Below are 257,207 nucleotides of genomic sequence, written 5' to 3' on the forward strand. Positions count from 1 at the left end.
AAACAAGAACTCCGATTTATGAAAGTCTAGAAATTAAATTCCTTTTTTGTGCCATTCTGTGGTACTGAGGAAATTTTAAATGTATCAGATTCCATGAAAGTTGTTACATTATCTGAAAAACAATCTAATCACATTTTTGTCAGGGGCAAAGTTTGAGTTGGTTTAGTTCAATAGTTATTAAAGATGGTCAGACAGCACACCGTCTGGAGGAAACCTTATCTGTTCAAACAACAATCTGGAGTATAAAGACAGTGTGTGGTCAGGTTTGAATAAAGCTTGCCAGTAAAGACTACATTTGATCCACCAATTTGAACATCAATCCCCCTATAAAAAAGACCTTATCAGATTTTAAATATAAATCAGGAGATCGGAAAACTGATTGAAGGTCTGGCAGACCACACAAAGCTACAAATCAGTTTTCTTGGTTTGCAACTTGGAAGAAAAGGAAAACTAAGAGTTAGAGGTTTTAAAAAAACATTAAGTGTCCTGGAATTAATTAACAAATCTGACTAAAATATGGATGCTGCTTCTCTTCCTCTACCAGTATTCAGATTCAAAAATGTAAATAATTAAAATAAATGTATTCAGACATACTTCTCTTGCTGGGGCCAGGTTGCAGCAAGAGAACCTGCTGCAGATACAACATAAAATCCATCCGATTATTACAAATCAGATCCTTTTACTAAATATCTGACAAGAGAGATCTTATGTTCAGTAAATATAAGAATGTGTTGAATGTTGATGGTGGACCACAATGCAGCAGGCAGATTTTAAAATCCACAAGGTTCTGACTCTGGGAGCCTGCAGCAGACGGGAGGCAGCTCTTCCTCCTCCCATCTATCAGGAGGCCACTGCAGCTGCCTCTCTTCCACCTTCTGTTGGGGAGAAAAGCTAAATGCTTCAGTATAAATTGATTAGTTCCCGTTGATAAAATGACAAATCAAATTCAATGGGATTTCCATCCAGTTAAATGATATGAATGAAAGAAATAAATGTAACATTATTATAGCTGATTGCATACAGATATTTGTGATCAATCATGTTTGCAGAAGAAGCTAAGAAATAAAAAGCGTCAGTCATTGAAAAGGGATGATGGAAAGATATTTGCCAAGAAATAATTGCATCCATAGCTCTGCATCTTCTGGTTCTTCTCATTCTGAACTTATGAGTGCATAAGCTGGAATGTTCATCATATGATATTTGTCATGAAAACAGATGAAGGGAATTTTGTGGTAAAATTTATTCTAAGCGTAACGTTTAATTGGAGACTGCTGCAACTCAGGGCACAAACTTATCCTGAACTCAATCTTCTTCCTTTTGAAACCTGATATTTAAATACCCACCTGTCATTAAAGCAGACTGTACTTGTTCCTGTTGTAACTCAGTTACAATTACCCAGGTCATTTTTACTCGCAAAATATGAGGATAATGACAGAGGAGATTTTTATAACTTTCTTAAATTCAGTAGTTTACATCTTTTCTTTCTGTATTCATATAATATTTTCAAACTGTAGAGATTAGATGAAACATTCTGGGTTTCCTTCCACAAGCGTCCGACAGTAGAATTTTGTCCCATTTCTTCTGACAGAACCAGTAGAACTGGGCCAGGTTTGTAGGCCTCCCTGCACACACACACCTGTTTATCTCTGGCCACAGATATTTCTGTGACTGAGCTCAGGGCTTTGTGAACGGCTCTCCTAAATAGTAGCTTTATTGTATTTGATCAAAGGGGAATTGTGAAAGATGGCATGAAATTATTTCTAAATTGTAATCAGTGTAGTGGACTGAGCTGAATTTACCTCTATGTTGATAGTTTTAATATTTCGTGTTGTGGTGAATTGATTAGACATTTTATACAAAAGTAAACTTTTAAAATAATATTCAGACTGTTGCAGTTTGTTTGGCTTCTGTTTCACATTGAAGTTCTGTCAGGTTTAAAGTATTTTAGTGTGCGTCTGAACCGTCCGCTACCTGCCCACAAGCAGTTTGATGATGTCTCTATGTTGCTTCTAAGATTAGATTAAACAATCAACAATGAGAAACCATGCAGATGTATCTTAACCTCCATCGTATCTCCACCCACAGTTTGTATTTAATGTGTTTCCTCTCTGCTGGAGGACTAGGCCAAACCAAATGTCAATGACAAACACACAAAAGTGTGTGGATGCTTACAATGCACCACGGCAACCACACAAACAACCACACACACACACACACACACACACACGCGCACACACAGAGTGGTGGGTGGGAAAGGAAATCCCCTTTGCATATTTTTTAGCTCCAGTTATGAGTATTTGTCTGACATTAACCTAACGGCTTCTGCAACATCTGGTCCGAGTCTGGAATTTTTCTGTACCTTTATAAATATTACCAGCCGCAGGCCTACGCCTGCTGCAGTAGGATGTAACTAATTTTAGCTAGTGAGCAACACCGGAATCATATTTTAATGTTGACAAGTCTGATTGGCTTTCAACATTAAACCTTGTGCCACAGTTGCTGTTTATTGATTCTCTGGTGTATCTATCAAGTCCAAAAGCTTGATAGATTCTACATTATGAGTTTCACTCAAGGAATGCAGTTTTTAGGATTTTTATGGACAAACAAATATCCATGTCATCCATCAAAACTGACAAGAATAACATTAGTATAAGAATAAAATTAACAATAAAATAAAGAAGCATGGCACTAGTTTATCTATTTCTTTATCTGATACTTCTAGTAACTATTATGGGAACGAAAACATTGAAAGTGAATTTCTCTGTAACTTGAAATGTTAAAGGTTCACTGTTTATCTTCCTTAAACAAGCTAGGATAGGTCAATTTGTTGAGTCAGTCCAAAGCAACTGAGCATGTGCAGAATCAGAAGAGGTTGGAAAAAATAATTTACATTGAAAAGGGAAGGAAGAAAAATGGCCATGGGAAAAAATAACCATAAACCACAAATACATCTCACACTTTGTCATCGATAATTTTATTTTTGCTGTGCAAAATCCCCAACTATATAAAATTATTTTGTTCACTTTATTATTGTCAAAATGATTCAAATACATAAATGTATCGGTTAAAAGATTTTCAAAAAGATTAGTTTTACTTAAAATAATTTGTAGATTATAATGAGCTCTGAGCTCATGGCAAAGCGTGTATATGTATTTTGTCAAGTTCATTCCTTGCACATTGATTGGTTCAGACGCTGTCTTTATGGTCTTAAGCTGGAGGTTTCCTTCAGATGTGTCCAGGTGCCGGGCCCAGAAAAGATGGAGTAACTTCATGGTTCTGAAAATCCCAACCTGAAGCAGCAGGTTGGCTGGAGCCACACCTGTTCTCCAGCATCAAAAACAGAGATCATCTCAGCTCTATCTACCACTTCAGAAAACACTCAAATAAAAATACAAAAGATAAGTAAGATGCATCTAATAACTACTATTTTGCTTCCACAAAGATTTAGATTAAGACTTTGCTGACGTCTCTGACAGAAATGACATTTTATCTGGTTCCAAAAGCCTGCAGTACTGACGGGATTTTCTCAGCTGCAGAAGCTGAACCAAGGCACTGCAAAGGAGCTACCTGAAAGGTCTTTCATGACTACTGCACAGATCCAAGAACTTTATCAATCTCATACATTTTACCACTCCACTCTGACTGCTACATGCCAAAAACCTGACTCGATAGATTAATGCACATAAACAGTGATGTGAGTGAGTTAATGGAGGCTGACAGAGACTGCAGGGACAAAAAAACAAAGTACAAAATTGCACCATGAGGAGGCAGCCTGCAACCCATCCTCTCTGATACACATTTGCATGCATATGTAACACACACACACACACACACCCGCACGCATGCTCACACACACAGAAGAGTATAATGCCTAGATATTTTTCTGATGATCCATGTTTCCACCACAAAGAGGTTTTCCTCTTCTTGCCATCCACTCCTTTCTTTCCTCTCCACACCTTTTATTCACTTTTCTCATGATGTTTTTCCCACCACTTTTTCTCTTCATTTACTCGTTCTTTTTCTAGTTTTTGTTCTTCCAATCTTTCTCCTCATCTTTTGACACATTTTTCTGTTTCATTTCTTTTTTAAGCAGTTTCTTTCTCCCATCTCTGACAGTGTTTGTGTCACTTTTCATTCATCACTCTCCTTACTGGTTCCATGTTTTCCTTCCTCTCGTTTTTTGCCCCTCAGTTCTTTCCACCTCTCTTTCACATCCATCTCTTTACCTGCTCTCATACTGCTATTCTGCCTTAGATCTTTTTTTACCATCTGTGTTTTCCTCTGGTGACAGTGAATCAGGAGGTAGAAGTTCATCCTGTTACTGATGGGCTGCTGGTTCGAACCCCCACTCTGCCCGTCAGTCATTGCTTCCTTTGGCAGGATACTTCAGCCATGTTGCAGATTGTACACAAGCTTAGTGTTCTTATTCATCATCTTTTGGGATTTTACTTTTACATGATTTTCATATTGTCTCAACCTGTTTATTGTTCTGTCTTCAAATCTTGATCTTAGTTATTCTTCCACATCATTCAGTCTCAATATCTGACACTTCACAGTGATACCTTCTGGCCTCTGACACAGACTAAACATTAATTAATGTGTATGCAGTAAAACAAAGACTTTATACCAACTTATATATAAATTATATATATAGAAAATCAAACAAAAAAGTCCAAAAAGTTCACTTTTCATAATCTCAGCTGGAGAGAGTGTAATGTTGGCCTACCAGCACCTTACCTAGCACAGACACACACACAAATACACACACTCTGTCATGAGTGATTAGATTATGTCTGCTTGCTAATGATGCTTGTGAGTCTCGTGTTTCTTCCTAGATGAAAATAATTGGAAACTGTAGCTGCCCCAAAACTTTAATGCTGTTAAAGCAGCGTAGGAGAAGCTCATCCACTCCTTACTTTCATTTAGCTGGGGATGAGTTGTGGGGGGCTAGAAGTGGAGGAGTTTGGGTAGACATCATAATCAAGCATTATTATCAGAAGGCCGATGTAACAGAGGAGGAATGGGTGGGATGGGGGGTCTTAATGTTGTGACAACAGAGTAGGAGTGAATTAGACGAAGGCCTAACCTCCAGACGGATAATATCCTACTAAATTGAATGCCATTCAGTTGTACAGACACTCGTTAAACAAGCGGTACAGGAAGGCTAGAGAAGACAAGAGGGCATGAGAAGACAGACGTTCACAGTATAGCGGAATGCTGTGAAGTTGAAAATTCTTCTACAATAATAAATCTATTGACATGAATAATGTAAGTGAGAGCAAGCCTCACTGTAGTCCATAAAGGTGTTCATACAACATCGCTATCAATATTTTCAACTGAGTCAGGTTTGTCAGCCGCCTTACTCAGCTCTGTGTCTCACTGTTTATGGGACAGAGATCAGGACTTTGTGACTGCCACATCAAAACATTGGTTTCCTCTCATCCTCACTGGGCGACCTTTCAGCCTGTTGGTTTTCCACTGTGGATAGTGATTCTCTGTCTCCAGCTTCAGCATCATCTGCACAAGGTCTCTGGCTTTTGTTCCAGAACTGAGTCACACGTTCAGTTCAGAACCCATTCACGCCTCGGACACCAAGACTGTTCCCTTCCTGAATGGTCTGATGACTGGAAATGCTGCTTATACTAGCATTCATTGCTTGATCAGAAGAATAAAACACCACAATTATCCTGATATTTTGTCAGATTTGGGGGGGATTTTTGACACTGTGGCACATCTAAAAACTGCAGGACACTGACTGGAGGACTGGAGTTTGACACTCCTGCAGTAGACCTACATCATCTGTAAAAAGCAGACATGATCCCAAGGCCACCAAAATGGATCCCGTCAATGCCTGGGCTTTGCATACACTCTAAGAAATGAACTGTTGAATTTACTCAACCAAGTTAAGTCAATTGGTTCCACTAAATGTAGTTAATTAAATCTAAAGAGTATTACACATTTACTTTCAGCAGAATCATTTAAGCAAAGACAAATAAATTCAGTTCCGTCCAGTTTTTCTCAGTTCCAGTCCTCAGGCCCCCCTGTTCTGCATGTTTTAGATGTGTCTCTATTCCTGAACAACTGATCCAAATGATTGCATGACCTCTTCTTCATCCATCAAGTACCGCAGAAGTCAGTTAATCACCCACAGATTCAATCCAGGTGTGTGGCAGAAGGGGAAACACCTAAAACCTGCAGAGCAGGAGTGAATCCAACACTTTGGACTTATATTTAACTTAATGCTGTGATTTTAAATTTACAAGATGCTAATAGAATTTATTATGTCATTTTAGTTCAGTTTATTCCACATTATTGATTTGTAATAAGATTCTTGTATTTCATTAACTGAATTTAATATTCTGAAGCTCAAGTTAAAAAACCTAGTTTAGTGGAACCAGTTGAGATAATTGAGTTAAGCGATTGAAACATTAATACTAGTTATTGGACTAATTAAACAAATCTAACCAATTCAATCCTCAAATGTATATTTTAAAAAGGCAAGTTTAAAAACAATGATGTCACACCTAGAAATATCTTATAAAATATTGCTCCCTTTTTTTCACTAAAACAAACTATCATCCAACTTGCCCTCAAGGCAGAGAGTTTATGCAAATGAGCATACAACTCACTGATGCTGCAGTTTCATCTATTATAAATGCTAAAAACTAGATGAGAGTTCTACTACACTGAAAGTGGATCATTCTTGATGAAGCTTTGGAGTCACCTTAAACATCTTAAAAATATAAAATATATATATATATTTTTTTACAAATAAAAAAGTGTTGCTCCTGCTGGTGGCCCAATGCATTGGATAGCCAATCCCTACTGTCACATGCAAACCAGTTTGTCTGGGTGTGTTCTGAACATTAAATGTTAACCCTTTACAGTCCAAAATCCTCACTCCTTCCAAATACTGAACTTCTTGCATTGACATTTAAATAGAGGGAAGTTATCAAAATAACATTTATTCAAACCTTCACACCATGCTCTGCTAAATATTAGTAAAAGACAACACGGGAAAACACATAAAGCAGGTTTTAAATGAAAGTGTTCATTATTAAGGAGAAAAAATCCAAACCTACAGATCCTGAGTGAAAAAGTGATTTCCTATAAACCTAATAAGTAGGTTTATAGTAGGTAGGTTTACCTACCCACAGTGATGCTCTCCACTGCCTCTTTCTCAGGGCAAAAATCATGGAATATGAACTGAGAATATGAAGCTGCAATGGCCACCATGAATAAACCAGAGGATCTAGCAGTAAATCATTTCAAAAAGATTTCTTTACTACTGGTTTCTGAATGGGAGGTCATTTTAAAGTGAGGATGTTCAATACTAGCTGATCAACAGCTGCTGCTTCTTAAAGTTAGCTCTCATCAAAATCAGATTCATCTGAGACAATTAAGCAACTTTTTTTTTCTTATGTTGTGCAAATCGAAGTCTGAACACCAAAACAAAAATAATTGTAAAAATCACCCTGCACCTGCAACTTGTCATTTAGGAAGGACAATTATCCCATTTATTGGATCTTCGTGCCACTGGAGGACAGATTGAAAACCACAACACTGGCATTAAGTAGAATCTGATCCAGCTGTCTTTACAATCTTCAGCAGGTTTTAATTGTTGGGGAACAGGAGAGAGGAGTGTGGTAAAAATATCATTATAGTCCTAAACTACCACAACAGGGTATTGCTGAGATTTAATTACACCGAGCCATTGTTTAATTTGCTTCTCAATGCTTCAATTAAGGAAAAGGGGGAATGTGAGGGCTCAGGTTTCAGACTCATTTGGGCAGGAGAGGAGAGAGTTTCCCCAGTGAAGTTCATATAACATCACACAGAGGAGATCAAATGGATTTGTCATCATTTGACTAATGACAGGAGAGAGGAATAAACTCTATTAGAAAATCATCAAGAATCTCTCTGTCTCTGCTGATTGTCTTTGTGTGTGTTGTGCGTCTTCTGCAGAGGGGCCTTGGAGCTGATCCTGATGTATTTACTCTTATATTGAATAGTGCAGATGATCTGATCTTAGGCTGATGAGAGCCAAACATAGCAAAACCGCTGCCTCTCTTCAGAATAAAGGAATGTACAGAAGCTCCTGGAACCATTTCCCTTATTAGTTTTGTTGTTATTCAATCTCTTCCTCTTTTCTAGCAAACTGCAAACTTTATGCTGCATACAAACACAGTGGTGTGTAAATAGGGATGGCGTATGACAGCAGTTATGTTTTTGCAACATCTTTGAATACATTAAACTTTCATATTAATTTTATCAATACTAACAAATCCTACTAGGAAAAAAAAGATTATAAAATTTCCGTGAAATGTAAAATTTTGAAATTTTTGTTTAGGACAGAGACAAAAAACTAGTATCTAGTCCAAAAATGAATTATTTAGATAGCAGAACAGAGAACATGTTTGGAATAAACTAAAACCAGCAAGTTAGAAAAAGAACAGTGCTCTAACTGTGCAGCATGGATGTGAGGATGATCTGCTGCTGCAGGACCTGGAGTCTCATTTCTAAAACATTGAGTAGGATTTATACTAGAAGAACATAAATATGTCCAATAGTCGAAAGTGGTTTGTGCAAAGAAAAATCCACAAATATAAAACGTCACCCAGAAAGCAGCTTTCCCACAGATGAATCTAAAGGTTTGTGTTCAAGGTTCCACCTCCTGATCTGCCTCTACACACTCAGATTCCACCAGAAATGATCAATGCAAATCACCTCAAGAATGTTAGTGTGTATTTACATGAGTCGCCAACAGCAACCAAAAACAGAGTAAAGAAACACATTTCACCATAAATGAATGTGAGAGAGGTGGAGGGTTGGAAAAAAAACATCTTTTTTGACAGGTGCAGTAACCTGGTTATTGCCTTTCCTACGCAATTCCACTTGATTCTCCCTTCAGTCTGGGATTCATCCGCTCAGTTTCTCAGGATGAGTTTCATCCTGACCAGTCTGTGACAGAAGGAGTCATGAACGGTGCAGCAGATTTTCTGCCCTGTTTTAGAGCTGTGGTCTGTCTGTAGTGATAGCGGTGGCTGCAGAGGAAGTGAATTAAGCTGTTGATGCTTCCAAATATTGATCAATTAACACCAGAGCAAGTACCATCCAGAGAATCTCAAGACAAAACATTGCATTGTCTTATTTCCTTTTTATAGATGTCTTGTTTCTATGAGAAACTGAGATCCAGATGTTTAAGAAGATGACATGTTTATGAATAAAAACATCTTTAGACTGGACGTGTATCTATGTGACCTGGGATGTCCCATCTGCATTTTAACTGTTAAACATGGACAGGCTCTTATTTCAGGATGGGTCACATTAAGAGAGATTCTTGTTCTGTGCTTCAGACTTTCTTTCAGAGAATACAAGAACATCAGCTGTTAACAATGGTAACAGAGATAAGATCCTCCATGTTTCTTTGTTCTAATTTATTCATAGTCAGGGCTGAGACATACCTGCTTGTCTGATTACTGTGGGTAAATGTCCCGCTGGGTCAATACACTGCAGGTCACAATTTATCAGCAGTCAATACGTTGTGACTTCATCCCAGAGCTTAAACCGCCCTTGAATAATTTTAATATCCTTCTTGTCTGAATCAGACAGACATTCTTCATATGTGCTTGTTGTTTTCCTGCACTATTACGTTTATATGTCTGCCTTCAAACAGATGCACTGTGACAGATTTGCAAGACCTGCTCCTGGTCGAAGTATGGCTCCACATATTCTCCATGTTCTCCACCTACCCAACTGCCTCACCACTTCCCGAACTTCTGTAAAAAGAAAAGAAAACTTTAAACTCTACCCACTGAGTTTTGTTCAGAGGTTTTCCAGGATCATTTGATTGATAAGAAATGACTTTCTCATTTAACTCATTTCTCAGAGGGTCAGAGGTTGAACAATGTTACAGCAATGTACCAGAACAAGCTCATGTCAGGACCCCCTGCAGTTTGCTTATCGCCGTGGAGTTGGAGTTGAAGATGCCATCATACACCTGCTTCAACAAACCCTCTGTCATCTGGACAAAGCAGGCAGCACTGTGAGGATCATGTTCTTTGATTCCTCCAGTGCATTTAACACAATTCTGTCTGATCTGCTCTGTGAGAAACTCCAGAAGGCCTCAGTAATCACTTGGATCTATGACTACCTCACAAACAGACTGGCATTTTTAAGAAGCTTAGATTTTTCCAGGCGTCGCTATCTGCAATAACTCTATGAATAATTTGAATTAATATGAGTTACAATATTTAATTTCTCTTTGGGATCATGTAGTATTTTTAATTAGAATTTTGTGTCTCAGAAACTCCAAGTTGTTCCTCATCAGAGCAAAGTCACAATTTGTCACAACTTCCCAATGTTTGGGGAAAGGGATCTGCTTTGAAAATTGCCGATTGTGATTTTCAGAAGTTTCTTTTAAAGATTTTTAGAACGGATTTTCCTAGATTATCTCAGGATGATGTCTTCTGTCATTAACTTTAAAGATCTAACATTTCAAGTTCTGTCTTCTTTTTGGACCAGATATATAAGAACAAAAAAGGAAACATTTTCACATGTTTCTTCATGAGAAACATGTATACATGTATGTATGTATGCATGTATTCATTGCACTAAAATGAACGAACACGTGTGGGAAATGTAAACATTTTCAAAATAATGAGCTAAAGTTGTTGAATCAGAAGAAATTTTATTGCATTGCAATTCTACATCAGGGGTGAAAGAAACTTGTCTCGTTAACAAAGCCTGATCTGTTTTCTTAGCTCTTCCAACATCATGCTGGAGAACAGCCTGCATGCTGTAAATGACCTGAGCATGCAAAAACACGGAGGCTCTCCACTGGTTGAACAGAGGAGGCCGACAGCTCGCCATCACCGCTCTCCTTTCTCCGACTCTGTCGTCTGCTGACTGAGTTCCTGCAGCAGGAGAAATTTACAGACCAAGCCGTTAGGGCTGACATGCCATCATCCCTGTCTTGTCCCGTCCAGACAAACAAAGACTGAGGATCCTGTTGAACAGCTCAGTGTTGATGGGACTCCAACAGCCTCCTGTCTGTCTCAGCAGGGATTCAGGATGCAGCAGAGAGCTGCAGCTACACTGAGTCCTATTCACAGTGGCAGCTTGTTGATGGAAAGCCTGTTAATGTTCAACCACACACAGGAGCTGATGCAGAGCTCCCCTTCAGGCAGCGATGGAGGCTCGTTTCACAGACTTGTTCATTTATTGTGTTTCACTTCAGTCTGAAAAGCTCCAAAATATAGCAGCCATCAGTGTGAATTATTTCTTATGAAAATGTAGTTATAGTTTGAATCACAGAAATACATGAGATCCCGCATACACACTGCTTCTCGTTTTCGATTAAAGACTGGAGAACATTTGTCACTCAAGGGTAAAATCAACAAGCTTTGAATAACCCTCTGGGTACTGGGAGTGAATACAGCAGATAAAAGTCTGGAAACCAGAGTAATAAACAGACATCTGAAGAAAATGTTACACTTTTTTAAGGAGCAATTTTAATTAAAGTAAGTTCTTACCTTCATTTTGTTCTCACTGGATCATAACATGACAAAAATGAGTTTTACATGTTCTGTCTGTGTCATATACAGAAATATGTATGTTAATAATCAGCAACTATCAAACTTAGATAGCTCACCTCTCACTGTTTACCGTTTAGGTGATATCCAGGTCTGGATGGATGGATGGATGGATGGATGGATGGATGGATGGATGGATGGATGGATGGATGGATGGATGGATGGATGGATGGATGGATGGAAGGATGGATGGATGGATGGATGGATGGATGGATGGATGGATGGATGGATGGATGGATGGATGGATGGCACCAAATCCATTGAGGGGCCATTAAATGGACCCCAGGTTTAGGACATTTACAGGATTCCAACTGCAGTCAGGTGACCTTTTCTAGAGCTTAGTGGTTATTAAACAGTAATAAATCGATAATATTTTTCAAAAACCCATAAATTGCATTTTGCTCCACATTATTATAATTATTAATCCACATCTGCTCTGGACAGAGGAACTGAACACATATTAAACATGCATGTCTATTTTTCCTATGTCAGTAAAATGATCAAACCCTCAAACATTTCTAAACTTCCATAGAACTGTTGCTTCTGTAAAACAGCAAACTATATATATATATATATATATATATATATATATATATATATATATATATATATATATATATATATATATATATATATATATATTTTCGAAGCTATTTTACATACTTATGTTATTACAGCTAAAGTTGTATGATAAAATGTATTTCATCATCGAGTTTATTAGTAGCCTATTTCAGCCACAAGGTAATTGTGGCTGTACTTAAAAATACTTTGCAGTGACAACATGAAGAGAATTAATTAGAAATTGTTATCCAGACAATTTGTCTGGTTTAAATCAGCCTTGATTTAAACAAACTCTGTATTCCAGTAGTTGTGCAGTTTTCTGGAAGTTTGTTCCAGATTTGTGGAGCACACGACCTGAACTCAGTGATTTATAAACTAACAATATAAAACAAACAAAACAATTTAAAAGTCTGTTCTCTAAGTGGAAGGACTGTAGAACTGGTTGATGTAGAACTGGGTGGTGTAGAACTGGGTGGTGTGCTCCATCTTCCTGGTTTTACTCAGAACATCAGCAGCAGCGTTCTGGATCAGTTGCAGCTGACTGAATTTTTACACGGACCTGTGAAGACATTGTTTCAGTAATCAACATACTTGATGAGATGTACAATTTCCAGACAGGAACCATAAATACTGACTTTCTGCAGGAGCATCTATGAACATGCCATGTTCCTACATTGAACTGATATAGTTCATCTACAGTGTATATCCAGTATTCCCAGAAATGTTGCAGCTCTGACAGAAATCCATCCATCTCCAAAGTGACAGTCAGTGTTACTCCAGCCAGCCTCTTCCCAGCTTGCAGCTTCACACACTCTGGTACCTCCTGCTGCTCCTTCCACCCTGTCAGGAGAGCAAGCTGTCCACCTACTCCTGATTGTTGACACTTACTGGTAAATCATAAATTTTGGATGTCCATCTTTTCAAAAAATTTGAAGTGGTTGTGAAAAGTCTGAACTGTGAAGTTTTTGTGATAGAGACCATAAGCAAGAAAAGGTTTAAGCCTGGCAGTTTCTGATATGGGTGACATGGGCAACCGCCCAGGGCAGCATCTTGTGGTGGACCGCATGAGACATGAGATATTGCTTCTGACCCCTCATCCACCTCACTCCCCACCCTGGTCCTCAATCGTCCGTGCGGAACCCCCGCCCACTGACAGGAAGTGGTCCATCACCATGGGGACAGTCAGGGTTACTATTGTGATCCTTAGCAGACTTCTGTAAAAGTTTCCAAAATAAGGTCCACATTTGTTGGAGTTCAGGAATGACTTCTTTTCCGCATTGATTGTGTTGCCCAAAAAAACTATTCCTAATTACAAATGTAGGAAGGTTTCTTCTGTCTGCTGACTCACAGGATCAGCATTATCCATCTTCTGCTGTCTTTGTTTCTCTGACAGGACAAGACAGGAGCGACGACACAGCAGTGCTACCTCTGGCTGTTGGTTTTGTTGAGGTTTATACCAACGACAGGAAAGAACTGAATTCTAATTACACCTCTAAAAAAATTATGTGTAGAGATTCTAGACAATCAGTCCCACACATACACTCTGTGTTCTGTTTTCATTTTGATGTCTAATATCCTTTCATTTCATAAATGTGAAAATGTTGGTCATTCTTAAAATAACTACAAGTTCCTACATGATTTAGTGTTGGACAGTGATGTAGAAATTATTTTTCTTCAGAGCATGTCAATCTCTAATTCAGTTGTATTTGCAACCACTTTTGTTTTATGAGATAATATCACCAGTTATAATTAATAAAATATTTATGTCTGCATGAGAAATGCATTTTTTACGTCAGGACTACAAATATTAATGTAGTGGAGACTGGCATTATTGGGGGGAAAATGGAAACAACAATCAATCAATGGGAGTACATTGCACTGTTTACCTGTTGTAATTATTGGTTTTGAATAATTATTGGTTGTTGTAATTATTGGTTTTGAACAAAATTAGAGGAATTAGGCCAACAAGGTTCAAATTGAAACTCATGGACCTAATACCTAGTACCAAAAATATCCTGGGCTCTATAGTGAGGAATATTCAGGGAGCAGAGCCCTGCCAGCCAACAGTTCACAAAACATTTCATCATTGATAATCAGGGTGAGTTCTGTTCCCCCTCTACATACATACGCCCCTCACTGTTCTCTGGTTTGTGTTTCAGAGCTGAGAGGTCTCTACAGCCCTCTACAAATCATCAGTATATTCTTAGTAAGATATTCTCCTGTACCGCCACCTTCATTTGTGTTTACATAAGTCTTTCTCCCCTTTTCACCAATCTTTGTCTCCATATTTATCCGATATTAAATTTGACTCTTTAAACTATGAGTTATGGTTCTCTCGTGTTCTTTACAGGGGAACCAGCAACGCTCTGGGGAGAGGGTAGATGTTGGAGCCACAGCCACCATCGTGCTGCATTTGCCCCTGCTTATGAGCTCAAAAGGATTTATGAAGATCCATGTAAAAATGTGAGTTTTCATTCCTTCTTTTCATTTATTGATAAAATATTAGGGTAAACTGAAAATGTTGTTACATAACCTTTTGTATGAAGGGCCTCAGAACAACTCCAGACCTAGCGAGCAGAGAGCAGTGAGCTCCAGATTCCCGCAGAAGCATCACTTCCCACACAGATCCTCCTCTGGCAGGTATCTCTGTCTTTCTTGCTCACTTTGCAGCTGTCAAGGATGTCTGGGTCTCCGCTGTCATTCTTGTTGACTTCTCTATAATACAGAGGAATGTGAGTGTAGGAGTGCTCCTATTCTCCGCGCCAGGATGGTCACACCGACACACTTTCTGCATCCTTGTCGTCTTCACACTTTCCCTATCACGCACGTTCCTTCTTTTTTTCATTGCCCTCACTCTCCTGCAGTCTTTGTTCTCCTGCCGCCAGTTTGATGTCCTTTTCATCTATGGTTTCTGCCTTGCTGGCTGTTTTGCTGAGAGACTCCAGCTGGAAGTCCTGGTAGGAAAAAAGGCGGGATCCCGAGTGTGTGGGCAGGTCTTTAGACTTCTGCTGTAAGGGGAAAGCCTACAATAACTCCCACAGACTTTCCTCACACATACACACCCCCGCACACGCACACACACACACACAAGGAATTTTATTCCCGGCAAAAAGCTTTTCCTTATGAAAGTATTTGTTGTTAAATGCAACTTAGCAGACGGGTCAGTAATAGGGCTTTAAAATTTAGTTTTAACTGCAAACTAATTCCACTTCAACCAAATTTTAGGCCGACCCCAAAACAAGCTAAGAAACCTGATTAAAGGTCTTAGTGAAAAACAAATCACCATCTGAATCAACAAAAGGCTGTTTCTGCTCCTTGTGTTGTATCAGTGTCTTTATGTAAGATGCCTTTTAGTTTTTAACTGTTTTAAATGTCTTCTGAAAATGTTTTCAGTTCATTTTCTCCTCAACTGTTTACTTGATATGAATTTAAAACATATTTATAACTTAGACTTGAGTTATTTAAAAACGTGTTTCAACTTTGAAAATGAACAAATAAAACTAAATGCTTCTATTGCCTTCTACACAGTATTGCAGCCACACGCCTTTTAATTGCAACAAAAAGTTTCTGGGTTTCATTACTTTGGTTTCCATCCTCAGACCAAGAACATTCATGTTGTGTTAACTGACCTCTCTAAAAATCTCTTCGGAGTAATGTGAGCATGCATGGTTATTTGCGTGTGTGTGTGTGTGTGTGGGTGTGCATGCGTGTGTGTTGCCCTGTAATGAACTACCTACTGAGTATGTACCGTCTCTCATCCATTCACCACTGAGATAGGCCCCAATCCTGCAGTGATAAGAACGGTAGAGCAAATAGCTGAGTGCTACATTCATTTAAAAAAAAAAAAATTAAGTTTTCTTAAGGATACAAGTTACTAAGCTTGGTACTACATAATTCCCTTCAATTTCTTCCACATAAATGCACACTAATTAAAAGTAGAATTTTTCCTCAAATATTCAGTGTGTGTACTGCAATAAAATCGGAAAAATCTGAAATTGGTGGTGAACTCCCCTGTAAGTAACATAAATAAAATATATCTATAGTGTGGAAAATAAAGTTGTTATGAAAACAATAATTTTCAAAGGTTCCTTAGACGGAAATTAATTATGATAATATAAGTTTAGCCTTGGACTACAGGCCCTTCCTGTTCCACACCCTGTCAAGCTGAACTTATTTCTTTATTTAACGAGTGTCCTGGCATTAAAAACAGACATTCTGTAATTTCATTAACAAATGTTCTACTAATCAGCTATAAATTATGTTAGAACTGAACAATAGTATTATTGTGTAAACTGCAAGATCAAAGAATTATGAAGTGATTTACACTCCATCTGAAGATGGTGCATTCAGGTTTTTTAAACAGGCTTGTAAAACAGACAAAATAGTGTAAAAACGCATATTTAAAATATTTTAGAAAATAAAGGAAAACTTGCTTTGCTTTTAATTAATTAATCCTAACCCTTTGACTGAAGGTGGGCAGAATATTATTTAATTGTGTTTTACAGTGTAAGTCTGTTTCTGAATAATAGGAGAGGGTGTGAATAATTGTGTTTTTGGGTGGTGAACGGGTGAAGCTGACATGTAATATATATTCACTCAGATTTTAAAGGAATCAATCTTGAAAATTCCATTTAAATGTGATCTCAGTTCAGCTAAATATGAGTTTGGCTTTAATATAAAATATGTTTTCAACTATGTTTATTTTTTTTAATCACATATTAACAATAAAGTCACCTTTTGAATATTTTAAATAAAAAAGGTAGTATACTGTTCACATGAGGGGAGAAATGACTAATTTATGAGCTTAGCGCCATCTTGTGGAAGTAATGCAACACAAGTCGATTGTATGGAGAATTGCACAGGACTGTAACGTTCACTAATCCTACTATATCAATAAAATGTTCATGTATTTTATTAATTACATTCAACAGATAGATTCTTTACATACACAGTGGCGCCCTGACATGTTTGGTTTGTTTATTTCTGTTAACTTTGATTGTTTTGACTTGGAGCCAATTAAAACCCCGAAATTCGGTTTCTCTGAAAATAAGAATAGTATAAATCCATCGATCTTTATTTATATAGCACTTTGCAGCAATCCGAAAGATGAACAAAGTCAGAAAAATTAAAACAGAAATAATCAAACACCCAAAGAAGAAAACAACAAAAAATTCATTTAAAAAAAATGTAAAACATGTAACAAAATAAAGAGTGCCTACAAAATATGTACGAGTGTATGGGGCATGACAGCTCTACTATTAAAAGCCGTTTGAAGGGAAATGTTTTAAATTCATATTTAAAATGTCCAGGATCTACAAGAAAAAAAAAGACTGGTCACTCCACTGCTCACCTTGAATTTGGTACCACAGTGCCCTCTTGTGTAAATTAGATTGTGTTTAAGGTTAGAAAGTTACTGGTAAATGGTTAGTAAATGGTAAATGAAAAAAGTTAATACAAAGTCCTCGGATTAATAGAAGTTCAATTAATTCAAATCAATTAATGTGTGTGTGTGGGGGGGGGGTGTTGGTATATATGGTTTAGTCTGCCTTTTGACCTGAATACGCACTTACGTTACGCAGACCTATAGGACACTGCCAATGTCCTCATAAACCAAGGAGTGTAGTTTAAGTTTTGAGTATCTAAACAACACTTTTTCTCATAAATCTAAAGTTTTATAGGAACTATGCCAGTGTTTGCATGATTTGGACCATGTATTTGTACTTTTCAGTGAATAAACAGCGTGTTATCTCACTTTCTTTGAGACAGCAGGCTTTTAATTGAATAAAGATGCATTAGTGTCTCTACTTCCATGGAAATAAATTTGAAGATAATACAAATTGAGCTATATTTACATTTTCTATCTAAAGACATAGAAACCAGTGGTGGACAGAAATTGTTGCAAGATCACATGGTTTCTGCAGTTTTGATTCTTTGAATCTCCATTGTCAATGAACTGAAGCAACAATATAAAGTAGTTTGACTGAATTCTTTAGCAGCAATGAAAAAGGGAGGTTTCCAAACAAATCATGTAGATTTGAGTTCTCATACACTGCTTTCACATTCTGCCGTAATTTTGTTTATTACATAGTAATATATGTAATGATTTTGACATTGACATTAATTTATCCATGTCCTTAAAATGAAAACCCTCAACACTGAAGGAAATTGCAGGCTTTATGACAATGACAATAAGAAAAAAATCATCTTAACAAAACATCTAAATAAGACAGGTTTCAACCATTACAGTAATAGATCCCTTGTCTGTAGTAAAAAGATTCATTTTCTTGAAAATGTGGATACATTTAGCCTGATGTACATTGTTTTAACAGACAAGCAGTTTAAAATGAAAATTAAAGATGTTAATAAAATTGTATACTTTACCATGTTAGCGAACATTAACAGACTGAGATGTTTAAATAGCTAATGCCAGCTACAGATGTGTCGCTAGTGGTTAGCTTCCACCATCCTCACTTCTCTTCATTTTCAAGAAGTTAAGAGTGATATGACACTTTTCATCCAGTCAAGGAAACTACAATTCACAATAATTTCATATAAACTAATTTCTAAATACTAAAACCTAAAGAACAGAATAATTATACTTTTACAATGTATCAATTATTAATATCCCTGATTTTAAACACAAACAAAAGAATTTAAAAAAATTGATAAGCACAAAACATAATTAAAAAAAAGCATCATGTCTTTACACCCTAATGCTAACAGAACTGTACTTCAAATTAACCAGGGCCTGAATACCAAACCCATATTGTTCTTTTAGACAGTTGGTTTGGCCTTGAACCACAGAGAAATATCAACAACTCTTTTCACTTTCACCACTTACAAAGTTACTTACAGTATGATTACTTTTACATGTAAATTACAAGCATTCCATCAGAAAAAACACTGATAGAAAAAAAGTGCAAAACAATTCCCATTATAAAGTTGAAACATGGGTCATGTCACTGAGAACAAATGTGTCAGGTTAAGTCTTGTAAGGTACAAACTGAGTCAACATGAATACAAACAACTTCAAGTGTTAACAACAGGATGAAAAAAAAAAAAAAACCTCCTCGTCTTCATATGGATTTTGATGTATTCAAGCAGTGCAAACAGGCAGGGACATAACCGCACTAAACACCAGAAACAATGAAGGCCATTCAAACAATTGGTAAACTTTCAGTTCACAACTAGATTTCTTAGAGAAAGATTTACCAGACGATATATAGGACATCTAATATTAAGCATGAGAGGATTTTATTTATTTGACTTTTTTTTTTACTTTCTAAAACATAATTAGAAACCTTACTGACATCCTGGCACATTTTAAAACTGGAATCTCAGTTACATCTGAGCTCTTCCAATTCAATATTTCAGTTTTAACCAAGCATGCATTCAAAGCAAACTTCCACCCAGACTGAAGGGAGTGAACTTCTGAGCCTGCTGAGCTCCGATCTCTGCCACATACAAAGCTCCAGTCTTTAGATCCAGATCAACCAGGTGGGGCTTCACGTCTTCCGCCAGCTGGATGACGCTTGCCACTTTGCACTGACCAATTAACCCAACAGGTGGTGCATCCAGCAGTGTAATCTGATTGGTGTTTAGCTGTACAACAACAAAATATTTTTTGTCTGGAGTCAGGCGAACGGAGTAGGGTGCATCCTCTGTGAAGCAGCTGCCCCATGTGCCCAGCCAGTCCCCTGTAATGGAGTTAAACACCTGGATCCTTTTGTTGCCCCTGTCAGCCACCCACACTCTCTGGGCACTATCCACTGTCACGCTGTGAGGAATGTAGAACTGAGCTAGGCCTTGTCCTTTCTCTGCATGCATCCACAACACTTTCTGGTCTTTAGAGAGCTTGATGAGGCGGTTGTTCATGCCTCCATCACCGTCCACAATATACATTTCCCCAGATTCATGGACAAAAATCTCTGCTGGCTGGTCGAACTGCAGAGGGTCCAACCCAGAACCTGCTTTACCTGGAGTCCCAAGCACCTGACACATGCAGGAAAAGATTATAAAGCAATGTTGAGTGACAGAGAATGTTTTTGTGTTAAAATCCTGTTTCTGGCATTAAAGAAAAATCTAAAAGGAGCATTTACCTGCAAAAGCTTTCCTGATGGGGAGTACTGTTTGATGGAATGGCCATACGGACCGTCCCCCACATCAGTGATCCAAATGGTGGGATCTTTCGAGGATGCGTCTGCTAAAAACATCCCATGAGGCATCTCCAGAGTGGTTGTGTTCCACGACATGAGAAACTCTCCTTCTGTGGTGAAGACCAGCACCCTGGGGACATTAGCTCCTGGAGAAAAGCAAAAGTCAACATTGACTCAGATAACTAGAAACACATCTAAAAATTAAAAAAAGAAGTCTACAAATTGTGCAGCTAGAAACCAATAAAGATCATTTCAAAAAAGAGGCTATTGCTGTTTTTGGTGCATCACACAGAATCATCAAAGTTACTTCAGTCAAAGAGGACAACAAATTCTAATTTCTTTCAACATCTCAGTCTGTGAATGTTCCTTGTTGTTCCCGGTTTGAAAGAACCTGGATGTTTTGCTGATCTGACTTCTCAGGGTTGTGAGGCATCTGTTTTCTGGCTCTTGTTGAAGCACATTTCTGAAAACTAACAATCTGCGCTGCAGGCTGTCTGCTGAGTTTGAAAGCCTGTGGAAGGATTTAGGTAGAATTGGTGAGACCATCTCAATATGATAAATAAACAGTGAGGTTTTCAACCCCTGCAAATATGTTTTCTTTTCACTCTTACTGCCATCACTGGTAAATAAACAAGTAGCTGGAACAGAGCAAAGTTCTGCAAAAGACAGCTGCATTTTCCCCGTTTAGCTAACTTTTGCTTACTCAGCTGATTAATCTGATCTCCATCCATGTTTACATTGATTTGTTACATTGTTTACATTGTTTAGATCACCTTTGTGACATTTGCTGCTGATAATTGTTTTGTTTGCGCACCCAAACACACAGTGTCACATTAACCAAGGTGTGTACCTCTCTGTGCTACGTACACCACCGCCGCATACTGGTTGACAGCCACACAGAACACCTCTCCGGTGAAGATCTCCGGGTTATTGGGCCAGCCCAGGTCCAGTTTGTACAACGGTCTCCCCATTAACTGGTAGTCATGTCTCAGGCTGGAGCTGCTACGGCGCAGCCCGCCGCCGCTGCTACCGCTGTATAGCAGCGTCATGAACAGGATTAATGACACCATACCTGAAGCTATCAGGCACCAGTGGGTTCTCTTCTTTATTAACATTTGCTGGCTCGTTGTGTCCGGAACTATAAACTATTTCAAATCGACGAGGACACAGAGCGGAAGCACAAATTAAAACTCCACTAACGATTAATAAAATGCGCGATAAAGTCCCGTATGGATCTCAATCAGCAGGTGATAAACAGTAGTCACTTCCTGGACTCATTTGGTGCGTTCTCGTCATGCTCGTAAATTGGATTGCCAAGTTACCAGATGGAAAAGGAATTAGAATGCGCCATGTAGTTGAAGCCGACCTTTAAAGTCGACACAAGAATTTACGAATTCAGTATGGCCGCTCCCATATAATGTCGAGAAAGTTGTTGGTTGGTTTATAGGACGTTAATGGCATTGTATTGCTTTCAGGAGTTAGCGAGTTCGCAGCGCTCACCTAAGACTTCCGAGAAAAATTGAATGCATCACCAGGCGAACACACGTGTAGTTCCGGTTTGAACATGACAACACGAAATCACATGACAAAACTAAAACGCTGTCCAAAATGCGATTAATATTTTAGGATAAAGTTTTAATATGTATTAATAGCAGTAGTCAACATTTAATGTTAATATTATTTTATATTATTTAATATTATAAAATATATTTGAAAAATTTCTTCTGCTTTTTTGTAGATGTTGACAGCTGTGTGCACCCTTTCCAAAAAATAAGTACGTCATTAAGTATACTCATCTAGAGCAAGGTATATTTCCCCAAGTGTACTAGCAGTATGTTAGTAAGTGTACTTTCTAGGGAATATTTGACCCACTTTAATTTTATGAAAGCATACTTTGAACTGTACTGTAAGTTTACTTGCACTAAAACTGCAACTTTTTCAAAGTACTTTATGCAAGTATACTGAAAGTATTCTAAGTATATGTTTCGTTTTCTAGAAATAGATTTCTACTGCCCTTTTTAACATTGTTAGGGTAAGTGTAATGGGCATGGATGTTGGTTATACGACCTTTAATACAATGTGGGACATGCCAGGAAAGGAGCTGTCAACCTGCAAAGAACTTCCATTGCACTTGTGTCAGCACATTCATTTTTCTATCAAGGTCTGTTCTTGACTGTTTTAGTTTGCAAATGCAAAGCATTGGTATTTATGTGTTGCATCACACTGATTCATCAACCACAGCAGTTTTTAATGGTGGTTTCTGTGATTGACATTTTGAACTCATCTAAGAACTTTCTTATTTTGTCTGGTGTTGGAGTGTGTGGGAAATCAAAGGTGTTTGGCATGTAGTCAGGGTCATTTACATATATGTACATATTGAAAGAAATTTCGTTGCAAGGCACCAATAATAATAAAATGAATAAGTAATAATAAAAGAATCAATATGAACATAAACAATAAAAGATTAAATTAATGGCGGTTTACTAGTCCTATGGCATGAGGGATGAAGCTGTTGTGGAATCTGGTTGTTCTGCATTTGAAGCTGCTGAATCTTTTCTCAGAGGGCAGCAGGGAGAACAAATCATGCTGAGGGTGCAAGGAGTCTTTTTGTATTTGTCCGAGCCTTGGACAGGCAGCGTCTGCCAGCGGTGTCAATGGAGGAAGCTCAGTCCCAATGATTCTCACTACTCTCTATACTTTGCCAGTCAGAGGTGTTACACGCTCCAAACAATAGAGATTTTGCTGGCCTCTCTATTGTCCCTCTGTAGAAAGGAGTGGGGCTTAGAAAAACAGAGAAGCATAATAAAGTAACTCCAGTAAAATGACGTGCATGTGAATATATCACTAAACATTGGCAGGTGCTGCATGTAACTGAGATATCAGCAAGTGTGCACTACAAATCCGTTCATAAGGATCTTCAGGATAAACTCTTTTTCTTGTCCAAGAATAATGTCGTTTGTGGTCAAGAGTTAAAATTCTGTAGAACCACAGAACAGCCAACAGGTGTTCTAACTATCGTTCCTCTTCTAGAACGTACTGATACCAGCGAGTTGTTTTGCCATACCAAAAATGGCGGCTTGCGTTTGCGCACCCCGAGATTTTGCCTATTGCGCGTGCGCCTCTTGCCACGTCTAAATTGACTGCTTGTCACGTCACGACGGTTTGCTCTACCTCTGAGTGCTACGAGGGCAACTGAGCTTCCTCCAATGTAATTATCTTCTTTGTGTTTATTATACATTTGATATATTTGTATTGCTGTGCGAATGACACTCCCAGAAACTCAGAGGCACAGTACATGTAGAGTAAACCATCGACGAAGCGACACCATGGAGGTCGTGGACAGTCCGCTAAACCTGGTAAGTTCCCATCTTGATGTTGCAATAACAAGCTAATGTAACATTCACCGTGTTAGCATGGTGACATGTTAACATGTTAACTGACCGACACGGTGTCTGTCGTATAGGTTTTAAATACCTTACAAGGACTTACTGTATAGTACTTACTGTACTATCATGTTTGTTTCGGTTGTGGGTCAAGTGTACTGCTTGTATAGGCATATTTGCTATTATAGTAGCAATATTCGTCGCACACGTTTAATGTTTTTGTGTCATTAAACGACTTCAATCTTTTTCCTATCAGGCAACCAAAACCAATTATGTGAGCTGCTAAATACAGTCACAGCGGTTTGGATTTCTGATATGCTAATGCTTATGAGGAGTAAAGGGAACTTACAAATTTTTCTTTTTTTTCTATGGATAACAACGAGGGACAAAAATACTCAATGAGAAAGTCTTCGAGTACGGCTTTTTCATTTAGCTTTATTTTCACAAATGTTAGTTGTGACTTGTCGATGAAACATTATGTAATAATTTAACCTTGTTGACCTCTTGTATATGTTAGGTCAGAGGGTTCCCAGTCCTCCAGAGCTACCACCCAAATCCAACACACCGAATCAAGTGAATGACTTGTACATCTGCAGAGCCATATGATTCAGCTGTGTTAAAGGAGAGTAGCTAGGACCGTAGCTCTGTAAAAAAAAAAAAAAAAAAAAAAAAAAAAAAATCTATATGTCAGAAGGACTTACCCAGTCTGTGCTGTGTGAGGAAGGATTTCCTCAGAATTCAACTCTCAAGTTGCCAGCTGCATTGTGCCGTTAATTATCATCATAGTAACATTTTAGTGACATTTAAAAAGCAATATTACAGCTGCTTTATCTGATGTACTGTACATTTTCACTTCCAGCCTGGTATGATAAGTCATGCTGATGACTTATCATACCAGTAAAACCAGTCATAATTTCACTATTTACATGCATGCTCCCAATTTTTAATTATGGATGTGCCAAGTGTTGGCGAGAACTCTGAGCTTCTGTGTGTGTTAGATTTAACTCTGTCTAATTATGTGTCAAGTGTTAATACAGTGTAGAGAGCTTGAAGACTGTGTGTATTTTAAGCTGTTTAATCCACACATCACTGTTTGAACTCCTCACTGATTTATGTGAGCACATTGCTGTGGGATGTATTCTGCTTCGTATATCTGTTTTCACTGGGAGGGGTCTCATGAAAAGGGACTCATGGCTGGGGATGATTATGAAATGTTTTTTTTTTATTGTTTCAAGGTAGGGCTGAACCAATAAATCATCCCCAATTTCCTTAATTTTGGGAGAACGGTGATCGCTTACATGTAAAGCCAATCTCATCAAATGATCTTATCTTCCTTAGATAAGAGGTAACGTCAGGTTCATGGTGCCTAAAATCTGAGCTGGAAAGTTGGACATCTCTTATTAATTAATGCATATATTGCAGTTGAACAAAATGCGACTCTAAACAAATTATTTTATTCTGCATCCTCTTCCCTGTTTCTGCCATCATCTAACTGTGCTCAGGCACATCAGCAGTGCAGAAAGGCAGAACGTTTGGTCTCTGCTGGAAAGTATGAAGAGGCCATTTCCTGCCATGGAAAAGCTGCAGGTACGGTTTTCTGGATGTGTTACTCTTAGGAACTGTAGGAATAGAAATATTTATGTGGACTGCACTGACAAATATTTGTGTGGCTATGTGGTCTTCCTAGTAATTTATTCTGTAATTACACTCATGTCAGGCAGTAGTTCCATATGTCACAGAGGCAGGCTCACATTGAATAACGATGAAAACAGGTCACATCCTTATTCTCTCATTCTATTTCTGTGACGCTTCAGTAATTTACTAATAAGCAAAATCTCTTTTTCAAATGATTGACTTTATTGATGTTAATTTAAATTATTGGGTTGTATGTAATTTCTGCTCTCTTATGAATGAGCTCCACTCAGCATGCTATTGAACTTCTCTTAATGATCTTCACACAGCTCATCATTCTGATTCTTTCTGTATAGCTTCTTCATCGCTCACTTTGTTGCATCCCCATAGATCTGCTACTGCCTCTAGTGGTATGGGGTGGCTAACATAAAGACTTGACTGAGGATACTACATGTCATTTCCATGTCTCTCTGTCTCTTAGATCTTCTCACAGAAGCAATGAAGTTAACAGAGTGTGAGCAGGTGAGAATCTGTTATTCCTCTCAGTAGTTGTACTAAGTTCTCATCCAGCACTGATTCTTGTTCCTGTAATAGCTACTTTTTTCTCCTCCATTAGCTCATTGTGCAGCGATTACATGAGTTTGAGTGACAGCACTAAGTCCCGCCTCCTGGCTCTGGTGCATTTCTTCAGACAGCAATAGTAGCTCAGTTAGGAGGTGGAGGAGATCCATGTTTTTACTAATAATTTGTCTTATATTATACCGTCACAACAGGGTTTGAATAAATATGAAAAGAATATATTTTTATAAAAGTTACATACTGCATTGAACTTGTGATTAGAAATAAAGATGTACCATAGCTGTGTATTTTCTTTTTCAGCTGAGTGTTAGAAGTCATTGCTAGCATAGGGTAGCTAGCTTCATGGCTGATATTGGTGTTCTGCTTCTGTAGGCCCATCTGTCCATGGAGCTGCAGAGAGATAGCCATATCAAACAGCAGCGGCTGATTCAAGAACGCTGGAAGAGAGAAACTCGACGTGAGGCAACCAGGGCGCGACCCGGAGCCGGGCCAGGCCCCCTAACCCAAACCCAGCCGTCAGGCCAGCCCCCGGCTGCTAGCGCTGCCAGGCTCTCTGCTGAAGCAGGCGGAGGAGTCGGTGAGCGAGAGTACGACACCCTGCTTTACCAGTTCCAGACTCGGCAGGCTGAAGCCTGCCAGCGTTTCACTTCACCGTGCCCTGGCTCCAAAACCACCAAGGATGATAAAACCCGCCTGGAGGAGCAGCAGACCACCATCGACGACCTGCGGCGCCTGGTCGACCATCTGATGAACGATAACCAGCGGCTGTCGGCCGAGAACAAGCGGCTACGTTTGGAAAACGCCCGGCTGCAGTCTGAGGCCGCAGACTTTGGGGAGCGTTCTGAGCTCTGGGTGCTCCCTCATGCAGCGGGTGCCATGGGAACAGGAAGCGGGCAGGAAGGGAAGAACAGTGGGAAAAGCAAGGAGATCGCTATCCCTCAGCTGCCACCATTGGAGATGCCGGCTCAGGAAGATCTGTGTCTGGATGACCTACCGCCCCTGGAGCTGCCTGAAGACATTAAGAACGAACTGCAGGAGATTCTGGACATCGACAAACTGGGATGAAACAATACTGAGCCACACATACACACCACCATCTTCATCATCAAACTACTAGCCCTCATGTCAGATTTGGGTCACTGACAGCTGGGTTCATCTGGGTTAAACCTAAAGTACAGACATGTCTGCTGTCTGCACTGTCAGGACAGGAGTGTCTCCTGGAGACTCACCACAATGATACCTTACCCAGGCTCTGTTATTCACTCCTGTTCAGAGATAACACCATGCCTTGGCCTTTGTGACACTAAGAACAAAGTGTTTCATAGCAGGACATCAGGTGAGGAACAGAAAGCTGCATGTAGAAATGATCTGCAGCAAGAGTTCAGGTCATCTGGCTGTTACCATGGAGAATGCAGTCAACAACATTATATTACCTTTATGTTCCCCTCCATCCTTCTGCATGGTTGTGAATGAATGAGCCCTGCCCCTCCCACAACATATTTGATTACTATCCATATTTCTGCACACAAATAAAGATGCAGTGAGAATCAGCTGCAGGTGAGCACATTACTGCTGCTGTCTGAGAATCATGGCTGCAGATTTCTACCACTGTAGCAGACAGAAATTAAAAGGTTTTAATTTTATGTGTGTGGTGTGATTTTTATCTCTTAAGCATTACAACATAATCTCTGATCTGCTTATGCCATGACAGAGTGTGTTATCAGATGCCGGCCTTTAAAATTATTGCAGTGTTCATGTAACATGGTGCCATCACTCAGATGTTTCCACATTCACTCTCGGGGTCTAATAGTTGAAACAATGTCTTTGCATTTTGGTTCTAAACTTAGTTCTTATCTCCTGTTAAATTTCCTAACATGATGTGGCTTTGCATTGTTCAGCCACCAAAACCTAAAGCTATAAACAGCATGTGGCACATTGTTCATACCTACAGATGGGTAAATACAGATGGAAGGGAAAAATGGAGGACTTTGCTCCACTGACTTAAGTGAAAGTTTCATGTACACTGAGGAACATCAGAGACATCTCCCCTGTCCAGACACGTCAGCTGAAGTCTGTGGCCATGGTGACCATTACATGGAACAGAAAGGGGGAAGTTTGCACCCCAGAACTCACCAGCCCAGATGGGTAGTGCAGAGGCAGCATCATGTTGTTTTATTGCAGGAGGGACCGGTTCACTTTAGAAATCTATTTTATGTGGAAATATTGATGCAACATCTCAAGAATTAGCCAGGAAGTTGAACCTTGAACCCAAATGGGCCTTCCAGTGTCTCTGAACCACTAAATTAGTTCCAAAGTAGCTTATGGACAAAAAAATTTATTCAAAAATATTTTCTAATTCTAGAGGTAAAATTAAATTGAACTAATATCACAGTTTTCTTCACTTATTGATGCTGATGGCTGTCAGCAGGAAGGATGTCCTCTAGCAGTTTGTATTACAGCAACTCTGGAGACACTGACAGGCTCATGATGAGGATGCTTGAGGTTGTCTATAATTATCTCTTTTTTTATTTTTCTAAAGAATCCTTCATGAACCATCATTTCCAGAGGTTCCAGTCATTCCCAGATCAAAACCATATCAGTCTTCTTTATCAGGTTGTGACTCCAGTTAACTCAGAAGGGTTTTTACAAACCTATCAGTTTGTAGAAAAGGTTTGACCCATGTCATAGAGTTTAAAAGATAGTTATTCCTGATATATAAACCTCTGAACCTCTGTAACTCTCTACTTACAAGAGAGTTACATAAAAAAAATAACAACTTAAAAAAATTAAAGCTTTTTGTCATTAAGTAAATACAAATTCTAACCGGCCTGAAACGAGAAGTTTGGTTTGATTCAATGAAAAAACGTCTGACCTCTGGTTCATTATGAACCACAGGTCACATCTGTAAACTCAATGCCACCTGAATGAGTGACGGTAGTTTAGATCAAATGTTTGTGTAGCTTGCTTCAGTAGATGCACTAACCAAAAAATACCAGCAGGGGGAGCTCAGGTGTTTTTTGGACATTATTTCAGCAAAACGGAAAGTTCTGGAGATGTTCAGACACGCAATCGACTCTACTCTGTTTATGTGTAATGACAATGCAGTTGAAAGTAGATATTTATATAACCAACGTTATGTTTTCAACATCTGACAAATAATCAAACCAAACTTTTCCTGTTTTACATCCACTTGCACTACGAACATTTCTAATTGCTAATTACCAGAATCAGAAGTTTTAAGAAATTTTGAAACTCAAGTTTCCTTCTGAACATTTCCTCAGTGTTTGGTAGAACTACCTAATACACTGTCTTGCATGGCTCAACATCTGGGGTTTTACTTCCACAAACATTGGTTTGGTCCGTTTCAGTAGTTTGGATGTTTGGTCTACTTACATTTTCTCATGACGCCATACAAGGAAGCTGTGGTTTAGAAGTCCTGAATGGATGTTTTTATTGCAGTAATTTTGGGTGACGGGTAAAACAAAGAAACAACAATGTCTTTAGAGCATAAAAGACAATAAAAGCTGCATTATTTATTTATTTTTTTTGCCTTTATATTGACAGGCAGATTTTATTTTAGTGTATTTACTTTTCAGCAAACTTATCAAAACATTTTAAAAACTGTGTCCACACAGTGCTGGTGAGCACATCGGCCTTTGGTTTAGTCAAGTATGAGCATTAAATGGACAGCAACATGTGATGATGTCCACATCATCACTTGTTGCTGCACATTTGCAGGTTGTTCATTAGGATGTTTAAAAAAAACACTGGACCAGAGAAATGCTGAGCTCCACAGGAAGCAGCAGTGCTGCAGCTAACATGGTTTGGTCCGTCTCCACACAGAAAACTAGATCAGACAAAATGAGATGAAAAACATCAGCACATATAAAATAATGGGAGGATATGCATGTGCAAATTATGCTGTTACAATAAAAAGCATATAAGTCACAAAAAAAGTCATAAAAAAGCAAACCATTAACACTCAGAATAATTAAAGCTTGAAATTTACAACCATGATCTTCTCCGGGTAGATCAGTGAAAGTCAGAAAAACTAGAGAATTCCCCTTTTTGACAGAATGAAAGTGTTGGGAACCCTCCAACACAGCTGGCTTCCTGTCCGTCAGGGGCCAGCAGGTTCCCACTTCCTGTTCTGAGCCCATGACTCAGCTGCTGCCACGACTGACGGAGGAAAAGCAGCTGAAAGCAGCAGCAGAGTCAGACATGCTCCTCATGTCTACACCGAAACTAAAAGCATCGCTCTGCTTCAGCAAATGGTTCGAAAACAGCATTTTAAATGATCCAACAGAGAAACAGAAAATGGTCCACATGAGATCAAACCTAACAAGTCACGCACAAGGAGGTCCATCAACCAGAAGAAGGTTTCAGTTGATGAAAATAATATTTTATTCTGATTATGGAGTCAGATATTTTGGAAAGCAGAAGCATAAAATTAATACTAAAGCTATTAGCAACATTTGAAATCCCCAAGCCACAGTGGTACCACGATATTCATATGAAATGAAAGAGCAGATGATGAGGAATGTGTCTAAAAAATAGAAGACAAAATATTTCCCACTCCTATAAAAACCCATCAGTCCCAGTGAGAGACGACAGACAGACCATAATACCCCTGGACAACATTCTCAGGGGGAACACTCTGAGCTGCAGGTAATAAATATGTCAGCAGATTGGTCATCACGGAGAGTCCAGCAGAGTGAAACGTCAGAGTGGGAAAACAAGATGACAGCATCATCCACCAATTAGCAGGCAGCTCTGCAGGGTCTCATGACGCGCCGTAGTTAACGGAGCTCAGCGCCGGCCTCTTCTTGCCTTTGATCTTCAGTGATCCATAACGAAGCTGCTGGAGACAGAAGACACAATGAGTGCAGCAGGATCAGCTCCCTGGAGGGTGTTACTGCTGAGAAACGTTCAGCTCAGCATCTTTAGCACAGGTGGAGTTGTGACAGCATTTGGAAACTCACAATTAGTTAGGAAAAATGCAGGGACTGTCTGGTTTTAGCAATAGATTAGTTTCAGTGGGAAGCATGCAGTCATCACTCTGTATTAGCCTCTCATACAGGAAACTACAACTAAGAATGTTCCAGTTGAAGCTTAAAGTTAGAAGTTCAGCTGCAGCAACAAAGATCTGAGAATGTTCAGGAACTCAGTTAAAGGGTCTATCAGTGGTTGTTAAATCGTCTGGACTTGCCTGGAAGCCTCTGATTTTTTTTTGGATTTTTTTTTTTGACATATTTAAATAGTGTGTAAATGTCCACATGCAGAAGCCAAACAAATGCCCTGTCTGTCCCTCCAGGAGTGTATTTTTGATATTTTCCCGGTCAGCTGGGTCAGGTGGTCACTTACATCTTTGCGGACTCTGGATCTTGTGATCTTGGCGCTCTGGGAACGCCTCAGTCCTTTCTGACTGACGGCCTCATCTTCAGAGAACGTTGGCTCGGCCTCTTCATCAGACCCATCCTCCTGCTCATAGTAGTACTCTGAAGAAACAAAAGACACACACACACACACACACACACAAGGTAATCAATGAAACCATGTGATTGTGTGTGAAGCTTCCATATGTTAGGTTCCCTTCCAACCCGAATGTGTGTTCATGTTTGTGTGTGTTTGTGTTGCCAGTGTGTGTTAAAGGAGTGAGAGTGCAGCTGAGCTCAGCAGAACCCTCATATTTCTGCTAGAGCACACACACTTAATCAGATTAATCATGATGAATCAGTTATCATAGAAATCACCAACTAATTTAGTAACAGACTGATTGTTAACTGGAGTGTACGAACACCAAAATGGCCGTTGGCTGAAAAACAACTTACTTAGAGCAATAATTAAGCCAAAACTGTATAAAATAGAAATGCTTTGTGCATTTAAGACAATAAGAACCTTCTTTGTCTCTGTATGCTCTAGCCAAACTTCTCAAATAGCATCGCTTTGGCTTCACCTGGTTCAAGGGGTAAAAAAACACCTCATGAGCAAGACGAGTCCATCCATACGGCCAAAACACATTACTTCTGTTTGTGGTAAAGGGTGACACAAACTGTGATTAAAGTCAGAAGAATGGAGACAAATTTCACATTAGCTGCAATTATGCAATTATTTTTGAGTCAGAAGCTCAGACTTCCTGCTCTAAGCTTCACCAATAAACCAAAGGACTGAAATGAAAGAAAAAGGTCATCTTTACTGCCATCTTGTGGTAGACTGGCTGTTTAATAAAACACATAAACAAGTCCAGTTTGAGAACTTTAAAGAATATTAAAATAGTAAAAACTAATATTCATAGTGAAGCAGATCCAACTCAGAGCTTTATCTGTTCTGAATTCTGTATCAACACGAAGCTTAGCTGAACACAGAGTGACCCCACCCTGCCTGGCCCCGCCCCTCTGCCCGTCCCCATCCAACAGGACCAACAGGACCTTCTGACTCAGCGGCTCCGCGCTCCAACCCACTCCACCTGGAAACAATGGCTTCCTTGCTGCTGCTTCCTGACCTCTGATCCCAACAGCTGTTTTACCAGGGATTTCCTGGTTTTGTTGCAAGTTGTGTGCTTTCTGTTTGTTTTGGGTCTTCGGTCCTGCTGTTGCCACATAAGATCTAGGGTCGTCTCTCCACTTGATCCAAGGAAACAGACAGGAACCAATTAGAAGAGATGTAATGGGACCAAACTTCAAGAAACACCAAACAACTGACTGAATAAAGAAAATACAGCACTTCCCCTCAACTGTTCTCCATGTTCTCTACTGATGGGAAAAAAAACCCTACTTTTTTTTATCAACTTCAGAGCTGATGCTCCTCCCTCCACAGACCAATGAAACGAGGTCTCACTGCGGCTAGCTGCAGATACTCTGCTGTTCATCCCAGACCTTCCAGTCGACTCAGAGCTCATCTGTTCAGAGTCCTGTCACTTTTAAAAAAAGCTTCTGTTTCAAACTCTATCAAATTTGTAAGCCGGAATCTAGAAGATGATGACATGCTGAGGAAATAATTCAACCAATCAATGATGGGCTGGACCAGAGACAATTAACCCAGCAGAACTCTGAAGTTTGACTCCCAACCTCTGGAGTCACTTCTGTGGTAATTCTCTCCAACACCCTGAATGTGAAGGACAGAGAGAAATATCATTCCATCGACCTTCAGACAAAAACACCTGGAAGGTCAGAGATCCACAGAAAAGCAGCCCAACAATGCAAGCTTCCTCAGACACGTACCCGGCGGTGTTTCCCAGGCTACGGTTGCCTAGACGCCAGCTGTGTGCTGTCAGAACTCAAAGCTGTTGATGGAAAGATAAATCAATTCCAATCTTTTATATCTACTGCAACGCCACTAATTACCAACATGTGTGTTCACAGGAGAGGATGTTAGAATGATTCACACAGATGCACCCCACTGTAGGTTTCCATGGCAACTCACTGGCAGGTCTGTAACTTCAGCAACAGAGCTGTGAGCCAGGAGTAAATAAGTGCAACAAGAATATTTGTTGATGTAATTCATTCCACCTGTACTCCATGTATCTGGCCGCTAGAGGGAGCTGTAGAGCAGATGAGGTAACCCAAGGCTCTGGCTGCTTGTGCTGAATACATGATGCCTCCATGTTCACCCCATCACTCCTCCTGCATCCATCCTTGAAATCTCTTTTCTCCTCATACGTATTCCTCAGCAGCTCTGTCTTTTTGAGCTCCACTCAGAGAGAGTGTGTGTGTGTTCGTATGTGTGCGCGTGTGTGTATTAAAAAGACAAGCATAGGAGGAACAGTGAGTATGTGTTTGACATTCTGCTGGCATCCCCACTCCACCTCATCTCATCTCATCCCCTCTGTCTGCTGGGAAGTCATCTCACACACACTCTTTCACACACAGCTGCTGAGTGCTTTCATTGAAATGCCAGCCAACCTGCAGGGAAGGAGGACGGCGAGGAAAAACAGCACACAGAGAAAATCAGTCCAAACAGCAGTGGACAAAGTGCAGTGATGACAGGCTGCCTGGATCTGTTTCTGATGCAGCCAGGAGGCGACCTGACGATTAGCAATGCAAAGAATGGGAACAGGAAGTAGCCGTTACCCCCGGAAACCAAGCCATACCTTAGCCATGATCAGATCAATTCTTCAGTTTAGTTTCTGGAGCCCACTGTGAATATTTATATGATCTGTGTTCATTGTGAGAACATCACAGCTGTGATCAGTCCTAAAACATTAAAGACCAAGGTCAGACCACAACTACTCCACTAAGTATATACAACGTTAGTAAACATTTTGGGTAATTTCTCCATTGCATAATATAGAACAGCTGTTGTTGTTTACTTCAAAGGGAGAAGGTAGATTACAAAATATCACTGAGTTAGCCACAGATGCTAGTTTTCATCTATCGTCCCTCAGGGTCCCATTGATATAAATACAATATATTATAGCACAGTTACAGGTAAGCTAACAAGCCTCTTCCATAAAAAAGACAAGACGACTAATAATAATAATACTAATAATAAATATTAAGATTGTTCGCTTTTTCTCTTTTTGTATTGGTAGCAGCCAGAGGAAGGACTAGAGGAAGCTTCATGAAAAGAAGAAAATAATTAGTTTTTATTTTTGTGGTTATGCCTTCAGAAACTTTGATTTTTCTGTGTCTCACATGTGGTCCGTGTTCAGATCCTGTGGTCAGGAGTTTGGATTTCAACATCACAGGCTCTGATCAAAGAGAGTATTTATGACCGACTCGTTCTGGGACAGAGGGAAACATTTCTCTGGACGTTCTCCTGGACGTTCAGAGTAGTGCTGATGTGGACACATTCTGTGCAGCTGAAACTCACCAGAACTCCTGATCAGAGGGAACCGTTGTGGGTTTGATTCCAGCTTCCTCCTGCCATAGGTTATTGTGCCACTGAGCAAGGCTCTTAACCTCTAGTTGCCTACCAATGTGTCGGTGCATGAATGTGTGTGTGTGTGTGTGTGTGTGTGTGTTTTGTGTGTATATAAGTCTGAATGAATATTTTGGTGAGGATTGGCTGGAGGCTCCAGAAATGCATGATAGTCACGACAATATCCTAATCAGAGAGAAATCCAAACAGATCTCTGAGTGTGTGTGTATGCGTGTGTGTGTGCGTGTGTGTGTAAGTACCATCTCTGGAGGCTGGGTCGGTGTTCTTGGACCTCCTGGAGGCCGGGTTCGCTGAGTGGGGGTTGTACGGGTACAGCTGGTTTCCTCTGTCGTCCTGCTGGCCGATCTGCGTCAGGTCATGCATGCTCAGGCTGCGCAGCTTCTCTGTTATGGCTCCCTGACCCTGAGAAGCCGACAGGCAACGTTACTGCACACAGCTCAACACTTCTCTCCATTACTGTCTACATGACAGACACGTAGACAGTAAGATTAAAAACAAAAAAGACCTTGTTTGTTTGGTGTTAAACAAAAAAAATAAAAATCCTGATTTGCTCTTCTTATTCAGAGGGAAACAAGGAAAGATGAAACATTCAGGAAGTATAAGTAAAACTCTTCATGGTTCATTCTATAAAGCATAAACAACATCTTCTATAAAACACTGGCAGAAACATCAGTTCAGTGCCTCCCTGACACTTCATTCAAGCAGCAGTCATCTGTCTTCACAGTTCTCAATGTTTGCATCATTTCTACTGCATCATTCATTCGGACTCAGGTCCAGGACTCCTGGGAAGCTCCACACAGACGCTCAACTGGAAAGCTGCCAACAGGTCAAAGTAAACTGAGGATTATTTTAGTAATCAAGGATTCCATTGATCATTCTGGTGATTGATCAGATAAAAAAAAATTAAAATTGGCAGATTCTGCAGATTTTCATTTAATTTAAAATCTGATATTTTAAATGAAAATATCAGATTGGAAATACATTAAAAGATGCAAATAAACAAATAATCCAAGTCATTTCTTCAATGAGAAAATGAACATTTGATTGCCTGAAATGCAATAGCAGCATTCCTATAGTGAACACAAAGGATGAATCTTCAGCTAATTGCAAACATCTAACATCAATATGTGAAATCCTCAGTCTCTTACTTTTTTGTTTTCATTAATCGATTAATAACTGGATAGCTAATGGTGTATTTTTTTACATAGAATTTGAAAGAGGTGAGGCTAAAACTTGTGGGTAGAACACATTTATAGATAAATTAGATTGTTTTTTTTTCTTATCTTAAATTCTAAATGCATAGAGTTTTGTACAGTTTTCACTGTGACTGTGTTGTTCTTTCAGTAAACTGCCCTTTTTAATCTGAATACTCTAGTTAACAATTATTGACTTCTAAATTAGTTGATGGCTATTTATCAGTGATTAGAATCTTTTTGCTCTCTCTGATTCTCACTGAGCTAAAGATGCTAACAACATGAGGAACCACTCTGTGTTAGTTAGATAAAGAGTCAACACATTAATAAATCAGTCCTGTTACATTAATAAACGAAGGGCACAAAGGTTAACGAGGACAAACTGAAATACAGACATATGAAATATGATCTATAACTTCATTTATTTAATAACAGTTAAATAATTTCGTCATGCTGACATAGTTAGACAGAGTTAGACAAAATGAGTGGAAACTACAACAAAAGTAAGAAAATGAATAAAGCCTCGTATATGAAATAGTCAAAGGTAATTTGGGAATCAAAGTTGCAAAAATAGAAAATATGTTTGGCAAGACGCTGAATCACTAAATCCATACCAAGGGTTTTTGGGTTGCAGGTCTGAAAGCATCTCCCTGTTTAGTTCTAGGGTTTATTTATTAGCACATCACAAGAAAATGATCCAGTCTTTATCAGAGGAATCACTGTGATAAACTAAGTACACCCTGGCTGTAGTCTGTGTTTGGGATGCTGAGAATGCTAAAGTAAAACTACTAACCACAGAGCTGACGGCAGTGAATCACAAGACTGAACAAGTAGGAACTCTAAGGTTTTCTTCTCGTCTCTGACAGGACTGGCAGCAGAGACAGACAATCCAGACCTCAACATGTTGGACTGAAGAAACAAATATCTGCAAGCATCAATAAACTGAAGCAACACTGCAGGGCAGTGGGTCCTCAGCTACCTTCACACAGCAGGTCTTCATGACCAACCCTGAATCAGAGTTTTGTGTGTGTGGTAGTTCATTCTAATGAATGATGTGACCAAAGTCAGACACTTGTGAACGGTTTGTGTCCCCAAAGCGACCAGAATGAGCAGAAGAAGAATGCTGACGTCACACAGCAGCACTCTTTACAGAGGTAGTAAAGGACGCCGCCGTCTATGGAGGGAATTTAAAGTTCTTGAAAGCCGACGGCATCGTCACAGGATCAGAACCAGATGAAGGAAGCTAATAAAACAAAACACAACTCGTAGCGGCAGGATTGACTGCAGCTTCTGTTTTTAATAATAAGTCTGTTTGGATGTGGAGTCGGACCAGGAGTGGAGCACTTCAGACATGTTTAATCATTTTCAGAATTAGAACTTTACGCCATTATTTACTTCAGAATTCACTTAGTCTACTCTGTCACCCTCACCCAACCAATTATTCTGGGAAAATGGATGGATGGATAATTCACACAAAACCATTGTTATATTAAGCCATATTCATATTTGCAAACATCACAAAGGTATAAAGTTCTGCTCTCAAATTGGAAATGTAAGCTCTTGATAATAAAAATTGTAATTCCTCTATGAGCAAAAATGATTAATTGGCAAAGAGAAACTGCACATAAAAGTATCTATCTCATAAAGCTAGCTTCTATCCAAAACAATATTCACCTCGGTGTATTGGTGAATATACTGATATAGAATACTGAACCGCAGTCAGATACGAGTCTGATTTAGTTCTACGTATGGGAGGAGCACAGACTGAAAACGTCGTACAGAGTTCATTCAGATTTCGGTTCCTCTCACTCTCATTCAGATCAGTTCAGTTGTAGGGTGTACTTCATTTTCTTACCAAACATTTTTCCACTTTGGTCATTTTTTTTTTCTTTTGGTTTAGCAACTGATGTGTGTTTATCACAGACCCTGGTGGACCAGATCATTGCTATGATGTCCTAATATAATAAAGCCTATAGTCAATATCCATGGCTGTATGCTGAGAGGCTGGTGATGGGCAGCACTGTATGAAGGAAGCATGCTATTTGCTGTTTACCTCTCAGAGGAGCACGCTGAGGTGCACACACTTTGAAGGATGTCAGTGCAGAGGAAGAAAAACACAAGTCATGTTAGGGTCAAAGGAGACAGTGAAGACTAGTTCAAGTTTAGAAACATTGATCAAATGTTCCCTTTGCTTCATTCTTTTCTAAAGAAAATGTCTCTGATGGAACTGATCCTGGTGCAGTCAGAACCCGGAGGCATCCACTACGTTAGAACATCAGAAACTACTCTGTCCAAGTGGATTTTCACAACTACAATACATCTAGAAGAGTTCACATCCCTGTTAAAATGCAGGTTTTGAATCATTAAAAAGTAGAATATAATAAACAGAGCTGAAGGATCCATTCTGTTCATGAGATGGAAGCAAATATAATGAAATGTTCAGGAGAACATAAAAACATAACATAAAAATATTGTTCATACGAACAATATTTTTGGAGAAAGCAATAATCCACATTTTAGTTTTAAAGAGTGACTTCATAAACAACAGCAGTGTTTCAAAGCATCTGCCATCGTTGAATAATAATTCAGTCCAACTTTAACTAGGCCATATACTATCATTATGTTGGTCCTGAACTCAGGTGGTCTAATGGCAGAAAAGACTAAGCAGCAGGGGCTGATGGGAGATATTTTCATCAGTGTCCTGTGGGCGGGGCAACGCGTTAACAAGTGGTTTACTGCACTTCAAGTTTCAGCTCAGGGCTGGAGACACCTGGGCACTAACAGATGGACGCAAATACAACACACTACAAGTTTAAAAACGGACGGAATAATTAGACAGATTTATGACTGGACTGGTTCCCATATCCAGACCCATTTACATGAACACATGATTTCATTTCATTAAAAGAAATACATTCAAAATGGAAAAAGTTCTTTCACTCACCTTGACAGCAGCAGAGACGGCAGCGGTAGCCGCTATACTTAATCCCTGCTTGCCAAAGTTCACCATGGTCTCATAGCTTCTCTCTTTGGCCTGCACAATATATTCATCTATTTCCTAGATGGATACAATCAATAACACTCTTACTGGGGACAGTTTAATCAGGTAAAAAAACAACAGAAGCAGAATATTCTCAACAGAAGTTAAGCGTCTCCTCAGAGGCAGACGGAGAAAGATGGATGGTCGTACTCTCTCTCTGGAGGACAGCAGGGGGTGCAGACACTTCCTGTAAATGAGACTTGCTCCTCTGGTGTAAGGCGACAGCAGCCAGATCACAAAGGCTATCTTCAGCTCGTAGTACAGAGGGAACCTGGACAGACAGAGAAACTGTTCGCTCACACGGGGCTCAGGTCTGAGCTACTTTTCCACCTCTGACATGCAGTCAGCATGGCCACTTCCATCTACTTAAACAGTATGTTAAACTGTGTGTGACATAGAGTAACTATGTCAAGAGTGGTAAGAAGGGCGCCTACAAACTAAATGTATTATTATTATTTTTATCTGAGTGGAGTTAGCCCAGTATCTCTCCTCAAATTAAATGAAATTGGTGTCAAACTGTTGTGCTACATTTGTGCATCAAAAAGTTAAAGATTAAATGATGAAATGAGAGGTCAGTCCACATTTACAAACTCAAGAAATTTGGCGTCAATCAGCTGTGCTACAAATAGTTTTGCTGCACAAACCAGCACAAATGTAGCACAATTGATTGATACCACATTTAATTTTATTTTGGGTAAATGTTGACTGGCTGGTTGACCTCAGATGAGCTCTAGAAACATTTATTAATATTTTTAAAATGATCGTGCCACAAACATTTGACACCAATTTTGTTCAATGTGAAGAAGGTGTGTGTGTAGGGGGGCAACTTCATCATTGGATGAAAAAAAAACGGAGATTCAGTTTGACAGCATTTATAAACCAAGGAATGAACAATAGATGCATAAATTGACCACAAATTCCTTCATTTTGGGAAATCGCCGATCGGCCGATACTTATGTGAAATCAATCTTATCCAAAAATCTGCCTTACCTCTGCTAGAAAAAAAGCAATTTTAATAATTTTGTGCTTTTTGTTTTTATCAACAGGGCGTTGCTTCAAATGTCAAGAGAGTTAGTCAACTGAGGACTGAGACTAGTGTGCTGAGAGTAAATAAAAAAAATCTAAGTGCTCAGCAACAACTCAGTATCAGTAATTTTCCATGGGTTGGCGCTGAGCAGTGGTGGGCTGGTTAAATACTGAAAACCTGCAGCATATGTCTTAGGTCATTCATAATAACTGGGCTCTTTGTGTTATAGTCTGTTGACAAAAATCCTCAAATGGTCAAAACTCTGAATAGAATGTCAGAGCAGAAAGCTAGAAGCCAGTACTGGCTGGAACAAACTGAGGTTAGTGCTGTTAGCAATGTGCTTCATTCAGGTTACTCACCAAGCTACAGTCAGGTCAGCGATTGTCTCCACGACTGTATACAAGGCAAATACAATCCAGTACATCATCCAGCGCACCTGAACACACACACAGAATCACTACGGTTAATCTACACACACCTGAGCTGGATTGGTGTTAAACACTGCAGAACATCACCATTACTACAGTCTGGTAGACATGTTATGGAGAGTCTAATAACATGCATCTTAATAACAACTGCCAACTTAATGTGTGCTTGACAAACCATCATTATTTCACTTGATATTATCACTACCATGATACAGTACAGCGTTTGGACACACCTTCTAATTGAACTGAATTAGAAGCCGTGTCCAAACTTTTGGTTTGTACTCTACGTTAATTTGACTAACATTTGTGAGTAAAATAAACAATTAAAATGAAAACAGGGACTGGAACCCAAATATTAAAACAAGCTTTTAATTCTTTCCTTTTCTCTTTGTTTGATCCATCCTGGAACCCGTAGCTGCAGCAGCAGCAGTAAAGGGCAAACCAGATGAGCTCGCCGTCTTTCTGCTTTTTGCTGTCTTTCCTAATCTGTCACTTCCCCATTCCTCCTAACGGGCTTCCCAGGCTCTCCTGGCTGCATTTCCATATGAAAGGCAGCAGCAGGCTGTGGCAGCCAGACAGTCACATGGCCAGCTGGAGTAGAAGCCAGACTCTGCTGCTGCATGACTGAACACACACTGACAGGACCTGAGAAAATGTCAGTGCATGTGCTCTCATCTCTCTCTGCTGGAGAGATGAGAGTGAGTACAGAGAGTGTGTGCTTGGGCAAAGAAAGCATGTAAACCAGAGAACACTCCAGCATCCAGGGGGTTTTCCACTAAAGGAGCTCCAGAGATGGAGCAGCGTTGGTGCTGCGGTCTGTTCTCAACCAGCGACATATAATTAAAAACAATGCAGCTCCATGGGGGCCTGGAAACCCATAGCTCCATCATGTTTGAGGTATCCTTCAATTCCTGCCAGATTAGCCACATGTTGTCCTGGATTTCTGTATCAGAAGTGCCTTTTGTTTCATACCTTCTTTTAAACAATCCTGAATTCACTAAAACTAAAACCTCAGCTAACCAAATAGAGCGCCCCTGATACTTGTCCAGCATGAAGTTTACGAGAATGTTTTCACAGTGCCTAAATATTCATCCCAGAATAATTAGGATGAATATTCTACAATCTGTCTGCTTTGTAGGGATCAAGTTTAAACCCCTGCTGGCATATCTTTACTTACCAAAATATCCTTAACCTTTTCCCTTCCCACGTAACCTATAGTTTCCAAAAAGCTCAAGCATAGGATCTCCACCCCAAACCCTCAGGACAGGGTTGTACTGAGCTGGAAAAACCTTCCAAATATTTTGACCATGGCATAATGAATCCATTCATCAGTTTTCCTCAAGACCTTCCCAGGACAGCCGAGAAACATAGTCCCTCTAGAGCAGGGATTCTTAACCTTTTTGACCTCTGGGTCCAATTTTTCTGGTTTAAATACAGTCACTACCATGATACAGAACCGGGGCCCATTTATATATTAGCCATCTATTGGCTTACCAAACTGACCTGGCTTTTGTTCTATATAAAAATCTAATTCATGTATGGTTTACCATCAAAAACATTAAATAAAGTGACATCATAATGTGATAATCACAAGAAGACTTACCATTTGAAATCTGCACATAAAACAACATTGTGAACAGGCCAGAAATTCATGGAATGGATCAAAATGCAGCAAGAGTAAAATTCTAAGATGGGAAATTCTGTATGGGAAATGTTGTTTGGCTAATCTCAAAATTTCAGTTTTTTCCAAAAATAAAATTTAGATTAATCTAAATTGCATAGTGGCGCAGTTGGTAGAGCTGTTGCCTTGCAGCAAGAAGGTCCTGGGTTTGATTCCCGGCCCGGGGTCTTTCTGCATGGAGTTTGCATGTTCTCCCTGTGCATGGTGGGTTCTCTCCGGGTTCTCCAGCTTCCTCCCACAGTCCAAAAACATGACTGGTCTCTCTAAATTCTCCCTACGTGTGAGTGTGTGTGTGAATAGTTGTTTTTCCTGTCTGTTTTCTGTGTTGCCCTGCGACAGACTGGCGACCTGTCCAGGGTGACCCCGCCTCTCGCCCGGAACGTAGCTGGAGATAGACATCAGCAGCCCTCCTGACCCCATTAAGGACCAGGGTGAATTGAAAATGGATGGATGGATGGATAATTATTTTTCTTTTTTGGAAGAAATATACTAATTTTTTATATCTACAGTGGCCCTAATATGCATAGATCGACTGGTAAACTGAGAGCTTCACCTTGTGACTCAGCTGTCTTCACCGCAACAGACTGGTACAGCCCAACCTACTACCAGATGAGTCAGCTCCCAAACTCAACTGCATTTGAGTGAGTTTAAAAAGATGTTATCCTCATGTAGACTCTGATCACTTAGTTTGCCACAAGGTGGCATATGTGAACCACAATGCCTGTTGATGCATATTCTACACATAGCAGTGATCATATTGGAATAGCTCAGGATTAAAATAAATTAGCCGCATAGCTATTTAGTGAGCAATTTTTGGCTCAAATTTCATACCAAATGGCAAGAGATTCTGCATGACTTACAAACAATCTGAATCTTTTTGATTTCAATGTTGAACACATCTGGATTAATTCGGTTGGCCTTTGATGTTTTATAATGTGTAAACAACAAAACATAGAATTCACAGAATATATTATGCCATCTGGACTAGATCACTTCTATTTCAAAACTTGCAACCCAACGTTGTCCAATGTGAACTGGATTATTTCAACAGGTAACTTTAGCTTTCTCTCAGTTTTTTTTCCCCCGATAGAAGCTACCAGGTGTAGCTTCTATCGGGGGAAGCCACCAGGTGTAGCTTGAAAAAATGGCAGCGTTGTCTCACAACCAAACAGAACCTGGTCTGCGGTTCTGTTTGGGTGTGAGATAATGCTGCCATCAACTACACCTTTTCCCTCTCCGGCCATTAACGTTTTACTTTGATTCTTTACTTTTAAAATAATTCTGCATCAGTTCATCTGTTCTTGGACATTCTTGTCCATCTTCAAATCAAAGGGTATTTGAGAAGTCTGCATCAACTGGACTTCTTAAATCCCCAGTTGATGTGGGAGATGGTTGCTTGTACCAGTGAAGTTTCTTCCTGTTAAAGGGGAGTTTTTCCTCTCCACTCTCCCTAAATTCATGCTCAGTATTGCTGCAAAGTCAACAATATGATTATTTATGTGCTGTGTGCTGGTTCAGGAGGAGTGAATGCTGCAAGTCAATGACTCAATGCAATCTGCTGGGTTTCCCAAGACACAAAACGTTTTACACTAATTTTGATAATAAACTGAGCTCAATGCTCAATTTGATAACTAGCGTTAATTGTATGTGTGGTTGAATTGCAGTGACTCGTTTGTAAAGTGCTTTAAGACAACATTTGTTGAAGAAAACTTTAAAATACATCAATATTTATCACAGTAGTCCCATTTTCCACATCACAACTCTCAGTAACCCTCATATATCTCAAATCTACCAAGTCTATCTCTTCTGCATTAAATTAGCTGTTAGTACTCAAGTTAGAAATTAATCATGATGTCACCTCTGCTAGTTATTAGACTCTTGAAGAGTTTCATATCAGCATATCTTTGTTGGCTGACTAACAATCTCAGTGGAATGAAAACAACACAGAAATCTATACGCTGATAGACTAATACCATTACACTGAATTCAACATGCAGACAATGCAGCTGGAGGCAGCATGACAGCTGCGCTGGTCAACCTGTGACCTCATGATGAACTGGATGTCTGCTGCGTGGACACACACACACACAGCTGTGTTTTTGTGATTTTTGGGGACTTTACATGGACTTCCATTCATTTTCTGCAGCCTAACCCTTACAATCACATACCTAACCCAAAACAGTGGTCACAGTAACCCCATATTGTAGACAAAAAAAAAGGTCCCCGCAGGGATATAAAAACCTGCTTCTCGATCACACTCACACACAGAAATCTAGAATGTAGAGCAGAGCGAATGAGATGGAGAAATCAATTTTTTATGAAGCAACCATCTACCTTTTAACACTTTCTCTCAACAAAAGGCTTTGATATTAATCAATGTTGAATAATTACAGTTACAGTTATATTGGACTTATGAGCAAAGTCTTACACTTTACATATATTTTGTTATTGACTAAACTAGGAATACAAACAATAAAATGACTTACGATTAATGATTTATTAGACTAAAATTTGTTTCAACTGAATAAAAACATCTGTTAGTTTTTCTTTTAGTGTTTTTGTTTGGCCACCATCCAGAAGCAGGTGCCACTGGTCATCCTTAAGTGGAGCCAGTTGATACAGAAACAAAGATGGCGGGGGCATTCCAGAAGAGGAAAGAGAAATGGTCCAATCAGAGTCTGCTGTGGGATGCAAAGTTAACTTCATAAGGTTCTGTTTTGAAATACGAACACTCAACAAGCTCCTTACGTTTCACCTTCATAATAGAACTCCTTCAGCTGAGCTGCATGGAGGAGAAGTGTCAGCTTCTCAATCAAAAAATAACTGATGTGATACGAAGAATACAGAAGACTTCCTGGGAAGTTCTCATACGACAAGAGGATACGTAAGGAAATAATCCACCTTCATATTTCTGATCAAACATAGTAGTGGTTTTATAACATGAGACCAGGTGACGTATCAAGAACAACCTACAAGAAATAGAACCATTTCATTTTCCTAGCAGCCCTGGTACAGAGAGCAAACGTCTTTGTTCTTGTGGAGTGTGCAGAGACCTTAAAGAATCAGTAAATGCAAGACTCTAAAATATGAAGAAGAAAGGAGAGATACTCGTGGTACCTAGGGTTTTAGATCTGCTGTGGGTGAGCTGGGAATGTGTTTCTAATTCAGTCGACGGGGATTTCACTCTCACTGACACAAGTTGCATCACCAATCTCTCCACAGAATCCAACTTCAGCTTTTAAACCAATATCTACATGTATGTTCCTATCAAAGTCTGGGTTCAAACAGAGCCTGTCCTGCGGCATTTTTCAGAGCGTCCCGTTTCTTCTAAAGCAACATCAGTAGAAAGTAGAACGACCTGTTTCAGAAAGAGTGCTGCAGTTTTCACATAGAATTCCTTTTAAGGCATCCAGCATTCACGTCTGACTAGTTTTAAAACTGAGAGAACACAATGCAGACCAAATGTCTTCAAAACCTCAGAAATAGTGCCTTTGCTTTCGTGCTGTTAGAAGATGGAAACCAGATAACAACTTCAGCTTAATCAGTCAGATCAGTACAAATGAGTATGACCATCAATTTCACTTTTCTAAACTGGTCTGTCTCCAGGAAATGGGCCCAACATGGTTACTAACTTTATCATATTACAAAGTCACAATTGGATCTGCCTCATGCACACCATTGATATTAATATTATTGGTAGAGTTCACATTGTTGTTGAAGATACACAAGTTATGCAGGAGCTTGAACTGCTACACTCTTAATCTTTCTCCTTTTCGTTGCTTTTGTACACACAAATTTTTTGGGTTGTGTTTGTTGCTGCTTATTATAGTATATGGCAGACTGGCCAGCAAATGAAACCATTACCTTGCACTGGTCTGCGTAATGCCTAATCCAGAAAGACAACCAGACTGTTGGAGCCCAATATCTAAAATGGGTAAAATGCTTCAAAACCATCTGTAGAAGTTGGATTAGTGAATGTGTGGCAATCCAAATTCCCAAAATGAGAGCAATCTGACATTTTATTCAAACCGACATGCATCTTACTAACAAAAAGATTACTTTTTACTGCTAAAGCCGAGCTCCACAGAATTGAAGATATCACAATATTGCCAAACACAATCTCTGATCATGCACCGGTTACTCTCCAGTAGAATATATTTTCATTGCTGCCCATTCTTCAGAGAGATCAACTGCTAGCAGTGCTGCCAGTGCTTAATCCATGTGTTCCTGGCGCTGCTCAAGACTAAACTCATAATTTATGGTCCTCCACGCTGAACAGCTCTATGTTGGCAGATGGCATGTCCGCTGGTCCACTGCATTACTGTATGGGAAATGTTGTTTGGAGTTTGCAGTGATGTAAATCATGAGCCAATCAATGAATGCAGTCAGCTGTCTATCAAACTGCTTCTTTATTTCTTAAATCAAATTGCTTCTGCACAGTCCACGGCTCGCCGTGCCTTGTACTGCAGAGAAGAGCTGCAAACGGTCTGCTAATTTATTAAATAGTTCCACTTTGGGGTCAATAAATTCAAAGGGGTTCCCCCTTGAATTTGAATTAATGGAGATGAATTTGGCCATGGCAGACTAGGACAGAACCAGTTAGTGGAGAAGTGGTTTTATTGCATGTCCTCCCATTTTGCCCAACTACCACGCCAAGAGGCATATTGAGAACAAATCATGTAAAGTGGAACTACCAACTTATTTGTATTTTATTCATGAGATAACAAATTGACAAAGAGTTTAAATAAAATTGCTCCTGCTCGAATTGTCCCCAACCTTAAGTATGCTAAATAAATACACCGTGTTCCAAATTATTATGCAAATAGGATTTAAGTGTCATAAAGATTAATTTTATTGTTGTGCTATTAAATGTATATATAGTATTCTGTGTCAGGGCTCTTTGAATAACTATCATCAATTTCAGAGAGCTGGTTGATTAGTTTGTCTGGTAAGCTCAATTAAAGGAAATCTACTTAAGAAGGATGTTCCACATTATTAAGTAAGCCACAGGTTTCAAGCAATATGGGAAAGAGAAAGGAACTCTCTGCTGACGAAAATCATCAGATAGTGTAGTGCCGTATGACAAGATATGAAAACATTAGATATTTAACAAAAACTGAAGCATTATGGTACTGTGAAGAGATTTGTGGCTGATTCAGAACAAAGATGGATTTGTACAGATAAAGGGATAATGAGGAAAGTTTCTGTTAGACAAATTCATCGGATTAAGAGAGCACCAGTTAAAATACCCTTACAAAGCAGCAAACAATTATTTGAAGCTGCTGGTGCCTCTGGAACTTCAAGGTGGAGGATCCTCCAGAGGCTTGTGGTGCATAAACCTACTATTCGGCCATCCCTTACCAGAGCTCACAAGCAGAAACAGTCTCAGTGGACCCAGCCGTACATGAAGATTAATTTTCAAACAGACTTGTTCACTGATGACTGCTGTGCAACCCTGGATGGTCCAGATGGACAGAGTAGTGGATTGGTGGTGGATGACCACCACGTCTCAACACAGCTGTGACATCAGCAAGGAGGTGGTGGAGTCATGCTTTGGGCCAAATCATGGGGAGAGAGAGAGCTGGTCGGCCCCTTCAGAGTCCCTGAAGGTGTGGAAATGACCTCAGCAAAGTAGATGGACTTTCTGACTGATCACTTTCTTTCATGGTTCAAAAACAGGTAACCTTCCTTAGCAAAAATCATCTTCATACATGACAATGAATGCTGTAAGGAATACCACTGTGTCATTGGCTGCTATGGGCATAAAAGGGGAGAAACTCATGATGTGGTCACCATCCTCCTCTGACCTCTGACCTCAACCCTATTGAGAACCTTTGGAGTTTCCTCAAGCAGAAGATCTGAGGGTGGAATGCAGTTCATATCAAAACAGCTCTGGGAAGGTATTCTGACATCCTACAAAGAAATTCAAGCAGAAACTTTCCACAAACTCACAAGTTCAATGGATCAAGAATTGTTCAGGTGATATCAAAGAAGGGGTTCTATGTTAAGATGTATGTTGAGATGTTTTTGATTGAAATAGCTTTTGATTTTAGTACATGTGACCACTTAATGCTGCACATTCAAAGAATGACCGTTTGCAGTTCTTTATAATCCATAAAATGTTTAGAAAATCTGCTGTGCATAATAATTTGGAACAGTGAATTTTGAGTTTTTTTATTTTGAAAAAAATATTATTCTCATGGGGAGTTTTTCATCCATCCATCCATTTTCTTTACACCCTTCTTCCCTAAATGGGGTCAGGAGGGTTGCTGGTGTCTATCTCCAGCTGCGTCCCGGGCGAGAGGCGGGGTCACCCTGGACAGGTCGCCAGTCTGTCGCAGGGCAACACAAAGACTTACAAGACAAACAACCATGCACACACACACTCACACCTAGGGAGAATTTAGAGAAACCAATTAACCTGACAGTCATGTTTTTGGACTGTGGGAGGAAGCCGGAGAACCTGGAGAGAACCCACGCATGCACAGGGAGAACATGCAAACTCCATGCAGAAAGATCCCCGGCCGGGAATCGAACCCAGGACCTTCTTGCTGCAAGGCAACAGCTCTACCAACTGCGCCACTGTGCAGCCCATGGGGAGTTTTGTTCAGTAAAATTTGATTTATAATGTAATAGTTCATGACTTGAAAATTATACTGACCATCATTTGCATTGACCATTTAAGAAAATCTGAGAAAATATCACGTGCATACTCATTTGGAACACGGTGTATACTGTATGTCATCAACTAAGTCAGAAATGTTGCTGAGAACTTACATATTCCTTAACATTTTTGGTCTTGACAGCCTTATAGGAGTAATATGCAGGATACAATGTCCCAAACAGGAGCCTGGAAAAAAAGGAGACAAAAGAAAAAACTTCATGAGGTCAGTCAATAATGGCAAACAAACATGAAATATTAATCAAATATTCTTTCAATCTGAAAATGAAAAAAACCCAGCAGAACAGCACTTCCTTTAAAGTCTTGAGATGTTAAGCAAAGACTGATTATTGGCCAAATATCATATCTGAATGTGTTTATGAGTGTGAAGTGTGGTGCAGTGCTAGAGCGGGCGCTCAACAAGCAGACGCCATTAATAGAAACGCCAGACTTAGCCATTGTGCATGTATGTAAAAGGAGACGGGTCCTCTAGTAATATAGAAACAGAGTTACTGCAGAGTCAGAATCTGACATAGATGTGATCTATATCAACTCCACATGAACACTGCTGAGAGAAAACTATCATCATCCACACATACACACACACACACACGCCTTCTCTCAGGTTCTCTCTGTTCATTCCTTTACCATTTCCACAGCAGAGCTTTCTCTGCAGATCAAACTAGAGAGTGCAAATCACCTGGTTCTGTTCAGCAGGAAAAACCTCTGACTGCTGCTGGAAAATAATGCACCTTAAGACTACATGCGGCATCATGAATCTGTTTTTAATCATTTATAAGATTTAATAATGGATTGTCAAATTTTAATTTTCTATTCATGTAAGTACTTAAACTGAGCACAAACCAGAACCAAGCCAGAATGGTCTCCTTATATTACATTTTTCTTCTTGACAAGAATGAAAGACAACAGATGACACAGATTACAGCAGCCAAGATGATGTGTAAAAAGAGCAGCAGATATCTGTAGAAGAAGCACAGGAACTGCTCATAAGGCACTTCACTAGAATTGAGTTATAAATTAGTTTGCAATGTCCCCAAATTTACTAAAGTCTCAAACAATTAGTGGTCCAAAGATAGCCATTTTTTTAAGCACAGATCTTTAAAAAGTCTGACCTGCCAAATCTGATTTTGGCCGACAGCAATCTGCCAAAATGAAGGAACTCAGGGTCGATTTATTGATGCACCCCTAAATATAATGACTCAACTCATCTCATGAGTGGCTGATAACAACTGACAACACAGAGCTTCTCACCCACCCGTCACCTCAGGAAGCTGAGGTCAAACTTTAACTCACCCTGGGAACAGGCAACAGGGCAGCTGTGGTGGAATCCATCAAAGAATTACGAACCCAGCTCTGTCTCAGCATAAAGCAGCAACAGACTAGAGTAGTCTGTTGAATAACTCACTGTACTTGCGATGAATATTCGCAAGTACAGCAAATATTCATCACTGTACTTGCCCCCTTGGCTTATGGACACATTATTTTCCAAGTCAACCATTGAGTGGTTCATGGGCAACTTGAACCCAAGTTGCTAACAATCTGATCAGAATTTTGGTTCAACCACATCAACAGCATGCCAATGTTTTGCTAGGCAAGCTAACGGTTCTGTTCTGAGCAGCCACCAACATCTTCCCTCCAACTTCAGGCTTTGGAACAGATTTCCTCAGATCACCTACAGGAGCCATTTGGGAGACTTGTAGCAGCGTTTAAATCAAAGTCCAGCTCCTAATCCTCATTGTGATGCTGTGGGATGACTTAAAACAAGCAGAACGTAGAATTAACTAATCAAACATCTCATATCTGAAAGTGAGGAGAGGAACGAGTTGACGTCAGGCAGATGTCAGAGACTGGTAGGCGTCAAGAAAAAGCTCAACCAAACAGGGTAAGACTAGCAATTATGAGGTTCGAACTTTTACTCAGCTAGAAAGCTCAGTTTTGTTTAAAGGGTAATTATGCCAATTTTTACTCAGAGATCAATAAAAAAAATTAAGAACAGATCTTGATATTGGAGCATTTTTAATAAAGAGCAATGTTTAATGAGTTGTCCTCATTTTTTCCACAAGTCTGTAAATAACATAAAAACGTCTTTCATTGTGCAGGTGAAATAGTGCGACAGCTTTTTCTGGCCAAAATTCCCTCATTCAGATTCAGCCTTCCAACCAATGAACAGGTAAACCTTAGCAGAACATTTACATACACATACTTCCATTTAGAAACAACACCTAATCTCACAATATGGGCAAAGATCTGGAGTTGGAAGGCTTCCAGAAGAACAGCAGCTTCCCAAATACACCGACACACTATATTTAGTCATGTATACTCCCTCAAACCCAAGTCTCCACAGCAGCATGCGAGCACAACCACAACAGTTTATTTTCCCGTTGTTGCTATAGAAACTGAAAGGCTGCCAAAGCTCCCTGGCTCTTGTCTTCGCTGTGTGCTACACTCTTATTTCAAGGCACTGTGAGTTTTTGTCCAAAGGTAGTGAGGCATTCTGACTCAGTCCAGAGATGTAAAGAAAAATCTCAGAAATATGCTAAACAATTCTAGAAGTACTCTCAAAGCTTTTTCCTTTTGCAAGCAAATTGATGTTTAAATTAGGACTGAAATAATTTGTAGGATTACTCATGATGACTCAATCATGAAGATAATTGTCAACTCATTTAAAATTGGATTAATTGTTAATTGGACTATACAGATTCAAAAACTGGTGTGCTAATGAATATTAATGAGCTAATGTGACTTGATTTGCGATGAGTGTCACTCAGATGGAGTGTAGGATGTAGGGTAGTGATCGCTGTGGTAAACAGCCTGTACTTGTACTCATGATGTTGAGCCCACACAAACCACTGTGGTGTGGTCATCCGGAGGGAGAAGCAGCCCTGGTTACACAGGCCTCCAGCCTGGCGGTGGCGCTGTGGTAGCGTGTTGCTCCAACCTGACTTCATCCAAAAACGTCTAGATAGAGTTTAGTCATGGAATTGTCATGGGAATGTGCTGTGAATTTACAGTGTGGTGAAGGCACAGGAGAGAATCTCAGAGACCCACAACAGGAAAAAAACAAAAAACAAAAAGGGAAAAACAATAGTTTAAAGACTACCTGCACTGAGCATTTCACCGGCAGAGCAGAATCATTCCTGAAAGACTGGTTATTAGTAGGTGTGCACCTATTGCTGTTTTCTGGACTGTGGTTGATTTTTAACTTAAGCTCATGGGATAATATCAGCTTCACATATGAGTATTGGCCAATCACTGATCTCCCAAAATGAATGAAATCAGCTTGCCAATAAATTTTTGCACCTCTAGTTTATAGTTGATGCATTTGAACAGGACAGAAAGCCGGCAGTGCTTTGTGTCCAATCACAGCATCGGCGCCATCTTTCACTCAAACCAGAAGAGAAGCTGTACCTTATCGGCATTTATACTAACTCAATGTGACAATCATGTTTCTTCAGAGCATGCTGCACCAAGGTAGGCTTCAAGTTTAAAAGCCACAGCGCTTCCTCTGCTTGCACAAGCTCAATATAAACCGCAAATATAACCTATTTGTTCACCTGCTTTCACAGGTGAGCATTGAGAGTGCCATGGAGTGAGAATGATATATCTTTGTGAACAAAGAACTATTTACATCTCACATGCTGCCCAGTGTGTGGCTCGGTATTTGCAGTGAAATTTGATTAAAGTTCATGTATGTGTTCCCCACTCAGCCGGTGTGTTAGTGGGACGGTGGTTCAGCCTGTCGCACTCACCTCGTAGTCATCCAGCTTACTGGTTTTTGTTTTTTTGTTGGTATTTTTTGCAGCACGACCATGTGCCACATCAAATGTCTTCTCTACCTCTGTTCTACTCCACTCAGGCAGAGTAGTTACACGCAGCCGAGCAATCCGGGCAACTAACACAAATCGTCTCTGTGGTGCTTACTGAAAATTCAGTCACAAAATGGGAAAAACTTGATTTCTACTAGTGCCTCATAAATGCAATGTCCCGTTTGACTCTCTCATCCAGCAGAGAGATGCCAATGCAGTAGATTTAGCTCCTCATGCAGGTCCAATGTTCTATGAGCAGAATATGGGCTCCTCTCCCTGCTGAGAACATCAGCAGGGAGAGGAGCCCATACAGACTGAATGGAATCTGGGAGAGGGGGTCTAGTTTAATTAGCCGAGCTTAAAAGCGGTCAGTGATAGTTGTAATTTGTAGAGATGTATTTGTGAACAAATAAAACTCAAACTCAAAGATTAAAGTCACACAATCAGATTGTAGTTATGGTAACAAAACAATGTGACTATTAAGATTGTTCTTTGCACTTTTGCAAAGTAAACTTGTCAGCTTCTTTATCTTAAATTTAAATGTTTAATAATTTAAAACCTTTTAAATAATCTAAAATCTAATTTAATATCAATGTAATTTTCAATAAAGACATGTAGTTTTTTGGTTTGTTGTTCCAGTTGGCTTACTGGAAGACATTGTCGGCAAAGTTTTCCAGTCACAATTAATTACCCTGTAATATTTTACATTTCATGCCAACTTAACATTTTTAATACAAAAACATGGTGGACTGCTCCGGCGCCCTGACCACCAGGCTTAGAAGGTTTTCTGGAGGAAGCCCAACAATAAACTCTGAAAAGCCTGACTTGGTGAGCAAAACAGCAGCATGTCTGTATGGGTCGAACAGTTACTGACATAAAACTCAGCCTCTGGTGATTTTTAACCCTCAGAGAGGAATCTAGGAAATGGAAACTATCCCTAAAGCAAACTCTCCACATACAAAATTCCTGAAAACCAAAACATGACGTTATAATATATTATAAAATCATTATAATACACTACTTTATGTCTTTAAAATGTAATCCTCTTCAAAATCTGTCTACATCTGCTCCTGCAGATTGGTAACTGTATGAAGGGAATCGGACATTCCTGCAGGATAATTACAAAGCTACGCCCATGTTTGGTGAAGCACTCTGAACACGACAGCAGCCAACTGTCACTATTACAGCAGCACAAAAAGACTGCAGCACATTTCTTTAAACCCTCAGAAAAAAACAACAAATAAAAAAAAAAATGCTTGAAAACTTTCTTAAACTCTACAAACCAGAATGTCAGATGTATGAGAAAATTTTTTTCTCCTTAACTGTAAACTTGGGGCCCCTACCTCATACTAACTCAATCTTTCTGTACCTCGCCCACATCTCCACCCTTCATGCAGCTGAAAAAATAGGCCCAGTGTGTTCTGATGGGCCTCGACTTGGGGCTCCGGGTCAACTCCACTAGTTTCCTGACATCGAACACCACCAACAGTCAGTTTTAGGGAGGGAAGCATGGAGCAGAAGGAAACAGAAAAAAAAAAAAAACACACAAGAAAACAGAATGAAACACTCAGAGGGAGAAGAGATGGGGGAGGGTTCCAGTCTCTGCCATGTTGAGCTCACAGCATCTGGTTTGAACTTGACAAATAAGAATTTCATTATTCGACTCTCCCCTAAAAGCTCTGAGTGGATTGTTTTTGAAGTGCTGCTGAAGCAAATGGGAGTAGTTAGAGAAAATTCCTTTATGGGAGAGTAGCCAACATAAAGTCATATGTGGTGAATTAGATGTGTTCTGGTGAGGCTCGTTTGTCAGTCTGAGAGCACCTTTTGAAAACAAAAAACCATGAGCAAGTTTTAAACAACCTTTTAAATCTATATTGTATTTTGCATTAGTTTCAGTCTCTGAAATTAGAGACAAAGATTAAAGCCATGCTATATGTCAGGGGTGGGCACTCCTGGTCCTGGAGGGCCGGTGTCCTGCAACTCTTAGAGTCTCCCTGGTCCAACACCAGCAGAATCGCCTCCTAAGTGCAGTCAGGTTCTCAAGAGCAGCATGTCTGTATATAATGACCTCATTATTTGACTCAGATGTGTTGAAGTAAAGATACATCTAAAAGTTGCAGGAGGCCGGGCCTCGAGGCCTGCAGTTACCCACCCCTGCTATACATGCACAAGTGCACATTTGGAGGTGCGTGTTGAGAGTGCAGTGAGAATGAGATATCTTTGTGAACAAATCATTACGTGCGGCATGTGTGTTCACGTCTCAAAATGTTGACTCCGTGTCTGCGGTGATAAAGTTTGAGTTCCCGGTTAGCCGGTGCATTAGTGGACTGATGGTTCAGCCTGTGGAGGAGCTTTGGCGCTCACCTCCTGACCACCAGAGCACGCCGGTTTGTTTTATTTTAGTTTAGTTTTTGCGGCGGCGAAATGCATATCAAATGCTTTGTCTACTTAAAGTCAGGTAAAATTGCTGCGCAGCAACGCAAAGATCAGAGCAACTTGTCCCATAAACTGTTTGGGCAACCAAAACAGTTTCTGTGGTGCTTATTAAAAATTCAATAGTCACGAAATGGAAGAGCTACTAAAGCCACATAAATTAAATCTCCCGTTGGTCCAGTTACATCCAGCAACAGAGAGGCCAGTGCAGTCTAGCTCATCATGCAGCGCCGGTCCAATGTTGAATGAAGCCTTGAGCAGAATTTGATTTAGGGGCCCCTCCTGCTGCAAACATCAGCACCACCAACAGCATTTTACCATGGATTAAGTGAAATCTGGGTGAGGGGGCCTAGTTTAATTGACCAAGCAGTCAAATATAATTGTAGTTTACCAAGATGTAATAATGAACAACTAAACCTAAACAAGATAATACTGACAGCATCAGATTGGTGTTATGGAAACAAAACAATCTAACTAAGAAGATTGTTCTTTATACGGAGCCCTCCAGGGAACATGAGGAAAATTTTATATTTTGAGTTCCCTCACAATATGCTTACTGCAATATTTGCTGGTCTATTTTGTATACCGTCACAAATGTCAATTTAAAATGTCAAATATATACACATTTAAATAGCCTCAATATTTATTCTTTAACTCTTTGGTGCACAAAATTTACTGAAAGTCGATTTTTTATTCACTGCATGTTTGTATAAGGCAGAGATGGAACTGCACCAAAACTGCCCTTTAAACCATTCAGACTATCAACACAAAAGAGACACAATTTAAACTGTCAGATGACTTTTACTCTGTGATAATAGCTCAGATATAGTTTGGATGTATTTTTTTTTCTTTCCTACTTACGGAAAGTTTGTGTTTATTTCATAGGTTTGTGTTGCATTTCTGTCCTAAAGAAAAAGATAAAGAACTTCAGATATTTCACAAAAAGATATTGAGATGCATGGAAAAACCTCATAAAAACCTTATGTTATAGCAGAAAGTATGATGAAGAAAGGCTTACGATATTCAATTATTCCATATGAACTGTACAGTTAGTACATTATTGCGAGGGAACGCAAAAGAAAAAAAATTCCCTCTCCGCTAGAGGGCTCCTTATCTTTGAACTTCTACAAAGTAAACTTGCCAGCTCATTAAAATCTTAAATTTAAATGTTAAACAATTTAAAATCTTTTCATTTATCTATGCTGAAACCATTGAATAAAATTTAACAGCATTGATATTCTCTTAGTTCATTTATGCCTTGGGCTGGTTCTAAATGTGATCAGCATTACATTATGTTTTTAGATCCACTAACTGATGGCTTCATTTGGATTTAACATGAGTGCAAATAATTTAGATTTATTTTAACTGTATTTTTAAAACTATAACTGTGGGTGTAAATATTGTCAGCAATGTCTTCTGGTAACATATTTTACGTTTCCTGTCAATGTAACATCTTTTAATACCGAACTCTGGTGGTCCACCAAGGAGCCCCGACCGGCTTTCTGGGGGGAAACCCTGGAATATGATCATTTCATTTAATCAAATTCTTAATAAGTTAGGTTATGGAATATGGAGTAACATTTATTCCCTTTCTCAATGTATCTTTATAGCAATATTTTTATAATTTCTCCACTGTATGTCACCACATTTTGGAAAATATTTTCTTTAGTTTCACCAATGCAGATTAGATCAGAGCTCAGTTTGGAGCTAATGCTAACACCCACTCTGAGCAATCAGATCTGTAAACACCCATAAAACTGGTTCAGGTTGGACCAACAGGTTTGTTTTGATTTGCTGTAAACTAGGATGACTGCATCCCGTCCTGTACACTCATACTGTAGAAGAGTTTGGCCCACTCCCAGTCGTCAGAGTGTATTTTCCATCTTGAATAAACAAAAGTGTGAGATCATAAGAAGGTATGTTTTGGTCCACTTGGAAGTAGGAATTTTTGAGTTCTGAATGGAAAAAGCAACTCCAAACACCAGCAATGTCAGAGGTGCCTCTACCAACCCTAAGTAAAACTGTAATCTGACTGCTGCCTTAGTTAAAGGTGATGATAGTGATAATTATTACCTGCTTATTTGAACTTTGACCGTCTGAGTCTTAGTAAATCAGTCAACAGAGTACCGGTAATGACCATTCTGTTCATAAATCTATTGTTACAATGTTTAAATTTAAAGACTTTGTTTTCATACTCAGTTAATATTTGATCAGATTACTCGTCACAGCAACGAGAAAATTATGCAGGTTTTCTGACTTGGAACTTCTGGTGATTGTGATGCAAAGAAGGACTCTTCATAAAAATCAAGAAAATTATGGATAACCCTGACCATCCTCTTCATGAAACAGTCTTAGAAAAACAGAGGCTTCTTCAAATTTATTGTAATACAGATCACTACAAGAGATCTTTCCTGCAGACAGCAATCACTATCTACAATAACTATTTGAAGAATTTAAATTAAAATGAGCAACAACCACATTTCATTTCCCTTTGGGATCAATAAACTACTTTTGAATTTGAATCTCGACTCTATCCTGTATATGTAATTGTGACATTATTTGACAGGGTTTTTATCAGGGGTGCACTGATTGCAGTTTTCTGGCCAATCAACAATTACCAATCCTTTGAAAAGCTTAACCAGCCGATTTTTGTCATACCAATTTTTTTTTGTCTGAAATGTTGTTTAATATAACAAGAAAGTTGTTGAGTTGGCAAAAGTGGAGTCACTATTGTTAATTGCAAACTTACAGACATAACTTGGGGGGCCGGTCTGATTCTTACACATTTGCAGATTTCATATGTAAAAATCGGCGGATTACCGATCCCCCAAAATTAAGAAAATCGGCACTGATAAATCGGTGCACCCCTAGTTTTTATTTCTCTTTCACATAAAACCTGAATGAAATAAAATGTTGTTTTAAGTCCTTGCTAAGATTCGTGTAGTCAGTGCCCACATAGTTTGAAAGTCCTGAAAAATACTTTTTTGATGCGTTAGGTTTGGTGTGACGTAATTCCAGTAAACGAAAAGAACCTACGCAATGACATTCAGCATCCACATCCGAAACGACGGCCTAATTGATTGTTTTCTCTTAGAATGACTTTGAACAAGGTGCAGAAAATCAAACTGGCAGGTCTGTGAGCAAACTGGGCTGTGAGCAAACAAAATCCGACGAAAACCATCACGGTACCTGAACACATCACGTTTGTCATATGAAGCTAGGCAGGGTTTACAAACTGTTCTGATTTAACACGTAAAGCCTTCAAGAATGAACAAAAGGTGCTCTGAGTGTGACTCACCGTCAGCCCTGCTGGCTGAGGGTCACACGCAGCATTAGCATGAAGTTCCTGGTCCTCAGACCAGCCAGCATAGGGCCCTACAAGATCCATATCACCTAATATACCCACTAATAATCTTACAGCATAAACAAAATCGCGTGCTGTTGACAAAAATTTCACAACGTTACCAGAATAAGAAAGTTTGTTGAGTTCGGAACCTGACGTAACTAGGACAACAGGTTAGCTGACCTAGCTATTACCAGTATTGGGTTAAACTAACTTAAAGCTAAACTCAGTCAGGAGTTGTGAGCCATGTTAGTACTTACACGACGCTTCTGGAAATGATCCAAGACACCATGGCCTCTGCCTTTGTGGGGTGAAGATGTGTCAGAGCAGGAAGACAGCACCGATGCAAGGTCTATTGTCAGAACTTCTTCGGCCAAAACTTCGACGATCAGATCCAGCAGAATTTAGCCATATCAAAGAACAGCAGGCATCCAAGCCGTTGAAAACACCACGAATCTCACTGATCACTCCCTGTAGTCATAGCGTGGTGATTAAATACATATCCAAGAGGAGCGCAATGGCTGTTTCTGACTGCTCTTCCTTCGCCTCCACTTCTCTGCCCAGTTCCTGACACCACAGCAGTACAGATGGAGCTCGGAGATTCTGACGTAAACAGGAAGAGAACAAGTTTCCGTGTATTTCATTGGCCAGCGGGACCTGTTTACAAAGAATACTCATCGCCATTGGCTGGTCACTCTTTCTCTGCTGAATGATTGAAGCGGAAGATTTTGAAGTTGAGCTTTATGTGCTCTGATTGGTCGGATTTCTCTTAGCCGGGTTTATCGTGTTTTCAGCTTTACCTAGAGACGTTTAAAAAGCACAGTCAATACTAAATGTTTTTAGTCTGACTTGTCTGACCCAAACATACTATCTCAGGATCCTGAAACAGCACAGTTAGAACGTATGTGGCTGCTTTCGTTGGTGAGAAAAAGAAATCCTGCCAACACTGTGTTTTTCAAATGGTATCTCAGATATCCCCAACAACAGAATAGAGGATGGATAAGCATTCAAATAATTTGAGGCTCCATCCATCCATCCATTTTCTTTACACCCTTCTTCCCTAAATGGGGTCGGGAAATTTGAGGCTCCCTCAGTCTAAAAATTTGACTTACTCGTTTTAGAAGGAACATTTCATCTGTGCTCATGAGTGTACCAAACTAAATTAGCTCATCATTTAGAAGCAGGGCAAAAATACAAGAAAATTGAGAATTTTTATTTGAAACATTTTAAGCTAGTAAAGCTATTTGCTGTAAATCTGTATGCATCTGATTGTTGCTTTACAATAATCAGAAAAGTATAAATTCTTGGTAAAGTTGCAAACTTTGCAAAGCATGTCATTGCCAAAAATGTTTGGTCATGATTGTACAAAGCATGACAGTATTTTTCAAAGCTCATTTTTATCATGTGTTTGATCTCAGTGAATACACTGAATGATGAAGATTTTTCCAATACATATTGATATAAAACTTTCAAGGAATTTAGAATTTTTTCATAACATCTACGATTGATAGTTCAGCTATTCGTAGCAGATGTACAGTGATGTTCTGTTTTTTTTTTTGTGTCCACTGAAATATACTGTCTCATAAAAGTGTCACTGGGTTCTGCTGAGTTATGGAGATCACACAGTTTTGGACTGCAGGAACCCAACTGAAAACAAATCAAAATTGCCTGAAATGTAATGAATGACTTCAAACCGTTTTCTCAGATATGTTGATGGACGTACAAACATCTGTGGATTCTGAACCAAATAAAGATTAGTCTTATTGCAGCAATATTTAATCTGTTCCTGTTATTTATTGCACACGAGGATCAGAACTGAGGCAAAGAGATGATTTTGATAAATGCATGCCTTTATCTAACTGTGTTTGACAAGGCTCACCCAGCAACACCAGAAACACTAATCGGTAGACTACCTTTGTTTAACTCATCAAACCACATCAGGCCTCACAGTTTTACAAACATAGCTCTTGGCAGACCCAAGCCCCATCTGTGAGGCTCTGCATGCCCAGCTCTATGTGCATTGTGTATGCATTAGTGTGAGCGGGTTGTACATAATGAAGTCTGAAGTATGTACATGTGGGATCCATGAAGGCAGGTTTCAGTATTTATATGTCTATATAGAAATATATGGATGAACATACACATATTGAGGAGGCTGAGAGGTATAGGTTGGGAGGGAGGAAGGGGAGCAGGGTTCATAACTGCTTGTTATTCATAAAGGCAGCTGCTGTAGTGTGCAGCAGTGTGAGGGAGAATTCCAGTGGAGCCTCTCTGGTCACACAGCCTGTGTGGACCGCCATCAGACGATTACTGTTGAACATAACACACCTCCAAATACTGGTCAATGTCTCGCAGATCATTAAATTTAGAAGACACAAACATTGGGAACTTAGCAGCGTAAGAGTACAGGTCAACCCATGGCTTAAAGGAGCAAATAAACGATAATATCTGAATCATAGGCATTATTAGGGCTTTGTCCATCGGTATTGCCATAGCAAAGGGCTTTTCAAAGTGTGGGACTTCCACAGTGGGTAATCTTCAGAAGCAGCAGAGTAGTTTGTACTTTTAGCTCTGCAAATGACAAGGCAGCTGTAGTATCATAACATATGGTGCTATGCAGAGCTAAAGCAGGTAAATCTCACATTTGTGAAACAAATAAATGGAACATTAAGTATAGCATCAGCATAAAGTACAAAGAAATAATAGTAATAAAGTTTTGTTGAGGGGTGGAGTATGGTTGTTGATTTGCTCTCTGAAGGGGGGTAGCTTTGAAAACTGTTGCTCTAGAATAATGAACAGCTTCATTGTGTTACATTACTGATTGAAATAAGTATTTTTCCATTAATATCTATAGTGCATTTAGAAACAACTTTACTTTTCCAAAGTTCTGTAAAAATATATTATAAATATAATATACAGAAAACAAAATATTTTTTAAATATACAAATTCTAGGGTCTTTCTACATGAAGTTAGTATGGTCTCTCTGACAATGTGTGTTCCTCCTATTCTCCAGCTTCTTCCCACAGAACACATGGGGAAACAGCAGTGGTGGATTAATGTAACAAAACAATCTGGCAAGGAGGTAATGAAACTGACCACTTTTTTAAGTTCTGGGAAGGTGGAAAGGAAATATGATGACTATGTGTACAGATGGAGGAAACCCTGAGCAGGGAAAGTGACTTATAGACAAAGGGATCTTACTCAACAAAAAAACTGAACCAAGAAGAAACTAAGAAACTCAACAGAGGAATCTGCAGTTACTACTTGTAGAGAAAACAAATAGTAACTGCAGTTAATAATCAAAATTGATCTAAGTACAAAAACAACTGACAAACAAAAATCAAAGAATATTGGATTATGACAGTCATAGTTCACTTTTCTAACCATTTTCCAGAAGCATTTTCCTTTTAATTATTTCTATTATGCACATAAATATACAGCAAGATAAATATGAATCCTTCTGGAAATAATCAAAAATGTTTAACTGCAACTTTTCCCTTCTTCCTGACCTTCTGATATCTATAAATTTAATAACCAACAACATATCACTTTGATGCACCGTCGCATAACATACAGACAGCACTAATTGATTATTCAAATGATGTGTGGTAAAAGTTATAGGTTGCACATTTTCATTAAGGTTATTTATGCAACTTACCCTAACTCAAACATGCTTATAAAATACAATACTCTTTTAGGTCAATTAGGAATAGCAAAAATGTGGCTGTTTTCCACATTTATACCAATCAATTGCCCAGAGATTGGACAAGTTTTTCTTTGGTTCTGAATGGGACCTGTCTGCTGGAGCTTCATATATGACCATCTAATTCTGGGTATGTATAGAAAATGGATATCTTGCTTTTAATAAGCAGGTGACGTACTAGAAAGCCTGTTTTTTCCTTTAATTTTATCCTTCACAATTAATTTGGTGGTATGCTGAGGCAACACCCATTGGGGCCATGTTTTAACTTCCTGATTAACTGATTAACTGAAGTATTGAATTTTTCTACGCTTCCTCATGTGGTCCTATATTTTGTGAATTGCACTATTTCGTTCTGCAGTGAAACATCCCCACAGCATGATACTGACACTCCTTACTTCACTTGGTGTTTGCAAACTTTTCTATTGTTAACGTTCAACAATACATTGGTCATTGTTGATTTGGTTTTAGTTTTCATCAGACCATAGGATATATCTCCAGAGATTGACATGTTTGTAGTTTCAAACATTCAGTTTTTTGGTTTGTTTTTTTTTATGTTTTGGATCAAGGCGTTCTCACTCTCCAGGTGCTTCTGAGCCCATGTTGGCACAGGACTTGTTTTACTGTGAATAAAGAGACTGAAGCTCTGAAAAACCTGAAAAACTCAGAATGGAGTTTAAAGTATTTTATTCTGGATATGTAAAGACTCACTAGAGCGGCCCGGAAATTCAGTCCCGACATGTGCCTGAAAAATGAAGTGTCTTATTAAAAAAAAAAAAAAAGACAGCAGCAACAGCACACTGGATCATCAGCTGCAGCACTGCAGAGGGAAGGGGAGAGATTGATGATCTGAGAAACACTCCAAATGAATCCATCAGTGTGTGGGATAAACACACTAAACTGATCTGCCTATCAGCTGTTGTACTGATCGGCCGAGAGGCGATGAACAGTGCAGACGCTGATGGGGTCAGGGGTGAGAACCCGGGAAAGAAGACCACTGATCCATAGAGACACTCCTGTGATCCCCTTCAGTCCATGATGACATGCTAAACCCCCCATATCGTTCAGCACATGCAGAGTTCTTCATCCAAATCCTGGGTCAGACGGGCAGTGCGGTGGTCATTCACAAAGAGAGACAGAGAAGAGTAATTATTTGTAGGAGCAGGCATGAGTGGGAAATCTGTAAGAAATGTGTGGGTTGAGGCCCAGATGGACAAACAGCAACAAGGGCAAGGCAAAGGGGACAACCCAGGGAACAAGAGCAAGATCACAACGATGAGGAGGAGAGTGCTGGAAAACTATATGTACATAATCTGGCATCATGAGTGTCTGAGTGAGGCTTAAGAAGGGGAATAATCAGGGAAGCAGCACAGATGTACGGAATAAATGGTAATGAGGATGGAACATGGCATGGATCAGTACAGAAACAAAAGACACAAGGCAGATTGTGAATATCACAGGAGAGATGTCTCTACTTGGTCAACAGACTGGAGGTCAAGGGACTGAGAGGAGGGAGAGCTGGTTAATCAACTGTTTCAGAGAGCAGAGAGGAGATGTGAGATTGCCTGGAAAGTCTTTACATCTTATTTGGTTCCAGAGTTTGTAGGTCCAGTGGATGAGTGCTATACACAAAGGGGGCTAAAGTTGGCAAAAGACTCAAGTGTCTTAAGGTGTTCTGAAAGGTGGCAAGGAGATCTTGAGAAAACAGCAGAAGGTTGAAGCCAGCAAGGAAAGACAGCAGTTGATCACTTGACATCTTCAGATTTCCCACTTGATATCATCCCTTTGCATCTCTTAAAGGAAACATTTCACATTATTGAGCCCAATATTCTTCACTTGGTAAATTGTTCCTAATCATGTTTGCTCTGTACCAGCTGCTTCCAAGCACACTGTAGTGTGAACTGTTATTAAAAACAAAAATCTTGATGAAAATAATTTCTACATGTAGGCCTTCATCTGATGTTTCTTGTATGATTAAAATATTGAAAAAGGGTTATCTTCAACCATCTCCAGATGTTTTGGTGGTGTTATGATATTTGTGAAGAGTTTTGTTCTGTTTCTTTTATTAAGGTTTTTGGCATTAGTGCCCATTATAATTATCTTTGCAGGAAGAAGGGCAGAGAGAAGAGGAAAACATGCAGAGAATGACCCGGGGCTGGGAATCAAACCCATGACAATGGTGTTGAGGACAGTAGCCTTTGTATAAAATAATGATCAACATGTGAAGGGCACATTCACATACTGATGATGGCATGCTACTGTAGTTACAGTTGCCCTGGGGCAGTCTGACAGAAGGAAGGGTTTTCTTTTAGATCCATCTAAAAAGAAGCTGTAGTGTCTAATTTGCTAGTGGGGAAAGATTCTACTGTTTTTGTCTAGATTAACTTTTTTTTTATTATCTTACCATAAGTTTTTAGAAAGCTTTTCCATCTGGAGAAGTGTTTTGCCCAAGGACACAAATAATGAAGGCAGACAGACTGGGAATCAAGCCGGCAATCCACTGATTGCAGAGCAAACTCCCACCACTGTTGTCACCATTGCACCCCATCTAAGATCTCTTGTAGCACTGAGACGGTACTTTCAAGAGTTTTTTTTTTTTTATGTTTCCTGGGTTTGTTTTATAGATATAGCTGCTGCTGACCAGTTGATCACAATATTCCTTTGTACAGATTTCAACATAAAAGTCTAAAAGGCACCGTCATGGCATGGATTTTATCTTATTTGCCAGAAAATGTTTTTTCCATTTCTATACGAAAGTAAATATCTTCTTTCCCCCCATATTAAGTTTAATAATGACTTTAAAATTCTTTTACTTGCCTTTAATGTCTTGCATGGTTTGGCATTCATTTTATCTAGCTGCTGGAGCCATATATTCTCAAAGGAACATTGGGATCATTTGGCCAGATGCTTTTAGTGCAGCCTATGTCTAAATCTTAGAATAAAGGGAATTTTGTAAAGGCAACCCCTAAATTCTGTACAGCCTGTAATTTGATATTTGTACTGAAGAGTCCATATGTCTTTTAAATCTTCTTGAAAACATATCTTTTCATGTTTGTTTTTAACTCCAGTTCAGTTTGAGTTCCTTCTGGTGTTTTATACTGCATTGTCTACTTATTATGGTGCTTTTATTTCTAGTTTATTTTCTCTATTTTTCATTGATCATTGTTTTGTGTTTTTTAATCTCTGATGCATTTAATTTTGTGAAGTACATAGGCTAACTTTGTTTTTTTTAAATGTGCTATAAAATAGACGGTGTATGTAAATATCTGATTTCAACTATTGATGAAAGAGAGCAAAAACAACACAGCCACACTTAGTGTTTACCCAACTTAGTATATTTTAACTGGAGCTGTAAGATACAAGTCCGTGTTACTATTTATGGCAAAATGTAAGTAAAAAATGTTAGACACAAGAGCTGCGACAGTTTAAAAATTAACTATTATTTTTTTTCCACACAAATATGACCCAATTTTTAAGTTATTTTTCAAAACCAGTTAGCCCCGAAGAAGACGCTGTTCTTGTTTATGCTAATAATAAGGGATTAATGACAGACAGAGGTAGCCTTGGCTGTAGAACAGATTCTCCCTTCATTGTAGACTGATAGGATTCTTGGCTCTGGTACAAGAAAGAACATTTGTCGTGGTGCCTTTGCAAAAATAGCTCCGGAGTGACTGGAGACTGGCTGTGCGGAGGGATACAATAGTTCTGCGGTTTGTGAATGCTTCGGGAAGCAGCGGAGAAATACTAGCTAGCATGGATTTGGTGCGGTTCAGTGTTCCACTGTTTTTTTTTTCACCCTCAAAGAGAAGAGACTAACGCTTGAGCGGGTGGAGATTGCTATTCTATTAAATCCCCACTGTCGGGTTTTCAGGTTTTACTAGCGAACAACTTTCTTTATCTTTTTTACCGTTGGATTCTTAGTAGCCACTTTAATGTCATAAATGACACGTCTGTGAGGTCGTCCTTGTTGGGAAGTTTTCCGAGGGGGGTTCGACCAGCAAAAGGCCATGGCAGTCGAGGCTCGGCCGGAGCTGGTCGGAAAACGGTTCCTCTGTGTCAGCGGGGACGAGCCACCTGAAATCGGCGATATTATTCGGTTGCCATGGAGGTCCGGGGTAATACGAGCCGTCAGCAACCGTGACAGCACCAATTCCGACCTGACGGTAAGGAATGTGGGGATTTTTATCCTGCCCTGTGGTATATTACATGAAACACAAATGGGAAAATCTGTGGTTCCTGGCGAGGCAGTGAGGTTCTATAGTAGGATTGCCAGGCTGAAAGATTTTTCTTGCTTTGTTCCCATAGATACGAGACCCAAGACTCAACATCTTGTATCCCGTATTGTTTTGTGTATTTTCGGTGCTATGTGTGTAGATTTGCCCGTTACTGACTACACAAGAAGCCAGTGAGGCTGCCAGCAGGGGGTTATGGAAAGCAAACAGCTAGCTGCGGACAGACAGTTCTCTGCATATTTACATGGAAGTTCTCAGAGTTTGGCAGCCCATGTAACATTTTCTGTGGCCACATCAAGCCTGTGTGTTCCCATACTTGCTTCGTGAAAAGAATCTTTAAACCGCAGCGGGCTTTCAGGTGGTAGGTGTATAATCAATTAGTGCAGCCAAACAGCTGGCAGTTCTTGTTGGTGCTGCATTTGTTTAAACATGTGGAGGAATTTTACTCCCCAGCAGCTAAATGTTTTAATCTGCTGTACGCTGCAAATCAGCTGACTGTGGTGAGCTTAGCTTTTCAGTGTTTCTCTCGCCTTACAGACTTAAGGTTGAACTAATCCCCATTAGCTCTTGGTTACACAGTGTTGGTAATTTATTCATTTGTTTATTTGTTAATAATTTCCCCCCTACTGCCTGTCCTAAAAATAAGCTCAAAGTGTTAGAAAAGACTATATATATATATATTATATATATATATATATATATATATATATATATATATATATACACACATATACAGAGAGAGAGAGAGAAACGTGTGCTGTAGCTCAAACAATAGCCAGTTACTCATGGTGTGGAGAATTGTTCAGATTTTAAAGGGAACATGCTGCCAAATGATGTGCCACTGAGCAGAAGCAGGAATCTGTTTTTGTTTTTGACCCTCAGATTGTAAAAAGGCATATTTTTCACAACTGGTGCCAATGACGACTATACAACTATACAAGAAAAATATATGTCTTGACAAGCCCTTGGCTAGGTACACAGGATTTTTCCCCACAGTACACACTGTACAGTATGCCTATGCTCAGTTTTCTTTTGTTCCCAGACACCTTCTGTCTGCCTGTGCAGATAGCTGGGCAGAGCCTAGCACAGATCTGATTTGATCATTTCACATATTCCCTTTGTGTGCATGTTTTGCTGATTGATAATAGCCTGTCAGGATATATTACCTCTTCTAACAGAAATCAGCTGCTACTGATAGAGCTTTATGCTAGAGTTATTCTTTGTGTCTGGAGTTATGGGTAAGACATTAGCTGTAGTTTGTTCTCTAGCATACATTCAAGCTTAAAAGTAGGACAATGTTTGCATCACAAGTTCTTGTGTTTTGTTGTTGAGTGCTTCTGCAGCTTTCCAAATGAAATGTTGACAAACAGATTTTTAAATGTACTGGATCAGAGTTTGGTTATTTTGAGTTTAGATAATATAGTTCATATTTTGCTTTTACATGCATCATAGGAGGTAGCATAGGTTCATGAATTAATTAGTGTTGCACTGCTAAAGACTCCTCACAGTGATAATTCCATGAACTGCAGTGAAATATGCATTTGATCCAGTGAGTTTCCTGGGAGCTGGAGCTTCAGCAGGAGTAGAACTCTGGTTTCATCCATATTATGGTGTTCAGTCAGTTTATGAAGATGAAAAATTTAAATGTGAATTCAAGCTGTCAGGATTTTGTCAACTGTTTGTCAGATTGTCATTGATACAACTGCATTGCCCATGCTTTCTGACCCTATTAATTGTCAGTTCAGTAACACTCCTAAGTAGAGAAAAAGTAAAACCAATTATTATTTATTTCACCTGTTTTTCTATGATTTATATATTTTTGACCTTAGAGTAAGATGTTGACACTAGCTGACACTAGTTTTGAAGAATGAATGAACATATCTGTCAGAGGGAATCAGTCACTGGGATCGCAGTATAACTGGATATCTGGAGTATTAGCAATAAAACCTGACCATTTGAGCAGCTGAGTGAGCAGCCATCTCAGAGGTTCATATTTATTGTGTTATTAATTATAATGTAGGCTTTGATACAAGATGGGAAGGAACTTTTGCAGGTGTTATTTGTGTCTTTATGTTTAAAAGCTGTTTATTGTAATTGATCATTTGTATCAATGTAATAAACTAGTAATACAGTTGAGTCTCTCAGATCAGTGCTGGTATTCAAAGCATTTTCCTAAGCTCTCGCCATTATGACTACAAATCTAATAGTGTGAGAATGATAATTGTCCTTTTCATTAAATGAAGCATTTGCAACCTAATTTATGTGATGACTTTGCTGTTGGCTAACTAGTTAAGAGCTCCATGTCTTTTGCCCCCATGTTCCTCCCTAGTTGATGTTTGTTTTGATGACAAAATGACTTGGCTATGACTGCAACTGTTCACAGCATGTTTGTCTTTGAACATAGACTTGTGGGGCATTTCTGAACTAAATATGGAATAGGTTTTGACAGCAGATGAATTCTGCTTTGGCATTTTAAGACCTGACAAATATTGATCAGTTTGTTGACATTCACACTATTCTTTAATGTCCTGACCAAATCTCCACAGTATGGTCTTTTTGCTCATTTTTAATAAAAATGGAAGCAGGCTGAGATAAAATGTTTTATGCAGACGCTAAGGTAAAAATATCCAGACCCACACACATTTCTCAATGTGCTAGCAGCAAAGTTTTATCTTCATGTGACAGTTTCCATATATGATGAAGGTGTTTTCCTCATCACTCATCAATACCTTAGATTTGTGTTCATATTATTTCTTCCTGTCCATTTATATTTATTTTGTGCTGGAAGACCTTTAAATAACTCATAAAATAAAAAGTGGTAAATGGGGAAAACAAATAAAATAAACAAGCAACAAATTTGTTTATGTTGTGTATTACTTTACAACTCTGACATCCATCTGTGTTTAGGAGATGGCTTGGTAGTCACACTTTACAGTTGCATTGCCTGTTATGTAATCACATTATTCATTGATCAGTTCAAAGTCTAAAGAGAAATGGAAGGTCAGACAGTAGAGCTTTCGCTATCGATCAAAGTACTTCAAATATTAATCTGATACTTATATTTTTTTGTGTTGTAATTGCACACTGCATATGTAAAGTACAGTAAAAATGTAATTTCATGTATATGAGAATTTTAGATTAGATTTCTGCTAGAGGTGTGCCAATCATAATCAGCCAATTTTCTTCAAAAGGTATGCACTTTTTGCAACCTGATTGGTGATCGCCAATCAGATAATCTCTGAGAAATAATCAATCTCCTCTGCCTCCTCTGAGTTCTTCAGAATTACTCAGCTTGGTCAGAAACAACCAATCAGAAGCAGCATTAATCAGCTAGCCAAGCTCTCAGGAAGTTTGGATTCAGTCACTCAGGATTGTTTATTTTGATTCAACCTGCATTTGACTTTGAATAAAAGTTTCCTTCTTTACTTGACATTATTTGATATAGGCAGTGCTGTGATATTGTGAATAATTTATGGTACAGAGAGCCTTACTGTTAAATATTATTTTACTGATTGCAGGTTTTTCAGTTGTCCTTTTGACTGAGTAGCTGCTGTATTGTGCCTGAAAGTTCTTTGTATGTTTTATGTCTAAATGAAGTGAATTTATTGCCAGATCATTTTTCCATTTTGCCAGATAACATAGTAGCATTTATAACTAAAGCAAAAAATTAAAAGCCAATCCTGGTGATCAGTGGTGATCTGCAGTCATCGTCCCTCATGGGTCATCGGAATCTGCAGGAATAAACCTGAAAGGAGCGTTCCTAACTTCTTCCCATGTCCCTCTTGTAAATGAGATCTGGAGCTCAGTGGGGTTTTACCCAGTTAAATAAAGGAAGGAAAGAGAACACAGTATTTCTACAGAAGTCTGAAGCACTCCAAATGACGACCCTTTAAGATCTTTTTATAATAAACACACAAACAGGAACCATTCATGACAGAATTCATTACAGGTTGACTTGTGTGATATAAAACAATCTGCTGAGAAGAAGAATCCTCGCTATGTGGGCTTTCTGATCATAAAGCATATAGACCAAGTTTACAGCTTACTTTGTCAATTTATCCAATCAGCATAATATCAGTAGAGCATTTCCACTTCAAAGGAGAGCTCTGTTGTGATAAACATGCAGGTTGTTCAAGTGCATTCATTGCTTTAAACACAAGTTAGTTGTGCACCAGAATGTTATCTTCATCAGATTCTGCTGATTACCATATTGCTCACATCAGACAGATAATAGAAGGTGATGCAGTGGCCCAGCTCAGGTGCTGCTGCTGCTGCTGCTGCTGCTGCTTCACCTGTCTTTGCTTGGTGTCGTATTCCTTCATCACACTTGTTCTGGATTACCCCTTACTGTTCATAGAAGTTGCAGGTAGGGTTGCACAATATATCCTAAATTCATATGCAATATGCATATCCCCAGGAAAATGTTTGAGCTTCAACAGGTGTTGTTTAGTCAAAGGAATAAATCTGACATTCAGCACAGCCGTTATTTTTGGTATACTTTGACTGGCGAGTAAATTAAATCTGCCACCCGTTTACATAACCACCAACTGTGCCACCTTTGGTCGCTGCCTGGTCATTGACTCTGCTTATTGCTAAAATAATAGTTTTGATATTTGTTGCCAGTTGAATGGATCTTTTTGAGCTTCTGCTGACCAGCTCACTTCTTAGTTTTCCATTTTGATGTGCATGTGAACCTGATCACCTCGTTAGAAGAATCCTCGTCCCTATCAATTATTACAGAACCATAGATGGCTTGTACGATTCCTGAAGCATGTCTCGTCAGTGGTTGGTGTTTGGTGTCTGTCTTTCTGTGAGCTCGTCTCATTTTGAGTTTCCATGAGGTTTGATTTGTTCAGTTATGTTCATAAATCCTTTTGTACTTCATACCTCACTGGTTCAGTTATGTGTGTGATCTTCAGCTGTAAAACAAAAACCAGTGTGTCAGTGTGAATGCTGTTTTCAAAATCTGTTGCTGTTTTCAAAATCTGTTGCTGCTGTGACTTATCACAAGTCCACATCATTCACTTTCTTTTCTTATATTCCATGCTTTTCTAAAAACCTGCACCCCTTTGTTACTGCCCCTGTGGTGGATCTGTGGGGGGGATATTTGGGAACTGACTTGTTTTTTTTGAGCTCCTTGTTCCATGTTCACATCTTTCAATTGGGTTAAAGAACGTGAATAGTTCATGGAATGATAGGATATTCTGAAAGTTGACTAAATAGCGTGCACAAAGCATTCCTTTATCATTCTGGCTTATTTTGGTTACTTTTACGAGACCACTGCCCAGGAACTGCAGGTATTGTCAGAGGTTGATTGGTGAAATGGTTCACATTTAGACAGTACTGCCAAGACACCTTGAGTCAGCTGTAGTTGTCATGCCAGGCCACTAGATGGCACAGTGATTTGAAGAGGTCATCAAATATGTATTTGACCCTTGGCTTCCACCTCATAGATGAAAGTGCCCATTTAACATGTATATTATTATATACAGGTGAAGTAACACAATACAGTACTAAGCTATCTACTATTGTTTTTGTTGTTATCTGCTTGTGCTTGCGTAGAGTAACAGCACTGTTACTGCAGAGTACTTCTGTTACAAAAACGTTTCACTCTGAAACCTGGTTTCAAAACATGCTGGTGTGAGATACTCCGGTCCCTGGTGTTGTATGAACGAGTGTCTGGATCAAAATATAATAAATATAAAATATCATATTTCTTGGATTATCAGGTGAAATAGCTCAAACATGCTCCTTGTCGATTTTAATTTAGTTTAGGCTCTCTTCCAGGAATCTCACTGGTTCTGGGCATATGTTGAATAAAAGTTCTGTGTGGCAAACTCAGTTTGGCTGCAGTTTGCCACGTTGGCAAATAATTGTTTGTGATAGAAGTTCATTTTAAAGTTCTGCAGGCTTTCATATGCAATGAACTGCTGTCAGCCCAACAGCATGAATAGAAACTGTTGGAGGTGTGGGTCAGTGTTCTTACTAACTGAGCTACCATGTTTTGTTAGTGTCAATAAGCTACTTCTACTGGTCTGGTACGTGGTTCCCTTAGTACACCTGTTATGCAAGTCCATCATCCATTAAAAGAGCTGCAGAAAATCATGGTCAGACTTAAGTGGTAAAGGTTAACAACATGGTAATCAACTGGAGAGCAGTTGTACATATCTTATCTACTAGCTGTCCATCTGCTCTGCTGTGGGACCCTCAGGTCTAGCGTGCAGCGACCCTCAGGTCATGTTCATACAAAAAGATTTAGTAAAAAAAATAAAGAAAAGAAAGTATGCAATATACACTGTAATTCTGTAATACTAGTAAGATATTCCTAAACTAGTTGCATGTTTCAAATTGGAGTCCCACTCACAGAATTTTTTATTGTTCTCCATCAGTGTCAACTACAGGAATTATTTGAAACAAACTCAAATCAGTTCAGTCACCAACTGAAATCTTGAAGACCTGAAGAGAAGTCCAGGTATTTTTTGAGGTGCTGGTGAAAGAGCTTCTTACAAATACCTCTTCCGAAAACTGGATTATACAGATGACACAGAATAACCAGGTCACAAAGTTATCTGCCTAACTAATGTTAATAACACAGTATAATGGCACACGTAAGAGCCGAGAGCTCAAACACAAGACCAATGTTCAGGGACAGAGATTAGAAGCAGAGTTTCTTAAGCATGTTACATTTTAATGAGATAGAAAATACAAACCACAGGCTACAGTTTAGGCTTACAATAAACGCGATGCAATCTAGCCTGACATGTTGGTAACTGATCCAAATATATGGTAGGTATCGTATGTCATGATGGTTGCTGCGAATGGCTCTCAGGTAGAAGACAGCAGTGCATAAAAGAGATTATAATGACCTTGAACTTTCAAACAAAAAATTTAATACAACAGCTAGAACATTAAAAAGAAGAACATGGTTAAAAGGAGAGTGATTAGAATAGCAGTCCAGGGTTTCCCCACTGTATTATAACCCTGTCCCCCTGCCAGGCTAAAATAGTTTTGTTTTTGTTTTTTTCATGTACATTAGTAACCCCAGATGATTAGCAGAGCTGTATCCTTCCTCAAAGAAGGGTTTATACCTGATACACTAAACAGGGTGTGAAGTCGCAGGGGTACACCTCTCTGCGTGGTGGCCACCCCACCTTGCATGCTGCTGCAGCGCCAACGTTTAACTCCAATGTTTGCGTGTGCCATCTTCCACTCAAACAGGATGATTTGGAAGGTCTTCTTTCGAGAAGCTTCACCTGTATCAGCATTTATACTGATATTTCTTCAGAGAATAGTGCACCAAGGTAGGCAAGTTTAAAAGCCACAGTGCTTGTTCTGCTTGCTCAAACTTAATGTGAACCGCAAACACAACCAATAGTGACTCTTTTAGAGGTGCGGGTAGAGCATGCAGTGAAGTGAGAATATATATATTTGAGAACAAAGAATTATATGTGCTGTGTACATTTACATCTCAAACATGATCTGCCAGAGCTTGGGTTTGTGTCTGCGCTGCAAATTGATCAAGTTTATGACTGTTTTCCCTGATGAATGATGCATTAGTGGGCCAGTTGTTTAGCCTGTGGATGTTACACATGCAGCGCCACAATGCCTCAAATTGTGCCATATCAAATTGTTTCTCTACCTTTGCTTCGCTCCAAAGGTAGAGAAGACAGATTATTCCACGGCCGCAGACTTGATCTGTAACATGTGAACCAGTGCTACAGGGCCAGCTGGCTGAAGAGTAGAGATCAAAATAACTCATCCCATAAAGACTGGGCAACCAAAACAAACAACTCTATGGCAATTATTATAAACTAACAGTCACAAAACAGAAAAGCTTGGTCTCTACTATCATTGGCTGAGAGGTATTTTTGAACAAGCAGAGTTCAAACTCAAAAATTAAACTCATAGCATCAGATTGTAACTATGGTAACAAAAACTATGAAGATTGTTCTTTGCACATTTATAAAGTAAACTTGTCAGCTCTTTTAAATCTTAAAATGATAGAATTCTTATAAATTATAATCTTATTTATCTCTTTTGAAACCATTAAATCAAATTTGTTAGCATTGTCATTCTTAATAAATCGATGTTAAAATTTAAAATCTGTGGTCTGTGTTAAAATGTTAGCATATATGCCTAAACAGCTGTTTAGTCAATTTATGCCTTGGGTTGGCTCTACATGTGACCAGCATTTGTGTTTGAAGATCCACTGGCTGTTTACTTAATCGGAATTTAACAGACGTGCAAAATATTTATTTTAATTCCATTTTTTGTTTGTTACTTTTAAGACTCTATAGTTCTATATTTAAGTATTGTCAACAATGTCAACATATAATTGCCAACTCATATTTAACATTTTTAATTCAAAAACATGATGTACCACTAGTGGTACAAAATCCACTAGTGATCTGGTCAGCCATCAGATCACTGATCAATCATGATTGGCCATCATGATCTGGCCAATCACGGGGTAGAGCTGAATAAAGCAAAGGGAGAGAAAATGAGAGTAGGAATAGGAGGAGAGAGTCCAGAACTGAAAGGATGAAGGGGGCAATGTCAGTTCCTTAGAAACCTACGTCCTCATCATTAGAGCCTATTTATGTCACGTTAACGATGACCAGCTGAAAAGTTACAGGGTTTATCAACTGCAGTACCAGTTTCGCTCCAACTCCTCCTCTTGTCATTTCTGTGGATATTCTTTGCACAAATAAACCTTTATGCTGTTTTCACATATCATCTCTGATGTCCGCTGGACTTTGGGTTGCGAAGTGGGATTCCCCTCCGCGTTTCCCTCAGAAAGCACGGAGGGGAATCCATGCTTTCTGATTGGCTACCTGTCACATTCAACAGGCTGCATTCTTGCTCACAGTCAGGAAAACCACACACATACACACAGCAGTGATAAACTGGCCAAGACAATATAATGCCTGATTTAGATCGGAGCGGCCACGATGTTCTACCGACTGGACCCGATCAGTCGGAACACTCCACACACTACAGAATGGGTTACAATTATCGAAAGCGACAATCTTAGAACGTTGGACGTTCTTAGATTGTCGTAAGGGGGAAATCGGGGCAAAAAAGTTGTGTAGTGTGAACTTGGCTTAAGGGAGGAGTGAACTATTGCATCAGGTAGTCGGATATGCCCGCCTACTCTATCTACTTCTAATGATTATTGAAAGGCAACATAGTATACAGACTTCAAAATCTGCACTCTTTTGGCTGAATGTAGCTTTTATTTCCACTTTGATTTTATGTTGTTTAGTTTTTATTCAAGTACATTATTTGTTAATGGAGACTGAGAATAAATTTTATTTTTGATTTTGGTTGTTTTGTTTATTTAGTTTACCAGCTCCAGTGTTTAGTATTCTTTTGAAAATAAAGTGCATCTATTTTTGCAGGATATTGCATGCATTATTATGTCATTAGCATTACATCAGTTTAAAATGGTCTTCAAACAATATTCTTGTTGGTCACAATAATTTTGGAGATAATTAATCGTTCAGCAAAATTTGTTTTTGTGACAGGCATATTAACAGTCAGTCTGGATGTTTTATTATGTAGAATGGCCTGCCAGAGAACCTAAGGGCCGCGGAAAGTATTGTTGTCTTTAAGAACAGGCACAATACCCATCTTTTTAAACTGTATTTCCTGAATTGGATCATTTCCACCTACTTTATGCATTTTCTATATATTTGTGTGTTTTTCCAAGTGGTGAGTGGGGTTGTTTGTTTTGTGGGTTTGTTTTATTGATCTGCACAGCATTTGAACTGCTTTTAAAATGAAGGGTGCTTTATAAATGACATTGATTGATTGATTGATTACAAAAAGATGAGCTGGGAACCTTGTCAAATAAAAATCTGTATTAATAAAAGTCAAAGAGCATCAGAACAGACTTTAGAATAACAAATGGTTTCCACTGCTTATGTGTCAAATTGCTCATCTTTTATTGCTGTAAACAGTTTAGAGTATGGCAAACTTAAATATTACTGTCTTCATCAGCATAGTTTAATAAAAATCCACTTTTGAGGGTAATCTGAAACCTTGTCACATTTAATTCCTGATAAAACACTAAGGGCTGTTTGTTCTCTGCAAATATGTTGTCTGTTTATTATTTTAACATCTCGCACAAAAACCCTGGCCTGCAACTATTACGGTATATTGTTACGGGAACTGTTCCACTGTTCACTGTAGACATGGGACATGGAACAGAGCAGGGTACTTTAAATATGCCGGATGTGATGCCAAGCTCTAAGAGTTCTCCACACAAAGGGGAAAAGTTCAGCATCTCCTTCAGGTGTGTTACCGCTGTTGGCTTTACTACAGGAACCTGGAGTTCAGAGGTTAGCCACTGATATTCCTCACATTGTATTAGCACGAGTGGTGTGTGTTTATGATATGGAGAGTAAATGGGGTTCATACTCTTGGCCCTCAGTCAACTCCTACAGAGGACTCTCCCTTCTCCTTCATAGCTGGATAAAATAGCTGAATCCCCCATTGTTTTGATTCAGAGAGACTGGAGAAGAAATGCATCTAAAAGTTGCAGGATGGTGTGGTAATTCTTGAGGATTAGACTTGGGCACCCCTCCCCCAAACTACTTACAAAAAGTCATTTTCAACATCTGTTAACTATTTTATTTTGAACATGGTACGATAGTCGGCTTCACTTGAACATAGCTCAGAGACCCTAGAGTTAGGCATGAGTTGATAGAAATAATTCAGCGTTGTTGTCTTCTGGTTTGGCTCCCTAGTTTGTTCCACCAGTGTTGGCTCTGCTCTCTTTTCAAGAATTAGTCTGTAGTTTTGTTTTAGCACTCAAACTATTTAAACATAATAAATGTACTTGCATGCAGGCAGCTGGCTTTAACACTCACTCAGATTCTTTTGTTGCTTACATAATTCTTAGGTTTGGCTGTAAAGTCTGCTCATTAGTAAGAATTAGCCATGTTGCAGCTAAAGCTAAAAGCAGGACATTCTCTAATTTTTTCACAAAAGGTCCAGATGGATACGTTGTAATTTGCATATTCCTATGTTCTGATACTGATGTCAGAATGACTGTGTGCTGATCTGAATTCCACCCAGTGGATAGGTTCTGACTATAATTATGTTTGCTTTGCATGTTGTCCATGCAACAGCACAGAAAATCTACATCATTATTCACAACTTCTCCTTCTGTTTGCTGATTGGCTCGCTTGAAATTCTATGGGGGGAATCCAGTTCAGTGGGAGAAATCCCAGACAGAGCAAAGAAGGGAGGCAATGACCAGGCTACTTTCTTGTGGAAAAGGAAGAAAAAATAATTGCGCATTTACTGCAGATGGAAAAAATAAACACAGAATCAACTTGTTAATGTTGTTTTGTTCATCTGATGCAATAAAATCCAATGAGTACATTGTCTCACTAACTGCTTACTGCCCATTTGACTAACTGGACCAGAGTTAGTCATTCCTTCTGTTAAATATTTCTAACAAGCATTTCTCTTTTAGTCCCAAAGGAAAAAAATGCAAACCTTCTGAAAAGGGAACCAAACTACTGTATTCCTGATTTGACCATCTCCTCTTCAATAAAGACTCTTAACATTGCTGTGAGGAAGCTATGTGACTGATAAATCAAAGCACTCTTTGTATTTAGCATGGTAATTTATTTTTGGCAAGTTCATTTTTTTTTTTTTTTTTTTTTTTTTTTGCTGAAAGCTCATCCTGAGCAGAGCCTGGCATTCAGACGTGGGGCATTTAACGGCCTCACTCATCCACATGAACAAAGAATGGAAAGAGCAAGGCAACCTGCTAATTTTGCCTATGGAAGCTTTTGTTTTACACTAGTCCACTGTGTGTGTGTGTGTACAGTAGCTTTGCTGTACTCTTTGTGGCCAATCAGCAGAAAATGACTGAGTGGGGAAGAACCTTCCACATACGTCCATGCAGGGTTATTGCTGTGCTGCAGTTAAGCATGTATGCAGTGTGTTGGGTCATGAATATTGGTGTTAATCATAGTAGAATTGTGTCCAAAGAATAAGCATAAGAAATGCTAAAAGTAAAGTAGTTATGTGTCATAGTGTTGATCTAAGTGGGTATAGAAATGGTGTCAGTCATAGCAACCGTTGAGTAATCAATGAACTCTAACGGGGCAGTATTATGTATTTTCCAGGTACTTAGTGCCATTTTATAACACAATCACGTAACTGTTCAGTTGTTATACAAAATGCTACGTATATCAAATATATCACTTAAAAGAAATTTTACTTTGCAATTTAACATCTTGAAATTGGGTCTCCATCTCTTTTAAAAGTTTGAAACTTCACATCTGGATTGTCTTAGGAAAACTTCCGCAACTAATAGTCCGACTTGCAGTACAGTGTCTGGGATAGTTGGCTACAAGATCAGGAATAGTAGAAATCAATGTCCTCATGAATATAGAGTCAGCTATCAGAGCTACAGAAAACGGCAACAAAGAAAAGGTTTCCTAGGAACATACAGCGTGATAGGGCTGTTGGATGTAGTCTGGCTTTATACTCCACTGTGATGCCACTTACTGTCGCACTGTAACAAACATGTTCAACTTCTGTATGGAAATTGCAAAGAATGCGCTGGGCTTTACAGGGTTGACTAATCTCACATGACAGCTCACAGGTGTGCCAGTGATGGATAGATGGGTGTCTAATTCCCAACTCTAAAACTTTCATAGAGTCTATAGCTGGTTGAAAATAGTGCAGAACTCACTGGTGCCCATGTGTCAGATTGTCTTGGTATGTTTTATTGTAGTTCAGTATCTAACACCCTTCAAATGTAAGAATTTAACTTATTTGCATGTAGTTGGTAAGATAGTGTCAGTTACTATGTTATTTATACATTTGATTTTATTTTCATAGACTTCAGGTTTTGTATGTGACAGCGAGGTTGTGTGGTATTTGGGTAACTAGATACCCAGAGTGTTAGTGGTTTGTTTTTTGGTGCCTAAGGAGACAGAATGAAATGTGAAGCCAAGATGGGCTAGCTGGATTTACCCCTCCCCCCACCTCTGAGGCACAGACCCACACACAGACGGTGCAGTAAAAGCTCCATGACACATTGCCTCTACAACAGCCATAAAGTCTTCTATAGGCTTCCAGGCTTCCCAAATAACCCTGGGGATGCAATAAACTCTAGGACTCAACAACCATCATAGTTACCAAGTGAGTCTAGAACAGAGGACGTAACAAGAATTAAATTAAATAATAATAAAAAAAAATGTAATGAAGCATTAATGAAGGACATATTGTTCTGTCTGAATAAGCATTGTGATTCCTCAATTTGTGATGTAACATATGGTATGTCTTTTGGTCATTTCAACATCTCAAGTAAAGAAACTGTATTCACACACTTCTACTGCATGGTTTTTCATGTGAGGCTGCACAATAAAGCCAGTCACAATCATCATTGCAATTTAACATGTGCCATGTTCCATCCTGAAATGGTTACATTGCTCTGTAGTTTACAACTGTGGATGTCAACCCACAAGTTTTGATAATCTGCCACAATTTATTTTTTTCATTAAATTATTATTTAACAGACTCTGTTGCTGATTGTATGTGCAGTACATGGAATAAAAAAAGCATATATTGAGTTTTTTTATTTAAACTTTCAGTTTTAGCAGAGAATCCTCACTTAAAACCATAACCAAAATTACACTACAGAAAAAATGGATTTGAATAAAATTGTTCATGTTCAAACTGAAGAAAATTGAACAAAAGTGCAGTTTAAAGCATTCATGTTTACAAAGTTAGGTTTTCTTCTGCTTACCTTTCATAGTTAAATACAGAAAAAATATAAAATTTTGTAGAAACTTGAGCAGCATTAAGTGTAACATTAGAAGTAACACTAACATTATGGACATGAGTGTGGAAGAACAGAGCATGTTTCTGCTCCCGATAAAAGATTCGACATCTGGAGTTCTATCAGAAAAGCTAAGCCTGAGGTCTGCCTCAGTGTCTGCTCTGATTCTGTGTTTTCAGCTGAGCCAGACTTGAGAAGGAACAAGAAGTGCCAAACCAGGGGAAGGACTCTCACTCAGCACAGAGCAGCACCAGAACTGACAGAAGCTTCCCTCCACCAATTTCAGGGAATCGTCACATGATAGCTCCACCTGCTAACTCTCTGCATTGTTTGGCAGTGTGATGATTTCTGTCTTTAATGTCAAGCTGTGGCACATCCTACACATGGGTGCATCACATATCACAAAAGTATTTAATATAAAACAGAAAGTTTATTTATTTTAATAACTTAGTTCAGTTTCACACAGACTGATGTTTTCAAGTCTTTATTTCTGTTAGTTATGACTGGTGCCTTTTTCAAGCAGTCATGGACCAGAGGGAGGGTCACCCTGGACAGGTCAGCATAGAGACAAGTTATATGCACATTGATTTGTCTGTAGTTTTGATCATAACTCTAGTTCTTACTTTGCATATCTAACCAGACTGTGCATCTCCTCTTCAATGTTATCAAACCAAGAGTGTTAACTTGAATTGCAGGACATCTTTGCCACCTACTGCAATGAGTCCAAATATGCCAGACGCAATAGATTTTATTTATTTCTTTTTTTCAATTTGAAATTAATTTTTGTCCCCTTTACATTTATAGCCTGTATAAAGGTCTGCTACCCAGGTTTTGTCATCCCCTCCCGACACATCTGTAATATTTCAGGTGTCATGCATTCATTGATGTGGCTGGTTGCTTGGATGAACTGTGACAGTCTTTCATGGCCTGACCAGATTTTGATCTGTGTGACTCAGATGCTGAAGCTGAGGGAGAGTGGTGGGATCACTGCAAAGATGAAAATAAACTGAGGAGTAGGGAAAACCATGAGATGATCACACTTGATTCGTTGTGATTTTCAACAATAATAGTGTAATATAATGTTTGGCTAGTATCACTCATTACTAGTTAGTTTTTTTGTGTGTCAAAGGAATAAAATGTTCTAAAATAATTATGACTCTGCTGATATCTATCTGATGTATTTATTCCAACAGTTTTTATCTACCAGTTAACATGACACAGTATATTTCCGGCCTCCTTATTAGCTAAAAACAAACTCCACAGACACTGACATGAGACTTTGCTGAAGCCTCTACAAACAATAGAGCTGGGGTCTGGAGATAAAGTAAATATTCCACCGTTCTGCAGCCTAATGGGAAGAATTATTCCTGAAATACAGTGAACCCCGCAGAGAAGCAGTTATTCATAGCATTCAATAAGTTCCAGTTTAAAAGTGTCAATTTAAGCTTCTGTAATTATGGTCATTAATATTTAACACATGTGATTACATTTAATTTCACTTAGACAAGATGCAAGAGTTGTGCATGTCATATGATTGGTAAACATCACGTGTACACTGTGGCTCTAAAGCTCGTCTTAGTCAAGCTTAGGAAAACATTACAGTAAAGGTGATATTCTGTCTGAATCGGGACTGAAACTGAATCATTAGTTGGGTTTATGATCATGATGACACCATTTGACTTTACCGTAGCTTTTTATTGTTCCCCTCCCTGCATGGTAAAGTAATAACTGGCATTCGTTGTCCAGGCAGAACTGTGGTTGTCTGTGTGGTTAGAAGGCTGGACAGAGATGCTGAACAATCTGAGGAACATTGTTCCTCAGTTAACATGCAGAAGTCCTGAGTAGGCCTGTTTCATTGCATACGTTTTGACTTGAGTAGGTCGAGCCCTGCTGTGTGAGGGCTCCATTCTGCTCGGAGGCAGCTCTGCTTTTGTGAATCCTACAGAGGGATTTTGACTGTGTGCTGTAGAGTAATGCCCCTCTTGGTGATGCTCTTAAACTTTTTCCTATTGTTTTCTGATTACATCTTTTTCAACCAATCTTTTACATGTAGAAACATTTTGATAAAAGTAATTCTTCTCAGTTCCTGTCATGGAAGTCATTCTTGTGTGGTCAGTAGTTCAGCCTAAAGAACCTCAGCACTCCCATATAGTCAGGTATACTTCACTTGTCAGAGGTTCACCATCCAGCCACACGGCCCACAGAATACCCAAAGAATATTTTTTCCATGCTTCCAAAAAGTCTGAAGCCGTGTTGTATTAGAAGCTTTTTCTAAAGGCAGTTTTCACACCTGGTCCTCATGGTCCAAAACGGTTGTTGAGTTTAATTTGTAACATCTTTGTGTATTGAATACACAAAGATTCAGCTCCCTCTTTCAATTCAAGTACAATTCATGTACCTGAATTGAGATTTCTGTGATGGATGGAAGAAATGAGAATGAACAATGGTCGTGATCATCATTTCACGTTTTGTTTTGCACGTAATGTTTAAGTTAATTAAAAATAGTGAAATAGATTGAAATATATTCTAAAACCATTCAGTGTTCTGTTGAACCGCATCGCTTTGTTATGTTTATGAAACTTGAATAACAGTAATTGTGAATCTCTTCGGCTATTGATTTGTTAAATAGTTTTTGCTCACTTCATGATTATACACTTTTTGGGTTCGTGGAAAAGGGAAATACAGGAAAATAGAAAATTGACATTTTGAGAAAAAGAAAACAGAATTGGGAATAGAGTAATGGGGATTTCATAGACCCTCACAACTGCAACAGGTCCAACGTATCCATCCACACAGACTGATGATACAACCCTCAGGGTCTGGTGTCACTTGGTGCAGAGAAGTGTTTTTATGTTTTCTTTTACAAAGGGATTTGTCGGAGTATTCCATGTCTATCTTTTAAATCAGACAGAATCTTATTTTGCTGGAGACTTAACTGTCATTTTACATTTGATACTCATAGATCAAGACAACATCCTCTTCTTCTTTTTTTTCCAGTGGAAAAACAAAATGGCAGAGATTGGATGCTGTGTTGTCTTTTTTTCCTTTTAATTCTCTGGTACTGGCATATTCTGCCTGGCCTTGTGCTGCTGCCACATGACTCACTGACTGGCGTTCTGATATTACAGAAACACACAGAGGATGGAGAACAGGGGGATGAAAGAGTGATGTTTTGGAGAGGTGAAGTGGAAGAAAAGAATGTACACAGTTTGAAAAAGAAGAGAAGGAAAGCGAGAGAATTTGAGAGCTGTGTACTCTCATTAGTTGTTCGGTTTTCCAGCCAGGCTGGGAGGGCCGGAGGAGGAGGAGAGCCTGACAGAGAGCGGGGGAGAGAGAGAGAGAGAGAGAGAGAGAAAATGGGAATGTGAATGAGACAGAGGGAGAGAGAGAGGGGTTTCTTTCTCGTCTGTCTGGGCTTTCTCCCATAGCAACAGTGGCTTAGCCACGTGAACGCCAGTTCCTTTGAGTTCACCCACTGCACTAAATTAACTCTTTGAGTACCAGATAACAGCCATGTACACACAGAGAAAACAAACCTCATTTATCAGAGTTCACTATTCAAGCTGAGTAGCAATCAGCTGGTCGCTGTTTTGGGGAATTTGATTAGTCAGAAAAGTGTGAAGGCATCTAAATGTCCTGGCAACTCTTGACTATAATGGGAGAAACACCAGGTGAGCAAACTGATGTTCTGCCTCTGCATCCTACCTCACAACATGTTTATCTCAGACTGGATTTATTTGTCTGGAGGAGTTTCAAACAAGGTTCTAACTGTGAATTTATTTGATCTTAAGAATGAGGAGGAACTCTGCAATCATTGACTTTGCAAATTGCCATCATTTCTCACTGAATCTTTCTGTCAGAAATGTAGCAGAAAGGAACAAAGTTTCTGTTTCACCTGTTTAGCATGATTTACTACTTTGATTGTACGAAAGAAACTGAATGTTGTTTATATCCACATAAAGTTATTGATGCTCAGTATGAGGGATTGCTGTACAGTCAATGGCACAACTCCATGATTGCTGCTCCATCCTGGTCCAGGAGGAGTGAATGCTGCAGGTCAGTGGTTCAATGCAGTCTGCTGGGTTTCCTTACAATATTTTGAAACTACTTTAAATAATAAATTGAGCAGACTGTACTCTTTAACTAGGACCAATTGGAACGTGTGTCATTGAATTGAAATGAGTTTTTGCCTTGAGACAGTATTTGTTGTGAAAAGGTTCTGAAGAAATAAAACTGAATTAAATCGAAACCTTGATGCTCATTAAATCAGAGCATCAGTCGTTTTCCATCTCCACCTTTGTGACAATTTTCAAAGATTTTATACTCCTCTTATTACCGTAAAAACATTGACATTTTTTTTCAATGTCAGACTTTTCCATGATGGTCTGAATGGCCCAACCAAAAAAATCAAATCAAAAAATGTGATTTGTGCCCCTTCCATATGTGGAATTAACTCTGATACACATTGGATAGTTCTGAACGCTCATGTCACATTTTATACGACTTTTATATCAGTGATGGAAGACATGCATCATAACTCTGCACCAGAAGAAGCCAGACGGGCTAAACAAAGGCTGAAAATCCTAATTCTGGAAATGATGAAAGAGGTCTGAGTGATGCGCATTGTTGTGACTCCACATCCAAACAGACTTCTCTACTGGGGCACAGTCAGCTCTCTGGTAAAGGCTGGAGCCTTTAGTTAGTTGTGCTTTCCTTTATCAGCTTCCTTCATCTTGTTTTGATCTGGTGACAATACTGTCGGCTCCCATTGCTAAATAAATTTAAAATCATCCGTGAACAGTTCCATCTATTATGATGTCCATAAACAGAGCTCTGCTGGGTGACATCAGTGTTCTTCTTCTGCTCAATCGGGTCTGTTCACATTGTGGTCAGATTTAATTAGTAGTTTGAACGACCACACAAAAAACAAAGCAAAAGAACAAAACAGATTTAATTTTAAAAAAATCTGAATTAAGCTTTAAGACCAGCTGAGTACAGCCTCTGACTCATCAGACCACAGGAACAGAACCTGGTTCCAGTCATTCATGTTTCCAGGCTTTCTTGTGCATAATCTTTACAAGAGCCTTCCTTCTAGGACCGAAGTGATGCTCCGTACGGTCTGATCGCCCCCCTCGTCTCCACGCCAACTTCAGCAACAATGCTGGCAGCACTTGAACATCTATCATCAAAAAACAAGCTCTGGATATAGTGCTAAGCACTTTCACTCAGCTTCTTCAGTTGGCTGTTAATGGAAGGTTGCTGCTGCTTGTCCTTTAGACAGTACACAATGTTTATCTGCAGTTAGTAAATTGCATGTAAAAATGAGCTTATCTTTTCATGTTTACTTATGTTCAGTTTGAGGTTGAGGTTGTTGAATTGTGATTTTTAAAACTTCTCAATTGTCTCCAGTGTTTCCAGTAAGAGGAACATGATCCATGTTTTAGCTCACACTGAAGCAGAGAAGTCTCTGTTCTGCTGTTCCAGCAGTGAGCTAACTCTTTCCAGATGGTGGATGGTAAACTTTCCTCTCCTCCCTCCTCTGCTCTGTGTTCTTACAGGACCAGGCCTGGGCTGGTTGGAAACTGCCTCTTAAACTGGGAGCATCTTAAACTCTATTACTCTTTGGAGAGATTTACACCAAGCAGAAAAGATCATTTTCTACTCTTAAACTATCACAAGATTCTACACTTTATAATAAGATAATAATCTTATTATAAAGTGTAGAATCTTGTAGAATCTTGGATGCAACCGAATACGGTTGCATCCGCTTGTTGCATCTGCTTTATGTAGCAACATTTCGGTTGATGAGAAAACAGAGGCTATTGTATGGACAGCTTAACATCCAAGTTCCATTTTTTAAAACCGTGACAGGACTTAGTGATTTCATTTGTTTGTTTCAAGAGAAGGTATTTACAAACATCGAGAATTAATCTAAACTGCAGTCACAGTGAGTCATTCTTGTACCAGTGATCCTAAAAGTCAATCTGAAAGATTTTTTTTTTTTGCCCATAAATCATTGAGGTGCCTAATTAGTTTTTCTTTTTAGCGACATAAAACAGTAGAAATCAGTTTTCAACTGAGTAATGCTGTGCTACTCTGAGCCAGAGAAAAGGCTGTAAACTGTAAGTGTACTATGAGGTTAAAATTCAATCCAATTGAAACTTTAAACTGGGTGCACCTTGAAACCAGTAGCTTGACCTAGCCTGGGCCTTCTTTAGACATATTTACACTGAGAGACAATATTTCCCTTATAGATATTTCTGTTTCTCAATTATAACATGACAAATAAATGAAACCTTTTTCTTCTTCTCCAAATTGAATAATTTTTTAATTTAAATTATGAGTTGTTGCTGTATTTTTATTAACTTATTTGCTGAGTGTTCTGTATTGTTAAAAATGGATGACTCACTTGGTTTATTTGGGTTTAATTGCAGGTTTGTTTGAGTTTTATTTTGGTGCTCAGTCTTTCACACCAGAGCTGTTGTAGATGATGTTCAGCACTTCCTTAGGAGGAATGAACCATTTTTAGAAACATAGGTCTGAAAGTATTTAGATGTGAAATATTCAGTTCAATCCAAAGTGTTTCCTGTTACTGGAAGGAAAACTGAACTTCTTATGAGCCCTGCTCTGATTCCGTAAACACACTCTTCCAAGATGTGAACAAACACCTTACAAAGATGCTGGTGTTTGCCTCATATCTGTACTGAATGGGATCAAGTTCTGTGGCGCCTCCTGTGATACCACAGGAGTGACTCAATCAGCAGTGACTGGCCTAAGGACTGTAAAGCTTGTCAGACGAGCAGACGCTGTGTTCTCCCAGTTGCACAAATATTCAGCCAGACGACCCCCGACCCCTCCTGCTTCCCATAGTCTGTATGTCTCTGTGCAGAAGCTTTCCACACAGACTGTTGGAACTGAAAGAAAAGCCAGATGTGAATTTAAAATGTTGGAAGACGTGTGTAGGCTTTTGTTTCCCATAGTGCTGCTAACAGACTGGGGTTAAACACCAGAGATGGGAAGAAAGCTCCATGGTGACACACCTTAAAACAAGTCTGTTGGGATTGTCTCTGACACCTGAAAAACTGCCTGTATTGCCAAACGTTTCAGCATAGTAAGGTGTGGCTGAAGTAGTGGAGTCCCGCAGTCCCTAACTTGGAGACTTTATTAACAACTGTGCTCTTCAATGGAAACTTCAGCAGCTATAGCTCATAATGTGCTTAAAGTGATAAAGGAAAATGAAGTTTAATGGTCCCATTAAGCTTTTACCAGATCCATCAGCTGCAGTACCTGCTCTGTCTCCTAAAATGTAGCATGAAGGCATTTTTGTGTGAATGCTGTTCCAGTTAGTTGATGTATAAAAACTGCTGTGTTAAAATATAAAAACTGTTGTGCCTTCTGATATTCCAGTTGTTTTCCGCATGGTTGTGTTTGTGTGTAGGGGTGTGTGTGAGTGTGTGGACACTGGAAACAGTGGTGTGTGAAGTCCAAAGTTTCTGTTGACATTACAACACAGCATTGTTACATGTTCACCAGTGCCACTGTTGCTTCTGCAGTCACCATAATGCACATGGTTGATGGTGATGCTTTAATGTCATCAGAAGTTGTTTGAAGTTTTGATTTTATTGTTAGCCATCTTGATGTACAATCCTGAATCAAAACACAAACTGTATAAAAATATGTAAACGTAAACAGCAGAAATACTTTAAGTAGAAGTATTTAAAAGCTTAATGTTAGTCTGCTGTCACTTGAGTGATAAAGAAACTCTGTGGTTTCTTGTAGGGTGTGTGTGAGTGTGTGGACACTGGAAACAGTGGTGTGTGAAGTCCAAAGTTTCTGTTGACATTACAACACAGCATTGTTACATGTTCACCAGTAGCACTGTTGCTTCTGCAGTCACCATAATGCACATGGTTGATGGTGATGCTTTAATGTCAGCTCTCAGCCCACATGTGTTTGCTCTTAGGTTGTTGGCTTGTGTGACAAGATTTGTCAATACAATGACCTGAAAGCGTACTGTTGTGTGAAAGGTGGGTGTGTTTTGGACTGGTGTGTGTATGCGTGATAAGTTTGTTTGTGTGTACAATCATTCTTGGCTTTTTTTGCTGTGGTGCAGCACATGAAGGGAGGGAGGGGTGTTCTGCTGCTGGCTCCATTGATTGGTTCTACACAGACTGCAACTTGACCTCCACACCAGATGTCTGTAATTCTCCCAGAGACATGCGCACTCGCTCCAGAAACACAGGACACGACTTAAAAACGTTCACGGTTTCCACAGCAGCCAGCAGTACATCCAACAAGGCCTTGTTCACTTGTGAAGTTGGGTGTGTTTTGGACTGGTGTGTGTATGCGTGATAAGTTTGTTTGTGTGTACAATCATTCTTGGCTTTTTTTGCTGTGGTGCAGCACATGAAGGGAGGGAGGGGTGTTCTGCTGCTGGCTCCATTGATTGGTTCTACACAGACTGCAACTTGACCTCCACACCAGATGTCTGTAATTCTCCCAGAGACATGCGCACTCGCTCCAGAAACACAGGACACGACTTAAAAACGTTCACGGCCTACACAGCAGCCAGCAGTACATCCAACAAGGCCTTGTTCACTAATGTAATGCCAGCTCAGAGCAACAGGTCGGTTTGTTTGGTTTTCTTTTGACTGAAACCAAAGCAATAGCTTTCTTAATGTATTTATAATCTGTGGGTGTTGTGAAAATATTTAAAGTCCAACTTCTTTATATTTTTCTTTTTTCTTTTTTTTTTGTTTTTAGCTTTTCTGAGTTGGTCAACAAAGCTGGTTAAATGATTGTTTCTTTTGGGTTTAAATCATTTTTGCAGCATAGGTGTTGGAATAAATTCTGTCAATTTATTAGCTTAAAGAAAGACCTATATCATATGCCTTTTTAATATGCTATAGAAAGTATGTCAAATTAGGTCATGCCATATTTCCCATAGATTTGTAGGGACGGGAGTAGGCATAGGTTAAAATGTTAAGTTTGTGGGGGCCCTGAAAGTCTGGGGGGTCTTAAACAGTTGCAGCTGCTGAGTACATTTATACCTTGGGCCGGTTATAAATGTGTTTGAAGATCCAGTGGTCGATTACTTAATTGGGATTTAATAGAAATGCAAAAATTTTTTATTTATTTTTAATTAGACATTTTTGGTTTGCTTTTTACAACTCTATACTTGTGTTTATGGATTATCGGTTATGTCTTCCAGTAACATAATAATCCAGTAATATTTTTACATTTCATGTCTGCTTAAGATTTTTTTAATACAAAAACATGGTAGGCTGCTGGTGGACCACCCAGCTGTCCCAACCTCTGGGCATAGCAACATTTCCTCTGTTTGCCATGTGTACTGGATGAGGATGTCCAATAAGGGACATCATCATCCAATATGGTGATGACCATGTTAACTGTTAAATTTGTTCATTTATTTTGAGGACACCCCTCAAAACAAATACATTTTTGAGTGGCTCTTTACAAAATATAATAATACATAAAAATTCAAAATGTATCATTGGTATTCCACGATGTTGGTCATTTTTAAGACGTCTGTATTGGTCCATTATGTAAAATTGTAGAGTATATGCAGAATATAGGGTTAGGTTGGAAGGGGTGGGTGGGACTCCTCTATGATACTTTCTGTTATTATGTTGCTGGAGCTTCAGCTACTGGGATCCAATGGGAACATGAACTAATTCCTAGACATTTACTGTTGAAGATGCTTATTGAAATACACACCACACCAAACCCTCTCTGTGCACCACCAACATGCTTTAGTTCAAAGTTATAGTTACAAGATTTTATAGCAATACCCAATCAACTGTTACATATTACACCTGTCCTACCTGCTGTTAGCAAACCTGTGACTTGGTTTGGGATCACTGTATCCTGACCACTTGATGACGTGTAAGTCCAACAGCATGACAATCAAAAATATGTTCTTATATCACTCTGATTATTACCACTTTTGCTGATGTCATTAGTGTCCTATATGAACATCAGCTGCCATGATACAGTCGTATTGGATTAAGATTACATTAGCATGTAAATTAAAGTTAGTTTCCTGAAAAATATATGACAACAATTGTTGCACTCCAACGACTCCTTGGCATTAGGAAAATTACACACTATTGCCCTGGTGATATGTTGTGCAGCCCTAGCCTGCGTGTGTTGTGACTCTGGTCTGCCATGTTTTCCTTGAGTGCAGAGATTGCAGGATCTATTCTTGCTCAGTTCTCTATTCACCATAAACTGCTTGGGTACTACACTTCTGACATTTGTGCTCCTCATACTGAGGTAATGAATTAACATTAGGATAATGAAGTTTGGCTTTGAAATGATTCAGAACCATGTCCATGTCTGCTTCCTGATGAATGGAGATGTAGAGTTTATCCCTCAGCCCTGATATGATGTAGACAACATTAACCGTACCCTCACACTGCTTTCATGTTAATTATATCAGCATGACACTCGTTTTTATACCACGCTAAGCACTCAGACGGCTTGTACCATTGGCCCACTGTCACACACATGCCGTCATACACTCTTTCACAGATCAGTAAGCAAAGCAATGTAGGTTTAGCTTTTTGCTGAAGGACGCTGACATGTGGCCGGGGAAGCCTCTGCTGAACTCCCAACCTTTCAGCTGCCAGATAACTCTCTGCTGCAGCAGACTTGGTTCAGAGTATGGCTGAAGTGAGTAATTGCAATTTATCGACTATTTAAATAATTTACTAATTTGATAATTCATTAATCGTTAACTAGAGTATACAGACACAAAAAAGCCCATTTTCTGAAAGAAAAAAACCCCCCACATACAGAGCAGTAATTAAAACACTTGCATGCAAATGTGAAACCATTAGAACAGCAGAACAATGTGTGTGGCCTGTTTTGCATTCTTTCACACAAAAATAGGTTGAAATAAATAAGTCATTAAAAATATTCTTATTTAGGACCCCGATTGACTCATCCTTGGTGATAACTGAAAACTTTGACATGAGCGTCTCTTAAAGTACTGCTGCCGTAAATGGAGAAGTGAAAACTGATGTTGTGCTGGGATGAAGCCCACCCACTTGTGCAAAATGTTGTCAGTGTTGGCCTGACTTTAGAATAACAGGATTTATTCTCTTCCAATCACGTTATTGGGTTGTGTGATTTCAATCTATTGTCTCCTCTGACTGGAACAATAAACATCTGAAGTTGATTATCTTAATCTCATTTTATGACCTAAATTTGAAGACCGCAGAAGGTGAAACTCAGAAGTGCCAAAGAGCCGCACCCAGATGGCGTGTACAAAGAGACACTTTTATGACTTCTTGCCAAGACGTCATCTGCGGTTTACTCTCCCAGATTTGTGAACTGACGTCTGCAGAGTTTCTCTTTAGAACAGCTCAGCATGTTGTTGCTGAATACTCTGTTGATCATTCTTTGTTTGTTTGGGGCTAACCTTTAAAATGGAAGCTTTTCTAGGGACAAGCTTGTTTTTCTGGCACAGTCTAGATAGGTTAAAGCATTTTGGTCAGTTCTCAGATCATCATAACAGCACATAATGTTTTTGGGGTGATACAGATGCATGAAGGCTAAGTCTGAACTTAAAGCAGTGGTTCCTAAAGTGTGGTGCACGCCCCCTAGGGGAGGCGCCATGCCGTTGCAAGGGGGCACGGGAAGCGGTATGGATGAATAAAAAAACAATTACACAAAAATGTTTCACTGTAAAGATGGTTTATAGTGTGTTTTGTTGCAACCTAAAGTGTGAAATACACTTCAGTAGAGTTTAAAACGAAATATGTGCATAGGTTTATGTCTGGTTGAATAATGTGTGTGCCCAGTTGAATTTGTTTTTCTCTTTTGGGGGGGATTTTATTGTAATCCATAAGGGGCCTCATAAAATCTTTGGGAACCACTGACTTAAAGGACCCCCTGGGAGGTTGGTTGGTTTTGGTCTGGAGCGATGCATTTCTTCAGATGGCAAGAATTCTTGAGGAAGGAGGTGTATGAGATTGATATTTTGACAGATTATCTGTCTCATATTATGCTGTTATGACATGGTGACATTTTTAACAGATATCTAAAGAACATATTCTTTATATGCATGACGTATTTTACAGTCCCCATTGCAGCTGTGGCCTCTGATCACTGGAGTCAGGTGGTGGACTCCTGGGTTATTGGCAGATTGTAACTTTACTGTTAATGCATTTCATGACAAATGGAGCTTTATGTTGTAACCCAAGCCACAAGCCACAGTGGGAGTTTTTCATTAGAACAGGAGAGCAGAGTGCATTTTCTGCAACTGACCTGTGGGAGGCAGTATTCTGCCAGGGTGACCAGTAGATAGCTGCAGATATCTGTATCAGTTTAAAAAGGAAATGAATAGCATGTGATAATTGATATGACTTGCTCAGAGTGACAACAATGTGGGGAAAAAACCACACTGCCATGATGTCACCAGTTGTAAAGCATAACACTTTCACTTTGAATAACTCGCATGATTAGACCTGTCACAATAACAAATTTTGCTGAGTGATTGATTGTCTCAAAAATTATTGTTTGAAGACCTTTTTACACTTATTTAATGGAAATGACATAATAATACATGCAATTTCCTCCCAAAGACAGATACACTTTATTTAAAAAAGAACACTTCACACTGGAACTGATGAACGAAATAAACAAAACAACCAAAACAAAAATAAAATATATTCTCAGTCTCCATTAACAAAAAAATTTACTTTAATTAAAAACTAAACAACATACAGTCAAAGTGGAAATAAACCAAAAGAGTGCAGATTATGAAGTCTGTAAACCATATTGCCCTTCAGTAATCATTAGATTTAAATAGAGAAGATGGGCACATCGACTACCTGATGCAATAGTTCAGACTACACGTTAGTTCACATGTACATTTTCCCCTTACAACAATCTTAGAACGTTAGCCGTTCTAAGATTGTCTCTTGTGATTTTGTGATTTGGTGTGTTACGGTAGATCGTTGTGGCCACTCTGATCTAAATCAGGGGTTTTCCCCGACTGAGAGGTTAATGCAGCCTGTTGAATGTGACAGGTAGCCAATCAGAAAGCCAATCACTTCGAACAATCAGCATGATTATTCAAAGTGATCATGTGAGTTCATGTGAGTTCACGTTGAACAGAATTAAAAATGTTACAAATTAAATTATCATCAAAGCTTATTAAAACAGTCAAGGAGAGCCTTTCTGCAGATTCTTTCCTCAACAAATATCCTGAGCAGAAGCAAAATGTGTGAGCCAAAATTTAGTTTCTGTAAACCTTTGTTAAATGTGTCACATTAGAAAACTTTCAGCTTTGAGCTGGATAAGTTAACTGTATCTTAAAGTCCTTTGTAATTTTCCCTAAGGGAAATTGTACATTTCTAAAATTTTAATTGTAAAATTGTGACCCATAGACAGGCCATCATGGGTTCAAGTCCTGGCCTGCTGACCTTTTCCGCATGTCTTTCTCCTCTCTCACAACCCACTTTCCTGTCAGTCTACTGTAAAATAAAGGCCACCAGAGTCAAAACAGTCTTTAGAGGAAAAAAAATCTTCTGACACAAACTATTCAGACTTTCATCACCTACAGAGCATTATTTTTGAACAAGCTGCCACAGAGACGTCGTCTTCCTCCAGGCTGTCTCTGATGAACACAGTCATCGCCCTACAGCCTGAGTAGCAATCATGTTGTACTATAACAACCTGCCTTTAACAAAAGATTTAAAAAATGTTTAGGTGTACGCACATAATGTTCTTTTTGGCTTCAATTGATGTCCTCTAAAATTTGTATATAAATACTTAATGTGTGTGTAATGTGACCATTTGAAACTGAACTCGGATTTCTAATACATGCACACAATCCTGGTCCATAAAGCAGATTCTGATGGTTGTTAGGTTTGTATATACTTGTGTGTGTGTGTGTGTGTGTGTGTGTGTGTGTGTGTGTGTGTGTGTGTGTGTACTTATTCATATGTCTTTGGGACCTTTTCTGGTGTAATCACCTACCTTTTTTGGTCCTAACATGGTGGGTCATGTTGGGGTTAGGAATGTACTGATCAGTCAGGGACTGGTTGGTTACATGGTTAGTTATGAATCGAGTTACTACAATTGTCAGTATTAAGAATATTAATGCAAACTTGTTTTTGTGAAATTATGTTGTTTTAGAAAAGCAGTTTTAGTGTTAAGTGTCCATAAAATCACTAAGTAATATAAAAGCCCTCAATTTTTCATTTGGGAGTTTGTTTGAGTATTTTGTCTGTTCTGGTCTTCTGCCATTAGCTCACTATTGTTATGTAATGCTTATCCTGGGATTTGTATTTTCTCATTTTAATCTAAGTGATAAATATACAGGCTTGTTTGTGTGCATGTGCACTAGCAGCAGGCATATTGTGGTTGTGTGTGTAGGTGTGTGTGTGCGTGTGCGTGTGCGTGCGTGTGTGTGTGTGTGTGTGTGTGTACATGTGCTTCTTTCAAGCCAGGAAACTTGCAATTTGAAACAGTAGTGGAATTTCTAGTCCACATGCAGTAGCAGGAGACGGAAACACGTGAGCCAGTTGACCTCAAACCATCTCTGAGTGGGGGAGGTGGAATGGCACAGCGGCAAAATACTCAGTCTGGAGAAAGCTGAGGATGAAATGGGAAAGGCAGAAGAAGAGAAAGCTTTGGACAAATGCTGAAAGGTTGACAAATACATAAAACTGTTGAGGCTGTGGGGAAAATGTCATGACGCAACAGCAGAAAGGGACAATAACAACCAAAAACAGCAGGATTTGTTGGTGACATAACATGCCCTGCATGTCATCATGTGAGACGAGGCAGCACAGCGTAGCAATAGGAAGTCCTGTCTCCTCAAAGCAAGATGGATTTCATTCACAACCAACTGACTTTCTCTTGTCATTGATCATTTCTCTCCTGATATGGCTTTATTCTGAGCTCTACAGTCTGCGGTTGTCTCCTTGTTGTCCTGCCTTCGCTCTGCTAGGGCTCCTGTGAACAGGACCAGGGTTTATGTGATGAAGCAGGCCTAGCAGGAGGAGATATGGCAGGACTTGTGGCTCCTCCTCCATTCAACACAGACACAAACTGCTCTCAGTTCAGCCACTTTAAAAAGAGTTAGAGGTAGTCTGGTTTTAATTAAAGCGCTCAACAATCCTCCCTTTGTCTTTTAGCATTCTCACAGTCACGTGTGAGTGTGTGTGACCATCATTAAACCCCAAGTTTTGGTGACTGTTGTTTAGATGAAAGGGTGAGTCAAGGCTGCTAGTCCAGTCCCTGTATTCTCCACAGGAGGAAGTATTCCAGGACAGTGGAGCCCTTTACCTCACTTCCTCTGCCAGTCTCTGTACTTTGTTCTAACTGGGCATGTCAATTTAATCAATCTCTAGATATAACGGATGCTGATAACATAACAATGTGTCAAACAATTTAACTGGCCCATTTTCCTCATCCAAGTTGTTACCCTTCTTCAAACAGCAGCGCTGCCAAAACACAGAGACTCAGCCCTCCTTTACTACAGAGGCTCACCTGAAAATTCATGGCTGAGAATGAAATTGTGAGCTACTGCTGGAAGTTTAAAACTCCAGCATAGAAGGTATGTCCACAGAGGAGCCTCTGTCTCACCGAGTCAAACACAAAGTGTTGTTGGGAGACACTTTGATCAATGACGCAGGAAAAGTTGAGATGCAAGATGCTAGTTGTGCTAATGCTAACTAGTGAAACTGAGATCAACTGGTGAAGAAGGTTGTTTAAGTGTTAGCTCCTCGCTGCCAGTTCATTGATGTGAGTTGATCTGTTCTCCTGTCCAGTGTTTGTTGCACAGCGCCATGCTCCGTTCTAAAGTGGGAACAAATAACTGTGGAAAAATATCCCTCAGCTGACCACTTCATTGGCTGCTAAATAGTAAAGCAACGGCATGACCAACATAATCTCTTCATTACTCTACTTAATGCAGCTGTACCTGCTAGTAAATGTTAACAAGCTGTGGGCCCAGACAGTTGAATCAGAAGCCAGTCAGAACCGGTACCAACCTGCCCAGCTAAGAAATATAACCAGAAACACAAACTGAATACTTTTCCATGAACCTGATCATTGTCAGTGTACATATTTTGTGTGGATTAGATTTATGTTAAATGTCTTTAAGGATAGAAGGACCATTTATTTATTCACTAGTGGGGATATGCCTGTGTATCAGCAGCAGAGTGATGGGCAAATGAAAGTACACAGATATTCACTAAACATAAGCAATAATACTAAACATTCAACAATCACATGGCTGTTTCCATGGTACAAGCTTCCATAAAGGACATAAGCATTTCTTCTAAGTATCATTTTTTTATCTGCTGTTTTGTGATTCAGGAAAGCAACATGTTTCAATTCTGGTTTCTCTAAACAGATGCTGAATTTCTCCTCTTGCTTTGCCCTAGAAAATCTTGCATTACTATAAAAAATAATGAGCCTGTATAAAGTTTAAATTGAGACGATAGTGACAGCTGTTGTTGTGCCCTGCTTGTAATTTGAGCAACATGAGCAAGAGGCAGCAAAAACAGTCTGTCTAGGTGAGCAGTCCTGCTTCAAACTTCTCCTTAAAAATGTGAATCAACTAGCATTTCTGCAAACCTCCCTTCAATCCATCTCCAAACAGTATCAGTGGATGCTAGATCAGGGGAATATGAATGATGGTGTGAAGGCAGTAATCTGCTGGAAGAAAGGATATGTTGTAAATAAATCTCAGGCCTCTGAAAAGTATGTTTACTTCCATCCACTCAGTATGTGGTTGGACTTTCTGTTGCATGGATTACTGCATTAGAAAAGTTCTCTGTGGTGTCTTTGTTTGTTTGATTGAAGCATGCTGATGTACACAAACATGGAGTGGAGCAGCAGGAGTATTTCTATCATTCTTCTAAATGCTGTCCTCTGACTACAGATCTACCAGGAATGAGTTGAGTAAATAACTGTTCTTCATTGCTTATTATTGTAGTTCAGAATGAGGTGATTGGAAAATAATTTGCGGGATAAAAGCTGTAAGCAAGCAGTTTGGAGCACAGACCTGCTTTTCACTCCACCCTTTGTCTTCCTTTCTGTTGTTTGTTGTGAGGATTATGATTTTTGTTTTGTTACAACAGAACTGAGCAGCAGAATGTTTTGGTATATTCACTGGCCCATGTGTCAGTGCTCTCAGTCCTGTTAGGAGGACCCATGTCATCCTACAATATCTTTTAACATATGGAGTATTTGCATCATCCAGCTCAAAATACAATAAAGTGTTTTTCACATTTTAGAATTTGTTTTGTGCTGTTCTTTAAAAAGATAAACTGGGAGAAGATCTCTATTTCTAAAATTCATTCTTCCACAGTCCAAATGAGAATCTGCTTGTCTGGAGCTGTAAGAGTCCCGCACTATGATGCTACAACCATCAAACTTCACTTTTGACTTGCAGTTTTTGGGGCAATGTGCAGAAACATTTTTCTCCAAACATGATGTGTCCAATGACATCCAGAGAGTCCAGCTTCAGTTTTTTCTAACTGGACGGGATTCTAGCAGTGTGTCCAAAAAAAATTAAAAAAAAACCTTCAACATGCTTTTTCTTCAGCGGTGGAGTCTTGTGGAGTAAGTGTGCAAAGAGGTGATTGAGGTTAAAGTGTTCCTGTTTTCATAGAACACAAACTGCCTGCTGTTTCTGAATCTCTGTGGTTGCTCCTTGGCTCTTGGCAGCAGGTTTCATTACTTTGACTTCCATGTTGGAGACCTTGTCAGGACCATAGACATAATAAACAATAGACGCCTCATTGACCCCTCTTACCTATTGTCGCTGATGTGGGGCTGCCATGTTGGAGAGGTCGACTGCCCCACTCCGTGTTATACGTTTGACAGGCACAATAAAATATCAGCACATTTAATCAATCATAACTCTAAATACTAAACAGATTTTCCTGCTTTTTTGCTGGAAACCTTATTCAAACAGCTATCATAGCTACATGTATTGGGACATTTATATTTGAATTGGATTGATACATTCAACATATAGAAAATAGAATACGAATAGAAAATTCTGATTTGATTTATGATGAGCATTTTACAAAGCACACAGCCACTCTATTTTTTATAACAAAGTTAATTTGGTAACATTAATATATGTTTATATAATTATACAAATTCAAAATCATTTAAATGTACTATTGAGAAACATAGATGATTAAAAATGATTGATAATATATATTAGGCTATGCATATTTATATGCAGATGTGTATATACATAAAATATATCTAGTTGGGTTTTTTAAGAGTGATTCAGCAGCTGAGATTCACCATTTTGTGCCATGAATCTCACCTTTTTTTCATGATGTGTTTATTATTTCCGGATTTTTGATCTCATTCCACTGAACTTCATCCATGTACTTATTTATTTAGCTCTCTGGTTGTGGATTATTTGGGCTCTTGCACTCATCTGATGTGAATTCCATGTTAATAAAATCGTTAACATACAACAGAATATAATGTTTCTATTTAGTGTGTGACATGTACTGAGGCAGGGGGTGGAGTGGGGGGGTGGGCCTGGGGTTCTCAGTTGGACTGAGTATGAAAGTTGTCATACTTGTCACGGCTCAGTTTGGATGAAGGACAGGAGATCCTCAAGGCGAAGGCCTTGTTCAGCAAGGATGCCGTTGTAAAAGAGAGAACTAGTAGTAGAGACCAACTGTAAAATGACTCGTATTAGTTAAGTGTGCATTATGTACGAATTTGGCTTATATTTTAAATCTTTTAGGTTTTGATATTATGTACCCACTAAATGAGACTTAAAACAAGATGACATAAAAACGTAAAGTCTGCACATGAACACAAGCAGATCCAGCTCTTGGGAGCTCTTGGAAAAAACAGAAAAATGTTTAACCATAAAATTAATCTTTTGACTAAATTTCTCAATATTGTCAAGTCATTATAGATGTCATCAGTTACATTGACAGTTATGATGACACTTGTCGTTCTACTACTATAATGGAAAAACTGCCTTGTAAACTCTAAAAAGTTTGTCCTTCTAGATTTTTCTTGTTTATTCACAAATATAACCTTCCATGGTTCTGGCCTTTCTGGGCCAAACGTAAACAGGCCATTTATTTTTGGAGGTCAGAGTTGCACTGTGAGGTTTGGCTCTTAAAAGCTATATAATTAAGTTGGAACTAAAGTTAAACCCGACTGTGATTAGCGTTAACAAGCCGGCAGACAGCGCTGCACTCCGTGCCTGTCTCTCTGATGCTGTAGCCTGCAGCATATATACGCCACATGAAACTGCCCTGTTTGTTTTAGTGCAGGTTTTGGTGCAAACCCTGTTTAGAATTTGGAGTCAGACATACACACGCATACATTGTGGCTTTGGTAAGGAAGGATTGATGGATGGTTGTAACAATATTAAGAAATAAAAAAGAAAAGGAACTACGAGGTAAAATTAAAATGTGGGCAATTTTAAATAGACATTTGTTATTTTGACTGTTTACGAAATAGACTCGGGTGTATTTGCTGATTTATTTCAAGGGAATGCAATATTCATTGTGAGAAAATGTAATACTTTTGCAATGCAAAAGAAAAGATTTCCCCATGTGTCCTATGGGACTACGTAGGAACGGCAGGTTGGAACAAACAGGAAGATTTTTGGGAACAATATTAGTTCTCCATGTTTACCACTGCATTTACCACACCAAATCTATCCTGAGGCACAATAAGAACCATGGTTTAACAGATTTTTACAGAAACAAGGAAGCACTCCCACAGGCTTTTGTCATTTAAAGGTGGGATGTAATATAAAATCCACTTTTTTGAGCTGTATGTCATGTTATGTTATTTCTTTATCAAAAACACAGCTGGCGTGTTGCTTTGATTCTTTCATTCTAAGACCTGGAGGAACTGTGTCCGCTGAGCTCATCATATGAACGTCTTCTCATTATAAAGCTCCCAAGAACAGTTGTAAATGGCATCATGGAGGAGCGTTGCCATGCTGAGGAAGGTGTGTGATGAGATGGAGCTTCTGAAAAAGACAAAGGAAATTGTGAAGTCAAATTTCTTTTAAATCCATACAGCATTTTTTATAACAACTGAAGGTAACATGTGCTTGATTATGCTACAAAATGGCACTATGGACATCCAGAGAAAGAAATCCTAAAGCAGTAACAAAAATCAGCAGTTTAAACTAGAGTAGAGTTCACAAATATAATAGAAGGGATTTATATCTTTAAGCTCTTTTTGTTTGTGGTTTCAAAAAGGTGGAGTCCACTAAGGACATGTCTAAATGTTATACTTGCATAATTTAAGACATGTTAGCTAAAAATTCACTCACTCAGCTGAATAATGTGTGGTGACAGTAATAACACATGAGGCCCCTCTACTACTGCTCTGTGCATAGTGAAGTAATGGAAAGAAAGCTGAATGGACTCCGTTGGGGTCTGGAACATAGGAGGTACAGAGGAGACGAGTAAGAAACTAATTTCCCCAAGTGCTTCCAGTCTTGTCTCCTGCTATGAAATGTGAGAAGCTTATTGTGTGTTCTTCGGTGTGTGTTGGTGTAGGTTTGTGCTCACACACAACCAGCCTGGACTGTAAAACAACACTTGGTGTTAGCTTAGTGGTGTTAATTAACATAAACTGAGAGGCTAAAATGCACCTGCAGGGAGAGTCGGATAACATACAGGTAGAAACTCGTAACACCCTGATAATGTAAAATATGGGCCAGTTATTCCAGGCTGGGGGTCTGCATCCTCTAGCCCAGAGAGCCCTTTTTACCCTCAATGCAGCTAAAGTACCCCACACAGGTTCCATAATAATCTTTTAAAAAGGACACCTTCTCATTTTTGATGAATATTTACTATAGAAAATGTGTCATTTTTAAAGAGCCATCATTTTATTTGTCATGTTTTAAAAGAATATACAAACCAACATAAGATGGGTTTAAAAAAAAAAAAAGATGTATACATTATCTTCTATAAGATATTTGTGGAAAATTATATAAAAGATGAGGACATACTTTCCAAACCTAATGACAAGAAATGTATCACATTTCCACAAATGCAAAACCTGTTATTGTATCCATATTTAGAAAGACTACCGTAGTTTTATTTATTTTTTTAATTGTCTTAGCTAGCGTTCTAAAGAATAACTGTAGAAGATCCAAAGAGCCACTTGTGGCTCCAGAGCCCCAGGTTGCAGATGGTAAGATTTATCCTGGCAGTCATCTGTAAAGACTGTATTTAAACCACAAGACTTGACCCATTTGTAGTTGTTTAAAACAGCCGGGATGTTTGGATCTCCTGAGTTTGTATATGTTATGTTATTGGTTGGAAGGCTGGCCAATTTATGAGCCAGTCCATAAATTCTTAAGATATTGTCCATTTCCCGTGTTTTCGCATACCTGTCTGATTTCCAGGGAGGTGAATCTGTGAGCAGCTCAGCGCTGCAGTCAATGTGTTGAAGTTGTGACTCTCAGCCAGCAGCTGAGGCAGGCGGGGAAGAACTCAAAGTCACCGGTATCAGGAAACGACTCACTTTAGGGTTGTGTGTGAGCAGGAAGTAGAACAGATCTGCAAACAAAAACCCAACATCACTTAACCTTTACCTCCAGCCAGATGTTAATTTATAATAATTTAATAGTTGACTAATAATGCCGTCCCTAAAAACCCAAATCTGCTCAGTTTTAATTGAGTTAAAAAAAAATGAATCTGAGACGATTTTAGCCCTCAGGACTCAGCTGTAGTGATTCCTAATGCCTGAGCATCTGCAGACAGTGTTTACATATCCTTATTTACATCTGACTAACTAAAATTCAGGGCATGAGTTTGCACCGATAGAAATATGTGAATTAAGGCAAAACATTTTTATCACTGTTTATTTTAGTTCTTCTGAATTCCTGCCTTTTAAGTTTTGGAGACATGGCAGTTGTTTTGTTTGGTTTTGCTTTTTTTTTTTTTTTTTTTTTTTTTTTTTTTTTTTTTAGCAGTTTGGTCATTAACTGATTGTGATGTCTGTTGGTTTCTAAAGATGGCTGGCCTTTCTTTATCCCTGCCCAGGACAGAGGGATTAATAAAATCCATGTATGCCTGCGTTGTGCAAGCAGCCATACAGCGTGGGCCAGACGAGAGGGATTTTCCCATAGTGCTTCTGCTGCGGCTGCCCTAGATTCCAAACAATTGTCTCAATACAACTTGGCTATTATTAGAGCTGTATTATCAGGAGAGATGGACTGAGAGGAAAAAGGAAGGAAAGCCAGGCAAGGATGTAAAAGTGTTAGGAGAGAAACATGCACTTGTTTCTCTAGCTTTGACCTCTTCTTAAAACTTGTGCTTTTCTCTTTGATGTGGGCAGATCTCATTAAGCTGCTTCATCAGGCCCAGTGTCAGAAATGAGTCAGATTTCCATTTGACACCATAGAAACAGGAATGAGAAGTGATGACATCTCTGCTACTGTTTGTTGGATTTGAAATCTTTGTGTCACTGCAGTGAAGCCGTGCAGAGTGGGACGGTCAGACAGCAGCAGGTTGGTCAGTCAGTCAGTCAGCCTGTCTGTCTGTCTGTCTGCTGTTGGCTCGTCTCCAGCAGACCAGAGTTTATTTTGCTGATCAAAATCAATGACTCAACTTGTTGCTGTCATCTCATCATACGTCTACACTGCCATGCTATTTTTGGACCTGTTCTTACACCCTCCCCACCCTGTCTGGATCACACACCCCTTGAGGAAATAAATTAGTAGTGTTTGAGCGGCAGAGACATTGGACACATCACTCCTATTGGTTTCCTTAAGCTCCATCTCTGCCTTTCTAGTTATCTCTCTACCATTTCTGTTTGTTCTGTTCCTCTCTCATGGGGGGTTTCTCCCAGACCTCCACACCCTGCTACACATCCTCACCGTGTGGATCAGTCTTGTCATGTCTGTTCCCATGTGGTTTTCCCAGAGAGAACCAACCCTGTGGAAGAAGGAATGCCTCTTTATTCCGTCATTGGGTATTACTTCAGCTCACACCTAGTGAGCCTGCACAACAGAGCCTCTCACCTCCTGTAAATGGTCCCAGTTCTCTACAAAGGTTGCCTATAAAGGGACAGTTTGGTTTTTTTAAAATTGACTTTTTTGAGCGTTGCATCATGTTATAATGTTATCCCCTCATCAAAAATATACCGGAAGGGTTTACTTGATTCTTTCATGCATGTTTAAGAAATATTTTAATCTCCCGTGGCAACCATTCCTCTGTGCAAAACACCGATTTATCGCTGCCTTTCGGGATGCAGGTCTTCCTCAGAGCTGCAGCGTCCAAGGTTCTGAGCCTCTGCCTCACGGAGCAGCCCACACCCCCCTAAATTGTCCCTCCACTCCTCTCTGCTCCTCCAGACTAGCCAAATTTGCAAACATCTGTTATAACTTTCCATCAGATGTAGCTCATTCTAGGAGCTACTTCTTTGTGTAACTCCAGTAAAAACATTGTCAAAGGGTTAACAGAGGAGCCATGTTGTAATGACTTCCTGACAGCAGAGTTCCAGAAAGAGCAGGTATTTTTAAAGAGACAGAGGCCCGATTTAAAATGTGTTAAATTTTGTCTTTGATATATACAGCGCTTTTATAACAACTGAAATTAACATAGTAACTTCATTGTGCTCTAAAATTCAAATGTGACAAAAACACATAATTCTGTCCCTTTAAGAACAGGGTTCATTGACTGGATCCAGGGGGAGTATTTGCTTTGGCTGCAGCTCTATGCAGTGCATTGACCTACTTAAACTGTGTGATGGGTGATATCAGAAGCTGTTGCAATTAAAATGTCTTATGGCATAAAAACCACCACCTTTCTACATTATGTTCTTCTCTTCTGTAACAATGTTATGGGAAAAACTTAAATATGTAAATAGTATAAAGTTTGTGAAAACGTTTGAATTATTCCTGCCAAACGGGCAGATGTAACTCCCACAGGACCTTTTTGAAACGATTTACTGGTGTGCCTCAGATTTGTATTGATTTGCATATTTCACTCTGTACTATAAAGACGGAGGATATAAGTTCTATATTCGTGTGTGTGTGGTTGTATGTGTATGTATATGAGTATAATAGCCAAGCATTAACAGCTTAAATAATTTGATTGTAACCTATTAAATTAAAACTCACTTGAGGCTTAAGCATTGTGTGTCTGACACACATTAATAAATGTGAATTTAATCTCTGAGTAACTGATCTTTCTTGCTTTTGATCTGTTTGTTCTGCGGCTGAAAAATCTCATAGCTGAAGTCCATGAAGCTGCTCTCTGTTGGTCACTGCAGTGTGTACAGCATTGAGTGTGTTGATGGTGATCTGGACTGGGTTACCTTTCCCCTTACCAGCATTCCAGAACCTGCTGCACAGAGCTCTGAAATGGGTTTGGTTGTATTTCATTATGTGAGCAACAGCAGTGGCTTCTTCTGCTTTGGTTCCACCTTTGCATCATAATCATCTCAGCTTAGATGTGGTGCACAGTGCACCAATGTGAAATCATGCAGCTGATAATAATACACAGACCTGTTTAGGAAAGCTGTTGCCATGGATACAGATTTAAATCCGAAATGATTCAGCTCCCATCTGTCACCTATCGTCTCTCTTTCCAGACCAGCACAACTACTGCAGACTTTAGTCATAACTCACTGATCCACGTTTTTCACTTCTGATACCAATACAGATATGAGGTTCCTGTGTCCGATACGATCTGATACAGAACAGTGCTGAATTGACTTACATCTGTTTTTGTTTTTGTTTTTTAACACAGTCAAATGCACTGAATATCAAATTTATAGAAAACTCTGCACATACTTAAACACCCATAAAAATGTAAAATAAATAAATGAAAATCACAACTTGCATTTGCTCAGTTGTGGGGGGGCGCACCAATAGCAGTTTTCGGACCAATATCTGACTATTGATTTTTAAAAAGACCTGACCTGTCGATTCTGATTTTGAACAACACCAACTTTTTTGTTTTATCTGAAATGTTGCTACATATAGCAAGAGACTTGCTGAGTTGCTAACAGTAAAGTGGCTGTTGTTAATTGCAAACATGCAGACATGACCTGGCGGGCTGGTCATTCAGTCAGACGCTCACAGCAGAGCAAAAGAGGATAAAGGTTGATTTTTAGACCTTTACTGAGGGAGATCAGATTAGTGGATAAGATTAGCATGTAATTATTGGCCAATCACTGATCTCCCACAGTTAAATAAATCCACACCGACAAATCAGATGGCTGATAAATTGGTGCACCCCTATCAGTTAGTGCTATCCAATGTAAAATAAATAATAATAAAGAACCTGAAACTAACAAAAACAATAGATTCACAACTTTTGGCAAACATGAAAAAATAAACGGCAACAAACCTTTGAAATGGTTCAGGAATTCTGAACCATTTCTGGAACTGTTTTGAGCATCTGATTTCCATTCAAAGTCTACATGGCGGCTCATTTCGAGTCTAACGGGGCGCAAGTTGAACCGTTTGGAGCGTTTTGAACGTTTGACGTGTCGAGCGCACAACGCTCCACGTAGACTTTGAATGTAACCCAGATGCCCAAAATGCATTTGGTATGAACACACAAAAAGTGCACGTGTCAAACTTGAAGCATCAGACCTGTTTGGTGTGAACGCATCACAACGCCCCATGTGAGATGTGTTTTACCCTGCACCGATGCAGGGTAGATTAAAATAATCTGATATTTTCTTCTTGACAAATTTTGTATCAGTGATCTGATCAAGCTGATTTCTCAAGATCAGGCAGGTTTTTGCTTAAGAATGCTAGCATTTCTGCTCTCTTGGCCGTCTGTCTGGTTTGCTTCTCCTCCAGGATGGTGGAGGTTGTGCTGAACTTCCGTTCACTTTTGACACTCTGCACAGAGATACATGAAGGTACTGGCAGTAGCAAGGCCAGGAAGCCTCAGGCGGTCGACTCCCCAGTATTTGTGTGTGTGGCAGGAATGGTATCCTTTGTAAAATATCCATCCAGCTGTACAGCAGTGCTAGATCATCAGCTGTAGAGGCTGTAGCTGTGAGCTGTGCTCGCCTTCCTTGTAAACTCCTCAAACGGTTCAATGGACGTCATTATTTTCACAGTCATGGCCCACTGGTTGGTGGTGGCTGCAGAGGGCAGCTCATGGTCAGCAGAGTAAAGTAGACTGTTGGTTTGTGTTTAGTCAGACTTGACCATCTGGTTTCTGTTTTGATCTCCGATTGCAGGCGGTTAGGTTGAATGTTCATCTCCAAATGGATATTCTGCTACCGTGAATATGCTAGAGGAGAATGTTTAAAGTGTCCGACTATTGGTCATGAGGCTGAAGTTGGTTTCTGTTGCAGCTTCCGAGTCAGAAAATGGCTAGAGGGCGAGTCCACCTATTTCTTCACTACCTTTAGCATTTTCCCTCTGCTCTAATTAAAAAACTACAACACCTAGACTCTTCGACATTGGACTATTCTCAACTAATAGTAGAATAATTAAAACCAATCTTGAGATTTGTGAAATCTTTATTTGATTTGTGGAACTTCAGTAAGGGGCGATGTCAGCACTTTTTAAGCATCTGGACCGCACTAGAACTGCTCCAGCTAGAAAACTACAACACCTATTCTCTTCCAACCTGGACTAGATTATTCTCTTTTTCGCTGAATAATTTGAGCATGATGAAAAGACAAGTCAAAATAAGCAAATGTGGGCGTGCTGTGGTGGCGTAGGGGATAGCGCAACCCACATTTGGAGGCCTTGAGTCCTCGATGCGGCCGTCACGGGTTCGATTCCCAGACCCGACTGATATTTGCCACATGTCTTCCCCCCTCTACTTCTCCCTTTCCTGTCAGCCTACTTTCATATAAGAGACACTAGAGCCCACAAAAGACCCCTGGAGGGGGAAAAAAAAATTTAAAAATAGGCAAATGTGTGTCCTAGTTAAAACCATAAAAATGCCAAACTTCAAACTTGCAAACATTTTTATTTCACAGCTTTTCTTTGATTTTGGAGATTTGAACGTCTCTCTGCTCATAGTTGAATGAGAAGCTCTTCTCTCTCACTACAAAAAAAGACATTCAGACATTCCGTTCTGAATCACTTTAATTATTTTTCTGTTCTTTATACATGAAGTGATTTTCTCAAGTTGCTACAGTAATTCTATTTTATTTTTTTAAAACTCTTCCAGGGGGTCTTTTTGTGGGCTCTAGTGTCTCTTATATGACAGTAGGCTGACAGGAAAGGGGGAAGAAAAGGGGGGAAGACATGCGGCAAATATCGTCTGGTCCGGGAATCAAACCCACGACAGTCGCATCGAGGACTCAAGGCCTCCAAACATGGGTCGCTCTATCCCCTACGCCAACATGGCACACCCAAAGTCATTTTAATTCTCTTGCTTCTTCTCCATTTGGCTATGCTTAGTTTGATCCACTGACCCGGCCCTGATTAGTGCTTTTGTGTTTTTCACTGCATTTATGGATGCCTGCATTACATTTCCTAAAAATACAAACATGTATTTTACATTTCAAAAAAGATTATTTAGAAACCTTTCCTTTTCTCTTTACTTTAACTTGTTTCAATATTTCAGACCCTGCTTCTCCTCACATATCCTACCTATCTTTGTTCTGATCTCTTGACTTTTAAACTTTCTTTTGAAAAATGTTTTTGTTGAAGAACAGGGGAAATGGCAGGAAAAGGGAGCAGAACCCCAGATCGCCACAAAATTCGGCATTTATATGCTGTAACTAGGACTTCTCATACTAACACACACTTGCCTATTTGCCAGCACATGACGTCACTCAGAGCACAAAGCATAGAATTGGACTGAATAGATCTGCCCTTATGGATCGGTCAGATTGTCACTGATGCGGACATTAATATTGGATGGTGCACCTCTAGTGACAACATTGTTGGACTTGTGCCAATTTTAATCAGATTATTTGTTAGAATGAGAATTAAAAGCCTGTTGCCATAGCAACACAACACATGTTCAGCTTTTTTTTTTTTTTTTTTTTTCCACCTCACCTTGTAAGGATGTCTCATTCCATCGGAGACATTCTCTGGTTTCAGATTGTAAAGGTTGGGCATCTGCAGTAACAATCATCTCTGAAGTTTACTCAGAGGAGTGTCCATCATGCTTCCACTGCTGCTGCTGTCAGATGTTCCGACCTGCTCACTAACCCGCAGGCTGCCTCACTCCTACGCAGCTCACACTTCACTATGCACTGCATTCAATTCTGCTGACACTCCAGCATATTTAATCATTTACACACAAGTTCACATTTCACACTTAACACATAAATTATAACACATTGCAAAGTTCTATAGTTAACTGAAACCAGGGCATTAATGTCTCTGTCCTGGTAAATGCTTCCAATAAAATAAACTGATGCTGATTTGCATCTTTGCAGATGAGAAATCAGACTGCAGGTAAATAAATTTGGCAAAACCAAACAGTTTATAAATAAAAATAATTATCGTTGAGTTCTAAATATGGACCAAGCTTTAATTACCAGAATCCTGGATAAATGTTTCCACCAGTCATGTAACACTTCTATGAAGAGAGTCTATAACCAGTTCCTTGCTATCTTTCAACACCAGTCCTACTGGTTTACATAAGCTGCATCTTACAAAGGATTACTACTGTATATCCAGTGGTATACAGTGGTGGTTGCAGTCTGGACCGGTCCAGACTGCAACATCCAATCAGGTCACAGAGAGGTCCAGGACCTTGAAAGGCCTACGGTCAAGAAAAGAGCAGCTAACATCTCTGCAGACCCCACACATCCCGGACCCAAACTGTTTAGACTTTTACCTCAGGTCAGTGTTACAGAGCACTGTTTGTACAAATGATTCACCACAGAGACTGTTTCCCAACAGGCTGCTCTTCTGATGAACACTGAGCAGGCAGAGCACCCTGATGTTTTGGCGTCCTCTGTGCAGCGGTTGGAACGGATCAAAAGAGGAGGGAGTTTGGAGATGATGGGATCCTTCACCAGCCTCTCCAAACACTTCATCAATATGCCGTTTGTTATGATTCATATCATTTTCAGGGAACGCAGGCCAACTAATTATTTGAAAAAGTTGCAACTGTTTTTGTATGTATTGCATATTCGGACAATAATGTTCTGCCATAACTGGTTAAAAACATGATTAATGTTAATAATTAAAGTGAAATCATAAAGTTGCTACATTTTAATATAATTTTGTCAATTAAATTAAAATTGAATTAAAGTTTTAGTTGACTAAATTTTATTGCAACTGGTTGACTAAAACTAAAACAATTCTGATGTCTAAATTGTGACTACAAAGACTAAAAATAAATACCGTAACATTTTTCTGTCAAAATTAACGGTGATCAGACTTTAGACTCAGCTGTTTACTTATCCTCAGAATCCTGATTTAAATCTGTAGATATTAAATCTACATTTAAATAAGTATTCCCATATTTGGTTCTTAGAATCTTGTTTGTGCCATTCTATTAAACCATTTTATTGTGCTTCAGTTAACGTCTAAATAACACATCTGTCTTTATGCCCAATTATTTTTGACGTTTCTAATTTTAAAAAATATATATTATTTGAACTGCTTGCACTTCATTCCTGCCCAGAGAAATCAATTTGTGTCTTTTCTATGACTGTCTGCATTACTTAAAGCAAAGCTGAGTCTCAGTCTGTGGGAAAAGAGCCAGGAAGCTGCTTGAAACCTCATTACCAGAGGGAGCTTGGAGGGTTTGAGGCACAGTTTCATCACAGCAGAATCAAAGTAAGATTAGTTTTATTCAAACACCAACATACTGTAAGGTAAGTTAATAAAATGGTTATTCTGCTAAGGAATCTTATATGCAGGTTTGAGTGATTATTGGATCTGCATTTAAAATATAAATATGGCATTCAATAATCCTGACATCAAGATGTGGTTAACATCTGTTTGTCTTCAGAAAGACGCTGCATGGTTGTAGCAGCAGCAGCAGCAGTAGTAAGACAGTGTTTTTCCTACTCTGTATTCTGTAAAGCTCCAGTTTTCCCTGCTGCAGTATTTAAGAGGCAGATTTGGCTGCTCTCTCCACTCTGGTTGGCTGCTCTTATGCTTCATGCTCATTGGCTCCCAGGAACCTCTGGTGCAGCCAGCCAGAAATCAGCTCCTCATCTGATGGTGATGGGCAGATTATACTCCGCTGCACCACTAAAACCACATTTAAATGACAATACACACACACAGCTTATTAATGTTACAGTTGATAACTGTGGCAATATATTGCTTAAATTCACAAATCTAAAATTCCTCATAGGATATTGCTTATAATTATTGTCACCCTGACTTTTATTCCCAATTTGTATGTAATATTTAGACAGCTTTAGGTATGTTGCTTCATGCCTGACTGTAAAATGTACAGAGAATGATCATTTGAGGACATCTGATGTGCAGATGGCCTGTTTTATTTATATGCAACCAATTAACAACAAATGTCTTCTCAAGGCACTTTACAAGAAACTTAATTTTGGTTTAATACTCCATAAATTCCAAGTTAGTGCATCAAGTTTAATTCATTATTTAAATGATATTTAAAGGGAAAGTATGCGTTTTCCAGGCGCACAGTGCTATTTGTAGGACAATAAGGTAACTGTAAAAATGTATATTCACATATCAAATCTGAATTAAAAGAGATTTTACTTAATCTAATGGTTTAAATTCGATCCTCTGTCTCTTTAAAAACTCCTGCTCTTTATTAAACTCCGCCTTCAGGAAGTCATCACAACATGGCTCCTCTATTAACCCTTTAATAATGTCTTTATCAGCATTTCACTGAGAAGTAACTCCTATAAAGAGCTCAGCAGTTCCACCAGGTGTTTGCTAATTCCTGCTGGCTAGTCTGAAGGAGCAGAACGGGGAAGTTGCTCTGTGAAGTGGAGGCTCTAAAACTTGGAAAGTGCAGCTCTGAGGATGAGCCATGTCTCGAAGGCGGGGCTAGGTCCAACCAGACATTTTGAACTTCTGAATGGTTGCCATGGAGATTAAACTTTCATGAACCATACCTGGATTGTTGTCAATCCAGGTATGGGTTTGATGAGGGAATAACATTATAACATGATGTAAAACTAAAAACAATAAATAAATACATTTTACATGATACTGCCCCTTTATAAAGTTCCTTTCTGGCCACAGATTGCATTTAGTTGTTGACCTGCAGCAGCAGTGACAGCAGCAGTGACAGCAGACAGTTGCTGGCGTTGTCGTTGACTTTACAGCAATCCCTTTTGATCCCATAATCCCGTTAAACATTCAGTGGTCTGAACTTGTTCCAGATTCCCTTCAATTTATTCCAAAGAGCATTATAGGTAAAGCAGATAATATTAACTTCATTATGTGGTCTTGGTGATATAAAAATTAGCATAATAATATATGATCTTGCAGAACTCTATTTTATTTTTAAGTCCATAAAAATGACTGTTCACTTCCAGATGGTCAGCTGTTTTCTACATAACTTCACTGTCCACAGATGCTTTATGTAAGCAAGTACACTATGACATCCTCAGGACTTTTATGTTGCTAAATGGTTTCCAGAACCGGACTGGGCTCCAGGCGCTGCTACAGGATTCTATGAAAACAAAAAACAAATGGCATGGAGCTATTTTATTCAATGGCATTAAGTATGTGAGTGTATGCAGTCACATAATCTGAAGGAGTATTTGATGGAAGGAAGTTAAAAGGTCTCCAGCCCTCTGATGCTGGGTGAAAGGAGTTTTGTTTCCATCAGACTTTGTTTAGACAGGAGTGGAAGGAAGCTGATTTGAAGTCTGGTGCACATAAAAACGTGGGTCACAGTTTGCTAGCAAGTGAACACTTGTGTGGTTTGCTTACAGTGGGAAATGCAAACAGACTATTCAGTGATGCCAAAGAAAGGAAATGAACCGTCGGTACAGAGTAATATGTGGGAGACATCAGTGCCCCCCTTCTGCTCATATCATGCAGCTTCTTGTGAGAACTCAGTCAGTTTAAATTAGAAACAGGAAGCCCAGGTCTGCATGGATCTGGTTAGTTTTCATTGTGAACAAGCGGTGCTGGGTGGTTTTCTGTTTCTTTGTGTTTTTTTCCCTGCATGAGCTGTAGCTGTTGTGACTGCATCACTTTGTCCACTTTGAATAGTGTATTGTGAAAGTGAACCGATCTAAATGAAGTTGAGACATTTTTCTGTGTTACTTTCAACTGTTCTGTTTTTGACGACAGTTCCAGTAGTGTTGGACGTCCAGACCTCTTTAGACTCGGTGTGTCTGGCTCTAGCCATGCTGATGCCAGAATGGGACAAGTTCCCTGTTACAGCTACATTCAAAAGCAGAAATGTCAGGCTCCTGAAAAGTGTTTCTTCATATGCACTGACTCGTTCCCTTTCAGTTATATTCAGAACACATTCATATGAATCCTGCATACCAAAGCAGATGCATGAGCTTTGTTTTAGACTGAATTTCTTCCATCCTTGTGGATTTTACCTTTCATAATTTGGTCTCTTCCTTTTAACAGTTAGCAACCTTAAAGACGTGTGTGTGGGTGTGTGTGTGTGTGTGTGTGTATTCCATTTTTGTAGACAGGCCAACTAAACAAAAACTGAGGCTTCGGCCTCAGCTCATTAGTATCAACTGGTTAAAAAGTCCTTAGAACGGCACACGGAGCCACAGCTTGCTCTCACTGCAGCTCCCAGTTACTATAGTAACAGACTCAGCCAGAGATCTTCCCCAGTCCTCATGTGTATTATTCTTATCTGAGAAGACAGTGTAGTTCTTTTGATTTCTTTTCTTTAAGGGCTGTTTGATCATTTTTCACAAGAGATATTTAGTCTCTGATGACTCACAGCAAAAAGACAACAGATTCACCGGGAAGACCCCTCTCCTCCTAAAGCTTCACCATCATTGATGGAGGATGATGATGATATCAAATGATTGTTAGCTGAACCAATCATTAACAACTAGCACAGTTGTTAATGACTGGTTTATTGTCTCAAATGACTGATTAGTTTCAACTCCCATCATCCTCGGTTTGATGTCATAAGTGTCTCTGCATCAACTGGTTGTTAGTATTCAGATATAACGATGCTCCAAATAATATTTCCAGTGATGTTTTTGTGATCTGGTTTAGTGAGAAACCAGATAAAGTATAAGAGTGACTGACGTTTTCTGTGGTTGCATGAAGCATAGATGAGCACAGAGCTGCCCCCACCTGTTGCTAGGCAATGCTGCACTTTTCCCTTTTGCTAGTAAAGCTAGTAAAATTGGAAATATGTTGAAAAACTTAAAAATATATAGTGTATTCATGTATGTATCCATGCTTTATTTAATCAGGAAATATAACTGAGATAAAAACAAAAATCTCTTTTCCAAGAGACAGCAGCAGTAAAACATACAGCAAATCCAAAGTACGAGACCAAATCCATAAAACAGATAACCAAGAGAAATCACAGTGTTACTTGTTAGGGCATTGCAGAAGCCAGGTGATCTTATTTCTCTGTCCTTTAGAATTGAATGGTAGCAAGAGGTGAAAATTTCAAATCCTTCTGCATATATTCCATTATTCTTTTTTGTTACTGTAATATTCAATATTTGACACTATTTTAAAAGCAATAGGGATAATTATTTTTCTGTTTCAAAGGAGGCTTATTTTGCAAAATTCAGTTAATGCATTTTTTGTGCTTCCTTTTGGGGCTCTACTGCTTCTACTGTAGAAAACAAAAAACATAAATAACTGAATGCTATCACCCAGCTGTTATGACGATATGTTGATGTGCTTTGGTGTCTGGAAACGGAGCTGTTTCAAAAGCCTCCCAATTATTAAATCATAGTTAGCACGCACTGCCCTGTTAGCTTGCAACCCAAGCTGAGCTGGTCAGCTGGTTTTCCCGCTCGGTGCAATGGCTGCTGGGAAAGACTGTGTTTAGTTGTTGATTCATCATCCAGAAACCTCTGCTGTCCAGGACTCTGCACTTTTGCTTCTGGGTTTCACTCAGAGTTGAAGATGGCCGGTTGGACTATTTTCATCTGTTAACAGCCATTTTCACATGTATGGTGTAAACATAAATTTGGAGGGCGTGGCCAACAGTGTCTTATTTGTATTTAAAATGACAAGACACCCTTAGACAGCTCATTTTGAAATCTTACAGCAGGCAGAACTGAGCGGCCTGAGAAATGATCTGAGGATGATTTCCAGTTAAAACATAATGAACATAGTTTATATAGCCCACAGACATATCATAATTAGATTTAAACAAAGGTCCCATATAATTACAAATAATTAGGTCATGTTCAATGTTTTGCTTAGATGCAGTGAAAGCAATATTTTGTATCCTACAGTGAGAATTTCCTGGCAGCCCAGGTCTTTATATGTGTAAAACTTTGCGCTCAGTATGCTGAACATACTCATCGCCCCGGAAATTACATGAAACTATAGAGTAAGCTCAGCCAAACTAGTTCAATCACTACATGAGTGAATGAGCCATTGTTTACAGCAAATGGGGAAAAGTCGCGCCAACTAATCGCCTCATCAGAAATAGATGGTGATTGAGGGCAACTTTTGTGGCGTGGAATGCAGGAGGAATAAACGGCTGGATCTGTCTCCGTCTATCATCCACCATTCTCTGAGGTGGAGGAGTTCCACCCGGCGTCCTGGAGTGACTTTTAATGATTCGGTTGAAACAAAGTAGGAAATGTGTCCAGGAGGGAGAAGAGGCAAGCATGACATCAGGCAGTAGGAAACGAAAGGCTTTAGACATGTGAGAGACTGCAGCAACCGTAAACAAAGAGCCAGCCTGCTTCCCCTCGTTGCCTTATGGCTGGGAGTGATCACTCAGTTGACTGCAGCAGGGCATTGTGGGAGGGGAGGAGGGCGGGAGGCTGATTAAGGAGAGATGCACTCGTTGATCCCTTTTCCGCTCTGTCTTCCACGCTGCCTGCAAAGAGAGGAGAGGGGGAGGGGATGAAGGAGAAAGGATGGAATCAGGAGACGAGGGAAGGATGGCTGATTCATGCGCACATCTGTGCACTCCAGCAGTAATGGATTATCTTAAAGAGGGCATGGAAAGGTCTCTGGCTGCTGGCACTGGATGTTGACTTCATCAAATTGCATTTTCTATTATACATTAGGAATTGATGTTAAAAAAAAGCAAAAAAAATAAAAATAAATAAAAGCAAAAAGCCAAAGGTTTGACTTTAATTCTTCTGATTTCAGCTCTGTTTAATTACCAGCCACTGGTTTAGTTATGATGGCATTTAGAATCACTTTGAAAGATGCTTAGAAATTCCAAGTCTGGAATTCTGGAACCCGGCTTATTTGTATTTCATCTGGGAACTAGAATATCAAGAGTAACTGATGCATATTTTAAAACAATGAATAAAATATAATAGCCAGGTAACCAGTCCTTTCATCTTTTTATAATAGACCCCCTCTCATCCCCCCACACACATTTATAAATGGTGGAACAGCCTGTTCTCCTTCCACATAGGACCAGGTTTGTTTGGTCAACTGTTTGGTCTTAAAACAAAAGCCTTACTATAAACCAGCTTTCTGAGTTTATTTTAGATCATTTATATGTGACAAAACTGAAAAACCAGAACAAATTAGGGCTGAAATGATTAATCGAAATCATCTTGATGAAGCGATGCCAGAAATGGTCAAATTCATGTAACCATGTTAGTATGTTCTACCCAGAACTACTCAAGTTATTGTTTTAGATTCACCTGGTTCCAATTCTTAAAAAACGTAAAATAAATAAATAAAAATCTGATTTGGCACCTTTCACATTAATATTATTAAATAATCCCTAGATCAGGCCTACACAGGGTCAAGCTTTTCACATGTTGACATGAAAAGGATTTGTTTTTTGCTTCATATTCATTCTTTGTGTAAAGGAATGCTGTTATTGAATTTTAGACAATAAAATGTGTTCTTACTCAAACAAGTTGTTGAATTATTGTATTTTTAATATTGTATAAAAAACACTTAAGTGGTTAAATGAAAAATCCAGAATGTGGCAATGTTTTTATCAGATTAATTGATTGCTAAAATAATCACTGGCTGCAGTCCTAATAAATCTTTAGTTGCTGAATATGGTGGCAGTTTTATCCTCCCTGAACACTGTCACATTACCTTCCTCTCCTAGGATGCTGTTCTTAACAGGAGTTGCTCTGTCTTCAGGTGTACGTGGAATTTGATGACCAGGAGTGGGAGAAGAGGGAGTGGGTGAAGGTCTATGAGGATTTCCAGCTGTTTCTCCTGGAGCACCAGCTGGTCTGGGCAAAGAGGAAGGAGGGAGCAGCTGGAGCAGCTGGAGCTGGAGGCCTTCTGCAGGGAACCAAGGCCAAGCATGTCCAGTGGCCTGCACTGGTAAGACCTCACCTTCCATTTTAGGGGCTGGAGTCACATGACCGGCTCAGTCATGTGAATGACCTGGCAGGATACAGAAGCCATGCTGCTATACATGTTGTCTGCTTTCTGATGCATTGTCTTTTTATTTTAGACAAATTTTCAGTCTGATTGTTATCAGTCTTTAACATCTTCTGGTAAACTTCCTAAGGCCTCTTTATGTCTCCATAATGAGGTTGTTTGCCGGTTTGCCTTTGTTTTTAAGTCTTTTCATAAATCTGGTCAAGTTGGCTCAGAGCTTCACACCCTTTCACACACCACCTTAAATCCTTTCTGTTGGAATGATGTTGACAATCCCTGTTCCAGCTGTGAAGCTTGGTTGATGTTTGACACATGTACATTCAGCGCCAAAACAGTTTTGTTTTTTTTTTTAATTTGGAATCAGACAGTTACAACTTGCAGCATTTATACTCTGTTTCTCATCCAGACTACTCTGATTGTTCAGAGTAGAGCAAACAGATAACACTGCACAACATGTTTAGCAGTAAAGAACACAGTTGTTAGTTGGCCTGTGTGTGTGGTGATGGTATTATTGTTTAAATGGGCAGAATTATTTGCATGTCTGTTTTTGCAAACCTGCTCTATGTTTTTATTCTCAGAACTGTCCACTTAGTCAACAGGTTTCAGTTCTAAGAGATACATAATGTTCACATGTTCCATAGCATGTGTGAAACACACAAACCAAGCTGGTGCATAAATTGAGCTTAAACTGGCAGTGAATGTCACTTAGATGTCGTGTGATTTGGACCTGGGTCTTCTCTCACTGACCGCCGCTGTCATTTGGTGATTTCACCATTCTGTTATCTCGCATGGAGCAAGTTGGAAGGTGTGCTTTAACCCCCAGACTGGAGTGAAGGCAGCCTGGTGTTTCTTGCTATAGTATGGGATGGTGTCATGAAAAGAGTTGCTCAGGTTTACCCCACTTAGAGGAGAATTGCTTCCATGTTAATGGTTGTCAAAAGGAAAACAGTTGGTGAGAGGTCAAAGGGTAAGGTAAGGCGAGGTGAGCTCCACCAAGTGAGCAGTTTGCTGCTACACAAGCACAAAGAATCACTGGGGGAGCATGGAGTACATTAACCAGCTTTACATCACGTTATTCACTCATCAGAAACAAAGCTGATGTGTTGCCTTTTTTCATGCTTGTTTGAGAAATCCTTGAATCTCCCGTGACAACCACTCAGCTATTCAAATCACTTGTGTGGACCTAGCCTCGCCTTTGAGCTGCTGTTTCTAAGCTTCCATCTCACAGAGCAGCTCTCCTCCAGGACTCACTCAGCTCCGTCAGACTAGCCAGCACAATCATGTTGAGGCTGAGGGGCTGCATGATGCACACTCTGTGGGTTGGTGGACTATAGATGGTGTTTTTAGGATGAGATTTGGATGCATATTACTGTGTTGTCATCATTATAACACAGTAATAAGTAGACTGTGTTAATTAGACTTATCTTGATAAGCATAAAAGTATTCAAAGCCGTAGCAGACTTAGATTTAGAATAATTTTATTTTGACAGGAAATAAGATGGACATCTCTCACCACAGTGTCACGGCTAGATTTGTTTTAAAGAATATATTTGTTCCATTTATTTTTCAAGTTAAAAATATTTTAATTGGTTCTCAATAATCAATATAAAAAAAATCAGCACAACATTTTGCTGCTGTTTGGTTGTTTCCTCTGGTATTATTGATGATTTAATTTTGGTAATGAGCTTCAAGTCTCGGAACATCTGCTGGATTTGATTCTAGTAGAAAATCAATTGTCTGGTGAAAATAAACAGAAATAAAGGTAGATCACCGAAAGGCTGATGTTTGTTTGTCTCAGCAGTAAATACCATGTGGATAGGAGATCGTAGACATGCTGTTTCCACATTGTTTGCTCCAAATGCTTGTTTCAATACAGTTTTACTTTAAAATCCGATTAGTTAATTTTTATTAAAGTGAAAGATTGAAGGAGTTTCCCCTCAATAAGCCACCAGGTAGAGCTGACAGGCTGCAGGGGAGAGCTCTGCAGCCTGTACGCTCTCTGCTCTGTCTCTGGCATCTCAGTAGAAAGAGTTGAAGTGCAGAGATGTCAAGGAACTTTCTACTCATTTATACTGCAGCATACCCACCCCAGCATGCTTTGCCTCTTGCTTAATTGGAAAAAAATAACAAACAAACAAGTAATGCACTTTTAACTCTCCTCTTCCAGTGCCATCATCACTGTGTAGTGGTAGTATTTTCTGATTATATAGATAATAGTTATATGTTTGTACCTGACTGCTATTTTAACATATCAAATTCTTTCTGTGCTGTGTTATAATGTATCACCTTGTGAGTTTTGTGTTGATTGTGACTGTGTTGTGCTTTAGGTGTAAAACCCATGTCCACATCAGACTTTACTGTTTATCGTCCAACACTCTGAGCCTGTATTCCAGTGTGTAAAGATGCAGACTCTTGTAGGTTATCACTTCCATCACAAGTCTTGACTTGTATCCTCACCTAACCTCAGCTTTCTGCAATCATTTAAAAAGAGAAAGCTAGTTTATCAGTCAGATAACTAGTTGTTAGAATGTTGTGATCAGAGATTGTCAGATCATCAACCTGGTTGATAGGAAGCTACCAAAGAAGCTAGCAAAGAACGCACAGTTCAGTTTGATCAGTCGTGGAAAGATTATGCAGAGTAGTGAGAATTTCTGTGTCCTCAGTTCTGAGGAAGTCGGGCACCTTTTCATTTAACTGTTTTTAAAGAAGAAAAAGTATGCAAAAACAAATAAAACATTACATAACATTTATCTATTCCCTAAACTAGAAGTTAGGCCTAGGTCTCCAAACAACAATGTTAGTGTTTATCGCAATAATTTCTGGGTCAATAAATCGGCCAGCAACAATTGCAGTTTTCTGGCTGATCACCGATCTTTAAAAAGCCTGACCTGAAGAATCTAATTTTGGCTGATACAGATTTGTGTTTTGTGCTAAACGTAGTGACAAAATGGCTAAGTTGGCAACAGTGAGGACATGCAGACATGACCTTGTGGGCCAGTCTATCAGTCCCACCTCTCTACCAGCAGAGCAAAAGAGGACTGTGGCTGATGTTCAGACCTTTTGCAGAGGAAGATAAGATCAGTTTCTCATGTAAGGATCGCCCAGTCACTCAAAATGAAGGAAATTAGGACTGATTGACTGACGGACAGGACAAATTATGCAAACACACGCTCGGGTTTGAACCTGAGAACAACCCTATCAGTCATGTTTTTGGACTGATATGGTTATGAGAAAGCCATAGCACCCAGAGAGAACACACACATGCACAAGGAAAACTAACTGCATGTAAAAAGACCCTCAGACAGGGATTCAAACCCAGGACCTTCATTGCTGCAAGGCAACAGTGATGCCAACTGTGCTACTGGAGCTAAGAGCTCAACCGACGGGTGTATTGAGGATGCAGCTGGTGTGTGAAAAGTGTTTGTTCTTGTGTGTCTGAAAACTACTGAGGAATCAACAGCTGACAGCTACAACATCACAAACCGAAAATAATTGATTGAGAAACAGAAACAATGTCTTAGCTCATTAGCACGCACACACACACACACACATACACATCTAACCCAGAAACAGCTTTTTCCCCTCATGGAGACCAAGGATTTGTCTCCTCAAGCAGCAGTGGTCCTCACACGTATATAAAGACCTAGTACACACACATACTCTTACACACACATTTTCTCTTTTCTTTGTCTCGATTTTATGTCCATACTTCTGCCAGACTTGTTTGTCTGTGGCAGTGAGGTTCTGTGGTTAGTCTGAGAGCAGTGCTGTTAAATAAGGGGGTTCGGTTGAGAAAAGTGAACGGAATCAACAAAATCTGTGCTGGCGCCGTGGAGATGCTCTGTGTGTGTCAGCTTTAAAGACATATATGTATATATATATATATATATATATATATATATATATATATATATATATATATATATATATATATATATATATATATATATATATATATATATATATATATATATAATGATCTTAGAAGCTGCTTTGGGATGAAATTTAGTTTGTTCCTGGTTGTTGCTCTTCTGTTTGTCTACCTGTCTATTTTTTTGTACTCTAGCTTCTATTCCTGCTCTGTGCTGCTGTTGTCATAGCAACAACATCAAAGGCTCATAAATGGATGTCTTTGAAAAAAATAAAATGGAATTGGATCATTAAATGCATGCATCCTTCCTTGTACACCGTGTTCTCGCCTTCCTAGTATTAAAAGAAAAACAAAGTAATATAGAGTGAATTGTTCACGTTTGAATAATGAAGTGGAGCATCTAAATGATGCACATATTGAAGTGTTAGTGGTCATTTTCAGGCCTCTATGTTTGTATGTATGTTTGTTTGGGTTGATCTCAACAGTTTATCTCCTGCTGCTGGTCAAATTGATTTCTGGTTGTGAACAGGTGGATTTCTGTCCTTTTTACCAACTGATTTATAATCAGTTTGTCTACATGAAGGTTTGGAGGAAATCAAAGGAAGGATGATGTGGAAGCTGCAGAGGGCCTTGTAGTGTTGTGTGGTTGTTGAATAACTCATCTGGTTTATGTCAAAGGAGAAAAGCTGAGTTCTACAGAAAAATGTCTCCTTTGATTAGTGTGACTGAACCAGAGGTGTGAGTTTAAACCCAACTTTATCTCATCAGTAAAGACTCAGAACTTCACTTGGATTTGAGCCTTTTAAATTGAATCTTTGATGTCGTCTCTGGAGCCGAGCTTCTACACAGAACTCCTCTGGCCTTTTAGCAGAGTTTTCTCTACATGTTGCTGCAACATGCATGCTGTATCTCTCAGGCCTCTTACCCAGATTGGCCTTGTAAATGAGAGCTGGTTCTTAGTCACCTCACTTGGTTATGTTTTGGTTAAAAAAATAAATTAGTATTTTTCCTTTTGTTTTCAGTAGGAAATATTGTTTTCCTATTCCAATTTGAAAACAATATTCGTTTAAAACAAACTTACTTTGTTTTAAACAAAGTAAAAAAAATTTCAGACCTTCTTTTTTTTTTTTTTTTTTTTTTTTTTTTAGAAATTGTTCCTAAACATCTCTAGAATTAGTTAATTAGCTTTAGTAATCTCCCAGTTTAACAAGTTGCCCAATACAAACATGAAGACATAAACATTACACAGCACCGCCTGAAGAGCATTATAATAAATTCATTTTATTTGTTTGTACAAACCCTGTATTTGGTCAAAAGAAAATTAATTTGAGCTGAAAATCATAGATAGAAATAGAGTAACTTTAGTGCTGTGCAATATATCACAAATACATTATCTCAATAATAGTGTGTGTAATATTCACATTGCACATAACTATTAGATGTACAATCTTATTGGGAAATATGTAGTATAGTTTGGGTGTCTCTAAGACCAAAAATTGTATTGATATGAAAAATTGGTAAATAATTGTACATTTGAGGATTAAATTTATGCGAGATTTAAGTTTCGTTCAATGTGGGAATAATTTAAGAGTTTATGAGACGTGGGAAGATTTAAATGTTTATGAGTACGAGAGGGGCAGGAAATCATGAGACCTGGTATCTTCTACCGGCTCCTTTTCAAACAATTAATTTAAAATTGCTTGTCAACAGGCATAATTATTTGTTTAAATTTTTTTTTCTTGTTTTTAGCTTTTTGTTTGTTTGAAATGCAGAAATAAGATAAATAAATAACTGTCCACTAAAATATTGCGTCATGACCTTAAATTTTTCATCCTAATTTAACATTCATCCAGCTGGACAGTCTTACAGATGTTCACACCAGCTGCCAAATGCTAAAGGTCACAGAGTGATGGGCACACAGGTGATTATAGAAAAAATAGGTAGATATGGCAGCTGATATTGTCATCATAATATCTACCGATATTGTCAAATATATTTATATATTTGACAATATCAAAAATATAATCTTTTAATATATATTTAAAAGATTTAAATATTTTCTAATCTAGCTTCCACATACAGACAAGAACTATACTTGCAAAAAGAGGTGAAATCAGTGCAGGTTATTGTCAAGAGTATAACATGACCTAAGGGGCTATTTAAGTCATAATAATATAATATAGTAATAAATGTACAGTGAGGTGAAAGGCTCAAAGCTGTGATGTCGTCTTGAATTCATAATGAAAGTGTTGCAAATTTTCACCTAGAGGTAAAACCTCATAAAGTTGATAAGCTGCCGTTTAAAGCACATGGTTAACTCTGCTGTATCTTCTAGCATTGCAATGACAAAGTTCCATAACATGTCTAGTATTTCTTTATAAACGATCTCCTTTGGTAATTTGATGCATTTTATGCAATTCTCTAAATAATGCCACTTATTTTAATGATCTGACTAAAATTGTAGTTTACTGTACAGATAGGTATATACATCTGTAGCTGGATAACATAAAAATCTTTTGTGTAAAATTAGAATTTTTCCTATAGATCAGTCTGCTGTTTGTTTTGAACACAAAATAATCAAAATAATTTCTTCTTTTTTGGTTAATATTTGCAGTGAAAAACAGTATGGATCTCACTGGTTGTTCAGGAAAACAACTGTTTTGCTTATTTTATCAATAACGTCCAAGTAATATTATCTTGTGATAACAAAGTCATATTTTGGTCCTTACATTGGAACTGACTCCGAATTGCATGTCTTTACTTTGGCCATCACCTTCCTGTGCAATTCTGCTTGAAAAGGTTCTCTTCCAGTCTGGGTTTCTTCCTGTCAGTTAGATTTTGTCCTGTAGATTTTTTTTCCGGGCCGATCAGGGAACAGTGAAGTTGTAAACATTGACATCTATTTTCTGCTGTTTTAGAATTATAGTCTGCCTGTAGTTTTATCAATGGCAGCAGAGGAAGCAAACGAAGCCATTCAGCTCCAAATATTGAATTACAGCCGCCTCGTTCAAATCGGTGCTTCTTTCTTTGCACTGGAGGACGATTCTGTGAAGGCAATTTCTGGTAAACATTCTAGCATCGAACTGGAGCATTACATATGTCACAGACAGATGTTAGCAGTTGGGTAAAACTTAATTCCTCAACACAGTCCAGGCCTCCAGGTGGCAATCGTTTCTCTAGAGCTAGAGTCCAGACCCTCTGGACGAAGTGACGCGTAGAACAAGGAGTGGTTCTACCAGGCTGCCTTGGATGTGATGTGAGACTCGGGTAACAGTGATTTGATCCCTCCTTTGTACTGAACTGTCCTGATAAGATGTGAGATTTAAAATTCAAAGATGAACTTTATTTGACGTAAGGAAGAAATATACAATATATACAGTACATACAATACATATCTGCACTTTGTTGTCATTGTGTTGCTTTTCGTCTGTACTGCATCGCCCATTTTCATCATTGTTTTCTGGGTTCCCACCCTATCTATGGCCACAGGTGGATAGTTCCAGCTCCCAGTCATGGAGACAGCTTCTAGAAGCATTAATGAAAAAAATCATTCTCAGGAGCTCAGTGAATTCCAGTGTGGTGCCATGAGAGAATTCCACCTGTGCAATGAGTCCAGTGGCTACAAACAGCTGTCTGTGGTGTTTAGAAGAAGGTGGAAGCAACTGGGAATGACAGCAGCTGACAGAGGATGGTCAGTGGTCACCATGCTGAGGAGCAAAGTGTTCAGACTTCACCAGCTCTCTGCAGAATTGATGGCTGCCACAGAAATGAAAAACATTCCACTGTTTGAAACTGTAGGAACCAGCAGCAGACCTGCAGTCTCAAAGTGAAGTTCTTTGTTAGGAACACATGGACCAATCAGATCTCTGCATGATGGAGGTGATTATTAAGGGCTTTATTTGTGAAAAGGAGAATCTTACATTTTATTCTGGATTTAACTGGGAGCCAATGACGACTGGGAGCCTAAAAGTAAAGAGTTATAGTAGTTCTGCCTGGAAGGAACACATGCATGCCATGGGCTAGTTCTTGGCATCATTCCTGGACAGAATATTTCCAATTATAACAATATTCTGGAGCTGAATTAAGGAAATCTGACCTGTTAATATGGGGCTAAATAACATGTCCAAATGTAAAATAACACTAAGGTTCTTTACTTTACTATGGAAGGCAGAGGAACACCTTTGGGATGAGTTGTAGTGGAGACTGTGAACCAGGTCTTCTCATCAAACTCCAACTTCTGATCTCACCAATGTGCTTCTGGAGTTGTCATGTACACACTCCTATTCTTAAACCTTGCTGGAACCCTTCCCAGAGGAGATGAAACTGTTGGAGCTGCAAAGGATTGACTGACTTCACTTTTAAACCATCTGGATAAGGAATGGGGTCTGATTCGAGGTCAGACATGTGGAGGCAGGCTACTGGCTTGGCTGCATGGTGGCTCATTTGTTATCACTGCCTCTGCGTGAGCCCCACTGGGTCTTTCTGCATCAGAAAGACTGGACCAGTTGAATGTTAAAGTATTACTTTTAAAAATAGCTTCATATTGCAGCATTTTATGAGATCATAAAATGCTGAATCTGATTCTAAGACATGAACATAAAATGCGTAACATCGTCTGACAGCATTTGGGTTCTCACTGCCAGAGAAGCCTGGGTTCCCTCCAGGTATCAGGTTTCTCCCAGCCCAAAAACATCTGTTAGGTCACAGTTGCTATCATTGCTCCTATTCATCTTTGTGTTGCCCATGCAATAGCTGTACTTGTCTCTCACCTATTGTTTGCAGCCTTGCACTCATGAGTGAGTATATACAATGCATGAATGAATGAATGGAGGGATGGATGGATGCACAGATAGACTGATAATACGACAAATCAGAATATAGCTGTTAGGGTTTGAGTCTCACGCTGAAGCGAGTAGCTTTAACTTCTTAACTTGTGCTGAAATCCTACATTAAAGTAGCCATTCCTTCTGAGCATGAACAGGTTATAGAGGTGCACCGATTGAAGTTTTCTGGCCTATTACTGATCTTTAAAATGGCTGACCTGCTGATTCTCATTCTGGTAGATCTTGCTTTTTTTGGATTGAAAAGTTACTAAACATAGCAGCAAAACTGCTTAATTATCAACAGTGGGGGAACTGTTGTTGAGTACTGGTGGGTGGTCTGTCAGTCAGCCCTCTTTCACAGCTGCTTTTCAGACCTTTGTAGAGGAACACAGGATTGGTTTCTCATGTAACCGTCGGCTGATCAGCAGTGCTGCAGCCTTCTAAGTTAAGTTTGGCTGCCCTACCCAACTCCTTAGAAGAAATCTTTGACAATTTTCTCTGAGTAACTCCTGTCCCCTTACTAACATTCCACCTGCCTCACACCTTTTTTTCTTATACATATATGTTTTTCTTTTCATATTTGTGGATAATATTTGTCAGGGTTACCCCCAATGGCAGTTTCTTTGTACTGTTCAAATGTTATTTTATCTTAGTTTAGTTTTGTGTGGCTCTGTCTGCTGTCTTTTGTTGGTGGCTTACAATCTTATAGATTTTATGACTATACTTTGTACCTTATTTTTCAGTATACTGCTAATAATCAATAAAAAGACATTTGAAAGAAAAACATACACACTGTCAGCTAAAGCACCGACGGGAACATCAGCTGAATTTGATTCTAAACTGAAAGGAAAGTACTCTGAAAAGGTTAAAATATCCCTCCAGTGCTCATCAAAGTAATAAGTGCCATAAAGAGAAAGGCACACTGGTGGTGTCTGACGTACGTCACTGGCCATTTCTACAAGGAGTGACGCCAGCAATTCTTTCCATAAATACAACGGTTTAGTGTGAGCAGTTTAAAAAAAACCCCCAAAAAACAACATTAAGTTTCTCCACCATTGTTGATAAGAATTAAGTTTGGAACCAGATATTTAATAGAGAATAGATAAGAACGTTTGTGTCAGTGTGGGGGGTCAGAGGTCACACGCAGGACCTTTGGATCATTTCTCTGCCTCTGAGGCTCTGAACAAGCTCTCTACTCACTCAACTGTTTATTTGCAAACTGATAAAATGTCTCTGGAAACTGCACACTTGTAACGGCTCACATCCATGTGTGTGTGTGTGTGTGTGTGTGTGTGTGTGTGGTGTGTGCGTGTGCGTGTGTGTGTGTGTGGACGCATGGAACATTTATAGCCTGTCTGTCTGGCTCCATGTGATTCACTCTTGCAGAGGTGTGGTTTGTCAGCAGCCACACCTGGTTTCACAAAGCATCAAAACAAATTGTAAGCATGACATCTGTATAAAACATGCTTACTACCATCAGTAACACAATTATACTTTATAGACTAATGCCCTGACCAACTAAACACTTAAGCACAATTGATCTTCATTCTCTTCTGGTGACTACCTGCTGGACAGTAGCAGCATCACTGTGCTGCCCAAAGATATGCCTGTTAAAAATCTGCCAAATGTTCACTGTAAAGACTCATTTCAGCAAAACATCCAATTTTATCTGCAGGTTGATGATGCCGGTTGACCTCCAGTTGAATTGGACTGAGTTAAAGCAGAGTTCAGTCATCTGATTCTGAAGTATAATAATAGTTTACCAGATTCTGACTGAACACAATAGTTAGCTTGCTAGTTTCTGGAGTTTTCATGCTTGTGCAAATCCTCCTACAGGAGCAGAGCAGTCAGTGGTGAACCTGGGGGAGATGAGCTAAATGTCGAGTCATCATCTCTGTGCTATGATCATGGAGGCCAAGAGATTCATGGAATGTCTTTCCCCATTATTGTTTCTGTTAAAATGATAAAACTGAATAATTTCATATGTAACGTAAGAGCAACTGTAAAGCACTAAATATGATGAGTGTAACATTAGGTATTAGATCAACACGTTATGTGCTGATCTAATAATAAGTGCTGACAAAGCAGTGTGTCGAACACACACAGCTTCTTCACTCATCTTCTCTGCATTTTCTCTCGTTGAATTCTTGTCCTTGCTGAACAGAAACTGCCATTAACAGAGGCATGAAGAAACTCTTGGATATTCAGTTTGCCACCCAGCAGAAAGAGTGGGAGTGTGTGGTTTGTTTGCACATGACCCATGTGCAAGTTGTACGTAATTTGATTGGAAATTGGGTCAAAAAAAAAAAATCAGCCCCTTCCACCCTGCCGCCTGCCCTCCTGAGCAGATGGTGCTGGGATAGTCTAATCGCCTCCTGTGGATCTGTGTGTGCATATGTAATTATAGCTGACCCTGCCAGTAGCGAGGCCTTCACATGTAACGTCTCCCTGTCAAGAACCAGTGCAGCCCTCTCACCCAGCAGAGTATTCCTATCTTCTTATTCTGCTCACTTCTTCTCAAACATTTTTGGACATATATTTTTTTACATTGATGCTTAGCCTATCCTTTTGTGATGCAAATTCAAGTTGACCTGGTTTGTAGATTATTAGCTCGGTTTACCATTAAAGATTTGTTGTATTATTTTTACAGTGCAGTATTAACTCTTATGGTGTGGTCGGAATGTTTTCATTGCTGACTTCAGTTATACTCGTCGGTCCGGTCGCCCTGTGGCATGTTGCGGACCTTCAGTAGATTCTAAACACACAGGCCTGACTTTACATGCTGAATTATCATCAGACTCACCAGGCTTGAGAAAGTTCCCACAGAGCTGTCATTGAGCTGATTCACTGGGACAGCAGGTTTCGTTAGATTTGAACGTCTTCATGGGACTCAGGCTCTGTTTGGTAACCAGTCTGCTCTGATTTCTCTGAATCTCTCATGGTGTGATCTGCTGCCTGTGGAACACTTGTTCCTGGCAGAGATGCACCAGCTGGTCAGACTGGTCACTGAGTGGTGACCAGTCAAACCACTCATTGGCATAGGCCCTGACTAGGAGGCTCCTTTAGCGTGGTGCCCATTTCATCCATCAGTTTGTTTATTTCATTAAGCACATCTGTCTTCTCCACAGTTAACATAGTGCCGCTCACACACACACACACACACACACGCACACACACACACACACACACACACACACACACACACAGATACATGTACAAACATAATACACCCATTCATTGTGATGTTCCTGCTTTGATAATCATTCTTTTTGATGACTGCTTTTTGTTGATTTGTTGAGTTGTGCTAGTTATGTAATAATCACAGTATATTAACTTTCAACAAGGGTTTTAAAGGAATACATTCTTGTGATTCTTGTGATTTTAAGAGAAGTTGTTTGTTTCTTCTTGTGACTGATGGAGAACAACAGTAGTCAGATTTACTCCTTCATTCATTTCATCACAGGTCACTCAGTTTTATTAATAAATGCTTTTGGGAAATAAAAGGATGTAATCTGGTCAGAGACCAAACACAATTCTTCCTGCATGGATTTCCTACATGTTCTGGTCATGTTCCACATGTGACAGCAATCTCCTGTATCCTTTACATGTCTGCTAAGGATGGATGATTGGAAGCCTTTTCTCCAAAGAAAACACTTAGGAATGGGTAAATATCTTCTGAAGCCTTTCAGCTGATTAAGTTATGGTCTGATGAAAGTTAATTTCATGTTTTTGGCCATATTTCCAGAATGTGTGTTTGGTTCAAAAACAACACTGATCATCACCAAAAAGCACCGTAGCCACAGCAAAGCTGGCACGCTTCTGAAATCTCAAACTCAACACGTTTGTGTTGAGGAAAGTATATATGGTTTATGGTATATAAATTTTGACACAAATGGGTTTGAATTAAAGCTTTTTAAGCATTGATCATTTCTGCATATCACTTTTTTTGACAATGGCCCACATTGAAGCATGGTGGTGCTTTCAGGATGCATCCAGATCAGTAAGTTAATAAGTTCATGAGAGGAAAATAAAAACTTTGGAATGGCCAAAGCCAGAGTTCCACTCTAAACCTGACAAAAACAATCCGAGGGTCATCTGAGGATAACTGTGGAAAAAAATTATTTGTGTAATCCTGGAGATTTGGAGCACCTTTCCAGGCAGGGTGGATAAATGTCACCAACTCCTCAATGTAACCTGCCGATGAACTGAATTTAATGATATGAAGCCATAAAGTTGTTCAACTCCACACACCTTTATATAGTTTTAGAGTTGTAGCCTCTTATGCAGCCAGGTTTGGTGGTTCTTTTACTACTTCTAGATTTGTTTTTCCGTTTTGTTTTACTCTGTGAAGTCTTATCATGAGGGAAATGTTTCTAATGATTTATCATGTTAAAACCTGACATTCTAACAGGGTTATGTAGACTTCTGAGAGAAATGAGTGATGAGTTTCATATGTAGCTATGTTTGGGAGGCTGTGCAGTCCTCTGGTTTACAGTAGTAGTTGCTCTGTGTGAATGTGAGCCTGAGTGGGTTAAACAGCTGAGCTGGGCAGTAGGAGGACAGGCTTGTAGGCTGAAAGAAAGTGAAAGAGAGAACCAGTCTGCATCATGTTCACACACACTCACACACACAGAGGGGAAGTGAGTGTTGGCTGGCCTCACTTCTGTTCCTCCCTCTCCACCTCCCTCCCCATCTTCCTCCCTCTCTCTCCTCCTCTCTTTCTCACTCTTTCGTCAGCGGCAGTTAAAATGTCGGCTGCGTAGTTCTTCCTCTGCTCTGCTCTCCCCCTCTTCACCATCTGTCTTTTCTTACCACAAGAGGAAACCATACTGACTATTTTTTACCTCATCAGTCTTTCTTCTCGTTGTGTCTCCTGGTGGGTTGATGGATCACAGCTAGCTTTGCAAAGAGCTTTTCTACGAAGCCATTACTCAGTCATTTTGGGAAACAGAGGAAAAGGTAATCTCATAGATTTTAGTATTCACCTCTGCTTGTGTCTATATTTTTGGAAATTCCTTCCATCAGTCAGTAAAGATTGAGCTGTCAGCCAGCAAACAGGCAGGAGGTGATAAACGGACAAGTTTGGACTTTTTCCACAACAGAATGGGAGGTTATTCTCATTCTAGCTAGACGTTGATATGTAATGTGTCGGCATAGGTGTGTGTGTGTGTGTGTGTGGGGGGGGGAGTGCGTGTAGTGGAACTGTACCCTCTGTACTACCTCACCATGTAGGTGCTAGAAAAATTGTCAACTCATACTGCAACTAGTATAACATGTACTTCAATCATTGTGGATCTGATGTTGATAAAAAATATTTCACATCATAAAATGTGAACTAGATCCTTTGGCTTGGTTAGTAGTTCAACTCTTGTATGTATTTCTAGAGGATTTTTCAAGGGTTCTTTATTGCCGATGGCAACCATTTGACAGGAACCTGGAGTCTCTTGTTTGAATGACTTGTCTTCCCTGGTCACTCTGCGTGGGTCGAGTTTCTGATTCATAAACAGATGAGAGGTTGCTCAGACTGACATGGCTGTCAGTTGAGGTTGCTGCTGTTCTTCAGGCAGTATTGATTACTCTATCTGTTGCCAATTCAATCAACTTTGGGAGGCCAAACGTCCGTTATGTGATTTGTAAGCTTGTTAGTTAGGGCAGTTTTAGGTGTTCAAGGTAGAACTCCTGCTAGAGGCAGAAACCCATTGCTGACTTGGCTGAGCTAACTTTTCACTTGTCCCTACTCTAGGACGTCAGCTGGGTAATGTTGTCTGAGTGACCGGAGGCGATGTACATGAGGTGGTGAAAAAGACTATTTGAAGAGTTACTCGTATTGGTGAATGATGTGTGGAACTTGTTTTGTGTAACTTATAGTTCCACTATAAAATGTTGCAGTTTCATAGAGATGCATTGATCGAATATTTTTATCTGTATCGGTCCTGATATTGGAAACAAAATGTAGATTGGGTATTGGTTACAATGTGTCTTGATTCATACTCCTTTGCTCTGACTGACCAAATGAAAGTTGTTTTTACATGTTTGACCAAGATTGTGAAGGATTTGTTGTATTTAAGTGTGGTCTGAGTGCAGAGTTATCAGTTAAATTTGTAATTGAGTACATTTATGTCTGTATTTTTAAAAGAGAAACATTTAAAGTCCTTTTGGTTGTTTTTCTGTATCGGAGCAGTATCAGCTGATACTAAGTCTTACATACCTGTATTTGTATTGAAAGTGAAAAAAGTGGTTCATGCATCTTTAGTTACGTGTCTATGATGCAAAGTCGATTTTCTTTGACTTTATAACAACTAAAGGTAACATAGTTACTTAATTGTGCTATAAAATGGCACAATGTGCCTAGGAAATACATACTACTGTCCCTATAAGAGAATGAGTTCTACTCATACAGTGTTCCCAAGTGTTTTTATTGTGTTTCTTTAATGGTCTGTCTGACTTGACTTCTGACGCTGGGCCTTGTTTTTCATCTTTTTATCCACCTTAACTTACTCTATGTCTGCTAAGCAAAATATTTAATAGTTCAAGATGTACTGACCACAGTCATGTTTGAATGATAACAGCAATAGTTATGTGGCCGAATAGCTGGAGGTATGTCCTGAATGATGCTGCAGAAACTTGAGTGTCCTGGTAGTTGCTCAGCTGACAGGTCACTCTGTGTTGTTCCTATGTTTGAATGTCCGATGTCCCATTGTTACCTTTGATTTTATAAAAATGTTCTGTTCATTATGGGGAGTTTCTGGTGTCTTTCCTTCTCCAGATTCACTGGATTAAGTACATTTTTCTTCTTTGTAGCAAGATGATGGTATATCCAGCCTTCCTCTCTGCTGCTGCATGTAGAGGAGATGCAGACAGGACAGGACTAGTTTTCTTAGCCCTTGTTAGTCGCAGATGTGACCCAGTTGCTGCTTTATGGTATGTGTGTGGTCACATGTGGAGTGTTACTGTTAAGAGTTTACAAGAACAGTGTGGCTTCATTTTAAGCTAATGCCGCTATATAAAACTAAACTGGGCTACTGCTGAAAACATTTGTAAATTTTTTTTAACATGGAAATGATTCATCTTTAAACAAAAAAAAAACTGGAAAATAGACCAGTCCTTTATATCTTGTTCAGTGGAAAGATTTTAATGTGTGAACAGTTAAGTGACAGGATGTGAGAGCTGAACTGTCTTATTGGTGTAGCTCTGATTCAGACAGGAGCATGTGTCAGAGTTGTATTGTTCTGCTCTGTAATAAAAACAAACTTTTGCCTTCAGGATTCGGAAATGGAATTAAATATCAATTATTTTTAATATTGTGTGTATGGCGTATGTCCCTCCTATCTAACAGTTTGAAGTAACTGACTCCAAACTAAGCATCTGATCCTTTATCAGCTTTAGCCAACAAATTAGAATCACAAGTAGCAGATAAAACGAATATTATTTAATTTTTTTGTTAAAATGTTATGCAGGAATTCTTACATGTTCAGTGTTGAACATAAACCAAACTAAGTTTAATCTGTATGGTAAAGCTGTTGCCTTTCTCATACTTATGTTGAAACTGATCTACTGACTATAGCCATAGGTTTTCTTAGAGGTTAACCTGAACTAGTTGGGTTTTCCTTAGTGTCTGGAACCTGTGACGGCCGCTGTGATGATTAAGGCCTCCATACATGGGTTGTGTTTTACCACTGCAGCAGTCCAAAAGGTTTTTGACAAATATGAAGCAGGCCTTTATGGGTTTTTTGGGTTGGTAGTGATTCTGTCCTTAGACAACTCTTCAATAAAGGCATTCATATATATATATATATATATATATATATATATATATGTATATATGTCTGATAGTAAAAGCAATTTTTCCCTCTCCATCAAACTGACCTTTTTATAAATTTAACTTGCGGCCCTCTGATCTTCTAAGTGGCGTTTTGTAATTTGACCTGTCCAGCATCAGGCAGAAGGCGACATACGGTGTAATTTAAAGTGTGATTCAATGATAAGCAGCAGTTTATGTGAAGCAGTTTTGTGTTCATGCAGTTCCAGCTAAACTCAACCTGCAGCCTGACAGACTTCATCAGAACACGTCTGTGTACCGAAGAGTCAAACAGGCAACTTCAAAGCTGCATTTTTTTGCCTTTGAACTGTCAGACTACCTGCTGCTTAATTTATTCATTACTCTAGAGCTATTCTACAGCCTCATCTCTTTTCTCTCCATCCCTCACTTCCTCTTTGCTACTCTTCATCATGTCCTATCTTCACCCTTCTCCTTCTCATCTGTCCTATAACTCAGTAATTGATTTGGTTTTCCTTCATTTTCTTGTTTTTACCTTCCTGTTTTGAGTTTTTAGTTTTATGGCTTGTTGTGTAACAGTGTCAGAGGAAATGTCAAGTTTCTTATTGTTGATTTATTTATTTATATATATATATATATTTATATATATATATATATATATATATATATATATATATATATATATATATATATATATATATATATATATATATATATATATATATATATATATATATATATTTATATATATATATATATGTATTAGAACATTAAGTACATTCAGTCAAGATATTTGTATTTTTCACAGGGATAAATTATTCTATTGATAATAAGTTGTTTGTTGTGTTGTTTTCCAGGTGTTTAAACCATTGGTTGGGAAGAACCTGTTGTCTTCAGTAACAGCAGTGGAGTTCTTGCTGGACCGTCAGAGGGACTTTGTCTCTAACCAATCAGCCTGCCAACCATACCAGGTAATAAACCATCAACTCACGGGCCTGATGAAATCTATATATTTGTTACTGATTGGCTGGCGAAATATTACCCAACATTTGCAACAATTGTGCTTTGGGTCTTGTCTAACCACACAGTGTTGTAATTGAGGCCATCTACTCTGACACACCAAGACCAAAACTTAAAGGGAGGTGAAACCAGGGCCACATCTTTGTGACACCATTTTCTAGATTCATGAAGATGTAGTTGGAGACATTTGGAGACAATCTTTTCTGTGGCAGCTCGTTTCTAATTAAATTGCAATAAAACAAAACGTCTTTTAAGAGGCAGGGAATCGGTGGGTTGCCCAGTCCAGTTGACATTGTGACACTCTTCTGTCACAATTGATACATTACATTACATTAGGTTTGAACATGGAATTATCAATTTGCATCTCGCCATTTCTCCAACTACGATGGTCTCATTGCAGATTATAGATAGTTGTTGTAGACCTAACTCCTCAGGCCAATCAATGACTGCAGTCTGCTGCCAGTCAACCCATCTTGGCTATGTCCAGCTTGTACTTCCACTGAGGTGGTTCCAAAAACCAGGAGTAACCGCACAGGACCTATAGAGACAAATCTGGTGGGGCAGACTGGGTAAGAATGGGTTAGAGCCACGCCTGTGTAGAAGGAGGTTAAGCTAATCTTTACACCAAGGTTAAAGTTGCTCTCTAGTACCACTAAACTTCCTGTCACTTTTAAATCTGAATTAGAAGACAAGTTTTTACTTTCATTCCTATATTCCTGTTCCACATTCTGAGGGGATGCCCTCTGAAAACTGTAAATATATATACATTGTCATATATCAGACTTGTCCTATTGTTATTGCTAATCTACAACAATCATTCATAAGTGAAACGTACTATGATTGCAAAATATAAAATGTCCATGTCACCTACCGTACTTTTGAACAAGAGAACAATTTCCTAATGGAGTCTGTATTAACAAATGCTATTGTCACGGCCATCGCTACAATTAGCAACTGGGAATATGTATATACAGATCTTGAGTCTTTCAAATGACACCTCTGATGTAACGAATCTTCCGCAGACAGTAAGCCACAGACGCATTTAAACTTCTCTCATGTAGTTGTGTGCTCTGAATTTGAAGAGTGTGTTTCAGGACAACTGGAAGCAGCTCCTTGTTTTGTACTGGAACACTGTGTTCCACTCAGTGTCAACCAGATGGGATGGCTGTGTTCTGTACTCACTCCCTCAGCCAACAGTTTGTGCATAAGACAAGTCCTAATATCCAGAGAGAAAGAGAGTCTGTTTCTGTCGTTTCTCTGTTCTTCCAGAGGCGAGCTCTGCTGCTGTGTTTCTGCTGACATGGGTCTGTGTTGTAGTTTGTGGTTCTTTCATGTGTGTACAACATGTGTGATGATCATTTGTTTACCTTCCAGTCCTGTACCATTTCTTAATTTCTCTCATCTTGATTCAGTCCTAGATTGGTATTTCATGGGTTTATAATGAATGATTTCCTTTCCAGGCCTGTGTTTGGAAAAACAAGTAGAAAATCAGTGAGTTAAATCAAGCCGGGTTTGTTTGTAAAGTATGTTTCAGCAATAAGTCAACTCAAAGTGGTTTATAGGAAAAACGTTACACACTACCGAACCAAAAAAAATTACATTAAAGTGGGAAAATAAAGAAAAGTAATAAAAGTTGTAATCCAGACTACAGGGAATTTGTTTTTCAGTTATTATTAATCAAAAGTAACCCTAAACAGGTCGGTTTTCATCCTTGATTTTAAAGAGCTCAGTGTTTTGACCATGGGTACATGCAGTTTTGTGGTCGATTGCTGATTACTGGTTTTTAAGAAGCCGATTCAGATTTCTTCTGCCATTTTTTGTCTGATGGTGCTAAATATAGCAAGAAAGGTGCTGAGTTGGGTAGTCACAGTGGAGTGACTATTGTTAACTAAAAATGTTGAGACATGACCTGGTAAAACCTATGCGTCTATCAGTCAAACCTCTCACAGGAGATGAGAAGATGACAGTGGTTGATTTTTAAACCTCTGGCAAGATAGATCAGACCGGCTTCACTTGCAAGTATCGGCTGATCACCAATCTCCCAAAAATAAGGAACCAATTAATTGATGCACGCGTGGTTTGGATTGTTTTGCCCTTTTCTGGAGGTTTGTTCCAGATCAGTGTTGCATAGAAGCTGAAGGCTGCTCTTTGTTTGGTTGTTTTTCTGGATGCAGAGCAGAACCAGAACCAGAAGACCTGAGAGGTCTGGAAGGTTGATACAACAACAACAGATCTTTAATGTATTGTGGTGTTAAGCCATTCAGTGATTTATGAACTAACAACACTATTTTAAAGTCTGCTCCATCTTCCTGGTTTTAGTCAGAACTCCAGCAGCAGTGTTCTGGATCATCTGCAGCTAGAGGATAGATTTCTTTAGACAAACCTGTGAAGACACTGTTGCAGTAATCAATGCAACTAAATATAAATGCATGGATGAGCTTTTACAGATCTTGTTTAGACATTAGTTCTAATCCTGAAAATGTTCTTCAGATGACTTTGTAACTGTCTTTATGTGGCTGTGAAAGTTCCATCCATCACTACTCCCAGATTTTGGACCTGATCTCTAGTTTTCAGGTGAAATAACTGAAGCTGTGTTGACTCTAGATCGTTCCTCTTTAGGTCTGAAGATAATAATTCAGTTTTGTTTCTGTTCAGCTGAATAAAGTTATGGCACATTCATACATTTATCTGTTCTGTTCATGTCCTCAATATTTAAATGGGTTCATAGCCATATTGTAATGTGGAGTTGCTTTTAATCTGCATAGTTATGGTAGCTAATCTTATCATTATTACGGATTCACCAATCCACATTTTTCACTTCAGATGCTGTTAGAGATGTCTGAGCTTTAGCATCAGTCGATACAGATCCGATACAGAAAAACAGCGGAACTGACTTGTAGCCATTCCTTTTTAAACACAAACATAAATAAACTGAATTACAAATTGATTTGATTATTCTGCACCAGTACAGCACACTTAAATACACCAACCATGTTTCACAAGCTTGGTGAAACATGTAAAAACACTTGAATTTGTTCAGTAAGTGCAATGAGGAGTAGAACAGCCAATGTAAAATACATAATAAAAGAACTGAAACTGAAACAAACGATAGTTTGACTACGTTGGGCAGACAAGCAAAATTAAACTGCAGCAAACCTTCCATCACATGGTTGAGAAATATGTCAAACAAACAAACAAGGTTTCCTCAAGAATTTTTTAAAACTGTTATTGAGCTGTCAGGAAGGGCATTGATATTTCTTTAAATGTTGCAAAATACAGAAACAAAAACCCTCTTCTGCACCATGAAATGTAAAAGTTATCCATTTGTCTAACAGAAACCTTCCTCATTATCCCTTTATCTGTACAAACCCAACTTTGTTCTGAATCAACCACAAATCTCTTCACAGTACAATAACGCTTCAGTTTTTTGTTAAATATCGAATGTTTTCATATCTTGTCATACGGCACTACACTATCTGATGATTTTCATCAGCAGAGAGTTCCTTTCTCTTTCCCATATTGCTTAAAACCTGTGGCTTGCTTAATAATCTGGAACATCCTTCTTAAGTAGATTTTCTTTAATTGAGCTCACCAGACAAACTAATCAACCAGCTCTCTGAAATTAATTATAGTGATTCAAAGAGCCCTGACACACAATACCATCTATAAATTTAATAGCACGACAAAAAATGTAATCTTTATGACACTTAAATCCAATTTGCACAATAATTTGGAACACGGTCTATAATCAAATAAAAATCATTAACAAAAAAATTTTTCCACTTAGGGGACCCTAAGCAGCTGCTTAATTTGCTGCTTAGGGTACTAAGCATTAATGTACTACAATCAGGAGTACATTACAATCAGTACTCCTGATTGTAATGGAGTATTGAAATAATAATAGTTTCAGCTCACCCAGAGAAGCCGAAGAATATTCCTGCAGACATGAATTCCTCATCATCTTAGTAGTCCTGGTTGCGTTTTCTTTCCCCCAGGTTCTGTTAAGGTGGATGTTGTCATCTTCAAAGTATACTTTTTTCTAATGCCCTTTCCCGACGTGGGTTGAGTGATGTATTGGAGATGTTATTCCCTTTCTTGTCTTTCGTATTGATAGTTGGCTATAGCATGTTGAGGTAAATGTGCAGCGTTTTTGCTGCAAGAAAATCAAAGTTGAATTAAAAGTCCACAACCTGAATTGTGGACATTGATGTAGAACCATTACCATCAGTCACCAAACAAATCTAAAATAGAGAAGCTTCCACTGCTCGGATTTCTGCATGTGGACTTATTGTGTCTGTGTGAATGTAAACATCCAGGTTTATGAAACAAACCTTTGATCCACATAGAGCCATAACATTCTCTCTCTCGCTCACACACACACACACACACACACACACACACACACACACACACACATACACCGTGGCCACTCTCCTCGGTTTATCCAGTTGGACAGGAAGAATGGAAGGAAGGGGCAGGGGATCCAATGGTTTGGCAAAAATCTACAATGAAATCACTGTTCAGTGAGCCAGCTTGCTGCTCAAGTCTGTGGGTTACTGTTGCTAGAAAGTTGAGTGCTGACACTGAAAAACAGGCAGATAATGAAAGGGTCTGTGCTGACTCAACAGTGTAAGAAAGTCCCTCCTCAGTGTCAACTTTGCACCTGGGTTGCACCAAATCTTTTGTGCTGTTATGTTTACTATCTCTTGCAGTAGCATGTGACAGCAGCATAGTTTGATCAATAGACAATGTTCTGTTGTCCAACTTCCCTTATGATCTAAACAGCTCCACAGTGGACAGAATTTTTAGTTCATTTGTAAGAACAGCTTTTAAAAATGACTGAATGAATCAAACTTTATTAACACAAAATGTGTCACACTCTCCATTCTGGCACAAAGTGCTTTACAGGCTTAAAAACAGGAAGGCAGGCATTTAGATTACAAAAAATGATCAAATCAAGCAGACAATTATTTGTGACAAAACAAGAAATTAAAAGTAATAGAAATCATTTATGCAGAAAATGAGGAGGTGTTGAAACACAGTTGTTTAGAATAGGTTAGTGAGGAAATAGTAAGGAGATTTGGGTTGTTAAATCCTGGCAGTAAATCAATTGTAAAATGGACACATAGTCAGTGCTGAGACTTTAAAGTCATTGTGATGTGAGTTCACTTTCTGGTAATGTGGTAGTATGAACAAAGTCTCTGCATTGTTCTGGCAGGTAGAAGGTGATACTCTGGCAATGTTTTTAAGATAGCGTTTATTTTTTCAAGAAGCTCCAGTTTGAATATGACATACTGAGTGCTGCTCAGTGGTGCAGTTGGTAGCACTGTTGCCTTGCAGCTAGAAGGTCCTGGGGTGGATTGACTTAAAAGAAACTCTAAAATACAGTTAATAGCACAACAGAATTTGGGTTATCATGAGACAATGATACAGAGCTGTGAGTCATCAGTGTAGCTGTGAAATTTTAACTTTGTTCATATCTCCTGATGACCCCCCCACCCCCCAACAACGGCCTATAAAGATTAAAAAGAGGAATACCTACAGTTGAGCCTCATGGAACATCGTGTTGTGGGTTATAACGTTCTGAGGAGCAGCTTTCTGTACTGGCAAATAATTTTCTCTTTGCTGAGACATGAGCAGCAACCCTTCAGGACAGCCTGTCTAGCAGAATGATGTCGTATCAAAAGCTGCACTAATGTCTAGTAATACAAGCTCTGATCCATATTTTACTGCGGAATGTTTAAAATCTGTTTTGATGCAGTTTCTGTGCTGTGATTGGATCTAAACCCAGACTGGTATTTTCCTGAAATGCTTTTGGAGTTGAAATGAGAGTTTACTTTGGTTTAGAGTTTATTAAAGAACAATCTTTTTAGTTCATTCTTTTTCTGTTAACTTTAAATTACATGACCAAATTCAGGATTCTGTAGCACATCATTTAACTCAACCTTTCATGCTGAATATCAAAGTTTTATGGAGATTACATTCAAATATGCCAATAAAAACAAACAGTTAATTAAAATAACTTTAATATTATAACATAGACATGTGCTCTAGAGCCCAGGTGAAAAATAAAGGCGAACTCATTTTGCCTTCTAGGCATGTATACATAATGACATGGTTGTCATTATCTAGTCATAAATGTATATTTAATTTCATAACTGAAGAACTGATCACTTATATTTTTAGTCTTTCTTTACAAATCAAGTTTTATTCATGGATTCCAGTCATAGTTTTACCAGTAACCAGTCTTGTGGAGGTTTACTCCTTGATCAGAATGCTGCAGTCAGCTGGGTGAGGATGGAGCACGAGGAAGTTGAACTGAGATCTATGAGTGTGCCTTGTCTGTTTGGCTTCTTGCTGAGTTCAGGTTTTTTTTATCAGTGTTTAATCCTGCAGCTCCGCACTGATTTCACCCATTGACTGACCTTATGTTTGTTTTGGTGAAATCGCTGGAACCCACTAGTGCTAGATGGATTAGTAAAATGATCGCTGTTGTAATTTTACTAATCCATTACTAATAAGAAGTTGTCCCATGCTCACTAACATAAGTACTATTAGTAACACACCCAGAGCTCCATACGCTCTGGGTGTATGGAGCTCAGAGCGTATGGAGCTCATTATTAATTTGCCGTTCATTAATTTGCTGAACATGTTTTTGTATGTTTTATGAGAGAAATATAATTGAGGTTGGATCTGACACTGGAGTCATGGAACAAAGAAAACACACACTCTGAGTTGCAGTATTTGGAGTATCAGGAGTTGATAAAAAACGATTTAGTCTTTTCCAGGTTGTTAAATGATTTTTAATTTGACATTAAGTGGCCAAAACTGCACAACAAGTTCTACAATACTTGAAAGTAAACAAGCTTTCATTGAAGATCAGCAAGCTGCATTAGCTCTGTAACAGCAGCTGCAGCAGTCCAGAGAGGCGCCAGATGAAAACAGGACTGTTCCATGTTCCCCTTTGGAATTTGGAACCAAATTTTCAACCATACAGAAAGTATTCCTGCTGAATAAGATGGATTTAATCTTTATCACAGATGTGTGACTGGATGGATCTGATGTGATCATCCTACCTGGGGAAGAGTTTGGATAACGTGCGGAAAACTGGAGGCTGAAATACAATCTTCTGTTTTCCAAAACTTGTTTAAGTTTCAGGAAGATTAATTTACCAAATGTTACGTAAAATATCCACAGACAGCTGCAATGTATTTTGCAGCTAGAAGAAAGAATGAGATAATAGCACCATATCAAGTTAACACACTAACTCCTTATTTATTTAAAGATTGTATTTGATCATAAAATTATTATTGATCCTTTTGAAAGCTTATTGTGTTTTGTCCCAACAGGATTAGGTCATTATCTTCACAAGCCAATGTGACATGAATTGACAAAAAGCTAAATAAGAAGTAATCATAAAAACTCAAAGGTCATAAACATCCCATGTTCTAAAAATTTCATGTTCATCCTCTCCAGAATTAATTATTTCAGTTCAGTGTAAAGTCAGAAGGCCTTCTGCCCAGATCCTGGTGGAAGTAGCTAAATATGTGGAGAATGACTACAAACAAGGCATTAGTGGATGATCAGCGTACATACCTGTCAACTCCACATTTTCCTGCATTATAGTCATTACGTGCCCCCCACACCCTGCCTTCCACACTCCCTTCCTGGGGTAGTCTACTCCCACTCCCCTTTCCGACAGTAGTCACAAGTCCCGGACATCAAATTTCCCATATTCTAATGTCCAAAACTTGACAGGTATGTCAGCATGTTCCAATGGCCCAGTCCAAGTTCTGACCTCAAACTGACTGAAATGCTGTTAGGATTTTATGAAAGCAAATCAGAATCTCCTGAATCTTAGCAGACTAAAGAAATATTGAAATGAAGAGTGGATTAAGATCCTTCCATAATGATGTGAAAGACTGACGTAGTCAGACAGAAAGCAACTAGAAGTGACATCTGTTAAAGGCGGTTCTATGGGACCCAGCTGGGCGTTGATGCAGTCTGAAGTTCTGTCTCCAAATCAAAACTAACAACAGGGATGGTCAAGTTAAAATCTATTTATGCCAGAAAATGATGCAAAAGAGAAAATCTTGGTAATACAAGTAGAAGGAAAAAACAGCATGGATGGAGCTTGTTGGTGATGCATGCATTCACATGATATCCTGAACTCTGGAGGAATATCTGCCATGTGTTAGTTTGGAACGTTTGCATTTTTTACTTTAAAAGGATTGTAAAAGACTGTTGACTCTAAAAGGTTCTGTCAGTCTGATGTTTTTATATGAAAAATGTGTAGGAGCCCTGGTCTTCATCTGCTAATGAAAGTCGATAAAATCTAAATGCAACAGAGTTCACTTTTAGAAAGGAAAAAAGAACCATGTGTACATTTATAATGTTGGTTTATACTGCATATACTGTATGATTTACTGTGTTGCTCTGTACAGTTGGAAATTTTCATCAATGTTGACCAGCTTAGGCAACTTCATTGTCATTTGGTTGCTGATTAGTTGGTGTCCAACATGTTTCAGGATGAGGTGGACAATCAGAACCCAGTGTTAAGAGACAACCCTTGAAGTATTGTTGCTTATTTAAACAGTGGTATCCTAAACCTGTTGTTTTTGTGTTGCAGGACCCTACTCCCTTAATGGCTACCGTGTGCGTGTGTACAGACAAGACTCGGCCACCCAATGGTTCACTGGAATTATTACACACCACGACCTCTTCAGTAGAAATATGGTTGTTATGAATGACCAGGTATATGAGTCATCCTTCTCCTTCTCAATTTGACTTCTACTGTTGAATTAAGTCAGTCGTTTTCAGTTTGTCACTGGATTTTTATATTCAGAAATCAGGTTGATTGAATTCAGCTTTTAAAGTGTATGTCTTATATTTTCACAGTTAAAGGCTTTTCAGTGTAATAGATCATATTTGCAATATTATTTGTAAATATGGTGGTTATCTTGACTAAGTATGGTGATGTTTATATTAGCACCTTGACTTTCAGATTATATGGCACCAGAAATTATTTATATTTCAACTTCATGTTAATCAGGCCCGTCCCCTGGTTAACAGTGAACAGTGTGAAACATGGCTGATGTGTGTTCAGGTGCTAGAGCCTCAGAATGTGGACCCATCCATGGTGCAGATGACTTTTCTGGATGATGTAGTTCACTCGTTGCTAAAAGGAGAAAACATCGGCATCACCTCTAGACGAAGGTCGCGATCGAGTCAGAACAACTCTGCTCATGTGAGTATCTGGAAACTTGTGTGTTTTCTAATAGCTCTTGTGTACATCTTGTTTATTGTAGGTTTATGACCACTAAGATGAGGTTCTCTGTGACTGGAATACATTTTTCTATATCACATATGCGACTGTTATTTTTGTATCTTAGAGGGATAGATTTCAAACAGAAATGAGACCGTCTCACTGGAGTCCTTTAAAACTTGGTCACATGCACTTAGTCATAGTGAAGTTTGTCTTTTTTATGTGTGGTGCTCAGTCACCACTCATACATTCTGTCGCTCAGATTAGCACTAAGTTCCTGTCATGTCACTGTTGGCAGCTAAATACATAAATTTGATCATTGTCTTTTATGTTATTTTGTTTTGTGTTTTATTTTTATTTTGTTCTTGTCAGATGCCTCATAAGACAAACATGAATGAAATAGCTCACATGTTAGAAATCAGTAACTTCTGGCCCCTACAGTCATTAATAAAATCTGTCCTTGTCCCACATTCATTTCATTTTGTTTTATTTTGATTTTCCTTTTGTTTTTATTATTTTCTTTTCTGTTTGATACATTAAAGATGGCAGGAGGGAGACCCGTCGGGACCACTGGCAACTCTCAGGTACCCTTTACCCCCTTCCCTCCATCTGCTCCCTAACCCCCCATACCTTCACTTTCTAGAACACACAGAGGTTAAAATCGTTTGCTAGTAGACAAGTGCTCATTGTAATCATAGCTTTGACCCCTTTCATTCATCGTTCCACTATAAACACACACTTTGATCACTGTGTCCTTTCATATCATACAAGTTGATCTGTAGAGGTCACATACCTGCCTTCTTTTAGAGACTGCAGCTGGGGTCTACAACTGAGTGATATGTATATTTGTGTGTCAAACATTTCCCCCACATCTGGTTTTGTTGCAGACCACTGCTTTAAAAACAAGGAGAATAATCCAGCATCTTCTCCTTCATGTTATTATCTGCAGCTTATTTTTCAGATCAGACATGCTGGAGGATCAGACGGTGATTCTGTTCTCTACACACCCACAGCTTCCAGTTATTGTTGTGTGTTCACTTTGTTTCACATTGCCACGCCACACTTGTTCCGCAATCCCATTATACCGCTCACAGATGTTTCAGTTCTGAAACACCGGAGTAATACTGGTTCACTTTGACCCTCCACCCTGTGTGAGGATGTTTGAGTTACTGCAACCACATGTAGATCACAGAATGAAGCTATGATCTGACAGAAGCTCATGATTCAGACATAAACTCCACATCACCGTTAGACTCCCTGCTGTCCTCAGAATCAACTAGATTTTCACCTGACAAACATAGAATAGACTAAAACCTCCAGTTCATATTGCACCTGTAATGTTGAGCTTTTGTATCAGCGTCCATTATGACTTTAGTATTGCTCCCTCATCATATCCACCTAGTGTGTTTTTAGCATTTATATTCTTGGATGATTTCAGTGACACTGTTTGCACTGAAGGTTTGTCTGAAACCTACTGACTTAAACAGATAGGGCTCTGCTCATTCATTCAGTTCCAGTGACATTTTGCTGCCCTCGTCAACCAATAGTGGTACAAAGGTCATCTTAAAATGAGAGTCAAAAGAAAATTCTGTTTTGTTATTGAAGAAGATTTTATGTCTTAAAGACAGAAGTCAGACAGCAGCTGTGGTCAGTACAGATATAAATTACAAGCTTTAATCTGATGATGAAGCAGTTTGTGTTGACTCTCGGATGTTGATTTTTTGTTAAAGTGCATGTCTAACTCCTTTTATTCTAACAGAGTCATTACACACGAGCCCAGGCCAACAGCCCCCGTCCCATTATGATGTCATCAGGACCCAGCCCTAAGAGCTCCCAGGGCCCCCTGGCCCCTCAGCAGCAGAGTCAGTCGCAGCAAACGCAGCAGACGGTCAGCCAGTCGTACCACTCACCAGGCGGCAGCGGGCGAGAGCAGAGAGAGCAACGCGGCGGCCGCTCCTCCAGGAGGAAAGGCTCTGACAGCAGCCTTCCAGAGGAGGACAAGGACCGGAGAGAGGAAACCACTGGGAGAGGTGAGCAAGTTTGACATTTGAGAAATGTACATTTATAGTTAATCCAAAAAGTATTCATATTTCACTTTTACCACACTTTGCTATTTTACTCCCTACACACAGATATCCCGTCTGTGAAAAATTGTATTCCAAGTTTTTTTTTCTGTAGCAGCAGAAAATATGTACATTTTATCAAATCTACATAAGTCCACTGAATTATTTGATCAAGTGTATTTTTTTTCATCACCAGGTTGTTGATAATGCCGATAAGTAGCCAACAGAAAAATGTTCATTTTATCTTGCATAATAATCATAGTTACTGCAGGTGTCATTACAGCAGTGTGGCTGACCCAGGCAGTCAGCTGCTCAGTCCAGCCAACTTCTCTATTTTCTGGCTCTTTCACCCCCTCATGTGTCCAGAGAACAGAATTGTCAACATATTAACTTCTGCTGATCTCCCACCAAAACCAGATCCTTGCTCCACTTCTTCTCATTAACGTCATTTTTAGCAGAAAGCCATTCTAGCAGGTTGTATTCCTCCTCCCAGGCTGGCGGCCTCTGGCTCCTTCTGTTTCTCTGTCATATGTTTGTTTTTCTAAACCATCACACTAACTGGCCGTAACAATCTGAATCTTAAGTCCAAATTAGATAAAACATTTAAAGAGATTGTGATGAGATAAGGCCTTCAACTTTACCTTCTAAATACCTCTACATGGAGGTATTTATGGTGTGATGAGGTGCAGCTGTCCAGGGTTGAATGTGTTCATGTTCATGTTTTCTGCTCTGGGTCAAATGGTCACACAGCACTGATGTCATCTGCTATCGTGTATTTTAAGTCAAGCAAATCAGCAGTCGATATTTTTTCTTTAACTTTGTCTCTTTATTATCCAATTTCTTTATTCACCTGTCAATGTTTTTATTTTGCAACCCACTAAACAGCCCTCCCCTTTTATTGTCCTTTTAAACATCTGGGAAAAATCTCGTTTTACTTTACTATTGGTCAAGTTTTCCTCTCCAGATATATTGTCTTTTATCTAAACTGAGGTTTTGAGTTTTTACGTTTATGTTACATGATAAAACTAACAGTTATTGTTTTCATTTGCCCAGAATCTAAGGCCAAGGTAAAACAGACTGCAAACAAACGCAGGAAAGGTGAAGAAGATGAGAAGAAAGCAGGTCTGAAGAGACTGAAGGCTGACATGACTTCAGATCTGTCAGAGAGCAGTGACTCAGAAAACCCACACAAGAGGACCACCCACTCATCATGCTGCTCCTCCTCTTCATCATCCTCGTCATCTTCGTCCTCCTCCTCCTCTTCCTCTGAGCCTAACTCTGAGAATGAGCTAAAGACTCGCAGCAGTGATGTGATAAAAAGTGCCATTTCCAAAATGGAGGACGAGGAGAAGCCAGTGTTAAAGGGACCCAAAATGAACGATACCTCGTCTTTCATCAGGTGCTTGTCTCCGTGGGCGGAGCTCCGAGCAGCTGAGGACATTAAGAAAAGTGCAGTAAAGGATTCAGGTCAAATTCTGACAAATGAAGAGGAGGAATTGGAGGCAGTGACTCGGATCACCCAGTCTCCACTGCAGCAAACGTCTCTCATACCTGACATGGTCCAAAGTGGAGCTGGGGAGAACACCAAGAACACTGTAAAAGGTAGGCTGCAGCCTGCACTGTAAAAGGTAGGCCTGTCAGCTGCTTCCAGCTTCTCACCCTGCTTAATGTTTGTCTTCCAGCATCATCTCCATCCCAGACTCCATCACTGTCCCAGCTCCATGGCAACAACGTGATTGACATTACAGACGACGCTCAGGCCACCGTACACCAGGAGAGCTCGGAGGCGGTCTCGGCGCTGCTCGCCTCCCAGAAAGACGAGTCGGTGGCCCTCTCCCCGTACCTCCCCCTCAACCCCTCCCCTGTCTCATCTCCTCCTGTACCCACATCCCCCTCCCCACCAGAGGGGTGCCGCAGAGCGGAGGTGGACTCACTCATGAAGCCACCGGGAGTTACTGGAGGCAGCGTTACATTGCCCAAAAGTTTAAACGGCAAAGTGGAGTTTACCCCAGCTGAGGTCATGAGGTGAGCCTCTGGTGTTTTCCTGGTTTCCAGCAGAAAAAGCAATGCTAAAGAGACAAATAAAACTTCCATCCAGCCATGTAAAAGCATATGAATTACTAAAGAAATAAATGAAATGGAAAGAATATATGCACTCAACCAAACCCTTGTGTATGCTGAGTAAAACAATCCAGCTCAGAAACCACTTATTTAATTATGTAGGTTTTCACCAAATCCCACCGCAGCTAGCAGAGCCAGCTGACTCATTGCATCCATTTGACTTTCAGAATATTTACTTCCTACCAAAAAGGTGTATAAAAAATTAAATGCACATTAAAATATGTTATTGCATCAGAACACGCATGAGTTTTAAAGAAAAATTAGTGTACTACTTAAAGTCTTTTACATAAAGGGAAAGAATAAATGTAAAAAAAATTATGCTTACTTAATTTCATTAAACTGGTTTATTTGTTGGTTGCTCGGATGTTAAAACTGACTCCAAAAGCTTAGTTTACACAGTCGACAAGTGGCAAGTAATGAAGTAAATGTACTTTGAATGAACTCGGTACAGTTCAAACTAAATTCTCCTGTTAGAAGAAAATCTAGTCTGCACCCTTAATATTTTATCAAATTTTTTATATATAAAGGTGGTTTTTATTTAATTTATCTTTTCTATGCCAACACATGTATTTACACTCATACTTAAGTAGAGAATGTGAGTAACACTAAACACCAGGTGTCTTCTCTAAAAATCTTTTTCTGAGAAGAAAAGATTATTGATCCAGGATCAGATACACATACTGGGGCTGCTGTAAAACAATTATTTTAGTAATTGACTAATGTATTGATTATTCTGCCGATTTATCTAGTAATCAAATAGAAAAAATAAATAAATAAAATATTGGTAAACTCTGCCATAATATCAACATTGGTACAAAATTTTCTTACATGCGTATTCCTAACAATTACTTTTCTGTAGTTTAGAAAATTAACCTAACCTAACTAATTTTTAAGTCAATCTGGACAAAAATTACACATAAATCTGAAATTATATTCAGTTTAATAATAAAAAAGAATCAGGATGACAAAGACACTATCAAAAATACTCCGGTCGTATTCATCTGTTAAACAGTTTAATAGATGAACTCTCACTTTCCACACACAGCCACTTATATCTTTTGTGTCCTTGTGAGCAACGGATGTACACACCACAGTCCACTCCGCCACCCATTTGTTGTGACCAGGATAGTAGGAAATTCATCTGTAAAGCTACACTTATGCTAAGCATTAGCTACAAAACTATTTGCTCCACACATGCCAGGCACTCAAACACCAACTCAGCTGCAAATAATTTGCCTAGAAGAATTTTGATAATTGATAATTATTTGAATGATTTGATTCATCATTACTGCCCTAAAGCAAAGCAGAATGATGTGTGTCTGTTGTCTTTCTAGTGGTTAAAACTTCACTGTTTGGGGAGTGTGTTTGGATCTCACGTGTTCTTTTCCTTTTGTTGAAGAAATTAGCAGATTTGTTAAAGTTTCTTTTGTCCTGTGTGTTTCCAGGCCGGTCTCATCCATAGCTGAAACTACGCCCCTGGTGGATAAGGAGAAAACTGTTGTTTCTCCTCATCAGCTTCATCATCAGCAACAGCAGCTGCATGAGCAGCAACACACACAACAGATGCAACAATATACAGCTGTCCAACATGGAGTTCCTCTTTCTCTATCTGAGGGTTCCAGTAAACCTCCACAGCAGCAACCCCCCCACCACAAGACCCTCACTCCCACCCCGGACTTGGCCAAATCCAAAGTGAGCCCCAGGCACACATCCAGTCCTGTTCAGAAATCCCAGCCCCCCAGCAGCTCTCACAACCAGTCGTATCCCAGCCCGAACCCAGCGGACCCTCTTAAAGCTAAACCCCACCCGGGCCTCCTGGACATCTCCAAACCCAAAGCAAACACTACTCCTGAGGTCAGTAAGCATAAAGTCCTGAGGTACCCCGACTCCTCCCCATCCCCAAGTGCTCGCTTGCCCATCAAGGTGGACTTAGTGGAACCTCCACGCTCTGGTTTCAAGCCAGTGGGGTTGCGGTCAGAAGCGGGTGGAGTCAGTGCGAGCGGCAGCACAAAGAGTCCGCTGATCATCGACAAGAACGAGACCTTCACTGTTTACAGGGACCCAGCATTAGTTCGCTCAGACGCAGATAACTCTGTCACTCCACCTAACTCCTCCAACCATGTGGCAGCCTATCTGCATCCCCACTTGCACCCCTTGCACCCACCCTCTCCCCACTCCCCTTGCCTAACATCTCCATCCCATCCCCATGGTGCCTCCCACCTCCTCGCCCCTCCTCACTCCTCACCCCTCCCTCATCCACACCTCCTGCCCCCTGGAATGCTCCCAGCTATGCATCCTCCCCCAGGCTCTCTGTTTGCAGGACACCCTCGGCTGGACTCCCCAGGCGGTCTCAGCCACCTTGCCCTTCCTCACCCAGCAGCTACACATCAGCAGCAGTTCTTGCAGGTGTGTGTCCTGATACAAGAACCACAATAATACCTCTATTGTTTTAAACTCATCCTTTTGTTTCTTATTCTGAAATGTTGCGTTGGTGAAAGGGTCCACTCAACCTTCCCTCTGTTTTCAGGGTCATGGTGGAGCAGCAGGTCTCAGTTTGTTCCCCATCATATGGCCTTACCCTAATGGAACGCCACCTCCGTACCCCCCAGGACTCAGCCTCCCACCAACTGCTAAATGGGTGCACTCTGAAAATCCCATCACTGTGAATTCTGAGGCGTCTCTAAGGAGGGTAGGTGTAATGCTCAGAGTTCAGGGGGTTTAAAGCACATTTAGCTTGTATTTCATTGGGATTGTAGGACCTAAACTATCAAAGTAGCACATAACTGTTAAAGCTGCAGTATATTACTTTTCCAAAAATATATTTTTTCCATATTTATTAAAACTATCACTATATTGTGACAGTATGGTTTGAGACCAATAATCTGTGAAAAAAATTAAGCTCTTCCACCTCCTCCCTGTTCTGCTATTACTGTCTGAAGAAATCCACTGATACCAGACAGATAGAACCAATCAGAGTCAGGAGGCGGGGCTTAGAGCCGTCAACCTCGTGTACATCGTGCTAAATGTGCTAATGGCAGAGTGAGAACTTAACGGATAGGAAAACAGTTTTTTTATTTGTTTTTTTTGTTTTGTTTAACCGCTGTCATCGGTTAAATAGCCTTAGCATTCGTGGCAGGCTATGCTGCAGTGACCCACCTGTAGCTCAGCAGAAAGCAAAGGGGAGGGTCTGAGCATAAGAGTGATTGACAGCGCTAAGACCCTCCTCCTGACTCTGATTGGTTGTTTTTGACTGAGCTGTGTATTTCTGGAGGTAGTACCGGGAGAAGGCAGAGAAGCATGATTTTTTTTTCACATTTATTTCTTTTATATTGTGCTGTCTTGACATAACTTTAACAAATATGTGAAAAACATTTTTTTGTAAATGTTGCATACTATGCCTTTAAACGTTTTCTTTAAGTTTTACTGTTATTGTATTTACTTTGTTCTTGCTGTAGCCATTTGCCAGTGATGGTAAAGTCTTTTCCTGTCTGGGTTTTGCTTGTCCTGTGCAGAACACTGCCAGTCCATGGCTGCATCAGACTGCTGGTAGTTCCACTGACGGTCTCGGTTTACTGAACCACATTCCAGTCAGGCCAGCCAGCGCTGACGCTCACCGCCCCTCTGCTAAGATCAACATGCATACCAACCCATCAATGTCAAAGACTGTCATGGATGTTCATAAAGAGTAAGAGAATAAGTCTTTAACTTTATTTTCCAAAAAATAGCCTTAGAAGAGATGAATTAAGAGTGATGTCTGTTTAGTGTTAAAACCCAACAATAGCTTGTGTAAAACCTTCTATTCATAACAAAACTTCTCAAAAACTTGGCTATCATTAGTTCTATGTTTCTAATGGTTATTGTATTGTCAAAATGGAGCATTAAGGATACACAAACCACTATTGCTTATCTAACCACCACTAACTTTTAAAAAGGGTTGCAAAATGTTGTTATGATGAGATTTCAGGCAAAAGCATCTGCTTTAACTTGTTTGAATTGTCTGTTTGCAGAGATGTGGAGAAAAAGGGTTTTGTGGATCCCGTCAGGAATTTAACCTTTGCTCAAATAAAACCAGACCAGACAGACAGAAGTCGTACCCCAACAGGAAAAGATGTCCACCTGCACCGCCTTTACCTGGATCCGCACAGCAAAACCCGCCTGACAAATACACAGGTACATAGTTGCACTGTGACAGCTTGTGCAGTCAAAGTGCATCATCAACGATGATTTCTTTAGAAAGCCATCATCACTAAAGGCTTTCTAAATAACAGAGACAAGGACTCATGTTGTGAGTTTGAATCTAGTTAGACTCTAGCTACAGATTTAATGGCTTTCTATTCGACTTGATGAACTCACTTGATGGACTCGACTTGGACTTGAGGCATTTTACTTGAAAATGAAGGTGTGTGCATAAAGTTGTAAAAATGACAGTTTTGTTCATCAGTCAACAGTGCCTTCTCTGTGGCTGCACAAGCCAACAGTGTGAGGACATTCACTGCTGAATGCTGTGTATGTTTTGATGGTAAACAGACAGAATTTACAGATGTGAATAAAAACAAAAGCATTTAGCATTTTTCCCATTGCAATAGCTTAATAATGTTATTATAAATCTTCAATTTTGTGATTTTCAACATTCTATGTTTTTATAAAAAATAGAAGAAAAGAATAATTTATTGTAGGTCTGAAGACTGTCTCAGATGTTTTCCTTTAATAACAGAAAGGTGTACAGCAGGAATTTCAAACTCATTTTCTGTTCAAGTCACATCCAGATCATGAGTTGTGGCAGAATGTATATATAAAACTACTGGACCTATTAAACATTTAAAAATATTTTAGCTTTCACTTCAGACATAAAGGCTCATTAAAAGTTGCGATAAACTTAACTAGAAGTTCAGAAGATGAAAACAAAAAAAGCACAAAAACTATTAATAAATGTAGAATATAAAATGGTTTGAATGAATGAATGAGTCTTTTATTGTAGTTTTGACCATTTTAATGTTGCTGGATCAAATTATTTTAATACAATTTTGTAATTTCTGACAATATGTGGATTTTCAATTTTCAGGAAGTACTTCATGCTGCAGACCGGACCATTAAATACAAGGAGGAAAATCGTCAAATTCTGAAGGAGAGCATTGAGGTTGCGCCTTTCACTGCTAAGATTCTGCGGCCCTCTGACCCCGGGTTGGACAGGGACAGGAGCAAAGAGCCAGCATTCCCTGTCCGGATACCAGCTCTTGCCTCTTCAAGTCCAAAGACCAGCCACACTCACCTCCACGTCATCCAGCCAGAAAAAAGCAGCTACTACACCACAATCTCAAACAGCGTTGTGAATGAGCCTCCAAGGCTGTATCCTTCCAAGGAGCAAAGTTCTTACTATGACAAAGTAGTGGGGGTCAGCGTTGCGGCAGCTGTGCAAAGCCAGGGAAGTCAGTCTTTGGTTAGTTACAGCTCCAAAGCTTCTCTCTCTAAGCCTCCTCCTCTTATAAAGCACCAACCAGAAGGAGGAGAAGGTTTAGCAGGGAAAATTACTGAGCAGCTCAGCCAGCAGGCTGCTCTTATCCCTCATCAACATTTGACAAGCATGGACAGGAAGGATCGCCACAGTCCTGCTGCCTCCAATACCACCTCCACGTCGTCGTCCTTGTCCTCGGTCTCCAACCATCACCAGCATCAGCAACACCAGCTCAGGGCAATGCCATCTCTGTACCGAGCTCCTGTCTACCATCCACCCACACAGCTGTCCTTGGAGCGCAAAGAGACGGCAGAGCGAGAGAAGGAGAGGGACAAAGCTGGATATGGTGGACGTCTGTCACCCCCGACCCTCACACCCATCCAGCCAGTCAGCTTACCAACAGCTGGCACCAAAACATCAGCAGAGCAGCAGAAGCCTCCCACGCTGGTGCCAGAACTCAGGGATGTCAAAGTCCATGGAATCGGTGCTGCCGTCACCTCAGTGGCCTCCACTATCAGTGGGGATGTTATGACAGATGGATGGCGTGGTAGAGATCTGATTCAAGAAAGAGGAAGTGTGTTCTGTAGAGACACAGATGTGTTGAGGGGTAAGCCTCAATCAGCAATGGCCTCCGTCATTGTACGTCCAACTACGTCAGTTAGGTATGAAAGTCCAGTTGGTGCTAACAAATCTGGTGCTACAGTGCATAGGGAGGTTTCTATGTCCTACCCTTCGAGGCTCCCGGGGGAATGTCTGCGTATGAGGGAGGCTGCTCAAGAAGCTGGAGGAGGCAGAGTTATTCAAGTCAACGCAAACATGGACAACGTTTCTGTTCCGTATAAAGCCACCTCCATGCAAAGCTATCAGGGACCTGCAGGTGTCAGCACTACGAACTCTATGTGCAGGTCCCCTGTTGTGTTCTCACCAGCTGTTGATGTTCAGAATAAACCACCAAAGTCAGGATATTCAGCTGAGTTTGGAAACCTTAAACCTGGTGTTGGAGGCTGGCTGCCCAGCCTCTCAGGAGAAGCTGTTGACTCACACTCCATATCACCAGGACTGTCTTTGCCTCCGAGTAATTCGGCAGCAACAACCCTACTTGCTCAAAGCAACACCTCAGCTTCTAGTCCCATTACTGCCTCTAACCAGCCTAACTTGTCCTCTTTTGTACATCTCAAAAAGCACAAGGCTGCCTTGGCTGCAGCCCAGTCTAAGACCAACCTCCCTGCTGGTCCTGCATCATTGCCCACTGGAAACACTTCATCAATTGTGGATCCAGTTGAAAAGACACCCAGTCACAGCTCCACCCCTCCACCCTGTTCTAGCGGAGTCTCCTCAGGTGAGATTAGTAACACCAGCTGTGCACCTGGTAGCACAACACCAGGCACGTCCAGTCCGTTACCTAATGGCCAATCTTCCGGATCGACCTCGCTGGGTTCAGCACAGCCCAGTAACTACCACAAGCTGAAGAAAGCCTGGTTAACGCGACACTCTGAGGAGGACAAGACTTCTACGACGGCCTCCTCGAGCACAAAAGCAGAGAAGCTGCTCACCACCACAACCAGCATGTGCAATGCTACAGCCATGTCAGATATGATCAAGCCCTGTACGGTCAATCTCAGTGCCTCCACGTCCAGTGAGGTGGACATGAACAAAGACATTGGAAGCAGAGGTGAACGAAACCTGGAGGGGAAGAATGCTGGATCAACAGGTGGAGGTGGAGAGGAAAAGAAATCCAGTCATCTCTCAAGGCGAGGGTTCAAACGTTCTTATGACTCTGGGTCAGAAAGTGGCGGAGATGACTCTGACACCAGTGAAAGCAAGATGGAGGGCAGAGCAAAGCGCCAGTCTAAACCAACCTATAAGAAGAAGCAGAATGACATGGCCAAAAGGAAAGGAGACCATGAGAAGGACGATGAGGATGTGAAGCCCAACGGTATCTTTCGATCAGCTCGTGAGAAAACCAAGCTTAAACTGGCGAGCAGCAGTAAGTCCTGTACTGTTAATGTTTGAAACAGTGTTTTCCCCCTCACTAAGGTTCTTCAAATGTAAAAAGAACACGAAACACTGAGAATTTTAAAGTAGGGGTGCACCGATTGCAGTTTTCCTGCTGATCGCAGATTACCAATCTAATCGACCTGCTGATTCTGATTTTGGCCAATACCAATATTTTTTTGTCTAAAATGTCAGAAAATATAGCAAGGAAGTTACTGCGCTGGCAGCAATGGGGTGACTGTTGTTAACTAGAAACATACAGACATGACCTGATGAGCTGGTCTGACAGTCAAACCTCTCTCATGGGAGGGCAGAAGTGGATGGATGGATAGATGGATGGATGGTTGGTTGGGTCGGTGGGTGGGTGCGTTCCTCCCTCCCTCCCTTTCTTACTTTCCTTCCTACTTCCCTTCCTTTAGGATTTTCCCTCAATTGTAGTGGCTGATTTAGACTTTTGATGAGGCAGGTAAAATCAGTTTCACATGTAAGTATCGGCCAAATACCGATCTCCCAAAATTAAGAAAATCGACTGGCCGCTAAAATCAGTGCACCCCTATTTTGAAGTGTCTGGAACTTTTAATGAAATGACATCAGACTTAAAAAGTGCATTTCAAAGATGCTTTCCAATTAAATCAGTCATTTCCATTCATGCACACATTCACACACCAAGTATGGCAAGCTACTGGCATAGGTGAGTGAGGGAGGGGTGCTATGTGGAGCACAAGAGACCGCCTCTGAATGGCTGCCAGGAGAGAATAAAGGATTTCTGAAAGAATCAAAGGAACTAACTCAAATAAAGCTCAAAAAAGTACATTTTACATAATACCCTCCTTTTAAAACAGGTTCACATTTAAACACGAGAGTAAAACAACAAATGTTTTTTTTTTCTTCTCAAGTCTCAAAGTTTCCGTTTTCAAATGGAACAAAAAATCATCATAAATGAATCAAAATGACATTTGCAATTCTGATTAATTTCTGTGTAATCTGTCTGTCACGTCCAGGACTAATGACTTGGTGTGTGCTCTGTTCAGATGGCATCCCTCGTTCTGTGCTGAAGGACTGGAGGAAAGTGAAGAAGCTCAAACAGACAGGGGAGTCCTTTCTGCAGGATGACTCTTGTTCAGAAATTGGACCTAACCTCCAGAAATGTCGAGAGTGCCGGGTCGTCCGCAGTAAAAAGGGGGAGGAGCCAGCACATTCCCCCGTTTTCTGCCGGTTCTACTATTTCAGACGGTAAATGGCTTTCTCACCCATCTGTGTCTTGGAGAAGACATTTAGTTTTTAATATTCTCCTTATTTTAGTTGGGTTTTCAGATAACATGAGTTACAAATGTTGAAGCATAATTATTTTTCTATTTCAGATTTGATTCCATGATTTTGCTTTATTGATAATCCTACACTGTTTATGGAGATATAATCCAACATTGCCGCTGCAGTTCCATTTTTGCAGTCCACTTGTGCAGAATATTGTGTGTTTCCACTCTGTTTTCAGTCATTCTGCAGTTGGCCCAGACTGTATGTGATTTGTCAGATAGCTTGACATTAAAGATCATTAACAAAATCCGTCATCTGACTCATATAGCTCTGGTTCTTCTGAGACACAGAGGCACTGGCATCTACTTTTACTTTTGACTTGATTTGTTTTGTTAACTTTTTAACTCTTGGTGATTTATTGTAAAGCTGCCTTGCAATGTTTTCCATCTTGCTGTGTGTGATGGTGAATTGTGTTTTAAGTGAATAAATGTGACGGATTCCTGTCACATCTTTGAAAAATATGCTGCTTTTGATGAACTGCTGAGAATACTGCATATGGTTTGGAATCAAGGATGTGAAATTCACAGTATGCTGCTCAACCATGACATGAGACTTAGCTGTTGTTTTACTTTAAAAGTTTCCTATTTAAAGATATACTGAACATCTGGGAATAAAATTGCCCAGAAAGGGGCGCCCCCAAGTGGTCAAATAATTATTAGATGAATTCATCTAAAAGTAGGTCATGCCTAACATTTTGAAGTGAGTCTGTCTTTCAGTGCAGACATCATAGATAAATGGGTCATTGCTGTGATATTTGAGGTTTTGGTTGGTTTGAGTTTCAGGAGCGTTATTCCCCATCCATTAAAAAGAAATCTCTTTTCTTATAATGTAAAAACCGTCCTGAACTTCCAGTGGTGTTCTCAGAAGCTTTATTGATCTTTATACAAAATTCTCACCTTTTCATCTTTTATTTTTAATACCACCCAGGCTATCCTTCAGCAAAAATGGAGTCATTCGAATGGATGGCTTCTCCACCCCAGACCAGTTTGACGAAGAGGCCTTGGCCTTATGGGTCCCTGGGCCCCTGGAGGACAGCCACTTGGACCAGATAACTGCCAAGTACATCCTCAGTTACATAGGAGATAAGTTCTGTCAGATGGTGATGACTGAAAACACTGCAGCCAGCTGGATCAAGAAGGATGGTGAGTAGACTAAAATCAGCTATCATGCTCTGTAATTTTAGGAAAAATGGAGGTTCATAACTGTAGATGTGTTTGAAGGCAGGTTTTCCTTTTATATTTTTAGTGATAAATTTAAACAAGTCTTTATACATAATCCTCCTGAGCTGCAGATCTCTTAAACTTATTCCAGCACGCCTTTCTTTGCAGGGAATAATGGAATTTTCGGTTTGTGTTTGTACTCCTGAAGCAAGATTTAGTTTAGTTTTGGAACCGTTAAAGATGTGAAAATGCCACAATTCACACAGGATTTCCTTTTTGTGCCTTGATCGTAAAATAGTTTCTCAGATTTTTACACAGAATGTGTTTTTTTTCCTGTTTCAGCAAAGCTAGCCTGGAAACGGGCAGTCAGAGGGGTTAGAGAGATGTGTGACGCTTGTGAAGCAACACTCTTTAACATCCACTGGGTCTGCCAGAAGTGTGGCTTTGTGGTCTGCCTCGACTGTTACAAAGCCAAGGAGAGAAGGAGTTGCAAAGGTGAGTGTTTGTTTTTGTAGATGGGTAGCATTAGTCCATCTGATCCCCAAAATGCTGTGAAAACAAACTCAAGACCCAACATGTAACCTACAGCTTTACATGACAAATCTTCTATAAATTCCTTGGAATAAAGTAGTTTTATCTCACAACCTTTTGTTAACTATGAAGACTTTTCAATCACAGTAGTCACCTGAGGATTAAAGTTCCCTGTTGTCTGCAGTAGCATGAGTATTGTTGTAGACATTGGGCTGGAATCATTCAGATGTTTGCTAATTCTGAAGCTAATGACCTGTGTCATCCCTCTGTTTAGATAAAGAGCTGTATGGCTGGTTGAAGTGTGTTAAAGGTCAAGCTCATGACCATAAACATCTCATGCCAACACAGATCATCCCTGGCAAAGGTATGATACATGTTGGCTTCATGTCTGTTTTTAATGTGATGGATATTACTGATTTTTATATTCATACTTATATATACTTATGGTATGTTTTTGCTGAAACATTTGTCTTTTAACACGTTTTCACATTTAATGTTCTTTTTATTGCAGTGTTAACAGAGCTGGTGACCTCCATTCACTCCCTTAGAGACAAAAGCAACATCCCGTTTAAATGTCCGTGTTCCACCAAACAGAACGTCCTCACCAAGCTCCCAGCAACCAATGGAGTGTCACAGGTACTGCAGTCTGCCCCACTCTGGGACACCACAGGCTCATTCATAATGAGGGAACTTAAGGAAGGATTCTCACCTTCAGTCTGTGTCCAGCTGTTGAATTTAATAAGGCAGTATTCTGGAAAAAAAAAAAAAAGACTTTTTTTAGCTTTACGTTATGATTCTATTCCCTCATAAAAAGCATATCTGAAGTGTTGTATAAACATCTTTTATACATGTTTGAGAAATTCTTTCATCTCCATGGCAACCATTCATTTGTGTAAAACACCTGGTTGGACCTAGCCCTAACAGTTTCCAAGCTTCCACCTCACAAAGCAGCCCTCCTTTGCCAGTCCACCACTCAACTCCTTCAGACTAGCCAGCAGCAATTAGCAAACACCTGGTGGAACTGTGCATCTGATGAGCTCATTATAGGAACTACTTCTCAGTGCAGTGTTGGTAAAAACTTTGGTAAAGGATGAATAGAGGAGCCATGCTCTGATGACTTCCTGAAGGCAGAGTTTTAAAAAGATCAGGATTTTTTTAAAGAGACAGAAGCCCAATTTCAAAATGTCAAATAACGAACAAATTTTTTAAAGTCCTATTTGATGTATAAAGCCCTTGATAGAACTTAACTCAGTCTGTCTTTAAATGTAACTGTGTTGTTTCTGTCCACCAGGTCCTGCAGAACGTGCTGAACCACAGTAACAAACTGTCTCTGGTGAAGGCTGAGCCCGGCTCCCAGCAGAACCCAGAGGACGGGGGAGCCAAGGCTGAGACCAACGGAGGCCATGGGGGGGGCAGCAGTCCTGGCAGTGACCACGACAGTCTACCTGTCACCCCACCTGAGTCTCAGTCCCCACTTCACTTCCTGGCTGACCTTGCAGAGCAGAAATCCAGGGAGGAAAAGAAAGGTGAGAAAAGGAAGTGACTTTTTTTAGTTTTTTTTTTTTTATTGGTGTGTCACTATCTCACAGTTAGTATCTTAAGTTTGGTTTTAATTTCAGAAATTACATTGCTAAATTGTTGCTCTTCTTGTGAAACAGAAAACAAGCAGTCAGTGGTGCCAGGTAAATGTGTGAAAGAGGAGAAAGACGGGGAGGGAGTCTTGCAGCAGTGTAAAAACTCTGTGCTGGTGGCTAACAGCACAGAGCAGGGCTCCACGCTCAGAGACCTGCTCACCACCACTGCAGGAAAGCTCAAGCTGGGTTCTACTGATGCAGGAATTGCCTTTGCACCTGTTTACTCTACTGCTGCACAGGTAAGCTGACCAGCTCACTAATCCCAATTAAATGGTGCACACTGTTGCATCACCTTTGACAAGCTTAAGGTTTTCAAATTCACAGTGAAGCTGCTTTATTTGAGTTTCTTGAAATATTCTTTGTGTGTCCACAGACTGGAAAGGATGGCCGGACCATGCCAAACATCCTGGATGACATCATTGCTTCAGTGGTAGAGAATAAAATCCCTGCCAGTCGCCAGAGCATCACCACCAAGCTGTCGACCAAGCAGGATCACATGACCCCTAGCAACAACAGCAACCCCGCCCACGTTGGTACGGACGACACCAAAGCACAAAGGAAGAAGTCAGCCACTGTGCCTACAGTGGTGCTGGAGGATTCCACCAATCAGTACCCAGACATTCCTCACTCGTGGTTAAATAACAGGCGGCTGCTGTGGCTCAAAGATCATCGCAATCAGAGCAACTGGAAGCTGTTCAGAGAGTGCTGGAAACAAGGACAGGTACAGTCGGGTCCAAGTAATCCACTACCACGCTTACCGTCAGCAGTAAAGGCTTGACAGTTAATTGTTGTGTTTTCTGTGCATTTCCAGCCTGTTTTAGTGTCGGGGATCCATAAGCGACTGAATGTCAACTTGTGGAAGGCCGACTCCTTTAACCAGGAGTTTGCAGACCACCAGGGAGACCTCCTCAACTGCAAAGACCAGGTGGTGTCCAACTCTGGAATAAAGGAGTTCTGGGATGGATTTGAAGATATTACCAGTGAGTTTAGGTTGATTAGATCTCACTCTGACTTGATTAGTTTTGTTGTTTAATCTAACTAAAACTCTGTTCCTTGTTAAGAGCGACCGAAGTCCAAAGATGGTGAACCCATGGTCTACCGGCTGAAGGACTGGCCGTCTGGGGAGGAGTTCATGGCTCTGATGCCATCAAGGTAAATGTTTCACATGTTAATCCTGAAAATTTTCTAAACATACTGATATTTTCATGCAGTGTATTAAAAAAAAAAATGTTCTCACTATTTGAAATGAAATCTAAGGTTTCCTCTTTTAGTTCAGTTAGAATTGCTGAACTTATTTTAGATTAGTAAATGCCAAAAAATGACCAAGAGAAAGTTTTCACAGCTTTTAAAATTCAGAGGTTTGCATTCAGTTTGATTGTTATACATTAAAAGCAATTTACAAAGGCCCAGATGATGATGTCATGGCTTTTTGATGATCATGATAAGTTAACTGAAATCAGAAATCCAACTGCGATCAAATGTGTACACTAATAAAATTATCATACTGAGTCAGCATCATTATAATTTTATGAGATAATTTGGTTCAGAGGTAAATGTCCAGGTAGCATCAGAAGATCAACTAAAATACATAAAATTTGGCATAGATCTGGTGTATTTTCTTAGATGATGTGTTTTCAGTATAACAACTCTAAAACAGCCTCTCTTTTTCCACAGCACAACTATCTGCCAAGTCAGGAAATGATAAAGTTCTATATAAAACCAGCTTTATTTTATAGTCTGTCATAAATATATTTTTCAGGTATGACGACCTGATGAAGAACCTTCCTTTGCCAGAATATTCGGATCCAGAAGGGAGCCTCAACCTCGCCTCACACCTGCCATCTTTTTTCGTCAGGCCTGACCTCGGGCCAAGACTATGTTGTGCATATGGTAAGAGGATCAGCTCAGGACGACCTGCTCAGGTTTAGTTTGATTTTGTTCATTGTAGACAGAGTCCACATGAAGACACAGTGTTTATATTCTGTGAGTTTAAAGGGGAGGTTTGTGTCATTTGTTTGTTTCTTAAATATTAACACAAATTGTAATAATTTAATCCCAGTCATTATGTTTTCTATAGGAAACTGATCACGCTAAAATATATTATAGTGGCAAAGATCTTGAAATCTCTAAAAGTCCTGACTCTAAAAATATAGCAGATTACTGGAGGAGTTCGATTTGGTTTAGATTCCACTCTTTATTTATGTTTTCGAAATACTCTTCTTGTCCTCAGAGGGAAAATGTTTTTTCCTATAATGTCAGTAAAAACAGAATCCTGCTAACCAGCAACTTTGGCAGCTTTAGGCAGACAGTTTTAATTTTATACCAGCTGACTGAAATTACAGCACCAGGCATAAATGCACAGCAGTAATCTGGTCTAAGTTTGGAAAAGCTTCTGCTAAACACTGCTGACCTGTTTGACCAAGATCCATTATAAAAACGTCCATATCTTTTCAAAACAGAAGAATCTCCTTCTGGAGGGCTTTTTTTCCTGGGATGTTCAAATGTTCTGTCTTTGTGTAATCTTCCACTGCCTTCACTCTTGCAGCAGTGATTAAAGGCTGTCTGTTGCTGCAGGCGTAGCTGCATCTCAGGATCAAGACTTTGGAACTGCCAACCTCCATGTTGAAGTATCAGATGTGGTGTCTGTCCTGGTTTATGTTGGAGTGGCGAAAGGGAACGGAGTCCTATCCAAAACTGGTAACTTTAAATGATTCTTTTTGAGACGTAACGAAGCAACCTGTGTGACTGAATTGTCACATACTAACATAGAACAAAACGTATTATTTAAGAAATACAATTAGGAAATGCATATGTTTGGGATGAATTAATCACTTTTGAACTGTTCTGTTTTCACGGTAAAAATGATTGTAGAAGAACCTTGTTCACAATTATTGTTATTATTATTATTTGTTTGTCTGGAACCTTTAAATGTGACAGAAAGCGACATCATAATGAATGGGTAAGCACTGCATGAGTAGCATGTGACTGTGTGTCTGTAGGAGTGTTGAAGCGTCTGGAGGAGGAAGATTTAGACGAGGGCGTTCGAAGGCGGCTCAAGGACTCCAGTGAGATACCTGGAGCTCTGTGGCACATCTACCTCAACAGAGACATGGACAAAGTCCGGGAATTTCTGCACAAGGTTGGTAACTGCATGGAATACATGCAGCAGACTCAGACGACTCTTCAGTGCATTCAGTGCCATGTTACATATTGTCACTTCACAAACTCTCTTCCTTTGTCAGCTCTGTAAGGAGCAAGGTATGGATGTGTGTCTGGACCAGGACCCAGTCAGAGAGCAGAGCTGGTACCTGAGCAGGAAGCAGCGCCAGCGACTCCTGGATGAGCACGGAGTTCAAGGCTGGACTGTTGTTCAGTTCCTGGGAGACTCGGTCCTCATTCCTGCAGGGGCCATGCACCAGGTAGTTACTCAGCACAGCCACTGGGATATTTCCTGTCTTCAAGTCTTTGTTGTAGCAATGCCTCTTGGCTGTGTTCTTAGCCTAGAGGCTCTTTAGCTCTTTATTTCCCTCAACATGGAGACACATTTGTCAGAAAAACTCATCAGTGTCGACCTGCAGAGTTCAGTTTGTTGGTTTCACCAAAGAAAAACCAGTCAAACCCTCTCTGTTAACGCCAGGCAGCTCATTCTGATGATGATTCTGGTTTGGAGCCGTTTGTTGGATCGGAGGCTGGAAGTTTTAACCTTTGGGTCATTTAACAAACATGGGAGAACCATACAGAACCCCAGTCATCCTGACACTCTCCTTCACGGCGGTCACCAGCTTGGTCCTACATGGCTATGGGATGTGTCCTATTCTCCATGAGGCAGTGTGGGTGTGTTGATCTGTCTGGGACAAACTTTACACCCAGTGACAACCGGTGATGGAGATGCTGCCCCACATCATCATACTGCCTTCTCCAAAAACTGTTTGGCAGTGACAGAGAAGATTTGGTCAGTCTGTCATGGCTACAACCCACAAACACTCCACTCTGCTACTGGACCCACACCAGTGAAGAGGAATAAGAGGCTCCAACAGTAGAAAACGTATCACCAAGATTCATGGTTACAACCAAGACAAAAGCCAACCAAGCACACATTTCACTGAGTTTTTTCTTCATGTGTAATTATTTCTGCAGTAGGTAGACTGTGGTCCATTTGTCCTGTGCTGAACTGTGCATCTTCTTGTCCATCAGGTACAGAATCTTCACAGCTGCGTCCAAGTCATCAATGACTTTGTGTCTCCTGAGCATGTGGGCAGGTCCTTCCACCTGACCCAGGAGCTGCGCGCCAACAAAGAGGAGGTCAACTATGAGGATAAGCTGCAGGTAAGGAACCTGAGGAACAGGCCAGGATCCCTTTGGTGTTTTACATGATTATTATCCAGGTTAAATCTATGAATCCACAAGGTGCTATCTTTTAGGTTTGAATAGATTCGCTGATAGGTTGACTCCTTTTAGAACTACTTGAACACAACAAGTGTTTTCCAGCGTCCAATCAGATCAGTTTGGAAGAAGAAAGCGATCTTCTTCCATTGGGTTCTGCTGTTAGTCGTACGAAACACACAATGCAAAGGTTCCAGCTCAGGATTTTTGCTTGTAAAAAAAAAAAAAAAAATTATAATAATTGGAGTTAATTATGTTAAAATTTTGAACTCATTAAAATCCTGGCACTAAAAAACATAATTTTATAAAATAAGTTGCACTATGATGATTGAGAGGATTACTTTAATTTTATCGTCAGTTGCAGCCCGTTGGTATGGAATAAATATTAACAATTTAGGCAAAATTTACTGCACAGGAATTAAGTTTCATAAGGCTCATGAAACTGATGACCACTCTGGACTGTCAAAATAACAGCCAACACATGCCCAACAAAATAAAAGCCTTCACATTTTTCACAGCAGGTATTTGCTGTTTGGGGCATCATATGACTGGTTTAACCCATCCACTGTTAAACAAGGGATTAGTGAGGCCTTTGAAAATGAAGCTTACTGAAAATTTCAAAATGAAAGCCTCAATAGTTCTCTCAGGTCACTTGCAAAGCAAGGCTAAAATAAGGCTAAAATGCTTTTGCTTTATGAACAAAAACAATATTTGTTGTTTGTGGGACACATCTCTTAATTTGGTGTTAAGAGATGAGCATTTATTTCTGGTAGCGAACTGCCACAAAGTATAAATCAAATTTTTACTTTGTGGCGTATACAATGTATATTTTTCCCAGCTGAATGTATACTTTTATTGTGAGGGGGAGAAGGTTATATTTTCTTCTTTTTCTGCTGACTTCCACAACTTTTATATTTACCACCAATGACAAAAAAAACAAAAAAAACATTTTCACTTTTCTGCAAAATTCAGTAACTGCACAATGTTAGTTAAGTAGTAACTAATGTAAGATAAATAGTATTTCAAAAGAGCAGAAGAAATCTTATGAACAATAAGAATATTTGTGTTTATCTGTTGCTAAGAGATGAGCTCATTATCTGGTAATGAAGTGCCACGAAGTAAACATCTGACTTTTACTTTTGTACAAGTAAAAATCAGAAGGCAGTGCATTAGTTATAGTTATGCTAGTTATACCCCACATGCCACTGGTAGCATTTAGGCTAATATTAGCATTTTGACATTTGAACATTTTAAAATGTTATTGTGGACGGGGACATCTAGAAGCTTTTATGCAAGCATGTTTTGTTTTTTGTTCTAAGGTGTGTGATACTTTGTTTTTATGCTATTTAGTTACTTTCAGAGCTTTGTAACTCAGTTACCTGTTTGAGGAAGTTACTAGAAGCTGGTCACCGCTGGTTGTCATTCTAATTCTGTGCAGTTTGTCCAGGCTGCACTTTCACTTCTCAACCTCCTGCACTACACAGTTTGACCAGTAGATGTTGCCAAAAACACTTTTCATATGAAAGGCAGAAGTTCCAGTTTTACTTTCACCACATCGGCTGTAGTAGGAGGAGCAGAAGAGAAATGAAGCTCATTTGCGACACTCATTTAGACATTTTTCATTTATCAAAAGAATTGTAGGTTTAATCTTTTGATTACATATAAGATTGTTGATGTTTGTCTCGATTTCAGGTGAAGAATATCCTGTACCACTGTGTGAAGGAGGTGGTGAGCTCACTGAAGAGGAATAACTCTGACATAGATCTGAAGGAAGAGAATTCATGACACCTAATTAACCTGGGCCGTGCTATCCAAAACGACCTCCGACCTTCGCCGGTCTTCAGCCTCACCCTCTTCATCATGTGCTGAAGGTGGTCTGCTCAAAGCTGCTCCCATGACCCTGGAGGCTCTGCAGTGACAGACCCAATCTAGTGGCCAACTCCAAACCCAGCTGAGTCCATGTTCTGTTGAGCCAAACGGAGAGCCAGGACCAGAGTTCCTGCTGGACCCATGAGACTGCAGCCTCACTGCCTGGAACCAGAGCAGAGATGGCTGCAGGACACCAAGGACCGCTGGAGGAACTCTGACCTCCTTGGTCTGACCTTGGCCTGACCTTGGCTTGCTGTATCAGTGACAGACTGAGCCCTGAGAGCCTCTGTGGGAACTGCTGAGGACAGGCTCACTTTAAACTGCCTGTGGTTTCTGGGAAGGAAGATTTTGCTGATCTCAGCAGCATCACCAGCAGCATCAGGAGCAAAACACAAAATCTCAGAGGCTCCAGGAAATCAAGGAGTAAAAACAGAAGACAAGAGAGAACCAGGAGATTAAGGATGCTTCATTCAGCAGCCTCAGCTGCCTCTTTTCTTTCCCTTCTTTTCTCTCCAATTTGTCCGTGTCTTTTGTTTTCTAGACGTTCTCGTCTGTCTTCTCTGTTCTCGGTTTTCTTTCTCAAACTGTCGTTTCTTCCTCTGCAGAGACGTTCCAGCTCTGAAAATGCAATGTTATGAAGAAGAGAGACTTCATGTAAATGTGAGCTGTATAGTTCTTTTCTTTTACTCTGTGGTTTCAGTTGTTATGATCTCTACTGTGATGGAGGACACACACACGCACACACACGGGCTACTGCCTGTGACTTTGGGAAATATTGACACTCTCCAGTCCTCATGCCATAAATCTATTTTCTGAAAATGAACTGCCAAGCTATTGTTCAGACTGTAAAGTTGTATTATGTAAAAAAAAAAAAAACAACAAAAAAAAACTTCTACACAACAGTTTATGAAAACAAAACTAATCGCTGTAAAATTTTGACATTTACAAAAAAGATGTAATTTATTTAATAAAAGAATTGTCTTGCTTTTTTTGATAAGATTTACTATTGTGAACTTTTGAGGTTTAAAGGTTAAAATAATAAAGTTAACTATAAAGTGTAAATATATACATATATACATTAAGTGAAGTATTTTTTTAAAACATGGCTTGCTTCAATTTTCAATTTTTGAAGTGCAAGTGTTAGATGCTTTGTACATTAAAGTTCAAAAAAGTTTTACATTTTCCATTAAAATGGATTTATCAAATATGTTGCTTGTTGGTTTTGATTCTGATGAGATGAGATCCGGTTCCAGGAAGGAGCTCCGACTCACAGCTCGAGATCGATAAGACGCTCCAAAGATCCTACGACAGAGGGTAACCCGGACAACGGAGGGAACAAATCATCCCCACCATCAGAGAATGGGGACCGGGCCCTGTGAAGCCCCCGGGCCGCTGACCCGACAGCCAGACCAATGGACAACCTGGACCTGCAGCCTGAAGGTTCACTAGTAGATAAGAAGCACAAAGCTGCTACCTCATTATGTAGACAGGCAAAAACTATATTTAAAAAAATATTTTAAAGAGTAACAGAATACAGTACAAAATAAGACATTTAGGCAAAGAGAACATCCATCCATCTTCCAGCTCCTCCAGAGGAAACCCAGGGCGTTCCCCGAGGAAACGCTTAAACAAGTTTTATATTCATTAGAACAGTGCGAAGCATACTGTCTAAGCAGATAGAAAATAAAACTACAAAACGCCTTTGCAGTGTTTTCGCTAATTAAAACAGTGAAGTTTGTTCATACAAGTCTCTCTAACACACTTTTGTGAATAGTATAAGTATAAAGCTGGTACTTTTATTCACAAAAGTTGTAACTGACTGTATTACCTGTTGAATATATAAATGCCCTTTAGCACATTTCCTGAATTGGAAGCTAGAATTTGAAACCAAATTTGTGTGACAGGCCTAGTATTAACTTACTGCTCTGTACTGGCTGTTTAATATTTGCAGCATCTTTGGAAATGCTGACTTTTGGATTAGATTAAAGGGCAGCATCTCCTTTGCGATTAAAGTGTAACTAACTCCTGAAACCTCTCTCATGGCTAATTTTGAAAAATTACAACAAAGTCGACGGAGCCAAAAGATCCAGGTTGGGTTTGGGGACGAGTCCTTTGTGTGAAAAGACAGAAGCTGTTGTTAACTTATCCACCTTATTGCTATGTTTATTAATTTTTAAAACTTTTTTTTTTCAAAACAACTAGTGATAAATCTAGCAACTCTTGGCAGTCAGTGACTAATGATCACAACATACTAGAGAATGTTGTGAACCACCACTTATTAAGATGAGAGTTAAGTTTATAATGTCTCGCATTGAGTTTTCAGAGCTAAGTTGTTGGTAAAAATGAATAAAGTTTTCATTTAGTTCCTTCTAACGGGTTCTATTCTCTGCCTCAATACACACACGACTAAAGAATGTTCTAAAAGAACTTAGCAGAAAAGCAGCTTTAATGGTTTGTCCTTCGATGAATGGAGACGATGGGAGACTGGAGATGGGGTCAGAGGTCAGAGGTTCTAGTGTGTTGCTCTGTGCAATGTTAACCATCAGATGGTGCCGTTGTTCCATTGCCCTGTTTGTTGTGAACTCTGACCTTTTTCTGACTACTGTTGCAACTGTCACAGCCTTCACAGTTTCTATGTGGAAATGATTTGGCAACATGAAACACATTTTAGTGATGTGATTATAGAACTTTGGGAGATATTAAAAGATTACAGAACTGGTCAGGAACCGATTGACTAAAGGATCTGGAGCAGCGCTGCATTAGGCAGCCTCAACTAGAACCATCGCAGAAATTGATCTGAACTAATAAATCTAATGAAAATTTATTAGCCAAAGGAACTGGATGAAAGAAAGGTTTGCAGATAGCAGTCTGTGTTAAAGATGAGGATGAGGTTCATGCGAGTTTTATTGATTTCCGTTGAGGCAGACTGCTGTATGTGCTGACCCTGGTCATACTGAGGCAGGATGCTGCTGTCCAGGAGTGAAGGCAGACAGTCGTGTCCTCCTGTACTTTCTATATCAAGCGTGAAGGATCAGGCAGGCTCGTCATAGGAGGTGAATACTGTAAAAGAGTCGGTCCATCACAGGGTGACAACCTGAGGTCCTGTTGAGTGATCTGTCTTCAGCCTGTCATCCACAGACTCAACAAAAAGTCACTGACCTAAACAGAAAATGTGAAATAGTGAGGCGGACCCTGGATACACACATCAAGCATCTGAACAAATTTGCTGAGTGATGAAGAAGAACAGTGAGGATACTCACCATTGAGTCCTGATTAGCTGACTAACAGCCTTTTAAGGTTTAAGTTGTTTTTTTGTTTTTTTCACTTCCCCAATGTGTTTCTTGCTGCTGTTTCTCTTTTTGCTGTTAGATCCATCAAGGCTGAAGCTGTAAGAGTTTTACAGTCTTATGACCAGAGTTGTGTAGTAAATAGTTACATTTACTCAAGTACATTTACTTAAGTCACTTTATTTTGAGAAAATTTACTTTTAGAAATATTTTTACTTAACTGTCATTTTTACTTTTACTTGAGTCATTTTTATTATTAAGTGTTTCTACTCTTACATATTTGAGTAACATTTCTGGATTCTCTGCCCACTGAATAAAAAACATGCTTTAACCAAACATTCCCCACAAATACACACGAACACACACACCTGCAGGTTTTGTTATATTTTCATAAGTTTTACATTGGGGGAAAAAAAACTTATGTGGAGAAAACAATTTTGCCTTTTTTTTGTTGTTTTGTTTGTTACTTCTATAAATTATTGTCATTTTGGTTCTTAACTTACCAAACTTTACATAACTCTACATTTTGGTGCATCTGATGATATAATATCTGAATATCAAATGATTGATAATTTGATCACTCAGTACTTCAGTAGACTTTTTTTTTTTTTTTTTTTTTTTTTTAACCAAACATATAATTAAAATACTTTTTGGAGTATTTTTATTAAGATGTACTTGTTACTCTAACTTGAGTAATTTCTTGGATGGTTGCTTTTTACTTTTACTTGAGTGAAAATATGTTGACGTCTTAATGGAGTAGGATTTTTGGGTACTCTGCCCCTGATCAGATGTGTGTGAGTATGAACTCACTTCCCCCCCCACTCCCCCCCCCCTCCCCCCCCACACACACACACACACTTCTGATGTGTTTGTGTGTTGGGTAGGATGGATTTGCTGCAGGAGAGGCAACAGGCGGAGTGAAGCAGTAGCCATTAGACACTAGGTGGGGGTTAAGGCCTGGAGGAGTGGGGTGAGGTAAGACTGGGGTGAAGGTTTAAGTTGAGGGCAGAGGGGAAAAAGAGGAGACAAGGTGTGTGTGCGTGTGTGTGTGACTGAGTGTGTTGGATGAGAGAGTTTAAGTGGAGGGCAGACCAGAGACTGCCTGTGAGTTTCTGTCCTCTGAACGACCTCCTCTGCCTCGACACATGAACAAGAAGTTCCCACCTCAGCCTCATGCCTTTGTGCTCATGAAAGGGAGCAGAGCTGCCTCAGCTACAGTACAGACTCACTTCTTTAGAAGAATCACAGAACACAGAATCATTCCACTCAAAAACAACTGTCTGAATATGAGCAAGTATCAAGTATGTCACAGTTGTATGGATGAGAATACCACACTGATGTCAGAGGAGAATGAGAGGATGAGGAGGCAGGACTGGCTTTAGGAACCACTGGTTCCAGAATACAAAGTTCTGGATGAATTAATGGACAAAGTTTAAAGTTCTGATCCCAGTAACTGATGTAAGCTGAGATTTGTTTGCTTTTAAGCCCAATTCAGTTGCCAAGACATAAAACCTTAAAGGACATTGACCACAAAATCTTAGCATGTCCAGACAACCAGATTTGCTGCCTCCTTTTTAAAGGAGGCAGCAAATCTTCTTGCCGAGCTCACTACACAGATTGTACTGAAGTTTCCGTTTAAATATAGAGGCTGGTTGCTTTTTGAATTTTCCCTTTTCTTTGTAAGAATTTGATACCATCACTACCCTGGAGTATTGATGTAAGGCAGGATGAAACCATGCTGTCATGTCACCAGATTGAGATCCGACCATCTGAACGATGAAATCATTTCTCATCAGAGCAGGCAAAGTTTGTCCAGTTATTGGCCAGTTTGGGTGAGGCTGAGTGAAATGTAGCTTCACTTTCCTGTTTTTAGCTGACAGAACACAACTGGCTTTGTCTTTGTTTTCTGAAGGTACTTGATTGAATGATTGAATGATTGAATGATTGAATGATTGAATGATTGAATGATTGAATGATTGATTGATTGATTGATTGAATGAATGATTGATTGGTTGATTGATTTTATTTAATGGGAGAAGCTGGAATGTGGAGGGACAGCAGATTCTCATCCCAGATTTACAAAATAATTCCTTTTCAAGTTTGCTGTCAAAAAGCAACTGAGAGTTTTCAGTTGTTCAACCATTCTCTCATCTATCACATTAACCCTTCAGACAGTGTTCCTTGTTTCTTCATAACAATGATTTCCCAAAATAAAATAACTGTACTCATCACAATGGTATCTTTCAAGGTTATATCCAAGGTTCTGTTCATGATGCCAGCAACACCAGACAACTGTGGCAGGGCATCCAGTCTGTGACTGTCTATAAAACCACATCTCCATCCTTCCAAGATGACATTAGCTTCCTTGATGAGCGCAACAGCTTCTTTGGAAGATTTGAAGCCTTAAATAAAACCCCTGCAAGGAAAGCTGCCCCTCACCCTGATCAACAGGCCCTCAGGCTCCAAACATCTGCTGTGCAAAAATCCCTGGGGAAGGTCAACATACAAAAAACTGCAGGTCCCGACAACATTCCAGCAAGGCTGATCAAAGGATGTACAGACCAGCTAGTCCATGTTCTCACTGACATCTTCAGTACGTCTCTGCACCAGACCATTGTCCCCTCATGCTTTATTATTCCAGTGCCCAAAAAACCAACAATCACATGTCTGAATGACTTGCGACCCGTTGCATTAACATCTATCATCATGAAGTGCTCCAAGAGAGTGGTTAAGGATCACATTATGTCTATATTGCCTTTGACCCATTCCAGTTTGCATACAAACCTCACTGTTCAACTGAAGACACCATCTCCACTGCTCTTCATCTGAGCCTGGTACATCTGGAGAAAAGAAACACCCACCTATGGATGCTGTTTTTGGACTTCAGCTCAGCATTGAAAACAATCATTTCCCAGCATTTGGCATTCAAACTGGTCTCCCTGGGCTTCAACGCTCCACTGTGCAACTGGCTGCTGGACTTCCTCATCAACAGACCTCAGTCTGTCTGTGTGGGTAATAACACCTCCAATATCATTTCTTTGAACAATGGTTCCCCCCAGGGCTGTGTCCTGAGCCCCCTGCTGTTTACCCTGATGACTCACGACTGTCGTTCCAGGTTTAACACCAACCACATCATGAAATATGCAGATGACACAACAATTGTGGGATTAATTCAAGACAACAATGAAGTGAACTACAGACTACTGATGTAAGAGGTGCAGCATCTTGTGGACTGGTGCAGAATAAACAACCTGCTCCTGAATGTCGACAAGACAAAAGAGATCAATGTCGACTCCAGAAGGTCTGGACCAACCACACACCTCTCTTCATTAACGACAGAGCAGTGGAGATCGTCAGCAGCACTAATTTCCTGGGGCTCCACATTACACAACCTCAGCTGGACAACTCACATCACTTCACTGGTGAAACAGGCACAGCAGCGGCTGCACTTTCTGAGACGAATGAAAAGGACCTTCCTCCCACCTCCCATCCTCTCCACCTTCTACAGAGGAACCATTGAGAGCCTGCTGACCAGCAGTATCTCCATCTGGTCTGGGAGCTGCAAGGCCTCAGATTGGAAGTCTCTGAGAAGAGTGGTGAAGACAGAAGAGAGGATCATTGGGACTCCACTCCCCCCCATCCACACCATTGCACACAGATGCTGCTTAACCAGAGCAATCCAGATCCTCTCTGATTCCAGCCGTCCTTTCTATAGTCTGTTCATCCGGTTGGCATCTGGCAGGAGATTCCATAGCATCTGCTGCGGAACAAACAGACTCAGAAATAGCTGTACCCACTGGCCATCAGATTGCTCAACAAACCCATCACTAAAACTGTCTGAGACTGCTTGAAAATACTAAGTTATATATATTTAGCAATACATTATTATTTGTTTATTATGTAATTATAGGCACACTTGTGTTTCTGTGTGTGCTCCGGTGGCCAAGTGATGACATTTCATTGCTAATTTTACTTATGTTTCTTTGAGCAATGACAATAAAATAAGTCTAAGTCTAAAATCCTTTACAATGACAAATCAGCTGATCAGTCTGAACTTACTGACCTTAAAGTGGACATTTGCTTTTATATCCTCATCTTCACATGTAAATAATGCTCTTCTGGTCTACATAAACCAAGCAACTTGTTTTAGAGCAACTTGTTTTAGAGCAACTTGTTTTGCTGCATTTTAAAAAAAATGTGAATTAGACATTTCATACCTCCTCCAGGGCACATAGTGATTCTCTTCACCCTGTTTGGCCATTTTTGTAGTTTGATAGAAGCAGTTCAATTATCTGCGATTGTCAGAGAAACTTTTAATTCCCAAGTTTTTTAAAGATGTCAACAGTGGACGACTTGTCCATCCAACCTTACATGTTGGAGCCAGAGTCTGACCCAGAGCAGGAGAATGAAGTCAAGCCTGCAGAACCACACATTCAGATGAAAGCATCACCAAGGTGATATCACTGTATTTACACCCTCTCCATTCCAGTAAACCAGGCATGACAGTTAAGGAGTTAGCAAATGTCAAGAATGCCACTGAATCAGAAGTGGTCCCACCCGGTGGGTGACCCACACCGGCTCCCTCCACCCTTTAGAAAGCTGTAGAGCAAGGGGAGGGGGAATGATTATTTTTTTAAATTATTTATTTATTTTTCTTTAAAGGGTGTTTTGATGTTTTGATCCTCTGGTTCAGTGGGAGTTGCCCATGTCAGAAACTGTCACTGTACTGAATGCATTTGGATCATGTGGTCCCAAGACAAAACCCACAAAATCAAAGCTGAATAATTATATTCAAAACATGAAAAACAGTTATATTGTCAAGGCGGCAGCTACAAGCTAGCAGACAGTGCTAACAGGAGCTGTTCGCTACTGTCAGACCAACGGCCAGGACTCACAAAATTCATGTCTGAAATAAAGTTTGTTGTTATTTTAGTATTATTTGAAGCTTTCTGTTTTTCTGTAGAGAGAAGGAAGTGATGTCCCCATCAGACAAAAGCTTTCAGAAAATCCCTCTTGATACTGGCAGAGGTTGCTGAAGCACTTTATCTTTAAGTGCTTCGTTCAAACCAGGAGAACTTTCCTCAGTGATGTAGGAACATTTCCGAGAACCATACAATTCAACCAGGAACCGGACGGTGATATAAGGAATAGTGTGTTAATACACCCTGGAGCTAACATTTGGACTCGCCTACTTGCAACTTCAGCATAGCTGAACTTGGACAAGAAAATTGATGTGACAAAAGAAAAAAAAGATGAAAAGATGGATTCACAAAACTGGTGAGCTGGAAGTCCATGACCTAGTTTAGCAGTTCCACAGCAAATTCACTGACGTCATTGACAAAAATGTCTGTTACATCACAGAACACAAAAATGTGTTACAAATCTGTTATAAATTATTAAATTATTTTAAGAATTTGTAAAATAAGGATATTTTAAGAATTTGTACAATTTTTAAAATATTGTAAAAACTGTAATTCTTACTTATACTTAAAATAGTGAATTTTGTATGATATGTCCCCTTTAAATTCAGCTCTAAACTCTAAACTCAGCCTGTTACCTCCACCAGTGTGTGAGCAAGTGACCTCTGTGTTTCTTCTTTGGAAAACAGATTTCTGGTGTCAAATACCAGACATCTTGAGTTTATATCTGGTATTTGACTTTGACTGGGCCATTCTAACATAAATGCACGTTTTGTTTTAAAGGATTCCATTGTAGCCTGGGTTTATGTTTAGCGTGGTTGTCCTGAAGCTCCTCTCCAGTCTCAAGTCTTTTTCAAACAGGTTTTCTTCCAACATTGTCCTGTTTTCGTCTCCATCCATCTTCCCATCAACTGTCACTATCCTCCCTGTCCCTGCTGAAGAGAAGCACCCCAGAGCATGATGCTGCCACCACCCTATTTGTCAGTGGGGATAGTGTGTTCAGAGTGATGTACAGTGTTGGTTCTCCATGTTTTGCATTTTGACCAGAAAGTTTCATTTGGTTCTGGTCTGACCAAAGCTCCTTCTTCCACATGTCTGCTGTGTCCAACATGGATTCTAGAAAACTGCAAACAGGATTTTTATGGGGGATTTTTTTAACAACGACTTTCTTCTTACCACTCTTCCATAAAACCACATTAGTGAAGATGACTAATAGTTTTCCTCTGGACAGATTCCTGCCTTGAGCTGTGGACCTTTTTGTTAGAAATGTTTTGAATCATCTTTAATTCTCCTTCACAGTTGTAAGCCACTTTGTTTTGATCATTCATGTTAAATCCCAATAAGATGTATTCATGTTTGTGGTGGTGATGTGAAAAAATATGAAAAATTGTTATGAATACTTTGGTAAGCCACAAAGGTGGAACCTCTGAGTTCAGATAAAGTAAGCATTTGATTAATTTTTTTTCATAAGTCTATTTGTTTTCAAAGAAATGTGTGACATAAGATAACCAATATATTTGCAGATCAAAATAAACAAGCAAAAAAGTTGAAAATAACTGAGTCTGAAACTTAAGCGTCACAGCACCTTCCTCTTTTCCCTCTTCTCCCTCCTCTTCCTCTTCTCCCTCCTCTTCCTCCTCTCCCTCCTCTTCCTCCTCTCCCTCCTCTTCCTCCTCTCCCTCCTCTCCTCCGACCCATAAAAGTTTCTCACATGTGTGAGAAGCATAAAATGACTTCCTGGCCTGGAATGGTGCGCTCTGTGGGAGGTGTGACTGAAACGTGAGTCGTTCACAGACCGTCGTCCCACTGCAGGACAGGACGACTGCTGACGGCTCCAGCTGGAAAATGCATCACGTTTCAGCAGACAGGGGGCTGAGAGAGTTACTCTGGTTTGATAAATGTAGGATCTTTTCAGTTAAGAAAGTGCTCCATGTGAAACAACTTTTTGTTTATTTTGACAGAAGCAGTGTTTCTAAAAGCTGTTTCCCTCGTTGTGCTGTGAAATCACTGCAGCAGCAGAGGTGACATGCACACTGATCTCTGCCCTGCGGTCAACCTCTGTCCTGCTAACCTGTATTTATTAACCATCACAGGCCAAGAGTTCAGCCAATCTGTGACACTTCTGATTTATTGGCAGATTTATCATGCTGTATTTCTAAATAACACTCACTGTCTGATCCTGGATCACATGACAAAAAACAAGGCGGAGCAGGAAACTTCTGAGTGGCTCTGAAAGTGAGATGGGATTTGGGTGAGGTCAGAATTTGAAAAAGGGGGGCGCTGTTGAGCAAACTGTGGAGTAGGACACTTGAGGTTTAGTTCTGCAGAGCAAGTGGGTTCATAAGTAAATGCTCTTTTCTAAATCTGATAGATTCCAAAAATTGATCTGGAAGCCTTTAAAATTACTGAAGCTCCAATTAAATGGAACAAATTATTAAAAATAAGACGTGGCAAAGCATCTGGACCTGAAGGGTTCCCCGTTGAGTTTTTTTTTCTAACTTTTGGACACAATATTATCATTTAATCACAACAACGTCTACAACAATTTATCTATCAGCAGCATTTTGTTTTTGTGACAGGCCTACCAAAAACATCTTGACCGTCTGTAACACTTTTGGGAAAATATTCTGTAGACTGGAGAGAAAAAGAGAAACATTTTGGGAGGTGTGTGTGATGTAAAACTAACACACCATTTCAGAACTAAACCATCAGAATCAGATACATTCACCAAGTCTGATGCACACAAACAAGAAATGTGACTTTGCTCTCAATAACAGACATTTAAAATATGGATCAACAAAAAAGAGAAAATGAAACAAGCATTTTCTTTCTTGCAAATATGGATATTAACAGTATATTTACAAATGAGGAAGACACAGTACATGTGGATGGCAATGAGGAAACCTGTACACACAGTATGTGGGGGAAAACCATCTCAGGTCTTGAGAATGAGAGCAGGCCATGATGTTACTGACTGTGTGAGGGCAGGCTGGATGTGTGTGTGGATGTGGGTTCGTGTGTGTGTGTGTGTTTGGGGGGGACGTCCAGCTACGGGTGGTTCTGGCTCAGCAGTGGACCAGCTGATCCTGTCTGCATGCAGACTCAGTGCTGTCACCAGGATCATCTGGGACTTCAGAAGTTTCACAAACAGTCCACAGAGCGGCAGAGAGAACACACCTCTAGGGGGCGCCAGTGCTGATGATTCTTGTATATTCCTGGGTGGTTAAGGTGGAGCAGAAGGGGTGGAGGTGTGTCGGTATTCTGCTGTCTATTCTCATTTTGAAGCTATTTTTGGCTCTGATTCCTCTGTGATGAGTAGTTTTATTAATCCATTCTGTCACAGCAGCTCCTTGAGGATGTTCATGATTATAATGTAATGTCACAACATGAAAAATCTGCTCTAGAACTTTAAATGCCTAAATATTTATTGAACGCCTACTTAATATAGACTTAACTTAAAACATGTAAGGTGTCCGTATGATGTGAACATTGTCTGAGTTAGATTGTTTGAATGTGGTTTAGGCCTAAAGGAAGGCTGATGGGGAGTACCAGAGCTGGTAAACAACTCACTGGGTTTTCTTCAATGAAACTTTACACGTATTTTCCTCTTTTATGAGCCCAGCAGTCATTAAATCTTTAAAAGACAATAAAATGACATAAAAGGTACAAATCGTACTTGTTCTGTCGTGCTGATAATGATTCCTCTTTGACATTTACATCCAAGTGCCACATTCTGCCTTATAAACACTGACGAGCCTCATCAGTGAGCAGAACAACCTGGGAAACTCAAGTCCTGCCTTCTATCCCAGCAGTAAAGTTTTAACATTTACCAGACTCTACTAAAAACATGCAGTGTGCACAGCACACTCACCGGTCTCTGATTACCTCACTAGTAAATACAGAGAGGTCAAAGGATCTAACAGGTGCATGAGACAATAGAGAGCATTACTCCTTTGATCAGGAGCCAAGGAGGAAACAAGGACTTTCTCTGTGAGCAGAATCCAGAATGACAGGTTCTTCTACCTGGGAGAAGGAAACGATCACACTGTGTAAAGTTGTAAACATGTCTCAACCTTTTCATGTACCTGCAACGAAGATTCAGGAGGTTTCTTCTTACTCTAAAGTGGAGACATTATACCTCACTACTTGTCTTCTTCTGCTGTGTATTTCCATTGGTCTTGTAGTTTGTTCCAGCTCTGCTTACAGCGGCAGGCTCATCACAAACAGAGCAGAAACACCTGGACCTCTTTCTGATCGCTGTCATCCTGAGAACGATCACAAACCACACGTGTGTCTTACTGCCAGAGACTGGTCGGCTGCTGACACTTCTGCTTTCTGTGCCTGTTTCTCCTTGCTGGTCACACTGTGTCTGTCTGCAGTGGTCATGGACTGAGAGGTGGGGAACAAACTGGATGTCCATCGCTACGCAAACACCCCCTCACACACACACACACACACGCACACTTACATACATAAGGGCAATTTAGAGCAACCAATTGATCTAAAGCTCATTTCTTTGACAGAATCCATGCATACATTGACTGTAACTCCATCCACATATACTGCAGACCAGGATTTGAACCAAGGACTCTCCTTGTCTCAAGGCAACAATTTACTGTTCTGTTACTGACACCTTAATTCAGTGATATAAAACTTTGGAACTTTTCAAGGGTCTCCAGTTCCATGTTTCTTTACCTGTAAGACATAATTACTAAAGCTACAAAAAAATAAAAATAAAAATGAAGAGTTTGAAATATTTTATTCTGTGTAATAAATCTTTAAAATGACATTTCACTTAATATGACTGGCAAGAAAGATTGCACTTTTATCCAATATTCTTATTTGCTGAAGTGTACTAGTAAAATAATTATTTGTTTAATTTTGTTTTAGGCTTTTTGTTCAAACAAGGTCTAAGTTATCATATTTTAACTGTTCATTGTTAATATTTGGCCAGAATTAAATCTGAAGGTTTTTGTCTTTCCTTAATCTGGATTTCTTCTCTCTACCCAGAACTTCTACCCACCAAAATCCAGTGAGTAAGAGTTCATTTTGCACTTGGCTCTGTTCACCAGGATCAATCACTATCAGTTCACAAAAGCCAATTAAACAGATTCACAAAGAATCATAGTTATCTAAAAATAAAACACTGGACCAGTAAATTAAGTGTGGATAGATTTCCATCAAGGCAGACTTCTGCCCAGGTCCCTCTTGAAGATGAGGTCTAGATCTCGACGGGTTTTATCTGGTGAAATAAAGGAAAAGAAACAAAAACATCTCCATGTGGACTGACCTGAACTAGCACACGCTTTGTCAAACTGTTTATTTAAATAAAAATCTCATCCAAAAGCAGACAAGTTGCATAAATACCTTGAGCCAAGATACAAAAATGTATATCAACACGCTACATTATATATGTAGAAAAATCCTACAGATAAACCACTGATATGATAAAGTATTTATTGTAACCCTATAGTGCTTTTTGATTAGTTCTCAAATTAGGTAAATATACACCTATAGATATATTTACACAGTCATAAAAATACATGAATATACAATATATACACAATCTGTTCAAGAAGACAGCAGACAGGGACTGTGTTCAGATTTACAGAACTACTAAAGTCCAGAAGCTCCTCTAACGATTTTTCATGTAGCTGCTGAATTTGGTTGGCAAGTTGTCCACAGGATAGACGGTGGGTCCAGTTTTCATGGTAGGCGGTCCGTTTAAGAGGGTCCAGTCACACTTTGTGACCACTTCTACCAAGAAGATCTTCAGTAGAACCTTAGCGAATTCCTTTCCCACACACATCCGAGAGCCTCCACCAAACGGTACGTACTGGAACCTGGAGGAGTCTGCAGAGGGTTCGGTCAGGAAGCGCTCGGGCTGAAAGTCGTCTTTGTTGGGGAAAATCTCAGCAACATCATGAGTGTCACAGATGCTGTAGATGACGTTCCAGCCTTTAGGAATCTGGTAGCCCTGAAAGGTTATGGGACATGATCAAAATTATGGGTTTTTTTTCAAATAATTACTTGTAGCTTTAACCACTGTTAAAAAGACAACTTTTGTGAATTGGAAAACCAGAAGCACCATCAGTCTGACATATTGGATGAATGTACTAACTGAATACATTTCAGTGGAAAATTATTTTTGTGTATTCATTTTTATATTCTCCTTACTTATAAATAATAATTTGTTTGTTTTTTCCCCTCTTTTAGTTTTTACTTCTTTCTGCATTATTCTTCCTGTCCCAGCTTTAATATAATATATAACAAGCTCCACTTAGTAGAAATAACTAAATAATTATTAATTGATCCATCATATGTTTATATTTACCTATCATAGATAATTTGGTTCATTATTATTGTAATTATTATTACCTGATTGCTGTTTTTAAATTACTCCACACACTGATAATCATTGATCACTGCTTACATGCTCACACACACATACTGTTAATATCCATTAACACACGATACTTTTTTAAAATTTTTTCCCACTAATGTAATGTATCTTAATGCATCTTTCACTGTGATGTTTTTACATTTTTACATGTTTTTGAAAAAAATAAAAAATCTAGTTATCTTAATTCCTAAAATCTGGAACTTTCAGGTCGAACACAGGAGAATCAAATGATCATTGAGTCACTTACATTCAGTTCAAATGTTTTGAGAGCCACTCTGAAGCCTCCAGGGACAGGCGGGTTCATCCTCAGTGTTTCTTTGATCACACAACTTGTGTATTTGAGCTGCTCCAAAGATTCAATGTTCAGACTCTGGAGGTCCATCCCATTCTCCCCCTGAACAGACAGACATGAGGGACCAGGCAGTGAGCAGAGTTAACAAACGTCTTCATAGATTTAGTCAAGGTATGACAACACATCTTGTATATTTTTAGTCAACAGCAGCACAGAGTTTCTGTTGAGATTTAGTTTCATACTAGCTAGCTTTACCTTAGCTCTCAGGCCAGCAGCACATTGGAGTAACTCGGTATTCTCACTGAGATTTTTTCTTTTTCAAACTTTTGGTCCTGCCCTTTTTTGGACAAGTATTCCTTCTTATTTTTGGATGCTGTGTAGTTGGACTGATGTTTGGCAAAAAATGTTGTTCTAATACAGACGATTACATGAGATCTTTTCTGACAGCAGCCGTCACTATCGACAATAACTCTTTAAAGAATTTGAATTAGAGTTATGACAGCATTTAATTTATCTTTGTGATCAATAAAAGTATTTTTGGGATTTTTTTATTTAAATTTTTGACCCAAAAGTACTTAGTATGCATCCCAATGTGCATGACAACTATCAACCAGGTTTAGGGCTGAGCTGAAGATAGATTTTCAAAAGTCATAAACAAGTAAATACACCCCTTTACCTGCTGGCAAAAAAAATACTTTCAACACTGACTTCTAATTTCTAATTTCATTTGTTGCAAGAACTGAATCACTTTAAATTCGGATGGAAACACTGATTCCTTCTGCTCAGGTTTCAACAGTTAGCCATATATGCGTTAGCATATATTAGTGAATCATGCTAACGCCTCTGCAAGCATTCCAGGTCTGTTTCATTTTCCAATGCTGTAATTGTTCTATGGATTGATTTTAGCATGCACGAACAATTCAAATGTACATTGTCCACCATCAGTTAAGAAGCGGGCTTGCTAGCAAGAAGACAGTCGTAGCACGGGGGAAATATGTCGGCTTTAATATGAAACAAAATGTGAGAACTGATGCATGAAGTTGTTTTGCAAAGAAAAAGAAAAGTTCTTTCAGGTACGTATATTTCACAAAAGCCCCAGGTTGTCATATTTAATCTCTCATACTGCTGGTGATGTTATGGTGAAATGTTATTCATAGAATAAAGTTCTAAGTGGAACTTTATCCATGCAGATCTAGGATGAGTTGCTTTTTATTCGGAGCTCTGCAGATCAGAACAGCAGTGGAAGGTGTAGCTCTGGTTTTGAGTCATGTCAGGAATCCATTTATTTTGCTAACTTAAACATTTTCATTGGTGTGTGGCCGTCTCTCTCTGCTCACACATAAACCCTCAGCCAGCTGGACTTCACACCTGAGAAGGTGCCACTGATGAACCATTATGTTTTTGAAATAATTTAAGGGTTTTGCAAAAGTAAATCCATTATTATTATTTGCTGACAACTGCCTCAGCCAATCAAAAAGCTACTTTAACTGATATTCAGGCTAAAGAAAGCACAGCATATTTACCTTGTCCCATAACTCCTGCCTCAGTTTGTTCACAACTTCTGGGTTCAGGCCCAGAAACATGATGAGGGACGTGGCGGTGCTGGCCGTGGTTTCATGGCCGCCAAACAAAAGCTCTGTAGCAGATTCCTTGATGGCCTGGACACAGAAGGCAGACATGTTGAATTATTCAGATTCGGGGGAGAAAAAACAAAAGCCCTGACAACATCCTTCCAGAGATTTGCCTTTCCTGAACAATGCTTTGGATCTTCATTACCTGCATACTGAAGGGCTCTCCATTCTTCTTGCTGCTGTCTATGAGCTGCTGCAGGGCGTCTGTGTGTTTTGACCCTTTGTCTGACTCCTCCACCTTCATTTTGATGTTCTCTTCAATCTTTGAGTGGATGAAATTTCTGGCCCTCAGACCCTACAGGACAGAAGAGGAGAGGACAAGATGAGGGGGCAAAGATAGAAGTGAGGACGGACGTCTGCAACGGACAGGCTGATTAAATGTCCCAGCTCCTCCTGGGTGGGATGTTAAATAAAGCAGACCGTTCTGAGGCTCATGTTTACACCAATTCACTGACAGGAAAGTGTTTCACAGTGAGCCAGTTCACATCTTCACTGTGTTGATCCGACGCTCTTACCCTGTACAACCCACTGAACGGGACGTCGATGGGCAGGGAGAAAAGGTTTCTGATCATTTCCTCAAATGCTTCCACCAGCTGCTGCTCATCGGTCCGGATCCGCTCCGGGTCAAAACCCAGCAGAATCCTCATGGCTATGCGGAACATCAGCCGCTTCATTTCAGGATAGACCAGCACACAGGGGTCTTGCACCAACCAGCTTTTGACTGCAGTCTGTACTTCCTCCTGGATGACGGGGATGTAGAGCTCCAGCGCCTCCCTGGAGAAGGCCCTCAGGATGGCCTAAAGCAGGAATCAAGTGGATGAAACTCAACTTCTACGGAGGAGTCAGTCTAAACACACTGAGGTCAATGTAAAGACTCCATTCATTCAGCAGAGAGATCAGATTTCTTTACAATGGCTCATGGGAAACCAATTTCTAAGATTAACATTCTTTGGGAATAAAACTCTTTTTAAAACCTGATTTCAAACAAAAAACTGCTAAAATTTGGAAATGTTTCAAAAGAAACAAACATGTTTATTATTAAATAAAGTTACTCATTTGAGGGTGAAGTGTAAAAGGTATGGAGCTGTGTATGAACTTGTCTTTAATGTCGGTGAATTCTAATGACAGGAAACAGACGTGACTCGCTCTGGATACTGGAAAGTTCCAAACTCACTTTCTTCTTGGTCTTGTGCTGGGAGCCGTGCATGTTGGAGAGAGTGTCCACCCCCAGGATGGTGCGGACGGAGGACGGCCACTGTGCAGACACCAGCCTGTGCTCCCCCAGCAGGATGTGCCTGATGTTCTCCGCTCCGCTCACACGCACCGTGGGCTTCCCGAAGAGGTGAGTGCGGTAGATGTAACCGTATTTCTCTCGCTTCATCCTCAAAAACTTTCTCCGCTGCAGCCACAGGAACACAGACAGGCAGTGAGAAACAAAACTTAACTGTCTTACGTTTTGTGGTGGATTTCCTCATCAAAAACTACTTATGAAAAAAAATAAAAAATAAAAAATAAAAAATAATGGTTCTTGGTTTTCTTCTTGAAATACTAAATATTACCTTGAAATGTAAGCTAATTTATTTTGGTCTAAAACTAGTGAAGCTTTTTGGATCAAACATATTTATTTATTTATTCATTCGTTCATTTTACTTTATTTATTTTACAGTTTTTATGTTTCTAGATATTTTTAAAGTACTGAGCACCAGGCCATTTTGACTTATGCTACATTTATAGTGTTCGTCTGGTAAAAATTTGACTCAAATTTATTTTTTTTCATATGAAAAAGAAAGATTTTCCAATTTTTCATATTTCTAAACAACAAACACTGTATGCATCATAAAAACATAAACGAGCTTAATTTTAAAATAACCACACCTCCAAAACAAAAATGTCTTGATCATATTGTATAATATAATAAATCACACCATGCAGTGCAGGAAGGATGAAGCATAAACTTTGCCTGTGCAGTCAAAAGGATTCTCCGTTCAGTGCAGCCGGCTGACCTGAACCTACCTGCAGGACGAGCTGCAGCGTCTCTCCGATGAACGGTAAGCCCATGGAGCCGGGCGGCAGCGGGCTCGGGCAGCTCGGGTCTCCGCCGCGGATCATGTAAACCTCCCACAGCTTAACCGCCACCAGGAAGAGCAGGACGGGCAGCACCACGGTGCACAGGGAGGAGGCCAGCAGCGTGCTCAGAGCCATGTCGGTTCGGTTCGGTTCGGTTCGGTCTGTCCGTCCAGGTGAAGCGGCATCAACATGTGAGGCTGGCCGCTCCTCCTGCAGCCCTTTATAGGCCTCGCCTCACCTTCTCCTCCCTCACATGAATTAGTTCACTCAAAGTTCATCTTTAATTGTGGCTGCGGCTCGGCGCCGCCTACAGTCTGTATTGGCTGACATCGTTTGTTTCAAGGGCCACATCTTTAATCCTAATGCTCGCAGGACATTTCACTGAGAAATATTTCTTGTGACAATGGAAGCGCGTCTCTTTTGTTGGCCGTGAAAGCAGCTAGTTTACAAACTCATTACCTTAGCTGAAGGGCCACTTGTAGGACCGGCGTCATGCCTGCAGGCTGAACTGCATTCAGGAGCAGAAAGGTGTTAAGAAGCACATTCACAAGCTTCTTACCAAATGAAAATGAGGCTCTAATCCCTCTCAACAGGGTCTCTGTGACTCAGACTGCATTTGTAAATAATTAGTCTTTGTGGGGTTTTTTTTGGAAGCTTATTTCAGAGTGCAGACTGAGCTACCTTTGTATCTTACTGAGACATTGACCCACAGATTAGCAAGCAAGTTCTCATGAATAAATGGGGAAATGATAGTGTGTCACTGGAAAGCACCGCTGTCCTCTACTTGACTCTGTACCTCTATCAAACTGAACGTCATTGAAATGTGGAAGGAGACTTTAAACTGCTCTCTCTCTTTTTCTCTTTCTCTCTCTCTGTTTGAGTGTGTGTGTGTGTGTGTGTGTGTGTGCGTGTGTGTGTGTGTGTGTTATAAAAATGGTATCTCTGTGAGTTCAAACTTGGGTCAACACCGACAGGCAGAGGGGATGCCCACATCCACACAAGTAATGTTGAGCCTAGAATCCTCTAAAGCCTACTGAAAGTCAACATTGCTCTAAAAGGATTTCTTGTTTTTGCTTTTTTGTTGTTGTTGCTAAACTTCTACATCTTAGATCATAAAACATTTTTTGTTGTACTGAAATGTAGTTTGTTTATTAGCACATACAAGCTATCTGAACCAACCTGGCCCTTATGTCAAGTCAGTGACATGTATCAGTCTGGAAACGACCACAGAGTCAGCAAGAAAACCACAGAGAGAAACGTTGCTGACAAACGTGGATCAGTGCAGAACCTTCCCATGAGCCTCTGGTCCACCAACATGACTCCAAGAGCTCATCAGAGACTCATGCAAGCACTCACCAACGCACCTAGAGCAACATTTAAACCAAGGTCCCACTTCATGATTTAACAATTAGAAAGAGACTAAATAACCTCCATGGAGGAGTTCCGATGCCACAACCGGCGCTGACTAAAATGGCATTTACCAAAACACCTTCAGATCCTCAAGACATGGAGGAAGACATTCTGATTCCTAATGTATTTGGTTTAACGCTAACAGCATTTTTGAAAAACAGAATAATGTCAAGCAAGGTAGTGGCAGTGTGACGACTTTCCTAATGGAAGGAATCAAAAATTCGACTCTCTGCCAGAAAGCCCTGAAGAATTAAGTTCAGCCATCAGTCTGTGATCTTAAACTCAACCCAGAACACCAATAGAATATGAGACAGATGATCTGAAAAAAATCAAGATCTTCTGCCTCTCCTTGTGATTCTACTGCCACCTGTAGGAACAGACACCGCTGCTGGTCAGAAACTACCAATCAGAGCCCAGAGGGTCTTAGCTCACACCCTGCCCCGTTCAGCTGGTTCCGTCTCTCAAGCTCAGGGTTGCCGATTTGCTGCAGCTGGACTAATGGTAAAGAAACAACATAATGTTACAGGAAAACTGTCAATCACTGGAGTTCTTGGATTGGTGTGTGAGGGAGAGGAGGAGGGGTGGAGGGTGGGGAGGGGCAGTAGGGTGTCCTATTTCAAATTTCAGGATAAGTCCACGACTTTCTCAGGACTCCCTGCTAAACACATGGATTCTGCAGCAAGACAATATTAAAAAACAGTCTGGCCAGTTCACCTCAGTAGTTAAAAATGAAGCGTTTTGGAGTGGTCTAGTCAAAGTATGTGTACCGTACTTAAATGTTGTGGAATAACCTTAAACAGATTCGTCTTGCTGGAAAAGCTTCCAATGTGACTGAAGAGTGGTGAGTTCTTTCTACTGCCTGGCTGTTGTATATAAAGTAATCAGGTTTGTACATAGAGACACAGCTGCACAGGTTTTTGACTTCATAAAATCATCTTGTGATTTTTTCTATTTGTTAAATTTATACATTTAATATAAATTGATACAGTTATATTAAATTTGTATTTATTTAATTTATTAATAGGGGCTGCACAGTCGCTACACTTGGTAGCTCTGTCGCCTTGCATCAGGAAGGTCCTGGGTTCAATTCCCAGCCCGGGGTCTTTCTGCATGGTGGGTTCTCTCCGGGTTCTCCGACTTCCTCCCACAGTCCAAAATCATGACTGTCAGGTTAATTGGTTTCTCTAAATTCTCCTGAGGTGTGTGAGTGTGTGTGTTTTCCTGTATGTCTCTGTGTTGCCCTGTGAGACTGGTGACCTGTCCAGGGTGACCCCACCTCTCGCCCGTTGACCTCTGCAGATAGGCACCAGCAGCCTTCATGATCCTTCTAGGAATAAGGGTATAAGATAAAGGATGGATGAATACATGAATATAAATAGATACACTTATACACTAAATAGAAAATCAGCTTCAGTTACGTCCCCTCAGCCCCTCTGTGTATTTTTAATCTTTCATTATGTTGTAAGGTAAGCACTTACTATGCTTAAACAACAAAAGGTATCATGTTTTACCTTGGAAACGTCTTTGTTCAGACTGTATAATTTTCATACAGAACACTAGTTTGCAATCTGTTAAGTGTTTCCCTCTGAAGAACTCAAACATTATGTGCAAAACTAAGGATCTTGTTTTAATATAAAAGGAAAGCATCCTTTTAAAAATGCTCAATGCCAAAATATAGGTCACATCAAACCTGTAAAAAGTAAACACTTGTTCCACTCAATGATCAGGAACTTTGTTCATTTTTATTTCTTCCATTTCTCATCGTTATGTTTTCCCAAACCCCCCACTCTCTTTTGAATGATCTAACTATACATTTTAAGTGAATTAAGCAATGAATTAAATTCACTGTCAACTCCAGGGATCCAAATCCAATTTCATGACAACTTTTTGTCCTGGACTCTCAGAAATCTCTCCCTTATCTACTGGACAATGTGAAAAATGGTGCAGCTCTTCACCAGCTGCTGCTGTTAATACTTGATAAGTTGCATAGACATTTGTTATCAATGTGTTGCTATCTTTGGACACACCTAACCTTATGGCCAAAACATGCAGCAAAATAAAACACAAACACACACACACCGGAGCACACAGCTCAGTTAGCACAAGTGGCAAACGGCCACTGTCCATTTGTGCATGTTTATATCACTCCACCCCCAGCTCGCACGCTGGCTGACCTACTGGTGACCCTGACATCTCGATGAACTCTTGTGTGCAACCAAGTTCACTGTTCATCAAACAGGGAGAGAGAACTGGGGAACTGGGGGCTATGTTCCACCTTACCATCCAATGTGGAAGAGATAGAGAAAGACAGACGACCTGACAGTAGATACATCATGTTCAAATGTTGATTCAAGCACTCACTAAATACTTTTATCAGCCCGACATGATCAGTTTTATCCATTTAATAATTAATCCATGTAATCCATGCACAATATTGGACACTTTCTACAGATTTTCCATTTCACCAGGCAGGCCTTTCTTTATGCAACATCAGAAATGCACTGAAGAATGCAAATAAACAAATAATTGAATTCATCTTTAATTAAGAAATAAATATTTTTGTGTAAAAAGCCATACCACAGCATTTCCTTAGTAAATCTGAACCTGGTGAAGCTACAAGTATGTCACCTGAGAAGTTTTAGCTAAAACATATTTACAGACAGAGGTGTAAATATGTTGATTACTACACTGAATACTAGTAATTAAGTACAAAAAGGTCAATTCAGCAAATGTCATTTTTTGAGGCTGGATATTTTAGTACAATCAAAGGTACAGTATGTAACTTTTATAAAAAATTATTTTACATGTAAACCTTGTCTTGACAGTTTGCTATGAGACAGAAAATCTGTGAAAAGATCCGTCTCTTCCTCTTCCTCCCTGAGCTGCTGGTACCGTCTGAACAACGCATCACTCTGACCAGAAACAACCAATCAGAGCCAGGAGGCAGGTCTTAGCGCTGATGATCAATCTCATGTACTTGCTGCTAAATGTGGTACTGGGGGAGAAACAACTTACTATTGCAGAAATACCATTTATATGCCATCATTGGTAACTATGCTAACTAGCCTGAGCATTCATGACAGGCTGTGGTAGCTGAGACATAGAGAGGAAGAGGGGGAGAGAGCAGCTCCAGATGGAGAAGTGATTGACAGCGCTAAGACCCTCCTCCTGGCTCTGTTGGTTGTTTCTAGTTAGCACTGGGAGAAGCAAGAGGAACTCAACTTTTCTCTCAGATTATCTGTCTCATCCTGTCTGAACATGGAGACGGTTTAATATGTGAAAAAATATTTTTTTTTAATAGAAGTTACATATTGGAGCTTTACTGATTAACCAATTACTAAACTAGTTGATGATTATTACAATAATCAATTAATCAGAAATAAATCTCATTAATAATTTCAGCCCTAGTGGTGACAGTGTTGCATCTGACTGGGGCTCAGTTTGAACTTTAAGATGTTTATCATAACGTCTCAAAGATCAGAGGAAAACCTCAAATGTCCACAGATGGTCATCATTGTGCGTCAGTCGTGGTCCAGACCAGCAGCTTGAGCTTCCTGTGCTGCTGCCGTGCAGCAGGAGGAGGCTGGACGTTGGAGGTGTTTGCTGCCTGTATTTTACTATAGAGATCAAACACTTTAACAAGGCAATAAACGGCTTTAACAGCAACAGGCAGACCCTCGTCCCACCACTGACCCAGACACTATTCACAGACACAGCGCTTGGTGATGGTCACACCTTTATTCCATCTTGCCATTCACTGTGTAGGATCACAGTGAGTGTGTTCTTACACACTGAGCGCAATTGTTGATGTGTTTTTGTGATGGGAGGAGCCAACCTGCAGCAAATGTCGCTCTACTAACAAACACTGCTGTTTCATGTGAATGGAAGATGTGAACATTGTTGTGTTGGTCCAGAGACTCAACTTTTTTCCCTGTTTATAAAAATATTTAGTGTAATTTTAAGCAGCACCTTGTTGAGTCTCATGGTTTCTTTTTATATGTTCTGGTTCAATGGGCTGTTCCTTTTTGATAAAGTGAGTGGTACTTTATCAAAAGTGCCACTTTTGATAAAGAAAGAGTAGGACAAACCCACTACTCTTTCTCACTCTGCTACTTTCTTGGTTGTTTAAAATATACTTTTTATTTTGTGGTCTGCTCAGTCTTCTCAAACCCTCAGCAGGTCACTTCAGATGGTGATTGATTCACACCGCATCAAATTCTGCTGGACGTCTCTTCCTGTTAAAGAGAAGTTTTCCTTTCCACTGTCGCCACATGCATGTTCAGTAGGAGGGATTGTAGGAAAGTAATCAGCTGAATTCCCTTTGTCTTTTTACCATTTGGAATAATAAACTGAACTTTTAATACAAATCCTGATGATCAGTCTGCAGTACCAGTTTGTGACACTGCTCTGTGTGTGTTATTAAAGGACAAACAAAGCAAACATGATTTAAATCCAACATTTTCATGACAAATATGAAAAAAAAATCTGCTTTATTTTGAACTTCTTTCAGAAGACACAGATTCTTGATGAACCTTCTGAAATCAGCTGACTGGTGGCTTCCGTAGAAGAACACACACAAACTCTTGATATTGTTGAATTATTCTTGATTGAAAAGTTCATTTATCTCAGTCCCTCCATCACTCAGTCAAACACAGCCGAGATGATTTAAATACAAACTGATGCTTTCAAGCCTGATGGAGCCTGATTCTGATGATGATTCTGAAACATGATTTTGAAGATTAGAAGTTTACATCAGAAACATAAAAATCATTTTAATACAGAAATTTGAACTTAATGATTTAAGGCTCAATTTGAAAGATACTTTTCAAGTCTCATCACAAAATTCTAACTGATGGAATATGACTGTGTGTATATAAGAATCTGTAGCAAGACAGTAGAGGTGAAAGTTCACAGCAAACTTCAGAAGCAAGATTTCTCAATGTGTGTGGGTGTGTGTGTGTGTGTATCCTGGCATGGCGACTCCAGTCCAGTGATAATGGAGCTCTGCGAATGTCTCTCGCCTCATTACATCTGTGGCGACAGGGATCTTCGCATTCAAACACTGACCCGGGGCAAAGTTCACATGCCGTTTCCCAGTTAGCGTGCGTGTGGTGAGACAGAACCGGGTTCCAAGGATGAGATGCAAGATGGCAGGAAGCCTTCCCATAACAAGTGATGCTTCTGTGTTTGTGTAAGTGTGTGTGAAAGACGGGGGAGGCTGCGGCTCTGTGTCCACTGTGTGACCGGTACTGGTTGTAGATGAGGCACCTTTGTTTGTGTCAGTGCTAGAAAAGGTCAAGCTGCTAAAATTAGAACTAACAACCTGAACTCAACTGTTCCTCCTGAGTTCTAGCAGCAGATCTGTCTGCTGTTAGCGGATCAGTTTTTACTGTCAAATACAGGCTTCCACTTTACGTCTGATGTAAAGTTCAACACTTACTGTGATTATTCACTGTTCACCAGCGGGAAGCTGTGAAAATCATTCAAAACTTAAAAAAATAAATTAAATAAAACAAGAAAAAAAGACGTGGCAAATTTTAAAAAATGACCAATGAATACATTTTCAGAGATTCTTCCTCCACATGGCGAAGACACACAATAAAATGTGCGTTTAGGATTTAGTTTTTACAGCTCTGTCTCCAATGACTAATCAACAACAGATAGTGACTGTACTGTGCTGGTTGGAAGGTTTCAGTTGGAACTCCAAAGAAAGATTTGCTCACATTCCAGCAAATCAAGATGAATTGATCATTTATACTTCTCTTTAAAGGAACCATGTGGTTCTACAACAGATGACTAATATTTCAATATCAGTGTCTAAATTCTACTCAAATGACTGTGACAAGTAGCCATACTTGTCAAGTATAGTACGACAGTTACGCTCCTAATGAATGATGATGTTTTGAAATGGTAGCTAAATGCCATACCTGCTTTTTGTGATCTACAGAAATCAGACAAATATAACCTTTTTCCAAAAATAATGTGATATTTCTGCTGTACGTTTTCCTCTTTATATTGGAATAAAACAAAAAAAAAAGCTGCAGTGGTTGGAACACTGAACTATCTGTGAACCACTTCGCTGTGGCTGGATAGTACATCCTTTTCAACATCTATCTCCATGTATCTACTGTAATTACTCAAAGTCACTCAGTGTGTGTGTAATGTATGGTATTTGACACATTGTAAGGTCAATTTTTTCCAAAATAAATGCAATATTGTGACTCCTGCTTATGGGACCTTTGGGCCCCATAAGGAGCAGTGCTGTTTTCTGTTGGGGTAAATTTAGGACTAAGATGTGAACTGAGTTCAGCTTAGAGTTAGGCTGCCGAAATGAATAAAAAAATGAATGGAGATCAAAACAAAGTTCTTGTGAATATAGAAAAATATACTGTGTGTGAGAGAGAGGGAGAAAAATAAGATGATAAAATGGAGTCATGAAAGAATGTATCCATTTTTTAAAATGGTTACTTTCTTCCATCTATGATGCTGCTCTTCATTTTAATTTTTGAAACAACACAGTGTGTACATCATCTCCTCTGGTTTGTTGTGTATCATTGGGATGCGGAGCTGCTTCTCGGTCCAGTCCAGCCCTGGACGTGCCGCTCCTGACAGAAGTGATCTCTAGCTCACTTGTGCTTTTTTGTGTTCATTTAACTTATTAAAACCACATTTGCAACTTGAGGTTTTAATGAATTTTTCCCACAAGCTAATACAAGCTTTGACTTTTAAACACAGAAAAAAATGAAGTTAATCAGTTACTTAATGACTTTATAAGAGCATAATCCTCATTTCCTGGAGGGCCAGGCTGGTTCGGATCGTTTATTTGTCAAGTGCACCGATTTATCGGCACCGATTTTCTTAGTTTTGGGAGATTGATGATTGGTCGGTACTTGCATGTGAAGCTGATCTTATCAAATGATCTTATCTTCCTCAGCAAAGGTCTAAAAATCTGCCACAGTCCTCTGTTGCTCTGCTGTGAGTCAGACTGACAGAGTTGTCCACTGTTGCCAACTCAGTGACTTTCTTGCAATATTTGGCAAAACTTCAGACAAAAAATTGGCATTGGCCAATCAGCCAGAATCAGCAAGTCAAGCTTTTTAAAGATTGGTAATCGGCGATCGATCAGAAAATAGAAATCGGTGCAGCCCTGCTTTTTCCCCTTAGTGAAACCGTCTGAAGACAAACTTTTGGGTTTACTCCAACAATCTTTGTCGGGTATTAAACACTGTTTAATGATATGAAACATTTGAATAATGTCAATTTGATTTGATTCAGTATTATAACATGTTGAATTCTTCATACTTAAGCATGTAACTACAAATGTTCCCAAATGTTCTACACACTGTAACCAGCAGCTGGGCTTCTTATTGAATATGAGTTGACTTCAGAGACTGACGGAGGAACACATCACAGAGTCCACCTTCATGTTGTCAGCAGCAGAGACGCTGCTAAAATCTTTTCTTTACAAAAAGGAGGATATACACAGAGGGATTTACAAGCCATAAAAATAAGGAGGAAAAAACAACGACATCCATCTTGAAGCAACGGACATAAAAAACAGAACAAAAAGCCTCATTTTAAAACATTCCCATCAAAGTTTATGTACAGATGTAAAGTGTTAACCTGCAGACCATGATGTAATAAACAACATTATTGCTTTTCTTGGTGGATTCAGAGATTCTAAACCTGAATTTCACCCTGAGGAAAAGAAAAAGAATAAAAGTGGTGAATTTAGGTTTATAACGAGTTAGACCAGTGTTTACAAGAGTTGATTACAGCCTCTGATTAACAAATGTCACAGATAGGTTTTTAGTATATGTAGCAAACAATCTGTGAGCAGTTTGGCTGCTCTGGACTCAGGTTTCTCCTCCTGGCATTAAAATGTAAAAGGATCAGCAGGCCTGCACTCTCATTCTGCCCACATGACGATTCACTTCATTTATATAATTAATCTTAAGTAGCTTCATATTCAGACTGCATGTGAATGTTCACTGCTGTTGCTATGTAGTCTGATTCTGTTCCACAGCAACATTTTTGCACAATCTAGAAATGTTTTTATTAATATTGGTTTATTTATATAATGCAAAAAACAAATGCATGGATGAGCTGATTCCACTGCGGTAATGTGTCTCTTAAAGTTGCATAAAAATTTCTATCTGGCATCTAGTAAAAACAAGAAGGCAAAACTGACAGGATGAGTTCATGTGGCTCCGTGAGAAATTCTCTTTCCCAATCAGCACTTCTTTGAAAAAGTGTCCAGGTAAACATCTGAGTCCAGTCTGAGACCAGAGGGCAAATTAATTCAGACATATGCAGACTGAACCTTGTGTTTTGCTATTATAATAAAGATTTGTGTTATAATAAAGGTTTTTTTATTTAAGTAACTGACTGTGTGTGGGCCTGAGATCCTGCATGTTTCTGGTTGACTACAGGTGATGGGCAGCAGCCGCAGCCCCAACTTGACTAGAACTAGCTAGGTATAAAAACCACCTGCTGTTTTCTGGACTTGGTGCATTTCTCTTAAAGCCTGTTCCCACTAGGAACCTTGTCATGGGATCAGGAGTGTTACAGTCATCATCGTCCCCCTGCGTCTTCACTGGACTTGACTGAGTAAAAACAGATTTGGAGGTTAGAAAAAGGCCTGATAGTGAGACTGAACAATTTTTATTAACAAGGAGCTTGTTGACTGAGTTTTGTGGGGAGAGAATCCTAAGCATGTTGAATGTGTTTCCCTTCCATTAAACATTAGAAGTTAATGATATCAGTACAAGTCGCAGATGTTTAGTTAACATTTACTGCAATAGATTTCAAGTCACCGATGTCAGTTGGGAAAGATTGTTTCTTAACTCCACAGAGGAAGCGTCTGTCCCACCGATGGAGCGGGAGAGAAATAAACAAAGAAATAAACAGGAGCAAATAAAAAAGTTCAGGAAAAATCAATTCGGAGTTTCATAGCAGAAATGTGCCTCCATAATCACATCACAAGTAAAGCCTATCCAAATATTCAAAGATTCACTTTAATATTTATGCATGTGGAAGTTCGGTTGATCCAGAATCTGTAATAAAGTGAAGAGAGAGAATTGTGCTCTATGTTTTAACTCCATTTGCACACAGAGTGGAAAAAATGGATGCAAATAAAAAGCTACATTTCTGAGCCAAAAACAGATGGAGACAAAATAGGTGAGCCATAAATCTGACAGAAATGTCTAATATGACAAGGCAGAAAACAAGAAGAAAAAGCCACCATGAAGTGGAGAACTAAACAGGTTTATATGAACATCAGTCTCCTGGGACATCATCATTCACATTTTCACTTTTCACTTCATGTATACAACTTCAGCAAAATTCATTGTTGCCATATAAACCGTATCAACAGTATTTGGATAAGTTGATTTGCTCTTAAATTTCTGATCTGCACTCTCTCACAAAGCACATGCACACACACACACACACACGCACACACACACACCCACGCACACAAACATGCATACAGCATCCTGAATAATAAAAATTATATAAATAACTCAAACTTCAAAAAGATCAATAATAAATTATTCAGTTTACATTTCTATTACATGTACACACCCACCCACACTCACACACACCACACACCAGCGCGCACACACAAGCACACATATCCATTTCCTGTGTGTGAGAAAATGGATTTGTCATCTCAGTTGTTGAAATGAAACTCTCCTTATTTCACTCATTAATAATGAGACATGAACAGAATTAGATGTTACTGGGTCTGAAATGTTGCCTTCACACAGTTATTACTTTTAGGAGTCTGAAATGAATCTGTGGATCAGTAAATGACGTTGTTGTCTCAGATTAACAAGATCTATTATTCTTCAGAATAAAGTGCAGGAAAACAAACACCAACTGAAGAAAAACCTGGCGCCAAACTTGATGTTCTTGCTGAGTGTATGTACGTTTGGACCTTTGGGTCCGTTGCCCCAATACTTTGTCACTTCCTGTACTTCCTACTCTCAGTTTACGTCTCCAGTCATTCCAGTTTAAAAAAATTTACAAAACAGTTTATCTCCAATGAGCCGCTGACAGATCGTTTCTCTGCAGGCCTCAGAGGGTTCAGTAAATAGTTTGGAGTGTGTGCAGAACTTAGCAGAAATCCTCTGACAGGTTTGAAGTCAGAGGCAGGAAATGATGTCATGTTTGCTGGCAGGGGGTTCCCTGCAGGCTTTTTACATACAGTGTAATGCTGAGCCTTCAGCTGAGTAAGTGCGCCCAGTAAGTATGAGAACTCAGCTGTTTGTATGTTGAATATGATCCTCTGCATGGGTTTGCTCTGTGGTGTATTAAACCAATATTGTTCAGGGCGCTTTGTTTTTTATGTGTGCATGTGAATGCATGCATGTTTCACTCATCTTATCTGGTTATTGCACATACAAATAACATGTATGCATTATTCTAGGAGGACATGCCATTGACGAGACTCCTCAGTTGTTTGACCACAGTCTCGATCAGTTTCTGCTTGTCTCTGTCGTTCTTCCTGAACTGAGAGAAGATGTTGTTCTTCTTGTTGGTGTCTTTCATTCTGAAAGCAGAAACAGGAGTCTGTGAATGTTCTGGTCCAGACGAGTCAGACCTGACATCATCTGCTAGTGTGTGAAAATGTCTGACTGCCACTGGAACAAGTGTTCAGGTTCCTGATGCAGCCATTTAACCAACTGTGTGTTTGGTCAGAGTTCACCATGTTTAGCTAACAAGAAGGGATGGGCCATTTAGGATCAGGTAGATCCTAACATGGTTCTGGATGTTACTGCCATAATAATGAAAGTGACAACAATCATCCCTTTAGTTTCTCTAAGTTTTGAGCCACAGATCCGTCACTGCAAACAGTCGGACCTCCACAAAAACACAAACTGCTTTCAAAGTAAAACCCATTATTACTCCAGTACACTGCTGAACAGGGAACCACTGGTGTCCTCAGTCACACACAAATACACAAAAACAGTTCACACAGCAAGCGTAACAAAGATAACATTACTTAGTTTAACATTTTGTCAATAAATAACAATTCTGCCATCACACTATTTTCCCTTATAATGATAAACAGTAGAAACATTCTATCCACACAAATAAGCTTAACTTAGGTCAATTATTTGCTGTACTGACAGTGATGTATTAGGTTTTTGTCATAAACAGGGTTATTTGTCAGAAGATGAAGAAAACAGAGGTTAACACCTGCTGCTGTGATTTCATATTTAATTGTATTTATTTCACACTGAGGTTGCTAATCGTTGCCTGTGTGACAGAAAGGATGCACTATCAGTGCAGCATTTGACCCTGATGACCCTGACATGGTAAACAACTGGACGGCTGGGTCGGACTCTCTGACCCGGTTTGGATCTGACCTCAAAGAACAGGGACTTCTTTATGTCAACAGGTGACTGTTCATCGTAGCAGGCAGAGGTCAAATGTGAGGTATCCCAGGGTTCAACCTGGAACTCCTCTTATTTAATAACAACATCCTCCCATTAACTCGGCTTATAACAAGCAATTAGATTTGTTACCATAGCAGTGCAGATGACACACAGCTCCATAGTACAATGTCACCAGGCATTACTTGTGCACCAAACGCATGTAGGTAAAAAAGGGAAAGTGAATATGGTGGACCTACCCCCGGTAGACTCTGCACCAGCAGCAGGAGAAAAAAACAGCAGAAAAAGACAAATTTTAGTGGAAAAGAAGTGAAGTTATGGAAGAAATGAGGCTATGGAACCGAGACACTCAGAGAAAACCAAAAGTCACCATCTCCATCTGTAGCTTCAGTAGAAAAAACTAAAATCTCCTAAATGAGTTCACAGTTTAGCTTTGTCCAGGGTCAGAGTTTGGATTCCAACAGAACTGATATCAACTGTTGAGAAATCGTTTTTTGGTAGAGTGACCAAACTCCCTCATTTGTTTCCACAAGAACAACCATGTTTGGTTTCACAGCAATTGAGGGTGAAAGAAAACCTGGTGAATTACTTTGAACCCCAGCAGTGTCTGGTGGTGAGAGGCTCTTACTTCTCAAGCAGAGCCAACGCAGTGGCTGGGTTCACTCTCAGGTACTTGGAGTTTGGCTGACCATAGTCGGCCAGGTAAGTTGACCAGTCCCATACCATGAACAGGTCCAGGAGCTGCGGAGAGGAAACAGAGCTTCAGGTTTGGAAGAGCAGCCAGAGATTTATGATGTTTATAATGATTTTCATAAAACTCTTTATGAAAACATCTTTCTCTAACATTTCAGTGTCCATTAACTGCATGTGTAATTCTTATTTAGTAGATAAAAAACAAAAATAGAATATTGGAGACATGAAGCTGGCATTAAATGGCCAAATTAGTGTTTGTATTATTTTTGATAGCCTAGTAGTCTTATAATGCAGGTTTCTGTGTTTTACAAGTTTTTTTTTTTTTTACAGATTAGGGACTAATCTGTATCAAGCTGACATGCAGGTGATACATGTTGAGTGAACAGAGTCACGTCAAGTAAGCAGGAGGTCCTGGATGGTTGGTCTCCCAGGTCACCTCTGATGATGATCTGAGTGCAGCTGTAGTTGAACCTTCAATCAACCTCTGACCTGTCTAAAAGGAATGGCCAGAATTGTACAAACACAGACGATTCTGATGTTGTTCCTGATATTTCTGAGTATTTGTTCGCTGGTAGGAAAAAAAAACTGAATTACGTTGTGACGATACTGATAGGAACCTTAACGGTTGCCTTGAGAACCACACAGCCTTGGTGGGATGAAGGTCTGTTGAACTGTGATTCAGGTTATGTGATGTTGGTATAAATCTACATGATCCTCTGTCTCCCCACTGACCTGTGGTTAACCTGATGGGGATGACCCACCCCCACCCCATTACAGTGTATGGTAACGTCACAGGGTGAAACAGCTGGATGTGTGGGTCTTGCTGAAAGAGCAGTTACAGAGCAGCTTAGTGATAATAGTGTTATTCATCTGGCTGAGAGACCAACACTTAGAGAGGCTCAGCAGAACCCCATTATTCTCACCTGGAGTTCAGTACAAGAATTAGGAACTCAAAGAACCTTTTAATATTAAATCATTAGATAAGAAGCTGTTGTAACTCCTGAAAGATAATTCCAGTTTAGATTGATAAAAATCATTACGTTTCATAGGAGACTACTCACTTATGAAAACTTAGCTTAGTTTATTGAGCATTTAGGAGAAATTAATGATATTCCAATGAAAACCTAGAAGTATAAAAATTGCTTACACTCATAACAAAGAACGATTTTTGCAACTATTACTTGTTTCTACATTAGAAATAACATGATTTTTTATTTATTTCAGTCCCTGTCAGTCTGAGAGAAGTTTGGCCCAGTCCTCACTTTCAGCTGGGAGAATGTTGGATGTTTGAGTATCTACATATGCAGCTTGTTTTAAGTCCCTCACTTCGTCTCAATCACTCTTCATGAATTAATGCTGTAAAACTGATGCATGTTCATTTCTGACAGAATTTAGGATTAGCCTGTGAGTCTAGAAGCTAACCAGACTTTTACCAGTGAGACAGAGGGGCTTTCTACTCTGAACCGGGTCTCTAGCCGGTGCCCAGTGGTACCGGCCGGGCTACGCTTGTGGTTAAAAGGCCAGGCAGTCTGAACGTTCACCTGTCGTAAGTCGATGAAGGCCAGCTGGAGTGTGTCACCTTGAAAGCCGGGCACTGGCTCTGAACTGGCAAACACTGGAAGAAACACAAACAGCCTGATATTAACAATCTTCATGTTAACTTCTGGGGACTTTTGACTCTTGTTTTTTTCAGAGAAATGGGTTAAATAATTAAAATGATTTTAGCCAGTGTCAACAGACGGTGTAATGCAAAGAAATAATTTTTTTCTAAAAAATCTCATCAGTATGATACAAAAACATAACTATAATACATTATCATATTGCTATGTAACATTTGATCAAAATACAGAGTTAGACAACTATGCTATACACTCAGATTTCAATTCATATCAACACATAAACATAGAACTGTATGTTAAAACTACAAATATTTTAAAACCTTAGCTGTGAAAAACAATGTTGAAAAAACACATTTTTACAAATGCACTTTTTACATCAAATAAGAAATGAAATTAAAATCACACATGAATAAGTCTGATCATGCGATAAGTCATTAGCAACCATGGCAGCGACTGACGTAAAGAGTCACATGAGATACATTCATAAATCAGTCATGGTGCTCAGCATCTATCAATCAGAGGAGACATTAGCGTTTTATTTAGGTGTTGGAGCGACAAGCCCCGCCTACTTGGGAGCAGCTACGTTTGTGAGGTTTTGGGGAAATTGTAGTTGGCCATTTTGCAGAAGAGCTATGGATTCAACACGTTAGAATGACACAAAAACAAAAACAAACCATCAGCCTCCTACTACTTCCTGTAGTCTTCTTAACCAGAAGACTACAGGAAGTAGTCCTGTTGATCACAGGAAGTAGTCCTGTTGATCACAGGAAGTAGTCCTGTTGATCACCACTTCATCTTAGCACAAGAACTTGAGTTTTTTCAAAATGGGTGTGTTTCCTGCAACAGAACGTCCGCTTGCTGTTTTTCCATTGTATTTTCCGGGGGTGAGGGTTTTGGGGGTTTTAAGCTAAATTATTTGCGGAATTCCAATTGCGCAAATAATTGTAGGGTAAATGGAAGCGCAGCTACTGTTACAGGGAGAACATGCTGAGAAAAACTTCACCTTTCTTCATACTCACATTCACACTGCATGACATCCAGGTTGAACTGCTGGATGGCTCCCATACTGATCTGCTTGAGTTCTGTATCCAGAAGCATCTGCATGAGCGACGTGGACAGATGCTTACAAGCTGACATGCACGCTGTCTGGGCCACTTTCCCCTACAGAGAGAGAAATTGGGGATGGGGTGGTAAGAACGTGAAGCATGAAGTGAGTCAGGAAAGAAAGGAAGATGACGGGGGGTGAAAGAAATGAGGGAAATGAAAGTGCAGAAAGAGGTCAGTGTTGAACATTAATAGAAGGAATGAATTGGAGGAAGGGATTGGATATGAGAAAAGGACAAAAGACAAATGAGGAAAATGGTCAATGAACAGATGTGGGGTCGACTTTTCTTCCACCAAACCGTCTGGATCAACAGTAAATATAAAGGCAGTGAAGGAACTTGGATCTGAACGAGTCAGAGCAGATCCTGTTTTCTACAAGACCAAGAACCTGAGCAGGAGGAAACTTCTGGGTTGTGAAGAGTAAGTTTTCTTTCCTTCTGTTAACACGTGGTTTACTATATTTGGGCAACTTTGAACTCGGCAATGCTGGGTTTTTTGTTTTTTGTAAACTTGAAGTAAGAACAGCTGTACCAGGCATACCTAACATCTCTGGGAGGGAGAGAAGGAAAAGTAACTTCAGCAACTTCTAGACAAACTTTAGATACTTTCAGCACAAATGTTGCAATATTTCCCCAAAACAGTTGCAGTAGTTCTCTTATTTTAAAAAGGATTTTTTTTTCTTTTGTTCTTTTTATTCCAATTTGTTCCATTTCAATGCTAGTTTTCTTTAACCTCTTTCTGGCTTTGGCCTACTTTTTAAAACATTGGAGAGATTTTAACTTCCTTTTCTTTACATCCAAAACAGCGACTCATCTTGTTATTAATGTTTGAGTGCTACTTTGAACAAAGTGCTCACACATCTATATTAGTGATCACAATTTGATCACTTATCATTTATTGTCTTGTTTGTCATTCAATGTGAAAAATTTCTTATCACGATAAGAATTCTGATTTATTGTTATCACAATAAATTCCAATTAATGGTGTTTTAAATTCCCTAAAACGGTCCATCTTGATTGTTAGTTTTACTGTTTTCCCCTCAGTATGTGACTGGTGTCCTGAAGAACAACATCACTAATGACCATGTTTTTCAACAGCAGTATTTGCGTTTGTGGTGCTCTAGTTGTTATGCAGTCGCAGCCATAGAGTCGCCTTTAAAAGGTAGTAATAAATAGTTCTTACTGTCACTTTTATGCTTCTCACAGTAGTACCACAAAAAGTACTACAGTTTAATCACCTGTGCTGGTGCGTTGCACTTTCAGGCGTGTTGGAGAACACAAATACATTTATTTTGCCTTATGCTTAAAATAAAAACCTTATGTGGTATTTATCTTAAATATTAGAACAGCCAATCCCCACAACACTGCTTCATTAAATTCTGACAACAAATATTGTGGTGCAACCCAGAAGTTCCTGTCCAGTAGCATTCACAACCGGCTCTAGACCAAGGCTGACTTTCAGTTCAGTGCTTGAAGAAATGCAGAACGAACACTAAACAAGCACTGAGGTATTGTCAAACATCGTTGAGCTTCGGCCACCTCTCAGTACCCTCTGATGCCCATCATGGTGCTGACCCATGCAGTCTGATAGGAAACATTCAACGCAGCAGACAGAAATTAAAACCAGGAACAAACACATGCAACCAGGAAAATGGAGCAAACAAAACTGCAACAGGGAATAGTTGGTTTTATGCGGTTCCAAAATCAATTGTAAAGTGACCACAGTATTGCTGTACTCTATTTACAAAATCTCTTAACTACAAAGATTTGTTCATTTTAGTCCCTGGAAGCACATAGAACAGAAAACAATCACAAAGTTTTAAGAACTCTCTCAGGGGCTTTTGTATCAGCTTTACTGCATATCCTCTGATCCTCTCTTATTCAACATCATACATTATCAGAGGAGTTCTTGGAGAGAATCTAAATGTTACTGGTTTCCATGAATGTCATCAGTAAGGAGAAAAGGTTTACCAGTGAAACCGTAGAGCAGCTTCCGCAGTCAAACAAGCATGCATTCATGTTCCCAGCAGGCTGCAAAATGGCAGCAGAGTGGAATAAAATCCGAGTAAATATACTCACCGACATTGATGCATGGTCATTGTTGTTATTCTGAGCAGAAAACCCAAAACCAACCAAAAATAGAAGAAAGGGGGGAGGAGGGAAAGGACAGGAAAAAAATGCAGCAACAATAAATGGAAAGGAGGAAGCAAATTCAACCAGTTATCTTGGATGCTTGAAGAGTGAAAATAAAAATCAAGGAATAAAACAAACTGGCATAAGTAACATTTCATTGGAGAAGGTGTCAATGGGGAGGCAGGATGCATTCTGGAAAAAAAACAAGAAAAAAACCCCCAAAACACTCAAACTGAAAGAAAACACAACAGATGGTGCTGAAGAGCCCACCAACCAGTGGCCCACTCAGACTGGGACACCAGCACAGGATCAGCCTCTGATGTAATTACAGAAGACTAGAGGGAGCTGGACAGAAATGAACAGAAACATTCCTCGCCTCCACACTTACAAGAAAAACCGCCTCAATAAAGTCTCTTAAGACCAACAACACAGTGACTTTAGTCGTAGTTTACATGGCTGTACTTTCAATGGGTCTGTTAGAGGCTTCATTCAACTTACCGGAAGATGTGTGAAGACCTGAAAAGTAGAGCGAAGGAAGTTGATCAGGTCCATGAGGTATCCTGAGGCGCGGCCATCAGACTCTGCCATGCTCCACTCATAGTCTGCCAGCTGAATGAACTCATCAATCTTCTGGTTTAGCTTGGTGTAAATCTCTCCCTCTGCAGCATGGCGAGCGTCCTGACAACAGATTTCACACTTAACATCTTTATCTTTCTGCACGACCTTAAAATAAAGGCATAAACATCTCAAACAGGAAGCACAAACAGACCTAATTGTTCTGCTTCCATCTGGTTTTTACTCTGTTACCTTAAATGTGGATAAGCCATAGAGTCTTGTGGTGTGAACTGTTTCGGGTGAAACGTTGGTGATGTTGGTTATGAACTCCTCCAGGTATTTACAGGCCTGTTCCAGGTGAGTGGTGTTTATAATGATCTGCACCAGCTGTAGAGGGAAGGTGACAGCTGATGATTAAATGCTATGTCACATTGAAATAGCTGAGATGGCGTGTGTGTGTGTGTGTGGGGGTGTGTGTGAGAGAGATCCAGACCCACCTCAGTCAATCCTATGTGTGGTTTCTTGATGAGGTTTTGCAAGCAGCTGCTCAGAGTTCTGGTCAGCAGCAGGTTGGTTGACTTTCGCAGCCTGTCGTCGATCTCTGTTGAACTGAGGACACAAACAATATTTAGCTCCTGCAGGTTCAGCTTTTCAGTTTTTACAAAACTCCCAGAGTAAGAGAATGGGGGATATGAGGTGTGAAGAAACCTCCAGGAGAATACGGCTCATGGATAAAAGAATCACTTCTAATGTGGTTTCAATGCTTTTCTGACCTGTTAGTGTAAAACTACGGGAGCCTTTAAATACAAGTGAGAAAACTGATGAGGCTTGTTGCAAATTGTGTTCAGTTTCTATTAAATGTCATCATTTCAAAGGTAATGAACTTTGTTCTTAATGCAAGCATCTGAAATGTAAGACAGTGTCATACCTGCGGTGCAGGGACTCTGAGAACTTGAGGCTGGCATAAATGAACTCTTTGACCTGTGTGTAGATCTGAGGGACAGACTGGGACATCGGCAGCTTCTTAGGGAAGTCCTGCTGCTCACACAGGTAGAAACAAAGACCAGCAAAACTTTAATGGCATGTTGGTCACGTGAAAGTAATGCTTATGAGAGCATTATGCAGTTTTGGTTCTTGTCACCTTTTCAATCTCAGGATCATGAAAGGGAAAGCGACTGGTCACCAGTTTATACTCCTCCTCTGTTTCCACTGGGATAGGGCTGTAGTTGTCTGACTCAAAGATCTCTCTGTGCAAAAATAACAACATTTAATGCTTGGTTATACTTTAGATTTCAGTGCAGTAGCAGGAAGAAGCCTTGGCTATAAAAATCTCACTCTTGGGAGAAAAAAGGGCCATGCTCTTTCCACGCATCAACATATCAGCATGTTAAAAACGATTTGGTTTATTCTGGGTTCTACTGTGGTCAGTTATTTAAACAGGATTCATGCATGTTTTAATGTCAAAAAACACACACTAACATCTAGACTTCTCAGTGCTCTTTAGTCAGCTTTCAAGTATAAATACAAGATTTACTACAAATATACCTCAGTGGATGGATGGATGGATGGATGGATGGATGGATGGATGGATGGATGATGGATGGATGGATGATGGATGGATGGATGGATGGATGGATGGATGATGGATGGATGGATTTGGACAATCAAACAGAGTAAAGCAAGAGAACAAATCGTCTTCATACTGATTTATTCTTCCATATTTGGAGAACATAATTCCACACTATTCCTTACTTTTACATTGCTGTTTAGAAAAACACAACAGATTCCAAAGAGTCTTAACACCTCAAGCCGAATTGGAAAAGCTGTGTGAAAAAAACCTAAATGAACAAACATTTTATTCCCACTAAGACTCCCATGAACAACCAAAATAAGAGATGTTTTAACACAACAGTATGACAGAGGGCCTACATTTTCTTAGTTTCTTGTGTTCTGTGATGAGTTCCTCTTTAAAGAAAAGCTCAATATATTTCAACAACTTATGGCTTTTCCGGTTAGCTCATGTTAGCAGTTAATCACCTTCATGTTTTATCCAGCATGAACCTCAAACCAACATTTATTCTAAGTACGGCTAAGGGCAGCCCAAACAGTGGCAACGGTGGCACAGTTTGAGAATCACGGGCCCAGACAGTCCGGATCACAACATGACTAAAACGCTCTGCGGTGTTAACACATGCACCGGGTGTTAACATGTTTCAAAAATCAACTGAACTAAAGCAACGTTGGAAACAAGAACAGAGCAAAATCCTTCTACAACATGAGAGACTGGCCTTAACATGTGACTATGACTAGATTCAATTTATCACATTAATGTGTAAAAAGCAAAGAACAGAAAGATGGCGTACGTTATGGTTGGCACAAATTGGTTTGTGGGATGAACTATATAGTCCACAACAGAAGTAAAATATATTTTATGGCTGAAAAAATAAAAAAACTATAAAAAAAAGAATGAATAAGAAGTGTTGGACTTTGGTCAATTAATTATTGTGGCTTTCTTGTTTCAATAAGATAAAAATGTCCTATCTGAAGGAGGCATCCTCCCTGTAGAAAGACAGTTTTAGAGGAAATCTCACCTGAAAACCACAGCCCATTTTTTCAGCAGTGTTTCATTGTATTGGTCTCGGACCTCGAATAGCAGGTCAAAGAGTCGGTTCACTGGGAAACCGTAACCCTGAGTGAACACATAGAGGCACACAAAGCCACGTGTCTCAGTCAAGCTTTTCATGCAAGCTGCTTAATTAAAGCAAAACTCTGAACAGACCTGCAGTGTGTCAGCGCAGATGACTATGAGATTCTTCAGCTCCAAAACCAGGTCTGGGTCATCACAGTAGGACTGGAGGAGAAAGTGGTCAACTATCAGATTTACACCAAGACAACTAAACTAGATGAGAAAATTAAGATGTTCTGCTTTTTAAAAACATAAACAGATCTTATTGAAATATTCCTATTTCCAGTTTCCAAGGGTTATGTTCCTACAGGGAAACCATTAGAATGGTGACTTTACGCTAAAAAAAGGAGACAGATTCTAACCCTCTAAAGTCGTCTCATGAATCGCCTCAGACGCTTCAGCCTTGACTTGAATGTATTTTATGAAAAGGGTAACCATTGAGGGGCCAGGGGATGTGACTGAACTACCATCAACAAGCCCTTCCATTTTTCAGAAGCACAAACTGATTTATGAGCTGAAAGCAACACAATGTCTTAAAGCTAACACCAGGATCCTGTCTGAAGTGTGTAGATGAACATCAGGACCAGAGTCCATCAGGGACAGACAGACGTCCACCAGTGGAACAGCAAGAGACATGGTGGAATCATAGGAGTGTCTGAGATGGATCTCAGTGCTTTGAAGCGGTTTTCTGTTCACTATGGTATGCATTAACCATTGAAGGTCTGGTGATATTTAAGATTAGAATGCCAGTTTTGTTCATTAAAGTAACTTTAAAGAAGTAAAAAATAATCAGCAATTACCCCTACAAACACTTTGCTGCTCATTACAAGGCAAAATGCCTGTAAGTGAATATTAATGAAACATGCTGCAATCCTCGCTGTGAAGTGAAGCTTCTTGTGACTCAGCTTCTGTCAGTGACCCCTCCCCCTCATGCTGTGTAGCCCATTCTCTGACCTGTTAGCATAATCCCCTCAGTCATTTACAACTGAGTGGAGTCCAGCAGTCAGGAATATACCCTCTAAATCTGCTGTTATTGTTGCAATCTGTCTCTCATTAAGCCCCAGTGACCTCTTCTTAGGCTACATGCCTGTGTGGGTTTTGACCTTTTGTGTTGAGAATGACATCATCAGTGTGCCTGTGAGTGCACTCACCTCCTCTGTCCCATTAAGTATGAGTATCAGTAAAGGTAAGTTCTCCCCAGAAACATAGATCTCCATTAATTCTTTGAACTCAACTGTCTCCTTTTCTTTCACAGAATGTATCTGTGATTACGTTTGTCAATATTCCGCTAACTTTGAAAAAAACACAACGTGGCATTTGCGTTGTTTCTGTGAAATAAGAAACACAATAGCTTTAAAAATAACACATGAGTAAGTCTGTTTGTCATTAAAAGTCAATAAAAATCACGCCATGCTATCATCCTCCTGTCATCTTCCTCATCCTTCTGCCAGTGGTAGCCTCCTGCTGTTGATCATGAGCCGTGTGATGCGCAAAAACTGTTTCCACTGCAGTTTTTGGAAAACACACTCATTTTGATACAGTTGAAAACCCACCTCATCAGAGCATGAAAACTTTTGATTTTTTGCTATGTTTCCATTAAGCAAATTTATTTTCGTAATTCCAACTTGTGCCATTTTAAGGTCAATGAAAACGCAGCCAGTGCTGCTGATAGTGAGTGTGCACATGTTAGTGTGAGTGTCGACCTACAGAGTGTGTGCGGAGCACAGCGATGATCTTGGACAGAGCCATGTTCCACAGTTCATCGGTGAACGCTCTGGTGACCAGCCCCCTGGTGGCGTGAAGGATGTGGTCCTCCACTACAAAGAACCTGATGACAAACAAACACACACACACACACACGCACACACACACATCTTCAGTCTAGCAACTTTTAATGCACCCAGGAGACAAACAAACTGAAAGGAACATCTTACCCCACAATCTGATTAAAGTATCGTCTGTAGCCTTCTACAGTCTCATGCTACAAACAGAGAGAAAGCACATCATCTCAGTTCTCAGACATTTTTGTGACATACTGTGTTGCTTTAACACAGGATGCATGGTTTAACAAGAAGGCAGGTCTCAGAATGTTTACTTTTGATTCTTGTATTTTGTGTCTCGCAACTAATAAATGCAGACCACTGCTTATTGACAAAGAACTGGAGAATAACATCTTTATTTGCGCAACAATAATTTACATTTGGACATGCAGTGAAAGACACGAGGTGCTCACCATGTTAGCCTGTGGCTGCAACACTAGGCGGGCCTGTTTCTTCCTCTGCTTCCTGTAGTAGTTCTCAAATGTTTCTCTGTCACCCTGAAGACACAATATTTATAGAAACAGACTAAAACAGATGGACTTTGGGATGCAGCATTTAGAGTAATTTAATGAGCTTTCTACAAAAAAAGATTTGCATGAAAAGGAAATCTGCTTTCTCGGATCAAAACCCATAAACTTTTCACATGACTGGTAGTCATGTGAAAAGTGTTGAGAAGTGTGAGTGTTGTTGACTTTTAAACTTATTGAATAAATCAGCGAACAAAGCTACATCCGTACAGCTGGATGCCCTAATGTTCTAATGACTATATGGAAGAATGGACAAGGTCTTGTCGTTTTCTTCATTCAGTCTTTTCCAATGTCACTCTGTTTATCCCATCATGTGTCACATCTCCTCGTCGAGTGAATTAGCAGCAGAATCACCTACCAACACAGTGTATATATGTAGACATCTGTAGACAGGGGAGAAATCCACCAGGTCCTGAGCTGTAAGAACCTGGAAGACACACGAGAGAAAACATCAGTAATTACACAACCTTCACGCAAGACAGGAAGTGAAACTCCCAACAGTTTGTTGCCAGTCAGTTTAGTAATCGCTTCAATAAAAACAGATGGGTATTTGTGATAGACATTGGGACATGTGGACACAGAGAGCTGTGATCATTTAAAGTAAAAGACTTTTTTTCATCCTAGTCTCACCTCTTCATCTGCTTCCTCCTCGTCTCCAGGGTTGTCATGGGTCAGCAGGCCGTTGGAGATGTGTGTGTGTATGCGTCCGCTCAGAGAATACACAGGCTTGCTGTAGTGTCCTGTGTGGACCTGCTTTGCCACAGCACTGTTGAAGGTCCTGTGCTGCTGCGCCTGGGCAGAAGCACCACACACAAATCAAACATGCAGCTCTGTCCGTCTGCCAGTTAAAGGTTTGGAAGAAACAGTCCCACCTGTCTCATCGCCGTCTCTCCAACCTTGTCGGAATGCTTCCGGATGCTTTCCAGGAAGTCCTTGAGGTCTGACATTGAGATCTCTTTGATTTCCTCCCTCAGTCTGGGCAGATTTTCTGCCATGATCTGGCAGAACCTGTACTGACTAACCCTGTGGGGGGTCACAGATACTCAGTCCTTCCATTGTGAAGTTACACTTTAATCAAACATGTTGACCTTTGGTTACATCAGCCACCTGCCACTAGTCATTAATTGGCAACTTTCCTTTGATATGCCTGAGCTCTGTCAGTTAAATGTTTTGTCTTTGGAGCGTTTTAATATCTTGTGCATTATGATTTTGATTTAATAAATCACAACCAGAATACCTTCTTGCAAAGTCAGTTAGGAGCTACTCAAACATTTCTTGTAGAATTTCCAGTCACAAACTTTGAATGTGTGATCCTACCTTGGAATATACACCTTCTCCAGCTGCTCCATGGTTTTCAGAGCAGCATAATATCTGGGGGGAGCAGAGCTTCAGTTAAGACGGTTTAAGTGTGAGAGTTTGCATTTATTATGATCTGCAATCGACAGCCCTGCAATATTAAAGACAGATTTGCTGAACTTAATAAATCTCACTATTGAAATATCTGATCTGAGTGATTCTCAGAAATAGTCCGAAACGGTAAAACAATTGAAACACTGTTTCACCAGGTATTACTTAATATCAAAAACATTAAAGAAATTCAGGCAAATAATCCACAACACGACAAGGAAGAGCATGGATTTAATTAAATGCCATCCACTACAGTGAACACAACACTACTTGTAAAGGTGGAATGGGAGGTGTGATTGGAACACCAGTGACTTAAATCCAGAGATGACTAATTGAAACGGAACCTGTCAAAAATCTAGACAGGACTGAAAAGACTAGAACAGCTGATCAGGTTAACACATATACAGATGACCTTTGACCCAAGTAAGATGGTATAACAGACAGAAGGACCTTCATAAAAAGTTCTTCACCCTGATGCACATTGGGATCAACTAAACACAGCCACAGAACCTTTGGCTCTGGTCCCAGCAGCAGCCAAAGGCCAACAGCCAACTGTCTTTGGGAATTTTTCTAGTTATTATTATTATTATTATTATTATTATTATTATTATTATTATTATTATTATTATTATTATTATTATTATTATTATTATTATTATTATTATTATTATTATTATTATTATTATTATTATTATTATCGACCTGAGTCTGGTATGTGTATTAATTATATGAGTTCAGCATTGGGTCAGTGAGCTAGCTCTCATCATTAGGCTGATCGGCAGGCTGTGAAGGGATCTAATTGGTTGGTCAGTGAGTGTAAAATGTGTTGTGGACAAATGAATAGAAAGACATTCTTATATAAAAGGTTTGTCAGAACCCGCAGTGAGAGGACACAAACGCTACGAACCATTGGACACTGAAAGAAATTCGACCAGAGCGCCAACGCTTACATAACAATGTAATATGCATTAAAGCATATAGCACATATAACAGACATAACAGACATGTTACACTGGCAAATCCAGAAAGGTTCCTATTGCAGTGTGATTGGCTGAGCCTGGTTCTGGGTGCTGGTGGGTCTGTCAATGCTATACCCTAGCAAACAGGCAGGAGTGGCTTTGTTGTGAACAAGGGCACAGTGAGGGTCAATTGTCCTTCCAGTGAATAGCTTCTTCTTTTGGTTCACAGTAGACGGGTCATTGTTTTCCTGTCCCAAACAAACACCCTGTCCTTATCTTACTCAGCAACAGCCACAGTGGAAGTTCCTGAGGTAAAAAGGAAGCATGATCTGGAGACTTTAAATAAATTGTCTGAGAGAATGATTCATTTACTTTTGTTAATGGGTTGACTCTACATACACTAAGATTACTTAGAAGATGTTGTCATGGCTTTTTAAACTTCAAACAACAAGTACAGGCAGAAAGACACGTCCACAGAGTAGGACGGAGGATGTGGATCAATCCACATCCTCATAACCAGCTCACACCAGGTAGACCCTGGGCTGGTGATAGAATCTACATCAGACAGGACCAGCAGGGGAGGGAGACGAGCCCTTCCACCTGGCCAGACTACCACACAGAGATCAAGGGAGAGGACTACCCCCAACAGCCATCGGCCCCCACCCAGAAACCCATCACACCACTACAGAAGCCCCTCTCACCTGGGCAGCATGCATATTACCATCACCTCTGAATCTACAAAAAAAAAAAACAGCCTGTGCAACACCTCTGTGTTTCATGCTTGAAAGCTGCAAAAGATTAAAGATTCTTTGTTGCAAATACAAATTGTACAAATAACCTGTTGTTTCCCATTAGCTGAGACCTAGCTTGACCTAATTTCGGTTCAAGCTCGGTTGGCTTTAGCATATCTACATTGTTACAATCTAGCTTGTAAGGAAATGTTCTGAGAGATCATTACCTTTTTGAATCCAGTTGCTCCTTCAGTTTGCTGTACATTTCAAGCACTAGAATGGAACAGAACATAAAAAACAGGATGAGTTTGTTGTCTTTATGAGCCATCGACCCCCACCCAGAAACCCTTCTCATTTCTCAGAGGAAAAAGAAATGCAAACATTGTTAGGGACTTGTTATTGAATCTAAACTGGTCAAACATCTTCTAATGATAAAAATGTATCTATCATGTATGTGACACCCTCAAGCACCAACCACTACAATAATAAAGTCATGCAGGCATTGTACCTGATAATTTGTGTCACCTTTGTAGTGCAGCGTGCCATTTCCAGCTTTGGTATTTACATCTTGTTACATGTTTGAGTTAGTCTATTGAGAAATTATTTTCTTTGTAACGAGAACATCCGAAATATGTGGTTTCTGCCTGGACAACAAGGGTGAGGATGAATTTTGTAATTTTTAAGAACTGAAGAACAGTGTTATTGTCAGGAGATTCTCTTAGTTTAAAGAGACAGTGTGCAGCTAATGACAACTCAACTGGTTTACATTTGAGATATTTTACCACACAGACATGGAGACAACTAAAGTAGTCAAAAAGGACTTTCATATAAAAGTGATCCATCCATATATATAGCATACTGTGGATGCTATATATATTGAGCAGTGACAGTGATGCAGAAAGGATTGTGGGAAGTTTGACTGAAGCAGAGAAGCAGTGTGGTTGCTTTTTTCAAGGTGTCAAGAGGGTAGTGAAATATAAAATGTATAAATAATGTTGGTAAATATCAGTAATCATCCACAACAGCAACATTAATATTGCATATTGACATCAGATCAAAGTTTTATATTAGTGTTTTTTTTTTTTTTACATAGTTGTTAATGATGTCCACTTTTATAACATACATAAAAACAAAATTTATCATTTTTATTTGAGTCCAAAAATCTATAAAAACTCAAACTTCCATTCTGTCTATATTGTAGCAACACTACATAGAGTCACATGTGACTGTAACACATACAGTCACACGAACAACAAAGCAAGCATCAAGCAAGGAACTGAACTCCTTCTACCAGAAGAACAGAACAGGACTAGCAGCCTGGGATGAGGTCTCCCAGGTAACAGTAACCTGTGTCACCTGGTATACAGAGCTGAAGCTTCTCCACTGTGGTGGCCATGTTCCTCTGCTGGATCCGACAGCGAATCACTTCCTCTGTCTGAGCTGTTACCTGGGGGTGGGACCACACAATTGGGGATGACAATGAAAAAGAGGTCACCCTGTCAACTACCAGGTTAAAGAACGGTCATGTCCACCGCAGAACTGTTCTTGCAGATAATGAGCAAGTATCTGTCATGGCAGGAAAACAAAAGGCACAGTTTGTCCTCCACACATGCAGGACTACACTTATACATGAACTTACATCTCTCCCTGCATCCTGTAGTCTCCTGTTAGTGTCCGTCACTTGACCCTTTGAAAACAAACAGACATCAACATCAAAGCTCTGAAATATCTCCTCTTATCCATCTCTATTAAGGATTAAGATTCAAATTCTAAAAAAAAACCTAATAAATCCATTTCTGAACTGACTGAAGAGTAAATTTTGTGTTACAGAACTTTGAATAATTTAGAGTGCATTTGCTGCTCTGCTTCATGCCCTCTGCAGCTCCCTCCCAGCAGCTGCTTAGGCTCGTTATCAACACATTGTCCATGAAGAGCAAGGACAAAGCCGGCTAAATTCAGATTAACCAGGCAGCGGGGACCTGAACCCATGGCCGGTGCACTGGGCCTTTCATGGGCTTTAATGACTTGTGACAGGCTCTTTCTCACAGATTCAGTGACAAACTTCTCAATTCTGGATCTGGATTTTTGAACTCTCGGCTCTTGTCACACAACTGAGAGCCATGACCTAATTGACCAGTGAGCTTTGTGAGGACAGTTTTTTTTTTTTAAGCAATGAAGAATCCAATCATGAAAATATACTAACAGCACAATTTCTTTCCTGTGGCTACAAAACGTAGATTGTAAACTTTTGAAAAAAGAATAAAAAAATAAAAATAATAATAATAATAATTATAGTGAAAACTGCGACATTACGACTTGAGGTAAACAAACAAATACTGAGAAAGGAAGCAACACTTTATACTCTGGGTTCACAACAAACACTAAGAAAACAGAATGTAAATTATTATTTCCGTCTCCGCAGCAAGTTTTTGTTGAAAAAGGTACTTTTGGTCAATGTATGCAGTTTTTTTAAAAGGGTAGTATCTTGTATTTTCCAGATACAATGTACCATTTTATAGCACATTCACTAACTATGTTACCTTCAGTCGGTGCTCTGTCACCTAGACTACCAGGAGACAGGTGCTCTGTAATATCAGATGGAGACTTCAGCTCCGAGAAGGAGCTGCATCTGGAAGGTGGCACTTGGTTCTACGTATTTTACAACCTGAATGGTTGCCACAGGCAATTCAAAGATTTCTTAAACATGCATGAAATAATCAAAGCACCACTCCACGTATGTTTCTGATGAAGGAATAACATTATAACATGATGTAAAACTCAAAAAAGTTGATTTTACCTAATATTGCCCTTATAAGGAAGTCAGGGTCGATTAATTGGTGCACGTTTATATACTTCCTCTTTTTCCAGGTCGAACAAGAGTAGAATTAATTTTTCTAGTGAAATCCTACATATATATGTTATTACAACATGTATTTACATATAGGAATGCAGAATTTAGAGATTTAGTCATGATTTGTTTTGAAGTCTTATGTGTCCTACTAAGTCTTACCATCAGTTTCTCTGCATCAGCACGCACTTTAAGAAGTTCAGTTATGGCATCCACAAAGCCTTGATGGTGGAAATTACACATCTTTTCAATCTCACGGTCATGGTTCCTTATCCTGGCGTCCAGTTTCTCCATAAACCGTTTGTGAGCATTGGGCTGGTCATCATAAATGGACCTAAACAAGACAAAAGGGGAACATGAGGAGGATGGGGGAGGAAAAGAGAAAGAGGGTGAGAACTCTAGAAAATATAGACAAACAAAGCAATTCATTTTCACCTGTCTCTTTACATATGTCTATGTCTATAGTTAAAGAGTTTAATTTATGCTTTAAGTTGTTTGCTGATCACCTTGGTTCTGTTACACTGCAGTGATTCCTGGCGCAGTAGCCGTACATGGTAGCTCAACTGTGTTAGTTTGTTCAGTTCAGTTTATTTTCTTTTCTGTTTTTATTTTTTATTTGTGCACAGCCTGCAGGGGGGCATGGGAAATCTTTCCTTTTGCATTCAGTCGCAAAAGTTGTATGTTATCTTGACAAAGCTGTCCTTTTTGTAACAGCAGTCAGCATGTCGGCATAAATTGCATTTAACACATTTACTGTGCTTTTCATTATTTATGGCGGTCTGTTGTAATTCAGCCATTTTATTCACTAAGTAACTTGCTTAAAAATAGAATCATGTAAATTCAAAACTGAAAGATTTATAGTTATTACAAAATCACACAATTATGATTCAATGCCTTACACAGAGAGGACCTAGAGGCAGTCAGGCCTGTATAGCGTTTTACATGAGGATATTATATGAATAAAGTTTTTTGAGGAGCACAACAAGAACAGTCAGTTCCCAACAACAATCCAAGGTTTATTTCAGGAACAATGTCTCCATCTAGTGACACTAAGTGAAGTACAATATTTTTTTTTTCTATCAATAAATAGAAAACAGTGGACAGAAATCACCAGCTTCAGTTAAAAATGATTTTAAATGTACTACATTTGAAATAATTTACAGCTAATGAAAGAACATATAGAATAATCAAAAAAGCCTGCAAAGAAAAAAACATTTAGAGGTTTACAGGTGACATTATTTTTCCCACCTTACATCAGACAGTATATTGGCTGTGATTTGTTTGCATATGAACCACAAACTTCCTCACTAACTTATTTAAGTGACTGAGTGGGAAACGACACATCCAACATACTTTAGAGTATGCTGTATGTATTTATGTTTATGATCAACATCCATATATAAAGGATTTTTTTTTTGCTAAGTATGCATTACCCACATCTGCCAAATGTACATCAACTTGAACGTCGTCACAAAATAAGGACATCCAAAGCTGCAGCTGGAAAATGACACCTTGAATGCAATATTTGTTTAGGGATTGTTTTTAAAAGTATCACAAACTGCCTGCATGTCAATGACTTAACCTTCTTCAATGTCCACACTTGGTATAGAATTTTATGAATTTAATGATCTAGATGCTACAGCCCACCCAATGAGCAAGGTGGGGAAAATGGAACAATAAGTTCAACTGATATTGTGATGGAAAATTTTAACATTATATCAATTTTATGTTCTCTTAATAAAAGATCTCTGCAGGTTTTAGTGAGATTTTAAGCCTGACAGAAAAGCCCCATGATAAAAAGCAGTACAGATATGAGCTTTAATAGCCCTGCCATGACTCAATTGAAGACTTGTGGCCAACTCACTTTTTTTTTTAATGAAGTTAAGGTATTTTAAGGTTTTAGGTACATGGATCTAAGACTTTTTAAGAATATGCAGACACTCTGTCAAAACGTTTCTATGACAAGTAAAATTAAGTAAGAAGATAAACAGAAAACAGTGATGTGGTGCATTTTGACACTCCTGCACCAGTTGGATTTTTCCATCTGGTGCAGACGGAAACATCCAACTATGGTAATTTTTTACTGTAAAAATGACGTTTCCTCAAAATCCCCGGGAGGTCACAAAGTTATTTTGGTTTCCGAAAGGGTTCTAATCTCATATTTCAAGAGGCAACCAGGCAAAATGAGATGAGAACCCCAGTCAGCGGAGACAGATTCTAGAATGGGGATATGAACAAGTAAATAAAATAACTGAACCAGAGCCAATTAGGGTTTCTGTTATGGTAAAACTTTTTTAATAGATCCTAACTCTTCAGTCTGTTCAAACACGTCATCTGCAGTAGACCTCAGAAAAATCTAATGTTGTATGGCAGGACAGTTTAACCATTTCTTTTCTTTTGCTCATTCTCCATGTCACCATATGAACTCGGACATTCACGCCATTGGTGTGGCAACTCTACTTCCACATCTACAATCCATATAAAGCAATCAGTCCTCATCAGCGAAGACCAGATGAACACTTCCACTTCTCTATCTCTCCATACAAACTGAGGAACAACTGAGTCATGTACACAATGCATGTTTATTCTTTATTATACCATAATAATACATCTAGCTCAGATGCTTTAAAGCTGAAGCTAATTTATGGAGAGAATAAGAGAATCAAATCAAAATCAAATCAAATTTTATTTGTATAGCACATTTCAGCAGCAAGGCATTTCAAAGTGCTTTACATCATATCAAACACAGAAACACAATGCAATCCATACAGAATGCACAGAATCCAAGAATGCATCCATACAGTTGTTTTCTATCACCATAATGTCCCCAAATTCTCTTTGAGTGTTAGCTCCTTGGTCACTAATACTGAACTAATTTGATTGGAAAATAAATATAAATACTGCAACTCTCCCTCTCAGGACATTCATATAAACTATTCCACACACTTCAAACTGAATAGAACGAGTTTCCTTGGCTCCCAAGGATGCGGTATATTATGGGTCTACACAGTAGCTGCTTGAAAGTGCAGCATTAATGATTACAGCTGAAAGTCAACGCCCAAGTTACTGATTAGTTAGTGTCATAATGGAAAGACATATGACTTACACCATTTGACTTGACTCAGTGTTTATAACTTCCTCATTCATCTGGACTTACAGAAGTCAGTTGCAAGGAGGAATATTGCTATTTTTGTAGCAAACTTCAACAGTCAAGGCAGTTCAAAGTGATAAAAACATAACACGATAAACAAATGGAAAAAAAACAACACTACAGTTGCAAAATAAAAAGAAGTAATAAAAAATTGCACTCCAGACTAGAATTAGTTAATGTTTCAGTTCTTATTAATTAAAGGGTTTTAGCCTTTATTTAAAGGAACTCAGTGATACAGTGATACAACAACAGGTCTGTAATATGTTTTGGTGCTTAGTCATTCAGATTTATAAACTACCGACAATATTTTAAAGTCTATTCTCTCAGTGGAAGGACTTGAGAACTGGGTGATGTGCTCCATCTTCCTGGTTTTAGTCAGAATGTCAGGAGCAGCATTCTTGATCAGCTGCAGCTGGAGGATTTTTTTAAGCAGACTTGTGAAGATGCTGTTGCAGTAATCAATGCAACCAAAGATAAACACATGAATGAGATTCTATAGATCTTTTGGGACATCAGTCATTTAATCCTAGAAATGTTCTTTAGGTGATACAAGGCCTGAAGAACAAGGACTGGTTCACGTCTTTAAATGAGACGTGAACCAGTCATTTACAATAGCATTAAGTCGGACCCAGCTCTCATGATCAATGTGTCAAATGCTCCAGCAGAACCAACACCGTGGTTCTTCCACAGTCCATGTTTAAATGGATGTCACTGAACACTTTAACAATGGTAGACTCAGTACTGTAGTGAGAAAGGCATCAAAGTGGTTGGTCATTGTTAAGAAATTATTTAACTGTGTAGGAGGGATTCGTTTACTATTTCAGTCCCATTTCAATCATAGGCATAACCTTTGCTAATCTGTACACTGTGGCAAACAAGGCATGAGTATTGAGGATGTTTTTGTTAATGATTTTCTCAAAGAATGTTTCCTACATGCTTCAGTGCTAACTGATTCAGTTTCTCTTTGTAGATTTCACAGGGAACCTTTCAGCACAGCAACCAGCATCAAACCAGCAAAGCAATATGGTGAGACCTTTTTTCAAAAGACATTTGCAAACCTAAGCCTTCCTACAGTCTCTGTAACATGAAACTACGGGCAGCCTGGCCTTCACTGTGTGTTAACAAACTTACAAGCTGAGTGACTGTACATGTAAATACAACATTTGCCTGTATTTACATGTGAAAGCCCTTGTTTGTGTTTGTAAAGATATCATTCCTATATAGTTGCTAATTAGGTGTCTGAGCAGTCCCACAGCAATGACAGACCTGCTTGAAGAATTTCAATCAGGTTTCAAAGATCATCATACTATTGATCAGCATACTGGAAATTTCCAGAGTCCATGACTGTGATTTTATGAATGTGTTTTACTTTATGGGTGGAGATCCAGGCGAAAATTTCCATCTTGGTGGATAATAAAGTTTTATCTTATCTCATTCATGTATTTATTCAAGATTGGACTACTGTAATTCTTTACCAACAGGAATTACAGTTAAAATCCTTCAGCTGAGACAAAATCCGCAGCAAGAGTTCTGATGACAATTAAAAACAGAGATCATATTTTTCCTATTTTAGCTTCTCTTTATTGGTTCCCTGGTAAATCCAAAATAAAAATTTAAGATTCTCCTTCTCACATATAAAGCCCTTAATAATCTCCATCACATATTAGAGATCTGATTGGTCCATATGTCCCTAATGGACTGCAGGTTTACTGCAGAGGTTCTAGTAGTAGAATGGGAGGAAGATCCTTTATTGATCAGAATTAAATAATCTAAGTTAATTTCTAAGTTCAGCTTTTAACTTCATGTTGTTTCTCTGTTTTTCTCTTCATAGAAGCCACATCCGGTCTGTCTTTCTGTTTACCTGTGATACCTTCCTTGACAGGGTGCATTAGCGGAGTTGCTGTCGATATCTTCATGATCCACTTGGTCCTGTCTTTGGTGTTTAACCCCGTCTCTCTCCTCAACAAAGCCATTGGTTGATCTATCACTGCAACTCACTACACGCGCTCTAGACAGAAAACTGGCTCAGAGCTCAGCTGCTTATCTGTGTTTCTCTCTGAAATGACGTCGCAGAAGGAGCTACTGTTGCCATTTAAATCTTTGCTGTTTCTTAAACATAGTCATTACTTCTTGGTCAGGATATTTGAGTTTCTTTTGTGTGTCTGCTCTGCCTTGTCAAACCCCCAACAACATGATCATTCACACCAAGCCAAGTGTTGGTGCTGCTGGACGTTTCGTCCTGCTAAAGGGGACTTTTCCTCTCCACTGTTGCTATGTGCATGCTCACTAAGGGATTGCTGCAAAGTTACCAACACAAACCAAGCAACTACCCACTGCTGCTACAAGCTCATCCAGGAGGTGTGAACACTGCAATTCAATGACTCAATGAAATCTGTGGTGTTTCCTGAGATAGAACACTTTTTTAACCAATTTCAATATTAAAATGAACTTGACTGGATTGTTTGATAGCTTGGATCAATTAGAATGTATTGACTGAACTGGAATCTGTGGTTTGCTTGAATTGACCTTTTTTATTCCCTGAAGAGGATAGTTGTTGCAAATTGGTGTCACAAACTGACCGAGGCAGGTTGTCTCATCAGAGAAGCAGAAAAGAATCTACTGGCAAATACCTTCGACTTTAGAGAACTGTATTTGACAATATTAAAACATTACACTCAGCTATGTGAGTAACATCCACTCCACATACTGCAGATCATTTGCTCAACTTTTAACCATCTTTATTAATGCAGGTCTTCTCCTGCTGTCTTTTCGTACATGTGATGCATAATCTAAAGTGTTTAGTACTTCAATTACAGTCCAGTTAAAATGATAGAAGAATCTTTTATACTTGGGAGTGAAGATCCTTGCACAGACAGGAGATCTGAAGAAAATAACCTTTGAGCACAAAGAACGTGGTGATGACATGTTATGTGGTATAAAAAAAAAGAAAAGGGTCAAAAAATGTAGGTTAATCATTTTGAATATTATTGGAATTTTCAGCAATGTCAGTGCAATTACATATTCAACATGCAGCTCTGCCACAACCAATGTAAAAATGAATGAATGAAAAGGAGAAACATTACATAGGGAAATGGAAACAAAAGAAGAAAAGAGAAAAAAAAAGCATGCATCTGAGAGTATGCAAATAAAACCCAGATAGGGAACAAAGACAGAGATAGTAGTTCAGGTTGTTAAAGATTATGCTGTACATGTACACTGATGTTTTCCTCTTAGTTTTTTTTCTATTTTTTAAGCCTTCCATGTCCCTTTTAAATTCATGAGCCCATTTAAAGGTCTCTGCAACTGCCACACACCCCACCGAGCAGAAATATATCCATCCTAGCCACATGTACTGTTTACAGAATGAAACTTAGTGGTGTGATCAGAAATGCATCAATAAACGTCAAACAAAACTGAAAGAGTTCTGCATCGTTACCTTCGGGGCGTATCTTCATCGTTTTACGCACTGACACCTGAAGTCATCGCCTCAAGGCATGAATACGGAAACGGCTGCGGCTGAGTCTATCAAACTGATGTCATTCATGCTGGCCTTGACAGCTACTACGGAAGCTAGTACTGCAAACAGAACTGATCCAGGATACAACAGAGCTGGAACTGGATCAATTCAAACCCTTCCCACAGACCGAGCCGCGTCCTACGACAGACTGTCGTGAATCTTTACTTTCTGATTTGTACAAAACAAGATTGTTACTAGTTAGCCGTCTGCTAACATCAGTAGAATAACAATAAAGACATACAACGTCCACACAAGCAGACCATATTGACATCTCCGTTAATTCAATGGCTTTGTATCTTTATTTAGCATTAACGAAATCACAAATGAGTCTGGTGTTGCTAAAGATTTATTACATTTATTCAAAGCGCTTTGTTAGCTAGTTTGTGTGTAGCCTCTTGCTTCATTTTATCACTATGGACATTAGCTACCAGTGCTAGCCCTGGCCTTTCAGACTGTGGATGTTTCTAAATGAAGGTTCTAACATGGTGAATAAACAACCGCATTCGGACACAATCACCGGCTCTTACCGGAGAGTCGGACCGACACAAGCCGTGTCGGTGCTCTCAATTTCCTGCAGTATCCGCTCATGCTCCGTTACACACTCCAGGGTTTCATTGTCCGCCATGATTGTTATGTACAGTGTATTACAGTTTTGACTGCATCTCCACAGAGAAGTCCGACTGAGCTCCGGCCTCTGGGGGGAGCTCTAAGAGATATTACATATACATCATTCAATTCAACTCTAACATAGTTCAACTAATGATAGTTCACATCTGTAACATGCTAGGGTCAAAGTCAGAGTCACATTATCCATAAGAATAATGGTATTGGTATATTGGTAATAATAATATTGGTATCCATAATAATATTGCTGTTCTTATGGATAATGTGATTCCATAAGTCAGAGTCACATTATCCATAAGAACAGCAATATGTAATAAGAGTACTTAAGTTTACATACATTGATTTAGTATTTAAAACAAATACAAAAAGAAGCAGTTAAATGATACTGTGACAAATGGAAAATCTTTAATTTTAGATCCATTAGAGAGAAAACAGCCTTATTAAGGAACCATGGCCCCAACAAAAGAGCTGTCAACTGAAAGATTGGAAGGAGTTATTATTCCTCAAAGTAAAAACTCAAATTCCATCCACTAAGAGCAGGTCTGGTGATGAAAGTCTTCTTTTATGATGATGGCACATCCTTCCACTATTCAAAACTTGTTAAAAGCATAAGAATGCAAAATTCAGGAGCATGACCAACAAACAGTTTGAATCTGAATGCATGGTGCCAATTAAAACAAAAGGTAAATGGCAACGTTCTACCCTGCAAATCTGACCTGTCAGCTGCTTCATGAAGCCCCTGTTTGTTGTCACTCAAGTTCATATCTTCAGGTTCTTGTTAAAGAATAAAAAATTGCAACAATAACAATTCTAAATATTTGCCCATGGCTGCACAAAACTTCTTATTTTTTCATCTAAATAAATGGGATAGGTGCAGTAGAAAGCAGTATGTCCAAAAACAGTTCAATATCATGAATCCAGTAGGAATATGACTAAGTATAATTCCTGAGTTTTCTGCAGGCTGGCTAAAAAACTACCATTTCCAAAGATAGAATCCCTTATATGAGTCTAGTAAATTATATTTATGAGAGATTGTTAACATATAATAAAATTAACACAAATACAGGTTATATTTTTCTTTTAGCATCTTTCCTTCTTATGTAATAATTCAAGTAAAACAAATGAATTGATTAAAATTTTAATTCCCTCTAAAAGAGTTCTACTTAGTACAGTATAATATAGCAGTTGAAAAGTTACTGTAATGCCTCTCAGAGGCTGGTAAAACGTCCTCAAGCTTTTTGCTGGAATTTCATTTTAACTAATTTTCTTTAAGATATAATGATCAGATAATGAGTTGTCCATAAATTTACCTTAAAGCAGTTCCTGGAGGCAACTCCACAGATTCTAACTCAGCAAAAAAATTTCCAAAGGCCTTCTCCTCCACTTTGTCTTCTTCGATTTGACTTGGTGGGTCGGGTAGAGCTGCATGAACCCTGTCAGTGTCCATCTTTAACAGGACTAAATAAAAAAAGACGGCAAAAAATCTGTGTATGTGCGTGCGTGGGTGTGTGTGTGTGTGTGCGTGTGTGTGTGTGTGTGTGTGTGTGTAGGTGTGTGTGTGTGTGTGTGTGTGCGTGTGCATGTGTGTGTGGGTGTGTGTGTGTGTGTGTACGGAGACAAGAAGGCGGGGGGTGAATTCCAGGGCACCTGCTATGGTCAGCAGAAAATGAGGGTGCAACAGGAAAGAGAGACCTTGTGATTCCCTGGACTTTGAAACCAACAAAAGTGAAATCTTGACTGTTAGACTTATAAAGCTTGGCGCAGAAGCAGATTTAGTAATTACTAATAACAATGTCTATAGATATATTGTGGAAGAGCAGCTTAAGCAAAGGGCAGCTTTCACCACGCACTTTGTTATTTCCTTCTATTCTTCGCAAAATGGGTTTTGAGACTTTAAAGGATTCCTCAAACATGCATGAAAAAAATCAAGGCAACACTCCAAGTATGTTTTGACAAGGTAATAACATTATAACATGATTTGAAGCAAACAGAGTTGTGACTTCTCTGTGCAGCAGTCATGCAAACACAGTACGAGGCCAATTACATAACAAAACAGTTGGCCTATTCCGTAACGGCCAAAAGTTGCAAAATTATATCTGACTGAAAAAAGTGCTTTGACAGAGAGCAAAAGTGGGAAGTGAAGAGAGAGTATGACGTTGAGCGATGGTGTGACATTCTCCTCTACATCGTGCTCCATCGGTTTATGTGGAATCTGGGACCCAAATGCAGGCAAGTTAAAAATAATGCCGAGTTGGAGCAAAAATAAGGAATTTTAACTTGAGAAAACTGAGCCAGATATGGTTTTGGTCCAAAAAAAAATAAAATAATTTTAGTATTAATTTGTTTTAGCCCTGTTACTTCTGGCAATATTAACCAACAACCACCAGGATGCTGTGGTTAAAATATTAAATATTAAGTTGAGTGTTGGTGTGAATGTGCTCTTCATGTTAAGTGCATGTGTTTTATTAAACAAATGAAGAGTGAGGTGGTGAGGTTCCTATTGTCTCCTCTATTCTCCATGTACTCTTCCTCTCCATGCTGTGCCAGCTTCCTGTCCACTTCCTGCCTGCTTTTTGTGTGCATCCGGGGCACAAGCTGCTATGCAACTTTTGACCTGTATTGTAGGTTATTCTCTGCACAAATACAACTGGAGGACGTCTGAACACACTAAATTTCAGAGCCAAGAGCTTGTCATTTCTGACTAAGTCTCTCAGCATTTTGACACTGAAAAAAACATCAGTTTTTCCAATTTTATTAATTTGTGGACTTGGTTATGCACTCTGATTTGCTAACAATAGGCATCAAGTCAAATCCTTAAAATTGCAGTGTAAACAACATGAAAGGTTTAAGATCAAAACTTTTAAAACCCTGTTGTTGTTTGGATATTTTTTTACTTGATCTGGTTAAAATAATTTTATTTTTTTTTTAAATCAACTATAAAGCTTAGATATAGGAATAGAAATGTCTCCAAGTAGACAAAAGAGTTAGGTCTCCAAATAGAAACCAAACTGTCTCTACAGTGTAATAAATGCCTGATTAAATCTAAATGGGATTTTAGATTAGCATGTTACAGCTGAACTTTCAAAATGAATCTTAACCAGTTGGTCTTTATTCTTTGTTACACAGTAAGCTTTCAAAGCCAGAGCAGACTGTAACCTCTCCAACAGATGGCGGTAATGCTCCATGCATTCTGTGGCGTCAGTATGTAATGTTTCATCCTTAGAATAATTTTTTTAACTCAGAAACCATTAGAGATGACATGAAAAAGGCATCTGGTCCTCACCATCATGTGTGATGTTATCCTGTTTAGGTCGATTCACTCTGACACTTTGCCATGAGCTAGAGGTAGTACTTTATGCAACATGTACATTCAGTTCCTAAATGGATTTTTACAGTAAAAAAAACAAACAAAAAACATTATAAATGTTAATAAGTAGATGTGTCCTTTCAACAATATTCTTAGTTTTATCACTTGAATACATTGAAATGTAAGTAAATGAATCTATCCATTTGAATAGGCTGTTTAGTTGGTCACTCATTCTAGATGTCATTAATTTTGTCTTTGGTAATAAAATACACAAGATTGATGTTATCTTTGACTTGAAAATGTAATTTAAATCACATAATTCCAGAATTTGCTTATTTCTCCTCTGAAAAAATGCCTAAATCAAAGATATCCTGTCCAGGTGTGATTCTGAAAATGATTCTATTCATTTGTTACTTCAAGGCTGGACTGCTGTCATTTTTTTACTATCAGGAAATCCCCAAAATCTGGTAACGTTGATCTAAAATGCTGCACAGAGCTCGGATGAAAATTAAAAACATAGATAATATCGCCTGAAGAACCAGGTCTCAGTTTTATCTGTCTAAAAGGAGAACAATCTGTCTGCTTCTAAGACTATGCTGAAAACTTTCCTTTTATAATGAAGGTTATAATTGGAGCTGCTTAGGTTAGCCTGAGCCATGTCTGTAGTTATGCTGCCATCGGTTTAGGCTACTGGAGAACAAACTGACCATTTCTCCTTGTTCTGTTATATTCTTCTCCAATTTTGCATTACTTGTTTCAACTTCTAACTTTATACTTCCTGTCTTATTTCTCTACATTTTCTCTACATCTGTCCTAGTGTTCTTTCTATGTAGCTGTGACAGTTTCGTAGATTAACTGCATCTCTCTTGAAGTTATTGGCCGAGCTCTTATTGCAACTGACTGTCTGGTCTCTCTTTCATCCTATGGCCTTTAAAACCGGTGCAAAGTTGATCTGTTTCTCTCCCAGATGAAACTGCTTAGGGAGGATTAAATTCTCACTTTTCACTAAAATAGAAAGCACTCCTGGATCAGTACTTCAGTTTCTTTTTTTTGTTTGTGCTCTATTTTCTCAAACCTCCAGTATTTTATCCTTTATTTTATGTCCTCTAAGGCTTAGATATCTATAGCTGATGTCTGTATGCTGTGAGCACTTGAATATCACTTGATTCTGCACAGTCTTGGTCAGTAAGCTGATTTCTGATTCTGTTCTGAATTGTATATAAACCAGTGGTCTCAAACTGTATTTCTCAAAGGCCACAATATTGCAAGATGTGTCCCTTGACCTACACATTCAAATTAAATGGTGAAACTGCCTTACTAGAATGCAGTCAAGCTCTGCTAATCAGCTAATGTTGGAGATTGTTGTGCTGAATCAGAGACATTATAAGTTGGAGGACTCTGACCCTTAAGGAATGCAGTTTGAGATCTGGAGTAAGTCCTCTTCACCAGTAAACTGGAAGTGTCTGCAGTGGGGCTGGGGTCCTCTGCTTCATTCTCTGGGCTTTGTGAAGCTGTTGGAGGAATTGGAATGGAACCACCAGACTAAATTTGGATAGTTATTTAACAAACCACCTCTACTTCAGCAACAGCTTCAGTCCTTTATTTGATGGTTGATCCCTGAACGTCCCACCACTTCCTCATACTCTCCATCACCTGTGTCAGCATCTCCTGTTTCCTCTTCCTTATGCTTCATGCCTCGATATCCTCAAGATGCCTCAACTCCCATTCCACAGGGTCTGGCTGACATCTCCATTTCAGTTCCAGAGAGTCTGGTCAATATCTTCATTCCTGCCCCATCATCAACCTCAACCACATGTTCCTATTCCCAGGTTCTCCAATTAGAGTCCTCAAATGGGCTAGTCTCTGTCTCCTGTTCCTGCGTTCTCCCACGAGGGCATCCACCTGGGCTTGCCTTGCTTTTGAGTTACCTTGGGCCCTATTGCCTCCTGACTGGCCTCCTGCTTTCTTCAGAGGGTTCCTCCTGTATCCATGGAGCACACCAGGGTTCCTCCATCTAGAACACACTCTTAAGATGGAGTTTGGGACTGTGGTTTTATTTTGGTAATTGTTCCCTGTGTGTTTTATCAGTCATTTCTCACACTTCCTCAGTTCATCTTCTGTTGTCTTCAGTTTTGTCTTCTGGACCCAGTTTCTAATCAAACACCTGCTCCTGGTTTAGTAATCAACTTGCTAACTTAAACATCTATCAGCCAGCTGCAGCCAGCTGTTCTTCCCACCAGCTGGCTTCCTAGTGGTCCTCTGGTGATGTATTATTTTAGATTGGCCCGGGCTTAAACCTTTGAGTTTTCTTGAGTAAAATAGTTTATTTTCACTTGCTCCTGTCTCCTGCATTTGGGTCCTTCTCCTCACCATTATGCAGCAGTAAGTCTGCATGTAGAGCTCTTGTGAGCCCAACAAAAAGCTTGACTAGCTCAATAAGTGTCTCTCTCAGGGCCTAGTTTGCTCAGTGTACTCAGTCATGTTCATCACTTACACAGGAAGATACACAAACACACACACACACACACACACACAGAAGAGAGAGAAATAGCATTTGTAATTATTGCTTAGCAGACACAAACCCCTCAGAGGTTGTTAGCTTTGTCTCCAGCCTCCTTAAAGTGGACAGGTTCTGACTGAGAACCAGAGGAAATGCAAACATCCTCCTCAGTGGATATCTGTGTCTGCTGTTCTATGTCCCTCATTGTTACACTCTACAAAATCAACAGTGATTCAAGTATTGGTGTTTTCACTACATAAAATCATTTTTGATTATATTAAGGCAAATGTGGACCTTGTTGGTTATTTTTATTGATAAAAAAGTAAATTGCCATCTAATGTAATGGTTTTATCTTATGCTACATTAGGAAATGTAATTTTCTAGGTTTTCTGGATGAAGTGATAATGAGTGAAGTAGAGGCTTTGCTTGACAAAGAATGGTGGAGTCACAGTGTGCCGGTTGAGCCGCAGTCGCTGCAGACCAGGTTGTTTGCAGTGCAGTCTGTCTTCCTGCATGGCGGTCAGCTCCTCTTCACCTTCATCCTCCTGGAACAACAGGTCAAGCTCATCCGGCTACACAGCTTTATCAAACACTAAGGGGAAGTCAAACAAAGCTAATGGCTTTCATCTACCTTCTGTCAAGTCAACATCAAAACAATCAGAAAAGTTTTGAATCTGCGACAAGACATGATTTTACATAGTTAAAATAGTGAAATGTTTGTTTTGGTTACGTAAAGAGATTGTTAATGGTTTTTAAAGTAATCATGTTGTTTTCTTCTTGGTTTGATTTGATAGCACTGAACAAAAACAGAAACTTGTTATTGGTTGACCACTTTGACTCTATTCTTTCCTGTATGGCTTTTTGCTGCCACAACTCTATCTATATCCATCCATCTATTTTTTAACACCCTTGTCCCTAGTGGGGTCTGGTGGGGTGCTGGTGCATATCTCCAGCTAACATTCTGCACCTCATTTCCACCAGCAAAATGCTGTTTATTTATGTCATTTGATGCAAACTGTATATATATATTTATATATAGGGTGTGTTCAGTGAAATGAAAATGTAATACCAGATTAGTTTTCTATTAAATAGAACAGCATTTATCTTTGTGACAAACAGTGTAATGAGGAGAGAGAGAATCCCTGTTTGTGTGTGAAGTGCCTGATATGCTTTAGTCATCTAATCAGTCAAATGTGGCTCACCTGAGAGGGAGCTAGTGAAGAGTGAAGAAGATACAGCTTGAAGGAAGAAGGACAAGAAAGAGTCCAGAAAGCTATTCAGTGTTTGTAACACTGGCACCAAGTGAGTCAGAGCTGTTTGAGGATAAAACTGTAGGGTAGCCAAACATGGGAACGGTTCTTGAGAAATGTGAATGTTGGTGGAGGAAGGCCATCTCCTTCCAAAGGAGTTCTGGATCCATGTAATTCACCTGAAGGAATAAGCCTTGATCCTGGTTCTATTCTGAATTCTGCAGAATGAATCCTTGAATTATAGATGTCTTGAATTGACCCTTGCAGCCATTCCTCTGAAGGAGCCAATAAGCAGCTTCTGCAGCTCCGGTCCAGAGCTGAGAAGCATAGCATCATCAATGCTGACCCCCCGTCCCACACGTGTGAATATTATAGCTTCCAGTGGACAGAAATGAAAGAATGGGACAGAGCACAGACTGGGATAAAGCAAGCATGTAAGTGCTGTGTGCAGAATCTATGTTATGTACATTTGCTGTTATTAAAACTATAATACAGATTTAAATGTAAAGACTAGCTCAGACAACGCAGATTTTGTGAACAGAGTCAAGCAGGCAGTGGGAAGGAGGGGTGGAAGGAAGGTTGGTGATCTGTTCCAACCTGGTGTTTGTCCTCTCTGACATTTCTGTTTTCCAGATATTGGTGCTGATAAGAAACGTATTGATTAGGATTATTACGCGATTATCAGAACTGCTGGCTGTTTAAAACAGCATGCAAAACTAAGATGGTTTTATTAGAGCATTGTCAAATTATTGTTACTCTCTGACAACTTTGACAGTATGGCTTAGAGATTCATTCAATTCTCCCAATAATAATACAGGTATCTTAATAACTGTTTGTTTTTTGTGTTGCACAGCTGGATGCTTACATAATCTGTACATGTCACCCTGAGTAGTGATGATTGCTAGCATAATCTCTACACCCAAAGAAAGCTGTTTGTTACATTATTACTTGTTGCACAAATCAAGAATAAAGAACAACAAATATTTTCTATGACAAAGCATTTTTTAAGAGTATGCATCTTTTTTTTAAGTCCATTTTCAAATAATTGTTGGACACCATAATACCAAAAATGTGTGTGTGTCACTGTGTGTGTGTTCCAGTCTTGTCTGTCTGCGACTGTTGTGCAATTGGCTCAGCATGCTTTCAGAATGAAGAAGTGAAAAAGATGCAAAGATGCACACGGTGTTTATCAAAGTGGTGCAGTTGCATACCGTGAATGGGTCTTGGATTGCCTCCTGTTGTTGAACATGTGCTGCCTCTGATAGGCAAATGTTGAGGGACAAAGGTCAACAGTTTTTACAGTGTGCTTTTGGTCTCTCTCCTTTTAAATGAAATTAATCTAAAGATGCCTGATTGGCTCCTGAAATAAAGATAACTTAATACATTTAGAGGCAGGGCTGGCCCTAGCTGCTTGGGTTCCATAAGCACCAGTGCTGTGTGGAGCCCAACCCTCTAAGCATTTCTCTTCACTGCATACTGGAAATTAAAGTTCACAAGATTTTATAGTATTATCATTTTCTCATGTTATGTTAAAATGAACTATACATATGAATACTGAACAGTCATTCCCTATAGCAGTGTTTTTCAACCACTGTGCCGCGGCACACTAGTGTGCTGTGAGTGATCGTCAGGTGTGCCGTGGAAATGATCCAATTTCACCTAATTGGTCTAAAAAAATATTTTGAAAACGAATTAATGATCTGCAAATAATATGCCATTTTTGAGTGTCTGTGCTGTAGAAGTCACTAGCATATATAAGCATAGCTCATATATGCTATGTTTATATATCTTATGCTTATATATATGCTACATATGATAGCTTATATATATAAGCTACACATATGTAGCTTATATATGTAGCTACATATATGCTATGTATATGTAGCATATGTATATGCTGCATATGCTACATATATGCTATCATATGTAGCATATATGGCATATATATGATAGCATATGCAGCATATATAGCATATATGTAGCATATGCAGCATATACATATGCTACATATGCTATCATATGTAGTATATATATGTAGCATATGTAGCATATACATATGCTACATATGCTATCATATGTAGCATATATATGATAGCATATGTAGCATATATATGCCATATATGCTACATATATGCTATCATATGTATCATATATGTAGCATATATATAAGCATAGCGTGTATATATAAGCTATGCTTATATGACTTATATATACAGTACAGACCAAAAGTTTGGACACACTTTCCAATTGAATTCAATGAGAAGCAATTTGACCCCAACATATCCTGCAGGACCCCCACCCCAACACTAAGAATTTACCACACTCTTGAAAAGTCAATACAATGTTCCCCCTGACCAAAATCTACCCATAAAACCTGAAATGTCCTGCAAGACCCACCCCAAATAATGAGGGTCGACCATCCCTCCTGAAAAATGAATAAAATGATCCCCCTTACCAAAATCTACCCACATTGTCCAATTGGACCCCAAATATCCTGCAGGACCCCCACCCCAACACTAAGCATTGACCACACTCTTGAAATGTCAATACGATTGTCCCCCTGACCAAAATCTACCCATAAAACCTGATATGTCCTGCAGGACCCACCCCAAATAATGAAGGTCGACCACTCCTCTTGAAAAATCAATAAAATTCTCCCTTTGTCAAAAATCTTCCGACATGGTCCACTTTCTTCCCACATGTCCTGGAGGACCCTCCCTCAAACACTGAGATCCTGCCTACATCTTTGCATTTCCAAATGAATTGATTAGAAGAGGCGGCAAAAAACCAGTGTTTCGGGGTTTAGTCGTAGACTTTGTGTCTGAGTCCTCAGGTTTCAGTCTGATATTTTGTGACTGAATTGGTGGAAAGTTATCTTTCTTTGAAAATGAGATCTCTGCAATTTTATTTCTTAACTCACTGATGTTGATTTCTTGCATTTTAATTTTCGTGAGATATGCAGTTACCTCTGCCTCTAGTGCTTTTTTCTGCCTTCTAAGAGCTTTGATGGTGGTCTGACTCTCCTGAACTTGAAGCATTACATCTTCCGGCACATGGTCTAACTTAGACTTGAGACACTTCATCACATTCTGGAGATTCGCCTCCTCAAGCTTTAGATTTTCAATTTCTGTCACTTTCTCTTTCAGTTTTGTGGACAATCTGCGGTTCTCAGTGCGAAGCATTGTGAGTTTTCCCGTTTTCTTGTCCGTGTCTGGGAGAAGTATAATATCTCCATTCTCCTCATTTAGCCCCAGCCTTTGCACCTTGGAATACGTTTCTTTAACCATTCTGAATTTCTGCTCATTCGCATGGAGTCGCAGAACTTCCTTAGTTAGTTCTACGATCTTGCATTCCTGTTCACGAATGATATCGGCTTGTATTCCAATTTTTCTGTTATTGCTGAGAAGTACTTCTGCAGCTCTTCTGTTTTTGGTCAGAGCGTCTTCTCTCTGCGTTCTCAGTTTCATGTAATCTTCCTGTGTACGCAGGAGGTCCTTTTCAAATTTGATTTTATTTTCCTTGCTGTTGTCTTTCGTGTCAACCAGCTTTATCTTGACCTGCTCCACCTGATGCTTAAAAAATTGAGTCTCTTGCTTGGACTTTTCCAGGAGTGTCTGGGTTTCAACAATTTCTTTCTCAAGATTTGCTGCAGAAGTTTTTAGTTTATGATATTTTTTCTGTAGGTTTGCTTTTTCTGTTTGAGCACGTTCACATTTCTCCTGGAGGACTTGGTATTTCGACTCTTGTTTAGACATCTTCCTCTCAAAATCATGCAAAGACTTGTGTAGTGACGTGATTTCCTTTCGTAGGCTCAGATTTTCATCATCTTTGTGTTTTAGTCGCTTCATAGAAGTTTCTTCATTCTGGCGATTTCTTTTTGCCTCCATTTCTGTCTCTTGTGCAACTTTGCGTTGTTTCTTAATCTCCTCCTTCTGAGCATCAATTATCTTTTCCTTTGCATCCAAGACAATCTTAAAATTGTCAATTGTGTTCTCTTTAGTTTTCAATATATCAGACTGCATCTTAAGCTCAGCTTTCAGGCTCTCTGATTCATTTCTAGATGTGAGTGCTTTTAGCTGAGACGCATCTAGCTGTATTTTCAATCTTTGATTGTCGTCTTTAAGCTCTTTCACCTGTTTTTCTGCATCAAGGGCTCGATCTCTGTACACCTTCAGTCCTGCCACTTTCTCAGACAAGTCGCGCCTCCGTGCAGTTTCAGCCATGAGAGAATGTGTCTTCTCTGCAAGAGCTTGTTCCATGTTTTTTAACTGACCTTCTAGTTCCTCAATCCTAGTTACACTTTCCAGAAATTTAGCGGAAATCCCTTTAAAGTTGTTGGAAAGTTTAAAATTTTTAACCTCCAGCAATTTAATTTCCTTCTTCAGCTGATATGTGTTCTGTTGTTGTTTCCGTAAATCTTTTTCAGCTTGTTGGACTCTCTCCTTGGACGGAGAGTTTTCTGTCTGGTTGTCCTCTGGCGTTATGGATCGCCGCGTTGTGTCTCTGGCTCTTTCATCCCCATTTTTCATGAGGTTCTGTTGGGATTGAGGATCATCGTCAGTTAATTCATCCTCCATGGTCTGCCATTCTTGTATTGAACGTCTCATTTTTGTCTTGTTTTTGGATAGCAATCCTTTTACAAACGTATAATCACAGAAAGCAATCCTACCTTGGAACTCTTGGAACTCAATGACTTTGACACAGACAGGGTCACTGACTATGTCAAAGTCATTGTCTATGACATCACTATGTCATGAGTGATGTCATGATCTTTGTCCCCATGACATCACTGTTCCTGCAGCAGTACACTAAACCAGTGTTTTTCAACCACTGTGCCACAGCACACTAGTGTGCCATGAGTGATCATCAGGTGTGCCGTGGAAATTATCCAATTTCACCTAATTGGTCTAAAAAAATATTTTGAAAAGGAATTAATTATCTGCAAATAATATGCCATTTTTGAGTGTATGTGCTGTAGAAGTCACTAGCGGTGTAATAATGTAATTTCCTTATCACTAGATGGCTGTAGGTACATAGCATTGCACGTTAAAACAAGAGAATAGACCTTTTTCACGACAACCGGCAGCTGCATCTGAAAGGGCTGCAGCACTTCCTGTTTTGGTGACGGTAATCCAAGTACCCTGAAAAACGTCTCTCCTCCTCCGGTCCTTTTCATCATCATTACTTAATTTCCCAGCACTTTCTTTCGCTGATGCGGAGAAAATTGCAGCGGCGAATTCGCCCACCAACAAATATGTGAAAGGAAACAAGTTCTTCCACAAAGAATATATCCACAGCTATCAAGGTAAGAAAAGACGTAGCTTAGCGAGCTAACCGCTAGCTACAAGATATGAACTACACAAACATCGTAACGAAGCCTAATTTAGTTTGCTAAATTACGTGGAATATTGGAGACAGACATAGTTTAAACTTTTCAAATATATTTTGACATTCTGAATTGTATTTGCCAGTACAGTTTGTGAAAATAAGCATGCTGGAACTTAGTTATGAGATACTAGATGACGCTTGATGTTGAAACTATGCTTTACTTCTGCAGCCTGTAGTGTCAGATAATGTCCAGGGACAGCTAGTTGTCAGAGCTCGATGCTTCAGATCCACATATACTAAATTACATTTACTGTCAAATATATGATCTTAAAATAACAGTACTATAGTTATGTACACATTTTATTCCTCCTTTGATTGTGTCGCGCAGCCATTTATGCTTCTTTCCCACTTGTATTTTGTGTATTTTACCCAACTTTTGCAAGTTGGGTAAAAATCTAAACTGTGCCAAATCAGTCCCATTATGTCCTAACAAATTGCTCAGCCACCCCTTTATTTGTTCTTTAGTTTGAAATCTTTCTGTGTATTTCTTGTAAGGGGAAACATCCTGAACCTGTCAGCGACCTGGTGGTGTGGAAGCCCAAAACTATGGGGAAAAGGTATCTGCACTCCACACTTTACAGAGTTTACACAGGTATAACTTTTGGTTTATATTTTTGTATCTATGTTTCCTCTGTCAAAACCTATTATGATTATTATGATTTTGTCACTGATGTTGGTAGGACCACTTCCAGATCCCGACAATCTGGCATCAGGAGAAAAACTTCGCCAGCCGCAGTCCCAACCACTTATGGCCCTTGGTCTTTCAAATTTGGAGCTGGTTCCATCCAGATTTGGGCCTGTGCCACAGGGCTCACCAATGTCTCATCAGTGCCCACCTGACTGGTCCTCTGGTAGCATCATTCTGCACCACATGACTCCAGACTTCCCTTCTCTTCCTTTGATGCTACGTAGTCTTCCGAATATGGGTTTTGTGCCCACACTGGGTCAACTTATGCATCTTCAGTCTCTGCAAGCGTCATTGGAAATGTTTTATGAAATAGAGGCCTGAACAAGAGCATATATGAGAATAAGAATTATTTTCTGTATTCTGGCTAACAGAATGCTTGTGGACAGAATTAGTTTGTAAAAAAAAAAAAACTGAAGTTTTCTACAACCTCTTTAAATTTAAGACCACATTGTTGTGCCACTGTTCAGGTGTACTTTTGAAGTGGACATGTTAAGTGCAATTTAAGATATTAAATATGATTAAAAAAAATACTTTGTTGTGTTTATTTGATTCCTATTCAAGACACTTTGATAAGATTGATTATATATTTAATATAGGCGGCTATCGACTATCATTTGTTTCAATTTTTGGTTGGTGGTGTGCCTCGTGACTTTTTCAATGAAAACAATGTACCTTGGCTCAAAAAAGGTTGAAAAACACTGCCCTATAGCACTTATAGTCATTTCATTACTTGAGTTTTTGCAAGCAAAACCTGTCAAAATCTGCCAAGCAAATTGTTTGCATTTCATCTGTTTTTTTAAATTTCTCTTTCTGTGTGACCTCAGAGAAGAACAGTGGTTCTGGGTGAGAAAGTCAGGATGGTACATGCCAAAGAGAGTGAGACAGTTTTGACATCTGAGTCCAAGTCACTGATGGGTTGAAGGTAGAACCTGAGCCACTTTTGTATGCGGTGGTGATGGATAGGTTGACGACAGATGAAGTCAGGCAGGAAACTGGGAGGAACATGATGTTTGCAGATGACATTGAATCTGAAGTGAAAACAGATAACAGATGAAGGAGAGGCAAGGCTGAGATGGTTCAGACCAGTGCTGTGGACACATTGGAAAGAGGATGTTGGTGATGGAGCTGGCAGGCAGGAGGAAAATAAAAAGACCCTGGAGAAGATTCATGAACATTGTGACACAGACATTGAGAAGACTGGTGTCAATTAAGCAGGCCTCAAAAGGACAATCCTGGGAGGGAGTCTGGGTCTACAGGAAAATCCTATGATGGGAAGAACATACTTCAGTGCTGACCACCAACAAGGAGCTCTCTTAGCAAATTTCTATAATATTTTTCTGACCATTGGCATTGATGGGTTGAAGGTAAATCTAGGACTAAATTTTACATATTGAGTTTCTCCGTCTGTTGAGCTGTCTTTAGTGAGCAGGAATAGATGTTTTCCCATCATTGTTGGAGCTACAGATCTTTGCGGTATCTACCAAATCAGCACACAATCAAATGACTATGCTTCTAATAGAATGTAAATTTATCTGATATGTCTTATCTGGTGACATTGCAGTAATTATAACATTCCTAATACTCAGTACTTCCCATACAAACTAAATCCAATAAATACAGTATCTTTTTGTCATCACTAGCACATCATGCATTGTTTTGTTTTGTCCATGCTGTTGTCTACAGCAGCCCACAGTCTGACAATTTGAGATTCTAAAGCATATCATTATTTAACTGTAGCTGAGCAAGGCACAAGACTGTTTCTTTGTCAGTAAAGGTAGGATTTCTCTTGTTAAATTAATTTTCGGCGAACATGCCGTTCTTTGAATCCTTTGGTTTCAGTTCACCTCCTTCCCGTCCTCTTGCTTTGATGCAGTCCAAACAAAGAGCAACTGGGAGGAAGTGATAAAGAAGCTCATCCTGTTACCCGCATTGTCTCAGATAATACTTTCCATGGATAACAAATGTAACTGGGTGCACAGCTTGTTTTCTGATAATGAGCTTGTTCTTGAATGTAAATCAACACCTTTTAGAACTAACTTGAAAAGTGTCCCAGTTTACAAGAAAGTGTTTAATAGAAAGCAAAAACTACTGATTAAAGAAAGGCAAATCATCTCTGATGGAACAGTTTATACTCTATGACAAATGTGTGTTTTAGTGTTTGTCTAACAACGTGGTTAGCAGCACAGGAGCACCACAGGGCTCTGTACTCTCACCATTCCTCTTCTCTCCACACTTCAGACTTCCAGTACAAATCTGACTTCTGTCACCTACAGAAAAACTCTGACGACTCTGCTGTTGTCGGGTGAATCAGAGACAGACAAAAGGCTGAGTACAGAGAGCCGGTGGAGCACTTTGTGTCACGGTGTGGGAACAATCATCTCATGTTGAATATGAACAAAATAAAGGAGATGATTGGAGATGTCAGACCAACTCTGGAGATGAAGATGCATAGAAGGATTCTTCATCAAATCAAGAATATTATGAAAATTATGAGAATGGTCTCATGAAGACCATCTCTTCATGAGACTGTCTTAGAAAAATAGTGTCTTTAGTTAGTCTTCTTCAAATACACTGTAATACAGACTGCTACAGGAGATCTTTCCTGCCAACTACCATCACCATGTGCTACTGTATACTGTTTTTCCCTTTGGGATCAATAAAGTGTTTTTGATTATAAATTGAACTGGAATGAAGAAAAGTGAACTTCAAACTCTTGATTTGATCATATCTGCTCTGGGGATACTTGACCTGTTTCCTACTGAATGTTGGACATAGGCACCATTCCTCTGCCCCACCCTGCTGGGTAATAGAGGAAACGGAATGGAAGTGTTTTTCGCCTGGCATGGTCTTGCTTTGGGTGTGGACTTTCTTCATTATCTTCATGATATTTATCATCTTGACTCAGTTTTGTTGCATTGAATCCTGCTGTCTTTTAATCCTTTTTCTTGTCTGACATCCTCTTTTGGCCAAGAAAAATCCCCCCTCCCCCAGTCTCCGGCATTCCTTCACCTAATACTGTCCTTTCCTGTCTGCAAGACCATCACTGTTTTCACAGTCCTTTGCCGGAAACCAAACAAATTAACACCACATTGTTCTGTGCAGTCACATTAAAGCTGGGAAATCAGCGGCATAATAGTTTCCTGAAAACCTTCATTTGTCTGTTTAGAGGAGGCATATCATGCAAAATCCCCTTTTCAGACATTTTGTCTCTATGATTGCAGAAGAGTTTAAATTCGCACCGCTTCGTACTGAAGAGATATTGTATTCTGTTTGGATCATATTTTCATTGTGGTCTTTTTTTCCCTATTCCGTATTATGTTTTATTAAATATTACGTCACAATATTTGCTGCAGAACTGCTAAACAAGGTCAAGCGCTTCTATTTTGTGAATGCGTCTTTTTTATTTCTCGTAAACATTTTGTTCAGGGGTGCTGATGTTACAAGTGCATTTGAGATGAAGTTCAGCTGTTGGCTTTATTAACATCAGAACCTCTGTGAAGGGTCCGGTTAAAATGAATTTTTTATTTTATTTAATGTTTTTTGGAAAAGTGGAGAAAATCATCTTGCTTTGCCTGAAACACTTCCAGGATGACTGACTCGTGTTTCTCCACCAGTGTCAAGAAAGATTTGCTAAAAGACTTTGTGGATGACTTTCTTGTATTTTGATATGATGTGTTGGCCATTGTTTTGATAGCAGTAGCATTGTGATTTAATTATTGGATTACATTTAACTTGTCCCCCCAGCAGGTTAAATGTAATGAAATTTCACTTCCTGTTTTCTTCAGACTCTGTATTTTACTCTTCTTTCCATCCACATCACAATGGTTTAATACTGTAAGAACATTTTTGAAGTTAGAAAAAAATGTCATGAACAGTGAGGGGCAGTTCAGCAAGTGGGCACACTTTGTGGAATGGCTAAAATTTCTGCCTTCATGATGCGTAGAATGATGTAACTAAGTTTAAAAAGATCGGTAACCTTTTAGCTCCTAAATGCTGCCCCTTTTTTATTTTTATTTTAGTTATTTATTTGTTTTAAGTTACTGTTTTCACATGCTACCTGAAATGCTACAATCACATCCTATAGAGGAGAAACTGTTAAAGCCCATCCAGGCTGAGGCTGTTTGATTTGTCTGAATGCCGACCTGCAGGCAGGACAGAGTTTGGTTCTGTTTTTGCCACGATACTATTTGATAGATTTATTGGCGTGTTGTTCATTTCTTCAATAAAAATAAAAAGTTTTATTAAATTACTACACAAAGGTAAGAATGCATTTTGTAACATAACAAATGGAGGAAAATGATAAGCAGAAGGCTTAGCTCTTCATTCTCCACTCCTTCCTCAGTGTAAATTTAATGTTTTGGTTTCTTTGTTCTTCCATGGCTCCTTACCTGATCTTCTGTGATTATCTTTGATGCACCGTCATTCCTCCCTGTTGTCTTCCTGTTATGTTCTTCAATTGTTCCTCTGGCAGTTTTCTTGGGACTCATGAAAGTTTCCGTTTTCATCCGCTTAATAAACACTCAGATCTTCCTCTGATGCGCTCGACTTTGTATGAACTTCGTTCTCACCAAAACCATTCAACATGACATCTTCTGCTTAGTATTTTAAATCACATCTATCACACACTGCACAATTAGCATAAGCATTTATGTCAGGTTACATTATTAACTTCTAAGATCTTATTTTATGCCAGCTGACTGTGCTGCTGTCTTACCTGGTAGTTTCCTGTCTTTGTTCATCTGGATAATCTTTTGCAAATCATCAGAAACATGTTTACCCAGTGCTTCAGTGTCTCCTTAAGAATTACTTCTATGTTGAGGCAGAAAAGTTCTAGCTCTATATTTTTATGAATACATGCCTGAAAGCAAGTTGGTAAAGACAGATCCAGAGAAGATTTAGACAGTCATTAATTATCCCACTGCTGATAGCTGGATGTAATTAGTGTTTTAGTAATTAGTTACTGTCACTTCATGAAGAACATGAAGCAGTCAAACAGTTCTTCTTACTACACACACACACACACACACACCTCCAGAGAAACATTCTCTCTGGTCACCTGAAGCAGACAAATTCTCTGAACTCAGTTATTTCTGGAGCATCCAACCTAATCCAACACTGGAGTGGGTGTGATCACTGCTGCCACAGAGAAATCCATTTTAGAAACTACTTCCACACATTTAAGTACATTTAAGATAAGAATAATACATCAGACAAGAAAACAACATTTTGATACAGAACTAATGATTAGTATGTCTAATAGATGCCTTTAAGATTCTCTCTCTGACTCGCTGCTCTGTCCTCCTCTCTGTCTTCCCCCCATATAGATATTTACCACCACAGTTCATGTTGTTCCCAAACTGTTCCCTGTGCTCTTTAAGTCCCTTAATTCACCTGGATGTTTGCTACATTTGGCCATAACTATTTATTATCGGTAGCCTTGCTGTGCCAGGATGGATTGTTTGAAGAGTTAATTGTTCAGGTGGACTCATTGTAAATTGGATGGTGAGGCAGAAAATCCTGTACTCTTCTAAGTATCAGGTGAATACTTTTAAAACCTCCCTATCTCCCATTTGCTTATGGCCTAATTGAAAAGCAAATAGCACACTTGACTGCACCCATGAATCGGTGAGTGATATCTCCTTAGCTGCCGGAGGAATGAAAGCCTTCTTTGACCTCCTCTGTTTTCCATTGCTTCAAATGGCCTCCGTCACACATTATCTATTGCATTATTGTTTGGGGGATTAATGTTTCAGTGTCTAACCTTTTCACACACAGATTAAGTGGGTTTTGGAACAGCTTCATGCCCTAAATGTTGACTCACCATCTGCGACACAGTACGCTGCTGGACTGATTAACTAGAGGTGTACAGGAACAGTACTTTTATAAGACACAGGAAATTATCTCCACACACAGTAATAATCAGAAACTGGTCATGAAGAAAGTTTTCAATTTGAATAACAGTTTGGAGTTGTTTGCAAAATGTCTTCACACAAGACATCCTTTATGCAAAGGTGCATCAAAAGACCACTAAAAGTGCAAACTTTGCATTATTAGGTAAATAATCACAGTTTTAAAGCAAAGTTCCATTTAAACTAGCATGCAAAGTCCATTAAAAGTGTCATTACTTACTGAATGATACTTCATGATAACAGTCATAAACATTCATGAATACTCCTTCATGTTCATGACAGTTGTTGTCATGTTTATGACAGAGTCACGTCAGTCAAAGGACGTGTTACCAAATGGTTCAGGTGAGCTGCTGTTAAGGCTCAGAAAATTTCTGAAAAATCCCAAATTTCAGTGCTTCTAGAATCCAACCAGAGGAGAGAGAAAACATTCTCCTGTGAACTACACAGGGAATTGTGATTTGGGTAATATGTAAATAAGAAGACCTACCGGTAATTGTTTGGTTGGCGTTCCAGGGTGATGAAGCATCTTTTTTCAAAAAATGCTTCATCAAAAATAGATGCTCCAGGAAGAGATACAACTGCCCACACATTGCTAAAATTTATCCCAGTATAATAGAAATGAGGATTTTGCCAGTGGTCAAACTCAGGTCAGTAACTGGGTTTTTGTCTTGGTTGCCGAACACTTAACACTCTCCCATTGTATGGATGCTTTGTTGTCTGATCCATTTCAGGTAAATTTTAGATTCTACAGGCATTGCCCTTTAATGCAGATTGTGTTCATAACTGTTTTAACATAACTTAGCAATAATACAACAGTGGTAATACCTAGAAATAATCCTACACAGCAAATCTAGAAGGTCCAAATGAACTATGTCAGATTTGATTTCAACACTTTTAAAGTGTTTATATGGGTCCACAGCAGAAAGTGTTAATTGAACTCTTTTTGGAGAGTTGGTACCTTAACTCTAATTAAGTGTCAAATATCAAATCTGCTGGAGTTAATCATTTAATACTTACTAACACTAATTCAGTGTTAGATCTTAATATAAACTCTCACAGGATATTTTTATTTACTTCATAATAGTTTTTTTGTAATTAATATTAAATAGGTTTTGAACTTTTAAAAATTCTTTGGAAAACAAACATTTAATAAAAAGGCAATGATTTTCTCAAATGTATTCATTTCAAAACATGCATCATAACTACAAAATATATTACAATGTGGAATAATGTGTATGTTTCACATGTCGCTTCCATTCACATATCGCTCATCAAAAGGTCCGACATATTGGCTGTGCAACATAAAATATGCTTAATACATTTTTCTTCAATACAATATGCACAAAGTACAAGGTGGAGAAAGTAAAGCAAGCAGTCCATGTAAATGTTCTTTTAACAGGTAGATTGCCAGATACTTCAGTACATAACAGACCAACCTGATATTCAGATCCATCACTTCTTACACTGTTTATGTTTCTGTTGATAAGAGACTGGGCCTCTGTCCACTCACTAACAGATTGTCTGCGGGTTGTTGGTGAAGTTTGGCCGGGGTCATCACTGGACAGTCTTCAGTCTCCGAGTATGACAGCCAGTGTTGGTCTCTGGATCATAACAAACAAAAAACATAAGGAATACATTTTTACTACAACTCTAACAACAAGCCTCAATTACAGAAATGTGGAGTTTCAGAGATATTAACATTTACATAATTACATTTTTGGAGCTTTAATCTTCAAAGAATCCATGGGGAGGTTGGTGCTGACGACTGGCGATTCATCCGCAACCATACTGGTACTAATATATAGAAAAAGGCAATAAAAGGATTAAATCATGGTGCAAAATGTATATAAGAAGACACAACAGCAGGAATAATGCTTTCAACATGAAAAAGCCTTTTACAGTTTTTCAAAGGAAAAATATGATCAGAAAGGTTGATAAATCTGACCAATATTCATGCAACACCATGAAAAAATATTCTCCAGATTATTACGGATCTGTTCGTTAGCCAGGAATTCGACAGATTTTTTTTTTTTCAACACTTTTACTCCGTAAACAATTGGCATGCTAAGTTAAACATGTTAACACCGAGCCGTGTGGCGAACGTGATGTCTGTCATAAAGCTTGATCTCAACTCAAAATAATAGTTATAAACCATCTCAGAAAAAAATACTTACCAAGCGCAGTGAATAAGTAAATTATCCTGAAATGACTTGGCTTCTGTCGGTGGGACCCTGTGATTCTGGGCCAGAGTCAGTGAATGAATGAACTTTAGTGTTACAGCCTCTGTAGGAGTTCAGAGTTAAGAAGTCAAGAGTTACTGGTTCCATTCTAACACGATATGGAAACACATTGCTTTAACACTAGATTTTAACTACTAATAATATACACAACAGAGTTACATAAACAGAATGTAACTATCAGAGTAAAATTAACTCTGCTTATGCATAAAGTCTACTTACATCAAAACATTTAACACTTTTGAATTTGCTGTGTAGTAATTGGTATTTAATATCAAACTATACCACAACAACCTACTGGAAGCATCATGGATGATGTTTGTCTGTTTTCCACATTGTCATGATCCTTTGTTTTTTGTGTTTTATTTGTATTTCTGCTTTTGTGGTACATCACATTGCCTTCCTTTCTCAACTGATATCCCATAATTATAATTGAACACATCTAGCTAACAACGATGGCAGCAATCAGATAAATAAAGAGGACTCAAACATTTCTACTTTTCTCTGGATATTTCAATTAGATAGTTAGTTTGTATCACATGGGGCATGCTGCAGGCTTGATGCTGCGCATGTTAGAGTTTTCTTTGGAGTAAATAACGGTTTCACTTCTTCATTTTAGGCACTTGTGTCAGCATTAACTTGGTTGTCCACTCAGCATGCAGCCTTCAAACTTAATCTATTCTGGGTACAAATGACCTCATTAGTGTTGCTGAATAGTCTCCATGGATGTCAGCGTGGTGTTATGAGGAAACTGTCAGAGAAATTCTGAAGAACAGGAGGAGCAATTTTTAGAAAGTAGGTTCCATAAAGTAAATGAATTATTTATGGCTCTACTATACCAGATAAAGACCATCATACAGTCTGTATTCTGTAGCTGTTCAAACACCACTGGATGGTGTTAAGGTTGGACGTGTACATGGGTCGTGTGCATCAGTCCGCACTGGCTGCGGTGCCAAAGGAACAAAAATGCTTCCATTCAGAGGGTGTCGCTGTACATGAAGCAAACCATTTATGATGGCTTCCAAGAGTGGATCATTCTGTCAGGCACTCAGGTAAAAAAATTTGCTGTTATATACACACACACACACACACACACACACGCACACACACACCTTCATACAAAGAGTGTGAGAGCTATAATATTAACGCTAAAAGGTTCAACTCGGTCTATTTTATAGAAGTAGATTACTCCATAAAAATCATTTCAGAGTACTTTCTATGAAAGCAGATGGGTTCTAATCAAATCCAGCTACATTCAGTTAATTATTTCAGCCCCAACTGTCAGTCACATTAGGTCTGAGGACAGAGGATCATTTCTTCTTGTCCATGAGACCCAAGTGTAATACATCTATATTTTGTCGTTTCAAATTAAAACGTAAATAATAGCAATGTAATCTTGTGCAGAGCCATTTTTCTGACAGTGAGCATCTGTCACTGTTAAGATGTGCAGAGCGCAGCCAGTTCCTACAAGGGACACACCAGGGGAGTTGTTCGCCTTCCTTCAACACAAATCATCATCCAGCTAATTAACTTTGAACTGAAAGGTGGCCAAATGACTGAGCGGATGCAATAAAATATATTCTGTGACCCATATTATATTTATATGGGGAAGAGATGCAGTTCTTTAATCAGTTTGATGGAATCTGTGTATTCCCTTGTCACTTTGGTCAAAACTACCCAGTATGATGGAATACTGCAAAGTCAACAATTAAACAATGCTGGTCCAGGAGGAATGAATGCTGCAAGTCAATGACTCAATGCAACCTGCTGGACAAGCTGAAGAAAATGGACAGGCGAATGGCCATTTTTTTGTAAAGAGCCTTTAGACAATATGCTGTGAATTGGCACTAGACATAAACTGAATTTGGTAAAGAAGGAGCAAATATCCTGAAATTTAAATCTAGCTCAATGGTGTTATTTAGATTGAAAGTTGCATATGTAATGGTGGGTCATTATGGGTTCTTCCCATTTGAAATAATATATTTAAAATGAACCACATTCATGAGCTGTATATGAAATATATTTTCCAATGTATTTTAAAGGTCTTAATTTATTACTCAATGAAATAATTAAATTTGGGAATCTAATTAAAATTTGAATCGCACTTATGGTAAAACTTCACATAAAAATATAAATATTTCTTGAAATTATTTTTTCTTACTGAAGTAAATTATGAAATAATTTAGTGTTTTGTGATGACATTGACTAAAAACCCTAACATCCTGCACAGAAACTCGCCTGCAGACCAGTCAGCTATTCTGTAGTATATTTTGCCACACTGAGTGACTTTAAATGGGACAGATATTATAAATTCACAAAGTTATGTAGCTCATAACCGGCTAAGGAGATATAAAAAAGTTGCAAAAGACTTAAATTAAAGAAAGTTTATAGAGTTATTATTTTCTTAAGATAAAATGGAATAACAGTTTTATACAGTTTTATAGAAAATAATCACATGCAAAAACTCCATTTTAGGATTTTTAAAATCCATTTAATTGTGGAACTTGTGGCTTTCCGTTCTTACTAAGTGATCCAAATGGTTCATATTTTAGATTTCTGCTTGCGCAACATGTTTAGATTTGAACAACAAATACCATCATGGGCCTAAACCTCTAGCAGTCCAGGTTCACCCGGGCCAATCAGAGAACAGAAGGATGACGTCAATTTTCTGCACCGTTTTAGAATTTGCCTGTGGTTTAGAAAATGGATGGGAGGATGGATGGAGTTGTCTCATTTAGATCAGCTCTTTCTTCACAGTGGAGGATGGTTGGTTGCAGCACAGGGAACTTCCAATAAGCTTCATAGTGTCGAACTATGAAGCTTACTGGAATGCATGATGTATTCATTGCATACGTCATGGACAAATGTTAGCAATTTGGTCAAATTTAAAACTCAAATTTAAATTTGGTCAGTTTTAAATTTGGTCAAATTTAGAACACAGTCCACAGAAGGAAGCAATCGATTCTCAACAGCCAGACCATCTGGAGGAAGCAAAGCTTAGAACAAGGAGTTTGTTTTACCAGGCTGCCTTAGGATGTTTCTAATTGTCAAAGTGTTGGAGGCTGGCTGGCTCAGAGTGGAGTGACTGGCTTTTGACTTAAAAGTCAAAAGATAAATCTTTACTTATATTCTTTTGACTTTGAGAAATCAAAGGAGTGAAATTGGGTTAGACACAAAGACAGTTAAGCAGCAGCTTCTCATCAAAGTCTTGACATTTTTGTCTGTTGCGTGTCCTCTCCACATGCGCCTCTGTCCCGGCTGGCGACACCAGTATCGATGTGAGTAATGTTGTCCCTCATTAATTTATCAGTTTAACAGAGTTGGGGAGGGGAGGGGCTGCAGGGGGCTCGGTAGGGGGAGATAATGGCTTCCATTTGGCCAAGGTCAACAGTCAACACATTCCTCAGTCGTTCAAATACATCCACACATTAACTTGTGTCCATCAATACCACCAAACACACACACACACATACAGGAAAATATAGTTGGTGTGTTTCAGTTGCCTTGTTCTGTCTAATCTCCACATAATTTCAGGATCTGATTGTTTCTCATCATTTTCACTTCAGTCAGTTCTGTTTTATTTTCTTACTCTGCTCCGTCACTGAGCTCCATATCTAAACAAGCAATAAATAAATTACATTATTTTACTTTTTTAATACACTGCCATTCATAGAAACATGGCAACAAACTGCTCTCCCAAATACACACTGGAGGAGAACATTTGGTACAAGATGACAGCTTTCATTATCAGGGAGGATAAAAAGGAAATGTTGATAAATGTCTCATTAAAACACTCCAGCTCACTGAGATCTGATTTTTAATTCATCTGATTATCTTTCAGTTCCAAGTCCTCCTCATTAAACATGTTGAGTGTTCCATATGAACAAGTAAAGACATTACTGTCCGTTTTCTGATTACAGTTAGTGTTCTCATAGGGAAACATTGACAGTCAGATTTCACCTCGCCCTGACTGACAATACTCCTCACTCATTCATTACCTCTTCAAACATTCCATTGAGATGTATGTGTGTGAATTAGTCATTAGACTCTAATCACCTTGTATTTGTCCTTTATTTGGTGCTTGAATTGACCAAACAAGGAAGACTGGCTCTGCTTAAACCCATCAGCTTCAGATAAAAGCTGCCTTCTTTTTTATCATGTTAGAAAACAAACCTCTGTGATCACTCCTGATTTCTTTATCAATACCCTTTGTGTTTGTGTGTGCGTGTCTGTGTTTGTGTGTGTGTGTGTGTGTGTGTGTGTGTGGGAGTGCGTGCATTTGTTTCATGTGTGTGTGTGTATGGCTGCTGAACATTTCACCTACCAACTGTGTGTCCTTTCCTTCGAATGTTGACTTTACTCTGCACAATTTGTGAACCATTACACAATACAGAAGCTGAGATCAATGAATGTTCTGTTGACTGTAGAATAGTCCTGCATGTGGAGGCCATTGAACCTCAGTAATGTCACCCAAACAAGCCGATTACTGGATATGCATCACATTATCACACAGAGTCACAGGTCTGGTTTGCATTTACAGAATTTTGGGGATTATTTTGAGATCTGCTCATTTTTTTTATTCCTGTGAAAATGTCCTGCATGTGAACAACCTGGGTCTGTGTTGCATGTCTATCAGCTCCCTCTGTTCCTGCTTCTCTGAAGGTTCACTCAATCATTAACCTAATCTACTCACTGAAAAAGTCCCACTCATACTGTTTGCATGGCAGCTTGATAAGCTATTTGAAGTTGGATGTGGTGATGGGACAACAATCGACATGTGGACCGAATGGCTCGCTAATCTGTGGCTGTCTTTATTTCAACATCTGGGGACAAAGAGAAGCAGCTCAGTGAAGAACGGTGATTAGGTTTAAATTAAAAGATGGAAGTGTGTGTGTGTGTGTGTGTTCTGGTGATATCATAATTACTGAGACAGGAGCAATGGAATCTTTTCTATGATCAACAGTGCAACATGAACATAGAGCAAAAAGACAAAACAAAAACTGAAACAAAGTCAGTTTACTAAAATCTGTACAAATAAATCTTCTTTGAACTCTGCACAGATTTTGCACATCATTGAGTTAAACATCCAATTTGATTAAAAATATGATTCAAAGTAGTTTTCATACAAATACATTTGTGCACCTTTGTCAGCTAAAACTATGTAAACAGCAGGATTAATATCCAAGTTATCAAATTAAGAGAATATATACATTGGTATTTTTCCTTTGTTAATATATTTTATAATTTAAATGTAGATTATTATTTATTTATTTATTATTATTTATTAGTACTATTTATATATTTGAAGATCATAAACTGTAAAAATCCACTCATACAGCTAACGGTAAATTAAAAATGGATTTTTCTTCAGTTTTGTCCTGAATAACAAAAATGACATTTATGTTAAATGTAAGCTAACATGTTTTTATTCAGGTCAGAAAACAGACTCTTAAACATGACTCCAAAAGTACATTGTAAGCTTCACTGATTATTCATTTGTATACCACAATCTTAACATGAACAATAAAAGATAGAGGGAAATACCATATATTTACAGTGATTGTTAGTAGTCACTACTAATGCAACCCAAAAACTATTATACATCATATACAAGAGGTAAACACAGAGCCGATGTCCGTGAATCAGAGCTGCAGAAAGCAGCATTAGCCATGGCTGGAGATAACGCAATACAAGGTTCAGTCCCAAAACTGAAAACATTTCCAAGTCCAGGTTGAGTCTTTTATTTGAACTTATTTCTGCATCCCTACTTCCCAGGAAGGCACAAAGCTAGTTTTAGAAACAGAGTTCATGGTGCAGCAAGAATGCTGAGAGGCCGTCTGCACAATTATGGGTTTAGTGTTAACTCACTGTTACTTTCTATATCCAGTTCCTGGTCTGAATCATCGGACACATCAGAGTCCAGCTCTGTGGGGGACTGCACAGACCCAGAGTGCACACGGTGACCCCCCGAGGTCAGGAGTGGGGTCGGGCCTGTCTGCCGGTGCTCCATGCTCTGGATCCCCACCTGCTCCGTCAATTTATCCGACTTACAGTTCCTCCCGAGCGCGCTGTCGTCCTCCACCTCCCGCTTACCGCCCTGGGGATTTTCCTGCCACAGATAGGAAGATGGATTTAAAGCCAACACAGTTTCTACTGACTTTACCTGGCAGCTCTTTGTTTAAAAAAAAAAAAAAAAAAAAAGAGCTCTTCACCTGTTTTAATCTTCTCCACTTGGCTCGTCGGTTTTGAAACCACGTCTTCACCTGAAACACAAAAACAATCGGATGTTCTTTGCCTGTCATGTCACAAAGTTTTATTTGTCACATTCTCAGAATTAAACAACAAAAAAAGCCAATAAAATGTTTAACACTTCAAAAACAAAGTTGACAGATTATAATGTGATTAAAATTTGTGCTATTTAAAAATTATATCAAATAATAAAGCATAACAATATCGATAAAAAAAATAATAATCGCTATACAATTTAAACACAAGGTAGTTCTTAGCTTAAAAACAATAGAATAGAAAGTAGCCCGTATGATCGCTGATCATTCTTAGCTGTCTCTTCACTGCCTGTTTCCACTAGACACAAATTCATTTATTTTAAAAACGGCCAAAGAATTATTAGAAAATATAATTGCTTTTCTATCGCTATGAACGGCAGCAGACTTCTGTCCTCACTTTACCAATCATAATAAATGCGTAAGTTTCTTAATTTTGAAGTTGTTGCTGGTTTTATCGACAGGTGGACATTGAACGTGTACATGCTGGGGTTTTTTTATTGTTTTTTTTTTTTTTTTTTGTCTGTTTTGTTTTTGTTTTTTTGATATAAAATCGGCAAAAAGTAGATATTTTAGAAGAATGATGCTCACGTAGGCTCACTGTGGGTCAGTATGAAGAGCAAGCCTGTGCTGCCCTGAAGACTCTGAACTTTCACTTAATTACTATTTTACTTACTAATAATTTTTAGATTAGAAAAGCCCATACGCCATAAGCACCAGGATACATGCATGGGACTACTGCTCTGTTCGGTTTGTCTGCTACCATGTATTTGTGCCTATATAATAATAATAATAATAATAATAATAATAATAATAATAATAATAATAATAATAATAATAATAATAATAATAATAATAATTAATAATAATAATTTCATATTGATTCATACGCTTGGTTTGGTCGGGATGATTAGAAAAGCGCTTCAAGTCAGTCAAACACTGAAACCTGAAATAAAATAAAGAACATTTATTAATTATAGTGTTGTGAAAAATTGGGAACGGGAAATGCAAAAATGATACATGGGATAGATTCATTCAATGGTTAAAATAAAGACGAGTTGAAAAATGACAAATTAAAATTCAACTCAAAATAAATTACTTGGCCGAAAGTTGTGTCATTTATTTATTTATTTATTTATTTATTTATTTATTTATTTATTTATTTATTTATTTATTTATTTATTTATTTATTTATTTTTTAAATCGATTTTTTAGGACAATCCTCCCCGCTCGTCAGGCGGAGGATTCTCCTGCAGCTCATCAGACTTGATGCTTTTATTTACTGAGGTTAACCTGCAGCTGAGAGCCTCGGTTATACTGCTGTCATGAGAAAACCTGTACGAATAAAGATCAAATAATAATAATAAACTAACTTTTAAAATAGTTGAATTTAACTAAACATAAAGCATGAGACTGAACGATAACAGTCCAGGAGGACATGCTCATCCAGCCCCGACACAACCAGAGATTTGTGAACCGCTATTCAGTCGGTCCTCTCGCATTAAGAAATGACTTTAAAAGTAAACAGTAATTGTTTTAAATAGTGTTAAAAAAATACATTCACAGTTAGTAATCCCAAAACTATTCATACCCATATGGAAAATTTGGACTTATAATCGTCTTTTGTTTTTAGCGCCAGTGAAAACCAGCGGAGCCGCAGCGGGTCGGGTTGCTGTTTGTCCCGGTCAGAAACAAAACAGGGAGAAATAATTGTTAATAAAAACAAATAAAATATTATTTTCAAATCGAATACGAAGCTAAAGTTTATGGATAAAGCGACATATAATTAATATCGATATATATATATATATATATATATAGTATTATTATATATATAATGTTATTATTATTATTATTATTATTATTATTATTATTATTATTATTATTATTATTATTATTATTATTATTATTATTATTATTATTATTGCAGCCAGACAGAGCTCCCGTCTTCCCGGAGGAAAAAGGCTGAGATGAAACAAGGTTCGGTCGGTTCCGGGCGGGTTCGGCCTCCTCACCTGTCTCTCGCTGAGCTGCAGCATCTTGGCCAGACGCTTCCTCTCCGGAGGGGACAGGTATTTCTGCGTCTCGAACTTCTTCTCCAGTTCGACGGTCTGGTCGTTGGAGAACCGGACCTGACCTCCCTTTCTCTTGTGTAGGGGCCGCTGGATAAACGGGCTCCACAGCAGGGGCTTCCCTTCATACACACACACAAACACACACCTGCATTATCAGCTGTGTTCTGTTCGGTGTCCCGGCCCAGTCAGACGGTTCTAGCTTTAGTTTTGCTGCTGCTGCTGCTGCTGGATGTTAGATGTTTCACAGGAAAACAACAATTCAACCATACAGACAAAAAGCAGAGCAAACTAAAACGCATTATTGAAATGAAAATATAAAGAAATAAACACACAACAAACTAAGCTCCACATGGGATTATTAGAATTTTTAATTGCATCCTGGATTATACAGGAAGCCCATATTAGGAAAGCAATACATGGAGCTTCAGCAGAGAAAAAGGCCGCATAGATGTGCGGAATCAGCGCAGTTTCCTCCCAGTAATGGTGTGGAACAAACAACAGCAGCAAGCTGCCTGCTGCATGCTGTCTTTTCAGGAAGGTCGTGACAGAGTGAAAACTATGGCCAAATATCCGCTACATGTGCTTCCTGCTTTCTGCTGTGATTACAGACGAGGAGGGCAGCTATCCACTGAGCAGGCGCCTGCTCTCACTCACACTATGATGCCATGTGCAGCTCTTCATGCAACCTGCGGCATTTTCACCCTCTTATGACCAGAATGATGGTCTAAGGCTGTGGAAGGGCCAATAAAGGTGTTAGTGGCCTGATATTCAAGACAAGCTCAACTCTAGTATCCTGCAATTATGGCCTGGCTTCAATTATGATTAGTTTATATGGCAAAACAAGCAAACAAACAAAAGGACGAACGCACGTCACATCCTGTCAGTGGATGGTGAGGAATTAGTCGTGTTGATTGTTTGTGAAGGTTTTAGTTAAGTGATAAACTGTTTGAATAATCATTAAGAAACCAAAAACAGACGTTTTGGACTCACATCTGTTCAGATTTCAGCATCAAATCGACGCTCAGGTGGTTTTCAGTTTAATCATCACAAAACTGGAGAAATGTGAAACACAGAGACCAGAATCAGTCCCACTGAAGGCTGAAATAAACTCCGCTGAACAATTACAAACAAACTGCATTTTTATAATGATTTGCAAACTTTTCCATATTTTTTTTTTTATTACAAGTAAAATAAAGTATAAATTATGTACATTTTGTTGCAGTTTTTGCATGAACCCGTTTGACTTCAAAGCGGCTCTTGTTTTTATATAATTATAGACCTCCATTAAAATAACCAGATTATTGCAGAATTCCAACAGAGTGATCTGGATTCTCTTTTAGAGGTGATCAGTTTATGATGCGACTCACAGCCTGGAACCCGGAGGCTCTTCTTGTTCCATCTCTGCTGTGGGGGTCCCACCGGGCACGGGCCCGGGGTCCCCCCACCCAACCCCCTCCTCTCTCTCTCTCTCTCTCTCTCTCTCTGCCTCGCCGCCTGCCATGAAGAAAGTCAGCCACATCCTCGCAGGGCCCGGCAGAGGAAGTGCAACAATATGTGAAAAACGGATCCCGGGCTATCAGAGGCCGAGTGTTTCCTGAATATGTCTGTATTGAGGATGTCGATAAAATAATCAGCAGCGTGCAGCGGCCTCCCGAGGAAGCGGCTGGCCGGGGTGAGACAGGAAAACATTTAACAGCTTCTGAAAGCAGATTTACTCCTATCGACAGGCTCACAGCTTCCGCTATGAACGGAAAAAGGCCCGGCTCGCTCACTAACTCCAAATCACTATACTTCAGAGGACCGTCCATACTCATTATCAATCATATCTAATTTAGGTTGAACTCAGCCGAGTCCAACTAGGCCTGTTTGATATTATACCAATCATCACGTCTCCAGACGTCAGCTCCTCATGATAGAGGAGATTCTTCTGATCTTCCAGAACAATGGGCCCCCGGAGAACAAGTCAAGGTCGGCCACTCAGGGCCCCCAGCGCAACCCCAGCGTGCTGAATGGATATGCCTGAAGCTATTGTGGCCCTAAATGTCTGTCACAATAACAGCGTGACTCATGTGTGCGTGATCAGCCATCATGCGGAGAAGCTCTTTGGGAAAACTGTGCAAACGTCTCCAGCTGTTTGTGGTCCTGTGTACAGTGTGTGTGTGTGTGTGTGTGTGTGTGTGTGTGTGTGTGTGTGTGTGTGTGTGTGTGTGTGTGTGTGTGTGTGTGTGTGTGTGTGTGTGTGTGTGTGTGGGTGTGTGTGTGTGTGTGTGTTTTTGCGAACATGCAACTGGAGAAGATCTGAAGTTCGATATGCACCACCAAGCGTGATACTCATGCAAAAACGGTTTCGTTGGCACTGAAACGAAGTTTGTTAACGCAGAAAAGCGCCTGGGCTGAGTCAGTGTTACAGTCATAGAGGCCGGGCATATTTAGAATTGATCAATAATAGACCTGATTGTTGGGAAATGATGATAATGTTTACTCAGACACCCAGATATGTTTTCACACAAAAAATGGGAATACAAACCAATGTAACTGTCAATGGAAACCCGAAAACATTGTTTTGCTCAGTAACAGTAACAATGGGACTTGATGATGAAGTGGAAGAATCCACCCTGAGTCTCGGAACAAAGTTTACGCACAAGAAAAGAAACCAGCTGTCAGTTAAACAACTGTCAGAATGGAGAAAGTGAAAACTGATCTCTGCTCACCGAGGGGGTCCTGTCGGAGCAGCGCCTGTGCGTACTCCCCCATGGAGCGGTGCTGCTGCTGGTGGAACGGGTAGATGGAGCCGCCGAAGGCTCCGACGGGGCCGTACGTCGCTGTCAGCGCGGCGTGGGACAGCACCGGGTGGATCGGCGTGGGCTCGTAAATCGGTGTCCGGTAGGGAGAAATCAGACTGGTGAAGGAGGAGTTCGCTGACGGGAGTGTCGGTGTGGGGATCACCGGAGTGGAGCAGGAGGAGGAGGAGGAAGATGAAGATGAAGAGATGGCGGCCGAACCAGTCCTTCCCAGGATGTCCTCGATGTAGAAGGGGGTCGGATGAGCCGGCTGGATGGGGGTCGGTGCGTAAAGCGGGACGCTCATGGTGTGTACCGCTGCGGACGCGCTGCGTCTCTCCGTCTCTTCCAGCATAAATCTAACACCTTCCTCCCGTCTTCAGTCCAGAGCCTTCTGTAACTCCCAGCTCTGACGCTGAGCTCACTTTTCCCCACTTCCACTAACCAAGAGGGTCCCCGGGCTGCGCAGGGGCCGTTACAGTGTTTTGGTGCCCATCAGATCGGACTGCTGGCCAGCTGACACTCGATCCAACCGCTGGGTCTGTTATCTGACTGCACGCGCAGAAGGGAGGAGATAAATGGACGGCCGACTTCCTGCAGGTGGCTGGTGGCCGTTTCTGATTGGCTTTGTCTGAGACCCAAACTCGCCCCGCAGTGAGGGGAGATTATTGTTTCTTTTTCTGCTTTTCAGGAGAATCTCAGACCTGAAAGCCCAAATATCAGCTGGATGAGTTGAATACTGAGAATATAGTTCACTGTGTTTACATCGCTTCAGCAGCTCAGTTTGTCCTGTAGTGTAATGACACACAGCTGCAGGGCCCCCTTTAAACATTCAGCTACAGACCAGAAGAAACTGTTTTTAAAGGTTAGCCTTAAACTGATAGGCAACAAAATAAGTACAAATTTAAATGACTTAATTTGGCATCTTTTATAGAAGATGAATACAAAAGAAAGAGTTAATAGATCCAACGAGTTTTTAAATCAAAACTTTTTAATTATGGTTCCCATTTTTATGTTATTAAGATATTGAAAATAGTTTTAGATTATATTATATTATTATCAGAAGAACTTTTTCTTTTAGTTGCTCTGTTATCCACCAGAAGCTTCATTTCAGTGTCAAAATGTAACCTGGATTAATTTTTTATTGACTATTTTCCTAATCAAAAACCTTTTCTGATACAAACACCTTTAATTGCAAGTGATTTAGGATTTAGTCTTAACTTCTACGAAGGTTCTGGATTACAAATCAGTCAATCATGTTTATTTGTACAGCGCATTTCAGCAGCAAAGCAATTCAAAGTGCTTTACATCATAAACACAAAATACAAAGTCATCAGATTCAGCACATACAATGATCTGTTGTCCTACTAGCTGTTAGCCTGGCGTGGCTCCAGGTTTATCTGCTCTGTGTGTTAAAAGGCTGTCGGTCTTTCCACTGATGTGTTAAATCACTGGTAAACTTAGCTGACTGTTAATTCAGTCCAATTCAGTTTATTTATATAACGCCAGTTCACAACAAATGTTGTCTAAAGGCACTTTACAAAAAATTAAATAATAATTTAATTTCAATCATACATACATTCTAATTAATTCAGTACAGTCATTAATTATTCAAATTAGTTAAAAAAAATTCTATCTAAGGAAGCCCAGCAGCAGATTGCATACAGACACTGACTTGCAGCATTCACTTCGTGGTAATAATCGCTTACATTGTGTCATTGACTTTATTCTAAAAGTCTGCTACAGATTATCCAACTTTATGAAGTCACATTTTAAAATATTCTAATATCAATTTGATCAAATATAAAATTCAAGAAGTACACAGGAGCAGGGGATGTTCTACAAGTGTCTGTCCTGTGTTCGTCCATCACATTGTGGTTCAGCTCATCCACCATGCAGGCCAGGCCAGACTGCAGCAAACAATCAGCTCTACAAATAGGTTCATACAGGCCAATCTTCATCAAGGATTTTTAAAGGTGTAGGATCAGGAAAAGGTCAGATAACATCTCTGCAGACCCCACATATCAAGGACACAAACTGTTGGAACTTCCCCCTTCAGGAGTTTGTAAAAACTAGCTGCCAAAAAAATAGTTTCTACCCCATACGGGTCAGGCTGCGTCCTGATGAACGCTGAACAGCAAAATAAAAGTCAAACTCCTTCTTTGTGTGCACAAACTTGGCGAGTAAAACTGATTCTGATCCAGTAGCAATCTGTATTTCTGTCCTGCTTTTTAACAGCGCCCCCTGGAGCCACAATATATGCCGCAGCAAGAGTTCTGATTAAAGTAAAACAACAAGAGAGAGATTGTATTTCTCCTATTTTAGCCTCCCTTCATTTGCTTCCTGTGAAATCCAGAACAGAACTGAAGATTGTCCTCTCACATGTCAAGCTCTTCAAGCCAGTCAAGTTCCATCAGACATTGTATCGTTCCAAACGTTTCTAACAGAGAGATACCGCTGGATCCTAGATTTCCTGAGAGTAGAAAGGATTCAGAGCTTTTATTTATCAGGATCAGACGAGTTCTTCTGGGGTTTCTGTCTTCTCAGAACCTCAGTCTGTAGTTGCAGACGGCCAGTCACATTCAGCCTGGTTCTGGTTCTGCTGAAGATTCCTTCCTGTTAAAGGACATTTCTTTCTCTCTTACCACATGGTTGCTCACTGTGAGGGAAATCCAAGGACAAAATGCAAAAGACTACTGTCACAGGTCAATGAGTGCATCAGTCTGCTGGGTTTCCTTAGAAAACTGAAGCAATAGGAATCATAAACTGAATTTGACTGCATTGGTTTATAACAAGAGTCCCATGAATGTTTGATTAGAATCTGTAAATATGGCTGAATTGACTGTTTTGTGCAACACTGCTCATGAATCTGAACAATTTAAATAAACCAAACTGAATTTGTGCAGGTCCCAGAATCTGGTGTAACACCTGTCCTATCTGTCAGCAGCTACCAGCAAGGCTTTCTGCAGAATGAAGGTTGTCAGTTGACAGGAGGCCATTTTAAACCACAGCACCCTGGATTTACCCTCAGGTCTCAAACAGTTTGTAGTGTTATCTTTACTATTGGAAGTTAAACACCTGCATGTCAGCTGCAATCCACTGTGGACAGCAGCTGAATGGAGGGAGATTAACTCATAATTTGAATGTTTGGAGGTTTCCCGTGAAT

General features: G+C 39.4%; 7 protein-coding genes and 1 long non-coding RNA gene across 17 annotated transcripts; 3 read left to right on the forward strand and 5 right to left on the reverse strand.

Annotated features, from left to right (window-relative positions):
- Positions 1-18,315: 18,315 nt before the first annotated feature.
- LOC122822996 (NHL repeat-containing protein 3-like) lies at positions 18,316-21,643 on the reverse strand. The gene is made up of 3 exons (XM_044102172.1): positions 21,162-21,643; positions 20,255-20,457; positions 18,316-20,147 (listed from the first exon to the last, which is right to left on the reverse strand). Exons 1-3 carry the CDS (start codon positions 21,424-21,426, stop codon positions 19,548-19,550), a joined length of 1,068 nt encoding a protein of 355 aa, XP_043958107.1. The 5' UTR covers positions 21,427-21,643; the 3' UTR covers positions 18,316-19,547.
- A 1,789-nt stretch (positions 21,644-23,432) lies between these two features.
- On the forward strand, positions 23,433-27,548 carry nrbf2b (nuclear receptor binding factor 2b). Its single transcript, XM_044102080.1, has 4 exons — positions 23,433-23,667; positions 25,197-25,281; positions 25,808-25,848; positions 26,278-27,548. Exons 1-4 carry the CDS (start codon positions 23,575-23,577, stop codon positions 26,968-26,970), a joined length of 912 nt encoding a protein of 303 aa, XP_043958015.1. The 5' UTR covers positions 23,433-23,574; the 3' UTR covers positions 26,971-27,548.
- Positions 27,549-29,418: 1,870 nt separating this feature from the next.
- reep3b (receptor accessory protein 3b) lies at positions 29,419-59,021 on the reverse strand. 2 transcript variants are annotated; one of them, XM_044102986.1, is made up of 8 exons: positions 58,679-59,021; positions 48,932-49,004; positions 40,405-40,481; positions 39,169-39,289; positions 38,923-39,036; positions 35,025-35,187; positions 31,270-31,403; positions 29,419-30,763 (listed from the first exon to the last, which is right to left on the reverse strand). In XM_044102986.1, exons 1-8 carry the CDS (start codon positions 58,708-58,710, stop codon positions 30,689-30,691), a joined length of 789 nt encoding a protein of 262 aa, XP_043958921.1. In that variant the 5' UTR covers positions 58,711-59,021; the 3' UTR covers positions 29,419-30,688. The 2 variants fall into 2 exon arrangements, with proteins under 2 accessions (XP_043958921.1, XP_043958920.1); XM_044102985.1 differs by having other exon boundaries at positions 29,419-30,766.
- A 6,806-nt stretch (positions 59,022-65,827) lies between these two features.
- jmjd1cb (jumonji domain containing 1Cb) lies at positions 65,828-167,385 on the forward strand. 2 transcript variants are annotated; one of them, XM_044102983.1, is made up of 30 exons: positions 65,828-66,282; positions 116,316-116,504; positions 133,893-134,006; positions 142,584-142,809; positions 143,162-143,302; positions 143,863-143,904; positions 145,080-145,350; positions 146,437-146,985; positions 147,066-147,408; positions 148,950-149,910; positions 150,032-150,193; positions 151,017-151,189; positions 151,512-151,674; positions 152,567-154,943; positions 155,983-156,184; positions 157,193-157,407; positions 157,768-157,920; positions 158,231-158,320; positions 158,468-158,592; positions 159,248-159,482; positions 159,615-159,829; positions 159,964-160,311; positions 160,402-160,570; positions 160,652-160,742; positions 161,350-161,480; positions 162,165-162,287; positions 162,590-162,729; positions 162,833-163,009; positions 163,785-163,916; positions 165,666-167,384. In XM_044102983.1, the coding sequence occupies exons 4-30, from the start codon at positions 142,789-142,791 to the stop codon at positions 165,756-165,758; spliced, it is 7,842 nt and encodes a 2,613-aa protein (XP_043958918.1). In that variant the 5' UTR covers positions 65,828-66,282; positions 116,316-116,504; positions 133,893-134,006; positions 142,584-142,788; the 3' UTR covers positions 165,759-167,384. The 2 variants fall into 2 exon arrangements, with proteins under 2 accessions (XP_043958918.1, XP_043958919.1); XM_044102984.1 differs by lacking the exons at positions 65,828-66,282; positions 116,316-116,504; positions 133,893-134,006 and having other exon boundaries at positions 142,677-142,809; positions 165,666-167,385.
- Positions 167,386-179,353: 11,968 nt separating this feature from the next.
- On the reverse strand, positions 179,354-184,943 carry LOC122823129 (cytochrome P450 26A1). Its single transcript, XM_044102416.1, has 7 exons — positions 184,388-184,943; positions 183,549-183,773; positions 182,890-183,171; positions 182,520-182,669; positions 182,267-182,401; positions 180,699-180,845; positions 179,354-180,025 (listed from the first exon to the last, which is right to left on the reverse strand). The coding sequence occupies exons 1-7, from the start codon at positions 184,574-184,576 to the stop codon at positions 179,684-179,686; spliced, it is 1,470 nt and encodes a 489-aa protein (XP_043958351.1). The 5' UTR covers positions 184,577-184,943; the 3' UTR covers positions 179,354-179,683.
- Positions 184,944-190,293: 5,350 nt separating this feature from the next.
- On the reverse strand, positions 190,294-223,109 carry exoc6 (exocyst complex component 6). Of its 7 annotated transcripts, XM_044102368.1 has the most exons (26): positions 222,937-223,064; positions 221,530-221,708; positions 214,497-214,668; positions 213,126-213,173; positions 212,843-212,933; positions 211,714-211,759; positions 209,707-209,760; positions 209,262-209,412; positions 209,020-209,181; positions 208,748-208,816; positions 208,276-208,359; positions 207,977-208,023; positions 207,750-207,870; positions 206,136-206,207; positions 205,948-206,045; positions 204,498-204,603; positions 204,285-204,394; positions 203,854-203,965; positions 203,609-203,743; positions 203,300-203,479; positions 202,748-202,777; positions 200,585-200,726; positions 199,488-199,561; positions 197,882-197,994; positions 197,493-197,504; positions 190,294-196,406 (listed from the first exon to the last, which is right to left on the reverse strand). In XM_044102368.1, exons 2-26 carry the CDS (start codon positions 221,625-221,627, stop codon positions 196,280-196,282), a joined length of 2,454 nt encoding a protein of 817 aa, XP_043958303.1. In that variant the 5' UTR covers positions 221,628-221,708; positions 222,937-223,064; the 3' UTR covers positions 190,294-196,279. The 7 variants fall into 7 exon arrangements, with proteins under 7 accessions (XP_043958303.1, XP_043958300.1, XP_043958306.1 ...); XM_044102365.1 differs by lacking the exon at positions 221,530-221,708 and having other exon boundaries at positions 222,937-223,109; XM_044102371.1 differs by lacking the exon at positions 202,748-202,777.
- A 10,552-nt stretch (positions 223,110-233,661) lies between these two features.
- On the forward strand, positions 233,662-235,248 carry LOC122823008. 2 transcript variants are annotated; one of them, XR_006369266.1, is made up of 3 exons: positions 233,662-233,988; positions 234,567-234,663; positions 234,752-235,248. It is a non-coding gene; the product is annotated as an uncharacterized LOC122823008 (long non-coding RNA). The 2 variants fall into 2 exon arrangements; XR_006369267.1 differs by having other exon boundaries at positions 234,567-234,628.
- Positions 235,249-247,906: 12,658 nt separating this feature from the next.
- hhex (hematopoietically expressed homeobox) lies at positions 247,907-254,757 on the reverse strand. The gene is made up of 4 exons (XM_044102847.1): positions 253,973-254,757; positions 251,202-251,380; positions 249,118-249,168; positions 247,907-249,014 (listed from the first exon to the last, which is right to left on the reverse strand). Exons 1-4 carry the CDS (start codon positions 254,394-254,396, stop codon positions 248,751-248,753), a joined length of 918 nt encoding a protein of 305 aa, XP_043958782.1. The 5' UTR covers positions 254,397-254,757; the 3' UTR covers positions 247,907-248,750.
- Positions 254,758-257,207: the final 2,450 nt, after the last annotated feature.

This window comes from Gambusia affinis, linkage group LG20, assembly GCF_019740435.1.
Source record: "Gambusia affinis linkage group LG20, SWU_Gaff_1.0, whole genome shotgun sequence".
NCBI lineage: Eukaryota > Metazoa > Chordata > Actinopteri > Cyprinodontiformes > Poeciliidae > Gambusia > Gambusia affinis.

What these genes read in the sequence shown, in the direction of transcription:
- LOC122822996 (XM_044102172.1), bottom strand. Translation starts at nt 21,426, where the DNA reads ATGTTAATAAAGAAGAGAACCCACTGGTGCCTGATAGCTTCAGGTATG. An exon ending in GGTGTACGTAGCACAGAGAG is followed by an intron (nt 20,458 to 21,161) that starts GTACACACCTTG and finishes GCTTTTCTCCAG; the next exon opens with GAGCTAATGTCCCCAGGGTG. An exon ending in CATCAGGAAAGCTTTTGCAG is followed by an intron (nt 20,148 to 20,254) that starts GTAAATGCTCCT and finishes TGCATGTGTCAG; the next exon opens with GTGCTTGGGACTCCAGGTAA.
- nrbf2b (XM_044102080.1), top strand. Translation starts at nt 23,575, where the DNA reads ATGACACTCCCAGAAACTCAGAGGCACAGTACATGTAGAGTAAACCAT. An exon ending in TGGACAGTCCGCTAAACCTG is followed by an intron (nt 23,668 to 25,196) that starts GTAAGTTCCCAT and finishes AACTGTGCTCAG; the next exon opens with GCACATCAGCAGTGCAGAAA. An exon ending in AGTTAACAGAGTGTGAGCAG is followed by an intron (nt 25,849 to 26,277) that starts GTGAGAATCTGT and finishes CTGCTTCTGTAG; the next exon opens with GCCCATCTGTCCATGGAGCT.
- reep3b (XM_044102985.1), bottom strand. Translation starts at nt 58,710, where the DNA reads ATGGTGTCTTGGATCATTTCCAGAAGCGTCGT. An exon ending in CCGTCTCTGCTGCTGTCAAG is followed by an intron (nt 35,188 to 38,922) that starts GTGAGTGAAAGA and finishes TCGGCTTCTCAG; the next exon opens with GGTCAGGGAGCCATAACAGA. An exon ending in CGACCCAGCCTCCAGAGATG is followed by an intron (nt 31,404 to 35,024) that starts GTACTTACACAC and finishes TTGTTTCTTCAG; the next exon opens with AGTACTACTATGAGCAGGAG.
- jmjd1cb (XM_044102983.1), top strand. Translation starts at nt 142,789, where the DNA reads ATGGTTGTTATGAATGACCAG. An exon ending in ACCCCAGCTGAGGTCATGAG is followed by an intron (nt 147,409 to 148,949) that starts GTGAGCCTCTGG and finishes GTGTGTTTCCAG; the next exon opens with GCCGGTCTCATCCATAGCTG. An exon ending in CTGAGGCGTCTCTAAGGAGG is followed by an intron (nt 150,194 to 151,016) that starts GTAGGTGTAATG and finishes TGTCCTGTGCAG; the next exon opens with AACACTGCCAGTCCATGGCT.
- LOC122823129 (XM_044102416.1), bottom strand. Translation starts at nt 184,576, where the DNA reads ATGGCTCTGAGCACGCTGCTGGCCTCCTCCCTGTGCACCGTGGTGCTG. An exon ending in CGCTGCAGCTCGTCCTGCAG is followed by an intron (nt 183,774 to 184,387) that starts GTAGGTTCAGGT and finishes CTGTGGCTGCAG; the next exon opens with CGGAGAAAGTTTTTGAGGAT. An exon ending in GGCAGGAGTTATGGGACAAG is followed by an intron (nt 180,846 to 182,266) that starts GTAAATATGCTG and finishes CTGTCTGTTCAG; the next exon opens with GGGGAGAATGGGATGGACCT.
- exoc6 (XM_044102365.1), bottom strand. Translation starts at nt 223,073, where the DNA reads ATGGACACTGACAGGGTTCATGCAGCTCTACCCGACCCACCAAGTCAA. An exon ending in GAGCAACTGGATTCAAAAAG is followed by an intron (nt 209,761 to 211,713) that starts GTAATGATCTCT and finishes TGCTCCCCCCAG; the next exon opens with ATATTATGCTGCTCTGAAAA. An exon ending in TGCAGCCACAGGCTAACATG is followed by an intron (nt 208,024 to 208,275) that starts GTGAGCACCTCG and finishes CTCTGTTTGTAG; the next exon opens with CATGAGACTGTAGAAGGCTA.
- hhex (XM_044102847.1), bottom strand. Translation starts at nt 254,396, where the DNA reads ATGCTGGAAGAGACGGAGAGACGCAGCGCGTCCGCAGCGGTACACACC. An exon ending in GCTCCGACAGGACCCCCTCG is followed by an intron (nt 251,381 to 253,972) that starts GTGAGCAGAGAT and finishes GTGTGTATGAAG; the next exon opens with GGAAGCCCCTGCTGTGGAGC. An exon ending in TGCAGCTCAGCGAGAGACAG is followed by an intron (nt 249,169 to 251,201) that starts GTGAGGAGGCCG and finishes TTTGTGTTTCAG; the next exon opens with GTGAAGACGTGGTTTCAAAA.